This window comes from Haemaphysalis longicornis, unplaced genomic scaffold (assembly GCF_048455015.1).
Source record: "Haemaphysalis longicornis isolate Haplotype H1 unplaced genomic scaffold, Haemaphysalis longicornis Haplotype H1 scaffold_28, whole genome shotgun sequence".
Classification (NCBI taxonomy): Eukaryota; Metazoa; Arthropoda; class Arachnida; order Ixodida; family Ixodidae; genus Haemaphysalis; species Haemaphysalis longicornis.
Window position 1 is genome coordinate 493823 of NW_027526329.1, and position 288358 is coordinate 782180.

The window sequence follows — 288358 nt, forward strand, 5'->3', positions numbered from 1 at the left end:
TGCGGTGCGGACTACGGGTGTCAACGCGGGTGACATCGTGAGTTACTGAAATGCTCTGCGTTTAAAAAATTCGCTCCGCCGTCGCCTGCTGTCGCCTGCGCCACTATAGCTTCTGGCGCCATTTTTAAAAACCAACCGGAAGCATTTACAAAAGGCTCCACTAGATAGGTTCCATGTTCTTCTTGGAACGCACGTGGAGTAGGGCAACGTGGTTCTATCAACGTTGAAGTAGGGCGCCTCGATTAACGCGCGTCTCCGACGTACGGCAGCGTTCGAGTTGATACACCCGGCCTGTAGCAGTGGAACGCGGTAAATTAAAAATTGATTGATTGATTGATTGTAGGGTTTAACGCGCCGACGCAACGCAGGCGATGAGGCGCGCCGTAGTGGAGGGTTCCGGATTAATTTCGACCACCTGGGGATCTTTAACGTGCGCCGAAATCTCGAACACACGGGCATTTTTGCTTTTCGCCTCCATCAGAAAATGGGCCGCCGCGGCCGGGAATCGAACCCGCGACCTCGTGCTCAGCAGCGCAACGCCTTAGCCACTGAGCCACCGCGGCGGGGTAAATTGAAAAATGATTTAAGCAAACCTTTGGCGTCTCTACCTTGGGAGCAGTGCGACGCAAGAGGAACAACATGAGAGGTCAGCGGGAAAGCGAAGGGAGGCATTTACTTGGCAAAGGTCGACAAAGAATATCGTCTTTTGTCGGCATTTTCAACGAAAGGAGCAGGTACGTTGGCAATTTTTTTGTTCACGAATAAAATAATCGTTTCGTGAAACATAGTGCCCGCTCGACAAATGTAATCCCGTAAGACACCGTACCTTGCGTCAATCGGCAGGTGTAGTCTGAGAAAAGCCCAAAGCCCCGCAGTCCTGTGCAGCTAAACCAAGCATAGTGCGCGCAGTACCAACAGCAGTACGCATCGCCGCTTCTGTTTACGCGTGCTTTCGTACCTTCCACTGTTTTTCCCACCATTCTTACGGCTTTGAAAAGAATACGCTCTAAAGTTAAGCCCAAATGGCTCGTTCGGCAATCTTATAAGCTCTGCCTAATTTGCGTTAGCTTTTGACGCCCTCCGCCAATCCCAGAGCTGTCACATGTGGCATCATAGGTTCTGTTGCGGCAAATGAGCTAGTGGGTCGCATGGCCAGTCCATTTTTAATGCAGAGCATTTCTTTGACTCACAATGTCACCCGGCGTTGTCGGCGTGCCTCGGCGTCCGCAACAGCCGTTCCAGGTGCGCCCTCTCCCCCACTCCTCCCCTCCCGCATCACGCTACCCTCCTCGCTCTCAACAACAGGTCCGCACCCCTCCCCCTACACTATATAAAAATAATACTTACCGGCACCTGGTTTCGATCCAACGACCATGCGGGCGGAACGCAAGGTACATGGTGCTCTACCCACTCCGCCACAAAGCCGACACAGAATGGATGGCTACGAACGCGCCTTATATCCTTGACTCATTCAAGCTACGTCAAGAAGCTGCTGATACAACGCATTCCCTACCTGTGGGCGGAACGCGAGGTACATGGTGCTTTTCCCACTGCGCCACAAAGCCGACACAGAATGAAAGGCTACGAACGCGCATTATATCCTTGACTCATTCAAACTACGTCAAGAAGCTGCTGATACAACGCATTCACTACCACCAACTCCCCAAACACTAAACGTTAACGCAATACACCCACCCCCTATGCGACGCATTTACTCGAGTCCCCCTCGCGGGGAGATGGGCCATTTTTCCTAATTATGTAGCTTATTTGAGCGAAGTTTACGTTAAAAGTGGTGTCAGTATGATTCTAACGAGGCAATCTTTTGAATGAATCAAACTTCTGTTTTGTCTTCATGGCTCCTTTAAATCACAGACGCCGATTTAAAATGTACGTTACAGGCGTTAGTCATTCTCTCGCATTCTAGTGTACCTAATAAAATGTGACATTCCATGTACGTCCCACGGAGCGAGCTCTTAAAGTAACTCCTCTATTCCTAACCTGTTCAGGTGGTGCCGAAACGCTCGAGCCGGTTGGGCTGGCGGCGCTGAGGCAACTCTTCCGGTAGAAAGCCGAGGGGCGGCGCAAGACGACCACGAGGGCTCATCAGGCGAGACACTGGCTGAAGCCTCTAGACGGCCGCTGCTGGAACCAACAGCGCCGCCCCCGGTAGCCGGAGGTGCCCTCAGTGCGTCGACCTCCACCCGCAGACTGGCCCTTTCCTCAGCGATTGCGACGTGGAAACGGGCGTTCTCCCTCCGGGGGAAGGCGGTTGGCGCCAGCATCCCCTGTTGGCGTGGGAAACAGCACAGAGAAGCTTAGCTCCTGGCCTCTGTTGCAGATGCTTGAACCGCGGGGAGTTATCCAATTGTCACAAAACTGCCGGAATAAACGTAAGCACGAGACCAACAGGAGGAAAAAGAGGCAATATTCTATAGTCAGAAGTGCAAATGTTAAACTTACGTGTCACAAAAAGGACTAAGAACAGCGCTTTCAATGAAAAATAACATAAAACCGTGAGCTTAAAGGAAAGCAAATAAATAGCACAACTTAAACATATTTCCTCGGAAGCAAGACAGCTGTTATTTGTGGCTAGTTACGAATTCGGTAGGCTCCAATACGCCAACAATTACGAGCAGGTACTTAAAAAGAAACAAAGAAAACCTAAGACTTCGCCACGAATACGCACCCACGTGCCACTGAACTAACGACACGTGACTGAATTCTATTTTGAAATGGCCTCAAAAAAATTTAAATTGTGGTGCCAGAAATATTCTTGTGAGCCATTTTTAAGCAGCAGTTCTCAACTCGTTTCCCTCTAGACTCACGGATTGGTAACGCTCCGCCGAGATTCTTATATTGAGGGGGAGGAGGAGCAGGGGGTTCACTCAGTTTTAAAGAAACTTTTTAAGATAGTCCAATACTTATACCTTTGAATGCAGCTTGATGCGTTATCGTCATAAATTAGGTTAACAATGTCCTTGGTTCAAATCCTGAGTCCGGACGAATTTTTTCTCAACTGCGAAGTTTCCCACGTTGCTGTGCACCCGCACGGCTGCATTTCAGGCGGCTGTCAAATTTTCCTTTCCAGCGCTTTCGGCATTGTAAGAAGGCTTCAAGCAATTGGCCCACCAGGTTGTACCAGTGGGTCCCGGCTGTGCTTCGGGCCATGGAGTCGATCCCGCGCTCAGAAAACTGTGGTGGATTCCTCTTTCATAGGAATCAGTAAAACACGAACGTGAAACGTGCAGCGAAATCTCCAGCTGCGCATGATTCGCGGGTCGGCGGCTTTATTGTTGGTGTGCTTGGCGAGCGACGTCCAGCCGGCGGGTCACTTCGGCAAAGGCGTGCTAGCGTCAATTTCGTGACGGATATGACTTCAGTTAAATCTTGGGGTATCGCGGCATAAAACACTTTCGTGGTAAAATATAAAGCCCGAAAACGAACAACCCCAAGTATAAGGTACTCTTTAGTACTAAAGGTTCTTTCCCCGCCAGAAGGCCCTGTGTGCAGGGGTGCACCCTTTACAGGCCGCTTCCTTCGTTGTACTGGCGTCACTTCCGTGACGGATATGCCGTCAGCGAAATATTTGTGTATCCGGGAATGACACACTTTCGTGGTAAATTCCGCACTGCCTCGCACATCTCGTCACTGCCGTCGCTGAGTGGAGGGAGGCCGGCGCGACCAGAGCGGTTGGCTCCGGCAGACGTTGCGTCGCCTGCCTCAGCCGCGGGTTGGCCGGGCTCCATCATGTGGCCTGCCTGAGCGGCCGAGATTCGGTGCACATCCGAATGACTGAGTCGTTCAAAGTGCCAATCGGGCATTTTGAACGCACCTGGTCTATTTCTACGAAACTTCAACAGCATAAATGCCACGGCACAAAATTATTCTAGCACTTATAGCTGCAGTGGTGGCAGTAACCATTAGTGGTTAATGGCAGTGCTGCTCGCTCCTATAAGTATAGCAGCCGTGTTCATTGTAGTAGTCCCGCTGACTTTAAATCACGGTGTTATATAGCACCATGCTTTAAATGCGCCACCTCTTCTGTTTAGATTAGAGCGGATTTACAGCGATAGCATTCAGAAAACTTTATTTTAACTGCTGCAGTGTACGTATGATGCAAGGTAGCCTACTATAGATTTGGATACTCTTCAAAGTCGATGAATTTTTGTGGGCTACGTCAACAAAAAAGTTTTGGTCTGTGTAAAAGCGGTAAAAGTTTTTCTTAGGCAAGTGAAACGCGAAATCTTTAGTCTTCGAGTCTGTATGTCTGTGCTGTTCGATCCATCCGCATGGCTTAAAGTTCTAGTAATTCTCGAACGATAAGTTTATATTGGCAAATACTACCCAAAAAATAGTTATGGTAGCATACGCAATTGTAATAAACATAGTCAGAACAAAAGAAATGATTAGGCATAATTGAGGAAAAATTTATATACTTAACTGACACTTGCATTCTTCTTTTTGTTTGAGAGAGATCTGGGCGCAATATTTCCGCCTCGAACGAAAGCTAGCCCATTGGAAACATTTTTACCGTAAAATACAAAGTGGCTCATGCTCGAGCCTTAAGCTCATAACTCGAGCGCTAAGCCGATCAGTAACAAATGGTCTCATCAGATGCCGCGCTAGCAAAGTGAAATCGAAAAAAAATTATTTTAATTAGGCAAACCTCCACCCTGTTTACTGTAGGACTTCCAATACAGGAAGGGAATAGCGTGGGAGGTTAACGAGAGAGAAAGTTCCAGTAACGTGGCAGCGGCGGCGGAAGGACATCGTCTTTCGATGACATTTCCAAAGAAGCAAACAGATACGACGCCCTTTTTTTTTCTTTTGTGCTTCACAACTGAGGCAAAGAGTACTGAGAACAACACGATAAAAATAAGAATAGGCCGGTACTTACTTGCCGCTGGTTCTTTAAGAATCTCATGAGAATGAATAGACTCAACAGCGGATTTTACGCACTAGTCTGTAGCTTCCCATAAGCCCAGCCTTTCAAATGCTAATGATGACGGCTGGTTACCCAAAGCATTTGCGAGATACATCTAGCCCACATACGTGGCTACACAGGCTCATCTCAGGAATCTACTACCCTCTTTCAAAACTTGTGTTCAGTAAAAAATTCTCGCCACAGCTGCCGCATAACGAAGGCTGTAAATCTCGGATAATATCTTCCAAATCAAGAAGTAGCAGCCCATGATACGGACGCAGCTTTTCTGAAGTGCCCCCCTCCCCCCGCCACCTACATGAAAAGAACAAAAATTCTGCAGGGAAGCCGAGGTAGCGTAGAGATGAGTTGATGAAATGTAATGCGTATCCGTTTGTGCAGCGACCGCCGGCTTCGTCTCGCCATTGGAACGCGCTCTCTTTTAACGCTGATCCTTCACTCCCTTCACCCTGTCCTCGTGCACACGTTCCCCCGTGGTTCCAACTGCTAACTATTTGCCGCGGTCCGGAGTCTTTGAAATATAACACAAGTACTGCTATCGGCGTGACATACTTCGCTTTGTACAATGAGAGGCAGTGAAATCGTACCCCTTGAACAAAATAGCTTATTTTCGAACGCGCTCAACTTCTCCTATCCGACGCGGCCACTATACCTAGAAAAGATTAAATGAATGCTCGCAGTATGACATACTGATCGACAAAATGAATACAACCGACACAACGTTTAGGCAGGAACGGCCGCACACAGAGGCGAGATATGTGAGAACCAATTGTGGCTGATATATTCTCCTCCAGAAACGAGCTCGTGGATGAAAATCCCCACTCACCTGTGTCGCGGATGCCAGTGCTCGGAGGGCAGAGGCTCATGGGGCGTCGCTGCGGTTGGCAGCCGTCCTCCCGGCGAGACCAGGGGTTGGAAGACGGGAACTTGACCCGATGCCCCCTTGTTCCGAGAGCGTCTGTACTCAGTCAAACAGCAACGTGTCACTCCCACACCGCGGAGGGCCCTGGCGCGTCCTGCCAATGGTATCGCATTTTGTGGCGTTCTAATAGCTCGCGGCGGAGGCGATGATGATGACGATGATGATGATTATAATGATGACGACGACGACGATTATGATGATGATGATGATGTCCTCAAAGATTTTCGCAGGTACCCACAAGGAGGGAATGGCCAGGTCTAAGCCGGTTGTTGAAATACGTAGGGACCTCAAAATACTAAATTATTTCCGGAAAGAGGTCGTAAAAGCATACTTAGCTATGGATAAAACTGGAATTACCCATTAATTAGCACCCTTCAGCCATTCAAACGACCAAAAGCAGAAAAACAATTTTGAATGCATTTATATATATACCCCTTTTTGTAAACCCCAAATTTGATGCGCCAATAGATAATATACGTGGAATCGAAAAAGACAACCCCAAACACTCCATTGGGTCCTTCAAAAGCAGTTGTCCAGCTGTTGAGAAACGGCGGCAGTCGAGAAAAAAAATGTTCGATTGTTTCAGGGACCTGGCACCGCGCACATAGCTCCGTAGGTGAAAGTCCTGATCGGAACAGATAGAAATTAGGTCTTGAAATCCTGTAGCGCAGCTCGGTGAAAGTCACCTCGGATTGCTGACAACCACAAAAATGAACATTCCACCAGAACTTTAAATGTTGGTACTCTTTAAATGATAAAAGTGAGTCTCAACGAGTAGCGTCTAAATGCCAATATCGTCTTAATCTTGAAGATGCAAAAAGAGCCAGATTAGGTATTCCGAATTGAATGGGAGCTGTGACAGCGAGATTAGCTACATGGTCCGCTAGCTCGTTGCCCTTGACATCCGCATGGCCAGGGACCCAAGACAAGCGTACCTCCGTAACGTGCCTAGGAACAAAAAATAATAGTCTGCGGTACAATGAAGAGTCGGATGAGGAAGTTAGGGACGATATAACTGCCATCGAATCAGATAATATGATGACTTTTGATACATGCTGCGGTTCTTTGCATAGAGTGACAGCTATTGCTAAAAATTCGGCCATAAAAATGGGTGTTTAATCCGGGATTCATAGCGAATAACTCCAATTTAGAGATTGTGAAAAAATAACAATTGCAGCTTTCTCGCCATTTTGAGATGCATCAGTATAAATCACAGAAGAAGCAGGATACTTGGATAAATATTCATTTAAAATAGCGGCTAATAGCGAGCGTGGGAGAAGTTTTGCAGCCGAAGGGAAGGGGGTTTGAAAGAAAAACTCATGTTCTCGCTCAATTGTGGATACCGGTATAAATTCATATGGCTTAACAGAAATACAATCCAAGCATGTTTGAACGAATATCACTTGGGTGGTGAATGCGTTTAGGCCACGGAGATATAGAAAAGTAAACTCGGATCACAAATAAATACAGGCTTGGCAGCTCCAGAGGGGGGTACATGCGGAGGTAAGTTTGAACCGCCAGCAAGAGAAATCGGAACCTGAGTTCAGGAACGCATGCCTCCAAGTACAGAACTCGGTTCGAGAAGTACCGGGTGAGGCCAATGCAAAATCGAGTAATGATGATGGCGCCACAGACAGAAAGGGCGTGCTTCTTCTGCTTCTTCTTCTCCATTGGGTAATGATGCATACCCACCGAGGAGGATTGGTCAGGCCCTGAGGAATGTGTAATTAGTTAAAAATGTGTAGTTTACCATTTGAAAAAATAATATTGCCAAAAAATAAATAACGCTTGCACTGCGTAGGGTCGTGGGAAGGCAAATCACGGTACGGATCTGGGGCGGTATTCTCGAGTTCGTCCGCTTTGAAAACGTCCGTTTTGCGTCCGTTTTATTGGGAGTGAATCGCGTTGTATGCTGGAATTTCGTTGATATTTGCGCTACCCTTTTTCGCGAACTCGTTTTAATAACTAATGATATTTCAAATATCTTTTATGTGTTTATTTGAACGTATTTTAAAAACCTAAACTCGATGGTGGTGGTAACACGCATTTATCTTACGTACAAGGGATACAAAGGCGCCATGTAACACTTTAGCGAATTTCGGTGCCTAGGGGAGAGGGATTAGGTAATGGGAGTTGGAGAAAAGTAGGATACATCCAATGGTACATCCCATTGGGTGGGGAATTAAAGGAAATGGTGAAGGCCAGAGCTCTCGGCGAAGATTCGTAGAGCGGTGAGCAGGCGCCGTTCTTTGCTCTGATTGGAACGGCTTGGATAAAGCCAGTCAATAAGGCTCGGTGGTATTGGCAATCCGACAGTTTTGAACTTGATAAGTTTTTTATTCGGCGAAACTGAAAATTTTCACCACAAGGGGACGAATGTCGAAATATGGCCGCTGCAGCCAGTTGTTCCCTTTGGCAGTAAAGCGAAAAAAAAATGTCATGGCTGCTCAGCGTTTTCGCACCTTTAGCACGATTTTTATGTGTATCAAGGTAGTAATCTGGTGTTACGTATATTGGCAGCAATTCACTTGCGGTATGCTGACGCGAGCGTTTTGTTGGCTTTTTTGTGGTACTCTTCGAATAAAAACCTGCGTAAGTGGTCTGGATTTTCGTTTCTTATTTACGTGTCGTCTTCTCGTCTAGTCTAACAACGTAAGCTGGTACATGTTTTCGTCAAGTACTAAAAAATAGTTATAAAGTACACGACGAGTGGTTGTGCAATTTTGGTCGTCTGCTCGGCAGCTGTCAAGGTCGCAGACTATCCCTTATTTCTTTGTGTGACGGAGACGGCGTAAAGGCACAAGCTCACGCGAAGGACTACGACACGGATATCGTTTATTTGTTAGCGGTCGTTGACTGAACACCACCGCTAGCGAAGAAACCAAGGGCGCATATCCCACGGTCCTCGTTTCTGAGGCAATGGTGCCGCCAGAAAAATTCGTCGTCGCAGATCGCCACACAGCCACCGCACAGTCTTCTTCGATGCGCGGAATATTTCTGCGGGCATTGCGAACGTGTCAACATCACTTCTTGCCTTCCCGTTCCACCCTCGAGCCAACAATAAGGCGATGACCAGTACATTCATACTGGAACTGCCAAAATCGCCTGCTCAACGAAGCCGCGGCTCAACGTGGGAGCTACGCCATGCTTGCGTTGTGACCCGGGCTTTCGCTTTCAGCCAGTCAGGGCTCGCTCAACGGACACTTCTGTAACGGACACAAAACGGACAAATCTTCAGAATACGCCCCAGCACAAGTTTTCCGGCGGCCATCATGAATTCATGAATGTGAGAGTAAATTCTTTACTTGCTTTAGACAAGCTGTTAACGCCGAATGAGAAGTTTTGTAGCGTGAGCTACACGGGCTGAGGTTGTTGTGGTTGTTGTTCCTGCTGACTTGGCACATACACACTGGGGGGATTGGCAAGGAATCAGGAGTGAGAAGGGCTAATGCGCCCGCTTAAAACAACTCAAAATTATAAACCTAGCGATTTAGACACAGAAACAGCAAAACCAGCAGTTTCGCGTGGCTTCTGGAGGGCCGTGCTGTGCAAGCGTGGCACGTGGCGGCCCGGTCCACTTGATGATCATGCGAGGGGTGGCCGGGTGTGGAACCAATGGCTCGTCCGTCGCAGCAACACCGGTGTGCGCCTGTGGAACCAGCTTAGCTCTGGGGCGATTGGTGACGCTGCGCCGGAGTCGCTTGATAAATATACATGTGCCACATAATGCGTATACCGTGTGTGTCATTGAAGCAGCAGTAAGCAGGATAATCAAGCTAATCGTAGACAACCAGGAAAGCCAGGAATAACCAGCTGAACCTTAACTCACGCTACGTATATCCTGGCATAGCCGAGCTAAGCCACTGGCATCTTGTTGTGTCGTGGGCGACGGCGAGCGGCCTCGGCGGCGACGGGAGCGAAGGCTCAGCGCGCCGGGCCCACGCACAAGCCCAAGAAGAAAGAGTGCGGCCTGCTCGTCCCAAGACCAGAGCCCAAAGAGAACGTTTATTGTTCGACAAGACGACACCTAGACGCATACGCACGTGACCCGTCACGTGCGACCACAGCAACGACATCTAGTTACAATTAACACAACCAAGCGCCCACAGTGAGCGGGCGCTCCACTAGAGGGCGCCACTACACCACATCATCTTCCCGTGCAAAAGAAGTTCGCACACTCTGCGAAATACGCCACTACACCACATCATCTTCCCGTGCAAAAGAAGTTCGCACACTCTGCGAAATACATACAGCATCTTAAATGCACACTGCACATCATTCTCCCGCGCTTTGAAGAATGTCTGCATCTTCCTTTCACTTGACTCACACAACAGGCTATCAGTCGCTCACGACAGTTCTATAAGTCCCAAAAAAAAACCCGTCCAAAAAACATTTTCGCTCACGACAGTTCTCTAAAGTCCCAAAAAAAAACCCGTCCAAAAAAAAACCCGTCCAAAACACTTTCAATGATGATATACGATTCAACACAGACATGACACGTTCAACATGACGCAAAGCATGAACCGTACGTATACCCCTTACTGCACATATTCGCGAAGCCACTGAGGCTGCTTAGTCTTACGGCGCGGACGCGTAGACGTTGAACTTGCATTATTTGACGATCCAGAAGCCCCCTCATTTTCCTTTGTGTTGTCTACATGGCTATTTGGATCTGGTTGTTCACTATTTTCTTCCTGACATTCTAATGGTTCCCGAGGGACAATGGATTCAGACCTTGCACTGGTAGAAACCTCCGACAGATCAGGGTCTGTCTGAACACTGGGGCTTGTCCCTTCTGACAACTGTAGACTAGGGGACTGACTGTCACAAATGTCCAAGTTAGACAAAGAGTACAAAAACTCTTTATGCCTCGACGAGAGTTCAACATTGTCAAAGGAATACGGTGCTGAGCCAACCTCGATTCCCTTCGGAACGACTGTGAGTTTTGAAGCGTTCCAGATCTTTCCATCACTGAGCTTAAAGGTGAAAGGTGCAACCTGAGCTTGCACTGTCAACGGCTAACTATACTTCAGAAATCCTTGCTTACGGAATTTTACCTTCACTACATCTCCCACCTTTATGCGGGTCTGCTGCGCACCTTTCCTTCTGTCAAAGTACTGTTTAGCTTTATGCTGCTTCGTGAAGACCTGATTCCGAACATGAGGCAGGAAATTGTCCGATTCTGCTGCCCTTTTACGTATCCTGAAGTTGCTAATATCCACTTTGGAACGAGGCTGACGTCCATGCAGCAAAAAAGCTGGAGAAAGACCTGTCACTGAATGTGGTGTGACCCTATACGACCCAAGAAATTGTGTAATGCTTTTCGAAGCATCCTTGCCTTCCAGTCTGGCTACCTGTAAATGTTCTTTGAGAACTCTGTTAAACCGTTCAATCTGGCCGTTAGCCTGAGGGTAATAATTCGACGAGAACACGTGGCGGATACCTTTTTCCTTTAGATACTCTTGCATTTGTTTGGAGACAAACTGGGGTCCATTATCCGTCACTAAAACCTCAGGGAGCCCTTCCCGACTGAAAGACCAGTCCAACAACTTAATGACATCTTCAGTTGAAATGGAATTTGTGCCCAGAACCTCAGGCCACTTAGAGTAGTAATCGACTAGTGTAACAAGAAATCGGGGGTACGACACATCTAACGGACCGACGATGTCCATTCCCAACTTTTCCCAAGGCCCTTCAGGCCATTCCACTGGCTGCAACGGAGCTACATGAGGCTTAGCAGACTTGTCTGCCAGCTGACAAACGTGACAATGCTTTACATGTTCTTCAACATTGCGATCCATTTGAGGCCACCAGTAACGTTCCCGGAGAAGTTGCTTCGTTCGTACTATTCCTTGATGATTTTCATGTGCTAACTCGAGAAACGTAGGTACCAGTACACAAGGAATGACTACACGGTCATCACGCATGAGTAATCCGTCCACAACAGAAAGTTCATCCCTTACATGAAAGTAAGCTGTTAAGTCACTGTGTACCTTTTTCTTATCAGGCCAACCCTTTGACACATACTCTGCTACCTTCTGCAACGTTACATCGGCCTTCGTTGCCAGCTGCACGGTTTCTTTATCGACTACTGATGTTACCAGCGACACTATCTCTTCCTCCTTAACAAGTTCTTGACCGGTCTGAATGGGTAATCTCGATAGAGCGTCAGCCACCAGATTTTCTGACCCTTTGCAATACTCGATGTCAAAATTGTAGTACAGCAGACGCGCTGACCACCGTGAAATTCTTAAAGGTCTCCGACCTGAGTCTCCTGCGGCTAACAAAGCAACTACAGCCTGATGGTCAGTTCTAAGTGTGAACCGTCTGCCCCAAAGAAAAATGTGCCACTTTTCGCACGCGAACAAACAAGCCAGCGCTTCGCGCTCTCCCACAGAGTATTTTCTCTCAGTCTCCGACAAAGTTCTAGAAGCAAAGGCTATGGTTTCAAGCCGAGAACCATACCGCTGCTGTAGTACCGCGCCAATTCCCACATCAGATGCGTCGGTAGTTACTACTACAGGCAAGTCAGGATTAAAGACTTTCACAACCGGAGAACATGTGAGGCACGCTTTCAACTGATCGAAGCTGCTCTGAGCATCATCAGACCAACAAAATGTCTGACCCTTCCTGAGCATGAGGCGAAGTGGTTCAACTATCTCTGCATAGTTCTTTATGAACTTAGCATAGTATCCTGCAAGACCTAAAAATGATTGCAGTGACTTTATGTCCGTAGGAGCGGGAGCATGAACTATAGCTTTTACTTTGCTCTCCAAAGGTGAGATGCCCTCAGCCGAAATCTTGTGACCCAAAAAATCAAGTTCCTTGACCGAAAAAAGACATTTGTCGTTCAACTTCATGCCACTGTTTGCTATACATGTTAAGACTTCAACCAGGCTCGCGTCATGCTCAGCTTGAGTCTTTCCCCACACAAGAATATCATCAAGATAGCAAACAACATTTTTGCAATTTTTTAAGATCTGAGACATCATTTTTTGAAAAACCGCAGGCGCCGACGCCAGACCAAAACACACCCTCTTAAACCTGAATAAACCTTCATGAGTCACGAAAGTAGTTAAGTCCCTACTGCCCTCTTCCAGCAACAACTGATGATAAGCCGACGCCAAGTCAAGCTTAGAAAAACAAACAGCACCATGAAACATCTGCAACAGCTCTTCAACATGCGGTAAAGGATACCCATCAATGATAATTGCCTTATTCGGTTCCCGGAGGTCCACACACAGCCGAATGTCCCCGTTCTTTTTCCGGACGACGACGAGTGGCGAAACCCACTCCGAGGCGTCGACACGCTCAATGACATCATTGTCCTCGAGGCGTCGCAGCTCGCTGGACACTGGATCACGGAGAGCAAGAGGCAATCTTCGTAGCTTAGATGCAACTGGAGTCACACCTGGCCGCCGTTGGATCTTATGCGAGACGTCCTTGACAAGACCCAACTCGCCGTTGAAGAGATGTTCGAAACCCGGGGGCACGTTCACGGGACACTGCACTGCACACACCGATGCTAGTCGACACGTAAGAGACGCACCGTCGATCTGAATGCCCAGTTGCTGGATGGCGTCGAGCCCCAAAAGAGATGTCCCTTTGTCGGTGACGTAGAATTTGACGGAGCAAGACCGTTGCAAGACTTGAACAGGAGCTTGGAATGAGCCGCGGATGCCGATACGTTGTTTGGAAAAATTCCACCAGTTGACGGAAACCTTGGACAGCGCATGCTGTTTACTGAAGTGACGCTTGAAATCTTCGACAGTCATCAACGACACGGATGCTCCGGTATCGACTAAGAGTTGCATGGTCACTCCGCTGACTTCGGCTTGAACGACTAAGTCCTTTCTGGGAGGATTGTTGACGCTGACTTCAGCTTGGACGACTAAGTCCTTTCTAGAAGAAGTGCTGACTGTTAAGACGGAAGATCTTGCGGGTGCGTTGATCTCCGTGGATGCTGGATGCTCTACAGGTTCCGGTGTCGAAGCGGATCCCGTAGCTTCCTTCGAAGAAACTCGATGCACTGGTGCCGGCTTACGGCACATCGACGCGAAATGTCCCCACTTGTTACAAGAGTTGCAGCGCCGATTTCTGGCTGGACAATTTTGAAATGCTGATTTATGCCATTTACTTCCGCATCGTTCGCACAACTGAAGCTTGCCTGCAAACTTCTTCGCCTGGACTGTACCGCGAAACTCTGCAGCTGACTGCGAATGGAAACGTCCATCTTGGGGGCCACCATCTTGCCTTCCCGAACCCGGTGGAATGACGTCACGGCCTCCCCGGCTGGCCAGGCCATCTTGAATTCCTGTGCCGCCATCTTGAGCGCGCCGGCCTCCCCGGCGGCCCAAGCCATCTTGATTCTCCACGCCGCCATCTTGAGCGCGGCGGCTTCCCCGACTGTCATCTTCCGCGACGCCACCTTCTCCTCGTCGACCTACTGCTTGTACTTGATGCGAACCGAAGGCTTGGTTCGCCAACGACAAAGATTCAAAACTCCGACCAATCTCTTCAGCTTTCTCCAAAGACAACTTTTCGCCATGTGCGAGCAGCTTTTCTCTAACCTGGGGGTTAGACGTTCCATGTATGATTTGATCTCGGACGCGCTCCGCGTACGTCAGCCCGAACTTGCAACGTACGGCTTTCTCCTTTAGAGCGGTCACGTATTCTAAAAAACTTTCCCCCCGAAATTGACGACGGCTTGTGAACACATGTCGTTCAACAAGCGTATTTGTGGACGCAGCGAAGAGCCGGTCCAGCTGCTCCAAAAGTTGGTCGAATTTCGAAATGGCCGGAGCCGAGGATGCGGTCACACTACAGTCGGTCGCGGAGTCGGTCACGATAGGGCTGGTTACATTAGCGTCGGTCACGTTACTGGTGGCGTCCCTCCTTGCTTCGTCCTGCTCCGCCTCAGCAAAATACCTTCGTTGCCCCTCCCTACCCAAAACACTGACGAGCGCCGACGCGCGTCGTCCGTCATTCCAGTCGCTGCCGCCAGCCGCCTCGAGATGGGCCTGAAACAATTTTTTCCAGTTATGCCACGGAATCGGAGGCGGCCCCGGCAATTCGAGGAAAACGGGCAGGTTATCGAAGAGGCCCATGCTGCCAAGCAGGAAGGAGAGAGATGCAGGAGCAGAAGCAGAAGAACGAAGTAGGGCGAGGCCTAAGCGATGGTTCGACGAGCGTCAGCACAAAAGAACGCTAGGCCTCGCGACGCCAGACGCGCCGGACAGTCACACTCGAGCGAGGTCAAACGCACTCACGTTTTCATTCTGCCGGACCCGTCGACGATGTCGTCGCAGCAGAAGAAAAGCATCCCATCCTCGTCGCCAAAAAGATGTTGTGTCGTGGGCGACGGCGAGCGGCCTCGGCGGCGACGGGAGCGAAGGCTCAGCGCGCCGGGCCCACGCACAAGCCCAAGAAGAAAGAGTGCGGCCTGCTCGTCCCAAGACCAGAGCCCAAAGAGAACGTTTATTGTTCGACAAGACGACACCTAGACGCATACGCACGTGACCCGTCACGTGCGACCACAGCAACGACATCTAGTTACAATTAACACAACCAAGCGCCCACAGTGAGCGGGCGCTCCACTAGAGGGCGCCACTACACCACACATCTGTTTTTAATTGAACTCCAAGGCGCTCGAAAGCGACAATAACGTAATTTTTTTTTTCTTTCTTCGGAAAAACGGCGACATTTAACAAAAAGCGTTCTTAGAATACGGGTTGATTACGTGTTGTCATGCCGATCCAGGCCTGCTCAAATATAAGTTTACTCTGGAAAGTGGCACATCGGGGTTGTGAGGGCCACTTTGCACTGGTGGAAAACAAAAATCGGTGATTTCCATTTAAATTTTACGTTGGCCTACCATGGTCTATCCAGAATAGTGTTGGATCGCCGACTGAGCAAGAGCTATCACCGAAAACGCGCACGAGTATTCCCGCCGCCTAAATGAGCAGGATACCTCTATGCGGGCACCCGCCCAACAAGTGCTAGTGGTGCTGGAGGCCCATAAACTTTACGCATACCCCCTCAGGGGGATTGGCCAAGACGTTTTCGTTTTATTAAAAAAACTGACAAGGCCAAACAGTACAGTCAAACACGGAATGTACTACGTAGATTCAAATGAGAAATAGAAAAAAAAAGAGGAACGAGAAAGCCTGATCAGCATATGAAATGTGATTTGGCACCAGACGCCCTCTTTGTTTATTTCTTTTAGATTTATTATCGGTTCGTTGCTTGGCTTAAATAAACCCTATCTCTCGCGGAGAACTCGTCCTGAATTTAGCCCAAGGTACCGAATCATTATTACTTCTGTTCGTTCCTTAATCCCGCCTCGGCGATCGCCAAGAATGGCCCTCTCCTGCGCCTCCCAGAATTATCCGAGTGGTCTCATGCCTCCAGTCTTGGTGTTACGGCTCTTAAAACTGTTTTTCCTTTTTCGCGCCTCGCCCTTCTTTTTTCCCTGTTTTCTCTCTCTCCACCACATGACGGAAGGTCCGCGCCCAGGTGCCATGTTAACGCGGCAGCCAGGCTCCTGTGGACTGCATCCAGCAAACAACCCTTTGGTCGCCTTCCCAGCTCACGAGAGCCCCACCATAAGCATACGAATCATGGGCCGCGATTAATCATTTTTCTCTCTCTCTCTCTCTCTCTCTATCTCTTTCTCTCTTTCACAAAATCCTCTCATTATCAGTAACGTCACCTCGTATAAACCATTTAAAATTGTTGATCACAAATGCAGCTGGATCGGCAATCGCTCAGTCTGCACTGACAACACGCACATGGTTGAAATACTCCTGGTGCGAATGCTCGAACTCGGCTGATAGGGCCTAGCTTAAAAAAATAATTTCCAGCGAATTCCACTTATGGCCAGTGCACATTAAAAATTCTTGAAAGACCTTTTGAGGTCCTAAGCCTGTTGTCTCTTTGTTGCTCCCGGAAGACGCTGCTGTGGTCCGCAATCCACTCAAGACGGGCCAGGTCTGCACTCTCCATGACCTTTCCAGCAGCCGACGTTAGGGACACAGGACGGTAGGACTCTGGTTCTGTCGGGGGCTTCCCGACCTTGAGAATTGGCGAGATAAGCCCCACGAGCCAGGGTGGCGGGAGGACAACAGTCTGTCAGACCCGATTGAACAGTCGCAGAAGCGGCTCTTCCAGGTTCCGCAGCATCTGTTACGTAACCCCGCCCATACCAGGAGCGCTCCTGCAAATATCTTTGAAATTTCTTGACTGGCGAAAAAAAAAAAGCTTTTAGCCCTTGTGGGTTCCGTGTCACTGGGGAAAGGTCTTCCTCGAAGTTGTGAAACAAAGGTTGGCCGCACTTGCATCGCAGAAAACATTGGTTTTATGCTCCACGTTCTTTTTTTTTTCGTAGCACAATTTAGTCTCGCATTCTCTGGGGGTTGTGTTGAACAGGGGTATCAGGTTTCCGGCTGGTTTTCCGCACTTTTCGTTTCCATAATAAATTCCGGCGAATAAAAGTGGTCCTTGCAGTCAGCGCTGTTAGTATTATCTTAAATTCGCGTGTAGGCTCGTTCAAATCGATAGAAATGCGGCATTTAACGCGGCATGGTTCCGCGACGCCATTGCCGTAATTGAGAGCGCCCTTCATATGACTCCTGCGGAGCTTCAAAAAAAAAAAATCGTCACCTCGTAAAAAATAAAAGCAGAGAGCATGTAAGCGTCCATACTACTGAGTAGATGGAGCCAGCTCTCAGAGCGCGCTAGAAAACGGCAAATACGAATGAGAAAACGCTAGAATGTGAGCTTCAAATCGCGGATAATTACTTTCTATTTGGATTGGCCAGGGCAGGAAAGTATTAACTATTTCTGCGATTGTTCGAGTACGATGCCTGAAAAAGGTGTACCTAGCGTGCCTGTGGGCTGCATATGCCGTCGGGGCAATCCAGTCTCCAATCCCCTTCCCCCACCCTGCCCCCGACCTGTCAAATAAATATGTTGTACTGTGACATCTTGCATCACTAGAAAAGAGATAGTAGAGCAATTCTGCAAACGCGAGGACACCACCCTGTCGCCTGTTTATGGCTATATAACGTCGCTAAGATGTTCGCACTTTAGTTACAAATGTCGTGACAGTAAGGATCGTCCCCATGACCGAGGCGTGCCCAAGCTTTAGAAATCGGCCGCACCGCGCCGTCAACGTGTCTTTCGCACACCGTGTAAAGTATTGAAAGCGAAGCTTTAGTGTCCTCACTGATGCCGTGGTAGGCCAATATGACTTGAAGGAAAGCCAACTCTCCGTGACGATTTTGATGAATGATCGCGGGTGAAGTCAAAGAAAAAACTGCTTGCCGCGGCCGGAATTCAAACTGGGTCCCTCGCGTTTTGAAGCCGGCGTCTATCTGATTGCTCCATTTCGACATAGTCGAGAGAAAGAGAGAAAAAGCTTTTGTTGCGCCAAGGGCTAGTTCAGGGGACGGGTGGTGACCGAGGGAGGAAGTTTCCGGATGACTTTGGCAGCCCGAGCGAAGGTGGCTTCTTGCACTGCCGAATCCGAGCTAATCAATGCCATCGCGCGGTCTCAATTTGGGGAGAATGGGTGGGGGTGGGGGAGGCACTGCCAGAGGAATCGATCTATGGTTTGGACCACACCACAAGTAGGGCACTGGGGGGAGTAGTACAGGGCGGGGTACAAGCGGGGCAGGCGTGAGAGGCAAGTAAGGGTGTACGTCTCCACTAAGCGCCATAGGCGCGATAAGAGAGAGCGCCGAAAGCGAACGCCAAGCAGCAGGCAGGGTATTGCGGCGTACCGCCGAAACCCTAACGTTAGGTCTACTTACTTCACTCCCGAGAGTTGCTGTGGCTATTCTACAAAGGTGAGCGTATCTACAGAGTAGCATATACATACAGAGTGGGATGGGCTAAACAAATAATCCATCACGAAAAAACTTCGCGTTCACCCGTCGTCGTCGTTGGAAGGAGGGGTGCATTTTTCTGTTTTTCATGTAATCCTGGTAGCTGGCATGACATATTTGTTCTTGTTTTTCCTTTCATTTTCTGCTGTTTCTTCCTTTCTGCCTTCTATTTTCAGTATTGGCTCGCCACACAGTCAAAAAAAGAAAAGAAAATCCTCCCAACTTCGCTGGTTAAAACCCTTTATCAAGCTCAGCAATCAGAAGGCCACAAAGCTTGTATGCTAGGGGTAACCTCCTTGATCAACCCTCTGTCAGGGACATGGTTCATTTTAAGCCAAATATCCATCCCAGCGCACAGCTAGAAAGAAGCAAAAGTAGTTGGTTGGTTGGTTGGAACCAAAAATCAGTGGCGCGTACCCACTCTGGGGGATTGGCCAAGTCAGATTGGGGAAACTGGTCAAGAATTCAAACTAAGGGTAAAATAGAGCTGTGGAGTGTGAGGGAAGTGATGTTGGCAATTTTGAGGGAAAAAAAACTATAACATACCGAAGTAAAAACAGATAGTACACGTACCAGAGAAAGAAAGTACGAAGTGTCTTTTAACACGGTAGGCGACCGGATTGTGAAATAAAAGCGTGAAGGGCGCGACAAACATCCCCGTGGCAGAAACCTAAACCCGATGCCCCAAATGACAGTAAATTCGATACCGACAAGGAAAGACCCAGGCGCCGGAGGGGAACCTCCAGGAATCGATTTCGGATAGAGGAGAACCGCCGGCAAGACAGCAGGAAATGTTCGATTGTCTCCTCCTCTTGACAAAACTCACATTGGGCCGAAGGCGCTATGCGTGCACGGTGAAGGTAGAAATTCAAATTGGGCACTCGGCAGCGAAAGCTGGTCAATGTGACCTCGCACAATCGCGACTGCACAACATCACTCTTCCACGCATACCGGAGGTGCTCAATTTCTGGGCATTCAGAGATACTGTCTGGGTGCAGGCTGTCCAACGAGCTATACCTGCGAAACCGGGATGCAACAACTTGGGCTATGGGGGGCACAGCATCAACCAGCGGTCCATTCAATGCCACACCCGCCAGATAATCAGCGGTTTCATTAAGGTGGATACCCCTGTGTCCTGGAACCCAGACCAGGCGGATTTCTTGTACATAGGGTGGTAGGAGCATCGAGAGCGTTCGGCTTAGAGGGGTAAATCTTGGATTAGATAGGGTGGAGCAGACTGAAAGCGAGTCCGTCACAATAATCACTTTCGAATGGTCTTCATTGAGTTTTCTAATAGCAAGGGCAATCACCAAAAATTCTGCCAAGAATGTTGTTGTGAAATTGGGTAGCCGCAAAGAAAATGCCCAGTCAAGTGCAGGTGAAAAGATACCAATACCAGCCTTTCTTTCCTGAACAGACGCATCTGTGGCTACAACCACATGGGTTGGAAACTTCTCTAAATGGGTGATTAGAAGACCAGCTATAGTCTTCTCCGGCAGATATTTGGAATTGGAGGGGAAAATATTATCAAAATCAATTTCCACCATCGCATTTCGAGGTTCAAAGGAAGGAATCGAGAGAATGTTGACGTTTAATGGGGCTAATAGAGACTGTACAAACACCACCTGAGGGCGTTTGTACCTGGGCCATGGTTGAGCGAAAAAAGGCGTTGGGGAGTGAACGAAGACCATTTGCGACCTTGAAATAGGCAATTCCATTACGCGAAGGTATGCCTCTACTGTCAACACTTTGAATCGGGGAATCAGGGGAAGGATGCGAGCCTCCCAGTACAATACCCGAATAGGGACGTACTTTGGTAAACCCAAACACAAGCGCAAAGCTTGTCGTTTTATTGTAATCAATGGACGTAGCTTATAAAACGGATAACTTGAAAAAAGGATGGATACGAATTCTAGAATAGGTCGAACGTATAGGCGGTAGAGCATGAGGAGAATGTCTCTACGCATACCCGACTTCTTGTTGCAAAATCTTTTTAACAGTGAAACCGCCCTCCCCGCTTTGGCTGCAGTATAATCAATATGAGGACGCCAGTTTAGATTGCTCTCATATATCACACCTAGATATTTCAGGGAAGTAACTTGTGGAATTATTTTCTGTCGGTATGTCAGACAAATGGAAACAGGGTCTTGAACCGGGAATGCCAGGAGGGCACACTTTCCGACGTTTACGGATAGGCAGAGCCCGTCTAGCCACGATCCTAAGATCGAGAGGTACAGCTGCAGGGACTGGTGCAAAGAATGTATATTCCTTGACGATGCGAAAAAGGCTAAATCATCAGCATACAAATATGATTGAATTCCCGCAATAACGGGCACCTCGCTCAGCAACACATTAAATAACACCGGAGACAGGACGGATCCTTGTGGTAGACCTCGCGATTGACTGTAACTCGAGGAGGTGACTCCGTGCTGGGCAATAAAGAATTTGCGGCCTGTTAAAAACAACCTGACCCAGGAAATAATATATTCCGGGAAAGATAAGCGCACCATCTTTTCTAAAAGTATGCCATGTTCAACGCAATCGTACGCTTTGGCCACATCCAATGTCACCAGTGCTGCGACCTCTTTAGAACGTCGAGCCAGATGAAGGCGGCTCTCTAGGTCTATGTGCGCCGACCATATCGAACAGCCTGGCCTAAATCCTACCTGCCGAGGGCTCAATATGTTAGGTGGAGGGTTATTGATTTTAGTATCGCTAAAATTCTGCCATAGTGCACACATGTCCTTTGTTTCACTTTCATCTGAGAGTGAAATTCTTGCAGTTGACTTTGAATTGCCAGGAAATGTTTTATTCTCTCTTGTAAATGCATACTTCCCATATGGGGTGACATCGACCGGTTCACTAGATGCAGCTTTGGCTGCTTGTAAAAGTCACGTCATATTAGCAGGGGATTTTAATTCCCATCATGTTGACTGGGGATTCCGTACTGATGCTTGCGGAAGGCGCTTATGGGATTGGGCTAGCGACCACTCTCTCTCCTGTATGAACTCCAGAGTTGCTACATACCTACGCGACCAAAGTAAGTCGGCATTAGACTTGGCGTTTGCAGAACCGGGTCTGGTTTCTGCTTGGTCTACGGTAGACTGTGCAACATCTAGCGATCATCTACCCGTAGTTTTTTATATTAGTGTAAGGAAAAACGTTATCCGCAGGGCACGCTCCTTTGTAAATATGCCTCGGTTTGGAAACCTTATTCGTTCAGCCCTGCCTTCGATACCCACTCAAGATAATGAATGTCGCGCGAAGGGGCTAGTATTATTGATACAGGATTTGGCCACGCGTGCTAAATTTCCTATTACTTCGGTGCAAGGGAAGCCTTGCAGTCCATGGTGGAATGATGAATGTACGAGGGACTACCGTCGAAGAAAAGCAGCGTGGAAAAAATTGCGGTATAATCAGTGTCCTAGTAATTGGAGCAACTTTAAGTATTTTCGAGCTGCGTTTAAACGCACAATTTCACGGGCAAAACAGATGTACAACACAAACCGATTCTCTATTCTCTCAGAAGCTTGTAATAGGCGGGCGCTCTTCAGCTTCTTGCGGATAAGGAAAAACGGCGTTACTGCATCAAACCTTGACTCCTTCATTCATACGCCAACTGCCTTAAAAATTCTTCTTGAAAAATTGGCTTTAGGACTGCAGGCTCGGTTCACATCTCAATATTCTGTACTGGCCCCCCAGGTGACTGACTTTCCTTTACTGAGCTCGGCTGTAAATTTTGAGGAGGTTACAAGGGGTGAGTTATATGACGTGTTGCAGCGTGTACCTGATGCAGCACCAGGCCCAGATGGAATTACAGTTCCAATGATAAAGGCGTTGTTCAGTGAGTCACCCGAAGACCTCCTGCTTATTGTCAACCACTCTTTGTGTGCCTCCTGGATCCCTTTGGATTGGCGGCTGTCTAAAATTATCCCCTTGCCTAAGAAACCCGGATTAGGATATGCACTGGATAACATAAGACCGATAAGCTTAACGTCTAACCTTGTCAAAATAATTGAAAGAATTTTATTGTCCAGAATTGAGAAGTTTTTAACCAGTTCTAACATATTGAGCAAAAGTATTTCGCTTAGCTTTATTCCTTCACCTTCTTCACTAATGAGAGTACAGTCCGAATTGGTCAATCCCCCAGAGTGGGTACGCGTGATTTTTATCCCTGCTCCAACTAACCAACCAACCGATCAACCGATCAACCAACCAAAAGAAGACAGCATCTAGCGCGAGACAACGTGCTTTCCCTCTGGTGCATCATCTCGTGCAGCAGGCCCTTCCGAACGCCACAGGACCCAACACCGTTGACTGCCAGCACGGGGGCATACGACGCACCGGTCGTGACACGGCATGGTTAGGCTGAGGACAAGCGTTCTCGGAGCAAGGGCGGCACCGGGTCCAGTCGCTGTTTTCCAACCACCAGTTTCAGCGGGAGCGAGGCTGCCAACCGCAGCTACCATCGGCCCTCCGAACCCTGGCATCTGTGGGAAAGGTCAGTGGCGATTCCTTTGGCACCTCAATCTTGTAGGTAAATTTGTCCGCCGGAAGCACGTCTCACATATGTCTCTTCATAGTGCGTCTGCTTGTGTCGAAACGTCGTGTCTGTTGTATACATTTATTTGAACAACTTTTTTCATTCTCGAGCATTTTATGAAATAGGCCTACCGAGACAGTGAGATGAAACTGCTTAGATAGGTTCGCTATTAGGCTCTGTTCATGCTGCGCGCTTTCTTATAAGACCTTATAACGGAACGAAGTATTTTACCGCGCTGGAAGTAGTTGTATCGTTCGTTAAAAATTCGGCGTCGCAACAATTCGGCGTTAGCGGTTTCTACCATTGGCAAAAGTGGATACGAAGACAGTTTCGAGCAGCAAGGAGGAAATGGAGACTGATGGTCCGGGAGGGGGTTCCCAATGGGGAATGAAGCTGACGATCGCCGAAATAGCTTACACCCATGGTGTTTCATCCGTCAATCTACATATCTACTACCTCACCTTCCCTGTAGTATTTTCCATTTCGTCAAAGTGGGGGACGGTTTATCGCATTCCTTAATTCCGCGTGGTTCCAGCTGCCTGTTTTGGTGGATATTAATAAAAATGTATCACTACGGTAATCCGGCAAAATATAGATGGTACTCTAAATACGCCGTTTGAAAATAACTCAACAGAACCCTAACATGAACCTTCGTAGAAACGTGTCGGCACTAGTTGTATCGTGCAGTTCTAAGTAACCAGCCCTGTCATCACCATATAAAAGACTTTGTATATGCACCCGCCAGGGTGGCTCTGTGGCTATGGCGTTGTGCTGCTGAGCACAGGGACGCAGGTTCGATTCCCGGCCGCAGCGGCCGCTTTTCTGATGAAGGTGAAAAGGGAAAACTCCCGTGTGTTTAAGATTTCCGCGCACGTTAAAGATCCCCAGGTGGTAAAAAAAAATCACGCCATATCCACGGAATGAATGATGATAATTGGGGCGAAGCTCGAGAGGGGGAGATCATCGGTAACCGTAACTCTCCCGTGAAAGTTCGCCCATTGCATCATTAAGAAAGACGTGAGACTGTGTGCGTACTTTGTAGAAATCAACTTTTATTTTCGGAGTCAATGCTCCCAAGCCCAGACCTGGTGAAAGACCCCGCGCCATCGAGGACTACCCCGCACCTCCACCACACTTTGTCACGTAGGATGGGACACAACGGTAAATAAAGAACTTTTATTTAGGGCGAACTTGTGCCCGAACAAGACGAGAGGAAACGAGCAAAGGCCCTTGCGTCTCGTTCGATCTCCGAGAACGACTGCCTGCGTTCGTGGCGTGATCTCTTGCGTGATCTCCCCCTCGCAGTGCACGTGCGCTCGCGCCTCCGTTGGCGAACACAGACAAGCTCGCGCTCCCGGTGCCGAGTTTGCGCTGCCGGTTGCAGCCGGTTCTTGCGCGTGCAACGCGGCCCACTTTGCGACATCTCCGAAAGCATGCGACGGTCACGTACCACGAGACACAAGGGATGGACAGACCCATGGCTTTAGGAGCTTCGCCCCTAAAATAACCTGTAGCCCTCCCAGGGAACGCCTAATCGCCTGTGTATGTCGGCGAATTAAAACATCGTACTTGACCAATCAACTTTGTATATACGTAGCTTGTAGTGACGTTGCTATAGCGGCCATCGGGGAGCTCTGCTTGCACGGTGGAAGGCTGTGAATTTATAGGCCGCCTTATCTCGAGAAGCACTGTGCAAGCTAAAACCGGTACAACAGGAAGGGTTGCTTGACGTGCTTGTAGATAAATATGCAATTGATGTGCACTGGCATGTCCATGCCGTGTGGGACACGTCTGTCTTCTATAGGCATTGCGCGCAAAAAGGGGAATACTGCTTGGAGATACCAGTACCGCAGTTCGGCCGCATTAAGAGTAGTGCATCTGTCTTGTCCCCCAGAGTGTAGTCTGCTTCTTTAGTGACGCTTTTGTCCTATGATGGATGCGCTTTTCTGCTGAGTCTTACTGGAGTATTGACAAGAAAGGTTCGTGTTACGTTTATTTCGCTGCTATGGGTGCCTAGCAGCCCACTAACCATAGAAGGGCACATTACACGGTCGGTCGTGGCATAAATAATCATTTAAAGCCTCGTTTATTCGTATCGGTTTCGCGAAAATTAACACCGAGCGAGTCGCCTTGACAGGACGGCGCTCGTCATGTAACCGTTCGTGTCGCCCCACTGATGCACGCACAGCCCGGTCGTGCCTTCCACCATCTCCACGCGCCCGGGCGGCATGACGTCAGTACTAAAGCTATGACGTGTAACACACGACGGAGCAGCGCGCGCCAACCGCAGCCAGCGCAATGCCGTCCCCACCGCACTTTGTTGTATGCAGGTGAGCCCCCAGTTGGGCTCAATAATATCCCCAGTGCACTTCCTTTTCCTTTTCACCCGAACCACCTAAGAAAGAAGGAGACGTCATGGGAGCCCTAACGTCAGCAGTTTGGCGAATGCGCAGATGGCGTCATGCTGATCTATATGCTGAAATGGAATCCTTTCTGAGCTTTCTTGTGCCCGGACAGACTGAAATGGATTTAAAATATAAAATTAAATGTAAATTTAAAATCCTGAACGGATACTTTTCAATGTTGCGGAAAAGATGTCTGCGTATATAAAGGAAACCTTTCACATGGTGATCTCAGCTTGAAAATTTCAGGCCAGTACTCCTTTAATGGGTTCGAAGTATTCGGCAAATATTATGGCTGCAAGTGAGCACTCCTAATTCCGTCTATTCAGCACGTTTTAGATTAAAGGGTATTTATTTCTTTACCTGCGTCAAAATACGACCATAAAAATTTAAAGCCGATTATCAGGCATCGCATCATTAGAATACGTTTTTGCGTGCTATCCCTTCACGGTACTCTAATTTAAGAAACGCGGTAGAATATTTGTAGTCTGCACGGCAACTGCAATGCGTACTGCTGCTGTTGATAACAAGAAACGAACACTACTACGACATAACAACCAATAGTTGGTAGCATCTCTGCACCTCCATCCCAGCCTCGTCGAAACGTACCCGGTGCGTTCTAAATGCTCAAATTAGGCTTTCGATAACGCAGCCATTCGCCTGCGCAGCGGATCGCCGACCGTCCGCGAGAAACGTCATGGAGACCAGCCGACCCCCGGCTGAGGTCTGCGCAGCAACGTCAGCTGGAGCCAACCGCTCTGGCCGGGCCGATCCTCCTCCGATCGGCGACGACAGCGACGAGGTGCGTGCGGCCGTGCGCGTTCTCGGGATGCGCCACGACACGGTGGTCCCAAACATGGCCGAGATCGACCGGGAGAATCAGGTGTGTGAAATACCTAAATCCGTCTTGCGGTCCCGACAGCATCGTTGTGGTCCCACATTGATAAAAAGGTTAGTCATTGTTTGGTAGTCTCAAAGTCATTACGTTTATCCCCCAATACCCACTAGCTTCGCGTTTCCAACTTCCGCGGCAGCCATAATTTTTGCTAATACGTAAACAAAAAAAATGTTCCTCTTTTCAGGACAGGTGAGGGCACAACACTACTGACATATAACCAGATTTGTGTAAAGATACAATTTCTAAGGAAGGTGCCCTTTACGGAACATTGTTGCGGAGAGTTTGTAACCTCCATTTATTTCATGACCCTTAACACGTAAGCGAGCAGAGCGGCAGGAATCAATTATTTTTATAAAGGCGCTATGTTGCGCTACCATTTGACAGAAACATTGCGTGCGTGTTTTGGGGTGACGTCTCTTGGAATTGCACTCGTTCGCTGCAGACATATTGTTCAAGGCTCTGTTTCTCTAAACCGAATATAGGCACATTGAAAAAAGTATTCTGAAATTGCCGTAAGACGACTCTATTAAAGGGACACTGAAGTGAATTTGTCAAGCTCCCGTTTTTGCTTGCACTGCGTAGACTGGCTCAAATTAGCACACTTTTCATCGTTTATCCGGTTGACAAATCGGTAATTATTGTACAAAGCGCGAAAGAAGAAAAACTACCATGCGCGGTTTGCGGCGGCCGCACCAACTAAAGCTGTCACGTTAGGAGGAGCGGGCACCGTGATTGAACGATGCCCAAGGAGAGCAACCAAACAAGTTTCGGTTTCGGTTCTGTGAAACACAACCGGTGGCGTTATTGGATGGGCATTCTCAATAACTCAGTAATCATCGTACCGTGCTTCTGCCATGTTGTCAGCTGTAAAAATGCATAAAGATAAGCCTCCCAGGACGGCTTGGAATCGTAGCATTCACTAGCCGAGACCTACGCAGTACATGAACGCCCTCCGCGTACCCGCAGACGCCCAAATGTCATGCGCTTTTCCCCCATATTTCGAGCTTGCCTCCCTCATGCCTGTATCGTAAAAAGCGTGTTCGCACCAGGCCAATGGTCTGTTCATTCTGGCCTGTGCCCACTGCCTGCAAGCAGTCGGTGCTTATGGCAACAGCACGCCAACGAGAACTCGCTAGCGTGCCAGTGCCAGCCTGCGCGCGCTCTGTGAACTAGTTCGTGGAGCCATGAACGTTGCGGCCCAAAAAAAGGTGAACTCAACGTAGAAAACATCGGCGGAAAACGAAAAAGCTAACTTACAAAAAAAAAAAGCGCGTACCCGCGGGGATTCGAACTCGTGACTTGCAAAATACTTGCGGTGACATACCTAGCACCCAAGGCCACTCCACCACGGGCCGGGCTCTGCTGGCCGTGGTAATATAGGGTATATATTGTACAATTAGTTTACACTTTTATTTAGTTTTGGCATTTCAAGCAGCTTAGGTGACTATTTGTTGTATTGCGCTCGCGCAGTAAGCGTCGCCCGAGTTTCCACAATAGCTCACGTCTAGCAATTGCATTTCGTAGACGGAAAAGCGTTCGCAGATGCGTAGTCGTGCTGCTGACCGCTGTGCTTGTTCACCCAGCGTAAAAAAAGTGCTTCCCGCACCCTAGTTTTAGGCTGTACGGTAAAAATATGAGTTGATTTTATTTCCTTAGTACCTATATTGACTTCGCTGACTCTTCTCCCGCCTTCAAGAGGCCTTATATTTTCCTACTGGTGTACCAGTCAGCGAAGCGTCGCATGTGCGCTTGTGCAGGGCTTGTGTGAAGCGACCTTGACTTGGAGCTAGATACAGTGTACAAACTAACAAAGTAAAGAAAGGCAGATTCTTCCATTCACAAACGTGTCCTGGCTTCGTTTCAACTGAGCGAACGAATTGCGACGACCCGTCGGCGGCCGGCGGACGAAACGCTGGGCCGACTGACTCTGTCTGAAGGCCGGGGAGCCGTGCAGTAGCGCAGCCAATTGCGAGCTCGGCTCCTCTCGACGTCACACGAAAACGCCGCAGAAAATGGGCGAGCGTAAAGAGAGGAGGACAGCATTTTCGAATTAATTTTTCTACTAAATCAAATCGCGTAAACGCGCCCAGGGTGGTCGAAACATGGCTTGGGGACTCCGGACTACAATTTCCGCAAGTAATCCCGCAATGTTTACATATCACTTCAGTGTCCCTTAATATGCGTAGTTTTAATTTTGTGTCATGATTAGTGAGTTCACAATGAAGTAGCAAACATTACAGAATTCCCGCTCCCTGTCACCACATAGCCGCCTACGGATGGAGTACGGTTGCAGAAGAAAGCTGTAGGTCTTGCTTTACGGAAACTAATCAGAAACAAATTAAATGAGAAATATTTAGATATAATCCTCTAGACGCCAGGTGTATGTTTTTACTTGTTGGTATATTAGGTCGCTGCATAACTCACAATAACTTCCACCAATGCATCCTAGCTTGTCATCCATATTCACAGCAGTGGAAGCGATATAAACTATGTTGCAAATGCCATCTTCTGTCCTTGCGATTGCACGTCCTCGATGTGTACTTATCCGGCCTCTGCGGTGGTCGTGTTCCACCCACAAACCAAAACCAACGAACAGGATACACACTGCGGGAAATAAACCGTGTGACCACAACTCGCAATAACAATTATTGCTACGGCGACGTCTCGGCGGCCTCCATGGCAGTTACGGCTGGGTATCGATGTGGGACGAACAATGGTACCAACGATTTTATTGGTCCTACGTCATGCACCCAATCATCCTTAAGACGTTTATTTGTTGACTTGTGTAATGACCGGGAAGCATAGTACGACATTTCAAGGAATAGAGGTGTGTTATAAAAGCTTCTGGTGAATCGCATTGGCCCTCCCCTTTAGAAAAATGCCCAGGGAGCGGTTCCGGGCTTCAGCTTTATAGGAAACGAGTTCATAAGAGCTACTTATTGTTGACATGTAAATATGTCGCCTGATTCCGACGCAATGGAAGTTCTCTCATTCTCATGTTGGTCAATTTCAAAATGACAATAAGATACTGGAGTTAACCGGAATTCTGCGGGATGCTAGTTCGCGGAGTCACGCCTAAGGTTTAAGAGTTTTCATTGCATCCCGTCATTGGCAGGGATCAAATGGCCAGACTGTAGTCGTTTCTTTATTGCTACCCACAAGACCAATAGGTTGCTCTCAATGCCAGGTGTGGTTCTTTGGGAGAAACAGGTATTTTAGTCGTTTTCCCTTTTTGCCTTCCCTTCAGCCCAAACAGTGATTTTATTCGTAATTTTAGGGCGCTGTTTTTATCGCTTGTTGACACGGAAAACTCTTAAACTTTCCGCTTCCTAATACAGGACATGGGCGCATTTACCTCGTGTTTTCCGCGTGCGTGCCTGCCTGAATTTAGGCTAGAAAATGCGTGTTTAAAAAAGCCAGGTTGTGCACAAAGCCGAGCGACATCAACCATTGCTGGTGTAAGGCAACATGCCGGTGAAGGTCATCACGTGTTGCTTGCTGCTAAAGCTCCTTGCAGTTGCGCATCTTGGTAAACTTTCTTCGTACCCGGTAACATCTTCTTTATGGTTTTAGCGTATTTTGACGCGTATAACCCGCACCGAAAATGCGAAAAAATTTTAGTGGAAAGTAGGAGTGCGTATAATATGCCGGGTTTTTTCTTATAGTGCAGCTTCACGGCAATGCGCGTTGTGCCGTGAAGCTCGTACGCGGCAACACTGAGTAAGCCATGCAAGGCAGCCATTGAGCAAAACATAGAGGAACAAGGAAGGAAAAACAAAGATGGGCGCACTCTAACAACTCAATTTTATTAGTAAATTGTGACTTTTGCCTTGCACTCAGTGAATTCTACTTGCTAAATACACGATTTTTCCGCCTACAGAATGTGTGATGCGTTGCTTCAGCAGTAGCTTTTGTGCAGCCTGTCATGTAGCAAATGTACGGGCAATACGCGAGGATTTCTTTTAAAGCAAAGCTTTTACCTCTACCCCCCAAGGGTTCTTTCGCAACCGTTGGTGTAACCAGAAAACTCCAGCGAACAAATAAAAGAATTTACTGGCACCGCCGGGAATCGAACCTGGAACTAATAGACTAACAAAGGGAGAGCCCGTAGTCTTACCGATTTAGCTACGAGCCCACGGGAAGACGGGGAAGACAGGTGGTGTACTCACCAAGCACATCTGCGGGTTTACCCCCTGCGTTCTCGCTGAATGCCACGTGAAAGCGTCACGCGACCACTCACGCCCGTCTAGCAGCCCTGTGCGCACCTTGCTGATGTGCTAAGAGTTACAAAAATTAAAGGAAGCTCACACCAATGATTGGCATCTCAGTTCTAGTACGCCAATGTGCTAAAGCCTGTGGCCTCCAGTGTTCACGTAAAAAATCACAGCTCCTTGTCGTCCGCCCTAACGCCAAATCAAGGGATACATTCAAATACTCCTTGATGACCAGGCCATCACTCCAAGCCCCAGCATGAAGATCCTGGGTCTACATTTTGAGGCTAACACCAAGAGTGACGTGTCCTTGCAGCGCCTAAAAAACAGCATTAATCAAATCATACACATCATCAGGCGAGTTGCCACCAAGAAGCGAGGCCTAAAGAAATCTGGTACCTTTCGATTAATTGAAGCTTTTGTCCTCTCGAGAATCACTTACGTCAACCCCCTGTCTTCTTCTCGGCAAGGAAGACATAGAGATGCTTTATATAATGATAAGAAAGGCGGTTGAGCAGGTCATTGGTCTTCTCATGAGTGCGTCCACACAAAGGCTGCTTAGCACAGGGTCTCACAACACGGTAGAAAAGATGTTAGAAGGCCATCTTTCTAGCCAGAAGGACCGACTCAGAACTGTGGTGCGTAACCGCATGCTTCACCAGATTGTCTGGGCAGCCCAGAATGTCACTCCGCTTGACGTACTCCCAGACTCTTGGCGACTAAAACTAAAGATGCTCCCTTTGCTTAGAAATAGGAACCCCTCACATGACGAGGGTCAACGAAAAGCACGGGCTCAAGCGCTAAACACCACGCTCGGTGGGGATAATGCAATTATCGACACAGACGCCTCCAAACATCGAGGGCAGCAATACGCCATCATCATGGCTACCTCCAGAACCAACCTCCTTGCGTGTACCTCGCTTAGGACCAAAGAAATGACGGCAGCAGAAGAGGCAGCCATCACCTTGGCTCTCACTCAACCAGGGGTTCGGAGTGTAATCACCGATTCCCAGAAAGCCTACTGGGATTACCAGTTGGGTTGGGTGTCCTGACCGGCACTGCGCGTCATAAAAAACACTCCCCAAACGGTTCCATTCAGCTCATCTGGACACCCCCTCACGCTTAAATGGAGGGCAAGAAATACGCCCACCCAACAAGCCTGCGGTTTTACCTCCCATGCTATGGAGCTGCACGAGAACAGTCACCCGCTTGTCACGTTCCTAGAAATAACCCAGCATTATCACCTTCTGAGACAGACCGTACCTTCGCCTTACCCTGACCTTTCCAGAGAACAACAAACTACCCTACGGCTCATACAATCCGGGCTCCTTCCCACAGCCTACGCGTCTTCACTTACTGCATCCGAATCGCTACGCCACTGAATGAAACTTTTGCTCAGAAGTAGGAATACTCCGCCCCGTAATCGGGGTGTGCGACTTTAGCCCTGAGCGCCCTCTTCTCTTTCCGTCAACTACCCAACAAGAGCAATTGGAGATGCTGCTGTCCAGGCCCTCTCTACCTACCCAGCTACAGCAGGTGGACAGAACACAGGCCGCGCGGGCTGCAAATGGGCCCCACAGAAGAAGGAATCACTGAACAGAAGTATTTCTTTCTCCTCCTTCTCTGCCTCAAATCTCGTCGCCACCATCCGCGGCGCAGAGACGGAGAAGTCAGATAGTCTAACACCTGGTTGGAGCTTACTTTGATTTTATAAAAAAAAGTTTCCACTCTTGTGCTACACCAATACAACTCAACCAAACACCGTTCATGCATCATGCATTGATTTAACCTTACCAAGAATATCTCTTTGAAGTAATAAATGGTGTGGTTAAATGCATTTCACTTCTCTCTGGTTTTACTATTTGTAGAGCGATGTGAGTGAATTTAAGTGACGTCGCATGGGTAATTGTTATGGGTGCCGTTTACAGCTTTGCTTTCCAACCACATTCACAGGGTAGATTGGCGCGATTTTTTTCCTTTTCCGGCGGGCTAAAACTAGTGGCGCGGAGAATATGCTGGGCCAGGTTATACGTGCAAAATTATGGTATCTGTTTTTCGTGTGTAGCACTGTTTCACTTGTGATGAGGCCTTGTTGCGTGTGCCATAGATAACTCCGGAACACCGATTGTTTGTACGTTTTACATGTATTGTCTCCGGCGTCATGGGCGACTAATAGGTTTCATGTTGACAGTTATGTAAACGATGGAGTATTTCCCAGCGATTCTTTATTCCCGAATGCTTTCGCTGTGGTGGCGGGCATATAAGCCGCGAGAGCTATTTGACCTTGTTTGTTACCTGCCTACATGATTCACTCCTGTGCAAGGGTATACGAAACCTGATTACCTGAGATGTACTATGGCATGTGGAGGCATTTTTCAATTTTTTCTTAGGACATGAGAACAAACTGTGTAATTTAGACACTACAGGCAACTATTATGATTCTAGGAGGGGTAGTGTAAAGCAGGGATTTCTGCAAACCGTGAAAACATATCCACCCTTATATCCTAAGTATGTCTGCTATCAGAAATCCTGTTGGGAAATGTGAGTGGGAGGCGTGCACAAGTGTTAATATTCTAACTCCTGCCAGCGCAGACGCTGACAGGAGTTGGACAATACCTGGAGCAAAATACTGAATTGTGACCGTTTCGACAATGTCTGTTTCGCGGCCATTTCAGTTGTGACGTAGTTGACACTTGCGGGACCTCTGACCAATGTACCTACTGTGTCGTATATGATCATCTGCTTTCAACCAGTCAGGCATCGCTCGAAACGGACACTTTAGAAGAGACATGAAGTGGACAAAATTGAGAATTTTTCCCCTGGTTGAACATTTTATTAGGCTCCCGAGCGGGCATGCCAGTATACCGACCATAAACAATGGATCCCGCTACTTTGAATGAGAGCTTTTAACTTTGTAACCCTACGTTGTAAGTTTTCCACAATCGTCGTCCTTCGGTACTCACCCTCGCCTTTTCGGAACTGACAGGGCCACCCGTATATGTTCCTAGGCATTGCATCGTTCTCATTTTTTATCTCATTTCTCATTTTTATCAGATGCGAAAGAAAATAGCCAAAGCAATATAAACCACCATAAGAAATGGTGTCGCGGTATTTATCTTGCTTGTTATTCAACCGCGTCCAACTGGTGGCGCCTACGGAGCGCGAGGTGTGCAGCGAACTGAGACGCTTCAATCCCCAACTGCTCCTTCTTTGTCCCTACAAGGGATAAACCATTACGATAACTGGGAAAAGCTCCCCATTGCTCGCGTGTTGGCTGCATGTTTAACAATGCCACCGTACAGGTTTGAGAGTGCCACCGCAACAACCATGCTGGATATAACAACGCAATTTTCTCCCCCAGCTTCCCAGCCTTAAGTAGCACACTTGGGTATGTGTGTTTACTATCACGCCAGTCCTTTGCCGAACGCTGCGAGGAATAGCGCGAATCCTTAAGGGAATTATATCCCACTTTGAACAATATCGCCTAGATATGAACGATTACTGAAAGGTATTGCGTGAAACGTTCTGTGTTCCACTGCCTGAGCTAATTGCGCGATTCACTGCTTTTAAGTGATTTGATTGATTGATTGTAGGGTTTAACGCGCCGACGCAACTAAGGCGATGAGGCGCGCCGTAGTGGAGGGCTCCGGATTAATTTTGACCACCTGGGGATCTTTAACGTGCGCCGAAATCTCGTACACACGGGCGTTTTTGCTTTTCGCCTCCATCAGAAAAGCGACCGCCACGGCCGGGAATCGAACCCGCGACCTCGTGCTCATCAGCGCAATGCCTTAGCCACTGAGCCACCGCGGCGGGTTGCTTTTAAGTGCGATTACGTGGTTAACTGCAGGCGGTATAAACCTCTGCAAGGGAGGCCAGGCAGTTAAGCTTCTCTCTGCCGTTTCTCGCACCGACAGGCCATGTTGGAGTGGACAGGTCATGGTGGACCGGACGGCACTCCCCAAGATGCACAATGCCCGACTCCACGATGCCGTTGGGGAGGAGCAGGCCAACTTGCGGATGCTGGTAAAGGCAAACAGAGTGCGGCCAGCTAGCGGGGGAGGCCCTGTTTGTTCTAGCGGCGCCTCTGCAGCGGACTCAACCAGTGGCTCGCCTACCGAGCCGTCGTCGGCCCTCGAGCAGGGCATCGTAGCCACCCGCGGCAGCCCCAAGGGCAGAGGGCCTCCCGCTGCTCAGCCTGCACCCCATCGAGCAGCACCCTCTGGGGCCCCCGGTGGACCTCGCCAAGTATTCTAGTTCGCTATACACTCGTGGTCGCCCACGGACGCTTTGCCCCCTGCCAGAAGCACCGCCTGTCAAAGCGCATCGAGTCCACCCGGCACCAGCGCTTCGACGCCAGCTGAAGAGGTTAGACGTAGATGTTACCACGTTTGAACTCGGCCTGAGCGATGAACTTGCAATTAAATATTTTTTACGGTGCATCAGGCTTTGAGATGTTTAATCGCGTCGGTACCCTATATTTTAAATCGTCAGTGATTTTAATCGTGTCTTTCGGCATAACAAATGACACACAATTGGAATCGACAACCCAGGTGTGACATTCGAACGAAGCATTAGTTCATGTTTACAAAGCGATGTACAGTACCCACTTGGCTTGCGTCTGTGTCTCGGGCTATGTAACAATTCTGGCATCGGTTTCAGAGTTCACGCAGCGGACATACTAGGGGCACATATTTTATTTTAGTTGACACTTCAATGGTTTCCGCTCTGAGTAAATTCTGGATACATTCATTCATAGCTTGGCTCTGGCTCAGTATTCATGAAGATCTTACGACACACTGAAAATATGGTCTTCTCTGTGGTTATATGTAACTTTGCCATACTAAGTTTAGAGACTGTAGGGTACAAGAAAACTTAGTGCTAACGCATCATTTTGAGGTCTTATAATACCAACAGGTATCCCGACTTTTAGGTAGAGTGAATACATAGTTTTGCACTTCGTACCAATATACGAAGTTCGGCCTTAAAGCATGAAGCTAAGCCTAGTATTTCATGTTAAGAATAACATGAGGAAAGCTTGAAGTTGAGCATTCCGACTGGCCAACAAAGGTAATCGTCATCATTGGTTGAGCTTAGGGCACTAGTTGAGGACATTAGTCCTCCAGGCGATACGACTGCCGTAATATCCATCGTCGCTTGACCACGTTGCTCTCTCTTGCTGTTTTCGATTCCATTTTGCTCCTGCCATTAATAAACGGGAAAATATAACAAGCTTTACATGTCAGCATTCCTGCATTTCCCGCGAAATAGGCTGAAATAAGGTTATAATGCTTTCGCATAAAAAATTCCTGTAATACATTTCTTCACGAGAGCTACGTCCAATGAAAGTACACAGTAGCTTTCTCCACTTTGACGATTATCCATCCGATAAGAAATGAATCTTCTCTGGCGTTTTGGACTACGCTTCATAGGCGGTATGTACTTATCCTTCCATTGAGGAATATAATAACACGTCGTTGTTATTATCGCTACTCTCGCGTAGCACCGAATTGCAGAGAAACTGCTCACCAAGGGTTCAAGTGAGCCACGGCTGTAGCCTCGCGTATACGTCCCTCACTCCAAAGGGAAGCGATAACTTTCATATTACAGGCGTTTATCACGCGGAATACCACGATACAATACACTGCGCTGCACTAAGCACCTAGGCCCTGCGGCAAACACCCGTCAGCGTCTGTCCAGTCCGGCATCAGTCGACAGTTAGGGCTCACCTGCGTATGCACCGATACGACGCTCGCTGAGCTAAGAAGAGGGAGCAGGGTCTCTGTGGCCGCTATACATTTCAAGCCTCTGGGCTCGGCCGAGCAACATCAGCGCTCGTGCGCTGAAGTTAGTCGGCGCGAGCCGTCACAGCGCGGATGCGGGAAACCCACCTAAGGCGTGGAAGATGTCCCAGGACTCGCCGGACATCCTAGGTAAAGCACTAACGCAATCACGGCATTCGAAAATCAACACGGTGGGTACCGCGACCCACGCTTGAGGGCAACAACGGCTAATGCAAAAACGGCCAACAGTGGCCGAAGGGCATTTAAGTACCATGAGCTCCGCGTGCCGAAGGCGGTCTCGCCGGTGGTCTCTGCCGTGCGTCCAGGGTGGCCCCTTTAGTTAAGAACGGCCGCTGTAACCACCCGGTGTAATCACTCAGCCATCACTCGCTGTGGTGGCTCAGTGGCTGAGCCACTCTGCTGCTGTGCTGAAGGACACTGGTTCGATTCCCGCCCATGGCCGTCGCTTTTCAGATGGATGCAAAAAGCGAAAACGCACGTTTGTCGATATTTCGGCGCACGTTAGAGATAATAATGCGGAGCCCTCCTCTACGGCGCCCCTCATAATTCACATACTGCTCAGGCGCTAAAAGCAGTAAAATCAATCTCAGTAATCTCTCTTCTTTTGTGCAACCGAAAATGATGCTGGGAAGAGAGCCCATCCCAATGTTACTAGAACCCGACCGTCGTGCTTCAGCACTCCTGGTTAGCATCACCCTCGATGCTGAACTGCCAGTGAGATATTGCCATGCTCCCAGAGCATCTGCAAGCGAGTTACGTTGGTGACCGGCCGATGACACCTGTGAGCCGCAAAGAATAACGCAAAGATTGAACCTAGTCGTGCGCGAAGTCGAAAATGAAGATTTATCAAATCCTTCTGCAAATCAAAGCGCTGACGTTGCAAGTACATGTCAAGCCGCCCCATTCACTGAATTACTGTCATTTTTAACGCGCATTCAAAAATATCGGCCTCTTCCAGGGACATTCCACAAATATCGCGAGTACTGCCTAAAACTGCTAAATCTAGCCCACTGGTGGTTATTGTTCAGCTATGCAAGAAACGGTAATTGTCTGAAGTTGTAGAAGGATGGCGGCTAGGCCAGTGTAGCTGCTGTAATATTCGCCATTTTTTGGGATATGATTTCTCTTGCAGAATTGTCTGCCTTCGCCATACAAATGGATTAATTAAAAAGAAATGGGATAAAACTACTACTTGTTCAGCGATCCGAGTTTTGTAACGACAGCGCCTATGTGCATTGTTGCCTTGCTGTGATTTGTATTGGTCAATGAATGCACGCGTGCTCATCCGCCAGCTCACACCCTATCGTTCTTTCTATGCCGCCCCTATAAGCTGAAAAATAGCCTACGCACTTCTTATTTTCGCAGGTGGCATTCGAGGGAACCCCCGGCGTCATGAACTGCTTGGAGGCAGGCGCATCGAAGCAGATGGTGATAAAAATAAATTTGTTTTTTTAAACCTCTGTGTTGATCGCTTTACTTCTCCTAGCTTTATTTTTTAGCATATCGTACCCGAGTAATTGACCTGGCTTTGCTAATGACATTTCTCGGCTGGATGTAAGAGCACCGTTTTGATATAACTGAGCACTGGAAACCTGTAACCCAACGTAACCCAACCAAACACACCCACAGTTCGAAAAACACCAACAGACCACATGCAGACAAGCGAGAGCGGAATGCAATATGCACGCACCAGGTGAGGCTTCTGGGAAGACACACAAATTCACCTCGAATTTGAGGCTCTGGCAATATTATCGACAGTCAACGACCCATTTTGTGGGAACGCCCCTCTTATGCAAAAGTCAGACAACACGGCACTGTAAATTGGCTGGTCAACCAGAAGACCTTGTCGCAGATACTAAGCCCTACTAGTGCAATTTACTATTATTTTTCCCTGAAAGACGCCTAATATCATGAGCAACTGTTAATACGGCTTTTCTGCTCGGCGTAGTGGCCTAGGCGTACAGTCGTGGGGTTTTACGCTAACCGGGTTCAAGCCCCAGTGCTCCTAACCTTTCTCCTAAAAGACTAGCAATTCTTATGGCATAGCTTCACTAACCTAATCGAGCTGAGTTTCGCCGGCGCCTGCAATATGACCTTCATTTGTCCGCAATAATCGCCTTAACCCTGACAACGCATCACGTCAATCGCCGCGCAGATCTCAGCCGCCGCTGCCGCTTGGCGCATTAGTTTTCCGCAGCTGGTTTCGGGCGACGCCGGACCGTCTTCTGTGAGCATTGTGCGGCATCTGGAGGGTTTGAGCCGTCGTTATCAAGCGGCGTCTGACCACCCCTCGGATATCGCCCGGCGAGCTGCTTCACTGGTGAGGGTCCAGAAACAGCAAGCGCGGAACAAGTGCCGGAGACTGAGGAAGAGCGAGCCGTTCGGTTCGTAAAACGCAGGGAGCAGAACAGGCTAAATCGAGCTTTCGCTTTGCGTATTCAGAACCGGCTGAGCTAAGCGGCGGCCGTATTTTCTCTGAAGCATTTTCTCCCACGCGATTTGTACGCATTGTTGCTGAACTTAAAGGTAGCTTCTTTTCGCCTACGTCGGTGGAGCCCAAGAGCACGTTTATAAGTTCAGTGTTTCGTTTATACAACACGAAAAAGATGCGCACGTGGGGTACGTCTAAGTGTACGAGTTTCTTTCATACACGGCCTGGTAAACTTCATCCAGAAAGCCGTCAGTGGGAGGCTGCACAGTGGCACCCAGCCCCTAAGAAGATTGTCGAACACGTCTTCTTCATTGTTTTACTCAAAATAAAATTTTCTTCTCTCTCTCTTTCCCTCTCTGCACTTGCTAATAACAACAACAGCGGCTGCTCCACTTCCGAAAATGTTCGCTGTCATCCGCTAACCACGCCGTGCCCATTGGGTGACGGATATATCAGGATATTATACGGGAACTTTGCGCCAAACGTTCGCACCAAGGTGTGTCGAGTGAGTCATTTCCTTGTGGTACCGAATTTCCTGTGCTCCCCCAGCACCACCTACTGCTTCGCCTATATTACTCCTTCTATTTTTTATTGCAAATGCAATAGAACTCCGAAGTTCCGTCTCAGTGCTAATAGGCTCTGTAAGAAACCTGAGAATGTTGATCCTGTTTCTGCTCATTGCTGGAACGCGTTTTTTTAGGGACGTTTTCCAACGAACCCTTCGAAAAAATATCCCCTCACCCAACGGCATGTATTTCCTTGTAGCTAATCATGGTGGCATTCTGTGCGATGTTTACGTTTCCCTTCTTGTACTTGCCGTCATATGAACCAGCAGAATGGCAGCAAGAAATATTAGCGTGAATGCAAGGCACGTAGTTTTTTCTTTGGCTGAAAATATTTGCAAGCTCACCTGTCGCTCATAAGATTGCGAAGATGATGTTTTGTATATCACGAGTGATGTAATCATGATTAACGTCAGCAAATTCTATCTGCCTGCTAAAAGCAGAGCAGCGGTGTTGATTGACATCAAAAATCAAGTTTAGCTGGCATTTCTTGTTTGTTGTTCTCTAGACAGCAAAAATATCATTTATGTTTTACTACCATTGAACAAAATGGTATAAACGTAAGTAGCTAAGAGGTAGAATAAGGGGTTCTGAAACACGCCCCGAGGTCGAGCCCAAGCAGGGCGAACACTTTACTCAAAACCCGTGATTCCCATTAGTATAGCTCGATTCCATGTGCTGTTTTCGTAAATAAAAGTTATTTGTGTCCTCTAGATTGAATGAAACACGTTCAATAACTGTTTTACATCGTACCGGAATTACCTTGCAGTACCTACTTTTAAAGAAAGAAAGGAAAAAAGTCTCTGTGGAGCAGTTAGCTTCGGTGAAGAGTCTGTATTCAAGGATCCCTTGAGACCTTCTGGCATCTTGGGCTCTCTGCACCCGCCAAAGGTGGTCGGTAGGGTCCGAGCTGGGCAGCGCTCTCTCCAGTGCTCTGTGGAGGGGAAGAAACGGGGGTGAAGGGGGGGTTCTTATTACAGCCCCGCGTGATATGGTGGAGGGTGCCCGGAGTCTCGCGGAATCGCCATTGCTAGGAGTACAGGATTGCGACAGAATGGCGGCGCTACTGTGGTGGGGAAGCCTTGGTTTGGATGCCTCGGAGGTGGCGTTCTTTTTCTTTCGTGTGGTTTTAGAGTGTAGGGGGATATATTGCTCTGTCCAAGTGGCAGTGCAGCGTGATTTCACTGACGGACAAGAGGAAGAGACATGCCGCTGCTTTAATTCGGTATATCGCGTGCCTCAGATATTTGCCTCAGACGTAAGTCACCGTTCAAATTGGGCTGCAGAAGAGCCACGGAAAAAAACGTCGCCACACTTATATATGGGATTTTCTCCGCAAGACGAATTTTTTTTCTCGTAAAGGTACGTGATAAGGCACGTCTAGATGGTTGGATCAATCATTACCCTGATATATTTAAAGTCCACAGCTAACGCCGCATGCAAGGGAAGAACGACGGAAGCGAGACCGGGGCCATGGATTCTCGTTACGGGGCTGTTCCCTTTAATGACACGGGTGGGTATTTCATGATAATGGTCATGGCTGGCGCGTATCCGGCGGGCGATATACCATCCTCACGCACCCGAGATAATCGATAGGTGAACAATAGATCAGCAATGCTAACATTCTTTCGTTCTGTCCATAAGGTCACTCACTGTGAAGAGATCGGTGAATGCTGCCCACTCTTTCGTTTCCAGCGGTGCTTGCGCCATCGTACACACCTGACGACAGCCAAGCGCCGCCAAGATAATGCGGGTGACAACCAGACTATGCGTCCAGCTGCCTGAAAGTAATACAGTCTTTTACCCGTGCACTTATTGTGGTGAAGGTTACGTCGCACAACTCTCAATATGTCGGTAAAACCATGGCAGGAAGTCTAATGGAGTTCTCATACCGGCTTTGTGCTTGTCTTGTTTTTCCTCTCCTGTCGAGATAGCTTTCGGCTGCTTGTAAGTTCAATGTACGGTTCCGATTATTCTTCACCACTTCTTGCTACCTCCTCGCATGCGGCAGATGTGATGCGCAGGGGTTTCCCTGCTTTCCCAATTTCGCTGAGATGGAAAAACTCAGATTCGCGCTTGGGAACAACCTGTAGCAATCCTTCGTCGGTTAGAGCTAGCCGGTTTGTCGTTTCCTCAGACGGAAGCAGCTGAGCCGTCCTTGTCATCGGCATGCGTAGCCTGGAGTTGCGCACATCCTTCTTCCGTCGGAATGCTCGACGCTCTGCCGTAGCAGGCTCCCACTTGCACGTCGTTTAATTTAGTTTGGCCTTCGGCCTTAGATGTTGAAGCCTGGACTTCAAACACGGCTTGTTTCTTTACGAAAAAATCGCAGAGTTTAACGGAAAATTTGTTCTCCGCTGCCCTTTCGTATTCTGGTAGGGATGAAAGCAGGGATGGCTCCGGAGGGTTTGTTTCGCTCCTCGCGTTGACGATGTCGGGAAGGACCACGTGGTTGTGAAACATCGCGATCCACTTCGGGAATACAACTCGCGAAATCGACTTGCCTGAGCCGACGTGGGAGGGGTCGTCTGGATGGGGTAAAGTATCCTTGCCTCTAAATGTCATGCCGGGTGTTCGCAGGTGTTCGAGGTCGGTCGCAGCCGACTGAAGGCGCCACATATATTTCCCTGGTAATTCAAGACGTCATTATAATCGTGTTCAAACTCGTCTCTTTCGAGCCGACACAGATGATGAGGGGGCTTACCGGTGTTCGGTCGCTGCCTTAAGCAGTCTCTTAACGGCCGCGCGAAGAACCTTCCGCGACGAACGCAGAGAGCCCAGGCCGTAACCAGCTCGGTACTCTGGATATTTATTTATTTATTTATTTGTTTATTTATTTATTTATTTATTTATTTTAAAATACCTTACAGGCTCTATTACAGCGACGCACAAGTGGATCTCAAGTGTGGTACCCTGGACGCGACGCTGCGTGTCTGCGTCCTGTTGAAAGTTCTGGTCGGTAATAGGTGAGCTGTAAGGGTCAGCCATGGTGACCTCCGGCTGACGGCGGGCCTAGGCGGTCGATGGCGGTCAACCGCGGTCAAAATCACGATCATAATAGCGACCTTCTTATCTCACGCCGAAGGGGACGTCGGGGGTCTCGTTCGTCATACGCACTCGTGATTACGGGTTTCAAGGCACCAAAATGTAACTGAACAACGGCGGAAGTGGGACCGGGGCCGTGGATGTCCGTTACGGGCATGATCACTTCATTGACACAGGTGGTTTTAGGTGCGGAGCACCTCAGGACCGCACAATTTCCGTCCGCGTCCGTGCGCATAGCATTTACAATCGCAAAAATTCAAACAGGCACCGGCAGGATTCGAGCCTGTGTCTGGTAGACCAACCAGAGTTAGTGTCAGTCGGCTTACCCATTGGGCTACGATTATGAGTTGATACCCGGGAGTCAAACGGCTTACTCCCTCGCCTGAAACGGTGCGGAATACCTTTAGATCTCCCAATGTCCGTCCGCGTCCATCCGTGCGCACACTACCATCACGCGAAAATCAAGCGAAATTCCATTTGAGCCGCGAGTTGCAGTTTCATTTAGGGAATAATCAAGGTGCAACTCACGTTTCAAATTGAATGACGGTCGGGGCGCAAAGCGGATGTCAATGGTTGCGCAACTGAGATGTCATTTCGAGTCCCCGTACTCCGCACCCTCGCCATCACCCACGAAGTGGAGATGCTGATTTTTTGTCACAATACTGATCATCACTCACGCGAATACGGTGGAAGATTTATTACTGCAAGCTTAGAGTGCATCAGAGCAATATGTACTTTAACTAAAAAGATGCTACTTCCTACCCGAATCCAATTACGACTACCCTACATATGTGGCACTGTATTATTTCCAAAAGCACACTCTTGGACGTCTTAAAGTGCAGGGGTACGCTGCCTGAAACGAACACCAGCGACGAACAGGGACACAAAGCACAGGAACAGACGAGCTGAGTCCCAATTAACAACTGTTTTTTTATCAAACGAAGTTAATGTATATATACAAAAACTCACTCAAAGAAATACATCTTAATTATAGAGGCAAGGCGTGACATCGTATCTATTCTGTAAGCATGAAACTTATTTCACGCGTCGAAAGCCTTATTGAAGAGGCGCTCACGCAATCTTCTTCCGCTCCTGACAACATGGCGAATGTTTGAAATAGTCCCGGGTAATGATGTCATTAGAACGGAACAAGATAGTTGTCTCAAAAAATTCAGAGCCCTTCCACCCCGTGAAGAGGGATGGCCAGCAAAGCTGCGGTGCCGAGCCTCAACGTAAGGTTTGACTGTGTCGTAGTCCAAGGATGTACGAAGCAAAACACGTTTGTTTGTAATTTGCGATTGAGCATTGTTCTTGGTTATTAACTAAAATTCCAGTCCTGTCCAGTCACTGCTCCTCGCGCATGCTCAGCACGGCTCTTCACGAGCCACGTGAAACGGCTATCAAGCGGCTCCGACGCAGCGTCGGACTTAGCTACTGCGGAATTGAGGCGCACACCTGGGCACGTGCCGGCGCCAGTGCGCCTGCCGCGGCTGTGACGCAACACAATCCAACACAATCCACTTTAATCCAATCCAATCCAATCCAATCTAATCCAATCCAATCTAAGCCAAGCCAAGCCAATCGAATTGAATTCAATCCAATGCTCCTCGCGCTGGCGCAGAACGGCCCTTCACGGCACACGCGAAACTGCTCAACCTCGGCCAGTGTAGCTTACGCTACAAAACATACAGTAATCGTGGGTAGAAATTTATTATAGCGCGGGTACTGTAATCACGGTGCATGCTCTATGAAGGCCCTAGGACCTTTTATTTTTGCATGATTTTTTCCATGCCCCGGGGGTGGGGGACGCAGTTTTACGATTCTGGGGATTTGAGTGGGCTCCGCAACGTGGCGCTACGCTAGCTAGCGATTACTGCCTACATCGCTCTGGGACCGCAGACGATCTGCTGGATCCTAGCCATTTACAGCTTTGCTGTAAAATCTGGCGAACAACCATTAAATACCACAGCTCTTATCACGACTCTTAACATGCGCTGTTTATCGCAAGTTGCGCACAAGCATTGTGATGTTCCCTCGTTGAGACAGCGGCGTGATTGAACCACGTAAGACCAACCACAAGTAAAAGGTATCTTGTATAGAATTCCCTCTGTGTAGCTGAAAAAAATTGCGGCTGTGGCATATCCCACATAGGAAATCGTTTTTCTTTTAATTTGCGGGCTTTCAGAATCCCTTTAGTTTCAACAAAGAAGGAAACACCATTGGAATATTTTTAGTGCCCACTTTTTTAGCCGGTGCGTAGCCTTATGAATATAGTGCGCGACAACTGGCCAATTCACAGGTCTTTCTGAAGTCTGTTCTCGTCTTTTTTAAACTTTTTCAGCACTTTGTCTGCAAACGAGACAACACGATGTGCCGGGCTAACCACCGTTTCCTCCACCCAAAGCCTTGTGCATTGGCGATCTAAGCTGTTACAATTCCGCTGTTTATCAGTTTGGTTTGCGACGAATCTGTCCCTCTGGCAGCTCACCTCTGCACTTTGAAACAGCGACTATCCTACTTCCAAGCTCTGCTGCACTCTTGAATTCGGCCGAGAAACTACGTAGTTCAAAATAAATCACGCAGGTTCCAGATGTTCTAAAAAGAACACAAGGTTAGTACAAGTAAAGTGACGGACACAGGGGTTTATAAATAACAAATAGTTCTTTTTTGCCGGCGTCCGCTTTGATGGAAGGAGCCGTCAGAAAGTCCATGATGTTAAGGGGGCACTCGGATGCAGCCTGCGAAGATGGGACCATGCGTTAGTTGTGTTCAGTACTGCACGCACGGCATGAAAGCAATAATAAGACACGCGCTGGCAGCTGCGCACTCGTGCATCTGTTTACCGATGCAATCACACCAACAGCGTCGATAAGCGCTGTCGTGCGGAAGCTCCGATCCCTCACCAAGTAGTAGTGTGATCGCTCTTCTTTTGTAGCGGAAGCTACACTATGCTACCTCGGACAGTCCTCGCGGTGTCACCAGTTTTGACCTTGAGACCTAGAGGTCAAACCACACCCCCTTCCGCAAGGGCCCGGCACGAAGCAGCTGCCCGATGGCGGGGAGAGATAGGTCGCAGGGGAGAGATAGGCGAGCAGGGAACGGAGACCATCGCGGGACTCGTGTCGCCACTGAGCAGCATAAGGTGAGGAGGCCGCCGCCGCAGCGATAACCGCGAGCCACGAAGGAACACCAGTATGCCACGAGCGGCGACGCAGAGCCGTGTGATGTGGAAGCAGACGAGCATCCAGCTGTGGTCGCTCGTAAAGCGGAAGGGAAGCTTTCGCTATCAATTAGGGTTAAACAAAGCTAAACCGCAGCAATTTTCTAATTAAGCAATCTGTATGGGGAGTGCAGAGAAAAGCGTAAAAAAGGTTATTTATGACAGAAGCGGCAGCACAGTAATCATCATCATTAATGCAATGGACAATTGTCACTGTTTTTGTACAGGCGAACGTTAACCACTGATCTCTTGGATTTCCCAGTCATAAAGCTAGGCGCAATATTTGAGGACTAGTCCCCGCAGTAGCTTGTCCCTTAGGAATATACAGAACATTTGACAGGCGTTTATTGAATCGAAAAGAGTGGCATGTACTCGGAGCGGCCGCGCGTCGATTTACCGGAGGATTTGATAAACCTTCTTTTTCGACTTCGCGAACGACTGTGTCCACTTCTGCATTATTCCTGACGTCCCGCAATAGTCGTACACCGGAAGGGAGCTCCCGCCTTAGCTGTGAAACGTGGTCGTAATTGCTGTGGGAACAGGCGGTAAGGCTTTGGCACTGACGCATAGCAAGATTGCGAATACAAGGTACCAGGTTTCTTTCCTAACGTTCTGGCCGGCTTCATAGAAGGAGAGCGATTACCAAGATTGGTTCATTTTGGGTCTGTATGCGCCGAAGTTACACTTGGGTCTCTGAAGCACGCCGCAGTGGAGGGGTCCGGATAAATTTTGTCCCGCTGGGGATCTTTAATGTGCGCCGAAATGTCTAACAAACGGCGTTTGCCTTTTGGCCGCCATCAAAAAAGTGGCGGGTGTGTTAAGGAATCGAAGCCGCGTCATTTGACTCCGCAGCGCAACGCCTTAGCCCCTGATTCACCGCGAGTGGTGACGACTGAGACTCTGTGAGGCGAGGCAGCGGCGGAGAGTGGCGGTGGGAGTCCCACCCTAAGCAACACTTGTGCTGTAACGTCATTATTCTACCTGGCGGAGAGAGGTCATCGTTAAGGTCACGCGAAAAAATTGCATACGTAACGGACGTTATCAGAGGGCCATGAATTTGTGCTGGTCACTCCAAGTTCGTATAGGAATAACAACAGAGGTAGCACAGCCAATGTCAACATGAAAAACTCATTCTTGGTCGTTACAAATGCCTGAGCTTGCATTCATCCTCTTAGAGAACATAATGCTCGGCTATGTATAGTCAATTGCGTAGCGCAAGAGTTGCGCGTCTGAGTGACAAGTATCGCGGTTTACACCTTACCACAGAAAAGCCCGCTTTCAGTGCCGCGCACACGACCCCATTTCCAGGCAGTTCTGCTCAACTGAGCGGCGGCAATCGCGGAGGCGGCGGCGGCCGCTCAGCTGATAAGCAGCCGATATCCCCTCCGCCGCGCTGCCCTGCTGCTGCTATCACACGCATGCGCTGGCTCCCGCCGCTACTGCCTCTGGCACGGTCGCCCGGCGGCGGCTCGTGCATGCCTCCCGGGCGGCTTTTCCGCACGTCTTGAGAACTCCAGATGTCGAATACACCGCAACTCTGCTTCCCTAGGGGATCTGTATAAGGGAATACTAACTCTGCCTAGAGGTCCTGTATATCCCCCAGGGGAGCTATATAAAACTCTGCCGAACGAGCTTCGCCACCTGACGTCGCGTCCCAGTGCCTCGTCACCTTCCCTAAAGCGCGCCTTGAATTGGGATCCCGGATCTTCACGTCTACCACGTCTAACGTCGTGAACACGTTCAGTTCGACGAACTAACGAGTATTACGTTGCCCGGCGCGTCGTAACTATCAACCTGATTGTTTCCTAACCTGGCCCCTAAAATAGGACTCTAGACCGAATGTCAGGATTCCAGGTTACCAGTTATAAAATAATACTCATGGTATGATAAGTGGCTGTATCTGTATTACCAGTTGGCGTTAGGATAGCCGTAAAAAGCATTTTGTAGCGAGAGCTACAATGCCCGTATTCTCGCCGTTTCATTGTGGCCGATGGCCGCATCGCCAGCTGAGCGGTTCGCTACTCACCGTGCCATCCGACATGACGTCGTTGGAGGAGCCGATGAAACCGCGTTGCAACAACAGCAACAGAGGAGCCGGCGTTGCATCGTATATATAGGAGGGGCGGCTCGATTAGATTCGTCGTCAGATATGGAAAGTGAGTCGGAGAGACTGAAAGAAGCCAGGCTTCATCGTCGGAACGAAACCAAGAGGAGGCAGCGAGCCGAAGAGACGGAGGAAGAAAGAGCCGCACGCCTCGAGACGCGTGGTTAGTACGAAGCGGCCAAACGAGTGGATTCAGATGAGGATGGTTCGTCGTCTGGTTCGGCATTGCCGCGGATCAATGACGCAATTTAACGGAGAGGAGGCAACAAGCTGCGGGGACAGAATAAGAACGTTGATGGTACCTCTCGCTGCGCACACCCAGACATAACTCAGTTAAGCGACAACCAATCTTTTTAAACCTAACCTGGCGCATAGCCGATAGTTCCTGAAGTTAGTCGAGCCAATTCACGCATATCCACCAAATAGCCCATACTTGGAGTGAGCTATCGGGCAACGTTTTATATTTATAAGCTTGGCCATCGGCTAACGTATTTTTTTTTTATTGCCGAATGAGCGAGCCTCGGTCACTCAACCATGACTTTTCCTGATACTTCTGCCATTTTTCCAAATTGCTAGCTTTTGAAGTGCTTCGGTGACGTGATTCGTTAAAACATTGGGTTGACCCCTGGTTGAAAGAGGCAGCGTATGCATATGGCCATAGGGAGTGCTCCACGGAAGGGGGGTGCAGGAGGTAGGTGCGGGCGGTATTTTTTTGCTGCTGCAGAGAGCGCGGCAAATTTGGCAGTCTTTAGCATCGGGTGCCTTGCCAATCGGGCAAAACCCACTACCGAAATCCCGGGTGCATAGTTAGCTAGTTAAGCTTGCTATCCCGCCTTACGGAATGTGAGAAAAACAGTCGCTAGCATAGCTTCGCCTCTGAAGCGGGCGATGGGTCTGGCATTGAAAAAACACTGGAGGCGATGCATCGGGGAATGCTAGGCAATAGCTAAGCATCGAATGAGCAAATAAGTTATTCTGAGCTCAACAACTAGGCGGATCCACCAGAAGAAATGTGTGCTCGTATTCTGAATAAGGCGTCTGTACTCTGAATTGTTACCAGAATTGCAACCTACCCACAAAGTTACGCCTGCCCTATTTGACGTACTGGTCATCGCTATGTAAACATGAATGCATGCTGCACTGGGATGTCCTCCCGCTTTTGGCGAAGCCACAAGACTGTCAATTTTTTCGGCTTCGCATTCGAAAAAGTGTGTATTATCGGCGTTATAAATCTTGTAGTGGGGTGCACCGTAAAAAAACTGCTGTTTTAGATACCTCACTGGAAGCGACTTCTAAAGGGAGCTCCTGTAAGCCTAACCTCTACAGCTGGCGTAGAAGCGCTTTTTCCGGTTGGGCTGGTGGCGCTCTGAGATCCAGCGCTTCCAGAAGGCAGCCGGACCGCGGTGGGCGACGATGAAAGCTCAGCAGGCGAAGCACCGGCTGAAGGCTCTTGAGGGGCGCCACCGAAACCACCAGCGCCTCCCCAGGTAGCTGGCCGCACCCTGAGTACGTCGACCAGCAGCCGAAAACTGTCCCTCTCCTCGGCGATGGCGTTGTGCAGGCGGGCGTTCTCCCTCTCGGGCAATGCAGTGCGGCACAGCATCACCTGTTGGAGTGGGAAACGGCAGGGGAAGCTCAGCTCCCTGTCCTCTGTTGCAGAAATGTCTACCACCTGCAGTTAATCACGTAATCGCACCTATATGCTCAAAAATCAATTAAGTGTAGAGGGAGTCGAACGTAGGAAATTATAGCGATAGCGAAAGCGGCCATATTGTACTAAGGGAACCTCATTCGTCATGGAGGGGAATTCCTTTGAGGATTCCTCCACTTCGTATACGAAGTCGATTTGTTGCTGCAAGTGTGAACTCGTTTTAATCCTATGCCAGACGGCGAACTTAGAATAAAAAATATAGCTCATACACTACTGTGACGATGGAAGACGAGTGAAGATGTATTCGTCGATAACTTCATTCAGGTATTCCATTCTGTCGTTAACAGAATAGAATTCTTGGTCGGATAATATTGCAACTCTAATTGAGTCTTCATTCTTTTTTAAAGCTCTAAGTGTTCTTAGTAACTTCAATTGATTAGTGCAGTTGTGCAGAGATGTTGCTGACGTTATTTATTTCATTGTTATGCGTGTGTTTTCTTTCGTATGCATTTTGTTACCCAGGGCATATTCGATTGCTGTAAAGGTACCTACTGTTGTGCATACAGTCTATATGCAGTAGAAGCACGTTGATGCGTTAAGAAAACGGAAGACACTTTTTGGGAAAACGTAATTGTCCGCATCAGTAAAAAATAATTGGCCACAATCGACGCTGTCAACGTGATTGGAAAGAAAAGCTAGAAACAACACCCTCAACAATTGCTCATGCGATGTCGCTTCAATTCACACACGTGGCTCTAAAAAGAGCGAAACCGGAGATTCTGCAAGCTGTTACCTGGAATTCGCGGGGGCGGCGTCCCTAACGCAGCAGCAGCGTCGGACACGGCCGTGAAGCGGCGTACGCCGCTGCTGTAGCCCCGCCGTGCGTCGGTAGAAAGAAAACGGAGAGGAGTGTCTTTCTAAGGGTGACACAGCAAAATATTGCCATCCTGATGTACTAGCTCAGGGCTACACAACCCTGCGACACAATCGCAGACACCGAAACAATTGGAATGTGAGCTTAGTGATTCTCATTTATGCCGAATAAAACTAACGAGGAAAGTAAGTTTGAGAATTGGTAGAAAGCGGAGGGAACTTTTAAAGTTTCTATTTATACGAACCAGTTGCTCCTTTCGCCTTTTGTTATACTCTTAATACACAACCGAATCTCTATTCACCAATTTAGAAAACGGAGTCCCATTCGTCACAAGCAGTGCGCAAAAGGTAGCGTTTCTCTAGCGGCCAGATGTCTGTATGTGGTCTCTACATTTTATTTTCCCGCCCTGCAAACCGAAGCTTCACGTATCTTTGCCGTACGGCCATATAATTCCGTCGGGTCCGGGTTGCCCTAGAGGTGCTGTCGAACAAGTTAATCAAGGCGTGCGATGGAAGCGCGCAATGAACGCCACGCTCAGCCAAAACAGGCCCAAAACAACCGTCGCTAAAGCAGACGAAAAAGTCGTACCACCGGCGCGCCCGCCGGCGCAGGCACCTCCGCGCTGAGAACCCTGGGTAAATTCGCGGCGCAATCTACAGTGTGCTCCGCGAGTGAAACACTCCGCCTCTCCACGTCCCCCGCCAGGCCTCGGCCGCGTTGGGAGTTTATTGTCCCGCACGCCTCGAAAGAACCGTTGGATGGTAGAGGTAAAAAGCTTTGCTTCAAAAGCAGTCGAGAGATAAACATGAACACTTAATGGCCTTTTCACCTGTACATGTCGGTCAACGTCTGCTAGCGCATGCTGCGGCCGTTTTAGAGCAGGGGCTCCTTTTCTAAATATCGCAGACTTTTTTCCGCACTGTGATTGCCCTCCGCACCGCTATTAAGTCGCCTACGGTCTGGGTATATGTGGCCTCCGGAGACGCCACCTCTTCGTTTCCGTCGTCGCCCCCATCTTTCTAGGAGGCTACGTCGCTCCTTCAGGCGTAATTCCGCAAGGATTTCTTCCAAGGTTAGCGCCTGGCACGTTAGGACGTCGTTTTACGGGCGACATTGGCTGAAGGAAGCCACGTTACCAAGTGAGTCCGCCAAGCCCAGCACACCGTGAAAGCCGCCGCGGTGACGCAGACGGCCCGACCACCGCTCCGCGCCTGCTCATTGCGCCGCGCGCGCTAGACTCGGTCCGCACGCACGTCAGCACGTTTTCTTTTAACCGTAAAACGTATCATCCGGTCGTAGATGGAAAGAAATTCAAATATTTTGAACGAACTTACTGGGAAATCGTACTATCCAGGAACGTATTAATGCAGCGAAAAAACACCGTACGGGGCATATTTAGTGTTCACAATTTCAGAGTGTAGTAACCGGGAAATCGTACCTACCGGGAACGTATTAATGGGGTTCTACTGCACGTGCCTGTTCTTTCGTAACTCTTCAGTTTTGCTTTCCCTGCATTTAAAGATTATGAGCTCTACATAATGATGCCTGGAAATGTTGAGTGTGTTGTGCACTGCAGTTCACTTGCGCAAAAAAGACGAAGACCGAAAACCCAAGAAGACTGAGGAGTGAACGTGCTGAGGACTCGGGCGCTACGTCTCGGGCTGTCTTTTTTCAGGCTATCTTATTTGCGCACATTAAGTACCGTACGGGATACCAACTCGAGAAAAAATTCAGCCTATAATGGGCCGTTTTGATATCCTCAAAATCACCCCAATTTTAATGCCCACTCGGGTGGTTAAGGTACGAAAATAAATATGACGTTATCTACGATGTTAAGAGTCCTATTAACACGGGGTTCTCATATTTGCTTCTGAATAGGTTTGATAAATGAAAAGTTGCAGCGATGTTTGTAACCCTCTTGGTAAACAGCCACGTAATAAACTAGACGCGAATTCTGTAACGCTGGCAGCCTTACTGTGAGTTAACCAATCATAAAAAGTAAGTCACACGGTGAGTAATTGTAAAGTCATCGTAGCAGCCAGTTATTATAAAATTATTGTGGGAAAGTTTCGCTAAAACAACAGTTTCTGCCGTTTTCTCTCTACCCACCCCTCACATGAATGTCCATGTAGTGACAAGCGGGGAAGGAGTTTTGATGTAACGATGGTTGCAGCCGTTTTCGTCCGAGCATTCGTATAATGTGTGATCTGGCGGAATGCCTTTGTGCTCCCAAGTGTCGAACCAAGCATCGAGCAAGTCACCACCTCCGCGCCTACCCCCAGTAGTCCTGCCGCTTCGCAATACATTCAGACGGGGGCTACAAACGCTATCCGACTAGAGCCCTCGACCACCGTACAGATTTCAGGCTGAAGGTTACCATGCTAAATTATCCAACATAAAATGGGAGCGATGTGGTGTTCGGCAAGCACCATAGTTTCGTAAGAGCGATAGTGAGCATGCGCGCCAGACGAATAAAAGGCGCCGTGCACATCCGGCCCACTCGGTCTTCGCTCGACCAGCCATATTCCGACGAACATTGGTAATAAACGTCGATCACCCCTGGAAACTTTCCCGCTCCTATTAACTGACCACTTAACAATAATCTATACTGTGCAACTTAGATAAATGGTGCTCTTGTTACCAGAAGAAGTTACACCATGCATTCATATATGAAGCTATCTCCATTGAGTAAGCAGTGTGTGCCCTTGAACAGGGTTAGATGTCTAAACTGGTGAAAGCTTATACGGCAACCACAGCGGCGATTGCATCCTTGTCTAAAGAGTGGCTGGGGAAATGTTCCATTCACATAAGCGTAAAACGTATTAAACCACCGTATTAAAGGTGAACGCGGAAAAGGGGGTACCCTCAAATACCAGGAGGTGCGAGCCAACGTATGCACGTATGAACGTAAAACAATAATTCATAAAAAATGCTACGACGGCGAACAAAGGTGTTAAGGGGTCAGGTGATCCTAATACCCACAACTACGACAAGCTTTAACACCAAACAACATGTGATGACCTTCGCCTGCATATGGTGTTGCCCGGACAGTCGTTGACATATGGTCGCTTTGGGGACAAGTGGCTCTTTTACCCGCCGCAGTGGCCCAATGACTGAGGCGTTGTGCTCCTAAGCACGAGGAGGCGGTTTCAATTCCCAGCTCCGACGGCCGCTTTTCTGATGCAGGCGAAAAGCAAAAACATCGTTTGTTTGAGATTTCGGCGCACATTAAAGATTGCCAGGTGGTCGAAATTAATCCGGAGCCGTCCACTACGGCTGGCCTCATCGCCTGCGTTGCGTCGGCACGTTAAACCCTACAATCTATTAAACGATCAAGAAGGGGCTCTTTTGAAAAAGCCATTGTCACGAAATTGCCACAGTGGAGGGAAGAACGAGAAAAAAAGGAGAAAGAAGACGCTATGTTCTATAATGACGAGTAAAACTGTTTTTAAAGTTGCGCGTCACAACACGCTATAAACACAGCGCTTTCAAAGGGCAAATAAAATCAATACTTGGGCTGAAGGGAACGCAAATAGACAAAGACACAATTCTTTGCCCAGAACCGAGAAACCTGTTATTTATGGCTACTTATGAATAATGTAAGATGCGATAACCCGACAATCACGATCAGCCACTTTGATTCCTGCGCATCAAAAGAAAGAGAACTCTTGCTTTAGCCGTGCATCCGCCCCACATTCCGCACAACTACGCTTACGTCACTGATTATTTTAACAGCAGAACTGTGTAAGTTTTAAGTTCCGCAGTAAGGAATTACCAGAAAAAAATACGAAGAAAGAAACTGGCCGCGTATCTGCACCTTTCGTTGCAAATGTCGTCCAAAGACGATAGTCTTTATCTACTTTTACCATGTAAATGTCTCCCTTCGCTTTTCCGCTCACCTCTCATGTTGTTCCTCTTGAGCCGCGCTCCTCCCAAGCATAAGACGCCAAACGTTTGCTTAAATCATTTTAAATTTCCCGCGTTCCACTGCTCCAAACCGGGTGTCTCGATACCAACGCTGCCGTACGGCGAAGACGGGCGTGAATCGAGGCGCCCTACTTCAACGTTTATCGAACCGCGTTTCCCTACTCCACTTGCCTTGCAAGCAGAACGTGGAACCTATCTAGTGGAACCTTTCGTAACTGTTGCCGGTTGATTTCTTAAAATGGTGCCAGAAGCTATAGTGGCGCGGGCGACAGCAGGTGACGGCGGAGTGAATTTTTTTTCTGCAGTTGATGAAGTATTTAATTTCGCAAAAGTCAAGCATGTTTGATTTTTTATAAAAGAACACTGCAAATATCACTTCTGTATTGATTTGTTGTCTCATATTTGCGTAATGTCTTGTTCTTCTTCAACAATGTTGACAAATATGAACATTACACCGGACATAGACGGATATATTTAGCTGTGACTATATGAGACTATTGCGCAGGCATTGTTTTGCTTTGGCCGGGTGGCTTAATCGAGTCAGACCGACAGACCGACAGACAGACAGGCAGACAAATATTTCTGGGTTTAAGTAGCCCAAGAAAGACTATCGTCTTTGAAAATATCGAGTGCACGTGAGCGCACACCTCTTGAAAAGTGCCCGGCGTCGGCCAGCTCAACGTTCGAGAAGATTCTGCCTAAAGTCAATAGATAAGGTTACAGAGTATCGGCTCTCTTTACTCCTCTTGTTCAGTGCGGCCGCCGTGATAATTGGTCAGCTCCAATACCGTGACACTTGTTTACACTGCGACGGTTCATGGGCGCTGCCATTTTGTTTCTTGTGAATTTTCGGTCGGTAAGCTGTGGTAGACTTTGCTTCTCCTCCCTGCTCTGCGGCTGCGCTTTTGGCGTCGTTGTGAGCACGAATCAAAGATAACGCGTGTAGCAGCATTTCAGCAGCTTAAGTGCGCCCAAAGATGCTGTTTTGCTACATCTTCGGCATTGTTGTTAACGAACGACCCGGTAGAAGTTAGCGGCCAGGCCGTAGAAGCGGAAGTCTCGTAACACTGATAAACAACAAAATGGCCGCCGCTGCTGAGTTGCGTACCTGAGTGCCGCTACTCTTATACCTTATCTATTGAAATTAAAAATTCTGCCTACGTTCAGGGGGTGATATTTGGCGTGCTCTTCTCCGCGCCAGTTCCCATGTGTTCGCGCATGAAGTGGGGAGCACAAACGCCCAGTTCGCGAAGCCGGTTGCCGCAGGTTCGAGCGCGTGCTAACGCGGCCCACTTCGGCAGAGGTGTGAAAGGCTGAGGACAAAACGATCCGAGATGCACTCACGGAGAACTATCAGTGGCAAGTTCAGATATCCATGTGTGTTGCAACAGCCGGGTCTCCTACGAAGGGAGAGGGGCCGCCAGCTTGGCTGTTTCTCCAGCCTTTAACCACTACCTGGTGTGCTAATTTTCTTAAAAGGGTTCTCAAAAAATTAGAATTCTGCCGACAGATGGGATTACTGTTATGGCCATTTCTAAGCAGCTCTTGCTTTCCCCGTAGACACGAAGGTTGGTAACGCTCCGCAGAGATTCCTATAATAGGGCGGGGGAAAAGGGGAGGTGGGGTGGGCGGGACGGGGGGTTCGATCTTGTTTCAATCTTTATACCTCAGAATCAAGCGTTTCCGCTTTATTGCCATTAGTTAATTGCCATGTCCCGGGTTGCAATTTTTCGCCCAGGGCAAATTATTCGTCAACGGCAAGCTTCCGAGAAAGCTATATAGCAGCACGGCTGCATTTCAGGTGGATGTGGACTTGCCCTTCTCGGTGCTTTCGGTACGGTAAAATGGTTTCAGGCAATTGGCTCACCTGGTTGCCCCGGTGGGCGGAGGCGGTGCATCGGTCCATCGAGTCCAGGCGGCGGCCTTCAGAATCCCCACGGTCCCTCGCGTCGGTGCCGCCGCCGAGCATTGGAAAGCCGGCGCCGCCAGAGCGGTTGGCCCCGGCAGACGTCGTGCCGAATTCGTGAGCAACGGGTTGGCCGGGCTCCAGGCTGTCGACTCGCAGACCGGCCGAGATGAGCTGCGGACGCGATTGACTGCGAACCGTTTAACGTGAAAATGAGTCATTCCGTACGCACTTGGTCTATTTCGACGAAACTTCAGAAGAATAATATCGCCGATATAAAATTTTGCAAGAAATTATCGCTGATGTGGTGCTAGCAACTACTATAGTAGTTAAAGGGGCCCTGAAAGGTATTTTGTAGCGTAAGCTGCACTGCTCGAAGTTGAGCAGTTTCGCGTGGACCTTGAAGGGCCGCGCTGTGCAAGCGGGAGTATCATTGGATTGGATTGGATTGGATCAAATTCGATTGAATTGGAAACTCAATCCAATTGGAGTACGGGTGCGTAGAGAACTGGATCGACACCTTCGCTGGTTTGGGCATTCCAGAGGAGTGACGTCATAGCCGCGGCGGACGCACTGGCGCCGGCGCGTGCCCAGCTGTGCACCTCCGATGCGCAGTAGCCAAATCTGACGCTGCACCGGAGCCGCTTGATGGCTGTTTCCCGTGGCTCCTGGAGAGCAATGCTGCGCATGCGCGAGGGGCAGTGGCTGGACCAGGCTGGATTGGATTTTAAATCGTTTCAGCATCAGTAAGCATGATAATCAGCTGATACTTGACAACCAGGAAACCTAAGAATAACCAGCTGAACCTTAACACAGGCTACGTATATCCTGGCATAGCCGAGCTAAGCCACTGCTAATTTTTTTCCGATGCATGGGTGTTCCCCTATGTAAGGTAAATCAATGTTCTAGTACACCGTTTTCAAGACTTTTGTTAAAAGGATGAGTACTAGTGGCGTTATTGCAAATCAAAAAATCGCATTTTCGCCAGCTCCGCGATTCTCCCTCGTTTCGTCTATTTCCTTGCACGCACCGCGCGAGCCTGACTGCCCATGATGCCTCGCTTCACGGTGACGTCTGCAAGAACATCCGGTTGCGGGCGTCGTCTGCTACTGGAATATTCTGCGCCGCTACATCGCTCTCGGACGGGGTCGTCTGACTCTGCGTTTGGTTTGGGCCATTTTTTATCATTTTGCTTATGAATCTTGCACACCGCTCACGGCTGGAAAAGCTGATATAAGGAATGGGGCGGAACGTTTACGCTTCCACACCACGCCGAAATATCACGCGAAAATAGAACGACTTTGTCACCGCTCGTTCGCGGCGACATTTCTCGGTATATATCACAGTCTAAAATATGTGAGCGAATGAATAAAGGATAGCGTCAGGATTTGCTAGAGTGAGCACATACATGCGTACTGAACCGATGTTGGATTATATATTGCTTACTTCGCCGTTCGTTCGCGCCAATGTCGAGCCTAATAGTGTTGTGGTGACGCCATGCACGAGCGTACACGGGCAGTTGTAGTATTCCAATTCGTTATTGATTTGTTTCAGTACGTGGTTTTACCGCGCCGACGCTACAGAGCAGATGAGGCGCGCCGTTGTGGGTGGGCTCCGGATAACTTTGACCACCTGGGAATCTTTAACATGCACCGAAATTTTGAGGACACGGGTGTCTTTGCTCTTCGCCTCCATGAGAAAGGCGGCCGCAGCGGTCGGGAATAAAACCCGCGACATTGGGTTCAGCAGCACAACGCCTTAGCCACTGCGCCACCGCGGCGGGTCACCCGTTACTCCGATCGGTTCTAAGCATCCATAACTGTGGCAAAAATGCAGCCGAGGGGTTCCAGGCACGGCGCAGGGATTTTTTGTAACTTAAGGTACACTGGCCGAGGTTGAGCAGTTTCGCGTGGACCTTGAAGGGCCGTGCTGCGCAAGCGCGAGGAGCATTGATTTGGGTTTGATTGGATTGGATTGGAAATTCAATCCAGTTGGAGCACGGGTGTGTAGAGAATTGGGTCTGCACAGTCGCCGGTCTTCGCACACCAGAGGTCTGACGTCATAGCCACGGCAGACGCACGGGCGCCGGTGCGTGCCCAGCTGTGTGCCTCCGTTGCGCACTAGCCAAGTCGGACGCTGCGCCGGAGCCGCTTGATAGTCCATTCGTGTGGCTCCAGTAGAGCCGTGCTGCGCATGCGTGACGGGAAGTGACTGGACTGAGCTGAAGGGGATTGGATTGGATTGCATTGGATTGGATTGTAAATCGTTTTAGCAGCAGCAAGCATGATAATAGCTGATTATAGACAACCACGAAACCTAAGAATAACCAATTGAACCTTAGCTCACGCTACATATATCTAGGCATAGCCGAGCTAAGCCAGTACTAATTTTTGAGAGGGCGTCGTGGATTCCATTTCCTCTTCCCCATCTTAATTTCCGGGAAACGTCTACGCACCCTGCGTTCATCAACTATAGACAAGTACACCGTAACCGGTATTGCGAGACAAGCATGCGAGAGAGGAGAGGCGACACATCGCAGTGGGACATGCAGCCTCGCTTCCGAAATATCAACTGCGCGTGTCCGTGCGTTTTGCATGGCCCCTGCCAGGTGACGGCACCAGTATCTTCGGCCGTGCGCTCCGCGGTTGGTATTTGAATTGTGACTGTACATGCGCCGGAATGGCGGAGTCCAAAAACACGCAGGAAAGGGTGGGGACGCCGCAACAAACTTTGCAAAGAAAGTTTGGGGTTTCCGCCGCAAGGAAAACTATATTTGGCACAGATGACATTGACAACGCAACCGAACGATTGCGCTTGTTCATTTAGTATGTTCAAAACGTCTTTCAGGACCCCTTCAGGGGGAAGTGTTGTCCGTTGCTTATTATAACTTGTATTACTGTACCTTCAAGCTGTAACGATGACTTAAAATGGGCCATGTCATTTTTTTAATGAGTGCAGATTTAACATAATAGTACCCACAAAAGTTAACTTCTGCAGTCCTTAATGCGTCATCTTATAACAGCTTCAGATACTCTTTAACCACTATAGGTTTTAGGGGGCTACTTCAAAGAAAAACTTTTAATCTGTCTGTCTGCCGCGCAATTTTTAAATACGACAGTTTTTCGTATGCTAGTGATGCACGAAACTTTAGTCTTCGTCTGTACGTGTTTCTGTCGCTCGATTTTGTTTGCACGGCTAACACTTAAAAGAAATATTGAACGACAGGTGTATGTATGCAAGCAATATTTAAACAACTAAATCTGGCACCATACGTCAGACTACTCAACATTGTTCCAAACAAAAGAAATTAATAGGCATAGTTGAGGAAATTTTTAATAACTTATGGGACACTCAGTCTTCTGTTTTGTTTAAAAGAGACGTCATCGTAATATTTTTTATAGAAACAACAAGAAAGCTGTAGGAAAAATTATTTTAACCTTAAAATACAAACAGGGCTCGCGCTAGAGCCTCACGCTCGTGACTCGAGCGCTGAGCCCAGCCATAGCAAGAGGTCCCATCAAACGGCGCGCTAGCAGAGAGAAAGAGGGAAAAACGAATTACATTCGGCAAACCTACTCCGTATTTATCGTGGAAGGAGGAAGACTGGAAGTTGGGAAGAGGAAGTTGGCAGCAGACAGAGTGACAGATATACGTGGCAGCGGCGGCAGATTGTCTTTCGATGACATTTGCAGGGAAGCGTGCATGCAGATACGGCGCCAATTTTTTTGCTCGTTCTTCTGATCTCAGGCAAAAAAGTAATAGCGGTTAATCTTTAGAGCATCACGATAAAAGTACAAAAAGCCGACGCTCACCTGCCGTTGCTTCTTTAAGGATAACATGAGAATGACCAGACTGAAGCAGGGCTTTTATGCACTACTCTCTCACTTCACATGAGGTATGCTGAGTCGTAAATCTAAAAATCACGGCTGGTTACTGGTAGCATTTTTGCGATAAAACTAGCCCAGATACGTGCCTATGAATCTAGTGCGCTAGTTGCAAAACCTGCGTTAAGGAAAATATCTTCTCCACGTTTGCGCCTATAAAGGTTATAAATTTCCGAGAACTCCCAAATCAATAAGGTGTAGTAACCCACGAAGCGGAAGGAGCCTTTTTGAAGTGCCGCCCCCCCCCCCCCCCCCCACACACACACAAAAATAAAATCGCGCACCCCTCCGCCTAACGACGGCGACTGTGGAGCGCGAAGTTTTGTCGTGATAGATTCGTTTGTTGGACAACTCCACACTGGGAGTACGTGCTACTGTGAATCTACGCACTAATTTTCTAAAATATCCACAGCAATTTTCGAATGTGTACTCCGTAGGCCTAACGTTTGGTTTTGGGGTGTACGGCGCGAATCAGTAGCTGCTGCTTGGCTTTCACGTTTCCTGGCACGGGAAGCGTTTTCAATGCATAGCATTATTTGCCGAGTGCCCGCACAGCCATGACGTGTAACACCCTGCATTTCCACAAAGTGAAGATATCACTGAAGTTCCACCTGTAATCGCTATAATAGCGTAAATGGCGCTAAGTGGTCGGACAACCTTTTGAAAAGCTAAAAATAACAAAAATATCAAAAATTAGGAAAAAGGGTGGAACGTATAACGCCCTGCATTTCCCAATAACGCAGATTTCGCGAAAGTCTCACCTCTAATCGTAATAGGAGCGTAAATAAAGATAATTGACCGAAAAAAAATTTTAACAACTAAAAAAATAAGAAAAATATAAAATAATTACGGAAACAGGCGAACAGTGTGAAGCCCTGCAATTCCACAATAATACGGATTTCGTGAAAGTTCCACATGAAATCGTTACAATAACGTCAAGGGAGGCTGGTCGGACGACATTTTGAAAACCTAAAAAGTAAGAAAAATATTTAAAAATTACTGAAAATGGCAGAGCGTATAATGCGTGGCATTTCCAGGATAACGCACATTTCGCGAAAGTTCCAAATGTAATCGTTAAAATAAATGCAGATGATTTGTGGGAGAAATTTTGAAAAACTGAAAAAAAACAGAAAAATATTAAGCAATTACTAAAAATGGCAAGCCGTATAACGTATTTCCCCAATATTGCAGATTTCGCGAATGTTCCACTTGTAATGGTTGTAATAACGTAAGTGGAGGTTACTGGTCGGAAAGGATTTAGAAAAAAGAGAAAAAAATTTGTCTGTAAATAATCTCACCCTCAAGACAAGCGGCATAAGAATTCTACGCATTAGTGGATAATTCTCTGAATTTCTGCATAATTTTTATTCACTTCACCAACTATCGTCCATCATCAGCGTGAGAGAAAGCTGGCTTTCCTGCAGGGCGTATTGGCGTACAACAGCCTCAGTGAGGACACTAAATGTTGGATTAAAACTGCTACAGGAAAGCCGAGGTAGCCTACACATGAGTTCATTATATATAATGCGTGACCGCTCGCCCAACGATCGACAGCTGTTTCTCCTTATTGGAACGCCTCCTCCTTGACCTTAAACCTCCACAGCCTTCACCCTGCCCTCACGTCCACGTTCGCCCATGGGTCCGACCTCTACCTGCTGCGATGCAAAGTCTTTGAGGGATCACACATGTACTATCGGCGTCAACTGAAACGCGAACTCCAAAATATGAATCTGAACACATAAATAGTGCGATTTCTTTCCATCCAAGCCCAAATTACTGTCCCTTAGTTACAAAAACAAAGTTGGGAGATGTGGCTTTCCAAACAGACCAATAGCAAGCCACTATATGAGCTCTACGAACAGTATTTTTTAAGTTTGCACGTTCTGGTTCATATTTTCGTGTTCGCGTTTCATTTGACGCCGATAGTAGTTATATCGCCGTTAACATAATTTTCTGTTCAATGCATGGCAATGAAATCGTCCCCCTAAACAAAATAGCCCAATTGCGAATCCGTCCAACTGTTTTCATCCCAGGCGTGTACTGTCCCCGCAAGCGTTATAATAAATGCATGCAGTGTGACATATCGACCAACAAAATAAAAAAAAAATTGGCCGCGTATCGGCTCCTTTCGTTGCAAATGTCGACAAAAGACGATAGCCTTTATTGACATTTATGAAGTAAATACCTCCCTTCTTTTTCCCGCTCATATCTCGTGCTGTTCCTCACCCGTCGCGCTCCTCACAAGGTAAACATGCTGAAGGTTTGATTAAATCATTTTAAATTTACCGCGTTCCACTGCTACAGGCCGGGTTTCTCGATGCCAGCGCTGCCGTACGGCGGAGACGCGCGTGGATCGAGGCACCCTACTTCAACGTTTATACAACCGCGTTGTCCTGCTCCACGTGCGTTCCAGGCAGAACGGGGAACGCATCTAGTGAAACCTTTCGTAACTGTTGTCGTTTGATTTCTTAAAATGCCACCAGAAGCTATGGTGGCGCTGGAGACAGCAGGCGACGGCGAAGTGAATTTTTTTTCTGTAGAGGATAAAGTATTTAATTTGGCAAAAATCAAGCATCTATGATATTTTTATAAAAGAACGCCGTGATTATCACTTATGTATAAATTTGTTGTCTTATATTTGCCTAATATCTTGTTCTTCTTCAACACTGTTGACAAGCATGAACATTACACCGGGCTTAGACGGGTAAATGTGGCTGTGACTTCATAAGACTATTGCGCAGGCCTTGTTTTACTTTGGCTGGGTGGCTGAATCGAGTCTCAGACAGACACACAGACAGAGCACAATTTCTGGGTTTAAGTATTCTAGGATAGACTACCGTCTTTAATACAACCGACAGAACATTTCGGAAGGAACTTACGCACCGAGAGGAGACATATGTGAGACCCAAATCTGGCTGCTGGGCTGTCATACAGGAACGACCTCGTGGCGAAAAAAATTCTCACTCACCTTTATCACGGATGCCACTGTTCCGAGGGCAGAAGTTGATGGGGCGTCGCTGCGTTTGGCAGCCTTCCTCGGGGCGAGAACACGGGTTGGAAATCGATGGCTGGACACTGTGCACCCTCGTTCCGAGAACGTCACTCCTCAGTCAGAGCATGCCGTGTCACTGGCGGTTCGCCCTAGGCCTGTTGCGGGCGATCAGCCAATGGTGTCGCATCCTGTGGCGTTCTGAAAAGCCTCGCGCGCGTGATGGCGCCGCAGTCAGAAAGGACGTGCTTCTTCTTCTTCTTCCTCTGTGGGGTAATGGAGCCTGAGCCTACCGGCTGATAAGGATTGGCCGGTCCTTGAGGAAGGTGTAAATAGTAGAAAATGGGAAAACAATGATTGGCAAGAAAATAACCCATGCGTTCCGTAGGAACGGGGGAAAGCAACTGGCCGTACGGATCAGCGTAGAATTATTCCGGTGGCGATGAAGAATTCTTGAAGGGGGGAGTGAAATATTTCTTGCTTTAAACAAAGTTCAAGCGCCAAATAGAGGAATGTACGGATGTTTCTAATTCGGGTCCAAGGCATTCGAACGCGACAGTTAGGCAAATTTTACTTTGCTCTGAGAAACGGCGATATTAAACAAATAGTGTTCTAAGGATCTGCGTCGATTACAAACAGCCATGCGTCTGTAATGCCGATGCTGACCAGCTGAAATATAAGTTTACCTCTGGAAAACGGAGGCTCATGGCTGTGAGGGCCACTTCCGATTGTGGGAAAACAGAAACCGATGAATTATCTTTAAATTTTAAGCGGGCGTATTCTGGTCTAACCAGGATAGTGCTGGATCACCGACAGAGCAAGAGATGTTGCCGAAGAAGTGCTCGAATTATGTTTGTGCGCCATCTCATTGAGCAAGATTCCTGTATGTCCAGGCACCCGCACAGCACGATAAGTAAGTTGGCAGGTTGGTTCGTTACCTCCAGAGCATGGCACATACCCACGCGGGGAAATTGACCAGAAGCCGTGTACCTAGTCCTGGCGTGATCTCTATTTCTTTAAAACGGCAAAATTAGAAAAGTAAATACAGGACGGAATTTCTTTCCAAGGTAAATATAGTGTTAGGGAAAAACAAACAAGTAGGAAGACTTGTCTGACTGGCAAGGAAACCGGCCTGTCATCGCAACGTAGGAGTGAAGAAAAGTAAAAGGGTTGAAAGTTGGGTGAGTTGGTAATGATGCATCTAAAAAAATAACTGCGCGCAAATTAACGGGGACAGGACCATATAAAGACAGCACAAGCGCAGGCTCGCAACTGGTTTATTACTACGCACATACAAGCCTTCAATGCCCAAGCGCCCAATCCACACGCCCCCCTTGCGTCACAGTTCTCGGCGCACTCGCCCGCTCATACAGAAAACAGCACAACAAAACCACAAAAACAAACTTTGAGGCGCACGAACCGTTAAAAAAAGCAAACCACATCACACACAGGTTAGGACCCCCCCCCCCCTTCCCCTTCCCCCAACACGCATGTCCTGAAGAGGCACCGAAATCGCGCAAACTGCGCATCTATGTATGCGACTTCTCGACTAAGCGAGGCGATGGATGGCTGACTGATGCATTCCGAACCAGCTTTTAATATGTTGCTGGTTTGTAGAATTTCTCGGGTTTGCTTGTTCTTATGTCGGAATAAAATGGCTGCGCGCTCAACTACACTTACACAATCAAGAATGCATGCGCGGCAATGGGAAAAGAAGTGGCTCAGACGACGTTTTTTTTTTTTTTTTTTTTGAATAGTTATGTTCGTTTAGCCTGATATTTAAGAACCGTCCCGTTTGGCCAATGTATATGTTCCCACAGGCAAGTAGGATCGAATAAACGACCGCTGTAGCACACGCTACGAACATGTTTTCGTGATTAACACCACACGTCCCCCGACGGTTTTTGCTTTTCGTTATTTTTTCCCGTTCGTCACTGAAAGAGAAGGAAAGGGATGGGTCCAGAATGCGAGTTCGGACCAGACGTTGTGTTCTTTTTCCTTCTCGTACCTGCATTATCGGTTCCTTAGCTGTCCTAAATGAACCTTGTCCTCCTTGGGGAATCGATCCACAAGTTCCCCTATGTGAAGGAAGCCTTGTTAGTTTTTTATACCTGGGCTACATTGAGGGTTACTGCCAGCTGTGTAGTGTAAATCTCTTATGGCGAAAGCCTTACGTGCCCCAGTCTACGAAAAACCATCGTCGTTGTTCTTCGTGTGGTTGGCTCGTCAAGAAAATTGCCGCCGATGTAAAGGTAAAACAAAAAAAGCAACACATGCATGATGTTTAATTCGATGGTATTTGAACACCCGTATACACCGTAGCAGCCCAGTGCCCTACCAACTGTGAGACCTCGTTTTTTGTCTTTATTACATAGAATTCAGACACATTCCTCATAAAACTCATCTTCACAGCGAAAGATAAAATTAATCGCTCACATTAGTATCATATATATCGGTCCCCTATACACAAAGAATAACACGCTCTTTCTACATACAACATTGTATATAAAGTGCCGTGTAATATGTACAATGTTTCTAAAAAAGTATATTGTGAAGGGTCAATATTACTTTTCAGTCATTTCTTTGGCTAACACACATCAGTACTTAACACGCTGCGTGCAGCACAACTATACACACTTGCAACACACAAGCGCCCAAGGTGTATTTACAGTTTCACAATGCAACCTGTAAATCTCGGACGGTGAGGAGTTGTTCAAATATTGTAACCCAGTGAGGTGGCTCACTCATCGCTAAAAATGTACTGTGAGTGGTACCATGACATCGCAGAAGTACTGCATGCTGGGGTGCGCGTGAACGTCAGCATTGCAATCTGCTAACCGAGATCTCCACAAACTATGCATGCCAAGCAAACAGATATGTCCTGGGGCACGTCCCCACACGAACACACTACCAATTGTGCTATCTCTGCACGTTGCCGAAGGTGAACAACGGCTGTCGTTGTCGTTGTTCCCTTGTTAGTGGGACTGCCAACTTTGTGGATGGGCACTAAACGGGAGGCTTGAAAGGCTAGTGCGCTACTCCAAAAAGTTGACAACACTACCAAATACACAGGGAAAATTTCTGGAATAATGCATGCCGCGTCACACCAAAACTCTATGGCGCGGAACTGTACACGTCTTCACCAGAACTGTACACATGTTATACTCTGTAGAGTAGAACCGGTGTACCCGCCGCGGTGCGTCAGTGGCTAAGGCGTAGTGCTGCTGAAACCATGGACGCAGGTTCGATTCCCAGCCGTGGCGGCCGCTTTTCCGGTGGAGGCGAAAAGAGAAAGCGCTCGTCTGTTCGAGATTTCAGCGCACGTTGAAGATGCCCCGAGGTGGTCAAACATAATCGGGAGCCCTACACTAAGGCACGCTTTATCGCCGGTGTCGCATTGGCACCTTAAACCTCAAAATAAATAAATAAATAAATAAATAAATAAATAAATAAATAAATAAATAAATAAATAAATAAACGAACATGTGCACATTATCCGCGCAGTTGGCGGATTCCAGGGAAGCTGCGGCGTGCGCCAGTCTGTTTCCTGATAAAATTCGCGTCGTAAGAGGAAGACACGAACGCGAAGAGACGCAAACACAAAGCAGCAGTGAAGTTGTAATGGCCAGGCTTTTTCCTTGAAAACACGTATTTCGGTAAACGCCCCGCGCCCTCTTCTGCTCAATACATCGTCTCGGCCGCTTCCTTGGAGCTCTGGCTGCCTATCCCAACGACAGTGAACCTCCAGGCTGCACAGGAAGCTCTCGCGAAGATGTGCACCGAATCCACACAAATGTACAGGGGGGAATTAAACAAATACGAATAATGGAGCACACAGCTTCCGCCATGTGCCGCACCGTCTGGTTGCACTGTCAGTAAACTGCGCGCATGAGTAGTTCTTTCAGGGTGTTTGAGAGTTTGGCCTACTGTTCATGGAAATGCTTGATAAAGAAGCGACCCCGGCCATTTATGTTAAAGCACCTTGTTATGCTCTGTCGCCGCTGCGCATTCTGTTATCTACTACATTCGGAAGCCAAGCGCGCAGCAGGCTGATTGCACCTAGCATGATAGCCCAGCTTCAACGATCATACTGCTCAGTGGCGGCGGAGCGTGAAAAGGCGCCTCAAAATAAACGACCGGCGTCTCTTCTTGATCAAGCATTTCCCAATTTTGTAGGCCAAACTCTCAAACGCTCTCGAAGGAGTGCGCATGTGCGCAGTTTACTGACTTCTCAGCCAGGCGGCGAAGCATGCGTCGGAGGCAGTGCGCTGCGTTGTTCGCATTTCTTTTAATCGCACCCGCCGCGGTGGCTCAGTGGCTAAGGCGTTGCGCTGCTGAGCGCGAGGTCGCGGGTTCGATTCCCGGCCGCGGCGGCCGCTTTTCTGATGAAGGCGAAAAGCAAAAACGCCCGGGTGTACGAGATTTCGGCGCACGATAAAGATCACCAGGTGGTCAAAATTAATCAGGAGCCCTCCACAACGGCGCGCCTCATCGCCTGCGTTGCGTCGGCGCGTTAAACCCCACAATCAGATTCTTTTAATCGCCCTTGTACTTCGACACTCCGGGGACCCGGTGGCCACAACAAAGGCGTGGACCCAGGTTCTTTGGGTAGTAGAGCTCGTTTTCTCTCCTTTTTCTGCACAGCTTGACAATCCGTGTGCCTGTACAGCGAGAGCACATGCCAACAATATTCAAATGCGTCGCTTATTTAGATGTATAGATCGCATTTTTAATGTTCCGATTGATGGGGGGGGGGGGGGGGGGGGCGGGAAGGGGGGAGCAGGGCGGTCGGGCTTGAGTGAGTGCTACGTGGGATTCGTTATCCGTGAGAAATTCCGTAGCTATATGGGGTGTACTGCAGAATAAAAACTGCGCATGACCCTACAGTTTCACCGGGAACCGATAAGCGTTAGTTTATCTTTACGTGCTAGTTGTGGCTCAGAGTGCTACGTTTACCGTACCGCGATTTTCCATTTCGCGTACCCTGCATAGCGGCCCTTCCGGTGCACCGGGAAGGACGAATAAAAGACGGTGGTAGGCGGAACATTGCCAAATGGAATTTGAAAACTACCGAACTAATGTAATTTAAGCGTAAATGGGTACGTTTACTGACTTTGAAAATTCGTACAAAAACTTTCTTGGCTTTAAAAGCACGTGGGATTGCGAGTGCTCAAGACGAGTTTGTTGCGTGTCCCTATAGTGTTGAAAGAGGACCAGTAGATGTCGCTAGGCCCTTTTAGTTATTCATCTTATACAAAACAGGATGATGTTACCGGTCGAGGTTGCGTGTTTTTAGACTCTTCGCTGCAAAGGGCTCTACGTACATGTGCGATGTGACTGCGCGTGCTATTTTATTGAGCTGCTGCGGAAACGACCCCGCCGTCGCGACGGACATTTTAATTGCAAGTTTATTTCTAGTGCACATTTTTAGATGGCAGTGTGTTGTTCATGTTACATGACAGTGTGTTGAAGCGCTTCGAGAACATGTGCATCAAAACGGCTGCAAAAACATTCTTTTTTAAGCTGCACACATCGAAGTTGCCTGTGAAAACATGGCTCAATACTGAAGGTGTATACGTGCCTTAGTCTGTTAATTGTCGTTTGTGTAACCAGCCTGAAACAATTGATCACTTCTTTGTTTTGTGTCAGGATGCTGTGTTTTTTTATGTTGTGCAGAGGACTCTTAAAAAGGACATAGACATCGCCCCCTACAGTATATGATTCCTGCCAGTGATGAGGAACTGTTCCGAGCCATATGACCTTTCCGTGCTGATCAGATTGTTTAGCCTGTGGAAGTGTCGCATGATTGACTGCAATTCTGAGGAACCTCACAGAACTAAGTCAATTTTTCGCGAACAATGTGCGCTTGTGTACCGTGTCTATGCAGCACAATCGCAGCCCTCAGACTGGTTGCATCTTTCTGAGGCGTGTGTGTGACAGCCGGACTTTTAAAATAAGTGTCAGTGAACGTACCGTTATTGTAGTTAGGGTGGGACTTTAAGTTATTCGGGCTAAATGAAACTAGTTCATGCTTCAACTCAATCCTTCGTGCTGTTTTTGTTATACTAAATGGTGATTTGGTGTGTTTTAGTTCGATTTCAAGTCGGGGCGCAGCTTATGAACAATTTAATTAACGTTCCCAATCGCGCGAAGACACATGTCACGTGGGGCGAATGCAGCGAATTTTTTGTTAGTACGCGTCCCGGTACGGGTCCAGTTTCAGAGAATTCTTGTTCAAATTCACTTGTTCGCTCGTCCTCACTGCCGATCTGTCAGTCGAACCTATGCACGGTTCGTTCATTATTACTTGAATATTGTTGGACCTTGCGAATCGGATTCAAATATTAACACCTGTATCTACAACCAGCTGAGGTTTTGCTGTTTGCACGAGGAGCGACTTTCTGTTGAAACGGCCATGCAGGCAGGGGCGTAGCCAGGGGGGGGAGGGGCACACCGAACCCGTGCCCCCTCCTTCCCGCCCCCCCCCCCCCCCGAAATGTTTCATGCCAGGCTGGGGTGCGGTTTAGTTAGCCTGAAGAACCGCCTGAAGTCGCCTGCAGGCGCGCAACCTGCAGTTTTAAGCACATTCTTGCTCATATAAAGCTGAAAAGGGCTACGTCAACGCCTGATGCTTGTGCCCGCTCCATATGCTGTACATGTCAACATATACAGCCCAGGTGCATTTCGCGTCGGATACACCGAGCAGCGCCGGGAACCTGCCGCGAGCCGATAGAGGCAGTCCCGCTGTTTCGCTGGCGGAACAGCACGGCCGGGAAACGGCGGAACAGCAGGAAAAGCCTCATATAGGCATACATGTGGTCTGGACTTTAGCGTGTCATTGCTTGTCTTTACACTGGTACCAAGTATAATCACATGACACAGCATGTCACTGTATTTTGTTCAGTCCGCTATCAATCCTTGATGTGTTTATTTTACGACCGACATCGCATTTCATTGACTATTGCAGTTCCATAATTTCTTCTACATAAAAAGCATTGCTGTGCCCACCTTGTATTTCCTCCACATCAACAAAACTGTACAATTCTCTTTATTGAGGAGCTTTGTCTTTTTGGCACTATTCTATTGTTTTCTTGACCTCCCTCTTGGTTAGAATCAGCATTCTGTATTTGCTGAAACGGAATTTTACTGAAGCCATGTCTGTTCGATTTAATGGGTAGAAATAGAATGAAATTTAAGAAACGTCTATCACGCTCAACATTTAACAGCAGTGCAATAAGGTATTCCGCTAAGCGTAAGTTTACTGTGTGGGAACACGACCTTAGCGCGTTTCCTTTGGTTCGGCTTCGCCACGCCGCTTGCTCCTCGCGGGAACTTGCTCGGCAAGACGTCGGCGAGGGGGATCTACCTCCTCGCCGTAGGAGTGTCTTTAAGCCGGCGAGCGCACGCGGGATGCGAGCTGCGGGAGGGAGAGTTGGAGCTCGGGAAGCGAGGCGAGAGAACGTGCCTAGCGATCTCCTTCCTTCGAGGATCGGGCAAAAAGGAGGGCGACAATGGCTGCCATCGGTGTCCCAGCGAGGCAAACGCGAGCGCGCTGGGGCGGCGCCCCGGCGATGACTGTTGTCGCGGTGAGTCGAACCTCTCGATTCCCTTAAATTGCCCGGGCGAGGAACTAGATCCTCGCCGCCAACCAGCTAGCCTGCATGCTCTTTGGATGTTTATTATTAAGTAATAAATGTCAATGAGCGAAAACACTTGTCGCTTCCTTTGTTCCGGTGAGCCACGGCCCGCCGCGGCTGGCGCGGCACAGCGCGCAGCCGCGGGGTGGGAGATAGCTTGCTAGCGGGGCGAAACGAGAAGACAAAGACTGATTAGTCTCTCTCGTCGCCGGTTTTGCTATTGCAGGGAAAAGTAAACCAATCTACTTTAACCCCTCTTCTATAACCCCACAACTGTTAACAAAAAGGCGATTACTTAAAGACGAAGACGCACGTTTGCTAGCTTCGCCGCCATAATATACGAATGCGCCGCACGTACGATCCACTGTGATTCGAAGGTTATCAAGAGAAAGGTACTCTTTCAAATGCAGCTGATAGAGCACCAGCTTTAGAAAATCTTCCATGCCAGTGTTGTCGTCGGCGTAGATAAAAGGCAACCAAGTCTGTGCTTGATAACAACTAATGTAAAGCTTGAAACCCAAAATGGTGGCAAGTCAGTCGTGCGTTCCATTGCTGTAGCATGGAACAGCCAACAAGGGAGAGAACAGTGCGAAATCTTGATTTTCGCGGTTCCGAAACGAAACCGTAGGACGGTTGCACGCGTGGCCGCTCGATCCTGGTGTGATCACATTCAAATCCTGCTGGACTTTATAGCTGATAAGAAACCTTATCAGTCCCTTTCCTAAAGGAAAACCTAAAACACGCGAATCTTGATAGTAAACACCCAGTGCTGGCCTCCACTTCCGCCTGACGAACTGCAGGGACCGCGCGCCACTCACGAGCACACTCATGATCACGCTCAAGAGCGCGTGCCCGCATAGCCGCCTGCTCTACGGACGAACGAATCACCCGTGGCCTACAAATAGACAGGCGAATGGGAATTTAGGTCATCATCATTATCATCGTCATCATAATCTAAGCTCCTTACGGTGGTCTTTACTGTTACTGCCAGCATACACAAATAGCATGTTAAAGTCAGGTATTTCAAGCTTCGTTTGAAAAACAATACGCAAGACGCCTTGCCTACATATTCCCCGTCCCATCTTTTGGTCGACCGCCCCCCCCCCCCCCCCCGATAAAAATTCCTGGCTACGCACCTGCATGCAGGCATAATACAAGTTTCTTTTATTCGAAGGATTTGTTGTCTAATAGCGCCCTGCGGGATTGCCCGGCAGCATAACATGCTTTATTCACTGAGAAATTAAACATTTCAAGCGACTTTTTCAATTCTTCAGCTAAATCGTGGTTTCGTGGTGCCACCAATCACGTATGCAGCGCAGGGCCTTACGACTACAGATGGTTTCGGCCGCGCCTGCCGCTTCTCTGATGGAGGCGAAAAGCGAAAATGCCGGTGGGTTCGAGATTTCGGCGCACGTTAAAGATTTCAAGGTGATCAAAATTCATCCGGAGGTAGTCGCCTGTGTGGCGTCGTCGCGTTAAAAGCCCACAATCATAACTACAGATAGCCTACTAAAGCGCTAAGTTGGGCGAGTTGGTTACTGTATACTAAGGAATTCTTCTCTTTAGCTGTGTCCCTGTCTTAATGTTCGCTAGTACGATGCATTTTTTATTATACAGATAGCCTACTGACCATTCTGCTACTGTATCACAGATGGTAGTTTGGTTATCTTGTTTACCGCCCACTTTCATAGATGGAGCTGCAACGCCGCTGAAGTGCATGAGGTATGAAAGGGGCATGAGGCAGCAATGCAGGCGAGCGAAGAGGCAAGCGATGTCCCCCCGGTGACCGACTCTTATCCCAAACATCGGAAAACAATTAGCCGAAATAAAAAGCGTGGAATTACTAAGATTAACTACATAAACATGCACGGGGGCAGATCATGGGAAAAATGGCTAGAGGTTCGAAGTCGACTAGAAAAAGAAAAAAAAACTGAAATATACGCCTTTACAGAAACTTTTCTTCGAGTTTAAAAGAGCTCCCAGCAATGCATGAATATATGTTGCAAGGCTTAACAGAACCGTAGGTACTAGAAAAGGTAGGTAGAAAAGGTAGAAACAGGGAGCCAATTGGCACAGAGTAAACGAAAAGTGCGAAGAACATATGTGGGTTAAGGGCACTATAGCGGGAAGAGAAACGCTGTTGGCAGTCGCCTATCTGTGGTCAGAGGATGACAGTGAGGTTAGAGAAAAAATCAAAAACTGGTAGGCTGCTATAAGCGGGACCTTGATCAGTTAAGAAGATCGGGCGAGGTGATTCTAGTGGAAGACATGAATGCCCGTATTGATCACCTGCACGGATACACAGACCGCAACGGCAAACTTGTACTAGATATGTGTGAAGAGCATAATCTGATTGTAGTAAACAGGGAGAATAAATGTGAGGGACAAACTACTTGGGAACGAGGGGAATACCAGTCCAGTATAGCACAGCCTCCTTTCAGAAGGAGTGTATGAAAGGTTGACTCTAATGAAAATAGATAAAATAGGTGCCCACGGCTTAGCAAGTGACCATAAACAGATAACTTTGACTTAAAAAAAACGGAAGGTCAAAACCGCAAAACGGTAGTACACGACTTGAAATTAAACCATCAGCAAATGGCTAGTATTGCCAAAAGCCTGGAGACGGAAGTCGAGAGACAACATACGAAATATTGAAAATACAGCGAAGTGATCGGTTTCATTCAAGAAAAGATAAGGAACGCAAAAAAAACGCAACAACTAGAAAGGAAAAAGAAAACCTAGAATCTGGTGGAACAGGGAAATCAAGGAAGCTATAACACAAAGGGACCAAGCATCGATAGAGCACAGGGAGGCCAAGCGAGTGGGAATGCAAGTAGAGGAAATAACTTTGAGGAGGAATTGGTACCGCCTTAAAAAGCTGGAAGTACAAAAACTTGTACAGCAAAAACTTAAACGAGAAAGTGAGCGATGGGTCTCGAATATACAGGCAAAGGATAAAGGCGCGCCGAGAATGTTTTGGAACCATGTAAAGGAACTAAGGAAAAAGACCGAAGAAGTACAGCGTCATGTCATAAAAGGTTAAGGCCAGGTACTAAAAGGGGGAGAGGCGGTATTTCACATACGCTTAATGATACAAGAGAAGTTCAGAAGAACGAAGAGAGCACTACAGAATTTCGAGAGTGGGACAACTGAGGTGCGTACAGATAGAGAGCTAAAGATGGAGAATCTAAACAGGAAAGAAGCCGAAGAAAATGTTTAGCTAATACGGTAACAGGGACGGATGAAATTGTTATGCGGCTGGTCAACCTACTGGGCCCAAAAAGCAAGTGACAACTTATTCGGGCAATCGAAAAAGTTATAAAAACTAAGCAAGCACCGGTCAATAGGCGTAAGAGCAGGATGAGGGTGATATATAGAGGTAAAATAAGACAGGGGTGATGCCGGTTCGTACAGGCCTAATAAAGTTACCTGAGTGGCATACAGGCTGGCAATGCAAGCCATAAAAGCGGAGCTACAGGCGTGGATAGAGAGGACCGGTATACTGGGGAACTACAAAATGAATACAGACGAGACAGACGCTTAGTACAGGACAATTTATTTGTCCTAACCCAATGCATAGAGGTGTCAATGGCTCAGGGGCGACCACTATGGATAGCATTTCTCGATATAAAGGGAGCCTACGACAACGTAGATAGAGAACTTCTATGGAGCATACTTAAGCGGGAGGGATTAGGCCAGGATTTTATACAGCTGTTTCAGGGAATTTACAATGACAGCGAGGTGCAAATTACCTGGGAGGACCAAAAGTGCACGGAACCGGTAGTCACAAATAGATGTTTAAAGCAGGGTTGTCCTCTGTCGCCATTGCTGTTCATGCTGTACATGGCTGGACTAAAAAGAAAGCTTGAAGGCAGTAAAATAGGTTTCAATATGTGTTATAGCCGCAAAGGACAGGAAGTGGAACAACATATCCCGGGACTGATATATGGAGATGACATAGTACTACTAGCAGATAGCAAGCAGTGTCTGCAACAGCTCACAGATATCTGCGGGGAAGAAGCCACTGAACTGGGGTTAGAGTTTAGCACAGCAAAGTCGGGAGTTATGGTTTTTAATGATGACGCCCGTAACGAATCGGTATTCGTTCAACAAGTAGCAATGCCGCGGGTAACAGAATACAAATATCTGGGCATCTAGATAAACGAAGGTCAGGCGTATCTAAAAACTCATGAGGAGCATTTAAGAATTAAAGGCAAAAGAAGCACTTCTATCATGAAGCACAGAGCACTGTGGGGATATAACTGATATGAAGTAGTCAGGACAATATGGAAGGTAGTTATGGTACCAGCACTCACCTTTTCAAACGCAGTAGTGTGTGTCAAATCAGAGATTCAATCAGGGCTAGAAGAAAATCAGAGGGTGGCAGGGCGATTGGCATTAAAAGCACACAGTAAAACAACAAATGAGGCAGTGCAGGGAGACATCGGATGGGCATACTTCCAAGTGAGAGAAGCACAGAGCAAAATATGTTTTGAAGAAAGACTTCCAAGTATTGATGACCAGAGATGGGCGGCCAAAGTGTTACGGTATCGTTACATGAAAAGTGTGGACACACATTGTAGGCAAAGAACCAGAAGGCTCAGGACAAAGTATATGAAACCTGGAAGTGCAGGGGAAATGACCAAGGCAATAAAAATTGAAGTGAAAGAATCAGAGACAGCGACCTGAAAAAAGGGGATGGATGCGAAGAAGTCCTTAAATATCTACGTGGTCGGGAAGCAGGAGATCACAAGGGAAAAATTATTCGATAATACCAAAGGGAGTGCATTGCTTTTTGAAGCCCGGGCTAGTTGCTTTCGGACAAAAACGCTTATCCGCGAGCCGGTACAGACAGAACTCTGCGCAGGCTACGGCAAGAAGCCAGAAACCATGCGACATATTGTAACGGAGTGCAAAAGTATCCGCCCAGTCCTCAGTGAGGGAGCCATCCAGCTTCCGGAGACGCTTGGCTTTAAGGTTAGCGAAAAGTGAGTTAAACAGCAGTAGAGGTTAGTAAAAAGAAGGTTAGAATGTTGATGGGTAAAGAGCAGAGAACAATCTAGGAAGACAGGCGAACAAAGAAGTCAGACTAGCAAAAAAATTTCGTAAAAGTATTTCCTTTATATTTGTATGTTGTTTTTTATTTATTTTCTTTGTATTTTTTGGCGAGGTGACTATACAGTGGCGTTCCCACTAAGGCCGCTGTGCAACGCCACCCCGTTACAAAGGGGAAGCCACTAAGCATCATCAGTGCCAGTGTTCGCCCTTTGCTTTTGGTCGGACTTCTATACCTGCCGTATTTTTAGTACGGTTCGTAGTAATCGTTCAGTAAAATGTAAGGTGTGACTCGACAAACATGGTCATATAAGTGACAGTGCCTCTTATGTCAGTTGGTCATGGTTGTCAGACAAGTCCAACGCGTCCGACGGCTGTGTTGCGCAGTGTCAGTGGCAAAGTCAGGCCGATGTTACTTTTTCTACTTTCGGTTCCATTATTGCGCTCTTAGAGGTAGCGGGTTTGAGAAAACACTTTTCTGTTTATTTTTTTTTGTCCACTTCTTCCCATGCGCGAAAAAAGTCACTGCTGCTGCACCTGCTGCACGGCGAGGCCGACGCGAGTATCATGTAGTGGGAGATTTTGATTGATTTTGTTTGTAGGATTTAACGCGCCGACGAAACGCAGGCGATGAGGCGAGCCGTAGTGGAGGGTTCCGGATTAATTTTGACCACCTAGGGATCTTTAACGTGCGCCGAAATCTCTTACGCACGGGCGTTTTTGCTTTTCGCCTCCATCAGAAAAGCGGCCACCGCGACCGGAATGGAACCCGCCTCCTCGTGCTCAGCAACAGAACGCCTTAGCCACTGAGCCAGCGCGGCGGGTCATGGGAGATTTCTATAGTTCATCTCACAAGCTACCTGCAGCACTGTGGAGGCTACATTGTTATCAATAGTGCGCCCACTGAGGGCGCCTAATCCGCCGTGAAGGGGGTCCTGAAAGGACACTCCCTTCTCCCCTCTCGGCAAGTGGCACCGCACGGCCCCGGCGCCTTTTGTCGCTTCCTTCGCGGTGAGTTAGGCGCCCTGAGGGGGACAACAATGTAGCCTCCACAGTGCTGCAGCTAGCTTCTGAGATGAACTATAGTGTGTGCTCTCTCAGATGTTATGGTGCTGCAAAAGGGAAGCCGAAGACGCCAAAATGAATAGCAACACGAAGTCTGCTGGATTGCCGTTAGCGAAAGGTGCGAGCCTCGTTCGTATGCCGTGCAGCTGAGCGGAAGGGTAGGACTTGTGCAGTGCGTGCGCTATGCCTGATAACAGACAACCTTGTCTGTGTTGTATTGCGCATCTGTGTTTCTGGACGCACGGCGCATTCGCGCACGGAACGGCAATAAAGTGTTCCAGTGATATACCAACTGGCATCGTTACTTGCTGCCCAAGCGACGTGCGCCGGGCAACGTAGCTGCGCTGGCTGCGCACCGGTGCAGCCGAGCTGGTCCCGTGGAGGCTGCGCAGCGGCGCTTGCCCGGTGGCGTATTTCCAAACACTTCGCTGCAGAGAGCACCCACGTCGTCATTGGCTGCGCCCCAAACCTAAAGCGACCTCAAACATACCAAATCAGTATATTAAACAAGAACAACACGTCGATCTGAGTTTAGAAAAAAACTCAAAAAAAAAGAAAAGAAAACTAAGCAATAAAAAACAAACTAAGTGATAGATCTGCTGGGGCAGATCTATCCCACACCGTCAACGACCGTACTCAATACTCTACATCGAGGCCGCTGAGTCCGAACGGTGGGCTTGAAAGAATCGCCCGCAGCGATATCACACATGTAACGTGGGTGCTCTGCCGGCGAAGCGTTTGTAAACACAAGGCCGTTGTGGAAATTGGGGACCCCGGAGGGGGGCGGCAAAATCAAGCAGGCATGAGAGGGCGAGAGCATCACCTATCCCACACGCAGGCTGCACCCCCTCGTATTGTTGCCATGACAATTGTAACGGCTTCAAAGCAAACATGGCGGCGGCGTTGCTAGGGCAATAACAAGCAATAATGTCTCCCCAGACTATCCAGGATAGAATATGAGTCTAGTTCCGGAATTAGCCCGGACGCTGGACTGAACCGCCTCCTACCAAAGGCGGTCTCTTAGCCTTCTAAGTGCCTATGTGTTTACGCGCTCGTTTGTAATTTTTCACCCTACAATCCTTACTGATATATAAAAGAATGTGCCCTAAATTTAAGCGCAAATAGCTCGTTCGGCAAGCTTAATAGCCCTCGCTTATTTATTTATTTATTTATTTATTTATTTGTTTCAAGTACCCTCAGTCGCACAAGCATTGAAGAGGGGAGGGGGTATGGGGGAAAAATACAAGTAAAAAAGCGGCAAGAATGTAACAGACTACATATGCTGGTAGTACAGGCAACAAAAGTACATAAGAAAATACGCTAGTGGTTCTCCTGGACGGATGTGAACAAATATTCGCATTTAAACGACAAGCGGAATGCATTTACCGGCTACAAAGAATATACACAGTTTACGCAGTATTACAGAATAAATGTGCAAAACATGCGCTCAACAACAGTTATTCAAGACAAATAAAAATAAGCAACAAGCAAGAAAAACAACACGAAAAGAAAGAATATCACGTGGAATCACTACACCCGAAAAAGGAAAACAACGATCAGCGAAAAATATTTGAATCGGCTATTGATGCAATGTCACCGGGAAGGTGGTTCTAATCGGTCGAGGTTTGCGGGAAGTAAGAATAAAAAAAAAATGAGTTTGTGTGGCAAGACATGTTCGCGACTTTGTAGGCGCGGTAGACACGTCAAGAGCGATACGGTGGCCTTAGAATTAGTTCACTGGGTAAATACTGGTGGTGATAAATTTTACTGAATAAGCACAGGCGGAAAACTTTTCTTCGTAAGGACAACAGCTGCGGTTGCAGAGTTAACTCTATTTGTGTTGCGCTAGCAGTTCTATTGTAGTTTGAAAGGATGAAACGGGCGGCGTTATCTGAACAAGTGCAAGGGTGTGTTGTAAAGGTGTTTTATTCGGGTCCCAGATTGAGGTGGCATATTCTAATTTTGGTCTTGCAAGAGTTTTGTAGAATAACAACTTTAACGGAACCGGAGCTTTGCGGAAATTTCGCCGGAGGTAGCCTAATGTGCGGTTGCCATTACTGGTTATGTATTCGATGTGTGCTCTTCACGAAAGAGTTTACGTTATAATTACACCTAAATAGCGATAAGATGAGACGGCTTCCAACTGCGTGCCACTGAGATTGTAAACTGAAGGTGGTTCGTTTTGGCGAGAAAACCGCATTGGTTTGCATTTGTCAGGGTTTAGTTGCATTTTCCAAATTTCGCTCCACTCAGGGTACCATCTAGATCTGACTGCAGCAAAAGCTGGTCAGTATTATTCCTATTTCTCGATAAAGAACGCAGTCGTCAGCGTTGAGATGGATACTAGATGAAACGCACTTCGGAAGGTCATTGATATATGTGAAAAACAGTAGTTGACCTAAAACTGAGCCTTGTGGTACACCTGAGGTTACAGAAATCAAAGAGGAATCGTAATTGTTTAGGGTAACGTATTGATAGCGGTCAGTGGGGGAAATATTCAAGCCAGGTTAATAATTTGGATATATTTTCCGAGTGGAAAGTTTCAACAATAATAAAGGATGGTCAACTTTATCTAAGGCTTTTGAGAAATCGAGAAAAAAACTCAGTCTACTCTGGATCTTTTGTCTAGTATTGTATGCAAATTTTGTGTAAAGAGCAGCATCTGCGTTTCGGATGAATATGAACGCCGAAAGCCATGTTGAGGTGCAACAAATAAAGAATCGGAGTCTAGAAAACTGAGACGTTGGGTGTACAATACGTGCTCCAATATTTTGCAAGGTAAGCTTGTTGACGAAATGGCGCAGTAGTTAAACGGAGAATGTTTGTCACCTGTTTTCCACCACCTTCCCAATTTTCCAATGTTTCGGAAGCGAACATGATTCTAATGATTGCTGGAAAATATTTGCTACGAAGATGGACGAATACATTTCAGTTTGTTTTAGGAATTTTGAGGTAATGTTATAGGGCTCGCAGGAGGATGGCAACTTTAAGAATTCAGTCATCTTCCCTATCCGGGACGGTTCAATGACAATAGGAAGCATTGAAACAAAATCAGTCTGTGGAAGGCTGAGGCATTCATTTGTAGAACATGCGGGCGAAAAGAAATTTGAAAATACATTGTTCAGCACTGACGGGCATTCGGCGAGAGGTATGGGCGGACCCGATTCATCGTTAAAAGAAATTGATCTGTCTTCCTTAGCATTTACTGCGTTACAAAACTTCTTGGGATCACGTGCCAACAAGCTTGGCAGGGTATTATCAAAAGTTTTTTTTTTGCAGTCAAAAACGGTTTTAAAATTATCTTCTTCAGCAACCTGACAAGCAGTCCAGTTATTGTTTGTGTCGCGCTTTTTCGCAGCGCAAAAAAGGCGTTTCTTTTTGTTGTTTATTCTCTTAAGATTATTATCAGGGGCCGGACACTCCGGCTAGTTTCGGTATCGCAAAATTACGTGGCGCCACGACGCTGGTAGCCAAGCGAAATTTCAGCAACTTTTGCATATGTGGCTTTATCTTTTCAACGTACGCAGCAATAAAGTAAAGTGATCCATTATGTGTAGAAATAAAATGTGTTCTTGGCTGTTTCCTTATTTGGCACCCGATTTATTTATTTAGTCCCTTCATTCGTTGGGCCGATGGGCGGCGCTTTCGCTCCTATCTCTTCTGCTGCCATCCTGCACCTGCCGCTTTCTTTATGTGCACGTGTAGGAATTTGGTATTATGCCTTGAAGGTGAAAATTGTGGTGTCTGCGAGTGCGAACGAGCTCAAAATGTCAGAGCAACTGTGAAAACAACCCAACGCGTGCTTCGATGCTGTGCGGTGCGACAACTCGGAAAGGAATAGAACAGCGAAATTTGGCCCCTTCAGAGCAGACGGCAGGTCAGCACAGTTTTTATTCAGTCAAAGTTACGAATAAGCAATAAGCGCTATCCTTATCAAGAAAGCTGCGGGGAGAACCGAAAAATCGTCTGCTATTGCGTTACAGTGAATTTCTTTTTGTTCGCTACAACGCGTTCGTCAGTAATGTTGTAAGCCTGTGAAGCTACTTGTCGAGAGTTTCTCATGAGCCGATTGATGCCAGCGGACACGCAGACGGAAATTTTGCTTCGGTATCGGTTTGGTGAGCGGTTTCTCTTCATTTTCTTTCTATCACAGTTCGCCTAATGTGCTTAAATGCTTCATCGACGAATTTGTTTGTCTTTAGAGCGTTTCGACGATCAGGTTCGTATAATGACATTAAACTCTTTGAATGCTTATTCACACGATAAAGGCCCCCAAAATTATTTACGGGGCAGTTGGCCGCTTGCAGTCCATGTTACAAGAAGTTCGAGGTACCTCCGCGACGGCCGAGCTGCGTTTCGCTTTTCAACCTGTGCTAGGACACATTTTTTGTACCTGTTCGCATTCTCAATATTTGTTTCGCTGTTACTTGCGGTTTATTCATATCCATGGTGGTATTTCTCCCATTTACTAGCTGCGACGTATGGCGAAATTACGCCGAAAATTTGCCACCTATAAAAGGTTTTTTGTGCTAGCAAATTTACCAGAATAAGAATATGGAGCGGTTGTTAGTGGTGGCGAAATGAGCTGGTCATCTCATTTCATAATCATTTTATTATTCACAAACGCGTGTTTTTATGAAACATTGTTTCTCTAGAATGGCATAGTGTATAGCAAATGAACGCGGTAACCTCTGCAGCAATTTTCTGTATACGATGAATTGTACGAAGATGACTCTTATGTTTTTGTAACCGACTCAGAATGCGGACATTTGCACTTACTATTCGTGATACACAGCTCTGCGCTTTTGTGCCATGTATTGAACTTCGCCTGAGATACGTTGCTAATAAAATCAGTGAATACACCACATTTCCCGCCTGCTACTTTTTCTGCCCCAAACAAAATTGTCACACTTCGGGGCGTGCTGGCCCGCGCATATGCAACTATGAAAGTTATCCGAACAGATGTTTTGTGTACGTGCAAATTAGCCCAAGAGAGTCCAAGCAAATTGGCAACTGAAAGCTGTCGAAAGGAAGATGTGCAGCAGCAGCCCAATTTGAAAAGAAAAATTGCAAGCGGTGTTTCTTCACTCTTGCGGCACACAAAGATAGTCGCGCTCGTTCTGCCCATAGCAGACGATACGCGGCACGGCGTTTCCTCCTCGCGCATCAATGAAACCGTTGCCATAGCAGCATCAGTAATTTTTTTGTAACGCAATGGATGTTACCAATTGGGACGATGTTAGAACCCTAGGGCTGCAGAGTGGGGCTTCGACGACATTGTACCCGACATAACCAACACCCAAACATGGTCGGCACATTTGAGGGCACAAGTCGAGTAGCCCACGGAGAGTATACACGAAGAGGTAGGTTTGGCGACAAGTAATGCCCGCCTTCTTCACTTGTGGGGATCCAGTCAAGGAGACGAATGGCAAGTATAAACGCCGAAATAGGGGACTACGCGAGCCGACTCCCTCCACAGCAATGGCACGAAATGCGCGACAACACGGGCTTATACATCACACTCCTAAAAACACGGAGAATTTCGCGACGCCTCATAGATTTAGAGCCGGGTGAAACCGCGCAATAATTTATACCGAATCTTTCCTGAGCCCAAAGGCAAAAACGTTGAACTCATACAAATAATAAAAAAGCAAGTGCATTCGGCTTCAATACCCTCGTCGCGCTGTTATACTACTCGGACGACAGAACACCGCAAATGAAGGACCGATCACCATTCAGCAACACCGGGAAGCTGCGGGAAAGCCGAGGAAGAATTCCGCACTGGGTCTGATGGCAGAGCGAAAGAGATGATCAGAAACTTCGCCGAGCCTTCCCTTCCCAAGCTAACGATATGAATTACCGAACGCTAGTTGATGCGCAAGCTCCCCTAGGTTTGGAAGACACGAATAGGGAAAAATCATGCACCCCTCCGCCTTACCACAACGATGGTTGAATGCGGACGTTTCTCGTGAGGGATTCCGGGGCTTTCTTCCGGCTTTGGAATTTGCCTCGCAGAACATTTGGACTTTGACCCGTTGAGCGCTGACTCCTCGTGCGAAGTTCGGTGTTTTGGACACAGCGATTTTGATTTCGATACTTTCTCATTCTGTTTCGCAGAAAGAACCTTCGCGTTTAACCATCGTCGTTGTTAGACGGAGGGGTGCAGGCTGCTACTGTTTAATTATGAACGTCCATGTACGACTCTACTAATCCAAACTTATTCGAGCGTGTCGGAATGGCACCATCGGATAGACGGCGGCTTCACAACGCGAGGAACCCAGGTTGCGACCACAAAAAGCGTTTTTATCTTTCTGTTCACCTACAATAATCATCAACATACGAGAACGTTAGCTTCACTGCAGCGCGTTTTTGACAACCTACGCCATAAATGAGAAAGAAAGTTTCGCTTTAGTAATGCATAACCACACAAAAATGCTTCACATCGACGGTTTAAGTTGTCTTTTTAACATCCTGTATCTTTTTAACATCCTGTATTGGCAAGCATCCTAAATACGATGTCCTCAAAAGTATCAGCGACACTATTGGCAACGGCCTATACCACCAACACGCTATGATAAGCTTAAGAGCATTGCTTTTGACCCAAGACAACATGTTATAGATTAAGAATCACACAGTGGACGGAGGCAAGTACGTTCTCCCATGGACATGAGAGTAATCTTAGGTCGTGGCCTTACCAAGGCCTCGATAACGTAAAACACGAAGTTGTTTTGGAGGGACTAGCCAAGATTGCCCCCAGGGAGCGAGCGTACACTATATCGGAGACTTTCTTACGAACAAAACCGCTTTCCTTTCTGTCATCATCATACACTTGGATGACCTTCCACTGGTTTGTAGGGGTACACCCCAAGGATCTGTGCTCTCCCGTCTGATTCTACGATTTCTCATCATCAATACATTGATTCCCTATCGTTTCCTTTCTCAACAATTTCATGTTGCTGATATCATGCACGATATTAAACCATTCCTGAGAATTACGGGAGTGACCATAGATATGCCAAACAATCTCGGATTATAGATAAACGCTGTAGGAAGCATCCTACCTCAAAGAAGTAGATTTCTCAGGACACATAAGACTCCTTACGTGCTTTGAATGGTGAAGCCTGTCGCACATTTTTGACAGTTCCCTTTTATAAACGGCGTTTTATACAGAAGTTCACCCGTCAACACAGCAACTGCGATAATTTAATGTGTTCAATCATTACAGCTTATTTTAATCCATCTTAATCTATCGTAATCTCATCTGAATCTATATAAACCTTTACATATTCCCCATTAATTTGTCCAATTACATATTTTTCCTACTTTAACAAGCACTATTCTCAACCTTTATTCAAGAACAAGGCCGTAAAAACATATTGTAAGCCACCTCAATTTATCTTAATTCATAGTCACCTTAATCTAGCCTTGCTAATTATAGCTATACATCACTAATAAATTATTTATACCCTTATCATTCGCTTTTATCATGTGTGATTAGTTATGAACGGACACGCACCAGGCAGCTTCTTCCTTCTGTGGCGTGGTGCGGCGTTAGCGTGTGGTTCCCATACAACAGGTCCATTACGCGAAAAACCTGGCGACCCAGCGTCGGCGTGACGGGTGGTAGGGAATTCAAATTCGGCGCATTCAATATACGAGTCTCACCCGCATTCTCTGCACAACAGCAGATATTTGGCTGCAAATGACAATAGGTGGACATAGCTGATGCGCTATCGCCTTCAATTAAGCAGCGTATGATGAAACATACTATAGCCGACAGGATTAATCTGTGGATGCCAACTATGCACGCCAGAAAGCACGTTTACGCTAACGCATATACGTTAGACAAACTGGGGCAACGGTCTAGGTGCCTCATTGATTTACGAGAGAGAAGGAAACAACCTCAAGAGAAAAGCACCAGGGCGATGACAATGAGAGAACACAATTCTTTAGGCTGTGCTATATCCACTGCACTGTACCCTTGACGCCCCGTCATGATTGTGTAAAGTGACAATACTTCCATCTGTGCGGTGCCTACTGAAATGAACATTCAGAGATACGTAATGGTTGCATAAAGTGAGCGTGCAGCTTCCCGTAAAACGCAAGGCTTTCGTGTTACGACACATCAACGATCCTGTCGGTCTCTCTGAGAAAATGACTTAATGAATCATTGAGTGAGTGAGGGAATAAACTTGATTGGAACAGGCAAGCGTGAACTTCGCGGGCTCCGAAAGTGAAAAGTGCCTGTCGTTATGGGCGTTAACACGGCTAATGCCGAAATGGCCGCCCATGCGAAGATAATAAAATTGTGAGGACTGAGGAGAAAACCAATCCTCTCAATTTTTTTTATACTAATAACAGCGGCGGCCATCTTGGTATTAGTCTCGTTGACGTCGACGGCGACCGTCAATTTTACATTTGGTGAGGCACATCAGGCTTTCACGCTAATAAGTGTAATTGGTCTAAACAAGGAGCGCATAAAACTGGCCACAGATATATCCACGACCGGGATAACGGAGGCGCTACCGATATACGAGATTAAAATTACGAGCGACAGATGTCTGGGCCGAGGGCTCCGAAAAATATAATTTAGTGGATAAGCATGGATGCTGTTGTTCGCGCGCGAACTGTGTGGTTCTACCTTAACTGAACCGCGGCGGCTCAATGGAAACTAGTTCCCATCGAGCGGCCGTGACTGAACCAATAACTGGGGAGGAAAAACACCTTTATTATCAGAGTGGGCACGAATGCCCTGTTGGGGAAGGAGAGCGACACGGAGGAAGGGAGGGATTATCGAAAAAAGAAGCACTGCTGAAGGTTCAATCACTTGAAATGGTGGATAGCATATTAAAGTCTATGATCCCGTTTAGATATAGTTCGCACATTTTGTGAGCAGATAGATGCTACGTTTAGGACAGGAGTCGGTCCAGGTTATGAAACTAACTTGAAGAGACCACTTTTCAGAGAGCATTCAATAATTTTCTCAAGCGTGGAGGGGGGTCCTCTCGAACGCGTTGCAAATGCGTTTCTTCATTTGCGGGTTAGGAAGCGAGGTCCAATAGAGGTTCGCGACCGGCCGTGAAGTGTCATATCAAATGAAATAGGTTAGGGATGCACGTCGCGTCACAATACGGGCAGCGTTAGATGTGGGAACTGGCTCCGTGGGTCCATTTATGTACCGCATTAGGGGTTAGAGACATGTTAGCAGAGATGCTAAAGAAAAGGCTGCTTGTAAAATAAAACACAAAGGGTGAGGGTGCCAGGATGGGTGACTGTAAGTGCAGTTTCGCATTTTCTCCGTTGTAGCAGCTTTTTCACTTTCACATAGACCGCCGCTGCTTGTACTAACCGCCTTCAGATATCAGCGTACAAACCAAGATCTACAAACATACGGGGTTGGCTCTCAGGGTATCTGTTCGTGCTGCTAGCACTAATTTCTGTTTCCGGCCAACTGGCCAGTTGAGAATCCAGACAACCGCAGCAAACTTCCATAAAACAATGCTGTCGTCTTTAGCTCTCCAGGTATCCCTCTAGCCTTTAAGCTCTCTCGTGTTCATTACTTTACCGTGAAACATATTCACACTGGCGGGAACTGGCGGTCAGAACAGACAAAACGACATGTGACAAATGAAACAGGTGCCTTTCCTGTCACATCCATTTACCGACGTGCGCCAGCATGAGACGGGTAGGGCGTACAATAGCCACCGCCGAATGGGGTCGACACAAAGAAAGAACAACGTGAGTATCAAGTAGCGATCACGGCACATAACGAACGCCTCGCAGCGAACGCGGGGCGGGTTCGCCGCGCGGAGTATCAGAGCCCGTTCGTGCGTTGCGCCAGCAAGTGGCTCTACGAGTGCCGGAGGGAAGTTTCATCTCGCAAGGCCATCGACGAGCGAACGTTGTGCTGGGCTGCAGCACGCGTTGGCTTTTTCGGCGCCCGTTGCTGCCGATTCGGCTGTATCTAAAGCGCCGTACAGATAAGTATGGTGGAAACAAACGTAGAACGGCGAGCATTCTTGTTGTGAGTGTTACCTTGAAAGGAAAAATATTGTTGGATGCGCAGCGCGTGCAGGTTGTATTTAAACAAAAGCTAGTTTTTATAAATGGTTCTCAATGTCGCTATCTCTTTGCAAAGAAACCGAATGAGAAATTCACTGGCGAAACAGTTTGCCTGGTCGCGCATGCCGGGGTGACATCAGCATACTTGCCTCGTACTTCGTCTTCCTTATGACGTCAAGTGGGTACTTTGCTCAGGTACCCACTTGAAACAGTCGGTTGATTTCATAAAAAAAGAAGAAACAGCGCAGAAACTGAAACGAACACGCCGGGCAGTGGCTGGGACAAGACAAAGCGTTAACTGCGATAGCGTGGGTAAGTGTAGCGTTGTACGAGACGGGTTAAGAGGGAGGGGAGAAGGAGCAGTGTTGATAAACAGCTGATAACGGCTTCTTCGGCTGGCGCAACGTCACAGGTACATCAGAAGCGACAAATATGCGGCGCTGTTTGTTCTTTTTATAATTCGCTATCTCGCCAACTCTCCTGTTCTACCAAGTCGGTGGATATTTGTTGAGAAAAACACGCGAAGAGGCGGCCTTGAGCGGAGAATTAGGGACTCGCTACAAACACAAAATTGTGATCAAAACACATAAATAATACTTCACATAATGGTTCTTGCATTACAGCGCGTTAACGTATAAATGTTTGAGAGACAAATCCGCCCGTGTACTGCTAAAGCTATTGTTTGCAATATTGGCTTCGTTGAATCTGACGTAACTTGACAGAGTTCGTGAGATCAAACGTCGCTTATCAAATTTACTCGGTGGGGTGGCTGACTCGCCGGAGCGCCTGCACCTACTTCATGCGTCGGTGATAATCGACTCACTGAAGTTGGGGCGTCCGTTTTCATATCTGCCCCTTCGCAGCTCCACCAACGGAGCTGCAAGGGTGCGAAGGGAAGGTGACATCGCGAGCTGTTGTCCCCCACACTGAAAATGTGCAAATATTTTCGGAATTATCTATAATGAGCAAGCATTCCAATGCCGCTTGGCTACATATTAAGCTTTCTTTTTTTCCTTTTGCCAATCATCTCCATTTTCACTATTGCAACAATATGCGCGTGAACTTCGTCAGTCATGCATGTTTGTGCACATACATCGAGAGTATACGGGTTGAACATGTTCTTTGTTGTTTCCCCAAGTATTAATCGGAAAGATGTGTTTTGGCCCCCGAGATCAGCCGATTGCACAATCAACCGTTCAAACTAGAGACTATTCTAGGACATCGACCCCTACAATCAACTTCGCAGAAGGCAACAGAAACCCTTCTGCGCTTCATGAAGGGCACACGCTTGGATGAAAGACTATAATACCCACAAAGGGACTGAAGGGCGTGCGTGGACCCGGTCCTGTCCCCTCTTTTTCGGCTGCCCTCTCTTTCATCGCCTGAACACCCCTTCCCCAGTGTCGAGTAGCAATCCGGGCTCTCAACCTGGATAAACTCTCTGCCTTTCCGTTCGTTTCTCTCCCCATACTCCTTGGCGCTTCTTCCCATTTTATTCGTGTGTAGATTTGCTCTTGCTAGGTTTTTTTATTTTTGCACGAAAGCCTTGAGTGCCCTATTCCGCGAAAAGCCGTCATCGTTGTTGTTTTTGTTCTCCAGTACAAATAGGGCTGCTGCTGTAAAGAGTAGATAAAAACATTTGATTTTGTGTAACATTTTCATCCGAGTGCCAAGTGCATCAGCTACACTTAACTGCCGGACGGTGACAGCCGTGGAAGAAAAGTCAATACAGCCGAGCCCCGTTAGAACCAATTAGTATCAGCACATGAAATTAGTTGGTTATATCCGATATTCCTTGTAACACGAGAGGTAAAAATCGGCTCTAAGAAGTCGAACATCTGGCTCCCACAAAAATACTTGATATAAAAATGCATTTTGAGTGCTTGGAATCCACTATAAACAAGGTAACCTTACCCTTTCTCCTTGTTTTATTTCAGTCTCAATAAACCGGAACATGAGTACGTGAAATTACAACAAAAAAGGGGTCACTTTACAAAACGGGCCTGCGCCTTTATTTGATGAAAGATGTGACCTTCGCCTGGTGGCTCCTCACAGCCCTGAGCAGGATGTAGTTTTCCACAGTGTCCACGAAAGAAAGGGCCTTTATACTTCGGCACTTCCGGACGACGGGGTCTTTTTCGGGTAACTTCTAACTCTCGTTGTCAAATACTTCTCCGTTAAACCCGATATAGCGTGCGCCTATAACGGTTTCAGCTTCGGTATAAAAGAGTAAGTGTCATAAAAATGATGTGTGACCAACCAAAGTTTGTATTTAGTTCGCTATAGCCGATGATTCGCTATATCAGTGTTCGTTATAACGAGGTTCAACTGTATAGTGCGTGCTGCGTGACATGAGAACGAAACAGTACGGTAGTAATCAGGGGTGCCCCGACCCCACAAAATTGTGATCCCGTGGAAGCTGCGTGGCGTGTTGCCTGCTAGGTTTGTTAAATGACTCGTGCTAAAATAGCGAGAAACAAAAGCCAAAAAAGAAGCGCAAACACGTAGTAGCAGTGAAAGAGCTTTCCTATGTACCTCGCTCTGAGAGACGAAGAAACATATTAAAAAAAAAGACGCGAATATAATGTGATTGATTGTAGGGTTTAACGCGCCGACGCAACGCAGGCGATGAGGCGCGCCGTAGTGGAGGGCTCCGGATTACTTTTGACCACCTGGGGATCTTTAACGTGCGCCGAAGTCTCGTACACATGGGCGTTTTTGCTTTTCGCCTCCATCAGAAAATCGGCCGCCGCGGCCGGGCGAATATAATGTAACAGCAAAGAAGTATTGGTGAGTATAACCACGCTTGTGCCTTCAATGCATGTAAGCAGAAGTAAGCGCCCCGAGGAATATTTTTTCTGGGGAGAAATACATATCAGTAAGCAGGTGATGAAATTGAAGCTCTGCACCAATATTCATCACATATTAATGTTGCTTCATTCACTTGAGTCGCGTTTAAAATCTAATTCAAATTAAACGTAAATACCAGCACAGCTCTCAGAAAAACTTTCCGCCACCAGCTACACATGGTGCTCAGGACATGTTAGAGACTAAATTGAAAGAAATTTAATGGTCAAACGATGGGTACCAATAGCAAATGCATCAATAAAAAACAGGAATTTGCATTCCCCATATTTGAAGTTGCTGAAATGCCATTTCATAGGGGGATAGATAAATTTGAGAAGTTATGACGTCCCGCTGGCGAGTAAAATGAATTTGGTGCTTTAGCATTCACTTCTTCCTGTGACAACGAAGAGCTACGCGAGCGGAATTTTCTTCCAAAAGGAAGTGAAAAAATCAAATCCCATGTTTAACGACGAAGATGGTTTAAACACGAAGCTTTCTTGGGTGCGAAAATCAAATGGCGAAAGGACCAAATTTAAAGCCTCTGCGTTTAAGTCCAAACGTCAACGATCACAGTGCAAAGTGCCTGCGAGTAAAAGTTCAAACTCAGACGACAGCAAGCGAATCCCTCACGGAAAAACACAGCCCCCTTCCCACCTCCCATCTTCGACGGTGTCGAAATGGCGCAATCGGATAGACGTCGCTACCTAACTGAAGGGATCCCGGTTCGACTCCGACCACGTCAAGCAAATTGTTTTGTCATCATTATCCTTATTATCATCACCATCATGCTACGTGCCGTCCCATTGTGTAAAGTTGACTTTCCTCCACTGAGTTTTGGTTACAACAACGCCATTGTAAGAACAAGAAAGCCTCCCTTAAAATAGGAAAGAGCACGGAATCGTGAAAAATGATCCGGTGCAACTTATCCGGACACCAAGTTTTCTGTATGCAACAGCGATGGAAAAACGTGAGCCATCACATAAATAATAACAATTTCTACAACCGATTTTCAGCCGACATCAAGCGAAAAAAAAAGCTGGTTTGTCGCCGGCCGTGATGGAATGAAATACTTCTTTCCACTGCCATGTCAGCATGGTGATTTTTCTTGCCACATAACCAGCGGAAGGTCTTTTTAAAGATGATAGTCTTTCTTGGGCTACTTAAACACAGAAAGTTTGGTCTGTATGTATGTCTGTCTGTCTGTCTGTCCGTCTGTGACTCGATTCAGCCACACGGCCAAAGTAAAATTTATATTGCACAATAATCTTATATACTCACAGCCACATGTAAACGTCTAAGCCCGGTAAACGTCTGAGATGCGTGAATTTTTTCTGATGGTACCCAGTGTTGCGTGCGTGTCTTTACTTTCACGCTCGTTCAAGATCTCCAGGTGATCAAAACAGAGAGTTTTAGCTGACTGTTTCTGACGCTCCGCGCCGCTCCGATAGCAAGCGGCAGCGCCATTACGCATATGTGGGGCGCTAGGACGCTAACGGCGATACCTGCGTGAAGCCCCGCTCCGCTAGTCGGGGCCTCTTATCCCCTTAAAGGTTTTTCGTTTTTTTATCCATTTCACAGCAGCCCCCCAGGGGCAATTTAGGTGAAATAAAGACGTGAAACAACAACATAGCGGACCGTCGCGGCAGCTTAAGCTACCGCGCGGAATTCTAACATGGTCGCCCCCCGCGAGGCGGGCCCGCTACGGCAATGCATAATTACGGCGAACTCCATTTTGTCAGTTGAAACACGAGCGAGGAAACTGCAAAACAACTTCCGAATAGGCAAAGGTGCCACACACCTAAACGAGCCTTAGCTTTGAAGCAAAAAACGTCGACCGAAGCGCCAGGCTATTTCAATACAGCGCCGACAAAGACAAGGCAGCCTTCTCCGGGCTTTTACAACGTTGAACGGCATCTCTTAAAGTGTTTAGGACCATTATACCGTGTCAGCGAATACATTATATTAAAAAGTAGAAATAAGGCACAAAGCACGATATTTTACTTTATTTGTGGGACCACAATGCCAATTGCTATGTTTACTATGGGATGACGTTTTGGTTTCACAAGGAGAGGACAGAACCAGTGCCGCAAATGATTCCCCATCGAGAGGGATACCGTTATCGCTCAGCTAAAAGCGTTTCTGCTGCCGACGCTGCCGTTGTGCCGGATACCGGAGCAGACCGTCTAAAACGGTCTACTAAAACTCTCTATTAATCCGTAGCCTCGAACTACTGCGCGCCTCCTAGCGCAAGCGTTGATTCACCGCAGTTAATCCCGAAATTTGATTTTTTTTCCCCCTTAAAATAAAATCTTGTCGTTAGTAGAGACGCTCGGGGAGTCAAATCTTGGGCCCCATACTTCTAAATGGGTTCTAATGACTCTTCGAAACGACACTTTTGAATAGATACATATACCGTATTTCCTCCATTCTAAGCACCCCCTTTTTCCGACGATCGAGATGCGCAAAAGGGGGCTGGGGGGGGGGGGGGGTGGAGGGAGTGCTTAGATTCGAAAGAAACTAAATTACCCCCCCCCCCACCCGTCACTTTTTTCTCGGCCGTATCGTGAAGAGACGAGCGCACAGAATAAAGTTTTATATGGCAAAACGTTCAAAAGAAAAATAGGTGCAGACAGTGAATAAACCGCTTAGTCTGATCCTCAGCAACCTTCAATACCATTAGAGTCCGTTATATCCTTTGGGCCGCCGCCCTCACTGCCCCAACAGGTCGTCTTCAGTTCCGTTGAAGTAGTTTGTAATTGAAAGCTTCATAAACGATTTCGCCCCAGCGTCAACTCGCGCTGCTTCTACGCGTGTCAAATGCACCTTGCGATGGTGGCTTAGAAAGGGGGAGGTCGGGTGCTTAGATTAGCATGCACACTTTTTATCCAAATTTTTTTCCCCCTAAAATTGCGGAGGGGGGTGTTAGAATCGCGAAAATACAGTGCTTTTGGGGTTTCTATTCCAGTGGTTCTGCCATTTAAGAGTTCAGGAGCCAGAAGGAAAAAAAGTATGATGGATTGTAGATTCCGACTTGCCTACAAATAACAACACCGAAACTGCACGCCATTCCTGCCTCGGCATCATGCCTACGGGCGCATGGTACGCGGGCGCGCCACACTATGACCGCCGAACGCTAAGCTAATAGCTGACTAGTATAGCTGGAATAACATTTCCGCGGGCCCCTACCCGCACCTGCGTAAATTGTACTTGCCAGCGGTCCAAATTTCTTTTGGCTGACATCATCCAAATTGCTCCGTTGTAAAAAATAGTCTTTTGTGATCGAATTTACATTGTACACGTACGAACCTTGGTGCTTCCATTCGTGGTGTTCCTTGTCCCAAGACACAAGCGACCGTGTACGTTCACTTCGCGATCATTCAGGTAATTATTGAAAACCAAACGCCGCTTAACAGTTTCGCTACTTTTTATTGCTTTTCCCGCTGATTCATGTCCAACACACTGCTGAGAAGAAATCTTGTTTTCGTTTTGTAAACTACGATTGGCCTAACCGGGCGGCCGCTTGCTCGTTCCCTTTAACACATACAGCGAAATTTGGAAGCCGTGGAGTAAAACAAAAAATAATGTCACTAAACCACACCTCGCGTCATTTTTAACTTTGTTTTTTTCTTTGGAAAGTTCCCTTAACACTCCGTCGGATTTATGTTCAAATATCTGCAGCAGCCAAGACAACTTCCGATGCATTTCATAAAACAAGAGGTAGCTACCAGAAAGAATACTTCATGAGAAAGAGCTTGTCAAGCATGAAGCACCCCCGATTCAAGGGCTGAAGCCTGGTCACATGTATTGGTGCGAAATATATACAAAAACGTATTTCGGGGGCCCTTTAGTCCGCGTGCTGTCAGCAAGAGGTGGTGCCAGAAGCCCCTCGCTGAGCTAAAATTACCTCGATTCCCAACAAAGCCTCTTCTTTTTCGTACAGGCAGTTTAACTTAGAGCTTCAGCATGTAAATTAAGCATGCAAAAACGTAAAATTCATAGTCACGTGCTGTTGAGCGGTAGATACATTGGAATTTAGTCCACGCTGAAACTCCTATTCTCTGAACGGCATCTGCTTCCCAAAGGTTATGTAAGGTAGACATACATGGTGCTGGCTAACGCCGAATACCGAGCAGCAAGCTACGTGAAAATCCATCAGTCGCAAAAAAACAATGCAGGGAAAGTTGGAGGAAATTGACGAGGAACCTGCGGGGAAAAAACGCAAAAAAATAGGGATTTTCTGAACCTAGCAATGAGAATTTTTCGCAGCAGCACGGAACATCACTGGTCTCCAGTCTCTACGCTATGTTTCGACCACTCCCGCCGCGTTTACGAGACTTTATTCAGTGGCGAAATCAATTCGAAAAGGCTGTCCTCCTCTCTGCCAGAAAAACGCAGGGCATTAGATTGGCCGACGCCCGACTGCGCGCGCCTCTTATTTGACTCTGGTTCGCCGCTTGTGTTTTCTTCTCGTTTTTGGCAGTTGTGCTACTGTTTCCCTGGCAAGAAGCAGCGCGGTTTCTATATAATGGTGGTTCGCGGCATCATTTCTATTGTGAAAGATGACCCACTCATCTCGGCCTCTTTCCATAGTATTCACTTTACGCAAGTGCCGGGACCCTGCACGAGATATCAACCGCCGGGCTTATCAGGAGTCAAGCACTAGCGCCCACACAAAGAAGAAATTTAGGGTAACGCCGTGACAGCAAAGGCCGAGACGAACGAACAGCTTAAGTGGCGCAGATGTAAAGACGTAAGTCGTTGATAGCGAAGCCGACCAATCCCAGTGTCAGTGACAAAAAATGCACGCTGTTGTGAAATGCTTCTTATATAATTTTCGGGTCGAGCACCAAAGCCTGGCGTCGGCCGCGTGCCTTCCCTCATCAACGTTCGACGGCCAGGTGTGTCCATGATGACGTCAGAGTGAACTATGCCGCCACTGGACAATGCCCCTTTCAGCGACCTCACGGCCCCTCAAGTGCCAGCCGGGCAGCGGCGGTGCTGACAATAGCTTCTCTTGGCATCCCGCACTGCAAGCTTCGGCGGCGTGCCTGCGCATCATTGTCATGCCCTTCTGTAGCGTGTCTGACAACGCTGGAGACGTCTTCAACGAGCCACTCGACGAATATTACGAAAGAGGAATGCAAGACGTCTTCCCGGGGGTGCAACATCATCAGGACAAAGGGGGCTCCGACCCCAGGTGGATTGCCACTGCGGGGGCAACCTAACGCTCACCTGCGCAAGAGAAGAGCGTGTGTGTGCGTGTGTGTGTGTGCGTGTGTGTGCGTGCGTGTGTGTGTGTGTGCGTGTGCGTGTGCGTGTGCGTGTGCGTGTGTGCGTGCGTGTGTGTGTGTGTGTGTGTGTGTGTGTGTGTGTGTGTGTGAGTGAGTGAGTGAGTGAGGGAGTGAGTGAGTGAGTGAGTGAGTGAGTGAGTGAGTGAGTGAGTGAAACACTTTGTTAAAGACGAGAGGCCATAAGGCCCTGCGGGGAAGTGAGGATGGGAAGGGGGAGGAGAAAGCGAAAGGTGAAAATTCACACAATGCACACACGGACTGACCTTACTTATCGACGTCCGATGTCAACAGCGACATTGCCACTCATGACTTAGTTAACTGTGCCTTCTGTGAATTGGACCCCAAGACTAGAACTGTGTGCATTGTGTGTGCGTGTGTGTGCGTGTGTGTGTGTTTGTGTTTCGGTGTGTGTGCGTGTGTGTGTGTGTGTGTGCTTGTGCATGGGGGCGCTACTATCAGCGCCATGAATTTTGTGATTGGTGTGCCTTGACGTCAGCCCAGAAAAAAGGTAAAAGGGAACGGACCCTACGCGCCTATTTAATCTCTCGCGCGCAGGAGCGCACTGCCTGTTCTCTGAGGTCCAGGTGTAAATACTTGTACATAAAGTTTTCTTCTCCTTCAACTTAGTCATCGTGAATGCCCCGGCACCACACCATCCACGGTCCACTTCACGCTCCCCTGGGTCGCAACAACGCCGATCCACCCTGTGAAGGCGGTTGAAAATCAAAGCTGTAAATGACACCCAAAAGGATTATCCACGCTACGTCCCTTGAATTCACACGTGTAGAACTAAAAAGAGTGAAACCAGACGCAAGTGAAATACAGTTAACCACACCCTTTATTTCTTGACAGAGGTATTCCTGGCTAAGGTGAAATAATGCATAATCCATGAATGGTGGTTCATTGAGTTTTAATGGTGAAGCAGATGAGTGGAAACTTTTTTTACAAAATTAAAGGAAGCACAAGCCCCGTGTTAGACGATCTAGCTTCTCCCCCGTCTCTGCCGCCAGCCAACTAGATCGACGGCAGAGACGGAGGAGAAGTGAGATGCCATGCGTTGGTGTGAGCTTCCTGTATTTTTTATAACTCCTAGCGCATGCGCAAGGCGTGCACATGGCCTGTACAAGCACTGTGGGTGGAGTTCACAGCGGCGCGAGAGGTCGCGTGGCGCTATCACGTGGCCATCAGCGAGAACAGAGGGGTAAACCCGCAGATGTGCTCGGTAAGTGCATCGTCTGTCTCCCCTGTCTCCGTATCGGCTCCTAAATCAATCCGTAGGACAACAAGTTTTCGCTCCGCTTCTCTATTCGCTCCTCGATGATGATGATGAATCAACTATTATTGAGCCCAAAATATATCGGTGGCGCACGAAGGCACCAGGCGGGGTGGTTCCCTACTTACGGGACCCAATGTTCCCAAACGCTCCTGGCCCCCGCCCATCAGTGCGAGCTGAGTCGGCAGGAAGGGGTTGGATAACAAGGTCTCCCATCGCTCAAGGGGTTGGAGATTGGGGGTGTTGGGGGGAAGGTAAGAAGGGAGTTCTTGAGTTCTGTGCACTCTGCCAAGCTGCACAGCAGGGTGCTCTTTGCTCATTTGGAAAGCGGACAGAGCATATCGTGTTTCGCAGGGTACATACGGTTCATTATACGAGATGCGCAAGCCATCCCATTTGCGCTCCACGCAGAATCGTCTGTTGCTGCCTGGTCAGTTTGGGGTGTGGTTTTGGCAGTCTGCACCTTTCCTCTCTGTACATCCCGGTAATGTCCCGAAAGCTGGTAACCGGGTACGCTAGCTCTCCCGGCTCGTGCTCGGCCCGGATTGACATTTCTCGGGCATGGTATTCGGCGATGGTGTTGCCTGTAACCTGCGAGTGAGCCTGGACTCACACGAGCTCTATGGCTGGACCCGGAGGCTTGCATTGGATAGAATGGCTCGGGCCGCGGAGGACATTACCCCCCTGCGGAAGCCTCCGTAGCCTGTCTTTGTGTCGGTGACCACAGTGTCCACGCTCGGATATGCGAGTGTTGCATAGCGGAGTTTTCGGCAACTGCCGGGTCTGTTGTCTTCAGGGTCGCGCTGACGATCAGCCTGTCTTTGGACCTAACCACCACCGCTACCCGGTCGCTTTGTCTTCAAAGCGAGGCGTCCGCGTAGAGGACCTTGGGGTTCTCTTCCAGCTTCCGGGCCATGGCTTTGGCCCGCGCGGTGCGCCTCTCGTCGTCTTTGCCCAGCGTCATCTTCTGGGGAAAGGGTTTTGTCTCAATGGTCGTCTTCCAGTCTCCCGGAAGGGCCGCCTCGATGGGTACTGGCTCGATCTCCCATCCCATCTTACTTAGGAGAGCTCGTCCGTGCTTCATGTAACTGGGTAGGATTCTCTGTTTAGAAAGGTGGGGTTCGATGAGCTCCTCGACCGTGTTGTGGGCGTCCATGTCTAGAAGACTTTGCGTGGATGAGTATATGTGCATGCCCAGTGCTTCCAATCGTTTCCTTGCGAAGCATTGTGTATAGAGTGTCCCTGTTCCCTTGTTGACCTAGAGATACGGAGCGGAGTAGGTAACCCACGCCACTACCAACGCGCGAAGGATACGCGCGGCATCGTCCCCTTCAGGCCTCGCTTTCTGTTAGACACCCTCCGAATCATACTAAGTATATGTTGTGATGTCGTCTTGATCTTTGTGACGGCGGCGTGTGCCTTCCCATTGCTCCGATGCAGTAGGCCGAGAATCATAATCTGCTATGTTGCGTTGATGGCCGTTCCGTCGATGTTGATGGTCCCATTCGGAGGCAGCTCCTTTGGTTTCCCCGGTTGGATCATAACCAGCTCCGATTTCTGGGGAGCGCAGCTCAGTCCGCACGATTTGGCGTACTCGAGCATGGTTGTTGCTCCCGCTGAAAGGCTTCCTTTGCTGACGCATCTGCCATTCACACCGTGATGTCGTCGGCGTAGAACGCATGGTCCACGCCTTCGATTTACAAAAGTAGATCGGGAAGGGGCAGGAGGGCCAGAGTGAAGAGGAGGGGTGACAAGACCGAAACTTAGGAGTGCCTCTATCGCAGAACTCCACAGGGTCCGACATCTCTTCCCCTATCCTGAGGCTCGCCGTTCGGTTTGACAGAAAATGTTTTATGTAGCCGAATGTCTTGCGGCCACACCTGTCTTGTTCAGACTCTTCAACACGCTCGCGGGGGACACGTTGTCAAACGCTCGTTTGTGGTGGAGGGCGAGTGTCCCTCGCGGCGCGTGCATCGTTGCCTGCTTAACGACCAGCTCATGGAGTTAGATGATCACGTCTAGGGTGCAGAGATTTTGCCTGAAGCCGTACATCGTCTCCGGCCTCTGACCCTTTTCTTTGAAGTGCTTCTGCAGCCGGCGAAGGACTATGCGCTCCATCACCTTCCCCACGCAAGACGTGGGGAGATGGGCTGCATGTTGTCTATCCTGAGGGCCTTGCCGGTCTTTGCGGTTAAGCGGACCTCAGCTTCCTTCCATTCCTACGGCAACCACGAGCTCTCCCAGGCTTCGTTGATGTGCTCTAGGAGGCCGCGGACCGCTGCACCGCACATCTTACCGAGTAGTTTGTAAGTTTGTTTGCCACCCACATGTGGGTCAGTCTGGCTCAACGCGTGGTGTCTGCGACATCATTGCGATTTCTTGGGTGAATTTGAAGTGCGAATGCACTTCTTAAGCGAGCCTGAATCGTCCGCCGCCGTCGTCCGCATAGCAACAGCTGCGGGTGCGCGCGCTCCTCGTCTTCCCTAGCAACGGGGGTAGATGGGCGCGCGCTACTCTCCTCCTCCTCTCTCCGCTCAGCGACTGCGGGTGTTGGGCGCCTCCTCTCCACTTCGGGCGGGAGAGCTCTCGCTCGCGTAGCGGGCGCTCCGCATTCCGACGCGTGAGGGCGCTCGTGTAGCGGCCGCGTGGCGCCGGAGGGTATTAGTCGAGCGCGCGCCGTCGTCGAGAGCGGTCGCTGGTCCTGCATCTCGATAACGATGATGGCGGACCGGGCAACGGTACCAGCAATAACGAGTGAAATATCTTTCTTTGTAGTTGTGTGCGTGTGTGTAATCTCTCGACTACTCATTAAGATCACGATATCCACCATAATCGCGCAATCAACAACCGTGCATTCGCACTTACACACTCTCCCTCTCGGGGAAGTGCGAGGGAATTTTTTGGAGGACCTTCTTCTGCTCCCTCGCCCATTCAGTGTATGTCTATTTTCTTTCGGCTTGTTGCGATTCATCCTCGGATGCCTCTTCTTGTTCTTGGGTAAACTTTCTCATCTTGTCCCAATCCGTGATCCGCGCCGTCCCCAGCGCAGCCCGATATTGGGACCTTCGGATCGTAATGCCGATAACGCTGTGGTCAGACCCCAGGTCCGCTTCTTCGCTTGTTCAGGTAATGTCTAGCGTGCCCGATAACCACGACAACACTGGCGTAGGGTCCCTCGCTGCACTGTTGCCTCTTCTGGTGGTTACGTCCGGCTCATTCAGGAGGGCCATCTCGTGATCATCCATTGCAATGACCAATGCTTTCTTTCTCTTAGACTTGAACTTATAGCCCCACGTTGCGTGAAAGTCGCTAAAGTCACCAAGGATCAGCAGCGGCCTAGTCCCCGCCAACCCCTTCACCTGACTCACGATGCGGTCAAATTCGTGCTGCCGTGTGGAGGGGCGGCAGTACGCACACATTACGAATATATTTCCCAAGCTGCCATTTTTTTTAATGAATTTCGACCAGTTTGTGCTCGCACCCACCCTGCCCTTATGAAAATGAACTTTTCCTTTCTGTTTACTTTGTGTCTCCTGCATGTTGACTGTGTGGCCTTTCTTTTGACTTTTCCTTTGTGTTAGCTCTAGGACATAAGCAGGCTGTGTACTTTTTATAGACTGCCGGATAAACAGCCATGATGTTTTACCTTTATATGTACTATGGTAAAGACAAAGTTTAAATTTCTATACAAAGATTTTATTTCGGATGAGAGGTATAAAACTTTAAAAATGACTTGCTTTCTTCTCTTTCTGAGTTCCGCAATGCTATTGCCCATGTGTGTACTCAAGGCAAAATGAAGTCAAAAGACTTTGGCCTGTTTCCCCTCTGTTGCCTCTAGGACAAAGGCTGTAAGATAGAACTTGAATTTGCTGTCTTAATTCTTCTGTGTGCCGTAATGCTGTTGCTTATGTATGTACTGAAGGCAAAATGAAGTCAAAAGACTGACTTATGTCTTTTGTGTTGCCTCTAGGACACTGGGAGGAAGGATAACTATTTGTTGCCTTACATTCTTTTTCTGAAGATTGTGCTTCCTCAAGTAAACATAAAGTCGAGCATGTAAGCCTTAATTATACTCGAAAGGTTAAGTTTTTTGGCTTGGCTAGAGATGGTAAGAAACAATGCCGATGGTTTGTGGAAATTCTGCAGCACTGTATACGTTATTTCGTGCTAGTGAGGTCTGATAAATTCGCAGAATTAATATTACCAACTGGTACGTTTGTATGAAACAGTGGCGTAAGAAGGATACATATTGAACGAGGCTGTTCGAAGTGCCTCGTCCCTCCCATTACGAAAAAAAGTGGGAGGGAGAAGAATATACAGACCAGAAAAAGTAAAAAGAACACAAAAAGCCGAATAGAAAACGAAGCAATGAAAACAAAAACAACCTAAAAAGTGGCTTTCGATTGTCCTAGTCTGTGTTTTCCTTCAGGGTCGTTGTAAAATGGCTTATCCTTGCAACTAAATGCTGAAGCGGTGTACTGATTTTGGGGCAGAGCTTGCGGTAGAAATATATTGCGACAGAAAAAAAAGGGACACAGCCAGACGAGAGCAACAACAATGTCAAAATATAACCTAAGGCAGAAAAACTTCAATTAAAACACGGTTAAAAAAAAAAAAACAAGGTCACTGAGCGGGCTTCGAACCTCCGCCCGTTCAATCACTAGGCGAGTACTTAACCTCCACGCCACTACAACAACACGCGTCCAGGTCGTAAACCTAGGTCTAAATACTTGAGCTCACATAGTCTTGCTAAGCCTCCATTTGAGTGAATTGTTTGCCTGCGTGGATTTGACGCACGGTGCTTTTGTGTGCGTGCGTGCGTGCGTGCGTGCGTGCGCGCGCGCGCGCGCGCGCGTGTGTGTGTGTGTGTGTGTGTGTGTGTGTGTGTGTGTGTGTGTGTGTGTGTGTGTGTGTGTGTGTGTGTGTGTGTGTGTGTGCGTGCGTGCGTGCGTGCGTGCGTGCGTGCGTGCGTGTACGTGTGCGCGTGTGTTTGCGTATGTCTGCGGGGAATAATTTTTTTTATCCGGCCGTTCTCTTTGTGAAAAGCCCACAAACAGTGAATGGTGAATGCTTGGACGCTGAACAAAACACAAAACAGTCAATCTAGATGTAGATGACGATGATAATAACTTCGTTTGTTAATTCATTTTTATTCGCTTTTGAGTAGCAACAACTTACGACAACAAAAGACGTTGCTCGCATCAAGAAAATATACTGCCATTATATATATGTTTGCTATTATCAACTTTAACAAAATACTATAATGGCGTCTGCCTAGTTTGCTTCAGGGGTGATGATGAAGGAAGAAAGTAACTGCTAAAACTCTATGACTGCTAGATAGCCAACTGTAGTAATAAGTCTAGTCTAGGCTAGCTTATATGCAGTCATTGTTATAGGTGCGCAAGAAAAGACGTGGTTTGTTCGTTGTGCGTGGTTTTGGTGGTTTGTTTTCGATTTGCTGGTGTTACGTGAATTACTACGTGCTCCTCCTGCCGTAATATTACGTGTTAGTGCTCTTGTGCCACCTGAAACATCGTGAGTGCTGGCAAAGCGTCTGTGTCGTCGCCGTACTGCGCTGCTGTAGCAAACGCACATCGAGGTCGCCATTTGACAAAATACCTGGCAAGTTGTGCGTGCCTACGTGAATCAAGAGTCTCTACTGCAAGTTCCAGTCTGTCGACGCGACGTGTGAAAAATGCTGCGTGTTCTGCCGTAAGTTATTGTTTATCGTGGTGCATGTTAAAATTTTATTACGCGTTGCCGCAGTGCTGTTTTGCTAAACGTGTTGAGTATATTCCTTGGTGTTCGGCTCGCCGCGCTTCTTTTATTGTAAATTACCGGCTGCGTCGGCGCGGTCATAATGAGCTTCCAGGAGCGGCGGCCAGTATGCTGTGTGAGTGATCGACCCCCTTGCCATTGTCGGCAACGAAAATATTATGCTGACGGCCCAGCGGCCGCCGCTTGGCTTGGGTGGATTCGACGTTAAAGCTTGTTGCATGAAAAAAAGAAAAAAAAAAGAAAACTGCGTTAATGGTTGTAAAACAAAACGCCCACTCCCCGATTTTTTTTTTTTTTTTTAGGAGGCAGTTGACCCACAGTATATTTTTTTACAGGACGTAGGCAGCTTAGCATTGTTCTAACGGGTAGTTTTCGTTTACGGGTAAAGAAATGCAAGGAGGCTGCATTACATTTGTAGTTATAATACGTAAGAGTTGCATATACGTTGAATTTTAAACATTTAAGCATTGCTAGCAACTTTATAAGTAGTACCACATGCACAAGGTCTTTAGGCAGTGAACATTTGACCAGATAATTGTTTAGACGTCGCAGCTTGAAAACATGCTGTTCCAGCCTGCATTGCTGGTGCAGTCACAGGGCAGCTTTCACTGTTTTAATGCAAGAAATTTTTCCACCTTCCTAAGCTCATCCAGCATCGTCATGATCAGACAGAAATTCTTGTGTGGTGTGACATTATTTGTAGCTGGCTTGCATAAATTGTGTTGACCGTAACATGTTGAGCATGGGTTAAACGTGTTGATTCTTACAAATATGCATGTGATGGGGATACAATCACGGTGCGAAAAAGATTAAACAGGGCGTGGGCTTGCCACCGTGCTCCTTCGCCATACTGTTTTTTCGTTTCGTCAGCATTTCAACTTGCCTACCTCTTGGAGGTATTGGCACGCTGAGACGTTCACCATGTGCCTCAGAGAGAATTTTAATGGCGCCATGAAGACAAAATACAAGTTTGTGTTATTCGAAAGATTTCGTGTGGTATGGTGCCCCCAGCACTTGTCCAAATGCAAACGATGCTTTATTCACTGAGAAATTCATTAATTGAAGCTAAAATTTTGGTTTTCCCGCTAAATCGTGCATTTTCAGGGTCTGCAATGACATCACAGGAACCGACCGCTCTGCAGCCGATTGGGAAACCTTCTTTACCGTTAGTTAACCTAGATGGTGCCACCACACCGTGGCAAGCCGCTTTCTGCTTTTGTTTTGTTTTTACCGTATTTAAACGTGGCTTGTTTTTGTTCAGCGAGAAAATAATCGTTTCGTGAAACATAGTGCTCGCTCCACAAATATGGTCACGTAAGACACCGTTGCTTGTGTCAATCGGCCATTGTTGTCCGAGACAACCCCAAAGCCCCGCAGTCCTGTGCAGCTAAACCAAGCATAGTGCGCGCAGTACCAACAGCAGTACGCATTGGTACTTCTATGCTTACATGTGCTTTCCTAACCTTTACTGTTGGTCCCACCATTCTTACTGCTGTAAAAAGAATGTGCCCTAAATTTAAGCGCAAATAGTTCGTTCGGCAAGCTTATAGCCTCTGCCTAATTCGCGTTTGCTGTTGCCGCCCTCCGCTAACTGCAGAGCTGGCTGGTATGACATAGGTTCTGTTGCGGGAAATGAGCTGGTCGCATGGCCATTTCTTTTGTTCCTAATTTGTAGCTTATTTGAGTGGAGTTTATGTTAAAAATGGGGTCAGCATGATTCTAGCAACGGAATCCTTTGAATGAACCAAACTTGTGTTTTCTCTTCATGGCTCCTTTAAAAGCCGTAACCACGTTTCGCACCCTCTGGACCAGAGAATATGCTTGTACAGTGGAAATCTGAGGCCACAAATTTCTACCACCTAGGGATATTTAATAGGCTTAGTTTAACATTAATTCAGTGTAAGGATGCTTCTGTTCCTTTAAAGTATGGCTGAAAGCCTTGTAAGGATTGTAATGTATGTACAGTGCTCACGGATTGAAACGCGACACTGCAAGCGCGTAACCTGCGCTACATGCAGCGCCGCCAGTGGACGCCCGTGGAAGCTAGGTGTTGCATTGTGGTATACCACGAGGATGAGAGTGTTTTGACCATAAGCTTGCTGCTTCGGGTTGCCAATAAGCGGGGCAGTGGTTCCCCGCAGCGACAGCGGTGCGCTGTCAGCGACAGCGGCGTCCATATACGGCGCTGCATGTATTGGCGGCCACGCGCTCGCAGTGTTGCGTTTCAATCAGTGAGCACTGTACTTATTTTTTAGCTTGAAAGAACTGAAGGTGCCTTTTTTGCCATACAAAAAAGAAATTCTGTCATGTCCTGTCAGAGCGAGTATTTCACGGCATTATACCGCATATTTACGGCTTGTTTACTACTTGAACTTCCATTTTTTACAGGGCCAGGTGTTTGACATGGAGGATGTACGTTGTGAGCTACCAGAAGAATTGGCTGCCTCCTGTTTCTATCTATCCTGCACGACCTGTAAGTGGAGTTCATTACAGCTGTGAAATGCATGAAAATCTCGATTTTGAAGGCTGAGAGAACATGAAAACATAGAAAACCATTGTGGCATTCTTGTGGTACCTTAGTGATATTAAGACATAAGAACATTGCAGAGATGGGGCAAAAAATAAGGAACCGATGAGGGTGAGAAACTTCCTGGTACCTTTCTTATTTTTTTTGTCGCATCAGGGCTGCGTCCTTGCTCCATGAATTAATTAATAACGACTTTGTCACCCTTGTTCACTGTGGTAGTTGCGTGGTACCCACAGACATGTGTGGGGATTTTTCTTCTACCGCCTATTACAGATGAACTAGATCTTTAGACTTCTACTCAAAAGTCATATTATGGATTACATTACATGAGTGAAACAATTCCATGCACCCAGAAATAGAATTTAGGTGAATTCACTTCAATGCCCTAGATGCAACTTGTGCCTAGCAGTGAAAAGGGTGTATTGCGTGCCTTTTTGCCACTGTGTTTCATGTAGTGTAATGAGTCTCACTGGCCATCGTAGGCCCCCCCCCCCCCCCCCCCGAACAGCTATTATTTACTCTAGCAAATATAATGATGGTCCTAATTGTAGAAGGGTACCCGCCGCGGTGGCTCAGTGGCTAAGGCGTTGCGCTGCTGAGCACGAGGTCGCGGGTTCGATTCCCGGCCGCGGCGGCTGCTTTTCTGATGGAGCCGAAAAGCAAAACCGCCCATGTGTACGAGATTTTGGCGCACGATAAAGATCCCCAGATGGTCAAAATTAATCCGGAGCCCTCCACTACGGCGCACCTCATCGCCTGCGTTGCGTCGGCGCGTTAAACCCTACAATCAATCAATTGTAGAAGGGTACTCAGCAATTGAAGAAAGAGCTGTGGGGGGTTCTGGTTTGTGTATCAGACTTTGTTTGGAATATTGTTATGTAGCCACGGATAATGCAGGGTTTTTGTAAAAATATAGATTATCGGAGCAAACTTGTGCTCTGCAGTAAGCATAAAAAAACACAAACCTCGAAGGAGTCAGCAAAGGGACGTGCATGGATGAGCGTTGGCGAATTGAATGCTGCAGGGTTTCTTTTGCACTCATTCATTTAGATCGAGAACATTTTCAATAAAAAACAGGAAAAGCTAGGATAGGGATTGCAAAGCAACACCCTTTCCATATCAAACAGGACTGCTGGTGCAGCATACAAAGGAAAAAGGGGAAAAAGACGGTTCCCTTAAAAAAGGATAAGATTGCAGGGTGTGGCCAGGTGCTTGTAACAAAACATTTTGTAAACAAATCAAATGGCGTGGTTGGGGGCAATATTATGATGTTTATAGTAGGAAAAACCTGCATTATTTCCGAACAGTATGAATGCTCTGTGTGCAAACATATGCAAAAATGCTTGTGTGTTTTTAGCATTTGAGTGCACGTTACAGAGTAGTCGGCTCAAGTTACTGCGGTAGCTTTCCTCATTGCTGGTAAGCATAAACCCTGAAATTAAATTTGCTGTATTCGACAGCTTTAACCCTTTCACTGTCACTGATGTCCTGGTTTGTCTTCGAATTTCTCCTCCACGGTGTCACTGACATACCGGTGCGTTTTCTGTTGTGCGTTGAAAAATTCGTGCCATGGTGCAAAGTTGGCGCACCTGCACTGTTTGTGCTATCTGTCAAATCTTTCTAGTAGCTTGTATTTTCACAAAGTACAGAGCGACCACGCCCAGCTTTCGCTGCTTGGGGGTCACTCCGTGCACTGTACATCTGTTGGGATGAGTGACCACGTGGCACGCGTGCAATGATGGGTGCAAGTGTGCTATCCACCACGTTTTTCTAGGGTTGTTTTTTATTTGTGTTCCTGTGTCTGCTACCCATCGACACAAGGAAATATAAGAAGTGAGGAGCCAACCTAGAGGTTGGTCAGTTCATGGTGATGTACATTTTGCTTTTTGTAAGCAAGCACAGACAAACTAGACAATGCAAGTGATGTCTCTGCCTTTATACTGCTGCCTTTATAGGTTCCAAAGAACGCGTAGACACAAACAACTACTCATGATGACGACTGATCAATGCCTGTCTTAGCATGTTCATGCAATTTTATGTTGCCTTCCCTGCCCCCCTCCCCCCCCCCCATATTGCGTTGTTCCCACAGTGCTGCTGCAATAATCTCATCTCAAATGTTCTTGCGAGGCTGTATGAATGCCCGTCATGAGGAGGCCATGAATCTAAACAGTACTTAGTTCTGGGTTGTGTTGCCTATGTAACAGTATGTCATATTTGATGTTCGTAAGCTCATTAGTTAATTTATGTGGTCTAAATTTTGTGGCTAATTTTGCAACCTAGAAGTTGTACCTTCTCTTTCAGGATACTTGGTTCGGTTTTGTGTGGGAACACTCCTTTATATTTATAAGCATAACCAGCAAATGTTTGAGACGTGTTTGTTTAAACCCCTTCATATGCGATCAATCCGTTTGTCATTTCAGGTTCAAGCGTGGCAGTGGCTATCCCGTCCTGTGAGGGGTCAAGATGAGGCGACACCTGGTGTGGCAGGCGGCAGCAGCACGTATGGATCCAACCTGAATAAAATAGTCAGGTTTGCAAGAGTCGTGTGATTCATGTGATTTTCGTCAGCTTGCTCTTACAGAAACAGCTGCAGCATGAAACAGTGACTGTGGAGCTGGCTGACATTTTCTACATGCAGCTGGCTGTTGGGCGCTGTTATTTGACAGCATGCAAAGGGCACTCAAAAGGTGGAAGCTTGTGGGATACGTAGAGGACGGAAACATAAAGGATTCTTGGAGGACGCAGAAAGTCGGTGGCGAAATTTCAATACAGGGGACACACAAGGGACGAATGCGGTCTGTTGCCTTCAAGACATATAGGGGACACACAAAGGCCGTATGGTGTCTGTGTTGCCTTTGGGAGATAGACTGGACGCATGGAGGACGGAAACACACGGGACACTTGGAGTACGCAGAAAGTCGGTGGCGAAATTCCAACACAGAGGAAACACACAGGACGCACGCAGTCTGTTTCCTTCGGGACGTAGACTGTCTTTTGACTGGACGTAGAAATTTTCATAAGGGTGTGCCGTGACGTGTTCAGTTGCCGCCACGTTGTTACGTACGAGCACCGCCGCTGAGGCCCGTGTAAGTGACGTACCCAGGAAGTCTTGGTTTCCCGTTTGTTTCCTGTAGAGCAATCACTTCGGGCTTGTTTAGTTGACAGTAAATGTGTAACACTAGTTCCGCTTCTTTTTTGCGAATCCCGTGGCAGTTCTATGAGTAAATTACGGTGGTGTCCCCCCCCCCCCGGTCTTCTTCCCGTGCATCTTACTTTGCTTCCTCGTCATTCTCTTCGGGCGTCTCGAGTCGACCTGACGTTTCCGGGATCGCGTCTTTGACTCTTCCGGCCCACTCCTTTTTCACTTACGCGAAGCGATTCCTCACCGACGTTGTACCTACTTTTAAAGCTAGGCACTTGGCTTCACCCAGAGCGTGTGAAGTTGACTCTCGAAACCTTTGAGTCGGGCGTCCTTTTTGCTTAGCCTTCCATTAATTTGGGTAATTTCGGCCAAAATGGATGTGAGCTCTCCTCCTCGCGGGATCTGTGTCATTGCCGTGGTCGCGGTCTCTGCGGCCGCCGCTTCCTCTCCGCTCGCAGGGCTCTCTGCGGCCTCCATCGCCTTTGATTGTTTGATGCACATTGCGTGGTCCCAGCCGCTCCCGGCGTCCGCACTAGGCGCGGCAAGGGGGGGGGGTACGTTTGTGGCACCTTGCTTGAGCCTTCGGCGCTGTTAGCCGCCGTAGTGTTGTTTTTGGGTCTTGCATTTGCCTACCTGCCGTTACTCGCCAGAGTTTCGATCTTATTCTTAAGGGCCCATATTTGGGCGTTCTGCTTGTGGATCAGCGGGTTTGGGCGCACTATCATCTTCTTAAGTTCTGTCACTTCGCTACTGTCCTTTTGAGGACTCGTTTGTGAGTTAAGGGGACGGAAGGGGGTGAGGGTTGGGAATTTGGTGTCGCTGGTTCGAGCGACGCGTCACCTGTTGGTACAGACCACCTTTTTCTCGGGAACCCCTCGGCGGCCAGTTGACTCGATACAGGACCTCGAACTGGCCCGAGAGCTCGAACTGGTCCAGGGTCTCGAACTGAGCCGGGACACCGCGGCGGCCCTGCTCACCGTCTCCGAGCGGCGGTTGCCGCCGCCGTTGCCGCCCCCAGATTGTGACTTAAATTGGAAGCGACTCTAGCGCCCGTTCCCGCCGCCACTGTTGTTGCTGCTGGGGACCGGCGTTTGTGACTGGCCCCGTATTTTGGAGACGCTATGGCGGGGTCTCCATGCAGGACCCCTCTTGCGTCGGCTCCTTCTCCCGGCGTTTTCTCCTTCGCCCGCTCAGCGCCGTTTCCAGCGCCGCCGGCTGACGACGTAGGGTGTGTTGAAGTGGTCTTTGCAGGCCTTGTCCGAGGTCAGGTGTTTGCCTCCGAACAGGCTACACTTCGGGACTCATTCGTGGTCTTCGCCGGTGTTGGAGATCCTTCTTGTTCAAAGTATCTGGGTTCATATGGAGGCGAAAAGCAAAAACGCCCGTGTGTACGAGATTTCGGTGCACGTTAAAGATCCCTACGTGGTCAAAATTAATCCGGAGCCCTCCGCTACAGCGCGCCTCATCGCCTGCGTTGCGTCGGTGCATTTTAAACTCAACAATCAATCATTCGAAGGATCCGTGTAGAGGTCCGATCTGTGGCCCACTCTTCCGCACGCATAGCATACGTCGATTTGTTTTCTGTGCAACGTGCACTCGTTCAGCAGGCAGTTCCCGTAATTGGGTACTTAGTGCCCTTCGAAAGCAATGATGACCGATCGGGTCTTACTGATTCGGTTTGCCTGTAAGGCCGTTAGGTTATGCTTGTGAACAACATTGTCCAGAATCTCCTGGGACGTCTCCTCGAGCGGGACGCCCCTTATGATGCTCTTCACCGTGCCGTGGGGGGCCGCTTCGTAGGCACTTAATTTGTGCGCCGTGCCGCGTATGTCTATCCTTCCTACGGCAGCGTATTGGTTGGCGTGCTCGCTCTTGGAGGTGCTCATCAGAACGATATTCTGCTGGAGGTTCATTCGCACGAAGTCTTCACTTGCTTCATTTGCGGTTATCTATGCTACCACCGCAATTGCACGACTTCGTTCAACGCGGGTCACATCGCTCACGCGGAACCCGCCTTGCGGTCGCATCAGCATCTTCATGTCGCCGCGCGGCTGGCATGCGCGCGCCCTTCAACAATTTGCCCTTGTTTACACGTTTCGCCCTTGAGTGACGTGTATTGCTGCTGGTGGCACCACCACCCAGGTTGTTGCTCCAAGAGCTCTTCGATGCAGGCAGTTGCGAAACCCTGCTTCAAAAAAGAACCCGCACCTCGGACCCCCCACCCCCCCCCCCATGCTTTGTATAGTACGACCGGTGGCGCCACCTCGACCTCTGCACAAGCTATAAAAAAACACAGTAATTATTCAAACTGACAATTTAACGTTAAACTTTATTTTAAAGGTGCGTAAGTTTTATTTTTGTACTTTCCTAAGTTATTTATTGTTTATTTTAGTGTAGTTTCTTTGTTGCGGTACTTTCTGCGTCTGCGCAACTGCCTCGACCAATTGGCGCTTGCGCGGGCACTCCGGCACAACACAGGTCCGACCTGAAGTGCTGAAGTTGCAGTTATCGCTCGACCGACATCACACTGAATGCCAAAACTAACCTAGGAACTGATCAAGTAACTCTAAATAATAATGTAAAACTTGTGTAAAGTCAGCGAGTTTTTAAATTTTTTGGCCGCCCGAAGACCGCAGATGACGCGCAGAAGACGCAGGGGACAACGCATCCCGCTGAAGACATGGTCGCATTTTTTACTACTCCTGGTTCAAGTGCACATAAAACGCTTGCGTGGTTGAACACGTTGAGCTTCTTCGGCACAACAAATTTATGAAAGCACCCAAATACCATTTTTCGCCCAGGTCGTCCGGTCGTCAAGTTACGAACCGCGTTGTATAGTTTATTTTATCACCAATAGATGACGCCATTGTACGGGAGAATCCAAAACTGTGAACCAATCCTGGGGCCACTTTTTGTTGCATGAGGAGTTGCGGAGCTTCTATGTCAAGTAACTCTCGTGGCTCCGGCTGTGGATGTCAGCCGTGGCCTTGGCGCCATCTTGGCTCGCTCGAAGTACGGGCGTTAGACTCTGTTCGCCCACGCCTTTTTGCCTGACTGGCAGTTTTCTAGCATTGCGATCTTTTGCACTGGTTCGGAAAAAATTCAATGCGTCCACCTCTACACGCATAGCGGCAGCCGATTCAGGCCAATGCTCACTTGCGTAGTCACGGATGGTTCGATTTTCCCCTGGGTGCTTCACCGGTGCTCGGGCTAGGCCTACCGCTCCCTCGACCGAGGCCGAAGTCGACGTTTGGCCTAGTGGCGGGGGCTCCTCGCGGGCACAGAAAGGTCCTCTAAATTCGGAAAAAGTGGTCCCCTACCTCGCAGTTTGGGTTCCCGGTGGTCGATGCATCCAGTCGATGCCCCTTCATTAAGGTGCGACTCAATGACTCGGCGCCATTAGTGAAAAAGGACGGAGCGGCGGAAACCGCTCTATTCGGGTTCGATTCCTGGCGGTGCCAGTAACGTCTTTTATTTGTTTGCGGGAGTTTCCTGTTCACACCAACAGTCGCGACAGGACCATTTGGAGGTAGAGGTAAATATCTTCGCTATAGTAGGAGGCAGGATCGGACGCCATCATCACGGCCGTCTTTCTTTTCGACGTGTCTCAGTATCAGCCCCCTAGACTTTTGGGACGGCACGCTCGAGGAAGCGAGTTATAAATGGTAGAGAAATCACCACTCCTTCATTGATAATCTAGCGTGCGCTATATACAGTTTTATTGGAAAAGTGCGGCGCTCACAGCGGCCTCAGTCCGGTGCAGGGTGCCTATAGCGGAGCTCAAATTGCCTCCAATAAACATAATTTCAACATGAACATTGCTTGGTTTTACAGTGCGCGGGAAAATAGGCAAGCGCGAAAAATTCGTCTTTGCGGAGATGTGGTGGCGCGAAAGTCAGCAGGGATGACGAGAGAGGATTTGGATAAGGGACAAGCGAAAAGGGACCAGCATTGTGGAATCGGCCCCTACATTTAAGTTTCGCCATGTCTCTTGCCAGTCCCGTCGCGCCATGTTGTACCTCTAGGTACGAAGGACTTTTTGAATATAATTTCTTCAGTGGTGAGAGAAGGCGTAAGCGAGCAAGCAGGAAATTGCCAGTGCAGTTAGGCCCCCAAGCTGCGATTTTCAGCGGTTGCTATAACACTACGTGACCAAAGAATATTTCCTACAGGACGTACATGGACGAAAACGCGTTCTTCCGGAAGCAAAGGAATAGTGGAAAAACCATTGCCTTTTCCCTCTGTTTCAGTTCTAGGAGGGGCCGGTAAGGGCAACCTTGGGTACTTCCTGTCTTCTGACATAATGGTCATGCAATTCTGATCAGTGAGAGCTAACACAGATATCTGTCGGTCACAGAGTGAGCCGTGGTGCTCGGAACCGCATGATACTGCACCTGCATTCTGAACTGTCCCAGTGGGCTTACGCGACCGCGGGGCCACAAAGTAGCGCTACTACCTAGCGTTGAAAAATATCGGTCATCTTTGAGTTGAATATTTATTCATCGTTTACAACGCAAATGTAGAGCTAACGCATTTTTTTTACCTAAGCAGCTAACTTCATTTGATTGACGCTGGTCAGGCCACTTCACACCCGTTAGCCACCTTGTCACCGCTTCATTTGCCAAACAAAATCCCAAAAGCCCAAATTTCCGTTTATAGATGTGAATAAATGTGACTCTGTGTGAAGATGTTCTGACTTGTATGTCTGGAAGGTCATAGCCTTGGCCAATCTCTGAATTGCTAAATGGTATACGCCTCCTGTCGGGGCATTTTCTTTCTCGTTTGAAAGCTACTGCTCCAGGCCATACCGTTAGATATGTCGTCCTAAAGGAATTATTATCAGTGGCCGGCCTACGAAAACATCTCCTAATCTAGGCCTACACCGATAGTCTGAAATTTTTTTCAGTGGGTTCGTAATGTTTACTTTGGTCAGGGGCCGCATGCAAGACAAAATATTTGCCTCACGGGAACTGAAAAGAGTTCAAACCAATTAGAACTGGATATCAAAACGCTCGGTAGATAGCGGGAGGCACTGGCAAAAAATTATTAGTGGCTTAGCTCGGATATCCCAGGATATACGTAGCGTGAGCTACGGTTGAGAAATGCAATGCAATCTAATGGAATCCAGTCCAGTCCAGTCAAGTCCAGACCAGTCCAGTCCCGTCCGGTCCGGTCCGTTCCGGTGCGGTCCGGTCCGCTCCACTCTGGTCTGGTCCGGTCCGGTCCGGTCCGGTCCGGTCCGGTCCGGTCCGGTCCGGTCCGGTCCAGTCCAGTCCGGTCCGGTCTGGTCTGGTCCGGTCCAGTTCAGTCCAGTCCCTCCAATCACTGCTCCACACCCATGCGCAGCACGGCCCTCCAGGAGCCACGCGAAACGGCTATCAAGCGGCTCCGGCATAGCGTCAGACTTGGCTACTGTGCAACAGAGGCGCACAGCTGGGAACTCGCCGGCGCCAGTCTGTCTGCCGTGGCCATGACGTCACTCCTCTGGAATGCGGAGACCTGCGAATGTACACACCCAATTCTCTACACACCCATACTCCAGTTGGATTGGATTTCCAATTCAATCCAATCCTATGCAATTCAATTTAATCCAATCTAATCTAATCGAACGCTCCTCGCTCTTGCGCTGCGCGGCTCTTCAGGGTCCCCGTGAAACTGCTCAACCTCGGGCAGTGTAACTTACGCTTTAAAATAGGTTTGCCGTTTCTAAATTTAGCGCGCTGATTAAAATTCCAGTCGCGGCCTCGCGAGCTGTATCTTTTCCTTGTAGTAATTCAATTCTGCGTCTTGCAAACTTCCCTCGACTGGCCTCCTTTTTCATTGTGACTTCCCTAGTTTTATACTCGTTTTGTCTGCCTATGCAGAGAAAAATTCGTCGGCGTTTTCTTCTGTTCGTCTCGGAGTTAGAACAAAGTGCTATTTTTCTGGTGTACTGAGTATGTTTCGGCCCTTTGCAGCCAACGAGTTAGCGAAAAAAAAGCTCTCAATCTCCACTAGTCCGCAATGATAACCCAAACCCTAAATGCCCCATTCTGAAAAAAAAAAATGCACAGCATATCCACGGGGTGAATGATGATAAGTGGGCGAAGCTCCTGAGGGGAAATCATCGGTAAAAACGTGACTCTTCAGTGAAAGTTCGCCCACTAAATCTGTGTCCGAACGTAACGTCTAGAAAGTCTCGCTTAAACCGCGCGTCGGCACCTTGGGGCTGAGCTCGCCTGATGCGTTTTGCAGACGCCTCACGAGCTCTCACTGCATCGGGGTCTGCCTGCCGATACGCGCGCTTTCTCGCCGCTTCCCGTTCTCTGACGTTTTGAAGATCCTCTTCGCGCCGCAGCCGTGCCGCTTCGCGTACGGCAGGGTCCTCGCGCCGTTGCCGTGACGCTTGGGCCTCTCGTTCTCGAACGCTGGGATCTTGGCGGCGGCGTCGCGCAGCCAGACGACACGCTTCGGCCTCCCGCTCTCGTACGGCAGGATCTTGGCGGCGGCGTCGCGCAGCTTCACGGAGCGCTTCTGCCTCGCGGGCTCGCACATCTGCAGCCTTATCCATCGGGCGACTCCGAGCGCGCGCCAACAGCGAACGGATTTTATTACAACGCTCCCCCCCATCTAGTAAAAAATCCAAGAACTAAACTAGAGGTAGCCACGCCATCTAGTAAACAATCCAAGCGCATCTTTTCATCAAATACAAGTACCGCCATCTAGTAAACAATCCAAGAACTAAACTAGAGGTGGCTACATACATACGTCGAGGATGGACAGACCCACGCCTTAAGGAGCTTCGCCCCTAAAAACATTTTTTTGTTGCTCTTCAGTATAGAAAATGTCAGCCTGTGTAAAGAGCAAAAGATACATCATAGTAAGCATGGGATTTAAAGCCGAGTCTCCAGAGTGGATCCGGGTGCGTCACCACAGCGCTATCCCCGTACGTTGTCAACGGTGGAATAAAAAGTATAAAGCTGTGCGTACAGCTTGACTCGTGAACGTGATGGCACGTGAGTGGAACAGCGAGGTTCCCCTCATATGTGCAGAACTCTGATTCTGGCAAAACTATGGCGTGTGTCACCAGTCTGCTTGTTATAGGGAATCATGTCAAAAGACGACGAAATGAAAGTCAATAACGCAACTCGGACGCGATGTTGTTGCAAAGGTGCCGGTCAAAGTAATTCGCTCCTAAACACGAAGAGAGGACTTGAAAGTGAACATTTCGACAGACTTCTGTCTGGTTGGGAAGTTACTGAACTGAGATTTAATTAGGCTCCAACCAATACAATGCAAAAAGGCAAAAAACCCGACTTTTCGAAGCCGGCTCGGCTTCTTCTTCAGGGGTGACAGTGGCCACGCTGCAGCTGCGTCTTATAGTCTCACATTTGCTGGCCTCGCACAAAGCCCCTCGCTGCGGCACGTAATCCGTGTGTGTACACCGAGGGGAGAGTGCCAAGCGAGCGATTAACATTCCCAGGTGTGCGTTGAATGTGCCACGATTCGAGGAAAAGCCGCTTCCTCCAGTTCGTTTCCCTTTCGAGGATGGCCGTTCCGGAGGAGTCAATTTTGTGGTCGGCCACTTCGCAGTGTTCGGCGACTGCGCTGCGGACTCTATTTTGTTTCCGGACGTCGTTCTTGTGTTGTCTAATCCTCTCCGGCAGGTTTTTGGTCTCACCGATGTACGAGGCGTTGCACCCCGCGCACGGGATGCGGTAGACGACCCCGGGTGCCTTCTCTATTGTCAGCCGGTCTTTGGGGCGGGGGATTAAGCGGCCTATAGTTGTCGAAGGCTTGTGGGCTATTTGTACTCCTACCCCTTTGAAAATGCGGGCCAAGGCCTCGCTTGTTCCTGGTACATACGGCACCGGCACGCGTTTCAGGGGTCCGGCGGTTGAAGTTCTTGGAGAGTTTGTCAGAGCTGATGCAATTTGCTCGTCCGAATCAGAACGTAAGAAAGAAGTAAGCCTTGTATTGGCGGGCCTCAAGAAAAACGGCTACCCGAAAAAGTTCATTCACTCCGTGACCCGCCGCAAAGAGCAGAAGAGGGTGACAAACTCTCCAAGAACTTCAACCGCCGGACCCCTGAAACGCGTGCCGGTGCCGTATGTACCAGGAACAAGCGAGGCCTTAGCCCGCATTTTCAAAGGGGTAGGAGTACAAATAGCCCACAAGCCTTCGACAACTATAGGCCCCTTAATCCCCCGCCCCAAAGACCGGCTAACAATAGAGAAGGCACCCGGGGTCGTCTACCGCATCCCGTGCGCGGGGTGCAACGCCTCGTACATCGGTGAGACCAAAAACCTGCCGGAGAGGATTAGACAACACAAGAACGACGTCCGGAAACAAAATAGAGTCCGCAGCGCAGTCGCCGAACACTGCGAAGTGGCCGACCACAAAATTGACTTCTCCGGAACGGCCATCCTCGAAAGGGAAACGAACTGGAGGAAGCGGCTGTTCCTCGAATCGTGGCACATTCAACGCACACGTGGGAATGTTAATCGCTCGCTTGGCACTCTCCCCTCGGTGTACACACACGGATTACGTGCCGCAGCGAGGGGCTTTGTGCGAGGCCAGCAAATGTGAGACTATAAGACGCAGCTGCAGCGTGGCCACTGTCACCCCTGAAGAAGAAGCCGAGCCGGCTTCGAAACGAAGAGAGGAAAGCGGAAAAAGAGATGCAGCTACAGCGTAGCAGTTAAGAAGTCTATGGACACTCGTCCACAGACTTTCCCCTTTAAAGCATGGACGTAAGTACACTTCAAGGCCCATGGGAAGTTTTAGACGACAAACTTTCTGGGCTACGGCTATTTGCGGGTATTTACTAAGTCCTTACAAACTTTAGTACCCCGCAGAACGGTACCTACGTCCTGCCACTAAGTATGCAACCTAAATGCTATCGTTACTAGTTTAGACCGTGCACTTAGTAACTGCTGTTAGTTTGACAGTAACATTCACTGATAGTAACAAATTTTATGACCTTTAGGAAAAAGCCACCGTCGGCTGGAACGTCAGAGGCGCGTCATGCCTGTTTACGCGATCCGCCGGCAGGTGCAGAGTGGTCTGCGGCGGAGCTTTTTTAAACGCTTCTGACTGATTAACGAGGCGTTTCACGGGGCTACCACATGTGTCCCAGCTTTGTTGAGGGTACTTACTACGCATTACAAATAAATTTGGCCGAGGTGAAATTTGAGTGCAGTTGGCCTTTAAATCCGGTTCAGCGCAAGTGAGGTCGCCACCGCCTCAGCAAGTGCGCGATTGCTCCTCCCACCAGCGCTTCTCCGGCGCGCGATCAGCGCACGCCATGTCGCAAGAGATAGTGACTTGCAATCTTTGAATACACTTATACACTGCATGCTTCGCCCATCCCCAGTTTTCTCGTTAGTGGAGGCGGCCCATTTTTTTGTTCACTATGTTATGCATGGCCAGTAAGCAAAAACATCTAGCTAAGGAGAGTGTTATTCACTAGGACATTCCTGCTGAAGGTAGTGGTCCGCACTAACTGCTTCAGTTAGTCAACGCCGCCTGTATAAACATTGCCTAACGCGTGAGCAAAAAATGGCCAAACAGCCACTCTTCTGTTGCTCTCTCCTAGCCTTTCCCGCTCCGTAGCCTTCCTACGGGCTTTCATGTCCGCCAGCCACCGCCGCTTCTCAGAAACTATGCAAAATAGTTGAGTTTGTCAAGCGTTCTCCAGGCGGCGCTCCGAAGCCTTCGAGGCAAGCTGACAGACACACGCTTTAGAAATGGGTGCAGCGTTCGCGACTCGCGAGCAGTGACGTAAGGCGCGGCGTCCGCCGGCGCGCGCCACTTTGCGGTGGAGTGGCTGAACTAAGCGTCCCTACCCTCCCCATTGGAAAGCGGCCGACGCGTCAAGCAATGTTTATACAGGCGGCGTTGAGTTAGTAAACTTACTATTGCTACATTTGCTATCTCCAGTTACTGAGTACCTAGTCGATGCTGTGTCAAGTAACTGGTTAGTGATCCGTTAGTAGATGCCACCCATTCTTTTAAAGAATGAACGGTATCCGATTTGCACGGCGACGTGCAAAGCGCAGTATTCACGTCGAAGGACGACCAAAAGTTACGGCGCTTGGCCATGGTATTATTATGCCGTCCTGTGTCCCAAACAAAGCGTTTTATACGTACGAAACGGAATGCCAACTCGCTCCAAAGTTCGCCTTGACATATAAATAGTCCGAAAAGGGTGCAGCCGAACCGAGAGCGCAGGATAGTTTGGTCGCCACAACACTCGACTGTTGTGCGCCTAGTCGTATACGACGCGTGTTAAAGGAGCCGTGAGGAGAAAATAGAACTTCGTTTAATTTGAAAGAACTAGGATTCAGTATCTCACTCAGCTCCATTACAGTCACAAAAGATGTTTTTTTAACAAAAAAAGCTAGAATTATTTAAAAACTTTCAAATTTTGGGCCACAGTGACTTGCTCACAACTCACTTGCTCACGTCATTCTGTCACAACGCAGTGACGTGTTGTGCGCAAGAATGACGTCATACGGGCCAACAATAAAACATAATTTTTAGTGCGTTACCTGCACCTTAGCATTCAAGTGATGCGGTCCAATGGAACTAGAGGCCCCATTACAGACGTCCAGTCATGTGTCGTCGCGACAGGTCAGTTAGGCGGCCGCCAATCGCAAAAACAAGGTTCCATGACGTCATAGAAAAGTTGCGGGAAATGGGCTAGGGGTTCCGCGACTGCTTCACACGTTTTCTTTAATATCTCCGTTATTTTTTCGAAGATTGCGCTGATATTGGTTTCATTTTTATCGGGACTAAGCAGTCTTTTTACTAAACCCAACTTGTATTTTGTCTTCGTGGCTCCTTTAAGCTTGTCGCGGCGCTCCGAGTCCATCCAGTCCGCGTCTTTCGGCGCCTACTAGATAGCGTCTCCGACAGCGATATCGTCTACCGCCCCTGTACATCGTCCACCTTTGGGATGATGGCCAGCGTGATTGGTAAGTTGGAGTAAGCGCATTTGGGGAACAACGTGTTTATATTCCCTGTGTGGCAATTGTTTAACGCCGCGTGGAAGCTGCTTGTTATGGTTGAAAAGAGCCTGTGTTCCCTGTAGGTTGATACGTTTTTTTTTTCGAAAGTATAGTTCCACATATTGAACAATAGCTGCGGACGTTCACCAGTGCAATGGAAAAATTAGAGCGATCGGTATCTGCACGCTTCGGCACCGTGTCCTGTTTCTTAAGATAGAAAGGGACACAACATTTTACGACAGGACAAGCGAAATTGCTTACTCACAGTAGTTCTCAAAAAAAGCGGAACAAATCTCGCTTCCTGACGACGTTTGTTTCTTCACTCTATTCCAGGTTGTCAATATCCAGGGCTATAATTGTAGCAGTCATTTTAGAGGGGTAATAGATATGTAAAACCTTTTATGATTATTACTTTTTCCCATGTCTGCTGCGCCTCTGATGACGTAGTATTTTCAAGGATACCAATATTTTGGTTATAGTGGTGGCAGTCCTTTTATAAGCGTGAGCGCTATCTAAAATCTCTCACGATATGACGTAGCACGTCGTACATAAGAATGCCCTGAGAACCTATCATTGCAAGTCAAGCGCTTAATATTACCAGGCTTATCGGCTGCGCTTTTGAATGGCGTGCCACAGTTTTACATTGCAACATTTTACTGTTTATATGCCAACGGGAAGCATCCTTATATGAAACCAGCCAGATCGTAATGCGGGGCTGCACACCGGCGCCTACTTCAGCTATCCCGGATGACACAAAGTATGAAGGAAAGCGGAAAGACGCCAGATCGGTCGAACCTTATCCGCGCACGGAAGGCTATATAATGCGTCTACGTCGCCGCGTACGCACATGGACTGCTGCCAACAGTTTCACGACGCAGCCCTACCTGTAGTCGTTCTACGCCCAAGTCACGCATGCTCGGCGGAATAGGTGCGTCTTCCCTGGCAAGACACCCCAAGGACACTTTTAGCTCGGAGCGCTACACCGTCTACGAGTCCGACGTAAAGGATACAATGCCAGGACTGCGTATAATTGAACTCAACCCAACGAGGAAACAACGACGACTTGCTCTCAGTCATCTTCAGAAATCGCTAGTCAGTTCAGTGGGTTTCCACGGTTCCACATGGCGCCATGTAAGGGGAACGTTTGATCATGTAGTCCACGTGCTTCTGAAAAAAAGCACTTTTGGTGGATAGTGGCTTTGCAACTAAATAGCACGCTTGTGAGGCCGAGTTGAAATCCCGTGAGCGGTTTAAAATTTTTATTCTTTTCCCAGTCGAAAAAGACGACAAGAAAAAATTTCTGTAGTTTGAAGTATTTTCTCGTGTCGTACTGTCTTGTTGTCGTATTCTTGTCGTGGCGTGATTCTGATGTTCTGGCGTGTGTCGTATTCTTTTCCCGATTTTCATGTTCCGTCGTGCCGAATTCCTGTCTTGTCGTGATCCTGGTGTTGCATCGGTAGTTTCACATGGCTTGAATGTAATGCCCATTGTGAGGAGTACGGTAACTGGCAGTTGTGTTGTGGCGACAGGAATGTTTGTAGTCAAGAAATTTGACTTTGTCGCTACTACATAAATATGTGTCGTAGCAACACATGGCTTTGTCGTGACAACTGGGCTTCTGCTATTTACAACAAAGTTTTTTTTTTCGCACGACAGGAACACTTGATAAGTTTTTGGGGTATTCCTGTTGTGATTTTTGTCTGGGTTTTATTTATTTATTTATTTATTTATTTATTTATTTATTTATTTCCGTCACCTCAACGCCCCGTGGTGTAGTGTTATGACATGAGGGGTGGGTAAGGCATATATCCAAGAAACAGTGCTGTTGTGAACAAAAAGAAAAAATGCAACGCTTGAGATTCATACGGTCACAAAGCTGTAAAATTCGTAGATAACATAGCACCAATATAGAGAGTAACTGTGTGAGCCTAAGGACCCGCATTCATTCCCGCGGCCACGGTGGCTGCTTGTTTGATGTAGCCGAAAAACGAGAATGCACGTGTGGGCGCACGTTAAAGATCTCCAGGCGGTCCAAATCACTCCGGAGCCCACCAAAACCGCGCGGCACATGGCGCAGATGTAGCTGCCGCGCATGTCACCCCACAATCAAAATATTGCCTGTAATATATAATGTATACTAAAATAAAGCCACGGCATCAATGCTAGTCTGAACACTTCCGGGTCGGTTACTTGCGCAGCATACACATGAAGATTATTCCAAAGTTTAGCAAAGTTTCCAATAAATGAGTTCTCGAATGTGGTGGTTGTAGGAGAGGAGCATGGAGGAGGCTAAAATCGAGAGGAAAGGCCGAGAGGCTATTCAGGCTTAGAGGCCGGATTGCTACTCGGCACTGGGGAAGAGGTGTTCAGGGGATGAAAGAGAGGGCAGGTGAAAAGAGGGGATAGGAGCGGGGTCGTGCACACATTTTAGTCCCTTCGTGGCACTACAGTCTTTCATCCAAGCATGTGTCCATCATGAAACGCAGAAGGGCTTTTCTGCCTTCTGCGAAGTTGATTGTAGGGGTCGATGTCTTAGAATGACGAGTAAATAAAAAATGCAGCGAATAATTACAGTGGCATGAGGTGTGCGGGTGGAGGTAATTACTTACTGTGTGGTAGAAAATGATAGTGTCTGTGGAACAGGACAATTTTGTCTAGTTTTCGGTGGTGACTCAGCCATGAAGGATGGCGCGTTTCTCCACTTCTGTGACACTTGTGAAAGAAGAGCAGTCGGCATATGTAAATTTAACCGCGAACTTCGAATGGTTTTCAAACAATTGATAAGTTTATTTTCGCAACAATCCGAGATTGCTGAAGCGTACTCTAATTGGGGGCGGACGAGATGGTTATAAGGCTGTCATTTAAGTTGTGGAGGAACGTGTTTTAGGCTGCGTTGAAGGTAGCCAAGAAAGTTCCGCGCTGAGTAGGGAATGAATTGATATGAGTAGACCTTGGAAGGTTATTGGTCAGGTACGTGATCTGATTGATTGTAGGGTTTAAGGCATCGACATATGATGATGATGATGATGATGATTGCTATTGGTTTCCCCTTTGTAGCGGGGTGATGACATGTCATCTTACCAAAAAGGGCTAATATACCCACGTTTTACACTCTTGGTTTACTACTAGCGCTGCTTACGGCAGGCATAAAAAGCTAAGGCATTGTGCTGCTGAGCACGAGGTCGCAGGTTCGTTTCCCTGCCGCGGCGGCCGCTTTTTTGATGGAGTCGAAAACCAACAACGCCCGTGTGTACGAGATTTCAGCGCACGATAAAGATCCCAAAGTGGTCAAAATTAATCCGGAGCTCTTCGCTACGGCGCACCTCATCGCCTCCGTTTCGTCGGCGCGTTAAGCCCTACAATCAATCAATCAATCAATGTTATGCAGGAAGTAGACCCAAAGAATCACAAGCACAGCCTAATCATAACAAAAAAAAAATGCAGCGTTTACCGTATTTACGGCAGCATGCCCAGATTGCAGCGGAAACAGAGGATGAGAACGGCACATTCAATGAGAAACGATTTAAGTCATGTGCTTATGCGCAAGTGCTAATGCTTATGCTTGTGCTTGTGCTTATGCTTATGCGACAACACGATTGTCGGATAGGGCGTTCCACTGTTTATTTGTACGGGGGAAAATGACGCTTGGAATGCGGATGTACGGCATGAACATTCACCCTTTTTTTTGCTGTTATCTCTTCGTTTGGATTTTTACGTTGGAGGGTGGAGGCAGTGATGTCGATCTATTGGCGCCCCCTAGCAGACAATCTGTTTCAAGAATAAATATCTAGAAAAGGTGCTCCAGAGGTTCAGAGTACCCCATGAGACAGAGCGTTTTAAGCCTATAACGCTGATGAAATAACTGCATGAGTTACCAACGAATTATACAGCACAATTTTAATTTGTCTCCAATTTATTTATAAGAATCTTAGTCTTTGGATCCTATACCACTACAGCATACTGTAGAATCGAACGTATGTTAGAAAATTACAATTTTTGTTTGTCGTCTCGAGGGGTTTTCTCAAAATTTATTTTATTGAAGTTAAGAACACGTCCAGCTGTTAAGGTAATGTACTCAACATGATTGTTCCAGGAAAGGTCTGTTCGCATTTCATGCTCTTCTCCTTCTTCTTGGCTCCTACGACGAAGAATACGATGGAAGTATTCGGGTTAAGCTAGTCATTTCTCATGCATAATTAGCTCCGCAGGGTGAGTTCAAAATGGAATTTTCAAGTGTAAAACGTGTGGATTGACAGCGTGATTGCGTCAAAACAGGAATGTTATTCGGTTTTGAGAATTTCATTGCACAACTTTGTTTGGGAGTTAAGGTTCTCAGAGCATTTATGCGTGGCTGAGAAGGCTGGATGTTTCTTCACAAACTATTTGAAAAAAGAAAAAAAAACATAGAAAGTTAATGTTTTACTGTCCGATGTTGATGTGGCGTGCAAGAAGGACATCGCCTTTATTATTCACTACCAGATTTACACGGAGTAATTAGAGGTCGCTGTTAGGTCCGTTTTCCGAGATTCAGGCTAACTGAAAAACTAAAATTTAAGATTAAAACAGTAAGAAAACTTGAGTTCCTCCGCGCCGGCGAAAGGGAGAGATTGGTGTTAACTTAACTAGTTTGTGCTTGTCTTCTTTGACTCAGTAACGTCGCAAACGATGTCGCGTTCAAATATGTATATTTGCCAAAGCACTACCGCTCCCGCTGGTTGACAGTTCAGCTTTGTCTTTGCTAAGGAAGTTTGACCAAGTGCTTTTGAAAAAGGATTGTGAACGCTAGATATAACTGGCCAAAAAACGGAGGGTGGGGCCATAATAAAGAAGCTCGCACAGCGTGTCCGATCTGGATACGGCCAGGCCACAAGCACTATTTCGTTAGGGTGAGAGAAAGGCAGAAAGTCAAGCCAAAATGTTCGTTTGCAGGTAGCGTAAGAATAAGTATAGTCTTTATAGGTCCCCACAAACGGACCACAGTAAAAGCGACATATAGGAGTACATTACAAGAATCTAGCAGCCAATGTAAGCGCCCCGTAACCTTAGCGCTGCTGCGAACATGGACCACGCACTGCACTCACGCACTGCGCTCTTTACGCTCGTTTCGAGAAGAACAGCGAGGCGCCAGCTATTGTTGTTCCCACGTTCTTTTCCCTCCTCGAAAACTGGCTACGCGCGGTGCTCTTTCCTGCGCTTAGCGGCACCATCGCACCTCACGACGAGGCGAGGGGACTGGGTCACCACGGCCACGTGGGAAAGCGGCGTTGAACGAAAACGCCCGACGCTCTTTCGACGCGGAAATGACGGACCTCGGCGATGGCTGAGTCTCCAAGGAACAAGGCCTCCTCGAGAAAGGAGGGACGCAGCGGCTCGCCCTCTCGAGGAACGCGCCCGCCGGACGACGCGGCCTTCCAGAGAGCGAACTGCACGTTGCAGCGACGCCGCGGCGCTGCTGCTGCCGCTCTCGTAGCGCAGAGCGTGTCGGCGAGTGCCCTTTTCCTGTCGTCGTCGTCATCGTCGGCCGAAGGTTATCGTAGGCCCCACGCCCACCTTCAGCCGCCGGACACGCGCGCGCCTTCTGTGCCGGCCGCCGCTACTGGGCTTCGGAGATCCGCTCGTGCACAGTACCCTCAAGTCAGCTCGCGGGCTGATGCAGACTTAGTTAATCGATGGTTGAACGACAGTGCTGTTCGTCGTGGATGTGGAGAGCTGCGACAGGAAAAGTGGACAAAAGTGGTGCGGAGTGAGTCCTGTGTGACAGATGCGCGGAAGATTGTGACTTTATTGAAGCTTACACGTCGACGCTCTTGTGATGTACTATTAGAACTTCTGGTGAAAAGTGTCATCGGCAAAGTTGTGCTGCACAAAAGCGAAGTGAGCCCGAAAACCGCGTGCCCGGCTTCGATGTGGACGTTTGGCAAATGCTAGTTATATACCTTAAAATTTTCTTTGACTGTTGCGGAATTTTTTCTTAGCCCTTAGTGTTTTGTGGGAATTGCAGTTGTGTCAAAGTGGAACAAAATGTTACGATAGCTGCATTTGAGATTCTAGTCTTGTAGCGAGACCGTGCTTTCTCGTTTACGTCTCCACCAAAAACACGGTGCAACTGACAACAAAAGTGTGCGTCGTGGTCCCTTGGCAACTGCGAAATTTCGAACTGGTCATCAACTTCACAACGGAATCGAGTGAAAGAAGAGAAAACACGCGTTACTTTGTTTTTATTTGCGGTTTCTTGTTGTGGAATGCAGTAGATAAGTAAGGGACGTTTTAGGATACGCAGACCAAAGCCATGTCGTCAGAACTTTCGAGGCGCCACAATGCATCTCCCGTTCTTCTGGTGTTGGCCTCCATCGCCACTGCAGCAGCGGCCGCGGTGTCAGTCTTTCCTATTCCACATGCTCCGACAGAAGGTAAGACTCGAATGCATTTACATCAATTGTGCCATAGCTATTATTCAGCCGTGATGCCTTCCATTCTAAAAGGCGCAATGTTGGAGTAGACGATTGCACCATTCGTTTCGCTTTCCGCTATGATTTGGCACATCCTCAAATAAAACGGAGGGGGAATATCCGAGTAGCCATTAGAGAGTTCCCTTTCGCAAGTAACTGCATGATCATTCCGAACACGTACATTCAGCGATGCAGGCCCTTTAGTTTGAGGATTTTTAGTTCGATGTTTCTTATTTTTTTTTGTCACAAATATTATCCGGGAAAACCACTACTCATGCGCTACACAGATGCGGTTACTATTAGGTTAGTCTTTTAATGCACCAGACAATGAAACCGAGACTGGTCGGAGGGATAATGACCGAACAGGATGTCCGGTATTCGGAGAAACTGTAACGCGACGACTCCACGGTCGCTCCGAGGAGGTATTAAACTGCCGGTGTCTTGTCACACGGTCCCGGAATCATCCAGGCCCCTCTTTTTTATTTTTTCACGTCAAATTACATTCAAACTGACCAGGCGACGTCTCGAACCCCCCCCCCCCCCCGCACACACACACACACACACACGCATGAACGCCCGCCCGCAAGCACACAGACACAAATATATATATATATATATATATATATATATATATATATATATATATATATATATATATATATATATATATATATATATTGATATTTTATTATTAGTTGACATGCATACGCACATAGATAGTGTCAGTCGGAAAAGGAAAATCGAAAAATCGATAGAGCAGTACGACGGAGGGGGTTCTGATTGCAACAACCAGAATCTCACCAGTATTTTAACCCTCGGTGTAAAGGCCATAAGGGCATAACGGTAAAGCTCAGGTTCTTTTCTCTTCGCTGACGGGATGCGTGATTCTTGTTGTAGTTAATGCCTGCGTTTTCTCGGCTGTGCACTGCTGCGCGCTGATCCAGTGATTACTATGACGACTGCCAGTGGCGTTCGGAGGAAAACTGGTATATTCACAGTTTGTAAATGTTGGCGAAATAGCCAAGCAGCGTGTTTTGTTTGATTAATTTGGGGGGGGGGGGGGGGGGGGGTTAACGCGCCGGCGCAACGCAAGCGATGAGCCACGCCGTAGGGGAGTGCTCCGGAATAATTTTGAGCACCTGGGGATCTTTAACGTGCGCCGGAATCTCGTACACACAGGCGTTTTTGCTTTTCGCCTGCATTAGAAAAGCGACCGCCGTGGCCGGGAATCGAACCCGCGACCTCGTGCTCAGCAGCACAACGCCTTAACCACTGAGCCACCGCGGCGGGTGCAGCGCGTTTTCTCCGTTTCTCCCCAACTGCCCTTAGTACAAACGCATGGCTAGGATCATATCCTCCCCGGAAATCTTTCACCGCCAGTGAAAAGAAAAGTGGGGAGGGGTATTTACATACTGGAGGACACCGCCCTGCCGCCTGTTTCACTGTGCATGTGACGCCGGCCACGCGGTCAAGCAGCGCTCTACCCTGGAATTTGTGATGAGTTAAGGGCTGAAAGAAAAAACTTGTCGGTTGCGGTATGTACGTAAACAAGCACCAAATTAACGTGTGAAGTTTTAATGTAAGAATTTATCATTGTACACAAAAAGTACCTTCGCCAAATAAGGGTGCCGTTTTAAAGTATATATAGCCATTGGCTGAGATTTAAAATTTCTGATAATTGTTTCCTTTTATATTCAATGAGTTGGTGTGCGTTTTGAACGTGTTTTTCAGTGAACAAGACGTGTTGGTTTAAAATATAAACACTTGTTTTTGTAACAGCCGAACACGTGATAGCTGTGGCTATATTTTAACGACGCCATTTTTTAACGCAACCTATGAGCCACCGAACCTTTCGCAATTTCTGTGGATTAATTCGGATCTCACCTGGTTGCTAACGGCTAACTTGGCAGTTTATTGGTGGAGCAAAGAAGAAATAATTAACCCATTTTAAAACCAATTTGGACCCGACTGCGTGTACCAGCCGTGGAAGCATCAGACGCTAAAACCCAACCTGCCTGGCTCGCTATGCGGCTAAAAAGAAGGTTTAGTCTACCACGTCATCCAGGGGTCAAAGTTTCTAAGAAAGGAGCGTTGTTTTGAAACGACGCAGTAGCGTATGCAAATGTATGTGTTCTCGGGTTCGTGTCATCGCTTTGGGGGCTCTAGGACGAAAATCCCAGAGGGGAGCACTGTAACAAGAGCGCAAAGTGATACGCAATAATGGGGAGAGGTGCGTGCCCCTTTGCGTCCTTGCTACAGTGCTCCCCTCTGGGATTTTTGTCCTTGAGCCCCCAAAGCGGTGACGCTATCCCGAGAAGACATGCATTTGCATGGCGCTACCGCGTCGTTTCAAAACGACGGACTCTCGTTTTAGAGACTGGGCCTCCAGCTTTGGCGTTCGTTTTCAAGAAACTATGGCGTCACAATGACGTCCGCGCCAGCGTGATACCTACGCGTTGTGTCTGCGGTGTAACACGAAATAATGCAGATTTCAGGACGTGGTCGGCCAACTATTGGTCAGTATAGCTAAGTACAAATAGCTGTATAGAACGTGCATTTTTTCGTTGTGACGTCCTCGTATACAACGTGGTCGACCAATGAAGTTTTAGAATTTTTTTATCGCTGCTATGTGCCTTGGAATTTAGAAAAACTAATATGGGTGAAATTAGGTAGGGACTGATGGTTATCGAAGGTACTGTATTTTTGGGTAGAAATTGAATGCACTGATTTCTTTCATTTCAAAAGGTTGGAGCGATAAAACGTACTTTCCAACAAAAAATGCGCATGACTTACGTCTCGTTCATGAATCTCGATTTGTACTTGGTAGTCAACATTTTTGGCGCAATCATAGCACTTAAATGTGCCAGTCGTTTCATGTTATCAAACAGGTAAATTTGTGACGCAATTATATCCTTTAAATGTGCCAGTAGTTTCATATTATCAAGGTAAAGCTTTGGCTTAATCACAGCACTTAAATGTGCCAGTCGTTGCATGTTATCAAACAGGTGAAGTTTTGGCGCGCCTAATATGCAAGTCGTTCCATGTTATCAAACAAGTAAAGTTTTGGCGCAATCATAGCACCTAAATGTGCCAGTCGTTCCATGTTATCAAATAGGTGAAGAGTGTGCAAAGGGGCTTTGCTTGCGCCTGCTCACGACATAAACAATGTGCCTCTCAAGAGCCCTATCTAATCTCATACACAAGGCTGTAAGCCCTATCTTGTCTCGAGTGTGCCGTAAGCAAGCTGGCAAAGGTGTAAAGGCGCCGCTTGCTATTCTCCAGAGTGTAATCCTCAACGAAGAGTGGAGGTTTTCTAATGTTGCACCTGACTTCAGCTCATATAGGATTCCATTCGCTGAAAAAAAAAGAAACTGCTTTTTTAACAACGCGAGTTGAGCACACGACACAAGAATTTTAGTAGACAGGATCAGTTGGTCGCCTGCGAAAAAATAGCGTAGTGTTGCAGCATAGCCGCCGGTGCACCGTTATGGTTTGATTCGCTCTGTGGTGCTTCACATTTCTTGTCAGTATTTGTGGTTTGCTCGTTGTTCGTAAAGACAATGTTCCAAACACCCTTGAGAGCGCATTTGCTCCTTTCCTGTGCTTTATTCGAACTGTTCTCAATTTTAAACCCAAGCATTTTATCCTAGGGCTGTGTGTTTTTGTTCTCCTAGTGTTAAAGCCCATTGCGGCAACGCTAACGTTATCGCGAATGATCAGCAGAAAACAGCTGTAACTCGTTTTACCAACACTTCCCCCAGGGCCCCTCCTGCGCCCCCAAGAAAAAATTACAATGCACCTAAACTACTCTATTGTTACGCCTGGGGTTATTTGTTTTTATATTAGTTACGTTAAAGGGGTCCTGAAATGCCTTCCGCCGATGCATGGATGTACATGTAACCAAATAAAGCAATGTATTAGCAATCTCCTCCTGCAAGAATTTTGTTAAAGCAATGAGTATTAGCTGAGAAATCGTAAATCAAAAACCGCGAATTATCGTCGCGCCGTATTTCCTCCTCCTTTCAACTGTTTCTTCGCTGTTGGCCTCCCCTCCCATGATGCTCCGCTCCTCAGCGGTGACGTACTTCCGCTATTGCGCTCCCACAGACTGCCGTCTGCTACGGGCCAGCTCTTTCGGCTTTTTCATCTCTGTAGACACCATGGACACAGGCTGGAAAAGCGAACGAATGACCTGGCCGCATGTGTGCGGCCTGGCCTCGCCCTTTCGCGGTGAACGTAGCTGCAGTTGGTATCGGCGGCGAACTCGCAGCCGCGTGGGGAGAATCGTGCGCTCGTTCCCTTTGGTGCACCGCGCACTGTTTATCCAAAAAGCGCGGTCTCAGATGTGGCCCCGCTGGTGCCGGGTGTTATTTTGCGGTGGTTGTAATTCCTACTACCGGCGGCATGTGAAAAAAGACATTTTCAACCGACACAGAACCCGTGCACAAAACGCGCCGGATCGGATCGCTTTATCAGCGGCGATGAACGTGAAGGCGAAGAGCAAACCAACGCTGCACTCGATCAGCGAGAACCCGTGTTCTGACAAGCTGCACCCATGTGTTGCATTCAACACTGACGGGAAAGCGTTTGTTTGCACTTGTTTGGATAGTCGTAAAATGTCCAAACACTCCGGCACTCCGCTAGCAGATCAGCCGGCGAGACATTTCGGAAAACATTTGACAGATGGCGCCGTATGCATTAGTGTGTCGCTACGCAAAACTGATGAGACGCTCTACTAAAACTCCCATCGCGGTGTCACGTAGCGGGACGCAAAAATTTAGCGTTTAGCGTATGCAAAGGCCACAAACGCTGTACTAAAACTCTATTAGCAGCAAAATAGCGTGTGTATGTGAAACCGCTTGCGTTTACAAAGCTGCACGCCGAGCGCGTACATTTCAAACCTAGTGACATCGCTTAAATACACTGGCAAACACAGTGTAACGTAGTCAGATATCAACCGTATGCTCAGGCGACAAGCAAGAGCTTGTTTTATGTGGGGCGGAGATTGCGCATAAAGGCCCGTTCGCATGCACCTGCGACGAAAGCGAGTGAGAGCGGCAGGAATTCCGTCGCTTTGTCGCGCGGCGATCGTTTTTGTCGAATGGTCGGGACAAATTTTGGTTGCGCGACAGAATTCCCGTCGCTTTCGCTCGCTTTCGTCGCAAGCGGGAATGGAAAGTTCTGCCGCTGCCGTCTGCTACGCAGCTCGGAGGTAACCGCGCGATCTGCTCGGGCCGGATGAACGCGCACACTCCCGCACGGCAGCGCCCCAAGCGGCAGACGGCCGCGTACATCGCTCCCGGCGCTCGCCTGGAGCCCGCCCTCGGCACACTAGCCAGTATATTTCAGGCACTATAATGGAGGAAAGATTTTTTGCTTCCGATGAACCTAGTTCTTTGCCCCTGTGTTTTTAAATACGTGAAGTGGTTAGCACGTCGTCCTCACGCAGCTCTGTATCGTCGTAGCATCGCTGATTGTCCGAACGAAGCTTGCAGCTAAGCCAATGCAGCGACCGAAGCTGTGTGTGTGTGTGTGCATAGCCTCCTGTGTGTTGTGGACGCGTTCGTTTCGCGATGAAATGCGACATTGTACTTCTGCGGGTGGATAGTGCTTCCCATGGTCTGGATTATCTTTCTCGAACGACGTACCACTCAACCTCGCATGGGGTATGTGCAGTGTGCCTGGCTAAAAGCCTTCTCGCTTGCGCGCCAGAGTTGTGACTTGCTGCTCGTCCCCGCAAACCGGGTGTGAGGTGAGTGCCGTATTTACGACGGGCAGGAGGAGGCAACTCATCGTCTGTCAATCACGGTTCAGACTTGCAACGCATGTTGTGACGTTGCGTTCGTTCGAAACGCATCTCTGGATTGTTTTGAAGTTGAATAAAATGTACGCGTCAAACCCGGGCATTCGGCTCAGGGCGTTCTCTGCGATTGCACCAAAGAAGTGCCACGGGACTTTCTTTATGGTACGTACTCACGTAAGATAAAATCCACGTCGTGTTATGGCCGTGTTGCATTCAATACAAACGGTTAAGCGTTTGTTTACACTTGTTTCGTTTGTCGTAAAATGTCAAAGCACTCCGGCACTCCGCTGGCAGATCAGCCGGCGAGCCGACGCTGAGCAGACGACTCATCTCCGGAAGTGCGTGAAAAAGCCGCCCAATAGCAGGATGTCTAGCTCATGACGAACATCTGGGAATCGATGATGTAGACATGTGAAGATGGCGGCGTCCAAAAACACGAAGGAAAGGGTGAGAAAAAAGCGACAAACTTTGCAACAAAAGTGTGAGCTTTCCGCTGCGCGTAAAAGAGTAATACTTGGCACAGGTGACGTTGGCGACCCAATCTAGCGATTGCGCTAGTTCATTTAGTGTGCTCAAAATGCCTTTCAGGGCCCCTTTAATGAAATTTATGTTAACTATGCCAGGCCGGACTTAAAGAGAGATACATATCCCAAAATATCGCAAATTTCTGCGCGTTTCTTATTACCGACAGGTGCTTTATCATCGCGCACCAATCCTAAAGTCGCATGGGTTGTGTGAGGTCACAAGGTGAGGCCTTAAACGAGCCATGACGACAAAATACAAGTTTGGTTCTTTAGAAAGACTGCTTTGCCCTGATAATAATGATACTGATTTCATCGCCAACTTAAAAAAATAACGGATTTATAAAGAAAATGTGTGGAGCAGTGGCGACTGCCTACCAAGTTTCCGGCAACTTTTCAATGACGTCACAGAATCTCGTTTGGGCGATTGACGACGGCCGAACTAATCAATCGCCCGGACACATGACTGGACGGCTGTAGTGGGGCCACTAGTTCCGTTTGATCAAATCACTTGAATGGTAACGTGCAGTTAACACACTGAAAATTATTTTTTTAGTGCTGGCCTTTGTGACGTCACTGGCGGTGGTAACACGTCACTGTGGCGCGAAATGTGAAGCTTCTTAAGTATCTCTCGGGTTTTTATTGGTTAAAAAACGTCTTTCGTGGCCGGAATGGAGCTGAGTGAGGTACTGAAGCCTAGCTCTTTCGAGTTAAACACAGTTGTATTTTGTCTTCATGGACCCTTTAAGAGTTTCTGTAGTGACCCTGAAAATAATCGCTAATTCCGGCATGGTGTTCTGCCTTGGCTTTCGCTATAGCTATCTCGGTGGCTTCAGTGACAAAGAAAAGACTGATGGCGCTTTACCTCCCTAATACGAGCTCAATAAAGTGAAAAGCGAACTCTACGTTAAGCGGCACGCTAGTTGTAAAATTTCTCAACGCTGTTCGTACCCGCCTAAAAGAACACCATCTACCGGACACAACGGCACAATGAACAATCGGATCAGACTCTGGGGGTTATTTATTTTTCTTCGGAGAAGAAGCAGCCGTAAGTTTCTTTTCTTTTCCGAAAGGTGTTGATCTGTACCACTGCAGGGCCCTTTATGCTCCTTGAAATTTGACAGCGAAAAAAAAGACTACCCCAGCCAAATTGAAGAAGCCACAATTTCCTATATATGTGCACAAGGAATGAACGAAATATGTGGGTGTGCCTCCATTGGCGTCTGTGCTTAACGTATGTCTGGTGGTATTTCATTTTGCAGTAGTTTTCGTCGTTCGGAATCAGTTGTAGAAAGTAGTTGTCAAGAATGGTTACCGAATCGCAGTTTATTTTTTGGTAGGGAGTCAACACTCCCCGATCTCCACAAAAGCTCCGTACCTACAGCGCAGCCGGCAACTCAGAGCTCCCCCGCCATTCGCGGCGGCGTGCTGGCAGGCTGACAGGTGCGTGCGAATCGTGTTGCCAAGCTCAGGTGTTGCGCTCGCATTGCCGGCTTACATCCTTGGCAAGTAAGCTGGGTCAGATCCACGAAAGTTTCGTATGTACTTTGCTAATAAATGGTTTCCGGAACACCCCACTGATGCAACATCTCTGTAGCCACAAAAACTTACCTCAAAGCTGTTTGTTTCTCACTGTACTGGAAACTTTGAATACTTGAATTTGTTTCTGCTGTTCAGGACCTGTAGGTAACTCACGTTTACGTGCATAAACACAATAATTAACTTTACGCAAGCAAGCAAGCTTGTCTCGCGATGGTAAGTTCGCTTCGGAAAATGTTTAGTGTTTTGGGCCTTCCCGAGATAAGTTCAAATGAAGTTTCAGAAAATCACCATGAGTTTTTGAACAATCAGCACTTTGCATCACGTAACAGTATGCGCAAATACCCCGCCCAGTTTCTTTCTCCTGTCCGAAGTCCAAGGGCGTCCGCAGAACTTTTTGTAAGGGGGGGGCATCCAAAAGGGGGGGTAGGTGGGAGGGGGGGGGAGGTATGGTTGGATAGCACCAAAAAGGCGCTATTTGTGGTTACAAAAATTACAAACAGCGAATTAGAACCAGACTTGGAGAATATACATTGGATTTTATTACCGAACAAAGCAATAAAGTGAATAAAGAAAATGCGAAAAGTTACTCTCACTTTGGAAAAGAGTGTGGTCAGTCTCGCTGAGGGAGGGTTCTCGACTCACGCCAATTGCACACAGCACGATACGTTTACATACACACAGCTGCACTCCGTCAATCTTCGTTAAATAGCAGCTTCAGACGCCTCGGGTTTTTATGGGCACATTGCGAGATGACATCTGTGATGAAGTCTGTTGAAATGGCTCACACTATAAAGATACTACTGGCCTTCCTGACTTTCAATGCAGTACAAGCATACAAGCGTTTTGAGGGGCTGATTTATAGGTTTTGTTTCGGGGCTTGGGTGGTGCCGACATTTCGCTATTTCGAAGGAAATGGTGTACTCGATGATGGGATGGCACGGGAGGATGTTACACTCTCCCTACTAAGTGTAGCGGTGATAATAGCTGCAAATTTGTCCGAAAACTGAAGTTCTTGTCGTAAGACTGCATAAATCCAAAGTTTAGAAAAAAAAAAACAAGAAAAAAACGTCAGACCTTTCAGCATTGTTCGCTATCTTGAATAGCCAGCACAAGCAGTCTGTTTCACTGCCGTCACATGACCGGCAATGTTAGTCAGTGTCTCAAGTGCAATGTTGAGCGCAGTCCTGAAGGGCGTTCCATACGGATACGCAGGACTTGAGTGGGCTAATCATTTGAGTAGCGTGGATTGTTGGGCTAGTTGGTTCGCGTACATAACTGAAAAAACTTTGCGCTAAAGGACGGGACAACGGAGGGAACGTCGGTGTCGTTTTCTCCTCTCTTCCGTCCTTCAGGGCAAAGTTATTTTAATTATGGGCCAACCAAGCTGCACAGCTTTTTTGTAGTGCATAAAAATATCCGAATCTCCAGGGAGGGGCAGTTGCCCGCCTTGCCCCCCCTTCCGGACGCCCATGCCGAAGTCTACTCGCGTGGAGAGCTGAGCCATATTAGGTTTCGAACGCAAGTTTGTCTATGCAGTGTTCTTCTGCAGCCGAGAGTTCTCAAGGACAGCAAGAATGTCCGAGGCTGGGTTGTATCCTACGAAACAATAGGGACAATTAACGCCGGCTATTCGCTGTGACGCGAATGAAGCGGTTAGACAATTAAAAAAAAAGGAAAGAATCGGGGTTGGTGCCCCATGCCACCCGCGCAAAAGAGAAGGGTAAACAAATGAGAAAAGGCCTGGCAGGAGTATACCGAGAAGTTTTTTGCAAAGTAAAGAACATGGAGCTCAAATATTTGTGGTTAGGCATTTTGTTAAGTGCCGGCAGGCGTGCAACTACCGTTGAGATAATATAGACTTGAAGCTTGTCTCAAGTGGAGTTCTGCTCTTGAAGGAAGAATATAAGTCGCTTATATGTAATTGTTAATGTCATAAAAGTCTGATCTTTAGATATCAAAACACACAGTTAGATTAACCTCCTACAGTAACAAGACTATCCAAACATATTAGTAATCCTGCCTCGTAACCTCGGACTAAAAGATGGGCTGAAGGAGTGATGTCTAACGACGGCTTCCCAAAGTGGCATTGGAGAGCTTAAGGGGGACTCATCTGTTAACATTCCTTTAAAACTTCGTACTGCATGACCCACGGGCTAAAAAACCATCATGCGCCAACACCAAGAGATTTACAGGCACATAGAAATGTGCACAGCGGCCTAGTTTGCATATTTTGGAAATATTTCCTTTCTGCACTAAAATAAATACAAAATTCTCGCAAGCTAGACCACTAGCGCCATCTAACGAATTGTAGATAAACTAAAATGCATTCCTTGTTTATTTTTTTTCCAGAAAATTTGCGCTATATTTCTAAACCAAGCGAACGAGGCCGTTAGGGAATTTGTAGGGATATGTAAAACTTTCCATATTAGTACACGATGCTTTTTAAGCCCTTTGGTCATGAAATAATACATCCCATAGGAATGTGATCAGTTAAGTGCCCCTTAAAAGCATTAGTTCAACCAGTGGCATTGCATGCCGTCATATAACAAGATGCTGGTATAAGTAGACACTGGAAAGTTTTTGATCGATCACGTATATTTGCATTAGGATGGATTTTTAAAACCTGCACTGTTTATTTAACGAAATCGTGTAAACATTTAGAACAAAGCACTTCGCATGGCATTTTTTGAACGTGGCTTGACTGTTGGGCCCGCCTATTTCTAAAGCACCTCTTGCTAAGATGGTCGGAATTAAAAAAAATTGGCCGCGTATTTGCTCCTTCCGTTGCAAACGTCGACAAAAGAGGATACTCTTTGCGACATTTTCCAAATAAGTCCCCCCCCCCCCCTTCGCTTTCCAGCTCACGCCTCATGCTGTTACTCTTCCGTCGCGCTCCTTCAAGGTAAAGACGCTAAACGTTTGCTGAAGTAAATTTAAATTTACCGCGTTCCACTGCTCCAGGCCGGTGACTCGATGTCAGCGCTGTCGTACGGCAGAGACGCGCGTCAATCGAGGCGCCCTACGTCAACGTCTATAGAACCACGTTGCCCTACTCAACGTGCGTCCCAAGCAGAACGTGGACCCTATATAGTGGAACCTTTCGAAACAGTTTCCGCTTGATTTTTTTTAATATGCCACCAGAACAAATAGTGGTTCGGGCGACAGCAGGTGACGGAGTGAATTTTTTTTATGCAGTGGATGTAGTATTTCAGTTCGCCAAAACCAAGCATCCATGAATTTGTTATAAAAGAACGTTTCAAATACCGCTCATGTATTGTTTTTCTGTCTTACGTTTGCGTAGTCTTGTTCTACTTCAACAATGTTGACAAGTATGAACATTAACACCAGACTTAGATGTTTAGACTTGGCTGTGAGTATATAAGAGTATGGCGTGGATTTCGTTTCACTTTGGCCGGCTGGCTGAATCGAGTCACAGACAGACAGACAAACCAATCAAAATTTAAGTAGCCCAAGGAAGACTCGTCTTTAAAAGAAATGACACATTCTGTTATTCTGGAAATTCTGTACTTCTATACGACCAAGCAAAGTGATGTAAAAGCGGTGGACATTGTTAAACGATTTGGGTCTATCACAGGTAGTGGGGTAAACTGGGGGAAATGTTTGGGTTTCTGGCATGGGGACTGGTCTTTGACACCGGAATTGTCGCCATTGTGAGCAGGGAAACCAGTCCCGTTAAGTATCTAGGGACGCCACTGGAGTGCTACCAGGACAGAGAACCGTATTGGCGTGCCCGAACGCAGGACATACGCGGCAGGGAAGAAAAGTGGAAAGGTTTTTTTTTTTTTCAATGTTTGCTAAAGCGACCGTTTGTAATTTATTTTTTATCGCCAAAGTGTGGTACATTAAGCAAGTGCTGCATTGCTTGCGTTTGAATGTACAGAAAAAGCATCGTGCATTTGCTGTGTTTATCTGGTCATCTACATGGGAAAGGTGCAGTAGAGATAACCTTTTTCGACGCGTCAAGGAGGGCAGTCTTGGGTTGGCGCACCTGTTTGTCCGTCAGTTGGCGAATAGGTTTCTTTTTCTTCGCGATACAAGCGATCCTTTTTTACAAACAGTTTGCCACGTGCGGCTGTCTCAAGCGCTGCCGGGATTTGTCGTATCCAGTTTGGACATGCAGGAATGGATTTTATTTCCGTTTGGTCGAATCACGTGAATGCTAGACTGCAGCTAAGACTCTTATACATACTCAGTTTTTATGTCGCTGTAGTGCAAAATTTCTCAAGCTTTTCGCTATGCCGTGGTTCTTCGGGGAGAAAAAAAACATTGGGCCAGCATCGGCTACCTAAAGGGACCCTGCAACACTCTTTCAGGAGTGAAAAAACCTTCGCGAAGTTTAGATTGTACGGCCAGAAATACCTGAGCAAAATATTACACTTGTATGTGAAGCGGTGAGAGTGTAAACCGCTCTCAGAAAAATCAACCGCGGAAAAAAAGATGCGGAAAAATCAACCGCGCTGTCTTCAATTTTCTTCATTATGCACCCTTGGCAATGCCTAAACGACGTCATTGCGGCCATGGCTGTCCTATTGGCAGTCGGTAGTCAACTTCGCCTCTTATTTCTCGCATTTCCTGGGACGATACACCGTCGTCGCGCTTTGTACCAACCTCTTCTATGCATGAACGTGTACGAAGTTTTGGCGATTATTTGGTGTTTTGAGTGCGCGCGGAGGTTGAGTGACGAACTTAATACACCCCTTTCAACAACGCCACTCGACAACAAACGTTTATTAGATGCGAACGCATCTCATTCACTCGCCTTGTCCCTGCATCCATCCGGCGTTGTCGGCGTTGTCGGCGTCCACCCCTCCTCCATTCTCCTCGCCGCGCCAGCTGCTCTTTCCGCCGCCCACCCCCTCTCCTCTACGATAGCGAACACTCTCTCGCGAGGGGCATTGGATTAGATTGGATTGGATTGGCTTGGCTTGGCTTGGCTAGGCTTGGATTGGATTGAATTGGATTTGATTTGGACTGGATTGGATTAAAGTGGATTGTGTTGTATTGTGTTGCGTCATAGCCGCGGCAGACGCACTGGCGCCGGCGCGTACCCGCACCGTTATGCGCGCTATAAAACGCGGTGCCTGCGCGGCTCCGCTCCATCGTTCCAGCGCCGTTCCTCCGCTGTCCAACGCTGCAACGTGAACCCCCTATGCGTCGCATCTACACAGGGGTTCCCGCGAGGGGAGGTGGGAGTTTTTGCCTAAAAACGCTCTACCAGCCCGAGCGCTTGCTGCCGTGCAGGCAGCCATGCCTGCTTTTTGGGGCAGCAGACCGCAAGTATACCCCTGCACTTTGCGGATAAAAGAAGAAGATTCCCCGGACCGCGATATATCGAAGGCCGCGGAAGAGAACGCCGCGAGCCGTCCCCCCTCTCCGGGAGAGAGCGCTCAGCGTTCATCGCGTTGTCCCAACGCCATCTAGAGGAAATTCGTTGTCCACGGCCGAGTTGAGAGGGAACAATTTTGCGCGATTTCTCATCCCGCGGAGTTTCGGTGATAGTGAACCGATTTTCATAATTTTTGCGGGAGGAGATGGCTGGGTCAATACTCTTTAGCGCAAAATACATTCCGAAAATACATGTAGATGGTAAGTGCTGAAAGGATCCTTTACGTCCGGAGACTGATGGAATAACACATGGGTTTACACTCGTTTCGGCCATATTAACCCATCTCGACAGTAGATTTTATACACCAGCGAGTTTCAGCTGACTGTTTTAAACGGTCCGCTGCGCTCCGATAGCAAGCGGGAGTCTCAATGCGCATGCGTTGCGCGCTTGTCCGAAAACCGCATTCGCTGCGGTTGTGCTGAGTGGGCGGCCGCGAGCGGAGCGGGCCATCGAAAACGGTCAGCTAAAACACTAAGGCGCCGGCATCCAATACGACGCACCTCCTCTCCACGGCAGCTGCATCGCGCCCTGCGCGCATACACAGTTGTCCTTCTCCCCCACTACGTCCAGGCTACTCCTCATACATTTGTTATGTAACACTCCTTCCCCTCGCCTCACATTGCCCAGCTATTCCTTCCCTCCGCCTCGCTTAGCCGTCTATCTATCCACTTCACCGAGCGGAGTTTTCGATAGCGCGTTTTTTAACACGAAAGTGTTTTATGCCGGGGTCTACCGAGATATAACTGACGTCATATCCGTCACGGAAATGACATCGCCAGAAAAACGTCGATTGACGCGGCGGCGCCGGGATTCGAGGTACGAACCCTTTACCCGAAACGGCAGGTACGAAACGCACTCCCGACTGCGCTATGAACAGACGCGTGAAAAGGTCGTCTGGCTGCCATCTAGGAGAAACGCAGCAAGTAGTGCATCATGACGCTAATGAGCGCCGACAGTTGGCGCCTCGATGCCAGTGCCTTCGTGTACGGGGGACGTGCTGCGTAAGCTGCGGAGAAGCCGACTTGCGGATGTCGCGCTCGTGACACTGTCCTCTGCTCCTTTCAGTGTAGCGGACCGTGTGTTCACGAAATGATTCGCTGACAACCCGTTCGGTTTCGTTCGCACGGACTGTTTGCGACCGCCTGTGGTTTCAGTTAGATTTACGCAATGCTCCGACGCGTGCGATTCAGTGTCTAAAGTGGATGCGTGTAACGGTGCCATACCATCATCATCATCATCATCATCATCATCATCATCATCACCAGCCTATCTACGCCCAGTGCAGGGCAAAGGCCTCTCCCATTATTCTCCAATTACCTCGGTCCTGTGCCAACTGTGACCAATTTATCCCGCACACTTCTTGATCTCATCTGCCCATCTAACTTTCTGATCCCCCTGCAACGCTTGCCTTCTCTAGGGATCCACTCTGTTACCCTTAATGACCAGCGGTTATCTTGCCTTCGCATTACATGCCCTGCCCACGTCCATTTCTTCTTAATTTCTACTAATATGCCTTTAACACCAGTTTCCTCCCTGACCCACTCCGCTCTCTTCTTGGCCCTTAATGTTACACTTATCATTTTCTGCTCCATTGCCCGCTGAGTCGTTCTCAATTTAAGTTGAACCCTCTTAGTGGGCCTCCAAGTTTCCGCCCCGTAAGTGAGTACCGGTAAGATGCAGCTGTCATACACTTTCTTCTTCAGCGACAATGGTAGTCTCCTATTCATTATCTGAGAATGTCTGCCATATGCACCCCACCCCATTGTGATCCTTCTAATTATCTCTGCCTCGTGGTTGGGATCTGGGGACCCAACTTGGCCAAAGTAGATATATTCACTTACCACTTCCACTGCCTCGCCACCTATCTCAAACCGCTGTGCTGTCCCGGTTCCATACCGACGAAATATAAATAGCGACGTGAAAGTTCATATCGATGCACAATGGACATTCAACTGCTCCTGTGAGGACACCTTTCACTTTTGTGTTTTGCCACTTCCTATGGGAGAGGGATCAACCAGGTTTTCTTTCTCTTTGGGCTCTTGTTCAGCGTGGACCAGCCCCAGCGGAAGCCCTGCTCTTTTTGTGTTTGCTTTTATCTCGCATGCACTGGAGCCGAGTTGTCGATTAACTTTCGGCACTGTTAAACCTCCAGCCTTAACAGCTTTTCTGTTAAAAAAACGTCCCTCGTTGCTGTAATAGAGCAGATTGAGCTGCCAGAAACTAGTTCGTTCGAAGTAAACGAACTTGAATTTTGTCTTCGTGGCCGTTTAAAAAGGCCATCCCAGCAGATAGTTCTATAGCTTTTAGAACTTCGTTGTCCCTCTTCTTGCGACGAAACGTAGTTTCCGAAATTGTAAATCATGAATCGTACTGTCAAGATTTTGCATGAGCGTGTTCTTTCTTGGAGTCGTGGGTACCCAATTTTTACAGCGCAGCCCACACAGAAGCGATCAGAAGCGGTATAGGTATGTGCCCGAGGTGTCTTGGAAGAACTATATAATGAAGCTTTTTAAGGGATTAGGAACAGTTCAAGGTTGGTGTCAGCTAAAAGCTCCGCATTGGACAGGTAATAATTTGTTTCAAGAAAAAAAACTACATGAGTGTCCTTGCTGCATATAAAGACCTTGTGGAAAGCCAGTTGTAGCTTGGCTACTAGACTGAATGAACTGAAGATACAAGGGAATTCGTTTTACAAAAAGATATTTGGCAATGTTTTAAGTTGGGAAGTTAGACTTTTGAAGTTGTTTCAAAAAGGCCGCACCAAGATACACGTTCCAGATATATTATTTGGAATATCAGGTCATTTTATGTTGAACAGGAATTTTTCAACCAAAATATTGGCAGCCACAGAATTCATCGCTTGTAAATTTGCGTGTCGATATGAAGCAAGGGAACGTCAGGGAGATGATCTTGTACCCTGTGCTCCCCAGCTGCCGGAACGTTTTTCCAGTCAACCTAAATATAGCGAAAGGCGTCGCATTGCTTCCTCGTGTCACTCTTGGAAAAACGGTTGGTGTAGCTGTTTCTAATTTTAATTTCTTTTTTGTCCCCTTATTTAGTTTAACTGAAACCTTGTTTTTTTTCTTGTAAAAACACTGCGCTATATATTTTTTTCTTTTCAGCGTTGAGCGTTTTATGCAGTGCTGTACGATTTTAGCTGAGAAGAAGTTTTTCTGCAATAAAGATGCTCTGCTGGAGGGATCCTATGTGCAAAATAATCGAGTGTAGTGAGGGCCCATTGAAAGTAATAATGAAGGCGCTCCAAATGATCACTGCCCTGTTTTCTCAATTCTGCACAACGTTCCAATCCGTGGAACTCTGGGGAATCTAGGTGTTAATGTGGGAGTGGGGGTGGGTGATTATGTGGTTGGTGGAGTGGGCGATAGAGGGAAATTATCAATGCGCGTTTTTCCGTGCTTGCAGAGGGTGTATGAAACGCGTTTAAAGTTTGAAATAACTTATATGTGTTACGGAGGATTTAAATTTACAGAAGACATGGGAAACATATTGTATAACACCTCAATACTGTTTGAGGTGGGTCAACTGATTAGAAGTTTTCGAAGCAGCACTTAGGAGATCTCTCCAAAAGTTCACACTTATGTTTTCCGTCGCCATGAAGAACCACCAGCTGGCCAGAGTTTTCATCTGACGGCAATAGGGATAATGGCCTATTATGAATGAATGAATGAATGTTTATTTATTTCACAATCAAGTTTATGGCCAGGACAAATAGGGAAAAAAGTTGCAATCATGCAACTTGACGGGCCCTACAAATCCATTTACAGTTGGAGACAGGAGCGTATACGCATAAACAATACAATAAAAAAAGGAAAAGGAAAAAAAAGAAAGTATAAAAAAGGAGGCGCAGAAATAACGTTGAAGGAAAAAAAATGAGCTAGAGGGGGTAACACAGATAAATGAAGGGGAGGGGGGCTGCAAGGGTGAAGAACAGAAATCACTGCACTACACATTCTTATGTAGCATTAGAGAAACAATCCAGATAAATTATATACAGGCGTTCAATGCAACCGTCGGGGTTTCAGAATGCATGGCATTCAATACAAACAACTCTAAATTAAAAAAAAAAGATGAGTTTACACATGTGGCGGTGTAACACTGAAAAAAGGCTGGTTAGTTTTGTAACGCTAGGTGGTTAATTATGCTAGCATCTGAACACAATGTTACATCAACTCCATTGAGTAGCAGACTGTTCCGTAATGTCGGAAGGTTGTAAGAAAGCATTTGCATGGCATAATTATGATACCTTCTTAATTTTATAAATTGGAAATACGCGTTGACGAGTATTTTAACTCAATCTAGAACAACAACTGTTGAGGGTACATAAACGGAGTAAGAACAGTTGTTAGGCCGAATTGGTTAAAAGCAACACAATGATCTTAGCTGCGACGACACCTACGCCTTAGGGTTTTTGTTTTTAGTGAATAATCTTAGTTTTATTTCAAATGGTGCTCTGCTTTAAGGTAAAGTATTCTGAAGCTGTAACTGCCCGCAGGATTCAAGTTTTGGGCTGTTACATTATTCCGTGGAAAAGGGCTCCTCTTCGTTACTTGGCGTACACGCCTCTAAGTATTTGGTCCCGCAGCGTAGTACATTGATAGCTGATTCTATCGGCAGTAAATAGCTTCTGACGTTAGTCAGCACAGAACTAAAAGAATTCCACCCGTCAAATTGTAAATTGACGACTGTTATGCCTTGGGATCCTACCTTGTGAATAAATAGTGTACTGCTTGTTCAGCATGAGTGTTCAGGCAACAGTTTGGTTGAAAACTAATATGATCAGCCAACTCAAGGCTAACAATGTGATTACGTAACCGTAGTAAAGTAAAAAGAACATTCGCTGTCTTAAACAAATGAAAAAACAAAATATTGGTTGGGGAACGTTACAAATAACAAAAGAAAGTGCACGAAATACTTCACAAATCGCGCACAGCCTGCGAAATGTTTGAGGTTTATGCTGTCTTCCAAACCGAACGTCAATTTTAGTAGTGTTCCAAATGTCATATGTGGCACGTTTACAATGTGGTTTTAATTCAAAGCGAAGGTGTATTTGACCTAGCACACGCTTTCGCTGGCTCAACTAAGCTAGTGAAAAATTGAAGCTGGAGCAAATAAAACGAGTACGGCGGAGCATTCACGCCTCACGGAAATGCCGCAGGCAATTCTCGAACTGCACCGTTCTCTCACTGCAGCACAACTCTTGTCTTTTTCCCTTGGACAGGCGATCCCGAGTACTGGTTTGACCAGGGCCTCTCGGGGATCGAGCAACGCCTGAAGCTCCTCCAGAACACCGGGCGTGCCCGCCAAGTGATCCTGTTTCTGGGCGACGGCATGGGCGTGTCGACGTTGACGGCGGCCCGCATCTACAAGGGGCAGCGGCTGCGACGGAGCAGTGGCGAGGAGGGCTCCCTGGCCTGGGATTCCTTCCCGCACATGTCGATGGCCAGAACGTACGGGCTGGACGTGCAGACCTCGGACTCGGCGAACACGGCCACGGCCTACCTGTCGGGAGTGAAGGCAAACTACGAAACCCTGGGCGTCGACTCGCGAGTTAAGGTACACGAGACGAAATAAATTTGGGTTCGCTGTTCGCAACTGGTGCAAGGTCAGCATTTATCCAAGGAGTAAGTTAATGTACAACACGGTAACTTTCTCAATCAGTTTTAAGCAAGTGTGAGTTGTTTGCGAACTGAAAATAAACAGCAAGTTTCAACTTTAAATCAGGACTGTGTAAGGGAAAAGTTCGCGGTCATATTAAACAGCCCAACGGTAGCCACAGGAGATGTCAATAAAAAAGAACAGCATGTAATGCTCACAACGAAACAAACAGACAATGTACTGAGAAAAGAATAACAAACAAGCGTTCGTTCGTAGTCCTTTTCTCTCTCCGTTTGTTTTAGCGCTGCAAGCATTGACGTTTACCAACACGCCGGCACCCTCTCCCATGTAGCACAAGTGAACATCATAAAATTTCTCTACATTGCTGGCTTATAAAACAGCTCATTATAAACTTATTTTAGGCATAAACTGTTTCGACAAGAAACAAATGAAGGAAGCTCACACTAACGCTCAAGTCTTTAAGGTAGCGAAGCTGTACGCAACCTTCAAGAACATCAGCAAGGTTAAAGTCCACGATGGCAGCTCATTTGCTTCTGTTTCGCTGCTGCAACGACCTTTATTTCATCCTTATTGCTATAAGTGTGAGTTTATTTTATTTTTTTTTGTAAGTGATGATCACTAGGCATCACTTTGGAGGTGCGTACGTTGGGTTGTGTCTTTATCCTTCCGAGGAAGTGTTGCCGTGATTACGACGAACGCTGGAGCTTTTTTTTGGCCAATGTTGGCCAATCTTCGTAGGTGGGTATGCTTGGCTGGAGAAATGTGCGCAGGGAAGGCTGGCCGGTCCCCGCGAGGCACGCGCACACGAGCGTTGGGCATTTTATTGTCTTTTTAACTGTCGGGCGGTCTTAGCAGTCTTAGCCAATGTTCATATATGGGTATGCTTGGATTGACAAACGCGCCCAGTGTACGCTGTGTGGTCGTCGCAAGCCACGCACACACGAGCAGTAGGCATTTTCTTGGTTTTGTGAACTGAGGGCCGTCGTCGCGAGGCACTCGCTCACGTGCGTACGCTCGGCAATTTCTATATGTTCTAACTGCGGAGACGAAAAACTACGATTTGATAAACAGCTTCGCAGTTAAATTCAGCAATAAAACGACAGGTTTGCTACCTTGCTACCTTACTTTGTTTGCCAGATGGTATTCAGGGGTGTGTCGGGTAGGGTCGGATGAAAACCGAGGATCGGTCGACCGATGTCACTAATGACAGATATGAACATGTCTGTGGCGCCAGGACAACGGCACATATCAGACGATGGTTTATTAAAAAATGCAGAAGTGTACAATCTATTTACCAGAAGTAGTTAAAACGTATTCCATTAATATGAGAAATAAGTTAGATCAAGACGCGTATCAGCGGGGCTACCCCCTCTCCTATACAAAGTACCAAACAATGTGAATTTATTCGAAAGTATGGCTTATTAAAAGGACGCCGAAACAGCGAGATAGGAGACGCTACTGATTGATTAACATTAGAGCGCTGAGTGGCCACCATAACAGCCAATCTGATGTGTGTACACGAATAATAACGTCACCTAACTCTGTCACTTTTATGCGGAAACTCGGTAGTGTTCATCAAATAACGCTAGAGAACTTACAAGAAAGCGGAACTCAACAGAGAAACTCGCAACACTAAACCATCAAACCTTGTACGGTTCCTGTAGATGCAATGAACGCCTGTGATTGCGGGCGGCGTCGGCGAGCTTTCTTTGTTTTTTGTTCTCTCGTTTTCCTAGAATCACGTGGAACACTAACAATGCCACATCGTCCTCTCATTGGCGCATGCGCCTCACGTAGGCGACAGACTCAGACATAGAAAGAATTAACACTCGCCCTGTAACTGTGGACAGTAAAACCTGGGCAGGCAGAGCGTCGTGTCGCGTCTCCACATTCGCACCGGTAACCCCTCAAATTAGCTCAGAGTTCCCACCTCGCTGACGAGTGCCTCTAGCTACCATGACCTCCCCAGAAACACAGTTGACCATATTTTTCACGGCATAAATATGGCTACAGACGCATATCCAGGAGTTGCGCGCATTCTCAATGGCGGCTATCACCGCCGCTAAATGCCAAATAATTCACTCTGCCGGCTTCACAAATGAAAAAAAAAGAGCTTCGCCTAAGCAGCCCTCCAAAAGAAATAATGAAAACCATGCGCCCGTGTGAGGCCGGCATTCCTCATGCGCATGTCTGGCGAGCCGAAGTACAAGAAAACAAAACAAAAAAAAAACCAAACAAGGTGAACAAAAACTGTAGGCGGTTTTGTTTAAGCGAGGCACTCGAACTTAGCAGTCTGCGATAAAATGTGAATACGCATTATTAACAATGTTTACATTTTTGGGACACCTTCGCATATCCACAGAGATGAGCGTTTATCACCTTGAGAAACATTTCTTCGCATGAAAAACTTCTCTAATATATATTGTTTGATTTAAAATAAACAAAGGCGTTGCCGCCTATGCAACAGACCAAGGTAGCTGGCATACCGGAGATATGCTTTGATTGTTTGGCGCAAAAAAACAACGCTGACAGAGTATTGATTACAGCTGAAGATTAAAGCATTGTTTACTATTAAAGACTCAACGTCTCAGTATACATTTATCAAACTGTGAGTGTTGACAAGCGACGGAAGTGTACTTGTGTCACAGCAAGACGAGCTCCGCAAGTAATCTTTGCATAACCTTTGGCGATTAACTTATAGATTCGCTGCCGCAGCTTCGTTCTGTCACAATAGATGTAAGAACGAAAACGAGAAAGAATGAAGTTAAAAATTTAGTTGTATACACCAAACAAATGGCAGAGTAGGCAGAGTACAGGGCAAAGATATCTACAATATATATATATATATATATATATATATATAAATATATATATATATATATATATATATATATATATATATATATGTAAGAAAGGAAAACTCTGAACAAGGTAAAAGCGCGATTGTTGCCAACGTTTCAAAGAGAATTGCTTTCTTCAAGTCTCTCATCAAGTCTTTCGTCAAGTCTTTCGTCAAGTCTCAATAACAATCGCGCTTTTACCTTGTTCAAAGTTTTCTTTTCTTGTATTATCTACCATCTCGAAAAGTTGAACTGCTCCCTATATATATATATATATATATATATATATATATATATATATATATATATATATCATCATCACCAGCCTATCTACGCCCACTGCAGGGAAAAGGCCTCTCCCTTTATTTTCCAATTATCTCGGTCCTGTGGCAACTGTGACCAATTTATCCCCGCAAATTTCTTGATCTCATCTGCCCATCTAACTTTCTGCCTCCCGCTGCAGCGCTTCCCTTCTCTAGGGATCCACTCTGTTACCCTTAATGACCAGCAGTTATCTTGCCTTCGCATTACATGCCCTGCCCACGTCCATTTCTTTTTCTTAATTTCTACTAATATGTCTTTAACACCAGTTTGCTCCCTCACCCACTCCGCTCTCTTCTTGTCCCTTAATGTTACACCTATCATTTTCCGCTCCATTGCCCGCTGAGTCGTTCTCAATTTAAGTTGAATCCTCTTAGTGAGCCTCCAAGTTTCTGCCCCGTAGGTGAGTAACGGTAAGATGCAGCTGTCATACATTTTCTTCTTCAGCGACAATACAGCGATGCAGCGATGGCGTTGAGGTAGAACACCCGCCTCGTGTGCAGAAGGGCCGTGGTTCGAATCCTGGTGCCGGACAATTCCCACTGGATCAAAAAAAAATCCGCGTATTGATGGAATTGCACAAAGGGGCTTGGGGTGCGGCCTGACCCCGGCGACCATTGCCGGCAATGCACTCCCTCACCAGAGCAGGATTGGCCACCCTGGTATAGCAACGGCCACAACCTCCCATGAATACGCCAATATATATATATATATATATATATATATATATATATATATATATATATATATATATATATATATATATATATATATATATATATATATATTGTACCGAGAAGACGAGGAAGTGGACTGTGCAGCCTAGTGCGATGGGCATCTTACACCGACGAAGACGAAGACAGTTGGCGTGGGGTTATGTGATGGCCGAATTGTAAATAGCTTGCACTTCTTTCTGTAAATAGATCGCTTCAGCATCGACCATGGATCATGTCATCCGCCCTACTGCCACGTAACAATATATAAATATCTAGAAAGAGAGAGAGAGAGAGAGAGAGAGAGAGATGATCTCTACAACGGGTCCACAACTACCATAGTCCTGCATAAGTAGAACAGTAAAATACCTAAAAGGAAGAGCGTGAGACAAGTGGCACAATCTCTCCAATGTTATTCACAGCATGTTTGCAAGAGGTATTCAGAACATTGGATCGGGAACAGGTAGGCGTAAAGGTTATTAAAAAATACCTCAGTAACCTCAGATTTGCTGATGACGTTGCCTCGCCAAGTAACTCGGGTGGAGAATTGCAAGGCATGATTACTGCACTGGTAAGAAGAGTAGAATCGTGGGCGTGAAAATTAGTTCGCAAAAAACTAAAGTAATGATCAATAACCTCGGGAGACCACAGCGGTTTTAGATAGATAGCAATGCAGTGGAAGTGGCAAGCGAAGATATCCATTCAGGCCAGGCAGTGACCCCGGATCCCAGTCGTGAGGCAGAAATAATAAGGATAAGAATGGGGTGGAGTACATTCGGTCGGCGTTCTCATTTAATGAATGACAGCCTACCATTATCCCTGAGGAATAAAGTGCATGACAGCTACATCTTATCGGTACTCAGCTACGGGGCAGAAACTTGGAGGCTCACGAAAAGGGTTCAAATTAAACTGAGGACGACCCAGCAAGCAATGGAACGAAAGATGATAGGTTACAGGTCACTAATGTTACAGTGGACAAGAAGAGAGCGGAGTGGGTCAGGGAACAAACGCGTGGTAATGACATATTAGTAGAAATTACGAAGAGGAAATGGGTGTGCAAAGGAGTTGTTGTGCGAAGGCAAGATAACCGTTGGTCATTAAGGGTAATAGAGTGGATCCCTAGAGAAGGCAGGCGTGGCAAGGGGCGTCAGAAAGTTAGGTGAAAAAAGTAGATCAACAAGTTTAGGTCGATAAATTCGCAGACAGGCTTGATGGTGATGACATGGCCAAATAGCAGGTACACTTTTTTAATTATTAATTGCGTCATCCTGCAAATGACAAGCTGGTTTCGCTCAGGAGCCACAAAGATACGGGGTGGTTAAGACGGCAATAGAAAAGTTATAAGAGCTGTTGAACCTCAAGAACTTGTAAAATAAAAATGGCGTTTTTTACCTTCTGATAAAGCACGGGTTTTTTATGGGGAAATCAAGCTGGCCCCGTTCCAAATATGGTACTGAAGCTTCTACCAGGGGTACTTTTGTCTTTGGAATTCTAACTAACTGAACGCGAGAAATAGGTTACGAGGTCTAGTGGATCTAAGCAAAGGAGGCGTATTGATAGGGTTGCGATGGAAATTAGACGCCCAGGTGGTAAAGTGTCCACACATAAAAACGCCAAATGGCAAGTTTTCTGTTTCAGCGGAACAGGTTTGGCCGGCATAAGAAATGATAACAGCACAGGAAAGCAGCTATTGTGTATAAGAGCCGCCGTTCTGCACTCTCGGCGTTATCATACCTTGGTTGCTGAATGGCCACATTGATTATGCTTGCACCTTTGTGCACGCAGCACTTTCAAGCCGATGTAGAGATAACGGGTGACCCACTTTGCACATTTCTTTTCAAGCTCATACATAAGGTGATTTCAGAAGAAATGCGGTACGCCGAGACCTTGACATTCTTAGTGTTGCCGATTCATTGTAACCTTTTTACAGGTATCACTCTAAAATAGCGGTCCATCCCAGAGGGCTTATATCAAAGCTTCATCGTAAATGTTGCAGGTCGTTGTGGTGTGTTCCCACCCACCGTCGACGGGGAGCTTCGCAGCAAATGTCTAAGTAAAAGAACCACCTTGGAATAACTATTTATGACCATATTCAATAATTTTAGGGGGTTGTAAGTGTTTCTATGGCCTCCTTTATACTTACAATCCCTGTTCGCGTCAGAACCCCTGTACATTACGCTTACGGTGGTGCCAAGTGCGATAGTTTTTTGGGCGTGTAGTTAAGCGTTATTGCTCTAGGCGGTGGTGGACTGGTACTCCATCTGCGTCGTCTAATGTTTTATCGAAGGCAGACATTTCAGACTGGGAATTGCTTTAAGGGTGTAAACATGTGCTTCATGTGTCTATAATCAGCTGACCACCGCGTGCAAGGTGCGACTATTGCAATTCGCTCTGTGGTGACATAAGCATTGCCCTCAAGCGCTTCGGCTCACGTTCTCCTCGTAGCTAAGCAATGGTAGCATTCTGGACATGTTGTTAATCCTTCACTTGCATACGACTTCGCTAAATGACATCGATGTGAAAGAGGAGAGGTAAGCGCGCAACGTTCCAACTAAATTTACATTTATTGTGCAATTGGGCAAATTTACATACTGAAGTAGCAGCGTGTGCGCGGTTGATGCACAAGACACTTCATACTGAATTGCGCTAAGTATACAGACGAATAGGACGCTAAAAGGAGTGGGACGGGACCTCGTCCAGGTCCTGTTAGAGCAACTTAGTGTGAAGCATCACCAACTAGCCCCATTCTACGTCTTCGTGAACCAGACACTTGAAAAACCTAGGAACCAGGCGATGCACCCCCAGGAAAGAGAATTCTTTTTCGGTCAAAACCAGCAATGGGCAACTGATTCACTTGTAATCCAGTCTTAACATCGCCGCGGCCTTTCTAGTTTCACGAAGACGCGGGGGCCTCCCGCACCCCACAATCGTGCAGTGATGAAACATGTGTTTACAGCCATAAATCTGACAGTGTACCACCACAAAACCGTTACTGCTGTTGTTGATGTTTCCACAAGTTGTTGCTTCCACAATTTGAAGCGCAGACAAACAGCACAGACAAGGACAAGAAAGTGGCCTATGCAGTGCCGCATGTGTCCCTTTCTTGTCCGAGTGTGTATTTTTTCTGCCCAATAGCTTGAGGTATGTTAAACCAAACAGCCTGAACTTCAACAACATGAAATATTGATGTTGGTCATGCGGTCACGTAACCGGTCATAAAGAAACCCAGGGTTTGCCCAATACATTATCTTTTATTTACATATTACTCATAATGTCCCTAGCGGCACAATGTTAGGTTGGGGTTTGTGCGGTGTTGTTCCTTCTATCTGACTTTCGTATGGTTCTCGCAATCGCACTTATGTTGCTGGTAGCTCGGCGCTAAATGCACGTGCGTCTTAGTCTGCAGTTTAGCAATACTGCCCGTACGCTTGCTTTGGGCTATGCTGATTTTCGCCCATGTTTTATTTATCAGAAACCGTCAGTTTCTTTCCCGACCATACAAAACGGGGCGGACAACTTTTGCAGGAAGCTATGTTGCAGGAACACGTGCCAAAAGCAGTTAGGTGGGGCGAGAACGTTTGACCCTTGAAATGAAGCAATAGAAAGTGGGATCGTGGGGACACCAACGCAACCGTCGAATGGAGACTATCGGGATAGAATTCTCAGGTATACCTGGAACTATGTTTCCTAACAAACGTTTGAGATTTCAGTCTCATCTGACATATATGACCATGGTTGAGGCTTTTACATTTTTTTTATTGGCCGTTGTTTCTGAACGACGTAATTGCTTCAGGGCTTCTTACAGGCGGGAGATTCTCGCATGTGCCACAAGTGAAAGGCCTACCGCACTAATTTACGTAAAAGTACATGGCAGCTGAATTCGAACTTTGACGTAAAAGGGTTCTTAAACGGAGTATTCCAAAAACCAACTTTGTGCGATGCTTCTTATGGTAGATTCCACTGATTATATGTCTTAGAAGACGAAATGAGTGTAAAAATTCAGAAAAAAACATTTTCGCGGGCATGGGGACTTCTCTTGAGCCCAGTCGCAAAGTATTACACATTTACACATTGAAAAGTGAACTTCGTAGATGCTACTCGTGCAGTTAAAAAATTAATATAAATTAAGACAACACCTTGCCATTAGCGTGGGTTATTACGAATGCGTAGATTGTTTTGCACCTAATAGTATGGACAAATCAAATCAGTTTGGTAGGGTTGTAACGTAGTTTGATGTTTATAAATTTTGCATAGTACACAAATTTGAAGCGTATATAATGATTGTGAGTCCTGCCACGCATTAAAACGTGATTCCCACCCGTTGGACATTTCAGAGGCTTCAGTGTCACAGCGACCCGACCACCCACCTGCCGAGCATCATGAACTGGGCTCAGGAGGCTGGAATGTGGACAGGCGTTGTGACCACCACCAGGATTACGGATGCGACACCCGCCGCCGCGTATGCCCATTCGGGTTACCGCAAGTGGCAGTCCTCGGTTCCAGAAGGCTGCAACGCTAAGGACATAGCGCGACAACTTATGCAGTCAACTCCTGGATCTCGATTCAAGGTGACGGTGTATAAATCGATTTTGGTATACAAAATATTTTTTGTTGGTTGAACGCATGTGCATAGTTCGGGAGGGCGGAATCCTAGCCAGCTTGATTATTAGCTTTCCACTGGATTTTTTTGCGGCTTTTTCACAATGTAGTTGGTTGAGGTTACATATGGATAATAGCTAAATACGTCCTTATTTCTCTTAGACGCAAAGTTTTCTTAGACGGCTTGCTCCTACAAACAGTACGAACTGTGGCCCGCTACGTATTGCTACCCTTACTGAATATTAGTTAATTTTGAAGACTTAATGTTTGGTGTGCCGTTATTCGTGCTGCTTGCCAATTTCAAACCACGGAATTTTTAGTTTCGTGAGATTGTAAAGTTTGTCACATGTTTGCGTCTTTTTTACATCAATCCTTTAGAGGCTGGAGAGCTAGGGTTCAAACTATAGACTTGCGCCTGCATGCGATAACTGCTCCACCTTGGCGTTGTGTTGAGCTGTTTTGAAACAGCATAAAACACCACCAAGCTTGTTTCTGTTATTATGAAATCGGGAACATTTCTACATGCAAGCTTTTCCGAAGCAAAGTGATCCTCATTATGTAATATTTAGCACCGGAAAGGTACGAATACAAGAGGACACAGAGATGAACGCAGTTTTGCAACTCGGACAGTTTCATATTAACGGATGTTGCGATCTACGAGCCAACACCTAGTGTATGAAGGGCGCCGTTGTGGAGGGCTCCAGATTTATTTAACCACGTGGGGATATGTAACGTGCACCGAAATTTTGACACTGGGGTGTTTTCGCTGTTCGCTTCTATCCCTAAATGGGGCAGTAATCGCGGCCGGCATCTAGTTCGCGTCCTTCGACTTCCTCTCACAGTTTCATAAACAAGCGCAGATTAGCCAAGCTTCACTCACCTGTGAGCTCTCTTGTAGCCGTGCCTTTGTGCTGCTAAATTTTGCATAACGATCATTTCTTGACTAGCCCTGCAGTCTCTGATCCTAACGTACTCTTTCGGTGATATTAGGGCAATTAATTTGTCCTCAGTAAGGGTAAACAGATAGCTCAACTGCAAGTATTCATCGCATTGGTTTAATGAAAGGTCCCGTTTAAATTAAGGAAGCCACCGCAGTGGCGCAGTGCTTCGGTAAGCTCGCTAGTCCGCACTGCGCTGCGCCATCTGCCATGAAGCTGGGCACGCACTAATCGCTGGCTCCATCAGTGCGGTTCTAAAACTTCACTTGCCACATCCGGGTACAGAAACCATAAAAAAGTGGAGCTCTCGTTACCAGACACCGAATGGAATCATGAAAAGCAGCGTGCCTATGTATGCGTGAGTGGAATTAAAAAAGAGCAGTTGTATGGAGCCAAAAGAATCGACATTTCGGCAAGTAGTATTGCTTTATAATCTTGAAGGGCAGCGTAGCGAGCGAATGCAGGATAAAACGAACAGTACAGACCGGTGCTGAACTGTTTTTTGAAACAGCAGCACATACATAAGTACTAAGAACAATCCCACGTGCCCTCACATTAAGACGCCATACATCGATTTCAACCGACTCCAAACTGCCCACAAAAGTATGAACTGGAACAAATTACTAATTCACAGAGTGATCAAAAAACGAAAATCTTTTACATGCTAAGTTCTCGGCGGCACGGTTACACACAGATCGTCTCTTTCCTAATATGATGACTTCCACAGTGAGCCGATTAACGTGGACAGACAGGAGGGTGGCATCTTGAAAAACAGGAAGGCACCCGTGTTCGCAAGAATGACGAGTGACATGTGAATAGTTATTATGTTTTAGTGAGCTGTTGTGGTCGTATGATCCAATATGTATACAGCGACTTCTTCGATTGATCGACACATGCACAGGAAAAAGGCAATGCGTGCACAGCCTTCTTTTACAATCGATGAACGGGGACCTGTGATTAACTGTAAGCGCGAGAGGAGACTGCGCCAAGTTTTTTCGTGTTGCCAGATGTTTTACTCATAAATTTGGAGGCTGAACATACAACATTTACACCCAGAGTGCCAGCTTAATTTCTGTGCCCCTGCTAGAATTTATGTTTATATGATAATTACGGCAAACATTTCTTTTCTTAAGGCTCACTATCATTCCGTCGAACGGAGACTATTGCTTTTATCAGCCCAAGAAGTTTCTGCGATGTCGCAGAAACAAGACATCTCGGAAACCCTGCTGTTTTTAATTAACGCCAGTTCATGCTTTTGTAAATGCAGTTAGCGATCTGTTTTGCAATCAAGTATGCCGTCTTGATGTCGGGTCCCTGGGTTCGGTCTGAGTATTTAAGCATAAGTCAGGGTTTCAATAAAATTAGTTGGGATTTAAGCGTCGTCATGCCGTCGTATTGGTATGCTATGAAAAGATAGTAATTGCAGTGCGCAGCACGCCTAACCCAACAACTGAGCTAAGATGCGCGCCGTTGTGGACGGCTCTGAATTATATTTCACCATCTGGGATGGTTAACGAGCGCTGAAATGCCAAATAGCGTTTTTTTTTTTTTTTGCCTCCATGAGGAAACCGGCCGCCGTGGTTGGGACCGAACTCGCTTTCTTGAGCTCAACAGCACAGCGCCCAAGCCAGTGCGCTACAGCGGCGGGTGTCTTTTATGAAGCCGCCTACATTGCAGTCCCGGTACAATAGACCGTGGCCTTGCAGTTAAAAAATAGAAACAATATCACGATGTTATTATAGAACACTAATATACCGCTCATTTCGTATACTTGAGATACAGTGAATTATTGCGTACTGCAGGGAACTTTCTGTGCATTTAAGCTCCCGTTGTCCACACTCTGGTAGACAGGTTCTCCTTTCGCAGTTTGTTTATGAGATGTTTCTTTATTATCAGCACAGTTACTTCTTGCGATTTTTCATACAGAGCATTCTAGTGCAGGAAGGATTGGTACACATACACTGCTTCGCCTTTTTTACGAATAGCTTTATTGTTAACGATGCAAACCTAAACCAAATTGACCACACCTCACGTCTAACAATGGTTGAACGATTGAGCGGTATCAGTGATGTATTGTACTTCGGACAATTCCAAATTGTAAATGAAAAATATTCCTGTTTTTATCTTTTTTCCAACTGTTTTTTTTTTCACAAATTCCTATACGTTTCGCTGGATGCTGTTTTTGAAGCTACCTTTTCTTTTACCTGCATTCGTGTTCGGTTTTAAGTGTTAGCCAGGGCCACCTATGACTACTTTACATGGCCTTGCGGATAAAGACGTCATGTAAGGTTTAGTGCAAACCAAATTGCTAAGAAATATTTGAAGAATTCTTACACAGAGTGGTAGGATAGTAAGCACTCCATGTTTTTAAAATAACAGTTTTCTTATATGTGTCTGATAATACTGCAAGTGGAAACTGCGGCATGAAGAGGTGTCAAGATATTTTTGGGTAATGGAGGCTCATTGCTATTGCTTTTTCTACATAACGCGGCCTGACAATGTCGTGTTGTAAATAAATGATGCGAAGTCGAGCTTACTAAGAGATTTTTCACTATTTATTTTTGCTCCACGGCTCTTAAAATTTCCCGCACATATCAAATATTTTCTTTTTTCATTTTTGTCAAAATACAGTCGAAAGATCCCCGACAAAGATAAAATGTTCAGCCCAGAAATTGACTGGACAGTACCGTTTTCGCTAATTCTTTCACCATTGTGTGAGCGATGTCTCCTGAAACTTTTAGGCTTAGAACCTCAAAAAATAGGTCGAGGAATCTAAGTTAACGACTTATCTAACCTTGTACAGGTTATCATGGGTGGTGGCCGAGCCCAGTTCCTGGACAAGTCGTTCCAGGACGAGGAGGGGCGGAATGGTTCTCGGACCGACGGCCGCAATCTTATCAAGGACTGGCTGGATGAGAAAAAGTCGCACTCGGCGCACGTGAAGTACATCTGGAACCGCAAGCAGCTCCACGCAGTAAACCCTAACGCCACGGATTATTTGCTAGGTGAGATGTCTTTGGGGGCTTTGCGTTTGAACACTTGTCAACCACGGTTTGTGGCTGTACTCAGAACAGATACTGTGGGAGATTATAGGTTCAATGGTAAGCAAAAAACGAAAATAAGAATGATTTGTACTTAGTGAGATATATTTTCAATAAAAATCGTTTCGTGAAACATGTAGTCAAGTATGTCCTTCAGTATTTCAACAAGAATAAAGCCGCTTGCAGTAACGTACACTAAAGATTGAAAGTAACACGCAAGGCTAACAGAGCCTGGAAAGGGAATCGGATGCTGACACGGAGAAGGAACTGTTGAGGTCTACCAGAGCCGGCGAACTCACAGCTAGTGCAGGCTGTGTGAAATGGTTATAATGATTGTTGTGTAGTGCTGGCGCAATGCTTTGGAAGAGCAAGAAGCGCCCCACCCCCCCCGACCTCAAGAAATGAAGTGATAAAGTTAAAGTTTAGAAATAGCTTTAAATTTAAATTGTGTGGCCCGTGTTTAAGGCCTGGCTGTAGAGTAAAACTATTCAAAGACAAATAGGGTGATCAATGCCGGAGATCAGAGCGTCGTTCACTTGCGGTTGCCCACATTAGGATGCATTCGGCTGTCTTGCTGTTTGGTGAACTGTTTTAAAATTTTGGCCATTCCGCTATTATTCTTGCTCGAGCGAAAGTATTTGTATGTGATTACATATTTCCAAAAAGTGCCTGCTTGAATGGTAATACAGGGTGAATAATCGTCTTGGCCTTCGTTTTGCCGACATGGGAATGCTCGCGTAGTTTGGTTGGAGTTCTTTTTTTGACGAAATGGTTGCATTTATTTCATTCGGAGCACAAGTACTACTGAATAAATAACGTGAAGAAAGCAACAATGAAGACTTCCTTGCGTTAAAGTACTAAGAAATATAGGTTGTTCTAAGAAATCGACACGAATAATACAAGCAAAAAGCACAAACTACAGAGAACATGGTAGGTATATCAGCCACCTCAATTTTTTATGACGTGGGTTTCCTTTCTCTGGAGGCATTAGATATAGCAAGGTGTGAACAGCCTCTAGGTTACTAGTATTTTAGCAATCAAGTTTACACATTTTTTTACGGAGGTGAGTGGGCGTCTTTAGATTAGAGAGAGTCGAAATGAATGTTTTTCCTTTTCCCTAAATTCTACGGTGTTCTGCAGTATAAATATAGCAGGTAAGCCTCACGCTAGTTATGAGCTCAGGCATTAATGCCGACGACATAACGATATTTATATGCCTTGATAGAATATCGTTTGATCCACGCAAACAATACGGTGATGTGATATAATTTGGGGCCATAAAGCAGGAAAAAGATTTAGGAGAGTAAAAGAAAAACCCTATTCTCAGTTCAGTATGATTTTAGTTTGGTGCTTAACTTTGTAACTGTTTCCTTATACCGGACAAAAACATCTTATTGTTTGGCAGTACAGAAATAGGTACGAAACGCTAATCATTTTTCTACTAACCCGTACTTTTTACCTTAGTTTTTAAATTAACAATCCTAGCAAGTCTGTGCTGCGCTCCCTTAGGAATTCACATGACCGAAGTTGAAAATGGAATGTCTTATTTTGTATAGGTGAATAACGTAAATAGGATTCCCGCTTTCTGGTTGGTAAATCTCTATGATGGGCCAGAAAATTGTAGTAGAATAAAAGAATATCGGAAGCTGAACCCTTACGCAGGATGTTGTGTGAGAAGGAAAAGGGGCCACGGAAAGTCAAATAAGTTAATCACGCACTTAAATAAAATAACCTTATATTTACATGATGTTTCCTTGCGCCGTAATGCATCAAAATATACACTTGCGCAACAGCTTTGGTAGGCTGTACGCCGGAGTACAAGTTATTGCCGGTTAAATAATATTTGTTATTCTACGGTTCGGATTTACGAGCACTGCTTTGCATCTTTCATGCCTGCAGTGGTTTCGACAGTGCGTCTAATTTAATTTTGCCTTTCAAAGGACCATACAAGCCGAATCGTTTATGTACAATTATTCGGCTTTGCTTCTTCAGGGCTCTTTGACAGCGACAATCTACCTTACTCGTACGAGCGTCGAAGCCTGAAGACCACAAAGCCGAGCTTGCCTGAAATGACGAGGGTGGCGGTGGAAGTCTTGCAAAGGGCTCCAAAAGGTTTCGTGCTCCTTGTTGAAGGTAAGGCACTCTTAATTTCTTGCCCCGTATAACTTACCACTGTGTTACCTGAGCTTCAGAACGTCACCCAAAAACAGGAACTACACACTGGACAATCATGAGCATCAATAAATCATTCCGGATTTGTTTTGGGGGCATATTTATTAAAGCCAAGTATACAAGACAATAGACAATAGACGACTCATAAATTTCGTCCTAAATAGATTCCCCCGAAAAGCATTGTGCAAGATAGTTGGCGCGGCCTTGCGCATGGAAAAGCCGCGATATATTTTTCTTTATTGACTTGCCTTTCTTCATTTACGTTTTTTTACAAAGACAAAGTAATGGTAGGGTTACAAAATATCTTGCACCTCTCCGTCTAACGACGACAATGGTAGAACCCGAAGCCTTCTCGGGATGGATGTTTGGTTAGCCGATCCCCTACTCCAAGCATGTGCTACTCAGGAGGTATGCACTGCTTTTCCAGAGTACCCACAGCAACTGTCGTGTGGGCCTTCCGTAGGCGTAACATTTGAGATTAGGTTGTTGGGCGTGAATCGCTACCTACTGCTTGGCGTTCCCTTCGACCGTGTCAATATGGAGCACTCGGATAGACTCCGGCTTCATAACGCGAGGGACGCAAGTTGTGTTGCAGCCACGGGAAGTGTTCTTTTCTTTCATTTCACCCATTACCATTCAGTATCATCGTCAGAGAAGGTTGGCTTTCCTACAGAGCGTATTCACGTACTACGGCATCAGTGTGGACTCTGAAGCTTTGCTTTAAAAGGTACACATAAGAACCTGACTATGTCCCCGCTTCCTGTACAGATATCAGCAGCAGCAGAAAGCAGACGACGCCGAAAAAGTATATTGCAACTGGTAGCTGAGCAGACAAAATACCGCTTTAAAAAATTAGAATCAGTTTGCATCACAGTGTGAACATGACACAGGATATCATGAAAAAATCCTAATTTTACCATATATAAAATGCACAAAGAACCGAAATTAACACAGACAATTACTTATAGAAAAGAAAACGTATAGACAGGAAAAGCAACCAATAGCTAGATTTTCCTATGAAAAGATGTCAGAATACCGATTTTGAAAAACAGTATGTTTGTAATGTTCTCCTTAATAATTTTGTACCATCGGCGTTGTCTTTATTCTCATACAGGAAATCAGGAATGAGACATCGCATACTCTTAAGCCTAATCGGTTCTTGTGCGGGTAACCTGACTATATTTTTGGGAATTGAAAACTAGCATTTATTGAAAGAATGGTTTGCTGAAATTTTAGGCGATTTGTGCCCATTCCCATGTATACACATAATGCCATCTTGTACATGTGCAGTGGCTTGATGTTTAGTATTTCATGTGCTTCTCTACACTATGCTGCTCTACCTCTTCTTTAGTCCGGAATGCCAGAAACGGTACAAAACTTACCTTCATAATGCTGCGGGTGTAGGCGTGTGTGAAAAATCTGACGAAGAATAATAAGAGGAATGAAACGCTCTTTCGACAGTGACACCATACGGAATGGATTTATTAGTTTTTTGCGGTTTGGGATATTGGGGTGGGGCGAGGACTGCTAAAAGCATCTGTGGCGTCAGGCGCTACGTAGAGCACAAGGAAAGTTTCACGACGAAGCTCTATAGCGGTAGCCAGAGGCCTAGGAGCATCGTGTTTCCGAGTCGCGTAGAAAAAAAAAATCTTAATTACATGGCCCTCTATATAGGAACTAGGGTTACAGAAAACGGCTGCAACTCTTATTTTATGAAAACTGCCACGTGAGAAAATGAAAATTAAACTGAGATTGGTGCGAAGATGACTCGATTATAACGCCGTGTTTTATTTCACTGTCGCAATTAGTTCACACTCAAGTAACTAGCGTTACAAAATTACCGTCGGCGTCAATACGTGGCCCTGTAAGGAGGGAGTATTGTTACAGGAAAGGATTGTAGTTCTTCTTTTGCCAAAAGTATCCGTCCCCCAAATAGATGATAATTGGCTGCGCAGACGATTCTAACATTACGCAGTTTCATATAAATACACAGCTTACAATGGAGTTGCAGTGTTGTAGAATTTTCGTCTGTTGCAATTCGTGAACTTATCCGAAAGGCGGAGGGGGAGGGGGGGTGGGTGGTTGGGCGGACTGCCTTGTGTTTGTTCGCTGGAATCCAACTCGAGCCCTTCCAAATTTAATTGTGGTAATTAACTGTGAAACGATAAGTCCTAAGTTACAAACGTGTTTCATTCGCCCACTCCTTAGACTAGGCCCAGTTCGGTGGTTATACTTCTCGACACAGTGAAATGCCACTGAATTTTCTCTCTGCATTAATGGGAAGATGAGATCATAAGAAAAACGGAAGACACAGTATAAACACGGTAGGAAGACCGGTGGAGGGGGTCAGGAAGCTCTAATGTGCAGATGACACTAGGAACGCGGAAAATAGGTACTGATCCAAGCTTCAGCGGCCCGCGCCTCCCAGTAGTCGGCAAACTAGGCGAAGAAGCGAAGGAGGGTATTCGCACTTCCAGTTTCGGATTGATCCTGAAACTGAAATTAGAACCCCCTGGGCGCAACTATTTGCTGGTAAGATAAATAGCTTGTTCTTTTCTCAAGGTTTATGGTTGTATACTAACAAATGACGAATACCGGTAGGAAAATGTGCAAACATGGGACTGTCATATCCTGACTAGAGGGATCTGCATTCATTTGTCTAAGAGCAATATGAATTATATTTATAATAAATTCACACCCCGTGCATTTTCTTGCGAGGAATTTACCACGAAGGAGTGTATCTCATGGTTTGTGACCTGCTACAATCTCAAAGACAGGGAAGAAGGATAAATACTGGCTCTAGGATATTGCCAAATGTAAACACAGCTCAGGAAAAAATACCCAATGTCAATGGCCAATGATGATGATCGAAAAATTATTTATGTAGACCTAAAATTGGTGGTAGGTATCCCTGTTATAAAATGAATGTCTGTTGGATATTATTGACGCTCTTACTGCTTCGATCACCTCCTGCAAACCATTCAAGTGGGCGTTGGGGAACATTTTCTCGTGTCGCTCAAACGTCTGGTCCTTAGTCTTAGGTATTTACGCAGTGCTTTAGCAAGCCTACACCATATGACAGAGGTCCGCCTGCATTCCGCAGTGTACACGTTCGGGCTCATAGTCCAGCTATGTATTTGTATATTCGAGACCCGTTTGAGGCGACTGACTGAAACTGGCAGGGAGATCCATTGTTAAGTTGTCTGACCGGTCATTTGACCAAGGCTTATATTTATGTCAGCCCGCACGCAACAATACCCCAGCGCTGTACAGCGAGCAAGAATAAACCAATTTCGCATGTCTTAGGTGGTGCGACGGTGAAGTTGTTTGTTGTCTTACTGGTTCCTTTGCTTTCTCACTAAGAAGGTTCGTTTTAGGGGCGAAGCTCCTTAAGGCGTGAGTCTGTCCATCCTCGACGTATGTATGTAGCCACCTCTAGTTTAATTCTTGGATTGTTTACTAGACGGCGTGGCTACCTCTAGTTTAGTTATTGGATTGTTTACTAGATGGCGGTAATTGTATATGATGAAAAGATGAGCTTGGATTGTTTACTAGATGGCGTGGCTATACTCGGGAACAAGTTAAGAACGGCACCAACTCATGTACGGTATCACTCCGCCTAAGCGACGGACCCGGATGTCAACGTGCGCGCGCGTTTTGAAAGGAGACTGCCACGAATGCGTGATATCGTCTGCCTTTTCTCACGTAGTTTGTTTGCCGTCGGTGCAGTAGTTTATAAGCATTTTAGGTCCAAAAAGATACAAAAACGGCTCGTGCCATGTTCAAAATATCCCCAGTAACGCGCTACTTGTGCTGCGCGGAGTGACATCCGGCTGCGGTGATGAGGCACAGCAGCAACTTTGGTGCCGTTCTTAAGTTGTAACCGAGTATACCTCTAGTTTAGTTCTTGGATTGTTTACTAGATGGCGGGGAGCGTTGTAATAAAATCCGTTCGCTGTTGGCGCGCGCTCGGAGAGTCGCCCGATGGATAAGGCCGCAGATGTGCGAGCCCGCGAGGCAGAAGCGCTCCGTGAAGCTGCGCGACGCCGCCGCCAAGATCCTGCCGTACGAGAGCGGGAGGCCGAAGCGTGTCGCCTGGCTGCGCGACGACGCCGCCAAGATCCCAGCGTTCGAGAACGAGATGCCCAAGCGTAACGGCGCGAGGACCCTGCCGTACGCGAAGCGGCACGGCTGCGGCGCGAAGAGGATCTCCAAAACGTCAGAGAACGGGAAGCGGCGAGAAAGCGCGCGTATCGGCAGGCAGACCCCGATGCAGTGAGAGCTCGTGAGGCGTCTGCAAAACGCATCAGGCGACCTCAGCCCCAAAGTGCCGACGCGCGGTTTAAGCGAGACTTTCTAGACGTTACGTTCGGACACAGATGTAGAGGGCGAACTGTCACTGAAGAGTCACGGTTTTACCGATGATTTCCCCTCAGGAGCTTCGCCCACTCATCATCATTCACCCCGTGGATATGCTGTGAATTTTTTTTTGCCCGTGTTCTCTCATGAGAGAAGGGACAACTGATCTTTTTTTTTTTCTAAAAGGGGCACACAGGTTGGTAGGCAGTCTCCCCAGGCAAGTGGCTGTGTCCGTCTCACTAGCCAACGTTGTGCATTTCTTACTATTGCTTGTTTACCACCCAATTCCGCTAAGTCATGGTTTGTGCCCTAATAATGTTGTGAATCTGTGAAGCTACTGATCGGATCAGTAAACTGAAGCGATACTTGACGTCGCTATTTGCGGTGCACAGAAACAAAGCGCTTGCCTAGGAGGAGACTGCCTTTTCTTTTCTTTTTCACGCCAAACATATCAAGAAAATTATGCGCATGTAGTCGTGAAAAGCAACAACACAAAAACAGTATATCCGTCGATGGAACTTCGGTTATCTTTGAACTTCTGTTAAACGCTCTACATTTTCTCGAGTGGAAGTCTAGCATGCGTAAAGTCCATCCCAGAACTTAGAGCACGGGTGGCATGCTTCCTTCTTTGGGGGAAAAGTAATACCATTTCGCGCTCCACAAATGGTTGGATATTACCAATGCATTCTGCGTTTGAGGAATACTCGGACCAGAAACAAGGTCTCTTGACAAAGCTTCGGTTATCGCGTTATTGTACTCTCCTTGTAATAAAATACGAAGCGTTAGCGCAGGAGTTGCATTGCACACACCGAGGTGTCATGATGGACAGCGTAACCAGTTGTGGTACTCTAGGCTTCGTTGAGAAAGAAGTCCTCATAAAAACAGGCTAGCTGTAGGTTCAGCGCACAGCGTTACCATCACTGTTTGGGATAGTGTTGCCACTAATTAGCCTAATGTCGTTTTTTGTTTCCAAGAAAAAAAGACTGCGGGTGGTTCGGAAGGGCTTACAGGGACAGTAAAGGGTGAAAACGAGTTGGCCTGTATCGATGGATTACGGTGCCGGGAATCTAAATACACCATACTCGCAACTAGCAGTTGTTTAATAAGGCACAAGATACCAGAAATGCTAAAACAGGGGACGATGAGGAGTACGCTTTTGGGTGTCACGGTTCTGACACCCCAAAAGTCCTAAAACAGCGAGAACTCATTTGAGAACCATCTGTCGATGTTTGTCTGAAACACGCAGTTCGTAAGTGGTTGAAAACGTGAAATAAACCTAAAAAACAGCTTTCAGTAGGCTCACCGTCTCTAAAAAACGCAGACAGCTTTTATATACTACGAGGCAGGATACTTCCCTCACAATTCCGTCTGCTATCATGGTTTCAGTTTCATTTTGGAGAAGCATTAGTGCGCAACTAGCGGTAACCTACGACGGTGAGTGCCCTAGCTACTGCAAGCAATATACCTGGCAGGAAGCAGCTAAAGTCCCTTGATTGGAATCTGTAAAACGAACAAGGTGCACTGCAGGTGTCTAAGCTAACGGCCCGAGCTTCCAATCTGTCGTTCTTTGCAAGCAGTGTAGGATGAGTAGCAGGAGAAGTAGCACTTTACTTAAAATGTTGCTAGCGGTAAAGCGCGCCCGCTTCTAACATAATCGCCCGTGAAATGAAGCTACGGCGAATGGTTAGCTGACCGAGCCACCGTTGATAATCCGCAAAGCGTCATTCACTCTGGTGCTTTGCGCGGTAAACGACTAGTGACACGGCTGCCATGGAGACACACGAGGCTTCATTTCACGCTAGCTTTGCGCTGTGCGAGAGAAGATAATGTGAGACAGCTGTCATCCCCAGAAGAGGTGATGTAAAAGCGCCAGCCTGAATGGCGCCAGCTTGGAGCCCAGGACGCCGCGGGTGATATTCTAAACGGCGAGTGTTGCTTCAAAAGCGGCTTCACCGCAGCCCTCCATTCTCACCGGCTGGATAGGGTCTGAGACGCAGGAGGGGGCAGGCGCACCAGCCACTTGAACATCTAAATGCGTTTCTAATTCCGACCCTCAAAAGTCGAACAAATGTGCCAGTCAGCATCCATGGTCAGAGAAACGTTGTCGCAACAAATGGAGGAAAAAATGCCGGAGTAGACCTGTTCCCCAGTAGACCTGCTCGCGCCGCCATGCGCCGCCGCCCACGTTCCCAGAATGAGCACGCGGCGGGGATTCGCTCCTATTTTGTGGCGCAACGGTTACGTCGCGAAAAAATGAAAGAGAAGCAGGTTAGAGAAACGCCAGCGTTATTTACTTATTTCTTTGCAAATAACGCATCATTGGTCACCGAACGAAAGCTGAGAGAGTTCACTAAGAAACGTACGATCTTTCAGTTAAACCATAATTCCGTTCAGCAGTTAGTGTCCCTTTAAGTGAAAGCAAACTCTATCGCGACCGTATCTTCGGAGCCGACAGACCCCTGGACGTCGCCGCCACCCCCTACCCTGAACCCAATGTTAAATGAAGTGGCACTTGTATTCGGACCAAGAGCGATCGTTGGTACCAATGTAAAGAATACCTCTGAATGTACAGAATACATAATACGTCTGCGTGAGGTCGTAGTAGTTGGGAAAATGCGATTGGTGCCGCCACGGGATGATATTTGCATGTTTCTGTCATCACAGCGGGTGCGTTTAGATACAACGTACTGCAGAGGCTCCTCCGAGCGAGGCTTAATTGGAATAAATGGTGCCTGAACGTAGCAGACAGTTTCCTAAATGACGTCGTTAAGGTGAGAGCCCCCTTGGCCGCCCAATTCACAAGTGGGCCTCTGCACTTTCGCTGGGCCCCTTGGTTGTGGAGCAGCGTGACACAAGTGAAGCTCTCGCCCAGCATCGGCGCCTATAGGGATTTTGCGCTGCATGGTCAACTACCAGTGAGAGCTCTTCAATACGGCACGGCAGTCTGTACAGGGCAGAACGCAGTGCGCAGTGTCAGAGGGCGTTTGTGGGGCATATTTTTGTAAAGGCACAACAGCCCGCCTCCCGCTGCTTACCTTAGCGGTGACTGCAAAACCAGCGCAATCAAATAACAGAAGTGACCACCACATAGTAGTGACGTAACCTATGAACCGTTAGTGAAACAATGTTTTGTGTACAAAGAATGTTGTACTGGTTGCGAGTAAGCGAAGGGTCCGTGCGCCAAAATCTGACAGCAGGGACTTTTGGTGCACGTATATCGTAAACACAGGGCGAACAGGCAATACAAAGCATGAAAAAACAAAAGAAGAGTGCCCTTATTGACAACGACCACTTTATATTAGAGCTTTGGTCGGTTAAATTGTGTGCTGTTTATTTGTACTGTGTTGACAGTGAAATGTTGCGTACCTCCTCTACGTGATCTGTTCCATTGTCCCAGGGGCCGTGGACTCACAAAGATTTTGTGCCTTTTTCTACAGGCGGGCGTATTGACCACGCTCACCACACCACCCGGGCCGGTCTCGCGATGGAAGAAGCTCTAGAATTGGATCGGGCCGTAGACGACACTGTGGAGAAGTTCGCCGCTTCCGGAGACACACTCGTCGTTGTGACCGCCGATCATTCGCACGTGTTCTCCATCGGTGGACTGAACACGCCACGAGGGAAAAATATACTTGGTACGTGTCCAGTGCAGCCATTGGTATATCGAGCTGGAAACATTAGTAACATGGTCCATCTTCTAAAACAGCAGAAAGTGGCTAGCGCTGCCGTAGAGAGTGAAAAAGGGATAACAGGTAGTCCCTGTACTCAATACAATTTTCTTTCCTCTAATGGCTGACATGCCATTTAAGCATTGCATTTTGTGCAGTCGATATGGTGGGAGCATATCTTGTTAAGCTTTAAAGGGGCGCTGAAGAAGGTTTTGCTGAAACGTGGTGTTCACATTTTCACGTAAATCACTGCCTTCTTATTTACCTCCTTCAAGAATTTTGTTAGAGCGATGAGTATCAGTGGAGTGATTGCAAATCAAAACTGCATTTTCGGGCCGCGCAGCGATTTTTCCCCGTTTCATCCCCGTCCTCGCACCGCATGAATGTGGCTGTCCATGATGCCTCGCTTCACGGCAACATCTGCAAGATAACCAGTTGCGGGCGCCGCCTGCTACTGCGATATTCCGCGCCGCAGCATCGCACTAGGGCGGGACACCTGCCTTTCTGCGTTCCGTTTGGCCCGTTTTTTTATGATCTTGTTTATGAATCCTGCACTGCCCTCACGGCTGGAAAAGCTGATAGAAGGAATGGGGCTGGACTTTTACGCTTCCGCACCACGGCGTAAGATCACGCGAAAAGTAAACGACCCTGTCACCGCGATTTCGCGGTGACGTCATTTCTTGGTACCTTTGGGAGTTTAAAATATGCCAGGGAACGACTAAAGAATCCGCTTAAAATTTGTTAGAGTGAGCACGCACAGGCGTTCCAAACCGACGCCGGTTCATATATTACTTGGCTGCTCGTTCACCCTACTGGCGACCTTTGTCATGTGGTGGTGAAGCCATGCACGCCCGTACACGGGCAGTTGTAGTATTCCTTTACGTTATTCTGGTAGGTTTTAAATATTTATAACCATAACAAAAAATGAAAGAACCTAACGCGTAAAAATTGAAGGAAGCAAAGAAGGGCGCAACGTTCACGACCATCACGACGAAGGTTAATTTCCACTATTGCAGCAGATTTGCTTGGTATTCGCTGCCGTAGCGATCTTTAGTCCATCATTGTAGCAAAAAGTGAGAGCTGCTTTCATGTTTTTGGAAGTGATAATCATTGTAAATCAAACTGGTGGGGCGTACGTTATGACGTGTCTTTCTCGTTCCGAGCAAGTGCTGCCACGGTTGTCTTTTTATACATAAAAAGCAGGAGCTTAAAAGTAAACAAACAGTGCCTATTAGTTAAACGATGCACTGGCGTTTGATACATGGTAATTGCACAATTCAACCAAGAAGCTTTGTTTTGGATTCGCGAATACGATTCGCAAAAAATACCACTCAGAAGAGCGCGGAGAAAAAAAAAAGCAACACCCCGCCGGGGTTTCGAACCCTGAATTTTGAATGAGTGGGCGCGGGGCTTTAGTCCGCTACGACACGAAAAGGCTAGAGGTTGTGCCGAAATAACCTTTATGATACATTGAGACACAACTTTTGTGCCACATGAAGGTTTTGTACATGAATGCAAGGAATCCTGGCTGGTTAACTGAACATTTCTTGATTAGAAGTGGCGCAGAAGGCTCCTTGAAGCTCAACATAGCTCATCTCCAGCAACGGCACTGTGTAGGATGGGACTGCGATTTCGCCTTGAAGGAATAGCGGTCGCCATGCTTTGTTCTACGCTTTACGCTAGAAACTTAGATCCATATCGGTTTCTTTTTCCGAAATATACCTTCTTCAACCTCTCTTCTGCTATTTACTCAGCTTATCTTTTCTACAAGCATTGCTGGTACCACACGAATATGGAGTTTACAACTCCGGGAAACGAACTGTAACCAAAGCGAACGGCTGAAGCGTCGTAAGCCTAAATACGGACTGCATTAGCGCTAGTGTGTAATTTTATGAAATTCATGAAATCTAATATATGTTTATTACACAGCAGGAACTTACAGAACAGAGCCGAATTTATTACGGCACGAGTGCTCGGTGGGCGCACTTCTGGCTTCTCGATCGATTCCCGACGACCGTTCGGCCGATCGGTATTTTCGGCGTCTTCGGTCACCAAGCGAGCCACACCGCGTGGACTTTCGATCGGCCGACGTGTTCGTGTCGTCGTCGTCAGCATCGTGTGACAAGGCGGTCTGCAAACTCCCAAGTAGGCGTCGCCTTCGTGTTGCTGGCCTATGGCGATCGCGTCTGAAAGCGAATCGGGGCGTTAACGAGAAGCGGCAGTAAAAACGATAAATATGGATGAACATGATAGCGTTAAGCGCTCTGCAGGAAACGGTAATTAACCAAAGGCGCCGCCGTGACCCGTAGACGCTGAGAAGACGGCGCTTCTCTTCGCGGGAACTGCAAGAAAATCTGCTTCGTTACGCGCATGGGAGAATCGATGACGTACATCCGAGAAGATGGTGGAGCTGAAAAACACGCACGAAATGGTGGGAACGTGGCAACAAAGTATGCAATGGCAGTGTGAGCTTCCCGCTTCACGTAAAAATGTTATAATTGATGACGCTGACCCCCTAACCTAACGATTGCGCTAGTTCATTTAGTGTGCTCGAAACGCCTTTCAATACCCCTTTAACTGTTTCATGCACAAAACCTCATTTTGGGCTGGCTGACGTGTCAATTAATACACGTCAGCTGGCTGTTGTGGCCAATGAATTCAGAAATCAAACGAGAATCTTGAGGAATGGTAAAACAAATTTCCTAGAATACAAGTGTAGGTCTTTGCGACAATTGGTGGGTCGCAGGTACCTTTACACATTCAGAATTTATTCAGCTTAGAGGAAATGATTGAAGGGTCATGAAGTGAAGCAGGTACGTGTTTGTTAACGTATTCATTTTAGCGTTGAACTGAAAACTGGGTGAGTAGATGCTGTTAATTAATATACACATCTGTAGAAAGCATAGTGGCGCCTTATTCACATCCTCTATTCCACCATACGCAGGCCATGAGCACACACACACTCGAACTCACAGATGCACGCGCACGCGAACATACGGAAACAAAAGCAAAAATACACACACACACACACACACACAAACACACACACAGACACTAACAAACACATGCGCAAAAAAACACACAAAATACGCACGCGCACGCGCGCACACGCAGAAACACGCAAAATGCGCATACACACCACACGCGAACGCACGCACACACACATACACGCACGCGCACGCTTACGCAATAATACACACGAACACACGCACGCACGCACGCACATACAAAGCGGCATGGCAGTCCATGCGCCACAAATCCACCGTGCTACCCTGCTGGGCACGCACTGTGTGTGCTGTCATCACCGTCCTTTTTATACTCTTCTGTACTGTCGATTGCTTTCGCCTCTGGGCTCTAGTGATCTAGTCTTGTTCTTTTTCCCGTGTTTCTTCTATTTTTCTCGAGAACACGCGCGCCAGCTTCAGACTTCAGACAACTTTGAGCGTTCAGAAGCGCGCACAGCTTTTCTATGTTCGGCGATTGTAATGTTTTTATTTATAATACCTCAAGGGCCCCAGTCAAGGGGTGTTACATGAGGGGGTAGGCAGTTCACAAACAGATGATTTGTTTGATGGCTTCTTTGAAATGGGCGATGCTGGAGTGGTGCACGATGTCAGCAGGAAGATCGTTCCATTCTGTTGATGTTTGCACAAAAAATGAAGAGTGATGAGTAGTGGTATGCGCACGGGGTGGATAAACGGCTTTCGAATGGCTAATGCGGCATGAAAGACGATGAGCTGGAATGATAACATGGTTTAGGTGCAATGCATGATAAAATTTATGGAACAAACACAGTCTTGAAATTTTTCGGCGTGAAGCTAAGTTAACCATGTTAGCTTGAGATTTTAGTTCGGTGACGCTACTGTGATAGGAGTAGTCTGAATAAATGAATCTGGCTGCGCGATTTTGGATGGATTCAAGTGTTTGAATAAGAGAGATATGATGGGGATCCCAGATGGCACATGCGTATTCTAGCTTCGGGCGAACTAGTGTTAGATAGGTTAAAAGTTTAACAGAAGGTGGGGCAAGACGTAAGTTTCTACGGAGATAGCCAAGAACACGGTTAGCGTCATTAGTGATGTTCATTATGTGGGATGACCAGGTCAGATCTGAAGTTAGAGTGATACCGAGGTATTTACATGAATTTGCTGCTGTAATTTTAGAATCAAACAGAAAGTATTTATTGGAGGAATAAGATTGACGGCGATGGAAAGAAATGACACAAGTTTTCTTTATGTTAAGGGACATCAGCCATTCTTCGCACCATGATTGAATCAAAGAAAGGTCAGACTGTAGGATGACAGTGTCGCGTGCATTGTGAATAGGACGATAAATGACGCAGTCGTCTGCGAATAGACGAATGTTAGAAGCCAAGTTATTGGGGAGGTCGTTAATATAGATTAGGAATAGTAGAGGACCAAGGACCGTGCCTTGAGGTACGCCGGAGGTTACCGCGGATAAGGAGGAGCGATGGTTGTTAGCACAAACGAACTGCTTACGGTTAGTCAAGAAGTCACATATCCAATTAAAAACAAGACAATTAAGGTTAAGACGTGAAAGCTTCAAAAATAATCTATTATGGGGAACTTTATCAAAGGCTTTTTCGAAATCAATGAAAATGGCGTCTACAGGTATGTTAATATCCAGGCTAGAACTGAGGTCGTTAACGAACAGGGCGAGTTGAGTGTCACATGAAAGTCCTTTTTGAAAACCGTGTTGGTTAGGGTGAAAGAAATGTACTGAACGTAAAAAATGTACTATGTGGGAATAAATTATGTGTTCCATTAACTTAGAGCATACACTTGTGATCGAAATGGGACGATAATTACTCGGTGAAGATGAAAGACCTTTTTTCGGGACTGGAACGATCTTACCAAGCTTCCAGTCCTCCGGCACCACTCCGCATGAAATGGACTGCTGAAATATGTATGAAAGAATAATGCTTGTTACAGGCTTAGTGTTTTTCAGTATTTTGGAATTAATTCCGTCCATTCCCGCGGATGACGTTAGTTTCAATTCGTCAATTAGTTTTGCAATTCCGTATGAATCGAATGTAATGCCTGGCATGACCGGATAATCAAGGAATGGGGAGTCTGGAAGCGGGCTGCAAGATTCAGGGGTAAATACGGAAGAGAAGGCAGAATTTAATACTTGAGGGGTAATATGATCTGGAATAGGATCACCGAGTTCATCAAGTAATGATAATGTTTTTGTGGGGTTGGGGTTAATGGCTCTCCAAAATTGTTTAGGATTATTGCGTAGCATATTAGGTAATGTAGAAGAGAAAAAAGAACGCTTAGCCTTCGCAGCAAGCGATTCAAATTCCTTTGCTGCTCCGCGGTACCTGTTCCAAGCACTCGCGGTGTTAGACAGTTTAGCCGAGTGATATAATCGCTTTTTCTTATTGTTAAGACGCTTAAAGGAGCACTGACACCAATTTTCGGCGTTAATATTATTGCACAGTTCGCTTCCTTCACTCAACATAATACCCTGGCTGAAATATGAGCGGCCTGCGACGTGAAGAACGTAGTTCAATTGGATCTCATTTATCGCGCCGACGGAGCAGCGCGCGGAGCGGCACTCAGCAAATGGACATCAGCGTGACGTCAATCCAAGAGCGGAAAAGAAGTGACGCGACCGCGCTCGTCAAAAACTCGTGACGTCCCTTCACGCGCGCGACCCCACGAGCGGCGAGCGGGCGCAACACCCTCTCAAGCGGGCGCCGGTGACGTCCGCACAAAGCGGTGACGTCTGTCCGGGAGTCTGTCATATGCGCCGTTCGGGATGAAAGCGCGGGAATTTGAAACAAACGATTTTCAGGCCGTTCAATGTAATTAACTATCGCACGCTGAAGTATTTGAAGGGCTGTTTCGGGTTCGCCAGACCATTAAGCATCGATAAAAACAATAAAAGTGGAACATGAAATTTTCGTGCCAGTGCTCCTTTAAGAGATGTGTTAAACCAAGGTGAAGACGCCCGTTCCGTAATTGTAATTGTGGGTATAAACCTATTGATCAAATCATGGATTTTGCACTTGAACAAAGACCAGTTAGTTTCAAGGGGGCGTTGGAAGAAGTCGTTTAAATACCAGTCGCAAAATATGGATAGTTCATTGTTAAAGGAGGCATAGTTACCCTTATCGTAGAGCGTGAGGGTTTTCTTGGAATGTTTTGGGCCTGGTAGTTGATTAGAAAACGAAGCGTGAAGTACAGCGTGATCACTTATCTCGGGGAGAGGAACTAACGATACAAGATTGCCGGGGTGTGACGTGAGAATGAGGTCAAGAATATTTGAAGAGTGCCCAGTAACTCGCGTTGGGAAGGAAACAAGTTGAGATAAACCAAATGTTAAGCACGTGTTAACAAAGTCGCTTTCCATAGTGTGTTTAGATACCGTGAGCGCAAGGTTAGACCAGTTTATTCCTGGAAAGTTAAAGTCACCCATTAAAATAACCGGTGTGTTAGGATGAGAGGCATTCAGGAAGTGAAGAGCACTGTGGAAATTAGCGATAAATGAAGCATCTGAGTCTGGGGGGCGGTAACAGACTCCAATGATAACCGGAGGATATGAATTTCTGCAGCAGACAAACAATAATTCTAGGCTGGAAGGGATGACCACTGGGGAGCAATTTAATCGACTGTGAGCAGCTATAAGAATGCCACCACCCCGCTTACCATCACGATCTCGCCGAAAAATTGTAAAGCCAGGAAAGCATGGTGTCAATTCGGAATCGCTTATTGAAGGGTTTAGCCACGTTTCAGTTAAAAGAACAAAGTTGCATTCTGTGGTGGTGATAAGATTAAAAAGCTAGTCGCGTTTCGGCAAGAGGCTTCTAATATTAGTGTGTACAATTGACAAAAGTTCAGGGTTTAATTTAGGATTCCCTGGGGTGGGAGGTGGTAGCTGTGGGCGGAGGGGGATTACTTTTTCAGAACAACGATCGAAAACGTAAGTAGTGTCATCAATGGTTAGCTTGTTTCCGCACTAAAGCTTGTTTCCGCACTAAAAAAAAACAAAAACTATATAATCGGTAAATTAGTTCAATGAGTAAATTTGAAAATTTTACAAAAAAAATCCATCAGCCTTTTCACTGTGGAAAGGTTTTTGAGGAGTGAAGGTATCTGGCGCTCAGGGTTAGTTAAGCGCAATTCTATTTCAATGACATTTTACATATATTTACATATATTTACCATCCTCCTGCAGAAGTAGTACCCAGTACTGATAACCATTTTTTCACGATGCCCTTACTAACATTGTATAATAAGGTGAATTTATCTTTAAATAACAAGCTGATTGCTGTATTTGTGTTTTTATTATATCTGACTGCGTTTGTTATTTACCTGAATTATGTATTTACTTGAATCTAACTGATTGAATTTATCTTTCTATACAAAACTGATTGCTCTTTTTGCGTTTGTGTTGTGCAATTGTAACCACTCCCCTCTATAATGCCGTCCGGCCCTGAGGGTAAATAAATAAATAAATAAATAAATAAATAAATAAATAAATAAATAAATAACGTCTTCTGCGCCTAGCGTAAGGGGTTTACATTTTCCCCTCAAACTACCGACGCTGACGCTTGCACTCGTCGTCCCTGCGTCGTTATGCTTCCCGGGCCGCCTCCCAAACAGGCCGACTGAGACGCTTATATTCTGCCCGCACAGGCGAGTTCTAGCTCCCTCGCCCTCGCGTCGGTGGCTGTCGCATCCCGCCGCTGCTCACGACGTCGTTTCTCGTACCTGTGCCTCTATGGGTGCTCGTTTCCCCTCTGCTTCGTGAACTACCTCACAACACGGGGCCGTGGCGTGTTTCAGCGCGAGAGACCCAACTTTTCCTTTTTCTTTGTGGCTTCGCGTCCCAGGAACTAGATTTGGCGCATGCGCACCTCATGTTTCAGCAGGGTTTCTGCTTCATAACAGATTCTTTGCAGTAGTAATTGACAGCTTCACTATAAAACGTGGTGCGGCTAGCGAAAGATATAAATGGCTTTGAGTCTGTGATGCGAACTGCATTCTCTTAGACAGAAGTTCTCCGGTGACTGTGTTCACGGTGTAGCAGACGATGGTGGTCTGGAGGTCATACTATCCCAAACAGCCCTTCCAAAATCTCCGCTACTCCTGCCTCATTCCAGCGATTTCTTTTAGCGTATCACTTGCATGCATTGCTTTCATTCATTTCATTCATGTAATTATCACATTTAATTTTAAATGCAGAGCATTTGTATAATTCACGATGTCACCCGTGCGTCGGCGTCCGCAGCAGCCAGCCTCCCCCTACACTATAAAAAGAAATAACAGTTACCGGCGCCTGGTTTCGATCCCACGACCCTGCAGGCGGAACGCAAGGTACATGGTGCTCCACCCACTGCGCCACAAAGCCGACACAGAATGACAGGCTACGAACGCGCCTTATATCCTTGACTCATTCAAACTACGTCAAGAAGCTGCTGATACAACGCATTCACTACCTGTGGGCGGAAAGCGAGGTACATGGTGCTCTTCCCACTGCGCCACAAAACCCACACAGAATCAAAGGCTACGAACGCACCTTATATCCTTGACTCATTCAAACTACGTCGTCAGCGGCTGCGTTGGCGACTCAGCGGCGTGCTAGCGGGGTGATAGCTGCGTGGTGTACACGTGATAGCACCAACCCCCCAAACACTAAACTTCAGCGCAATACAGCCACCCCCTTAGCGACGCATTTAATCGAGTCCCCCTCGCGGGGAGATGGGCCCATTTTTTAATCTTTGTGCTGTTTCCACTTGGCAAGCGTTTATTGTAGTTGAGTGTAATATGTACGTTCCTGTGCTGCAGGTGTGGGCGGCACCTCAGACGTGGACGAGAAGCCCTACACTGTTCTCGCCTACGGTAACGGCCCAAGCGTTGGCGTGGACCGAGAGAATATCACCGAGGAAGAAACAAGTGAGTCAATGGCGTAGTTGTGGTACCGGCGGGCACAGCTTCATAAAAAGGGGCCTGCCGAGAAAATGATGAATTTGTGAACGATTGCTTTATTGTAAAGAATTAGCCTTCGCTAACTAGTTCAATGCAATTGCGGCACCAAAGCTGTTACGTATCGGGAAAGAGGTCATTAATATTTAACTACTTTCAAATTTTCCGCCATACAAAGCAACTGTGGATACACATACATAGGGGAGATAAGTGAATAAAAACATATATAGCGGAGGTACACATAGAGAACTTCCACAGGAAGACAAAGTATTGCATGTTTGAATTTTAGCGGCGTGATTAAATATAAACAGAGTCCCGGTTTTTACTGTTTTTTCCTGTAGTTAATATTGGCAGCAGTGGAAAGTACAAACTAACCTTAATGTCGTCATAGGGAGACTGGGAAAATTGAATGTCCGATAATGCCTGCTTTGGCCCTTTTCTTCATTATACATGTTGTTTCATGTTTTGTACTGACTGGTTTGCAGGTTATTTTATCACAGCGATATTTCGAATATGCGAAACTTGTATAGTGTCTTCCCGGCACCCTAAATTGACGGCGCTTGGCCGTAGCTCGACCATTAATTGGAGCGTTGTGAACTCCGAGTTTATTTTGACGCCTCGGCCGCCCTAAAGTTCTCGCAATAACAAAACCTCACGGCGAAAACTTTGAGGTTTTTTGTACATAAGGCCTGAGTAACGACATCAAGTGAATATTTCGCTGTCAATAGAACTGGGGAAGCCACAAGAAGAGCAGTGCGCGAAATGATATACAGGCAAAAAACAACTCCTGTGTGACATTTTATGTGTGTGTGTTATAAGTGAGACCCGAGAAGGGTAAATACGTACTCCGTAAAATATCCTGTTGGCTTCTCGTTGTAGGTCAGTACGTTAGAGCGTCAATGAAGGACATTTAGGCTAATGTAGGTTACAGTCGCTCCACTGAAGTACCTCTGCGTATTTCCGGTTACAATTTTTAGCTACGAGGATACAGCATGGATTGAACAGCGCTAATACGGGACAAAGTGAAGGGTAACAAACACGGACGCTGAGTAAAAACTGTGTTTTTGAAAGAACGAATGTTTACAGCAGAACAACACGAGCGTGGTTATGTGTGCGCGCATTGCGGCTCCTGGTAAACAGATCTAACAGACTTTGAAAGCACGTATCTAAAATGGCCGCGGTCTCTTGGGTGGAACGTGATGTTCTTCTATCTCGTCAAATACGCGATTTCCTCATCCAGCAAGGCCACGGCCGATGTGCTTATGCATGACGATCTCAGCTGCGAATGAGGAATGCCTCGCATACCTTACGTGTGCGCTGGGCTCTGTACCTTTTCAAGATACAGGAGGCCTCAAAATCAGGCTCACACAAACTGCAACTTTTAGGTGCGGGGTACCTAAGACCGCACAATGTCCGTCCGCGTTTGTGCACATGGCATTCACAATCACAAAAAATAACACTGGCACCGCAAGGATTTGAGCCTGTGTCTGGTAGACCAGACAGAGTTCGTGTCAGTCGTATTACCCATTGGTCTAGGACGTGAATTAGTGCAGGAGAGTCAAACGGCTTACTCCCTCGCCTGTGCTGAGTACATCAGGACCTCCCAATGTCCGTCCGCGTCCATCCTCGCGCCTGGGTCCATCCGTGTGCCCACTACCATCAAGTGAAAATCATGAGAAGTTCGATTTCAGCTGTGTGTTGCAGTTTCATTTAGTGAATAATCAAGGTGAAACTCACGGCTCAAATCGAATGATGGTCGGGGCGCACCTTGGAGGTCATTTCGAGTCCCCGTACTCCGGAGCCTCGCCTTCATCCACGGAGTGGAGATGCTGCCATTTTTCACATGCTAGACAAGCATGCTGACGGTTGCGGTTCATAGCGAGTTGGCATGTTGGCGCAGCAGGTCGTTAATGCATCTTAATGCCTGGCTTTTTCGCAGGACAGCGGAATTTTGTACATAAACTGCCTCATCGCATTTGCAAAGCGCGTTGTGTGATTCGTACAATGTGTGATTCGTACAAGACAATGTGCGCTATTGCGCACATTGTCTTGGTTGACACAGCCCACTCACCTTGTTCGGCGCTGAATTACGTGCCGGCGTCACAATGCCCACAAAGCTTTGTATGTGTGGTAAATGCATGCTTGAGCTAATAGCGATGGACACCCTTGTGCCGACCAAAGCCATGTTCAGTGCTTCCAGCTAGGGTTCTGCAAGAAATGAGATGCCTGCCAAACAAAAACTGAGGTATCGGGCCGCCAACATTTTTGTGCAAGGGAAACTGGCCTATAGAATGGTTGCGCTGTCTAACATCTAGTTTTTGTGAATATTAGAATTCTGCCCCTAATTATCCCAGCAACACAATGAAGTTACTGTATATCATTGGAGGCGAATTCTCGTGGTATATTGTTGGCTACGAGCCCGAATCGCCGAAATGACTCACTATGACTGCGTCGAACACAGGCGTGCTCTTGTTGCCCAGCTTATTGTTCAATTCTCAAGACCATGCAACACGAACGCAAAACAATACACTGCCATCAGAAGTTATGCGGCATGCTTTCTTGATTGCTTAATTCTAAGGTTTGACGCGCCGACGCAGCGCAGGCGATGAGGCGCGCCGGAGGGCTGCGGAATAATTTTGACCACCTGGGGATTTTTAACGTGCGCGGAAATCTCGTACACACGGGAATTTTTGCTTTCCGCTTCCATCAGAAAAGCGGCCGCCGCGGCCGAGAATCTAACCTGCGTCCTCGTACGACATACTTTATTTTTCTCCATTTCTGTGCGCTGTTTTCTTCAAGAAAGCATGATTAACTCTACCGTATGCCTTCTGAGAGCGTACACGCACTTGCCACGCAAGCACTGGCCGCAGCTGGAAGCAATCACGCGTCGCATTGCTCTCAGCACGACCAACAGCCTCAGCTGTGGCGGTGATAATATACTTGCAGTGCTTACAGCGCTTTTGCGGCATGGCGTCAAGGGAAGCATGAAACCAATGAGAGGGCATCATATCGCAGTGGGGCACGCACCCTCGATCCCGACATCACAACTGCGCATGTCCGTGTTTTGTCCACAGCCGCTGCCAGGTGACGGCACCGGTATTTTCGGCGGTGCGTTCCGCGGTTCGTATTTCGATTGTCCATGACTCTACGTTTCTTTAAAACGAAGAAAAAGACAAAACTACGAATAAAATGACAAAATTAACGAAATGACAAAATGAATCAAATCACAAACAAATACATAGAAAAGAATGTTATCACGGAAGTACCTAACCACGACGCAGGAGGACAAATTGACGCATAAAATATTGAAGGAAATTAGGCTACCTAGAATCACGGCTTATTTTATCATTACATCTAGTGACGTTCAGATGCAATTTCGCTGGCTATGGCTACGCAAGTTTTGTGCTGCCACAAAAGGATGCGGAGCTTTTGTCAGTGTTTAAAAAGACGATGCTGCGCTTCATTTCTATTTCCTCCAGCAACGTATCCATCAGAAATTTGATTCCTTTTGATAAGCGTGGGAACGTCTAGGCCATATAAAAATGTTTAATTTATAGGATGCACCATCAGTCAATAAATTAACTACCGATCAATTAGTAGGGTCTTATGAATACGTTAGCATCTTCTTTCTCTGCGTCCCAAACTTGATGCTCGGTCTATGAGGTCGTTATGTTTTGCCGCCCTGCACTGGCGGCACTCTCCGTTGTACAGCGCGTGCAAGCGGTGACGGTGCTAACGGGATTATTCGAGACTACTCAGGGGCAGGTGGCGCGCAGTGTCTCTACTTGATGTTACACGTTTGCAATGTCCCCACCATTGAGAAGGCCTTAGTACCCTCGTTTCTGGAGCGAAGTTCTATCCACGTGATTTTTTCACTATGCCGTTCTGCTTTCTTGTGTGGCTTGTTCTGCTTTTGAGATCGAGTTGGTTGGGATTAGCTAAGGGAAATTTTAACTTACGCGCCCCATACATTACTAATGAAACGAAGGAGCCCCAACAGGCAAGGCACCACACGTGAAAATTTCCAGGGGGAATTTGGCGACGAGGTATTGCACACAGAGGCGGCAACGTCTCCTATCCTCTGTTGGTTCTCGAAGAGGCCGAAAAACTTCAGCTCAGAAGTTTGGGCTATTAGGTCACACAACGTCGCCTGGCGAAAAGCGCTAAACAATGGGGACACAAGGAAGAACACTTGAGGCAGAAGTGTTCTTTCTTGTCTCTTGATCTTTAGCACTTGTTGCAATAAAGGAGCAGCATATAAGCGCTCCTCATGGCAGCGCAACCATCAAGTGATTAGCTTGGGTCTCACTCTGAGTGTAGCGCTCCCAACGCCCAGGACAATGAAAGGCAGAATGGGCCAGTTGCTCCAAGTAAGCAAAGAGGTAATTATTTAGGGGGAGATAGATACAGATTTATATACACGTGACCATATGCGTGCAGCTGATGATGTGCAAAGACTGCGACATGACATCCGCACGTGACTGGCGGAGAAACCCGATGTACATCTTCATGTTCAAGACCACAGCCGAAATTAAACTGAAGCGAAACCTGTACGGGAACTGGCGGGACTGGCAACTCTGGGCTCTCCAAGCTACTGGCCCTAATATTGTTATCCTGGGTAACCTTTGCGTTTCAAGTGGCGCGACTTCCGTCGGGGGGGGGGGGGGGGGGAAGAGGGGGAGGGGGTTTGCACACGCGTATCCTGTTAAAAGCCTGTTACGGCAAATGTTGTCAACAAATACTGTTGGAGCGATGTGAGGTCGCCGTCTTGTGGGAGCCCATTCGCGCCAGTAAAAATAAAATATAAATACAAGTTCATTTGGAGAAATGTGAAGCCGCGTGACGAAACTGTATAAGTTTCTGCTTAGCTACAGCTAAGATTACGAAATGAAATTTTCGGCACACTACAGAGTTAGGCAATCACGTAAGCTAAAAAGGGAAAATTGAAGAGTTGTTTTGCTGTAGGAAGTTGTATAGTAAAGGTTAATTGACCACTCGCCACTATTTCTGTCTGCAAACGGGGCTTTTGCGTGACGATAACACATATTCAACTTGAATTTTAAAGCAACCAGCTTCGTCATATAGAGTGGCCTGGTGGTTCACAAAAGTGGGAGATTATAGAAGCAATGTCCTCTATAGCTAACCTATGGCATAGTTGCTTCGCCATACGATAAAGGCCTGCGCCTCGAGCTCTTATTAACCTTGTTTCGATAGTTTTATACCCTGCTAACGGTGAAGTGTAAACAGAGGGTTTTAAAACGGGGTAATCATGTTAGATGCATTACTAAATGAGCTGTCATAATTTGTCGAGGCGTATTATCTATCTATTGAATTATAGATCTATATCTCTGGAATAGTAAATTATGTAGTTACTACAGTTCCTTTGGAACCGTGGGGAATATTACCACGGATGAGGGACAGAAAGAGTGACGTAACGTATACAAATGCCCAACTTTTTTTCTGTGCTTTATATCCAGCGCAGGACATATAGGGAGCGATGATAATATAGTTGCGAACGTTAGCTTTTTTGGATGGAATGTAATCACAGAAATGGAGTGAGAAATGAAATAGCAAGCTCCAACCAGAAGTACAAATCTTGAAGTGAATTAGTTCATTCAAATACTACTACCTTCAAATCATTTAGGCAAGGCTTCGGCAACCACACCGTGCACCTATCTATGCGCTCTGTACGCATCAAGGAAGGCGTCTTGCTATTCCTATCTCAACTGTACTTAACGGAACCTGTTAGCAAAAAAAGTCGTTCATAAAAGACTCCCACTGAAGCTACAGTTGTCTACCCCCAAAAGGTGAACATTTGGACAAAAGCAGGACAACGGCTTTACCGGCCTCCCTAGTGCAACGCCGCAGTAAAAAGGAACAGGACTTGCACTTCGGAGTGCGTCATTTTGAGCACCGATTCCCTGGACTGCTACCTTATATTGAAGAATTTGATAATCCCGTGACGGCATAGGGGTGCCATATCACGAAACATAAAAAGAAGGTATTGTTGGACCGAACTTCTGCCGCAGAATCCCGAAACAAAGTTTCGCGACCAACCTGTCCGCCAGACCTCTCACAACAGCAAAAAACTAGAATTTTAGCAAAAAGACTTTACTATTTTTGGAGAGCAAAACCGCACTAGCAAAAATTGTAGCAGCTGCAGACGAAGGTATTTACGAAATACGCCCAATTTCCCGTGGTAAATTTCGCTAAAATCTCTTCGGACGTTCTCGACATTTCCATTGCAGAAGCGCATAGACTGACCGGAGAAGAAAACTTAGCACAGAGAACTTCAAGAGGATCAGAATATTGTCATGCTCGCCGCTTAGCAGGGTGAATCGGCGGTACTGTAGATAGCCGGTAGTGTGAACTATGACCAGAAGGTTTGAGATGGGGACGCGTATACAAAGCTAAGAAAGGACCGCATATGTTAAACTCAGACGTAACCTGACTAGTTGCTCGGAGAAAGGTTCAAGCACCAACCAAAACAAAAAGAAAAACTCCCACCCACGTTTATTCTCCTCAAATGGCTACTCTTCTGGTTTCTACGGATTACTAACAATTCATGAGTAAAGTGGTAGCCTTCGACAGATTGCACACTTCGCGCGCTCACTCTGATGGACACTTCGATATTTCTTGCAACATACCTTGGCCCTTCTCACGGGCAATGACAACCCTTTTGTACAGCTTGCGTCGGTTTTAAGCATGCAGGAAGACATGAGCCTAGTCTCGTTCGACGCGGTGTCTTCGCTCACGAGAAGACCGATTGCGCTACCTCTGTCCTCTGCCCGTGCTCCTGTTGGAAGAGCCAGAAAGCTTAATCGAATGGACATCCTTCACCGTTCACGAGATTGCCCAGCTATTGTAAGTCTCTTTGTCCAGCACAAATTCCTTTTACGAACGAACGACTTCTACACAAGAAAGCCGGACTGCACTCGATCCCACTGGCCAACCTGATCATGCAGCACACCGAAGAGAAAGCCGTGAGCTTCTTCTCGCCATGGCCTAAGATTGTTCTGTGCGACGTGGGCAACTCTTTGTAATGCAAAATCTTCCGCAATTGACATCTTCCTTTTGCCTCTTCCTTTTGCGTTCCTAAGAACACGCGACAAAAAACCGGATGTGTGGGGTCACGTACAAGATTACGTGCGCAGAGCACCCGTCATTACGCATTGCCGAGGCAGAAAAACAAATATTAAGATTGAATAAGGCAGCACAAGAACGAGGTCTGAAGACAAAACAAATATCGCAGCGCTTTCGCCGAGCCCTGCAAAGTGTCTAACCACAAAAGTACTTTCGACGGGACGCACATGCTTGAAAGCGATAGCAACGCAAAGGAGAAATTCCACCAGTCGTAGCATATTTAAAGTACTGCGCAGAAACTAAACCGCCCTTTTGGAATTCTTCCACTCATCTAACTGTGTATACGGACGGAGTGCGCTCCACTGCGAGGCTCTTTATAAATGACCGTTCGAGCTAAAGACTTCATAACACCGCTGCCACGTGGCCGATCTACCTCTCAGTAAGAAACCGAGCTGCTTTAAAAATGTCATATTATAGCTTGTACTTTTGGTAGAAATTCGCCATTTGATTTCTAAGTCCTACATCCCAAACCAGAGAGGCACCGGCGAAATCACCTTCAAATCAATCACTGAAACCGCTCGTATGAACGTCACAACTGAATTTATCAGTCGGGAAAACTAAATAATCACACTACGCAATTAAAACGCTTCTCGTTACGAAAGTGTTCCCATCTTCCGATTGTCGTGTATCTACATACAAAGGAAGCAGTGAACCGTCCACTACATCTCAGGGAAAGCAAACTGGAGCCGTTGGGTTGGTAGTTGTTAAAATAGCCTTATTTGTCACATGAGCAGCGACTGTCGTTAAGAAAATAGTAATGTTTTCCCGGTTTGCTTCGACGAGAATTCAGTTTGAATGCTTTCTCTTTTCAGCTTCAATGAACTACACACAACAGGCAGCATACCCAAAGTGGCTCGAGACCCATGGCGGTGAAGACGTGGCGGTGTTCGCAATCGGACCATGGGCGCACTTATTCACTGGAGTGCACGACCAGACATTTATTCCCCATGCTATGGCTTATGCAGCCTGCATCGGACAGTTCTCCGGAGAGAAGTGCCATGCGAGAACTAATGATTTGAGGAGACGGTGATTGAATACAGCTGTGTAAGTGATACTATTAGCAACGACGTGTGGTGGACAGTGCGGGAAAGTTGTAGGTAGTAGTATTTCGCTGATTAACGTGAGCCAACAGCCGCTTAGGCCATCGGTGAAAACAATTACAAGAAATTATTAGAGTTGTTTTAAAAAGTGTAACGCTCGAAGCTGTGTAGTTCACCACAGCATTCCTTTTACCTAAAGGCGCAGAAAAAATATGAAATGTGGTTTGGGATGTTGTTTACGAGACCTTGCTGAAAAGTGGAGTTGCATGTCGAATCAGTGGAGGGTGAAGGGTGGTGCACGTCGATGCCAAGTTTTGTTGGTAATAAAGTATTTTTGTCCAGAAAGCGTTTTCGCTGCTACGTTTCCCTACCCACAGTTATTGTTTCATTTGTCTAGCTAATCGTGCCCGGCTTATTACAAAGTACCTGGCGTCACTCACAAGGATTTAACTTGAGGCGGCACTAACTAACAAATCAATTGAGTATATACTGCATGAGCCTTCCGTCTTCCGAATACTGCATGAGCCTTCTAATATGAGGGTATCGGGTGAAAAAATTGCATTGTGCCACCCAGAAATGAACATTTCTTTGCTGCCTGAATGATATTGTGAAAAAAATCGCATGCTAGGAAAAAACTGCAACAAAGAATCGGGGAAAAGGAATAACCAGGATTCCAGAGAAAGAATGAATGAATGAATGAATCATAAAAATGAATGGAAAGGTAGTGAGGTTAACATGGCGTAGATCCTGGTTTGCTTACCCGCAACGAGAAGTGAGGTTCACGGGTTAGAGGGGAAGGCGAGAAGGACGATATAGGAACTGGAACGTGTGGATTCTTAGTACTTGTCGCCGGTACAAATGACGGCCGTGTAAACACGTATCCTTAAAAACTTTTACTGTTGTCTGTGAATCCTAGGACTGATGTTCTAAGATTGTCTCTACCGTGAGCGGCCGACCGTCCAAACGGCTGAGTTCCGTGGCCACACGTTTCGCTGCAGAGATTATTGTGGGCAACGACAAGGGAGATCACGAGCACGCATTCCTGGGCGAGTTGGTGTTGCATTGCAGAAAAATTTATAGCGCATACGGACAAGGACAAGAAAGGAGAGACGCCACCAATTTGTCTGCATACAATGGAGAGAAGCTCACTTGTCTCTTCAACTCAATGGACGTCGCACCAGTCTCTGTCAGCCATCTCCATGGTGAAGCAGTAGGCTTTCGTGAAGGCAATCCTTAACCACTGTGGACAGAATAAAGTCGACTCAGACCGACAAGCCCACACGGAAGGCAGCGTTGGAGTAGTCGAGTGGTAATGTAGAGGCGAACATTCGCAAGTTCCGTGGTGTTACATATCTTGAAAGATGTGTTCTCCGGTACGCTGGAGGTGCTGGAAGAGGCTTCAGCAAAACAGCTAGGTTCTATTAACTCTTCAGTTTTGCCATAAGTGCGAAGTAATATTTGCGTTCAAATAACCAACACTGATGCTTTGGTGCATGGCTTTCAGCGCAGCACGTGAGTGCGTAGAGCGAACTTCTGCAGTTATCACCATCAATCTATCGGGTCGCAATTCCATAATTGGTTTGGGTCTATAGCATTCGCCTTTTTCGGCGACCAAAATAGCTTCTACAGTATCGCGCGTACAGTGGTAGCGCATTCTGGCCGTTGTGTAATCAAGAACTGGTGTCCGTCCCGTCGTATTTTAGTTTAGCACAAGGTGACTATTGGGCTGGAAAAGTCGGGGTGCAAGTTGTTCGTGAAAAGTACATTTAAGGGCGTGCAGTTTTGGCCCCATTAACTTCCAAGCGCGAAAGGAGATTTTTGTCTCGCGGCCTCACTCGGCAACGAAGCGTTTTGTGAGGTTTTCAATACGAAAGTGTTTTATACCAGGGTACAGCGAGACCTCACCTACATCATATCCGTCACGGAGGTGACATCGTCAGAAAAAGTTCCATTGACGCAGCGGCGCTAGACTTCGAGCCCCCGATACCTCTGACCGCCAAGGGGGATGTGAAACGCTCTGCCAACTGGGCTATGAACTCAAGCGTGCCTACCACTACAAACGCGCCTTATATCCTTCCCTATAACATTTCCTTTCAGATGGCGCTGCTGCCTATGTGTGGTGAGAGATCTGAGAGTTTTTTTGTATTTTCAGAGATTTGTGTATGTTTTTTTGTATTTTTTGTATTTTTTTGTATTTTTGTATTTTCTGTTTTTGTATTTTTGTAAAAACTATGAGAGTTTTTTGTATTTTTTGGCGAGGTGATTGTACAGTGGCGTTGCGACTAAGGCCACGCCACCCCGTTACAAAGGGGAAGCCGCTAAGCATCATAATCATCATCGGTGAAGCGAAGTTGTGCGTCATGGCGCTAATGAGCGCCAATAGTTGTTGGCGCTGTGTCCCCGTGTAAGAAAACTGTTGCATTAAGGCAGAAAGGCAACGACGCCGACTGGCCAATGACCGGTTTGGTGCGACGAGAGATACGCCAGCGGGAAGCGGAACGCCTTCACGCATTCACGGTCCAAGCTACGAACTCTGCCTTTCGCGTTCCAAGAGCTGAGATCGTCGCAACGCAAGCGTGTGCCTTATACGACCCGGAGTAGGACCGACGTGGTCGCACGTTTGCCGAAGGGACCCGTTAGACAAACGTCGCTCGCCAAGCACACCTAAAAGAATGCTGCTGACCCGCAAATCATGCTTCCTTCGCTGTATCGGAACGTTACTTGCGCAAACGAATCGCTGACAACCAGTTCGGTTTGGTTCGCACTGTTTGCAAGCGTCTGGGGTTTCAATCGAATTTATGCAATGCTCCGCAGCGTGTAATCCAGGGTTTAATGTTGGTGCGTCTAACAGTGCCATACTGCGCTATAAGCAAGTTTATATCGATGCACAATAAGCATGTAACTGTCCCTGTGAAGGCAACTTTCTCTTTCCTGGGTTACCGATTTCTATGCACGAGGGATCAACATTTTTTTTGTATGGGTACTGCGGTGTGCTTGCTAGAAGCCCCAACTTAATCTGCACCCCGCCGACTGTGTGTCCTTTATTCCACACTCGACGTAAAATACCTGACCCCGGAGAGTAAATGACCACACTGTAAAGGGAGGAAGCACAAAGAAGCTTCCTTGATTTAATTCAGGAGGCTGTGTCGTCAACAGGAGGCTCGAAAAAGACTTCAGAGCTTTGCAATGTTCTCCACAACCATACTAATATTTTCACCTCTTCTCATAGCTCAGGAGAAAAGAAGAAGAGTGCGTGTGCGAGTGCAAATGCGCGTGTGTGCACACGCACATGCACACGCGCACGCCAACACACACGCTTATCAAATATGTATAGCATATATATAGCAAAGACAACGAACGACAAATCGCCAGGGAAAGAGTCTCAGCTCCGAAATGAAGATTAGTGAAAGCGTCATGGCCAACATTATGGTCGGCGACGACAACCACTGGTGGTTCTCGTTCTTGGCCAAGCCACACAAACTGCGTCCATACATATGTGCGCGCATGGTGTGGCGGTAGGGGCGTCTGCCACCATTATTCGCGTAAGCGGTGCACCAACAATGCTCATACGATTTCTCAGGCAGACCTTCCTCGTTATTGTTTAAGTGGACGGTTGTAGGCACGACAATTTTCATTATAATTGTTGCTGCGAACCTCTGATCTCGCATACCATGAACTGTGTACCTCCGCCTTCACCAGCATAAATCCCATGGATCCAATTGCAAACCGTCGTGAGAAGCACACAATTGCTTCATTTTCATTTTTGAACCCGCTGCCAAGCTTTTCCTTTCTCGTACCTGGCGATTAGGCGATTGGAGGCTGTATTTAAGCGCTATGTGTGCCCACGACGTCGCTGTACTTTAATGCCGAGTTGATTAAAAATGCCTCAAACATCATTTAAATACTGATCTGCATTTAGTGGTGTTCGTTCACACAAACCTGTTACAGCAAATAACAGCCATTTTTATAATTTTAACTTAACATGCGCGTGTCACGTCCGTGGCGCAGAGTATAAGAAGCCATGGAGAAAATCGTTGACAATAAAGAGAACATTAAGATTAGTATATGTCTGTCGTTTGTATAGGAATATAAAAATTAAAGTGTATTATAAGTGTTCACCAGGATATTCCACTATGGGGGACACGCGTAGAAACCCTATACCACCACAGCATAAAAAATGCCTCTACAAACTTCAGACATTACTTGTGGAACTGCGAAAACAATACATCTAATTTAAAGCTGTGCGATCCTCCATGTCTATATGGAAGGTCGGTCTTGATTCGGTCGTCTCCAATGGCAATATTTTATTCGTCACGAGAGCACATAAGTCTTGCTCGTATTCTTCGCGTCGTAAAGGTTGCCGGGGTGTCGGCTACTGTGGGTTTAGCTGAAGAAAGCGCGTGCCTGTTTGATTCCACGGGAAAATGTTTGGTTAGCTTGGCCTCATTTCGAGGCGTACATTAATCGGCGACCTCGTGTCACAGCCACCGCTGAGGTGAATTCGTCAGTGGCGATCGCTGTAGGGACAGCACAGGAGTACATAAATGTGGCCAGTGAGGGTACTGTCCTTTTATTATCATCGTTATCATCCTTTGAAAATTGCGGAGTTTTTTCTGTGTTCTTACTTGGGAGGCTTGGTCAATCTATCGTTTGAGCAAAATATATGGGCTCTAAGGTACACAGGGTTTACTACTTTTCTGATTGAATGCTCTTACGTGGCGTCTATTGAAGGCGCTGGTATCTGTGCTCTGTTATGACTATCCTTATGATCACTTGTTTGCGTCGCTTCGTTTTCCTACCTGAACAACATGGCGGCAACTACATAAGCTCACCCGTGCAGCAGCTCTGCTAAAATGGCGTTTTAGGCATACATTTCTGAAACTTAACGGCAAAGATTAGAAGGCGGACTCTTGGAACAGACAGTGAGTGCTCGCGACGCAAGGAAATCACGCCTCAACGTACGGCGAGGCGGAAAGCTTCAAAGCTTCACAGTGCATTTCAAGGGTCAACGATAAGCGGTTGACATAAGGTATGAAATTTTCATCCTGCACGCCTCAAAACTGAAAGGACGGTGTGAAAAAATCTGGAAACACAGGAATGCCTTTAAAACCATGAAGTGTTTCGATGACATTTGCGTAAAACTCCCCAGAATTTGTATTGGACATTCCTTCGGTCGGACCCTAAACCCATTGCCACCCAGTTTGGTTATCAAAACTTCCATCGCCGATTTTGCCTTAAACAGCCATTGTTTTACACCGGCATTGAGCATGCAAGCACCAAATCTGATGGATTGGCTACATCGGCCTAACTACCCGTGTTCTACGAGAACTGCATGGGGGACCCGCTGAAAACCGGCAGCGCCCCAATCTCTGCAAAATTCACGACGCCGCAGCCACTAGACGCATTCGAGCCGGCCCCCTTCTCACGGGAGCCTCCCTCCCCAAGCGTTTAAAACAGGTAGTTGTGGTTGTTTTCGCATTGGACAACGCCTTTTTGTCCCCGCTGTTGCCTCTCGTGTTCGTGTGGTTGCTTTTGTGCATTGTATGAAAAAATGTGAACCAGTTGCACTGAAAGTTGGCTGTTCTCTTACGGAAGCTTTCCGGAGGACGAAAAATATCTGAAATTTATGTAATGCCGCCAATGCTACCACTTGGGAAAAGGTGCTGGGATTAGTAAGAACTCAAAAGATGAGGAATCGAACCGTTCTCTGAGATGCCCCACTTGCTGCCTGGCTCTGTAGCGTGCTACGGTCAAGCAAGCTGCAGAGTTGCCTTGCAGTGTACCGAAGCTGCTAACTGACAGGAGCAAAAAGCTAACTGCTCGCACATTACAAATAGATGGCCTGTCTGAACTGAAGCGAACTGTGACGAAAGTAGAGCTTGTTGTTCAGCACGAGTGAAACACCCTTGATGATTTATTGGAGACATCTCATAGGTACGACAGAGAGATTGAGCAACTCTGCAGGAGAGTTGAAGCTGTTTAAAGTTTTGAAGGCAAAGAAGACATTAAGAATGTAAAACGTGAGCTGAACGACCTGCAGCAATACAATAACATGAAGTTGCCGTGGTTCACCAAACCCAAGGAGGGTGAGATGAACTATAGGTTCACATGGTCTTCTGACGGTAATTGTTTGTCAGGAAAGAGTCAGTCCCTCGTTCGATCAATATTGCCTCAGAGGATGACCTTGTTAAGATTGTATGAGCTCGCTGGCGCTTCACTTACAACTTTGAATAATTATTTCAAGCCTGTCATCCTATTATACAACTGATACTTTTATTAACCTACTAAGCTCTTGGAATCATTCACGTCACCATCCCCTTTTTTATATGATTTCAACGCAAAAACCACGAGAATAAAAATGAGGAAATTGTGGCTGACTTGCAGCAACAAAAGCACACCTTCGATATTCTTGCATTTACCGAAACCTGGTATACCTCACACTCTGGTATCCCCCAACTCGCTGGATACGAGAACACCGCAATATTTAGAGAGGACTAACACGGGGCTGGTGTTTCTAGAAAAAAGGTTCTAAGTATAACGTTTTGTCCAGCTACAGTATTGTGCATGGGGACGTTGAAGCAGTAGGTATAATACGCTATAGCATAGCCCCACTTCTGATCTATAGACCACCTCGTGGGGCCACAGACGTGTTTTTTTTGCATATTAAATCGTTACTTCTGTAGCAAGTTCGAACAATAGGCATGCTGTTATATTTCGGCTTTTCAATGCAGACTTTCTCGTAAATAGTAATCTGCGTACCAAATTTCCCGAAATGTCAGTCTTATGGTTGCGAAGTGTTAATTGACCTTCCTAGACGTATCAGTCATCGTTCAGAAACATTAATAGATTTGTGTTTTACGAATTGACCGATGAACACACTATGGTGTGGCGTTTTCTTCAGTGATCACTTGCTGTTTTTTGCTGTATTTTCTCTGGACAAAGAAATCGCCTAGTTGAGTTTAAAAGATTTCGGAATAAATAAAACTCGGACTTCAATGAATCTACGCCTAACTATTACAACAATACGTTTTCTTCAGGTACAGATGACCCCAAGCTTCTTTGGGCCGCCTTTAATCAACTAAAAATTGATAAAAGTACTCCTCTGCTTTTTCAAATGAGAATAAATGGAGGCGTCAACTTTCGGGTTAAACCACGACCTAATTTATAGATCGCCACCTGCAAATCACCGCCGGCGACAATGGGAGCCGGCGTGCCAAAAAAAATGCCGTGTAGGGATGGCGTACTCTGTCAGGTTGGCCTTAGTTTAATCCTCAAACACGGCACTTTACATCGCTCGCAATACAACCTGCCAATGCATGCATAAAAAGTATCAGTCATACAAAAAAATGCCCAGTGTGCCAGTCACTACATATAATAGTGGCCAGCAATGAACATTCGCGGTTAAGTCTGGAACCCACTCTCAGTTGTGGAAACGTCAACGTACACAAGTAAACAACACAGCTACCATATCCGCCTGCATGACCAGAATTGCTCATTTTAGAACACATTCCTTAATTTAAACACTTCTAAACTTTGTGGACCTTTCCTTACATCGAGGAGCTTTTTATAGGCGTGACGCTCTTCTATGAACATGCAAATGTCGTAGAGAAGGCTTGAATGTGTATAAACATCCCCCTACAGGGCCGTTCTGTGCGCCGAAGCGCCGATATTCTTGCAGAAAAACAAAAGTGTTTTCCAGCGAAGGCAGCACTAATCAACGGTAACCTTTTCAGCGACTGCGCCGTTTTTACACCAACTGAAGCGTCACGTACGTAGGAGCGCCTTCCGGGTGGCTTACAAGGCAAAAAAAATGGAAAACTTGGATATGGCCACCACCTCCGGTCAATGCTTGTGGTGAGAAACACCGTTATCTTCAGGATATCTTATTGAGACGCTGCCCCCGTACCGAAGCGATCAGAACCTGGTGAAAAAGATCACCTGTACCGTGCGCCTTACGGGTTCGTTCAGCTGTGTCCAGCAAATACAACCATGTATGATATGTTCCCTACAAATATGATGTAAACGTATTGCGGGATCTGTCGGCATCTTATATCGCGAAAGCGTTTTCTTGCTTTGCTATGTTTGTAGCCGATCCTCCTGCAGAAGTCGACGATAACCTACACTTTCGGCGTTAGACACACTGCAGCTGCTTTTTCAAGAATGACAATAATCATGCTGCTGCTACACTGTCTCCACATAAGCTGAAGGCAAACCAAGACTTACCGGGAATTACCTAACGCACACGTGTTTTTTGTTATATTCGGGCTATGCGCAATACGCCTGTGGGAACTGACCGTGCGCCGTGTGTTTCTGCCTGTTTTTCTTTCCTCTTTTCGCGCACTATACAAAACAGTGCCCGTAAAGTGCTTCTTCCGGTTCATTTTTTCTGTTCCGTGGATTAGAACAAAACGCGCTGAAGATTTTTTCTGTTTATTTTTTCAAATCTGCGCGCACTGTCAAATTCGTGGAAATTCAAGCAACGCGAAGGGTTAACAGCTGTGGACATCTTTTGCGGAGGATATCCAAGGGTGTGCGCGTTAAGTGGACGCCTGCGGGTGCGTTCTTTCACCATCTTAGCCAAGTAACAATTCCGCGTTAAAAAACTCTTAATTGAGCACACTGGTGGGCCCACAGGAGGTGTGCACGTCTCACGATGTGAATTGGCAAAGACTCACGACAACGCACCGAGAAAAAAACGAAATAACAAAGATGACAGGCCGAGCAAATGCGTATACAACAGAGAAACGGGGATTCTATGCGGCGCCAGCCGGTTCAGTGGCGTCGGAAAAGAACTAAAAGAAACTAGACAAGCAATAACAAATTCGGCACCCGAATCCGCGCATGGGCTGGTCGCTATCTTTAAAGCCGGTCGCGGGTTCAACTTGCCAACAAATTCAATTAACATTTCTGAAATGCAGGCAACTTTCACAGCCCACCGCGCACACAGGTAACAACGCCATGGGTTTTCATGTGTCTATAGCCTCTAAGGATTCTTTATCCTGGGTCCAAATATTAGAACAGGAAGTTGAATCTATTATTAGCGCCCCCAAAAAACATTTGCTCGCCAGGCTACGACGACGTCAGTGCTCTGCCAATTAGGACCGTTGGCCCTGTTATTGCCTCTCCTCTTGCACATATATGTAATAGAATGCTGCAAACCGGTTTGTTTCCTGGCAAAATGAAAATAGCGCTCGTAGCACTTATCTTTAAAGGTGGCAATCAAAATGACTTCTACAAGTACAGACCGTCTTTATTATTGTTTTTTCTTCTAAAATTGCCGAGCTTAACATATTTAAAAGGCTTCATACCTTCCTAGAATCAAACAAGGTAATTTGAACACAACAACACGGTTTCCAAGGTCGAAAATCAACTGATACCGCGCTGCTTTCTATCAAAGAGAAAATACTTGGTCACGTGGAGAGCAAACTCACTACCACAAGAATTTTTCTTCACTTTCGCAAAGCATTGTATTCTATTACGCATCACATTTTAATTGAAAAATTGAAAACTTCCGGTATTCGTCGCCCATCAAGTCAACTTGTTGAAAATTGCTGAATAGAAGAAAAGAGTCTACACAGTTACAATAAATTTATTTAGGGTTCAATTGAATTAGATATGGTGCACCTCAAGGCTCAATGTTAGGTTCATTGCTCTTCATTGTTTATGATAATTATGTAGTGAACTTTCGTTTTATTAATAATATTATTTTGAGTGCAGACGACACAAATGTCTTGTTCTTTGGTTCTGGTCTAAAACTCATAGAACGCCATGCAAATGATTGGTTGTGTCTACTACAAAATATGTTTGATGGCAATAAAACAGCCATAAATGTAACCAAGGTTAAATGTATTCTTTACGCCACACCCCCCCCTCCCCCCCCAAAAAAAGTGAGCCTATCAATCGTGACGTCAAGCGTAAAATAGCAAAACGTCGAGTTGATGGTCATAAACTACGCATTTTTGGAGTGTGCCTTAGATATCACCTAAGTTGAAGGGATCACGTCGACTACCTACGTAATTATATACCGTGGTCCCTCACCTTCATGCGCCGATAAGATCTTTTACTCACCCGCCGCGGTGGCGTAGTGGCTAAGGCGTTGCGCTGCTGAGAACGAGGTCGCGGGTTCGATTCCCGGCCGCGGCGGTCGGTTTTCTGATGGAGGCGAAAAGCAAAAACGCCCTTATGTGCGAGAATTTGGCGCAGGTTAAAGATCCCCAGGTGGTCAAAATTATTCCGGAGCCCTCCACTACGGCGCGCTTCATCGCCTCCGTTGCGTCGACGCGTTAAACCCTACAATCAATCAAGATCTTTTACTCCAGCAAGTTAAAAACAGCTATACATGTTTTAATTCACTCCCAGATGGTGTACTGCCATCTGATATAGGTAATTGTAATAAAACGAAATAAGATCACTTTTCACTCTAAGAAATACCCTAATTTTCTACCGAATGTGCTCCTGTCAACGACCTATTTCAGCCAATCAAATGCGGTGCCATTTAATAGCGTATGTCGGATCTTCTTATCAAGTTTAATTTATCATCAAATAAAAAAGACCAATTTTTCCACAAAGATCTACATAGGGGTGTAACCTATACCCTTCGTTCCACTGTAAATATTAGAATGAGGTTAAGAGCGAATTCTGGGGAACCAGTAATGGATAACCAGGTAGTAGTTTTGTGTAGCCCTTATCCTAGCCTAACTGAATGCGCTCAAAAATTTCAGGGCTAATTAGGCTCAATAAAGAAACGAAACTAATGCTGTCTTCATGTCAGACAACACGTACGTCTACCTCAAATGCAAGGCGGTGTCACTCCTTTGTATGCCGTCTTTTTTTTTTTTTCTGCTCTAACTATGTAATTTAGTTATTGTTAGGAGTGCTCTAAGTTTGTCGTTGTCATTTTCTGCAGTATGCCCTGCCATTCTCTTTTCTGCTTAACCTGTATAATTTAGGTTATGCGAGGATTGCTCTAAGTTTGTGATAAATATTGCCTACGTAGCAACTCAATAATTCAAATATTTGTTTCTTTCTTTTCGCGCTGGCAATTGGCGTGCCAGTATGTATCCTGTGGTTTTTACATTTTATTCCAGACTCCTCACCCCACTCCCCACTGTTCCCCCACTGTTCACGGTGGGGATTCTCCACTGTTGGCGTGCGGAAAACGGATGGCTGACTCAGAACTTGCGGAGACTAGTGAAACACTATCAACCAAACAATAAAAAGTAACATGTATCCCCTACCAACAAGCAAGAATCTTTTCGCTAAACTGGAAAAAAAGGAAGGTCTTCTCTAAGCTTCACCTGGAGCCGGAGTATCAGCAGCTTTTGGCTGACGATACAACTGCCAAACTGATCACGATAAATAGGATGGAAGGGTTACACAAATTTTGTCGTCTACCGCACGGTGTATCTGATGGCAGCAGGACGCCTTCAAAGGGAGGTTAAAAGAGTCCAGGTGAAGTGTCCCGGTGAAAAGAATTGCAGCGATGGCTCAGAGGGCCGCCTCGTATGCGGGAGGCTCCGGCGTCAAGTCCGCGTACCGTCGGGAACCCACCAGTTTCTTTATTGGGTACAGGTGTCCCTGGTCGAGTGCGGACCCTTGAAAGGGGAAATCACGCCTGAAAAGCTGGCTTTACCCTTGCGAGGGGCCTCTGACCCTTGTTCATTTGACGGGGCCACCGGCGTTCATGCCGCGTTACCGCATTCCCGGGGGTGAAGAAGTCTGCCAACATGTCCTGCCACGGGCGGCTACGAGTTGAGCATCCACCGTGGCTGTGGAAGTAACCATGTGTATTCGTGGGCCTGGTTGGCGCGGGGAACCTACCGGTAAAATAGGTTCATGCGACTCCTCGGCCTGGAGGTCGGCCCTTGTGTAGGACTACAGCGTTAGCGACGTTGATTCGGCTGGAACGGGACCTCATCTCTATCCAATGGGATGGCTGAAAAATGCATCAACCTATTTGTTTCAAAGGGCAAATGACGGTATACTTATTTGAATACCTCAAGCAGCTGTGTACCTTAAATGCACCGTGGTGGCCAGTGAAACTGCTGATGACATTGAAGGTATGCTCATCGAGGTAATCGGCCGCCTAGCTAAGAGAGAACTCTTAGTAGAAGCCAAAAAAGTGAGTTTTTTTAGGAACGCCTTGAGTCCCTGGGCCGTCGTACTAACAAGTTCGCATCTACCCTTCCGAGGCCAAAGTAGAGGGCATCCGCAAAACCCCTGCTCCAACAAAAGGAAACTCTAGGCATGATTTGGAATGGTCAATTTTGGAAATCGATTTTAGGGGTGACCCCACTTAGGGGCTGGGGATGTCGAAGTCTCATGTCGTCGTCGTCGTAAGCGTCGTCTCATATAGTCATGGTACTAAAAGTCCGTGAAACCCATTTACGCCTCGTGCTAGAAGGTAACGCGCACTAAAAAAACACCGGGACACTCGTTTAACCCCTCGCGCTAGAGAGCTTTGCGCTTGAGAGACCAGAAACGTTTACAGCAAAGCTGTATACTGCTACCCGCCAATGGTTTTATCTACTTTGGAAAAAACGCCAAACCGCCAAGAAAGCACTTATACACTGCATGCTTCGCCTATCCCCAGTTTTCATGTTTGTGGAGATGGCCAGCCAGGGAGTTTTTGCGGGAAACATCCGAAATAGCCTAAAACCATGGCCATTTGCTTGATGACAATGCTGCCTGGAAGTGGCGCGAAGAGCACCAAGAGGCATTCGAAGGTCTAAAGAAGTTGCTAACATCACGGTGCTTGCTTTTGCATTTCAAGGAAAGTGCGCTTTGATACTGTCCTGTGACGGGTCCCCGGTATGTGTGAGTGCAGCAGTCGCGTATGCTGGCGAAACGAGAAATGAGCAGCCCTTTGCCTATTCATCGAGGACACTAACGAAGGTGGAACGGAAATATGCTAAACACGACCGGTAAGTGTTATCTGTGGTGTTTGCAATGCGCCACTTTTACCAGTAGCTAGTCGGAAGTGAATGTCCTATTATCACTGACCAGAAACTGCTGATAAGAATATTTCGGTGAGACAAACCAATGCCCTTGGTTGAGCCCCCACACACGCTAAGATGGAGCTTAATGGCGTCAGCGTAAGAATACCAGCTCGAGTACCGCAAAACGCAAAATCACGCAGACGCGGCTTGTTCGAGCAGGCTACCGGTTCCGGTATTCTGGTTGGAAGGAGACGCGCCAGGTGACGTATTGATTTTCTAAACTGCCAAGTACACTTCACTCACCACCGTAAAAGTATCTAGCTGTATGTCACGGAACAGTCGGCTATGGGGAGTCAGGAATTGGATCGCTGACGGCTCGCGAAATAAAGGGGTTCTCTAAGATTATGGTGCATACAAGATGACACAGCACAAACTGTCTATGCATTGTGATTGTGGGGTTCGGGGAAGTCGCCTGGTATAAGTCCTGCGGTTTTGTAAACACGTGTCCTCATCTTAATGCATGCCAATCACAGGCGAGTTACGGCGATCAGGGATATCGCAAGGCCTTACGTTTGGTTGCGCAGAAATAGTGCGGCACTGCATTGCTTATCAAGAGAACAGGGAAATCGAACAGAAGGCGCCTACACATTCCTGTACGAAACAGGAGCGATCATATGTAGACGGGTGCATATCGATTTGGCGGATACTGCGGATGGTGTTGTTTTATTTTTAGTAGTTGATGCTTTACCCCGCAGTGGCTCAGTGGCTAAGGCGTTGTGCTGCTGAGCCAGAGGCTGCGGGTTCGATTCCCGGCCGCGGCGGCCTCTTTTCCGATGGAGGCGAAAAGCAAAAACGCCTGTTTGTTCGAGATTTCGGCGGACGTTAAAGATCCTGAGGTGGTAAAAACTGATCCGGAGCCCTCTACTACGGCGCGCCTCATCGCATGCATTGCGTCGGTGCGTTAAACCCTGCAATGAATGAATGAATGAATGAATGAATGAATGAATGAATGAATGAATGAATGAATGAATGAATAAATGAATGAGTGAATAAATAAATAAATAAATAATGAATGAAGGAACGAAACTTTATTGACGCAAGGATGGCGACTCGGCCTATGTGGGGGCGGGTAGGGAGGGTGGTGTCGATTCGGGAAAACTTTACATTCTCAGATGAACGCCAGTAGCGAGAGCGAAGTCCCACAAGGAGGCAAACACCTGCTTGGCTGTGGCTGCGGGTGGGTTGAGCCAGTCCGTGAAAGCGCTGCTGTGGGTAGTGCCAGTCCGTTACACTGCTGTGTTTGCAAGACGTGCGCTCGGCGTGCAGTCCTGGACACGCTCAAAGGAGATGTTCAATGCTCGGTGTGGCTCCTAAAAAGCACGTCACGCACATGAGTGGTATCATGGCCGGCGGAGGTGAATTGCATCGAGTAGCGCCTGGGAGAACGGGTGGCCGCCCCTTTTTTTGGGGCGAAGCTCCTAAAGCCGTGGGTCCGTCCATCTCTTGTGTCTCGTGGTACGTGACCGCTTAGTTCGATGACTCACTCGCAGGTGGCGCTACGTGACCGCCTAGTTCGATGACTCACTCGCAGGTGGCGCTGGTGTGAGTGACGTCATGATGGCGTCACTCGCACGTGACTGACACTATAAAAGGCAATCGCTGTTGACGCGCTTCCTCTTTCGCAACGAGTCACCGGATGGAGGAGGTGGTTGTTGACAAGGCTGCGGAGCGGAGGGCGCGCAGGGCGGCGGCAGCGCGCGCTCGCCGACAGGATCCCGCCGTGCGCGAAAGAGAGGCCGAAGCATCTCGTCTAGAAAGTCGCGCTTAAACCGCGCGTCGGCAGCTTCGGGCTGAGCTCGCTTGATGCGTTTTGCAGCCGCCTCGCGAGCTCTCACTGCATCGGGGTTTGCCTGCCGATACGAGCGCTTGCTTGCAGCCTCACGAACCCTACAACAACAACAACAAACGAACAAGAACAAAATAAAAGAACGAATTAAAAGTCGCTTTGTACAATGTACGCACACAGTCTTACGTCTTTCTTAATGATGTAATGGGGGAATTTTCACGGGAGAGTTACGGTTACCGATGATCTCCCCCTCTCGAGCTTCACCCCACTTATCATCATTCATACCGTGGATATGGCGTGATTTTTTTTTGGTAAGTAAGAACGCCACTTGAAAAGGATGTCCTCTGTAAGCACCGCCCTAGCACGAGCCTTGCGGACCTGAACCTGAAGGCCACATGGCAGTCTTGTAGGTAACGGGTAGTCATTGGCAGGGATGTGGCTGCGGAGTCGAGCTCTAGCACATCGGTGGTAGGTGGCCCGGGCTTCAAAGGGGTCCAAGTTGGGTTGCGATGAGGCAAAACTGGGTGGGAGCGGGTGGAAAGAACATCGCTCGCCAGGGCGAGCGCGGCCTCCTTGGAGGAGTTAAGGCAGTGCCGTGCCACCCAGTCTACCCGAATTTGTAGTCCTGTTGTACAATGTAGCCTTCGGGCAACCATCTTGATGGACGCACAGATAGAATTCTGATAAGGTACCCGGCGCAATGCGCGGAATGCCTCCTGGCTGGCTATGAAGATAGTTGCATGAGGCTGGTTGGTAGGCCAGTGAGAAATTTAAAGTTGTCGGACAGCCAGTAATATCGCTTCGAGTTGGAGGTGGGTAGACGATGACGCTGTTGGATATTCTTGTTGACAGGCGGCTTGAAATGTCGAGTGAATGGCCGCTAATCCGGCAGTGTTCGTGGTGGGGTCCCATGTGGCGTCGGTATAAATAGCGCTATGTAAAAACCGCTCGGTCATTTCAGCTGTGCGTCTGTGTTTGTTGGAGTGGCGAAGCTTAGGACCGGTGACTGGGAGTGGCTTCGGGTTAACGACGATGAAGTCGTCTCATGGTGGAAGCGGCAAAGGGATGGGATGTTGAGGTGCCGCGCTTTGGGGCAGTAGCGCCAATAGCGCACGGCCGGCGAGAGTGGATGCTCTTCGGAAATCGTGGCCTTCCTGACGGGTTCGAATGATTTCTGTGAGAGGAGGGAGTTGAGGGTGCTTGTAGAGCTCCTCGAGTTTGGCATGTTTGGGAAGGCCAGTGATGACTCGAAGGCTCTCACGATGTAGCACCTCCAGCTGCTGCAACTGAGCCTTAACGAAGTCGAAGCATACTACCCCATATGTCACTTTGCTTGTGAGGACAGCCTGGGTCAATAGTTTGAGTGTCTCCGATGTAGCCCCTCCTAACCGGTTGCTTATGCGTTTGAATATATGAAGCTGTTGATGCCATGTTTTCTTGATTTCTTCAAGCCACACACTGCAGCCGTCATCCTCTGGGACAGGGATACTTAGAACTTTAACCCACTTTTCGGGGGATGGCTTAAGGAGCGATCGTACAAACTAAAAAGTGTAGGCGTTCTTCTGTTGCTGTGCACCACCAAACACCACATATGTGCTTTTGTCAGGCGAAGGCAGCATCCCCGTGTGTTGGAGGGCGTCGGCGAGAGTGTCGAGTGCAGTTCGAATATGTACCTGCACTTGCTGTTAGGTAAGGTCAATCGAAATCGTAATATCGTCGGCATATGTAGTAGTTTGAATGTTGGGAATTTGTCGGAGTTGCCTAGCTATTTTCGGCATGACAAGATGGAATAGAGTCGGAGATAAAATAGCGCCCTGGGGTACACCTCGGTGGCTGTGGAAAATGCGGCGATGCTCTTTACGCATATGGATGTGACACGTTCGGTTGCAGAGAAAGTTCTTGACAAAATTGGTGAGTCTGTGACCGATATTAAGTTCTCCCATAATCGAAATGTTGTAGGCGTAGGAAACTGTGGCGAATGCTTTCTTGAGGTCAATAGTAACAAGGGCTCCTGGAGCTGTGTTAAAATTTTTTCTCTATTTTTCCTCTATCATTGGTCGTAATAAGAGCTGGCTGTCATGAGTGGTCAGACCGGGCCGGAACCCGGTTTGTGCAGGGTCGTAAATGGCGTCGTTCGCTGTGTCGAGCAGGTAGGTGAGACGAGTAAGGATCATGCGCTCCATCAATTTGCAAAGAGTGGATGTAAATGAAATGTGACGAAGGTTGGAAATGGAAGTAGGGGTTTTTTTAGGTTTTGGTATTAGGTGCACAACGGAGTGCTTCCATTCAACAGGGAGCATCGTAGATTCCCATATTGTGTTAATTTCCGCCAAAAACTGTTGTTTAGATTTCTCATCAAGGTTACGGAGCATTTGCCAAGTAATTTTGTCCTTTCCGGGAGCGCTCTTGGCATTAACAGCCTCAAGGGCTATGTGCAGTTCTTGAATGGAGAAGAATGTGTCCTCAGGCTTCAGGTGATCCCCGTAGGTTGGGGCGTAGATAGTCGAGTGGTATACATTATCTTGGGGGAAGAATGTCTGGGCTGCAACTCGTTCCAGTTTGTCTTCGTCTATAGACTGAGCAAGTAGGATGTTTTGCGTGGTGTTAAGGGATTTTGTCGTACCAAAGAGAGCTTTGTAAGTGCGCCACAACTTATAGGAACCGGTTCGTTCATTTAGGCTTGCGCAGTGGTCAAGCCAGGGGGTTCTTCTGATGTGCTTGGCGTACCGTCTAGCTTGTGCTGTTTTGTTCCGAACTTTGAGTACGTCGTTGAATTGTTTTCCAATGCTGAGATATTGAAGGTGGAGGATCTCGCTGGTCGACCATAGGTTGATCAAGTGTTTCTCAGGTGTCGGAGTGTTGTCCCGGACATCAAAATTTCTGGTGGCATGCTTGACAACCCGAGCTATTTTAGTGGCTAACGGTAAAGTGTGCTCGTAGTCCGCAATGAGGGAGCGAAAGCGTTCCCAGTCAACCACTGTGCGACGCAATTTGCAACGAGAAGTTGAGTCTGCCAATGTTATCCATATGGGGTAGTGGACGGAACTCATAGGGTCTGAACCACAGCGCCATTCGCGAACTACACTGTTTGAGGCCCACGTGAGGTCGAGGGTAGTGTCCGTCTGATTTGCGTGAAGCCCGTGACTGGTGGGGTAGTCGAGTGCGTTCTGAAGTTCCAGCCCTGCTCTGGTAGCGTTATCGACAAGTGCCTGGCCGCGAAGGTCCGTTGTATTGTGGTGCCAAGTTGGGTGCTTAGCGTTGAAATCTCCAACGAAGAGGAGTTTGTCATGCGGATATTGCTGGCGTAACTTAGGTAGCCAAGAATATTCAATGCCAGGAGTAGCTCGATAATTTGTTGTGGGGCGGGCGGAATGAGATGCTAAGAGATATCTTGTCTTGTTAATAGTGCAGCGGACAGCAACTGTTTCCTGTATTTCCGTACAATCAGAAGAGGTATCAACTTGGGTGTAAGGTATGTCCTTCCTGATGAATATGGCGGCTTGTGCTTCTGTTTTGAGTGGTACCCCGCGTTGTTTGTGATGTATGGACGGCACAAAGTATCTCTGATAACCTGCTATTTCTGGGGTCGTGCCTCTCGTTTCCTGAAGCAGGAGTGCGAGGGGCTGACCTGTTGTCCGGAAAAGTTCCCCAAGCTCTGCGGCACTGTACTTGAGAGAACGGCAGTTGCATTGAAGAACGTCAGGGCGGGAATAAGGCTTAAACGAAGCCATGAGCTATGGTTTCAGGGTTGTGACCAGTAGTCACGTCTAACTGCATGGCAATGCGTTGTAGAGTCTTCTGAGTCTCACTTAGCTGCTGCGCCATGTGTTGCATGCATCGCTGAAATTACTGCATGTCCTGGTGGCATTCGACTGGGAATGTTGCTGTCTGTTTTGTGTGTTTTTAGATGCGAAGGCATCTCATTCACCCGCCTTGTCCCTGCATCCGGTGTCGGCGTCGTCGTCATTGTTGTCGGCGTCTATCCCTCCCCCATTCTCCTCGCCGCGCAAGCTTCGCTCTCCGCCGCTCACCCCCTCTCCTCTCCGATAGCGAACACTCTCTCGCGAGGGGCATTGGATTAAATTCGATTGGATTGAATTGAATTGGATTGGATTGGATTGGATTGGCTTGGCTTGGCTTGGCTTGGCTTGGATCGGATTGGATTTGGATTGGATTGGATTAAAGTGGATTGTGTTGGATTGTGTTGAGTCATAGCCGCGGCAGACGCACTGGCGCCGGCGCGTCCCCTCACCGTTATGCGCGCTATAAAACGCGGTGCCTGCGCCGCTCCGCTCCATCGTTCCAGCGCCGTTCCTCCGCTGTCCTACGCTGCCTTCAATGGAAACGTGCCGTGAACCCCCTATGCGTCGCATCTACACAGGGGTTTCCGCGAGGGGAGGTGGGAGTTTTTTCTAACATGAAGAGAAATTTGTGATGACTGGGTAAATTAACTTGAAACTGTGGTTCGTCCGGCGACGTATCATCCTGGCGACGAGAAATGGCAGGGGAGGTAGTTTGTTGCTTTTCGAGAGTGTTGTTTGCTTGAGGCTTGCTTGATGCTTGTTTGAAGGAGAGATTCTGTCTGTGTGTGATAATGTGCATCTTTATGTCATTTATTCGCCGCTAATGGTTGCGTTTGAGTAATAAAATTTGTTTCTGTAGAGCTGCCATCTCCTCAGCCAATTGTATCTCGGCTTTTCGTCGTGCTTGTTGTAGTTCAGCAATTATGGGATCATCCTCGTAGCTGACGGAAGATTCCAGCTGCGTGAAGTCTTGACTGAGATAGTTTATCTCTGAAGCTTTCGATGCAACGGGTAAGGGCGAGTCGCCGGGGTCTGTAAGTCGCTGTTGACGGTTGCCACTTTGGTAACGGTTTTGAAAGCGGTTTTGTTGCTCGCGTATTTTAAGCATTTCGACGAAGCGAGGGCGAGCTGGACAGTCTGGGCTAGTGGCGAGGTGTCCGTCTTTTTCACAATGCACAAAGTGCTGCGCCTGTTCCTTATAAGGACACAGACCTGGAGAGCCCTTCAACTCGTGGTATCTACCACTTTCGTTACAGATAATAGTTGGGGAGGACAGCTACACGCCTTATGCCCTGGTTTGTGACAACGTGTGGAAATGAGTGATTTTGCCTGGTAAATATGGACACGGCGTGAGAAATCGTGGTAAGTTACAAACCGTGGAACGATGTCAGAAGCGAAGTGGATAAGCACAGTTCCATTACGACCCTTGGGGCGTGCAGCGAGTATAGCGACGCCATCAGCTTTAAGAGCGCGCATGAGCGTATTGTTATTGGCTCCTGGGTCGCACTTATGTATGACGCCACGTGTAATGCCTCATGTAGGAAGGTGATATACATGCACCCGTAGGCGCAAGTCGGACGAAATAGGGACGATGCGTAATCGTCGAAGAAAGGAATTCACAAGCGACGCTGTAGCCAAGCCATCGCGACTGTATTGCTATATACGAAAACTGTTCCTTTTTTTATGATTGCCAAACATTTGATGAGTTTATGATTGCCATTATAACAAACATTTTATGATTGCCAAACATTATGACTGCCAAACATTATGAATGCCAAGCCAGACACTCCTTTTCGAACCATTGTCTCAGAAAAAGGTACGTGGTACCGTGCTGTGTCTACATACTTGCAGGTGCACCTGAGTGGCCTGACATTGGATGACCCTTTTGTTATTCCTAATTCTTCTGCTGTTGTCAGTTTTCTAAGGGAGGCAGGCCTACACGCGCCTTATGTGTTTAGCATTGACATTGAGGATTTGTATTACTCATTGTCGCACGGGGAGTTGATGAGCAGTGTAAAGGAGTGCATATACAACAATGACGAAATGAAGTTTGTTGCAAAATGTGGAATTTCAGTGGAAAGATTTTAGACGTTTTGTTGTTTTACATTACGCATACATTTGTGGGCTGGGCGGGTAAGACGTACGTCCAGAGATCGGGAGTGTGCATTGGCTCGAAAGTGGCACCCATTTTGAGCAGTATTTTTTTGTCGAAAGTTGATAAGGCACTTGAAGTGGATTTGGACGGGCTTGTGCACAAAGTGTGCAGGTATGTAGCTGACTACTTATTGTTAGTTCAATCCGCTAACTTTGACCAGACGCGTAAGGCAGTGCTTGGGCTGTTTTCAAAAAACGGGCTGGGACTGACTTTCACATTTGAAGTGCCAAAGGAAACGAAGCTGCAATTTTTGGATGTGTGCTTATCTTTCGAAAAAGACCACGTTGGATGCATTCCCCGAGAACAGCAAAACCGCTTCTTGACTATTTCTCAGGACACTCCCGGCTGGTTAAGAATAGCATAGCACGGGCATGCTTATGGTCTGCACTCGACAAGTCGTGCACGCACTTGATGGGCACTAGTTTTGATTGCCAAGTTAAAAGACTTAAGGAGGCGAGGTTTCCGGATGGCGCTTTTGCAGCCACGTGCGAAAAAATCAGGCGTGCCATCAAGCAAGCTAATGACACGGTTGTTTCAGAACCTGCTCCACAAAAAAGAAAACGAGTGGCAAAAATCCGGTATGTTCATTGGCTCTGTCATGGCATGAAGAGAGTGGGTTCCCGATATGGCGTGAACGTTGTGTTTTCTGCCGAGAAGAAAGTAGGCCAGATATGCTCTGCCGTTGGCAGACGCATTGATATGCCGGGGCGGCACAAAAAAGGCTGCCACGTGAAACAAGGCAAGCAGTTTGTTGCTTGCACCCAATCAGTGGTGTATCGACTGCCGCTCCCTTGTGGCAAGGCCGGCATCGGGCAAACAGGCAGATGCCTGAACATGCGACTGTGGGAGTACCACAGTTCGCTGGTGGGCAGTCCTTACACGCACCTGGCTTCACACTGTAAAGAGTGCAAGGTACAGGTGGTGTGCAAACCCATGTTCGAAAAAACAACCGTGTTGTTTAGGCACAGGGGCAAGACAGAAAGGGAGATAATAGAAGCTTGGAATATCAGCCGGGAGGGGTCAATGTGCGTGAGTAAATCTTCAGTCAGTCTGCAAGAAGCAGAGTTGGCGTTTCTGCAACGACACGTGCGGTAATAGCATATCATGGGTTGCACTTTTATGTCGGAGGAAACTTTTATTTGATAATCTATATATAGGTCTTAATCAGTGAATTATGTATAAGCCTTAATCAGTGAATTATGTCGCTTGGTCACCCTATATATTTCTGTTTCCTAATAAATGTTGCCAGTTGCTAGTTAGCGCGTGGTCATGTGTACGTCTTTCCGCGCCTGTTTTCGAGATGAAGCTGCTACTGATGCATTGAGGGCTCACGCACCTTCAAGAACACGCCGTTCGTTCTCGCCGGGGATTTCAATTTCGACATTACAATCGACGACTGGCTCATGCAGCACATGGGGTACGCTGCGCTCTCCGCTGTATTTCATACGATTACAAGCAGCGCAAAACCATCCGGGGAACGTGCATCGACCTCATCTTCAGCAACGTTAGGGTTCATCCACTACAACAGCCCTTGACGTTACATTTCACAGACCATAGGGCTGCCATAATCAAAGTGAAACGCCAACCACAGCTCAATGTCACCTACTTTGAAGATGATGATAATGCCTAAATAAAGACAAACTCATACCACGTACAAACGTCTCTCTCTCTTTGAGGCCTCTTCAGTCTAAACCCCTCGCCCCCCCACCCCTGCCATAAAAATTCACCATCTTCCCGTAGGGGAACCCTCAGTAGCATGCGAAGCAGCCATGGGGTTAACGCAAGTTCCCATTTCGTAGTTCTGGTAAGTGAAAAGTTTGGTAGTTACCATGGAAACCTCAACTTAACGGAAACGACGAACTGAAAACTAATGGGAACTTGAGTCGACCCCATGGCTGCTTCGCATAGTACTCAGAGTTCCCGTACGGGAAGGTGGTGAAATATTTTGCGGAATGTGTTTCTTCTTAAATAACGCCCCTAATTACCGAACAACGCTTTCGTAGAAACGTTCACTGCCGCACAGCAATGCGCATTCGCGCTTGAAATTATGCGCATCATTTGAAGTGCTTTTATGCTAGTCTTAACAGCTTTGCCAAGCGTCCGGAAACATTTGTGTGATAAACAAATGGGATAACCTTTAGACAATAGATTCGTGCAGACGTTTTTTAGGCCACTTTGAGGAAATAATATTGAGGTCAGTTAGGTCGCGACTTTTGTAGGTTACGCCAAGCATGTTTCTGGAATGCGTTATTGGCCAATATTTTAAAATGCCTGTGGAGAAGCGTAGTAGCCGATTCACTTATTGTTTACATCCCACACGCTGGGTACCAGTAGAATAATAATTTCGACCTCATCAGGTAGCACAAAGAATGCGCTGGAGCAGCGCAGGACACGCCGGAGAGAAGTGCTTGGAGGTCATTTCGTCTTGCAGTAGGCCTAAATAAGCTGCTGGTGTTGTTGATGATGAAGATGAAAATAACGAAGAAGGAGAGGAAGAAACATGGTTTGAGCAAAAAACGCTTTTTTACACTTGGCTGAAAGAATAAAATATACGATTAAAGAACACATGTTATGGGCGCGGTGTGCATTAACAGTCAACACTTCAGCACGTTCACGATGGCTTCGGGAGACAAAGAAAATACACACCGGTCCCCTACAACGGACTGAACAGAAACAAACTGCAAACAACTGACTGCTGATGTACTATACAATATTTTTTGCAAAACATTTTGGGTCTCAAAACACACAGCTTAGACGTGCAATCTCGTTATATTATGATTATTCGTTGTGTGAGAGCTCTTTGTTTAGAATTTTTATTTTAATCAGCTATTGGAACTGACCATCAGGGGGTGCGCGAAACAGGCTTGCCATGTATGGACTCCCGCTTCTTCGACCGTTCGTTGATGTCCAATGACACTTCAAACGCTTAGATAGTTATCGGTGGCTTCCTAGTACCAAGACGGTCACGTTGATATTACCCATGTCGACATATGCACACATATTCGGTCAAATTAAAAGTGGAAGAACCCCGCCAGCAGCCACCGCTACGCGTACTGCCGCACCGCTGGCTGAAGCCGCCGCCGCGCCGATTCTACCGCGGTAGAACCAACACCCAGCTGAAACCATGCACCCGGCGCAGATCAGCAATGCACCATCCGCCACGCACACAGCTGCAGAAACGCGACGGAGTTTGACACTTTCCACAGACGCGCAATTCAGCCACCAGGCCCCTCGAAGCAAATTCTGCGAGACCTCCAAAATTTCAAACAAGCAGCTCTGCCAACATGCCTGTTTCCAGTGACATGCGCTCAAAAAACAACTTCAAGAAGCACACCGATGCCTCGACTGCCTGGCAAAGACTATCAAGTGATCAATCGACGACGCAAAGGACTACGTGTAGCTCGCTGCCTGTAATGTCCGAAAAATGGCCCAAAGGATACAACAGCTGTAAAATGCCGGTTCACGTGTTCAACGCCTACGTATTACTACAACCGCAAGCGTTGAAAAATCTAATTGTCGTGAGCATGCCCGACAAAAACTGCGCCTTGGCACATTCTGAAATAATACACTACAGCTGGGTACGACAGCCGACAAAATGGTGCCCTACCTAAAGCCACTTCCAAAGAGTCCGCTGACTGATCCATAAATTGGACCATGGCACCACCACGGATTTTTTATTCTGCATTCACGCATCCAATGGACTCTGTATACTGCAAGCATGAATGTTTAGCGCCTTCACCTCTGCCGTGGTAAGTTTTGAAGGTTCCAATTTACCTTCCTACATCAAAGCCTGCGGTCTCTTTCCGCGATCCCACCCGTATCGATAGGCTGTGCAGTGCTGTTGTCTGCGTGGTGAACTTGTACACAGACAGGACGCTTGTCCTAACCTTGATGAGGTGATAGGCGACTAGTGGCAGAGCAAAAACCTCACGCCTGATCATGTATGTGCTGCTACTTGCCAGCTCTGCGTCTTCTATCACCCCAGCGCAGGCAAGGGCTACCGAAGAAAACACTGCCCTCTTCCACCTTTCCGGAACCGAGAATGAGCATGCGCCAAGCAGGAGACCTTTGATAATACGCCTGACTGTACGCCTGACAGTAAAGCCCAGTCTAAGCCTCAACAACCACAGAACGTTCATCGCCCAACCGAAACCTAGGTGAGCTGAGCTGCTGATGTGACCCCTAAGCCCACTGCTCTAAACTAATTTCCCCCCGCCTGCACGCATACCACTTACCGACACCCACATCCACACCCTCAAAAACAAAACGCGTTCCTACCACCACATGTTGAAGTTACAGAAAAGTGTCCTTTAACCTAAAAACGACGTATACTTGAGCTACTAACTCAAACTAAACTCTTGGCGGCGCTCCGTCAAGAGTTCACAGCACCACCCTCTGCACCGCAAGCACCCGTACCATCAACCGCTGCTAACATACAAGGCTCCCTCCCTGTTCAGGTGTAGGACGAAGAAGGCCGTTTACATTAAAGGAGCAACCAGATTAACAGCCGTTTTTCTGCCCTAGACGTAGGCCTCGTCACCGTTGAAGGAACAGAAGGCAGAGCCCATGAAAAGACCAAACAACACACCGCTCTCTAAGACCCAACAGCGGTCGCAACCCCTACTCTCCCATCCGACGATGACACCTGACACCATCAAAGCCACCTATGCCCGACTCAACGCCTCCGTCTCGTTATTTGTATGGCAAGAGAACTGTCGATTGTACTTAAGCAAACAAGCCTCACTCCTCCCATTCTACAGAAAAAAATCACCTGACATCAATGCCGAACAAGAAGGTGGCACTGAACACATTGTGTTACGAGGATACACCGCATACACGACAAACCCCACATCAAGACCGGCCATTCCAGTCCAAGTTTCACAAACGCCACAAGCATACACTCCTTGCCGCCACTATAGACTACACCTTCACCAGAATTCAGCCCCTCAGGAGGCCCATAACCAGCCTTTACATTACAAATAAATACAGCTTCCCCACCTCATCCATCTATGGAATTGACCGAATACTAAAGCCCATACGCCAACGCACCAAATGACATAGCTCGTTGTCATTGGAGACTTCAATGCTCTGCGCACAGCTTGAGGCTATATGAGAAGTAATCAGCAAGAAACTTGGCTTCAAGAATCTGTTCAACGAAGTAACTTCCACCTCTGCAATACCTGCGGGACCACCCCCCGCACCGGCAACACAGTTTCAGAAGACACCTGCCGTGACCTACCGTTCACTTATAACATCAACCATGCCATGCGGTCACCCATGGAACAAACCTTAGCCAGCGATCCCACACCGCAAAAACAATCAGCAGCGAATTGCACGACCAGACTGACTAGAAAGAATTTCGCGAAACTACCCCGCCGATCGCATCGGCGATATGGAAGAATCGATCGCCCAGCTCCTCACAGAAGCCTCCGAACACACCAAAACGTTAGCGTTAACTAAGGATAAACGAGCCACCGATGCCCGCCTCTTCCACATCTCGGAAGCCAGAAACGGACTCCTTAAATGATGGAGAAAACCCCAAAAAACCGCAACCTCCAGACACGCATCGCCAGACGTACGATCGAAGAAGTTTGCGCTCGTCAATTGAGTCAACCAAACTGGTCTGAGTTTGGAAATGAACTCGACGGAACCCTGGGAACTCGTCGTACCTGGCACTTTCTCCGCTCCCGCATGGGAACAAAAGAATCGAATTTGACTGTGGCGCATCAACTAAGAAGACGTATTCACAAACATTCAGGCACTGAGCAAGGCCCCATACAAGAACTAGGGAAACCCCGCGAAGCAACATGCACTAACCTAACAGAAGGTTCTCCACCATGAACCAGTACCCCGAATCTAGAGCAAGATTATACTCATATATTTATTTGTTTTTATTTATTTATTGATGTAATTCTTAAAAAGTACTGCAATACCTAATAGGGATTTTACAGGTGGGTTAGAGGAAATAAAAGAATATATGGTGCACAATAATTGTACAATGCCACACAGGAGAAACAGTTCCGTTTCTACTCGGCTACAAAACGTCGCGACAAATACTTTCACACACAAATAAAAGCAACAAGAGAGGATATGCTTTGCAATGCTTATTAAGGTGGGACTCAAAGAAATAGAAAAGGATGTATAACTTGTGCATTCTGAAGTATATTGCAAGCGAAAGTGGTTCTAGGAAAGAAATACATATAGCCGTTAGTACGTGTGTTATAGGGAGTGACGGTTAGTTGGTGTCTTTGCCTGGTACCGTACCCCTCTAAACAAGAAATCACATTTGGAACATCTACATTATGATGCCCCTTGATTATTTGGTAGACACACTTCAGTCGAGGCAAAAGGTTCCAGTGTTCTAACGACGGTAACTCGGCTCGCCTTAGAAGCTCGGTAAATGAAGTGTGCCCAAATTTGTTAAATATGTACCGCACAGCTTCTTGTGTACGTTTTTTACGTCGAGTCTGCGTACGTCGGTCTGGGTGTAAGGACCCTAAATAACAACGCTATATTGTAATGCTGATAGAACTACTGATTTGTACGCAAGTAAGCGAACGTTAGGAGTGCAAAGTTCAGCGCTCGCCTGATTAAGAAAAGCATTTGTTCGCGGCAGCAATCAAGAATGAATCTGCTTATTCCAATTAGGATTATTGGCTATCCATAAACCAAAGTACTTATATTGAGTTTCTTCAGTCAGGGTGATTGTAACTCACAGAGTAATTAAAGACGAAGAAATTTGTTCTCGGGGATTCCCATGACTAGAGTTTTTCGAAGTGCACCCCATCTGGCATTGTTCACACCAGGGGATAACTTTTTAAACAGCATTGTTTAGAAGAAATTGATCTGCGATACATCTTATTTCAGAGTTAATTACACAATCACCTGCAAAAAGTTTCATCTGCACATGAGTATTGCCCACTATATCATTAATATATACCAGAAATAGGCTGGGGCCAAGCACCGAGCCTTGGGGAATACCAGAGTTGACGGCTATGCTACAAGAACTGCCGTTTTTTATAAATTTACAAGCTGTTATCGGTCTGACAGGTATTCCAAGATCCGTTTAAGTAATAGGGTGTTCCGAGAAATTGTATCTACTTTGAAAAGCAATTTTTGGTTTGAGGCTCTATGAAGGCTTTTGAGAAATTCATAAACATTACATCAGCTTGATTGCTGTTAACTGATGTAGCAAGGTCATGCGCAGTCTGCACCAGCTGGGTACAGGTAGAGTAGTGCTTCCGAAACCCAAGTTGACAGTTGGTTAGTACAGTATGTTTTTACGGAAATTCAGATATGTGATGGTGTATAATGCAATCTAGTAATGTGCAGCAAGGTGATGGTAAAGAAATTGGACGGTAGTTGCTCATCATATGTTTGAGTCCTGCCTTATGCAGTGGCTTCACCCTGGCGGTTCTCTAGGCACTCGGCAATTGTCCTTCATGTGGGGATCCTGAAAACAACACACGCGAATACCTCAAAGTCCATTCTGCATAATGCTGTAAGAACATGTTGCGGATATTGTCCGGACCAGGCGACATATATACATCAAGCTTTAAAAGCCTATTAGGAACGCCATCTTTGCTTATGCTGAGTTCTAGGCTCTTCGGCAGTACAGGGGTGCCAGCTAAACACCAGCAGGATTGCAAAAAGAGCGCAGCGAACCGAGCTTTTAGCGCTTGTGTTCCGTAGGCAGGTTATCGCCTGCAGAAGCACGTCTGGCGTACTGCAATTCGATTGAGATGGATGTCTAATGTAGGCTCAAATATGCATTTCTGAAATTAATCAAATTGTCCTTCTTGTGAAATCTCTCATTTGCATTTTAGCTAGCTAGAGTTTCCTTGAACGCAGTGTTGAAAGTGGGAGGCTGATTAATTCTGTTAATTTGCGAGCGCGATAACGAAGAGGCACTAGGCGATGTTATTAATTCAAGAAATTAATCGTGTACTTTTTTTTGCGAATGTAAAAACAGTTGTGTTTCATTAGGTGCATGCTGTAGCATAATGCAAAATTTTCCTCTCTGAATGCACTCGAATTGTACTCGAAAAAACTGTGCTAACTGTGTGCTTAAAATAGTTGTGCTGCCTGGCATTCTCACATTTTGATGGCTATCAGCAAGGCCCCTAGAGGGTCGGTGGCTTCTGAATGCACTTTGTGGACAAGATGAATTTTTTTGGCAGCCTGCGAGTTAACGACCCCAGCCTTGTATAGAAGAGTTCGAAGGTCAAAAATCAGCTATTTGAGGCGCTCAGTCCAGCACAAAAACTTAGTAGTGATCTTTGGCATGGTGTTAACCTTCTCAGGTGGCAGACATGCGAAGTCCAAAGCACAACGTATTTTCCTTGAAAAAGCAAACATGCCGTATCGTAATGATAACTATAGAAAGGGCAACAGCATTATCTCGGCAAAACGCTTTTGGCATGTACAGGCATTTTATACTTAACGCGACCTATATAAACTGGACTGCCAATTAAGCACTTGATATTTATTTGGCCCTATCAAGTACAAAGTCTACTGCTTGAGGTTGTAAATAAAAAACAAAAACGTTAGATGCAATGGTTCCTCAGACAGGGGCAAATGAAAAAAAAAGATATTTTCTGTGCTGCTGCTTTTTTATTCAGTTCGAAGTTGTTGGAGAGCCCCCTAGGACACGGACGTGGGTGCTGTTCGCATTGAGGCACACAGCTGCTGCAGCTGTGTGCTCGAGGATGGAAGTCCTGGCCCAGAGGCCATTGGAGAAAGTACACCACCCCCGCGTCGCAGAGTGCAACAGTGGCAGCAGGCACATCTGCAAGTCCTCAGGACCCTCCGCCAGTGCCATATAACAGACGGAAGCGTTCGTACAATGCTGGTCTGGATAGCGTCATCCAGCTTCTGCAGGACTAGTGTAAGCAAGGGGAAGCTGTGTCGAGCTGGACTGAACATGTCCAGTCAAGCACTGCGCAGACTACAGAAGCAGTCTGTTGACTACCAAAGGCAGATGAACGGCATCACGGCGCCGTATTTTCCCAAAAATATTAAACTGCTGCATGTACATGCAAAATTTGCAGTTTCCGCACGGCACGGTGTTTGCTACTGCATGAGTTGTTGTGAGGCTTGTTGACAAGAGCAATAACAGTATTTGGTGTTGCCAGAGCCAAACCCCCCATCTCCTAAAGGTGAGGAATAGCAGGAGGGCTACTTCATATTTCACGCAAAGGAAGGGACTGTACCAAAATACGGGGACTGGGAACACGTAACCCAAGAAGCTTTGCCTTCACAACTCAGGGTATGTACATCAGCCAGGAAATGCGGAATTCATATTTCATTGCGTCGACGCCACCATGATCGTGCCATTACATCACGCACACATTCTACCACAACATTTGTCGACTTCATAACCCTCACTGAAGCTACAGGAGACGACCTGCTCCCACATAGTCGCAGAAGCAGAGGCCAAAGAAAAAAAAGGGGGGGGGGACCGTAATGCAAGAAAATTTGCCGTCAGAACTCATGCTGTGTACTTAAGCCCGAGAATTCATGAAACTCGTAGTTCATGGTGTCGACGCCACCATAGTCATGCCATTACATCCTGAACACGCCCTACCACGGGACGTTTTGACTTTCTAACACGCGCAGAAGCTACAGCAGATGACCTGCGGCCGCATAATGGACACCAGGCTATGTCGACTACGGTGTCGACACCCGGTGTCGATACAGTAGTGGACACCGGGAATCGACACCAGTATTATCTACGACCTTGGCAGTGAGGTACCTATGTTGTAATATCCAGAGAAAATTAGTTTTCCCTCGCTCAATGGCCGCCACGGTCGACCGACAGCTTGCATTCCTTACCATTGATAGATATTCTAATAAAGTACAACACATAGTGGTACAGACCTGAAGAACTGTGTCTGGATAGTTGAATTATTTGGATTCAAGTAGTACCTAGTGTTTGTAAAGAACGATAAGCAGTCTCAATATTACCTGCTGTAAAGTGATCTTAGGTTGAAAGAAATGTCCCAAACCGCTAATAATACACTCCCGACGTAATTCTTCAGATACGCAATAGGTGAAATAGATATAGTTCCTTATGTGGGAATACGACACCACTTTGTTTTTTGCACATGAAGTATAAACTTAATTTTGTCGCACATGAGTGAAAACAAGGCGATTTCAAAGTGCAGTACCAAAGAGTCTGATATATTGTTTATTACTCTGAATATTTTATTATCGTTTACATATTGCAAAAAGGAAAAGTACTGCATATCTGTCTGGACATCATGAACAAAGAGTGAAAAAGAAAGCGGCCCAGGACAAAGTACCGCGACACACAACTTGTGGCCGAGTACATGCTGGAGGGCTGTCTGTTACAGTGCACACAGTAGTGACGTCTAATAAGGTAGTCTTGTAGTATGGTGTGCAATGGACCAGGAATGTCAAAGGCGGAAATTTTTTTACGGAGGAACGAATGATCAACCTCAATGAACACCTTGCTAAGGTCACAGTATACCACGTCAAGCTGGCATCCCTTATTGCTGACATTGATGCCTGTTCTATAAAGGCAACAAAATTTGTAGTAGTCAAACTACGTGTAAACCAATCTTGATTTGGAATAATTTCCCTGTTTACTTTCGATGTAACAAGAAAATGATTGATAGATGCAGAAATCGTTGGAGCATTGCACACTAGCTAAATTGATCGGTAATTATAACATCAGTTTTGCACGGGGATTTCTGTGCAGGTGGTACAACTTTAGCAATTTTGGAGCATTAAGAAAACCTGCCAGTGTTGAGGGAATTGTTAACCATAAACCCAAGCACTGGCGAAAGGATAGAGGCGAGAGCCTTGAGAAGAGCTATGGGAATGGGATATGGGCCACACGCTAGTGAGTCTTTGTGTCCCGTAGGCGTTTAATAAGTTTTTCCTGCCCAAGAAATGCCGTGCTCGGTGCAGCATTCCTTCTTTTGTAGATGGGTAAGGAGGAGGTGTTGCAGGTTTGCCTATACATGTTTTTAAATGGCTGAGCAAAGTTGGCCGGAACGTTGTCAAAAATTACACTCCCGGAGTAAAGAAAATAAGTAATTCACTTTTCTGTTGCGGTGATATACATCGAATGTTGGTTTATATGGATGTAATGTATGCAACCCGATTACGATCAGTTTTTTACAGTGTCCCGTATCCTTTAAACTCTCACTTCCATTTTGTTTTCTGTTTTCTATTATATTATAATATTGATAATGTATATAATAATATTCTGACTTCTTAAAAAGATGAGAAAAACGCGGTTGAACTACCGGATCTCAGTGTATATACAAGAAAACATTCCCGAAATGGGTATCTGAATCTGGCGTCGGGGGACTTTTTGCACCCGTCCCCAAGCCTCACGAGATTTAATAATTTACTCCACGGTGATGTAGCCGTCCAGCCACATGTAGGCTCCTGTTATCGTGGAGAGGTTTATGTGCTAGCCTGCCTGGCCCCACGCATTAGGTGAGCGGTGACCGCGCCGTCGTAGTCGATGAGGCTGGCACCTACTGGTAGTCAGTCAAAGCTTCCCGTTTTTTCAGAGCTAAGACATGTCGCGGCCAGGGGAACTCTTCTGAAAACCACACTCACTGTGGGCTAACAGCGCCAATTTTCTAAGTTGCATGCTGACTATAGGGAGGGTCGTGCACATTCTCACTCTTACGCAGGAGTGCGAATACGGCGTTCGTACGGTTAGGTTTGCATATCTAGTCTTGATGCCGCAACTACAGAATCAACGCTCTCTTTCTTAGTTACAACGAACGAATTATTAAGGTGCATCATGACTGCTCTGCCCGCTTCGTGCCAAAGGGCACTCAAATTTTTTCCCTATTTCCGCATTGATGGTTGTAAAGAAAATAACACACAGGACCGGTCAGTCTGGTGATGACGAAAATGTTCAGTTTAGTTTACCTGTCAAAGAATTAATAAAGAAAGTAATAGAGAATATGCACCGCAAGTCAGGAGCGTGCAACGTGGAAGAGGTTCCAGAGGCGGAGAACGACTCCAAATGCCCTCTCTGCTGATAAATGCAATCATGTCTTCTAACACTCATAGCTAGCTTTTGCCTTTTAAAATATTGCCGCAAGCCATGCTTTGGATTTGTTTAGATATGTTCTTGCTTTTACCGCCCGGCTGCGCCGGGACGAGTTATCTGCAGGCCGAGTAAGTGCGTGTTAACTACTTTTTGTACAGCACTTCTTGTCTCTTTTGATAGGGGGAGTGTTTCGAAGTAACGTCACCAGCCTAGAATGATCTTGCTTGATGTGTAATGTTCTCGATGTAATTCGATGGTAGCACCTGCGCTCAAAGACAAATACCCGCAGAGCAGACGCCACAGCATTCTATTCCTCGACACAGTTCCGCGAACGTCCCTTTGTTGAATTTTGCTTCGTCACCTCTGTATTTTTCGAGTCGTTAGGGGGCAACAAGGTCCTCTAATAAACGTGTTTTTCCTTCACGATGACTGTGTGATTTTCGGCTTCGTGACATCTCGTGGAAGTGCGGCATACATGCACTCTAAACCCTGTCCAGGTCGCCAAGCAAGCCCCACGCGTACACGCCGCCGATAGCAAAGGCCTCCCAGCCAAGCTCGGTCTACTAGAGGAGAATGTGAAAAAGGAAGACGTCTGGTCCAGAACCATGGGCAACCAAGCCAAACCTCCCGTCATTCTAATGCAACCTCCGGAGCCCCCATCATTCTTTGGATCCTGTGGTGAAGACCAGGAAGAGTGACTGAAGAAGCTGGAGCGAGTTTGTATTTTCAACCGATTTGATGGCGGAGAATACCTGAGAGAAGTGTTGTTCTACCTCAAAGACTCTGGTCGAGTCTGTTTCGAAAATAACGAAACCTCGCTGACGTCATGGAGTATGCTGAAAATGGAATTTTTGAAAACGTTTACAGCTGCCGTGCCTAAAGAAGGCGCTGAACTAATGTAGCAGACGCGGATCGGACACCCCAACAAAGGTGTTGCAGTGTTCGTTGAAGAGATCAAGATGCTGTTATGACACGCTGACCCCGAAATGGCAGACGAGAAGAAACTGCACTTTCTAATGCGGGGCGTTAAACACGAGCTCGGAGCTGGACTCAATCGCAACCCCCCAAAACAATGGCTGAATTCGTGACCGAAGCTTCCATGATTGCGATGGCCCTCGACATGCGTACGAGGCAGTGCGATCGACCACCCAACGCTCGTTTGGAGAACCCCGTCAATGCCCCGGGATTTGCGAGGAAAGATTTACAGGAAACAATACACGAAGTCGTTCGGGAAGACCTACGGAAACTTCCTCCGGCGACTGCACAACCCGAAGTTGCTTGTTTGATTGACGCTATCCGGTAAGAAGTTCAAGACGCTTTGGGGACTTTGACGCCGGCCGATGCACCATGCGAGTCAGAAGCTATGCCCCACTCCGCGGCTGTTCGACGACCCTGACGTGTTTCGTCACGTCGTCAAGAGGCCCCGCTGTACTGCCTCCCACGGTCGCCTGCTCCGACTCCTGTAGTCAAAAACCACACGGCGAGAAATACGGTCGCATGATGAACTTCCAATAATCGTCCGCTGTGCCGCCACTGTGGAGCGGACGACCACATCTATCGTCACTGCCCATACAAGAGACTCAGACTGCGTGGTTTCTTTTTCGGCGGACTTCGCCCTATGCTTGGCCAGCGACCACGGGAGATCGACAAGCATTTATCACAAACCAACCGTGGCCCAGCCAGTTTATTTATTTATTTATTTATTTATTTATTAGAGTACCCTCAGGGCCATTACGGCGTTACAGAGGGGGGGGGGGTACAGTGCGTGAAAACAGGTAACCGTGCAGAAGTACAGGCAGCATGTAAACACGGTAATATTTCCGGAAACGAGGTTACTGCATTACATGCACAGAAAGTACATTCTTGAATGATAGAGGATCTTCAATGGACACAATTTGGTGGGGAAGGTGGTTCCATTCCTCAGACGTTTTGGGGAGAAATGAATCGGAGAATGCGTTGGTGCAGCCAAATGGAACAGCAACCTTGAACGGATGGTCGATGCGGGATGATATGTACGTGGGCCGATAGAAAAGGTTGCGCCTCATAGATGGGTTATGGAAAAAGATTTTGTGAAACAGAGAAAGTCGTGCAATTTTTCTGCGATTGTGTAAACTTGGTAGAACCAGCTTATTTTTCATTAGTGAAACACTAGAGGTACGGGAGTAGTCGGAAAGTATAAATCGAGCTGAGCGGTTTTGCACGGATTCTGTAAGAGAAATTAAGTTTTGTCGTGCAGGGCCCCAGATTGCCGAGGCATACTCTAGTTTAGGGCGAATTAGTGTTCGATAAAGTGTTAACCTAAGGGAGCATGGAGCATGAGAGAAATTACGGCGAATATATCCTAAGGAACGGTTTGCGCTGCTGCAGACATAATTAATGTGTGTGTGCCATGTTAAGTCATTGCTGATATGAACAGCAAGATACTTGTATGATGTAACGTATTCGAGAATGGTTCCGGTAATTTTGTAAGTAAAGGGCTGCTGGGAATAACGTTTGAGCGTTATGGTCATGCTTTCGCATTTGTTTGTGTTAAGTGTCATGTGCCATTTCATGCACCATTTCAATACGGTTTCGAGGTCGGCTTGTAAATTCATGTTGTCCATTTGGTCATGAATTTCGCGATAAATTACGCAATCTTCAGTGAACAATTTCATGGAGGAATTTATACCATTTGGAAGGTCGTGAATAAATATTAAAAACAGCAGAGGACCTAACACGGAACCCTGAGGCACACCATACTTAACATCAGTAGGGGTAGAATTGCATTCATTAGTAGTCACGAATTGGGTGCGATTGATCAAAAAGCATTCTATCCACTTAAACATATTAGGGTCAATATTTAGGGCATTGAGCTTAAGAAGTAATAAGTGATGAGACACTTTGTCAAACGCTTTTTGAAAATCTACAAAGATGCAATCTACAGATGAACCATAATCCAGAGCTGAGGCAGTGTCGTGTGTGAATGTTAGAAGCTGAGTTTCGGATAAGTAATTTTTCCGAAAGCCATGTTGAAATGGGCTGAAAAAGGAGTTGGAATCGAGGAATGATACAAGGTTAGAATAAATGACGTGCTCCAGAAGTTTGCAGGAAACAGAAGATAGTGATATTGGCCGGTAATTTAAAGGAGAGCTTTGGATACCGGATTTGAACACAGGGACGACCTTCCCCACCTTCCAATCAATTGGAACAGCACAGCACTGAAAGGATTGAAAAAAATGTGTGACAGGATTATTGAAGAATAAACTTCGCTGTTTTTTATAAACTTGGAATTAATTTCGTCTATGCCACAATTGGAAGAAGGCATAAGGTTACGAATCAGCTTCATAATTCCAACAGGATCAACTGCAATAGGACCCATAGCAAAAAAGTTGCAATCACATACTTGCGGCACAACATCAGACGGACAATTCGAAAACGACTTGGCGAATACTTGATTCAGAACGCGACAACATTCGTCACTGCGCATGAACTGGTTGTCAGCATATCTAAGAGATATAACTTGTTTTTTATTAGGTCTAATTGTCTTCTAAAACTTTTTTGGGTTACTTTGGAGCAGCGAGGGGAGAGTTTTTCTAAAAAAGACGTCCTTTGCTTTTTGTATGGCTGCACGATAAGCGGCGGAAATATTTTTGTGAGCGAACTAGCGGGATGCATCATTTTTGCGTTTGGCTACACGAAATGAGCGTTTCTTTCAATTTTGCAGTCGTTTTAGATCAGATGTAAACCAAAGGGAGCGTTGCTTGCCAGATATAACAACTAAAGGAATATATTGGTAATCAAAAACATAACTTTTTCTTTAAACAAGTGCCAATTGTGTTCAACCGTGCGATCAAAAAGCCTATTATGTAGGTATCGATAAAAGATTCGAGTTCTGTAGTAATTGACGCTTAGTCTTTTTTGGCGTACTTTCTGATTGTTTTGCGGTGTGTGAGCCGGCGCAAAACCTGGGCTTCTAAGGTAAAATGAATGAAACAATGATCGCTTAAATAAGGAAGGAAAATTAGGTCTCGCACAAGATCTGGAGCATTTGTCAAGACCAGATCTAGTATGTTAGCGGACGTCGGACCCACTCTGGTTAATTTGTCAACTAGCTGAGTCAAATTGAAGTCGAGACACACGTTAAAAAATGTAGTACTATCTCCTGATCGATTACTGGGAGCAGAGCAGGGCACCGACCAGTTTATTTTGGGGAAGTTAAAGTCCCCGAGCAAGAACTACTGCGTATGCGGAAATTTCAAGACCAGGTTGTTAAGGACATCATGTATTTCGTCACAACACTCAGATGTAGCATTCGGCGGACGATAACAGGCGCAAAACAGGGTGTTTTGATTGTTTAAGTGTATCGAAACACAGATAATATCTAAGAACGAATTTGTTATCACCAAACTAGAAGTGAGACAATGGGCTACAGCGATCAATACACCGCCACCAGGTGGATTACAACGATCATCTGGGTATACAATATCATTTTTATCGCAACAATACAATTCCGAGTTTGCCGTTTCATTTGACAACCAAGTTTCCGTTAGGGCTGCTATGTCTGCAGCGCAGTCATCAAAACGGGAAGACAAGGCATCGCGCTTGTTAGTGACGCCGCGCCCATTTGAAAATAAGACTGACAGGTTCTTGTCGTTGTTTTTTAGGCGCGGTTCAGATGTTAGGATATCACGGTATATGAAGCCCCGGACGTATCATCGACCTGCCTTGGCTTGTTCGTTTCCATTTCGCATATGCTATCAGTAGCAGGAGAGTAGACGTAGCACTTTTTGTTGAGGTAGAGCTTGTTATAGCGAATGGTAAACTGCTGGCCACTATCCTTTCCGAACTCGTACAACTCCTTTCGCAGGCTCCTCGTTGCACTACAAAAATCTTCGTTCACGACCAAGTCACACTTTTTCAGCTTTTTTTAATTAAAGATGCTGCTTCTTAAGTTGGATAAGGAGAGCTTAACAATAATTGGCCGACATTTACCAGGAATGAACCTGCCTAACCTGTGGGCGGGAGATATTCGGTCGTCGTTAATAGTCAAGTTTAAGTTCAGTATGGAATTCAGAAGTTCACGAACTTTTTTTTCTGGTTGTGCTCACGTCCCGGAAGAGCTGTCCGCAAGGACATGAAATATTAAATTCCCCCTTCGTGAACGATCTTCAAAGTCATCTAGCCGTTGGTTCAGCCCCATTACTTGTGGTTGATAGTTTTGCGTGGGCAGCCCTTCGGGGCAGCTGACATGTTTTTCAACCTTTGAGATCCTATTAGCAAGATCTGTAATCAGTTGCCCAAGGGATGATTGCGCCTATTTCACTTCATTGACAGACTCCATCAGTTCATCGTGCTTTACATCTATTTTGTTATCCAATGACTTAATAAGATAAAGCAGCTCGTTGTAGTTTTTGTCAGGAATATCTTTTGGGGGGCCGGTGTTATCGCCAGACATGATTAGCAGTTTTACAACATGAACACATTCGCTTGTCACTACACAAAGGCATGGGAGTAGCAGCAAGCAAACATTGTTTGATCTTTTGCTATAAAGGGAAGGAGCAGAACCCACCTGCACAACAAAAGCAAAAGGGTTGCTGTAGATGCGGATCGTTGCTGCACTTCCATGCCCACTGAAGGCGCTCCTCGGGTCCCAGCTGCTTAAGTAGTGCTGCGGTGATGCGTCCGTCACTTTGGATGACGGCGGTGCGCAGTGGGCTGGGAAGTGGTTCCACAAAAACAGTTGCTGCGCTTGGCAGTCCGGAGTGTTTACGGCAGAATGCAACGCCTGGAAGCCTATGCCGCCGAGTTGCGCAGTTGGCTGCAGTGTCATAGCCGAGGGTGGAAGAATTTCCCACGAGGCAAGGAAGGTCAAAATCTGCCCAACAAAAGCAAAAGGGTTGCTGTAGATGCGCATCGTTGCTGCACTTCCATGCCCACTCTCTCCCGTTCGCCGTCTCCCACTCTCTCCCACTCTGAACCGTTCGCCGTCACCTTACCCATAGCAGTCGCCGAACCACCGTAGCAATGCTGACTTTTCACGTGAACGGGCCCCCAGCCCAGGTGGTGTAAAATAAAAACAGCCACTTGGGGAGGTGAGGTTACCCAATGGTGGAAAAACGAAAATCCTCCAACGAAGCAAGGACTCCCCGAACACCGCACCGTGATTCAGGACGTGCCCTCAGCCTGACGATCTTATCTAACCCTGACGTGACTTCCAAGCACGGCGAACGCCACATGGTGCGACGCTTACCCTAAATGACCGAAACTATTGGAGAGAAGACGTCAACAACGATGCCGAATATTTCCTGACCGTAAACACGAACAAGGGGAGTTACGACGCCCCAAAGCTTCCGGAATTCGAGGACGGCGGCGTCCGAAGTATATTGTTTTATCGACGGTTTCTATGTGTCGCCCTCATAGACACGGGAGCCATCTATTCACTGATGAGCGGATCATTCACGTCTAAGCTGAAGAAAGTTACGACCAGATCGGACGATCCACACATACGCACCAGAGGTGCCAATGTTGTAAAACCTACTGGAAAGGGCACATCGCGCGACACAATAGACGGCACGACGTAGCCTGGTGCGTCCGTCATTTTTCCTAATTGCTCTCGCGACGTAATTCTCAGAATGGACGTTTTGATGGACAACGGTGCAATAATTGATAAAATAACAAAGGCTATAACTTTTTCTTCCGATCACTCAATCACGAAGGAACCGAACCACGAACACCATAATGCTGTAAGGACCGCCGAATATCATGACAACCTGCCACGCGGCGCAAAACCTATGATCATCGTATTCTGTGAAGATGCTGCTCCTGACGTTCACGCTATCGTATAGTGCAACCAAGGGTTACTTCTGGACCGCAGTGCCTTTGTCGAAAAAGTCATTGTTCACTTTAGGCAACGCGAATCTTATTTTTTTACTAACTTTACAGAAGACTACCAGCATATCAACAAGGGCGCTACAATTGCATTCCTCGAGGGAACGGAAGAAGCAGGTCATCTGATAGTGGTTACCCGGCGTTACCGCAAGAAGAACGGAACAAATAATTGGTTTTGCAGGGTCGCCACAGCATGTGTTTTTCGTCGAACTCAAAATTACGTCAAGCACCTCTGGCGAAGGGTTGAAAAATAACCGAAGATGGAGCCCGACCTACCCCACAGTCACCCTACATCGTTTCTTCGGACGAGCGGCAAGCCATTCAGACAGAACTGGAAGACATGCTCAGCGACGACCTTATACAGCAATCGAAAAGCCCCTGGGCGGCGGCGGTCGTATTCGTGAAGAAAAAAGACAGCACATTGATGTTTTGCTTTCACTACCGACGACTGAACCAAATCACCAAAAAGGACGTGTACCCCCTGCCACAAATAGACGACGCCCCCGACCGCCTTTGCCACGCGATGGGCTTCTCATCCATGGATCTGAAGACTGGCTACTAGCAATTAGAAGTGGACGAGAAAGTCTGAGAGAAGACTCCATTCTCAACTCTGGACAGGCCTTTGCAAGTTCAAGGTGATGCCGCTTGGGCTGTTCCCTGCACCAGCAATGTTCCAAAGAGTCATGGACAACATGCTAGATGGCCTGAAGTGGCACACCTGTCACGTATACCTCGACGGCATTGAGGTATTCGCCCGAACATTCGACGAACAAGCTGCAGGGTAGGAGTCTGTACTAGAGACTATTCGCAAGTCTGGGTTAACAATGAAGCCTGAAAAGTGCCGCTTCGCGTACGAGGAACTCAAGTTTTTGGGCCATGTCATCAACGACATGGGGGTCCTTCCTGACACGGCGAAAGCTTCAGCAATAGCGAACTTCACCAGAGCCAACGACAAGAAGGGCATTCGAAGGTTTCTCGGACTGTGCGAATACTACCGGCGCTTTGTCGCAAATTTCGCACCCATTGCAGAGCCACTAACACGCGGGACGAAAACTAGCACGCGTTTCAGCTTGGAAAGCACCAAAGAAAAACATTTTGCGAGCTGCAACAATGCCTTTAAGACCCGCCCGTGCTGACACATTTCGACGAAAACTCCGAAACAGAAATGCACTTGGACGCCAGCCATAAAGGTTTGGGTACCTTCCTTGTCCGAAATCAAAGTAGTTGCGAAAAAGTAATCGACTTTGCCAGCCATGGTCTGTCGAACGAGGAGAAAAACTGCAGGAGTGTTGCAAGCTCGGCTAGTTGGAAAGACATTCATGGATAAAACCATCCCGAAGTCATACAAAGACGCAGGAAGTGCAACACAAGAACTGCCACTGGTCTAATAACTAAATTTTATTATCAGGAAGGGGAAATATAAATACTCAACACAAACAATAAAGTAATAAAAGTACAGTGCGCATGGTCGAAACAAGTTTACAAAGGTGACGGCGATACCACAACCAGCTATACACATGTTACAGTCAAGGCACACGCAGATATGCAATCTCTTTAGGATGGAGCCATGCTCGTTTGGCTTACACAGTTATCGCCTAGTTCTCCTATGTGGAATGCTTCAATGATTTCGCGGGTTGTTTGATCACGGTGCCTGAATAAACAAATGTTGGAGAATGCACGCAAAAGCCCCAAAAAGTTGCCGTCATGCCATACATTCATACAATCAGGCACGGCCTAAAAGTGTGGGCCACCGCTATGAAGTGCAAATGGCTATCACGGCCCTCAACAAGTTACGTTCTGTATGTGGCAGGCTTGACAGACAGATACAGCGGGGAAGTGGTAACAAAGGGGTTGTTTGTGGTGCCAACCACAAGAACCGGCATGTCGCATGCGCAAAGGGAGTTGCGTACAGCATTCCTTTACCCTGTGGCCGAACTTATGTTGGACAAACTGGCCGCTGTATCAACGTGCGTTTGAGAGAACATGGGTTGTTATTGCAAGGCCCTGTATCATCCCCTCTTTCTTTGCATTGTGCTAAGTGAAGCCAATGCAAACTTAAATTTCCTGCCACTAACATTTTATTTAGGCACCGTGATCAAAAAACAACCTGTGAAATAATGCAGGCATTCCACATAGCAGGACGCGGTGATAAGTCTGTAACCCCAACGAGCGTGTGTCTCCATCCTAAAGAAATTGCATATTTGCGTGTGTCTCCACTGTACCATGTGTATATCTGGTTGTGGTATCACCGTCACCTTTGTAAATTTGTTTTGACCATGCGCACTGTCTTTTCATTACTTTATTGTTAGTGTTGAGTATTCATATTCCCCCTTCCTGATATTAAAATTTAGTTGTTAGACCAGCGGTTGTTCTTGTGATGCACTTCCTTCGTCTTTGTCTGAGTTCGCGCTGGTTTTATCCAAGAAAGAGACAAACCACTCAGCCTCCGAGAAAGAGTGCCTCGTTATTTTAATGGTCATTTAGAAATTTCGCCCAGATGTGTATGGTAGACCATTCAAGGTTGTGACAGACTACCATGCGCCGTGTTGGCTCGCCAAGTTGAAGGAGCCCTGTGGACGTGTTGGGCGGTGGAGCGCGCTTGCAAGAGTTTGAAGTTACAATCGTCTATAAGTCGCCAGCAAATACTCCGACAACGACTCCCTTCCCGCGCCCACCCCATGACCCCGATGAAGGCACCGCTTTCTTCCGCTTTCTTCTTTCTTCCTAGCCCCAGCAGCGGGCCGACCCAGACTTACGCGTCATGATCGACTACTTCGAAGGACGCACAGTCGGCGTTCCTAAAGCGTTCAAGCGGAACATACCAGTTTTCATTCCGAAAGAACCGTCCTCGTGAAGAATTTCAGTCCCAGAACGAGAACGAAATATATATTTCTCATCCCGGCATAACTTCGTGGCGAAATTTTGGAAGCCTGCCATGCCGACCCTTTTCATTTCATTTTATTTGTTCTACCTCCAAGGCCCGAAGGCGTACAGAAGAGAATGGAGTTAATACATAATGCAAACAGAGGAAAGGATATCAAAAACAAGAAAACTTCAGAAAAAAGAAAGAGAAAACGAAAACAGGGATTAACGAATTGTTTTTATACCATTTTTAAATGCAGACATATCGGTTATGCTAGCAATTGTGGCGAGGGGGGGGGGGTTCCATGGAGTGGTGGTTTTTGGAAAAAATGAGTAGGAAAATAAATTCGAGCGGCACTGCGGAATGAACGATTTATGTAGGTGATCAGTTCGAGATGATGTAAATGAAGGTTGAGAGAAACGTTGACTTTTTAATTCCGGATTGTCATAGTAAATTGTGTGCAGTAGTATTAATCGTGCCAATTTCCTACGGTGTGACGGGAGAGGAAGGTTTAAGGTAGTCTTCATAGACATTGCACTTGCTGTCTGAGAATAGGTAGCATGAATGAAACGTACACTACGGTTTTGAACAGATTGTATTGCATTTGTTCGATATTCTACTCCAGGATCCCAGACAGAAGAAGCATAGTCAAGATTAGGGCATATTATTGTTTTGTAGAGAAGTAGCTTTACGTTAGCTTGGGCCGTTGAGAAATTACGACGTTGGTAACCAAGCATGCGGTTGTCATTAGTGATATGGCTAATGTGAGTTTTCCAGAAAAGGTTAGACGTTATGTAGACGCCTAAGTATTTATAAGAGGAGACCTATTCGAGTGAGAATCCATAATGCGATAATTGTGTAAGTTTGGCGGAACAATACTGCGGGAAATTCTCATTAGTTTGCACTTTTGGATGTTAAGACGCATCTTCGAAGTATCACACCAGGTAGAAATCTTATCTAGGTCAGACTGTAATGTTAGAGTGTCAGAGTGTGACGATATAACACGGTAAGTGACACAATCATAGGCGAATAACCTTATTGAGCATGTTACGAAGTTAGGCAAGTCATTAATATAGATCAGAAAAAGCAAAGGTTCGAGACCAGGGCCTTGCGGTACCCCGGAGATGACAGACAAAGCGCAGAATCAAAATTGTTAGCAGAGACAAACTGTGTTCGGTTGGACAAAAAGTTTTCAATCCACAAGATAATATTATGGTCAATGTTAGGGACCTTAATTTATAACAACGTAATTGTTGGGAAAGAAGATGAAATGCTTTATAAAAGTCTAAGAAGATGGTGTCAATATAAAATTCATTATCTGACGCGGCACAAATGTCATGTGTAAATTATATAAGATGGGTATCAAATGAAAATGATATACGGAAGCCATGCTGATTGGATGAAAACAATGAATTTGTTTCTAGAAAGTAATAAGTATGCAGAATAATATATGCTCTAGAACCTTGAAAGGAACACTTGTTATAGAAATAGGACGTTAACTTAAAGGTGAATGCATGTCAAACAATGAAACCACCTTGCCGTCTTTAAAATCTTTCGGCAAAGAGCACGAGAAAAGAGACTGCGAAAAAATATTGCTCAAAATTATAGATGAGTAGACTTCAGTGTTTTTCAAGAACTTTGAATTGATGCCCTCTATTCCTGAAGAAGAGGAAAATTTTAAATTACGGATCCACTTCGCGACACCATCATAATCAATAATCAAGTGATCTATTGCAGAGAAGTTCATCTTACCAAGTTCAGGTAAAGTGCAAGGTAGCAGGTTATTCAAAAGTGATTTAAAAAAAACACGTTATTAAGTACAGAATAGTATTTTTCAGGTGGAACAACGGCACCGTCTACATCAGGTGACGGTGCAGTGTTATATTCAGAGCCCTTGATGATTTTCAAAATTCTTTCATTTTGCAGACAAAATAGATAGCGGAGTGGTGTAAAAGTACACGCGCTTAGTTTGTTTGATGGAATTTGTAAGCAGTGCGGCAATCTCAAGATATGCACGTCAGCTATCACTCGTGTTGCGTTTCTTAGATTGCCGGAACAGCCGCTTTTTTTGTTCCAGATACGTTTAAGAGACACATTAAACCATTGTGGCCGATGGTTGCAGCGAACGATTCGTAGAGGTATGTATTTTGGTACTAACTCATTAATTTTGTTTTTAACAAGTGAGCAGTTCTCTTCTACGCTTCGAGCGTAGAAGTCCTGCATAAATTCATCTATAAAGGCTTCAAGTTGTGTGTTTATTGTTGCGTAATCAGCTTCCCTGCAGCGTATTCCCATACCATATCCCGTAGGGGGCCAGGCCGACCACACCCCCTTCAAACGGCGACGCCACAGCATGTCGTCACTTTCTCTTCGTGCGCTACTTCATGCTACGTGAATTTTTTTCTCTCGTTTTGGGCGGCGGCCGATTGTTTCGCTCCGTGCGTGAGGCTGGGGCTGAGGCGCTGTAGAGCTGACGCACATTTAGTAGAAGTTAAAGGCCCAACCATATGCAGCGTACTTTCGGCGTTTCCTCGCGCGGTGAAGCGAGCTGACGCACGAGCAACGCTGATGTCTATGCACGCCAGATATCCGTCGACGCAGCGCGAGAAAGCAGCGGAAAGCTGGCAGCGGCGGTCGGGTTTCACGTCCTTCTCGTACTTTCGGGGCATTCCTTTCAGCACAAGAGAATCAATTTCTTTTTAACTTGCCGTTATCGGCTGCAATGAGACCAATTGCAAGCTATGTCTGTTCGAAAGCGCTCATTCATTTGAGGCTTGTTTGGTTTTCGTCGGGGAGATCGGGTATTTGCGATAGCTTTTTTTGAGTTACATAAGGGAGCTCTGGCTACGTCGCTTGTAGTATTAGCATGATGGGGCTTGGCTGCAAGATTGCAAGATTGGCTGCAAGCCTTATCAACGCCAGAATGCTAGCGGCGCATGCCATTCCATTCGTCGCTACCGTGGCTTGCGTAGGGAAGACCGAGGTTTTGCTATAGCTTATCTTGACCCAAATAAGAAGGCTGTGGTTGCATCACTTGTAGTAATAGCATACCTGCCCTCTGATCCAAGATGGGGCGTAAGAAACAAGCCTTACCACGCCTAAAATATCTCAAACATGACCAAAGCAAATCACTCGACAGTATTTGTTGGAAGCCTCTGTTAATGTATCAAATTCTTGGGACCCGCGTCTTCTCCTGGCGTGGTCGCGTGGTTGCGCGCTTGTGTGCTGGCGCTTCGTTTTGAAAGTCCATGGTTCGAATCTTTTTTTTGCACTGAGGGTTTCACCGGCTTTACTTTTCTTTTTCAAGCTGAACAAATGGTTCCAGAGTGCCTTGCCGTTTAACCTACAAGTGACGTTCGAGGGTACCTTCAGTATCAAGTCAGCCACGAAATTTGCTTTGCTCACACTTTGAATACCCATGAAGCTGCAGTCGGTACATAATATCAAGGTTAAACCAAGTAGCAAGTAAAGTTGTGCTAAGTGCGTCTTCGTTCATCATCCTATCTTACTTGGTTCAGATTTGACGGTAATGACACCATTATAAAAACGGATAAACACGCTCGCTGATGTTAACAGCAGATGAGCGACCGACATACGCGTGTGCGTTCGACCGACTGGGAGCAAACGTTCTGCGCCTCGGTACGGAATGCTAAAGACCACCCAAGTTCAAAAAAACATTTTCGTCTTCACTGTAATGATCAAGAAGGTTCGCTTTCAGGAACGTAAACAATGACCACATGTACGTGAAAAAGCGTCCGCCTGCGCGCGCACTTAGCGCAACGCGCCCAGCGCTAGCTTTACTAGCTTTACTTAACAGGATGGAAGACGAGCGTCTGCAGGCTCGCGAGAGAGTGCGGAGAGGGAAAAGTGAGAACAGGTATGCAAAGGTATCAAAGCGGGCACGTCATGCTCGCGCACAAAGCGAAACCATCGACCGCCGCGAAGCAGGGCGACCACAAAAGAGCAAAACAAATTCTTGTCTTTAGTTTAATGAGAATGCTTTCCGAAACGTATAGGTATGAAAAGGTTAAAGTCCTAACCACATGGACATAAAATCACGCGTCGCGCGAGCGTGGTTCGGTGGCATTGCGCAGACACGGGCCATTTCAATCGCGATTGAAGTGAATCGCGATCGAGTTTTCGAACACGCTCGATGCACTCCCGCTGCTACACGGCCCGTTTCTATCGCGATCAAGAAGCTGCACCGGTTGCATTTGTGTACGCGAGATGGCGCCAGATGTCCCCCTTTCCGCTGCTTTGTCGCGCTGCGTCGACGCCGATATCTGGCGAGCGTAGACATTCGGCGTTGCTCGTGCGTCAGCACGCGTTGCCACGCGAGAAAAAGGCCGAAAGTACGCGGCATGTGGTTGGGCCTTTAACTTCTACTAAATGTGTGTCAGCTCCCCAGCGCCGCAGCCCAAGCTTCGCGCATGGAGCGAAGCCATCGGCCGCCGCCCAAAACAACAACAACAAAAAAAACCACGTCGCATGAAGTCGCGCTCGAAGAGAAAGTGACGTCACGCTGTGACGTCGCTGTTTGAAGAGGGTGTGGTCGGCCTGGGCCCCTACGGGATATGATTTGGGAATACGCTTCCCTGCAGTCTCGGATGCGTTTTTGTTTACGGTTAGAACGAGTAATGTTTTCGTTGGGCTTGAAACGAATAAAACATTCATCACTAAGACCTGGCGAAGAACTAAAAGAATTAACAAGGTCGGGAGCGGTCGTTAAAACTAAGTCGAGGATGCTAGCCCGATGTGAAGTAATACGAGTAGGCTGAGTAAGATGGAAATTGAAACACACGTCTAGGAATGCCTTGCTATCGAGGGAAGAGTCAGATACAGTTGGCACTGTACCAGACCAGTTTATGTTAGAGTAATTGAAATCCCCTAACAACAAAATAGTTGAGTGTGGAGACCTTGTTACAATAGAATTAAGTAAGTCGCGAAGCTGTGAGCAAAACGTTGAACAGGCGCTGTGGGGCCTATAGCATGCGCATAAAATGACATCTCGGTCGTTTATTTTAAAGCCTGCGGATACTGCTTGTAACCCAGATGAAAACGAAACGTGAAAGAATTGAGCCTTTCGGCCACTGCAATAAGCGCACCGCCACCTAATCACGTACCCCGGTCGCAACGATACATGCGGTAGTGTTGCTGGCATTCAAATACTTCTTTTTTACATATTTTTGATGATAGCCAGGTTTCAGTTAAAATCACAATATCATCATTGCACGTATCGATAAGTGCAGATATGTCATCGCATTCATTTACAACACTACGGAAGTTGGAAAAGAGCAGGTTGATATCAGTTACAGGGCAATAGGAGCCCCAATGTAGCTATGCGGGGGCTGTGGCGGAAAGAGAAGCTGAAACGGTGGCTTGAGAATTGAGCAACAATCATTCATTAGCGTCAATCCATCACTTGATCTTACACACAGTGTTAGTAGATGGGTAGTACATATAGTCCTTCTTTTTGATTATCAGTTTGTTGTAGCGCAACGAAACTTTTTCACCGCTAGCTTTTCCAAACTCGTTAAGTTTCTTGCGCGCAGTGCGGGTAGGAATGGAGAAATCTTCACCTACAGTGATACCAGCCGTTTTCAGTTGAGCTTTTGAGGGAAAGATTACACATTTTGTTCTAAAACTGTCGAACTTCGCTATTATTAAACGGCATTTGTTTGATGAAAACTTTCCAAGTCTGTGCACACGAGATATGGCTTCGTCCGACAATTCCATCTTGAGTACTGACGCAATTATGTCCCGGACCTTTGGTTCAGAATCAGCCTACGTTTCCGTCTGGTCATCAGCAAAACCATAAAAGATCAGGTTGTCGCGCCTTGACCGGTCGTCGAATTCATCTAAACGGCTGTGAATGCTGGTGGGTTTCTTACCTACAACTTCAGTTACCGCTCTTGCAATTTCTACCTCGGCACAGTTTTCAGACGCTGCCAATTTTTCGTCCACAGCTGTGGACCTGTCGTTTATTTTAATCATTTGCTCCTGAAGGTTTACCTGAATTTCCGTTACTGCGTTAACTACAAAGGGAACCTCTGCGTGATTTTTGTCCATTTTAGCGTCAAGTTTCTTCATCAAAGAAAGGAGCTTGTTGGTTCCTTTACTAGTATCCTCCTTTGGAGGCGCAGGGTTCATTTCGACATCACCCCCTAAGAGCAAAAGCTTCATAACGTGAACACAGTCGCAAACAATGCTGAACATAGTGTTGGGGCAAGGAAAGAGCAGCAAGCAAGTATTGCCGGAGCGTTTACAATGCAAAGCAAGGCTGGAATGACCTGAATCGAGAAGAAAACGAAAATTTGGCACGTCCGCATGGTAGCTGCTCTCTCCTGCCCACTGAAGCGGAACGAAGAAAAGTGGGTTCTTAAAGGCAGGTGATCCGATGATGACTGGGACGATACCGGTGCTAAATCCTCACAAAGATGTGTAAGGATCCAAGGGGTTTCGGTCGATGTGGCCGGGAAACGTTGTTCGGGCTGCAGCGCTGGACTGCGCAGGGGCAAGCGCCACCAAACTTGTGATGGCGCGCAGGGCTGCGTCGGCGGTCGGTCTTTGACGCACGCCGATAGCATCTGTAGCCAGCAGAAAACGAAGGTTTCGCACGTCCGCATAGTAGCTGCTGTTTCCTGCTTACTGAAGCGGAACGAACAAAGTTGGAAGAAAATTTCCGGGCATCTCGGCACAGCTCGCGCTAATGAAAAACGCAAGGCGAGGTAATACGAGGCCCCGACCTGTATGCAAAACTACCCACTATGTCCGTAGCTGCCGTGACTTCTAGCAACAAAAAACGCCGCCTACGAGACCCGCCGGACTTCTGCAGCCAATAGCCGTCCCATCGAGGCCCTTCAAACACATTGAAATGGACCTTCTGGGCCCGTTCCCTGCGTCCCGATCGGAGAACAAGTGGATTGTAGTAGCGAGAGGCTACAGGACGTGCTACGCAGAGGCCGCCGCTCTTCCGACTGGACTGCACACGAAGCCACGAAGTTCTTCATAAACCAGGTTGTGCTGCGACATCGAGCCCGGGAATCCCTAATCACGGACCGCAGAACGGCCTTTACTGGGGAGCTTATGAAAAGGAATCTTAGGCTACAGCAACCCGGATCAACGAAAAACGACGGCGTACCACGCTCAAACGAATGGACTGTCGGAACGTCTCAATCAGACGATCGCTTATATGCTTTTTATGTACGTCGGCGTTGAACATAAGACTTGGCACGAAGTCCTTCCGTATGTCACGTTTGCGTACAAAACGGCTATCCAGGAAACAGTGTAGATGATACCTTTCGAGCGTGTCTACGAAAGACGGCCTTGTACGATGCTTGACGCAATGCTTACCCATGCAGAGGACGACGACCTCGCCTCCGACGTCCAAGATTACCTTCGGCGTGCGGTGGAGGCCCGCCATCTCGCTCGAGGTCGCACAACGGACCAGCAGCTGGTGTGTGCCGGACGCTACAACTTCCGACACCGAGACGCCAAATACCGCCCAGGAGATGGCTGGTTGGTTTGGACTCTCATCAGACGACTTGGGCTCAGTGAGAAGCTTCTACGATGGTACTTTGGACCCTACCGAATTCTACAACGTGCTGGCCAACTTAGCTACGAGGTGATCCCCGATGGTGATTCCGGAGCAACACGGCGACGCCTGCGGCCCCAAGTCGTGCACGTGGTTCCTCTTAAAGCTTAGTCCGCAAGAAGACGGACTTTATTTGTTGTTTGTTCGGATTGTCGCTATTTCTAGCATCGGGTCGTTGGACTCTTAGAAGGGGGAGCTGGTAATGCCATGAGCCATGCAATAAATTTGCTTATTTATGCCCTTGCTTTTACCGCGCGGCTTCGCCGGGCTGTTTTACCTGTGTGCCAAGTGACGCGCGTGTTGATTGATTATTGTGTATGCCGCACTTGTTATTAGATGCGACTGCATCTTATTCACTCGCCTTGTCCATGTAGCGTCGTCGGCGTTGTCGTCGTCCACCCCTTCCCCATTGTCCTCGCCGCGCGAGCTGCGCTCTCCGTCGCTCACCCCCTCTCCTCTCCGATGCCCGTCTCTCGCGAGGGCCATTGGATTGGATTCGAATGGATTAGCTTGGCTTGGATTAGATTGGATTTGGATTTGGATTGGATTGAATTAAAGTGAATTGTGTTGGATTGTGTTGCGTCATAGCTGCGGCAGACGCACTGGCGCCGGCGCATGTGCAGTACTCTCTCTTCCGCGGTCTCCTCTCCTTCGGGCGCGCTGCGCATATAGCCGGTGTGCCGCTCTCCGGCAGCCTTTCGGTCGACGGTTGCTCTCCGCTTGCGCTTGAACCCCCCTCAGCGTCGCATCACACCAGGGTTCCGGCGAGGGGAGGTGGGCGTAATTTCTGTCTCTTGTCATAGGGAAAGTGTTTCGCAGTAACGTCACCCGTCTAGAATTTCCTTGTTTAATCTACAATGCTCTCAATGTAAATCGACGGTTCGAGAAACACCAGCGCCCAAAGATAAATACCTGCAGAGCGGACGCCGCAGCATCCGATTTACCGACACTCGCCCCCTCTTGCCACTTTGTTGACTGGTGCTCCGCCTCCTCTTTATTCTTTGAGTTGTTAGGGGAGCACGAGTTCGCTCCAATAAACTTGCTGTTCTATCAAGATAACTGCTTCATCTTTGGCTGCGTGACACTGTCTCGTTTGACGTCTATAAATCTTCTCTTAAGTGTGTTTGCAAGGTCCTGCTAAGTTCTTTTGCGAGAGAGCATTCAAGAAGAATGAGGGCCAGTATTACATCAACGCCCTGTGCAGTGTTGTACTAGTAGTGGAGAATCGAAATGACGAAACTTCTTTACCTCTATCTGTGCCTTAAAGGATTGAATAAGTATCCGTCTAGGCGGGATCCATCAAAATGACACCCATGATCACGTCACCCATTTTGGAAAAGACTACACTGTTTAAAGCGCCAGCATTCCGCCAAACCTACCTGGATAAAAATTATGGCGAAGCTACATTAGAGGAGGTGTTCGGAGCAGGAGTATAAGCAACATGGCCGTGCTGGCTCAATCAATTTCAACTATCGGTGCACCACGTTCACCACCACTCGACCAAATTGCACAGTAGGTTCTCAATCGAGCCCAATATCTCTGTAGGCATCTATCTATATAGAAGCACCAAATGCTCAGACCAGAAGAATAAATAACCCGGGTAATAAATGAACTTAGGGACAGATCATATAGGCTGACGGCAGCACTTTTTCTGTTTCGCCGAAATACACTGCTCAGCTGAGAGGTGGACTTGTACTTGGCCAGATCGAAATACTGACGAAGTGAAAAAGCAGCAGCTCCACTGACATTTTGGCAAATCCCTTGACAGCCGCACGAAGCTGCCAATGAAGGCATCAAGGTATGCGACAGTTGAGTGCTCATTGAGTACATTGATTCAAACAGGCGTGCGAATATTGTCAACTATTCATATTGCGACCTACTCAAGTACCATGCAAGATTGTTTTTCAGTAAACACGGTTTGTTGCTCTGGGCCGGTGGTCCACAACCACTAAAAAGTAAACTCAAGATGCAAAGACGCTATTGACAAAGTGATAGGCAGAGTCGTCCTTAGGCAAGCCGAATAGCGTTGCATTCGCATTGCGAGCATCTATCTTTCAGGCAATTGTTTCCAGAAGTACATAATTGAATTCAGAAATGCGTCGATCGAAGTGCTGACTATGGAAGTGATGACAGGGTGAGAGAGAGAGAATAAACTTTATTTATATCCAGAAAATTCCTCAGAGAAGCGTCCTCATTCCAGGAGGCCTTGATCTCGGGCCAAGTCGACAACCCTTTCGATCAGGCGCAGCTGATCTTCGAGGCCGGAGCTGGTCAAGGATCTCTCCCCAAGCTCGGTGGAAAGGTGGATGTTAGGGGGGTCTAGGGTAGACTTATTGCAGCCGCCAACCATGGGTCTGAGAGTCCCAGGCTCTCCACAGAAGCAGCAAAGTGGAGAAAAGTGTACGGTCAAAGAGGTAAAGTCTGGTGTGGTGTGGAAAGGTGTTGACTTTCAGGGCACGAAATATTCTTTCCTGATTCCTCGGTAGCAATTTGTGGGGTGAAGAAAAGGGTGTACGCGTGATTTCCTGGTAGGTGACAAGAGGCTGCATGTGCTCGGGATTGGCTTCGGCTCCACGAGCGCTGGCTCGGCGGGTCAAATCTCGAGCCACAAGGCTGCCGATCTTGTTGCTGGGGATTCCACTATGAGCTGGTGCCATATAATCCTGACTGGCCTTGTTGGTGGTCTCTGATTGATTATTCGAATTGTTGTGACATGCAAGCGACCATTGGCAAAGTTGCGGCACGCCTGCTGGGAGTCTGAGATTATAACTTTGGCTTCGCTTTGGCTGAGCTCAAGTGGTATCGCCGCTTCCTCGGCTTGAAGAGGGTTGTGTCCGGGGATGGAGATGCTGCACGTGTGCTGCTGATTTAAAACGACGGTGACTGCCATGGCTGGTCTTCCGGGGTAACAGGCTGCGTCTGTGTAGGCGGTAGATGGTGCGTCTCCGTACAACCTAAATATTGTCCGGGCTCGGGCTTCTCTGCGATCCTTGTGATGCACAGAGTGCATATTGCGTAGTAATACGGGCACTATGAAGTGTTTTCTGTTGGAGTGGGGTACGTTTCCCTTAAGGAGAGGTGGGTGTGTGAGTGGGACCGACGGCGCCAGGCATGAGAGAATGAACTCCCCCTTTCGGTTGCTCCTAACCTTAATGTTTGGTTGGACAGGTGCGCCTGTAGTAACTCCTCGGCCGAGTTGTGGATGCCAAGTCGGAGTAGTAGTTCGGTTGAGGTGCTTGCCTGGAGACCCATGGCTTGCTTGTACGCCTTCCTGAGAAGTATGTTTATTTTCTCGAGCTCTGTCGCTTTAAGCAGGCGGTAAGGTATAGCGTACGTAATCCTACACATGACAAAGGCCTGGACAAGGCGAAGTATGTCTGCTCAGCCCTACCCCTGGTTTTGATCGTGACTCGTGGTATCATATGAGTAACCTGGTCTGTTGTTGATTGATTGATTGTAGGGTTTAACGCGCCGACGCAACGCAGGCGATGAGGCGCGCCGTAGTGGAGGGCTCCGGATTAATTTTGACCGCCTGGGGATCTTTAACGTGCGCCGAAATCTCGTACACACGGGCGTTTTTGCTTTTCGCCTCGATCAGAAAAGCGGCCGCCGCGGCCGGGAATCGAAACCGCGACATCATGCTCACTGGTCTGTTGTGGTTTTAAGCTTGTTGATCAGAAGGGTTCTGGAGTGGTCTGCCTGGAATATCATGACCAGGATCTTCACCCTTGTAGATGGCGCAATGATATGGCCCTCTAGGCGTAGGGTGATAGTGGGTGAACCTGGAGGGAGTGTTTTGCATGGTGAAACCACGAGTTGCTCAGTTTTTTGGGGGGCGCAGCTAAAACCGCATGAGTTGGAATAGGCAGCCACCACATTCGCTACCTCTTGTAGGCGGCTCTTTAACTCTCCGATCGACCCTGTGGACAATCAGATGGTTAAGTCGTCAGCCTATAGGCCATGACGGATTCCCGGGATGTTTCCGAGGAGTGACGGCAGGCCTAGAAGGGCAATATTAAAAAATATAGGAGACAATACAACCCCCTGTGGTGTTCCGCACCAACCCAATCAAAATGGGTCCGAAGCTTTTTTCCCTACTTTTAACACAGCTTTCCTTCCAGAGAGAAAATCCCTGATTTAGTTGTATACCCTGGCTCCACATCCCAGTGTGTTCAACCTGTGCGAAATTGCTGTGTGCTTGGCGTTATCGAACGCCCGTTTGAGCTCGAATGCGAGGATTGCCGTGGGGGAGGTACGAGACGCAGAGGCCATCACTTCCTCTTTAAGCTGAGCTAAGATATTCTGCATTGACAGTTCCAGACAAAATGACACCATCGTTGACGTGGTTTTTCCTGAGTCTTCCAGGTACGGTTGTATTCTGTTGAGAACCACATGGTCTAGGAGTTCTCCCACACACGAAGTAAGAGAGATAGATCTCAAATTTTCAAAGGCTGGTGGTTTGCTTGCTTTTGGTATGTTGCTGACCTCCGCTGTTTTCCAATCCTCGGGTCGGGTGCCAGACTTACAAATTTTGTTAAGCTGGGCGGTAAGTTCTAGCAGTGAACGGTCCTCGATATTGATGAGTGCTTTGTTAGTAATTTGGTGAATTCCTGGAGCCGTGTGGCACCTGAGATTGTGAATGGCCGCGGCAACTTCGTGAAGATGGAGATCCTCTTCGACAAACTTGTTTTAGCTGCCGGTGTATGGCGGCAATAGATCCGACGGTGGCGCAGGGAAGTACCGGGCTTTGAGACCGAAAAGGAGATCAGCCTCAATGCCTGGGAATTGATGAATGACTCTGGTCATGCTGTGGTGGGAATCCATCCTACTGCCTGTCGGACTGATCAAATACCTGAGCAGTCTCCAAATTGTGGAGGTGCTTCGTGTGCCTCGAAGCCCATCGCAAAGGGTCAGTCAATTTTCTCCCGTTAGCTTGTTCGCGTATTCTACCACCTTGGCATTGAGTATAGCAATGCGCTTTTTGAGTTTTCGATTCATGCGCTGCTTTTTCCACCTGTTCAGCAGGCTTCGTCGGGCTTTCCATATGTGAAGGACAAAGGCGTCGATGCAAGGAGTGGTGGTCGAAGTCTGTACTGTTTTGGTACGGGGTTTTACATCGCGGGATAACTGTGTATCCATTCTTGGATGGTCAAGGAATTGTATTCTTCGCTTTTGTGCCTCTGCTCGTGTTTCTCGTAGCTACGTCCAGTCCGTTAAAATGGCTAAACCAGTCACCACCACCACACCATCATCATCATCATCATCATCATCGCCAGCAAATCTATGCCCACTGCAGGGCAAAGGCCTCTCCCATTATTCTTGAATTGTCCCGGTCCTGTGCTAACTGCAACCAATTTATCCCCGCAAACTTCTTGATCTCATCTGCCCATCTAACTTTCTGCAGCCCACTGCAACGCTGGCCTTCTCCAGGGCTTCACACTGTTACAATCAATGACCAACGGTTATCTTGCCTTCTCATTACATGCCCTGCCAACGCCTATTTCTTCTTCTTAATTTCTACTAATATATTCTTAACACGCGTTTGTTCCCTGACCCACTCCGATCACTTCTTGTCCCATAATGTTAGAGCTATCATCTTCCGTGCCATTGCGCGCTGAGTCGTCCTCAGTTTAAGCTGAACCCTCTCAGTGAGCCTCCAAGGTTCTGCCCCGCAGGTGAGTACCGGAAAGATGCAGCTGTCGTACACTTTCTTCATAAGGGACAATGGTAGGCTGCCATTCAATATCTTAGAATGCCGGCCGAATGCACTCCACCCTATTCTTATCCTTCAATTTGTTCTGCCTCATGGTTGGAATGCGGGGTCACAACTTGGCCTAAGTAGATATATTCGCTTACTTCTTCCACGGACTCGCCATTTATCTCAAACCGCTGTGCTGTCCGAAAGATATTGATCATTACTTTAGGTTTGTGCATATTAATTTTGAGGCCCACGATTCCACTCTGCTTGTCCAGTGCGGTAAGCATACTTTGCAATTCCTCACCCGAGTTACTTAGCAAGGCAACGTCGTCAGCCAATCTGAGGTTACTCAGGTATTCTCCATTAGCACTTACTCCCACGTGTTCCCTATCCAACGTTCTGAATACTTCTTGTAGACATGCTGTGAATAACATTGGGGAGATAGGTTCTCCTTGTCTGACGCCCTTCCTTAGAGGTATTTTGCTGCTCTCCTTACGAATGATGATGGTAGCCGTGGACCTACCGTAGATAGCGTCTAGTATTCTTACATAATGTTTATCTACACCGTCGTTCCCTAATGCCTGAATGACTGCTGAGGTTTCGACCAAGTCAAATGCTTTCTCATATTCTATGAAGGCTATATATAGGGCTTCAGTATACTCATCGAACTTCTCTATCACCTGAATGATCGTGTAAATATGGATCATTTTTGAATAGCCTCCTTTACGGAACCCTCCTTGTTCTTTAGGTTGACTCAAATCTAAGGTTGCAGAAACTCTGTTAGTGATTACCTTGGTAAGTACCCAGTAGAGTACTGACAGTAAGCTGATCGGCCTGGAATTTTTCAAGCCCTTCATGTCCCCTTTCTTATGGATTAGGGTGATGTTCGCCTTCTTCCAAGATTGCGGTATACTGGCGGTGACTAGGCAGTGCGTATACAGGTTTGCCAGTTTTTCAAGTACCATTTCTCCGCCATCCTTCAAGAGGTTTGCCAATATCTGATCCTCACCAGGTGCTTTGCCCCCTTTCACTTTCATGATGGCCCTGCCCATTCAATACACCAATTTTCATTTGGCGGCGACGTGACCCCTCACCATCGCTAAAGTGCACCAACATTTCGCAAAAATGTACACTTTTGTAGCTATGGCCAGGATTTGCATACGCAATTCCAGAACCAGCAGTAAAACTCCGACACTCAGGGCTGCCACCGCCAATTGCAAACAGTTGGACATCGGCACACCTTTAACATTAGTTAGCAGAAATGATGTGTGCTACCTGGAAAATTGAAGCAGAAGAAAGATTGTGTTTTGTTTCATTTATTTATTTCCTGCATAATCAGCTGGACAAAATCTGGAAGACACATCAAGTAGTCACACTACCACAAACATGCACACGAACTTCAACCACAGCAGTAAACCATTAAAACCTTGGCCCCATTTTTCAAGCCCACTTCAGCGCTCCAAGCCACCCAGCCACGTATTTCCAAACAAATATTTCTGGCTCTGTTAAAAGTTATTCGCAGTCGCTTTGTGCGGTTTACAGTAATTTCTGCATGAAAATGGGAAAACAACATAGATGTAGCAGACATTGCACCACAAACATGACAATGTGACACTGCCCATCCCCATGGCAGTGAACATTTCTGTAAATTCTGTTTCATGAGAGCGTGCAGTCAAGTTTCGGGTGTTCGACCTCATATTCCAGGACCTCGGGAAGCTGGTATTTTTTACAAAAGCTAAGGCTGGTAGCAGGGAAACCCACAGCGTTTAGACATTTGAAAGTGAGGCATTGACGATTTGTATTACTCATCGCCAATTAAAGGGACACTGAAGTGAATTGGTCAAGCTCCCGTTTTTGCTTGCACTGCGTAGACTGGCTCAAATTAGCACACTTTTTATTGTTTTTTCCGGTTGACAAATCGGTAATTATTTTACAAAGCGCGAAACAAGAAAAACTACCACACGCCGTTTGCGGCGGCCGCACCAACTAAGGCTGTAACGTTGGGAGGAGGGGGCACCGTGATTGGACGATGCCCAAGGTTAGCAATCAAACAAGTTTCGGTTTCGGTTTCGGTTCTGTAAAACACAACCGATGGCGTTGTTGGATGGGCATTCTCAATATCTCAGTAACCATCGTACCACGCTTCTGCCATGTTGTCGGCTGTAATCTGCATAAGATAAGCCTCCCAGGACGACTTGGAACCGTAGCATTCACTAGCAGAGGCCTACGCAGTGCATGAATGCCCTCCGCGTCCCCGCAGACGCTCAAATGCTATGCGCTTTTCCCCTATATTTGGAGCTTGCCTCACTCATGCCTGTATCGTAAAAAGCGTGTTCGCACCAGGCCAAGGGTCTGTTGATTCTGGCCTGTGCCCAGTGCCCGCAAGCAGTCGGTGCTTATGGCAACAGCACGCCAACGAGAACTTGCTAGCGCGCCAGTGCCAGCCTGCGCGCGTTCTGTGAACTATTCGTGGAGCAATGAACGTAGCGGCCCAAAAAAAGGTGAACTCAGTATAAAGTTGAACAGCGCAGGGACGGGACTAAGAGCAGAGGCGACAAACACGGGCGCTGTGTTTGTCGCCTCTGCTCCTAGTCCAGTCCCTGCGCTGTTCAACTTCATGCAATGAATCAACTAGCCCAGTTACAAACCCTCCTGGTGAAATCAGTACAGAAAACATCGACGGAAAACGAAAAAGTTAACTTTAAAAAAAGAAAGCACGTACCCCGGGGGATCCGAACTTGTGACTTGCGAAACACTGGCGATGACATACCTTGCCCTCCAAACCAATCGGCCACAGTTGAGCGCTGCCGACCTTGGAAATACAAGGTATATAATGCATAACCAGTTTACACTTTTATTTATTTTAAGCATTCCAATCAGCTTAGGTGACTATTTCTTGTTTTGCGCTCATGCAGTACGCATCCCCCAAGTTCCCACAATATCTCACGTCTACCAATTGCATTTCTTTGACGGAAAAGCGTTCGAAGATGCGTAGTCGTGCAGCTGGCCGCTGTGCTTGTTCGCCCAGCGCGAAAAAGTGCTTCCCGCACCCTAGTTTTACGCTGTACGGTAAAAATATCGGTTGATTTTATTTCCTTAGTACCTATATTGACTTCGCTGACTCTTCTGCCGCCTTCAAGAGGCCTTATATTTTCCTAATGGCGTACCAGTCAGCGAATCGTCGCATGTGCGCTTGTGCAGCGCTTGTGTGAAGCGACCTCGACTTGGAGGTAGATACAGTGTACAAACTAACCAAGTAAAGAAAGGCCCATTCTTCCATTCACAAACGTGTCCTGGCTTCGTTTCAACTGAGCGAACGAATTGCGACGACCCGTCGGCCGCCGGCGGACGAAACGCTGGGCCGACTGACTCTTTCTGAATGCCGGGGAGCCGTGCAGTAGCGCAGCCAATTGCGAGCTCGGCTCCTCCCGACGTCACACAAAAACGCCACAGAAAATGGGCGAGCGTAAAGAGAGGAGGACAGCATTTTCGAATTAATTTGTCTACTAAATAAAATTGCGTAAACGCGCCCAGAGTGGTCGAAACATGGCCTGGGGACTCCGGGCTACAGTTTGCGCTAGTAATCCTGCAATGTTTACATATCACTTCAGTGTCCCTTTAATCCTGTAAATACGCATTAAAGAAATTATTTGAGCGGGAAATGGTCTTTTACTTCTGCAAGTTACCCTCTGTAGTCGAAAAGACGAACAAAACATGAGCAAGTGAGCACAAATGATTACCTCACTTACAATGTGCAACTGATGGTAGTAAATGTTTTTTCAGGTGAATGAAAGAATTACAAATGATAGACAACAGAACAATGCATTTCTGGATGTCATCACTACCATTTCGCAGTTCTTGTAAAATATTTCTTCCAGTCTTGTCATTTCATGCACAGGTAACTACTATTTGCAAAGGCTGTTTACAACCTCTCGGGTTGTAATCAAATTTTTTTATTGCAGTTCTTCTGGGTGTAACAGAATACATGACGTGCCACTCCTCTTCCTGCTACCAGTGTTCGTCGTGAGGTTCCATTTTATGCATGACAAAGGTACAGCAAGTGCATCTTAGCTGCCACCCACAACCGACAACCTGAAGACTAATTCACATACTGACAACAAGAACTCCTAATGATTGCCTGGTGCTGCACAAATCCAACACCGTATTAGCAGCTATCTCCTAAGTGGCGAGCATCAGAAAGGTAAACAAGGTGTGCTGTAACTTGTTCCACACAAGCAGCAACACATAAACCAACAGAGCATACTTCCAACCTTCTGGCCACCAGAAAGAAAAACAAAGTACCTCGTCACTTGGCACACAAGGCCAGCACCACATAACCAACAAAGCGTACTTCGAAGCTGCTGGCCATCGGAAAGGTAAACAGGAGGAATATGTAAATTGCCACACAAAAGCAGCACCACATAAACCAACAGAGCGTACTTCCAAGCTTCCGCTCACCGGAACCGTAAACAAAGTACCTGGTCACTCGCCACACACGGCCAGCACCACATAGGTCAGCGCACACCGGTTTCTTCAGAGATCCACTGCACCGCTAATTTCGCCGTCACTGTAATTTTCTAGAGCTGCTGAGTCGGGTCCTAGAGGAATCACGACGTTGTCTATTCTGGTGTCGATTGCACCATAATAATAATATATTAATAATAATAGTAACAATAATATTAATAATAATAACCAATTAATCAATCACTCAATCATGTATATTTATTCTGCCCAGGAACAGCCGTGAGGCCTTGGTGCTGGTACACAGATGGATACAGGTGAAAAAAAGGAAAACAAAAAGTGAAAGGAAAGAACACTTTGATAGAGTATAAAATAAAAGAGTAGAAAAAAAATAACTTTTAGAATGTATATTACAAAGTATACCGTACAAACCAGTACAAAACGTAGATAGCGTATACACTACATGCAATGAACACAAACAAAATTGACAGGATACAACAGAATTGGCAAATACATCGTAGCGTTGAAACAGAACATCTGCACACTACAGATAATCGTGTAACCTTATAACAGCCATCCATAAAATGGAAAACAACAAAAGAGTCATTAACAGCATACTCTCTATACAGTAGGGCAAGCACGTAAAAAGAAGTTACTATAACTAGAACAAGATCCATTCAGTATGACGGAGCAAGGAAATATTCCATATAGTTCCATGTAAGAGAATAAGAGGTAGCATATTAGCTAATGAGAATTCTGGAAGTGTCTGAACTGAACTGATTGAGGGAGCTGTTAAAAATATCTACGTCTGCAGAGTAGAAGTTACACGTGCTCTGCAGCCTGAACCGCGGGCGATGTCGGTTACAGGAGCTGAGAGTACGAAAAGGATGACATGTTCTTGTGGTTTTAATAGGCACTGTTAGCTGAAGCTCCGAAAGCAGTTCCGCACTGCTAATTTACCCATGCATGAGCTTAAAAAGAAATAAGAGGTCAGCTGTATCCCGCCTAGCCTTTAGCTCAGGCAGCACTTGCAAGTACCGTAATCCAGAGTCAATACGGTTATACTCGTGAGGGAAGCGATGTCTAAGTATGGACAGCAGCTTATTCTGCACTTTATCAATGGCCCTGCTGTTAGATTTGCATGTACCATTCCAGACAACCGAGGCATATTCCAGCACGGGAACCAGACAGTGGAGTACAGTTTCAGGAAGGACTTTGCACTACGGAATTCTTTGGACATCCGGTAGACCACGCCTAAGCGGCGGAGTGCTCGCTGTTTGATGAATCGAACGTGCGGTGTAAAAGTCAGCTGGTTATCAAAGAGCACGCCAAGATCAGTTGTCGGCGAGATTCGAGGCAAAGTAACATCGTGAACTGAGTGGTGATAAAGCAGGCAGTCTGTTTTACGCTTGTAGGACAACACTTTGGTTTTCGCGGCGTTCACTATCAGTTCGTTCTCTTTACACCACAGTGTAAATGCATCCACGTCTCTTTGCAAATGCCCGCAGTCGCTAAGAGACAAAACTTCCTTAAAAATCTTGATGTCATCAGCATAAAGTAAAAACGAAGTATGCCTTATAGCAGCTGAAACATCATTCACAAATAAAGAAAACAAAAGAGGGCCTAGAACAGACCCCTGTGGCACACCACTTGAAACGCAGTAACGATAGGATTGCTGGCCGTTAATATTTACGTAGCAGGTCCGCCCACGCAAGTAACTAGTTAGGAGGTTAAGAATCGAATTATTTATATTCAGGAGTGACAGTTTAGAAATTAACAATGGGTGACTGACCACATCAAAAGCTTTGCTCAGGTCAAAGTACACACTATCAAGCTGCCTTCTATGATGAACCGCTTCGGACGCTCGCTGCATGAAAGAAACGAGGTTAGTGGTTGCGGAACGTCCGGACATTAACCTGTGCTGTTCGGAAATTAGTATGCCCTTAACACTGGAAGTTAAAACATCGTGCAACACAGTCTCAAACAGCTTAGATGTCGCACACAGTAGCGAAATAGGCCGATAGTTTCTAGCACTATCTTTAGCAGCAGTTTTGAAGACAGGGACCAAGTGTGCTAACTTCCAGGCTGCTGGAAAAGTAGGAGATTGAATTGACCTATTAAATATAGCGGTTAGTATGGGAATCAGAAGCTCCCCATAGGTTTTTAATATTGCGGGAGGAATGCCGTCAGGGCCACAGGAAAATGACGGTTTGAGGCGCTTCAGGGTGTAGCGCCACCATCATCATCTTCTTAGGCACCACCATCATCATCAGCAGATTGGCCAACTGGCACGGAACACACTCGGCACCCGGCACACCTCGGGAACGGCACCCGCGTTCTACGCGTCTCGTCGTGTTCATGGCACAGCCAACGCAACCACAATAAACTTGGGCTCGGCCACACCGCCTCATCGGCCGCCTACAATTTGGTGACCCGGCAAGCGGCTTCGCCATGGTTTCGCAACGCTGCTTCCCCACCCACAACGCGAACGACGGCACGCAAAGAACGTTCCCCGCCCTCCCAGACCTTCCCTTGCTGATTCCGTTTGGCGCCATCACAAACCACTCTGCATGGTTGGTCATTCTGGAGAGCCATTTTTATGTAAATAACATCTGGTTCCCGGAAATCAGGTACCACGTCACACTACTGCAGCTACCTGCTGACCTCATTGAGCAGATCCAGCTACCGACCCAAGGACCCGGTGCGTATGACGACTTGAAAGCCACTGTCCTAAACCACCACGGTATAGGAACGCCTTTGTCCACACCACCACGCCTTCCAACGGCATCCGTGGATTACACGTCACTGGCAGGTCCACCCTCGCCTGACCAACAAGCGCGAGCCCCGACTACGACTTGCGGCACGTCCGAACTGGCGTTTCACTTAGCCAACTCGACGCTACACCATGGCGCAGTCCCACACGGTGTTGCGTCTGCTGCACAAACCCACCCGGGTGTTGACTGCTTTGCCGCTACCAACTGGGAAACTTCACCGCCTTCGCCGCACGGCACGGGTGAGAAGGATCTTTCAGACTCTTTTTCTCCACGCACACGCGAGACCTCTTCCCCGTCACCGGTGAAAGAGCTTCCAGCATTAAACAGCTCGAGATCCTCGGAGGTGCAACTGACACTCGAAGCTGATCAGACTGCCCCCCAGAGTCGTGACACCCTGGCTATGATGAACACACCGGAGAAACAATTGCGGGACAAACGTGCCAACAAACGTCGCCGAAAGAATGTCTTGTTCCTATGCAGTCAGACTCGCCACGAAATGGTCACCCCACCTCGACCGATTTCCTGCTACAGGAGAGTATTCGGTTTACGGTGTCACAGGCGCTCTGCTCTCCGACCCCGGATGATACCAGCGCGAGTGCACTGCACGTAAGGAACCAGACACACCAGTGGTTCGAGAGACGCTTGTCGTTGGCGCCCTCCGCTGCTCCATCTCTCACGGCGCGTGCGCAAGTTGCCCAGACAGCGACACTTCCCCAGAGCTCACACCACAGCACAGTCAAGCCACTCCGGTCGTCATTATGCCGCACTACGCTTCACCTTGTCGCTGTCCTTCCAGTTACGCCTGCCGTTCGCCCCACCATCAATTGCAGCAGCCGCTTCGCACCCCACAATGCGTCCGCGGCCGCGTTCCCAGCCTCGCCCACCAGAGGTTTCCCCATATCCCGGACGCTACCTCGCCGACGACCAGGAACGTGCCGTTAGCCAACCTACTGCCACTTGACCACTGACTGCCCAAGGCCTCTTCCTGACTACGGACAAATTGTACATACCTGTACATAGTGCATAGTGAATTTTCCTGCATTGTTATTTACATTTCTCACTTTACCGCGCTTCACGCTAGGGGGGGAGCCCTGTAGCGCCACCATCATCATCTTCTTAAGCACCACCATCATCATCAGCAGATTGGCCAGCTGGCACGGAACACACTCGGCACCCGGCACACCTCGGGAACGACACCCGCGTTCTACGCGCCTCGTCGTGTTCATGGCACAGCCAACGCAACCATAATAAACGTGGGCTCGGCCACACCGCCTCATCGGCCGCCTACAAGGGCTTTCCGAACGTCGCCCTCACTTATTATGGGAACGCAGAAATTCAACGACGCAGAGGAACAGTTGGACAAAATGTTAAGTTCACCCTTTGGAAATACTGAGCTGAAATGATCCGCGAAGGCATTAGCAACGTCTCCAATCGGGTTTCCATTGTCGTCTAGAAGGTTAACGATTTCCGCAACCTTGCCAGCAGATCGAGAGCGAACATACTGCCAGAAACTTTCCTGGTGGCGCGTAGCGCTGATTTCTACCTTGGCTATGTAGTCTGACCGATCGCGATCATACAGCTCTTTACACAGGGCTCTGAAATACTTAAACTCCTTTTTCCAAACTTCGGATTGTAGCACGCGAATAATAATAATAATAATAATAATAATAATAATAATAATAATAATATAATAATATAATAATAATCAATCAATCAATGTTTATTAGAGTGCCAAGGAACAGCCGAGGCCTTGGTTCTGGCGCACTGAGGAAGACAAAATGCGGCACTAATATTCAGCAGAAACTCACAATATAAACAGTCAAGAAGAAAGAGCGAAGAAAAAAAAAGCAGTAAAACCCTAAGGATAATAAAAAGGTATTCCAAAAACAATTAGACTATTAAGAAACTGTAATGGTGGATCAATGGCAAAAGTATATGGAACAATGGTCACAGCAGTTGGGTGAAGTAAGCAGACATAAAAACGTATTCGCAGATATAGGCGAAAACACAAAGCTTCAATTAAACATGAATGTATGAAACAAAATACAGGAACTGATTTATGAAAAACAGCAACAGAAGATGCAAAGTACCAGACACATCACAATAAATCGGGTGCGATGGAAAGCAAGTAGCATACCGTAATATATGACAAGTCGATGAAGCAGTTACAGCCACAAAGTCACGAATATATAGGACTTACAAACCAGAAACAAGAACTATGTAGACATTTCATACATAAAAACCATATAAAAAACTAAAAAAAAGTGCCGAAAAGAAGAGTAATTATTGTATCACAGCTAACAACCCAGTCAAAAACTCCCGAAGGGGACGTTGAAATATATCAAGTTTCCCAGAGTGACAGTTATAGAGACGTTGCACTCTTTGGAGGGGGGAATGGGTGTTGAGTGCTGTAGCATTATGGAAAGAGGGGGTAAACCTTGTGGTTTTTTGCGAAACACGAAGGCTGACTTTTGCAAGTAGTTCCTGGCATGTGATAATACCATGAAGCAGTTTATATAGAAAAAGAAGATCTAGGCGGGTTCGCCGACAACTCAGAGAGACAGGCAATGGGAATCTGGATACTGCTAAGGCAGTCTCGGGAGGCCCAGAGGAAAAACGATGCCTGTATATTGATAGAAATTTGGTCTGAACACGCTCTATATGTTTGCTGTTAGAATGACAGGTTCCATTCCATACGACAGAGGCATATTCTAGTTGAGGAATACAAAGTGTTTTGAATAGTTTCAGGAATGAATTAGGGGACCGAAAGTCCCGTGAAAATCTGCATACAGCACCAAGAGAGCAAAGAGCCCGCCGAGTAAGTTGATCGACATGGGGCGAGAAAGTTAAGGCGCTGTCAAAGAGCACTCCAAGGTCTTTGATACCATCAACTCTAGACAGGGGGCCGCCGTCAATGGTGTAAGGAAAATAAAGGATGTTTGTTTTTCGGCTATAAGAGATGACCTTTGTTTTCTTTGGATTAAGAGTTAATCTATTCTTTGAACACCATTTAGAGAACAAGGACACATCTTTGTTTAGGGAAACACAGTCCTCAGCAGACCTAATACGTTTGAATATTTTGATGTCATCAGCATAGATTAGGAACGAAGACTTCTTGATTGCAGCTGACACATCGTTTATAAAAATAGAAAACAACAGAGGGCCCAACACAGAGCCTTGGGGCACACAACTTGTTGTCCTGTACATAGCGAACTGCCTGCCGTTAACACTCACATAACAAAACCGATTGTGTAGGTAACTCCATAACAATGCCACGAGTGGTGCATCAACGCCAGACAGTAAAAGCTTATTCAGTAACAACGAGTGGCAGACAACATCGAATACCTTGCTCAGGTCACAGTATACAACGTCCAACTGGCCCCTCTCTGAAACTGCTGCGGAGGCCTGCTCCATGAAGCAGGCGAGGTTTGTTGTTGTCGACTTTCCCGATATAAAGCCATGCCGGTTAGGTATAAGGACGTTTTGTACAGAACTTGATAAGACTTTGTGAAGCGCTGTCTCAAACAGCTTGGAGCAGGCACAAAGGAGAGAAACAGCCCTATAATTTGTTGCGTCAGACGTTGGGCCTGTCTTTAAAATTGGACGCACTCGAGAGATTTTCCACGTGCGGGGGAAGACGTTTGTTTTTAGACAATTATTGAATATAGAAGTTAGAACAGGTACAAAAATACTGCCATAGGTTTTAACAATGGCTGGAGGGATTCCGTCAGGGCCACAGGACAAAGATGGTTTCATGCGCTTTAGGCTCTCAAGAACCAGCTTTTCGTCTAATAGTATAAGGCTAGGGCCTTGTACCTGGTTTAACAAAAGGTTCATTACTGTCTCATCGCGCTGGCCATATGTAGCGCTAAATTGCTGCGCAAAATAGTTGGCGACGTCATGAACCAGTTCCCCAGAGGGATTAACCAGGCTGATGCGATCACAAGAGTTGTTTTGACGAGACCGGATATACTTCCAAAATTTTGCAGGCTGGGAATTCATGCTGCTCTCCACGGAATCTAGATAGGAGCGGTTGGCACGCTCATATAGACTTTTACATATTTTTCGGTTACACCGAAATTCCTCCTTCCATTTAGCAAGTCCAGTGCTCTTTGGCTTTCTTTGGGCGCGGTCCTTTAATTTAAGAGCGGTACGAAGTTGGGCTGGGCTTGAACTTGGGGATAAACTTGTCCATACCGCTTTTGACAACCTCAGTGAACCGCTCGACCTGCGCATCACAATCAGGAAGATCTTGAATTTCAGACCAATCAAATGTACAAAAGAAGTCATACAAGCCAATGTAGTCCCCACGAGCATAACAGTAGCAAGATAATTCGTTATTCTTCGACGACACAGTACGGCGTTGAAAAGAGATTGGAGTAGAAACTAAAAACGAAGGATGAAACTTGTCGGGTTTAACAAGAGAAATACCAGACCTCGACACTCGTGCATTCGGAATGTTTGAAAAGCAGAGGTCTAAGATGTTGTCGGAGCTATTTTTGATATTATTAAGCTGCATCATGGATGTGAAGGCTACGAAGTCTAATAGCATGCTGGATTTCTGTTGCACGTAATAGTTGCAGTGTTGAAGAGTAAGGCTATCCCATTGCACGCCAGGTGTATTGAAATCACCCAGAATAACATGCTGGTGGTTTTGGTGAGATGCGAATACTTGTTCTATAGATGTAAGAACCTGATTGAACGATGAAGGAGCAATATCCGGAGGAATATAGAATGCCCCCAGTAACAGCCTCTCACCTCCATTTAGTCGTATATCTAGCCAGACAGACTCGTGGTCGCCCTCCAGTTCATGACGCTGCACACATTGAAAAGTACTGTCAACCGCAACACCCCCCCTCCCTTTTGCTTAACCCCACCAAAATCCCTATCTTTACGAATGACTTGGTAGTTTGGTGGAAAATAATCCGAATATCACCGCTTAGCCAGGTTGCGGAAATAACAATAACCTGAACACTTGAAGAGACTAAATTTGAGAAAAAAAATAATAATAATGTTTGTTTATTATCAAGGAGAACATACAGAAGCAAAAATGGGGCTGCCAAATCCTACACGTGGGCTTGTGCAGCGGCGCCCGGCAGCAGCGGCCCTCACTTCTGCAAAAAATACTTATTGACAGTGATAAGTAAATTGGAAGGTAAAAAAAAGAAAAGCAAACAAAAAAGGGAAGAAGAAAAAAGAGAACAAGTGCGAAGACGAAAAATGAAGGCAGGAAAGAAAAAAGGAAAGCAAACAACAAACAACAAACAGAAGAGATGAAGACAAATAAACAAACAACGATACCATAAATCAACATAGGTTTCAGCTACGTGGGTGCCACTTTCCTCATCTCAAGAAAACAATTAGAGAACAAAGAAATAGCTACCAATCACCGCATACACATACGTACTTCAGCATGTTTCTAATGCCAGCATAGCAGCACGCAATTGTTTTCCCGTTGTTGAAAAGAACAAATCGTCAGGCAATTCGTTCAAGATAGCAGGAACATAATATGGCCGCGCCGCCATTCCATAATGGGTACGGACACTTGGCGTCATATATCGAGGTATGTGCCGCAAAGGTATAGATTTAACATTGGGAGTTTGGCAATCCGTATACCAGAAGTATTTAAGCACGACGATTTGCTTCAAAAATATATCGAATGACGGTAAACCACTTGCCTTAAATACACTGTCCGAATCCGGCGCGTGTGACTTATAAAGAACACTCTTGGCTATGTTTTTTTAAAATACGGTTAACTCTCTTTTTCCAGATAGGAGAGCAGTTCAAAAAACAGCACATGCCATATTGAAGAACACTATAACCCAAAGTTTGAACTAGTATTTTTCAAGCAGAGAAAGGCAGAAACACCTTTAACCTATACAGCGCACAGGCAGTAGTTTTAAGCTTTTTACATATGAGAGCCATGTGTGTGTTCCACGAGAGATCCCCGTCAAAATGTACACGTAGGTATTTAACAGACTCGACACAGAAAATACGGGTACAGGAACGAGACCCACAATTTGATAAGTGTATTGTAATGAAGCAGTCGTTCAGCCCTGTTTTCAGTCGATTTCGGAAATAAAAAACTAGCCGAATTTTTTACAGGGTTGATTGTTATTAAATTTGCTTCGAAGCAATCCGCTACCCTTCTGGCATCGTCTTGATGATTTGAGAGAGCGAAAGAATAACCAGAGTTGCCAAATACCAGCACGGTGTCATCAGCGTATTAATAAATTTTTGAAGTTTTAACAACCGTAGCTAAGTCATTACTACAAAAATAAAAAGAAGAGGTGAAAAGATAGACCCTTGCGGGACACCTCTTTTAAGTGTGATACTATCACTCAGCACCGATCTAAGTTACACCACTTGAGAACGATCCTGAAATTAATGGACCGCGGAAGCCACAATGGTATAATTTAGTGCAGAGTATACCATGGTTCACAGTAGTAAATGCATTCTTAAGATCAAGAAATAACCCAAACAAAACCTCATTCTGATCTGTGCTGTTATGAAGGGTATCATACAACTTTTTAACTATTCGTGCTCGCGCCGGAGATGAACCCGTATTGATGTTCACTCAGGAACTCATGTTTTGTTACAATCGAATTCATCACACCCAATATGTGCTTTTCAAGAATTTGAGAAAAACAAGATATAACTGAAATAGGGTGGTAGTTTAAAGCGTCCTTTTTGCCACTTTTATAGAGGGGAACCACGCATTCGCACTTTACACTGTCTGACCAAGAGCAATGTTCAATTATGTTGTTCAGTATAAACAAAATAACACCTTTTAAATACCCAATATTTCTGCCCAGGTCACCTATGTGTATTTTATCAAGCCCTAATGATTTGTAGCGGCTTCGACTACTGATTGTGCAATGGAGATCAGGCTCTCTCAAAAACGGGATAAATGCGGACGATGACACACGATTTGGTAGTATATTGTTACTTTCCCATTGAACTGTATCGTTTTTTTCCAATGAAAACGCTTCATTGAATTTGTTGGACAGGTCGGACGTAGCGGAACAAAAACTGTGTCGATTGTGTTTTTTGTAGACAGGCGTTTGTTACCTCGTAATTGATTTACAAACGACCAAATTTTAGTCAGATTGCGACTAGACGCTTTGAACTGTCGGCTACAGAATTGCCTCTTTGACAAAGGAATCTGCGCGGTCACTCTATTTCTCAGCGTACGGAACTCATCGCACAGCACTGTGTTGTCAAGGGCTGGGCGACATCTTGCCCAAAGCATATTTTTTTCTTTTATCATTTCCAAAACACAAGGGGTAAGCCATTGATGCTCAGTCCTCCGTTTTTTTATTGCTACCTTTTTCTTACACGCCTCCTTCATCTGGCCTAACGTGCGAAAGAAATGGCCATATGCAGTGGCATTGTTATTATCTAGGATGAAAGAATTACAGTCAAAGATAGCAATTCGCTTGTAAAACTTTTTTTATCTAAGATGGTGACAGTATGCGTATGATCCGATTGTAAATCAGATCATACTCGCAAATCGGATCGAATGCTCGAAAATTGATATGATTAATACATGTACGGGTGAGATTATCTTTTCGGAACTCCTCCCTTGTGGGTTCTCAGATAAGAGGCTCAATACCGAATTCGGAAAGGGCGTTCAAGTATTGTTCAACAGCTGACCGCTCGCTTCGCAGCAAGTCGATGTTGAAGTCTCCGATTATGCACACGTTGCCTGAGCTGAAAGGTTTCCTGCACACCTCCCGTAATTCTTCGGTAAAACAAAGCGTACTTTCGGAGGGAGGACGATAAACAACTAGGAAACGAGTTGCAAGATCTTTTTTGGTTAGCTCAGAAGCCAGAGCTTCTGCCGATGAAAATACAATGTAAATATTGGAAACTAACAAACTGCGCTTAATAAACACGGCAATGCCGGCTCTGCTATTTTTGCGGGTGACGAAGTGTTCGCTGTAACCAGGAAGACAGAAGGTGCTGGACAGGTCGTCAGTGACATTAATTTCAGTGAGTGCAAAAACGTCAACCGTGTTTGAGAGAAGGTTCGAAGTTAGGGCAAACTTATCTCAATGTTTTCGAATGCTTCCAATATTGACGTGCAGAACAGTGCATGAGCTGGAACACAATGGTTAAAATGCCTTGAGAAAGGCATGAACATTTCGAAATGAGAACATTTTTTTTTTCTGCGAGAGATTAGTACTAAGAACACGCTAAGTGTCCTTTACAGCTTGCCTGGTTTCAGATGGGTGCAGATGATGGTCGTGTACGGTCCCCTCGAACGGTTGGAACCGACAATTTGTGGGCCACAGGTTAGTATTCTGAAGGCGCTGGAACGCCTCGCCTTCCAAAGCAACCTGGAAAGATGAATATGAGGCGCAGCGCGTCTTCAGCCGACGACAGGCCAGAGGCTGTACTCCTATGCTGGAAATGTGTTCTTTGAGCTGGGCCGGTGTGGTATCCGGAGATAGCTTCGAGACAAACATTGCCTTCCGCCGAGGTTGTGATGCCACCACCGACAGTTCACTGGTCACACAAACACCAAAACGCACAGGCCGCCGGGTCTTTCCTGTCATGCCGGAAGCAACGCCTGGCTCCTGCAGCCCCGCCAATGCCGTGCGGCCCTCGGCTTCAGACGAGACACGCCCTCCGCCCTCATTGTGAGCCTGAAGAGTGGGCGACGAAGAGAAAAGAAATGGAAACGCAGCATTCTGGGCAGAGCCGGTCGCCTGCAGGGCAGCGGATTTCTATTCCGCGGCTGTCCTGTTTGGGAGCGGCGGGAAATTAATCAGCTCTGATGGCCCCCTCAGCCGAGCCAAACCGCCGCGCAGAGAGTGCACCTCTTGGCGCAGCGATTTTCCTGCGGCGGCGTGGGCCTCGGACTTTGTTGCACTCTTCCGGCGGCACCACTCATTGTCCTACCCTAGTTGAGCGACTTGGTCGGTTAAGAAGAAAATGCCCTCCAAGGCGTCGATGAGAAGGGCACGGAGGGAGACCAGCTCGGCTCCAAGGTCAACGGGCTGGATGGCCGCAGTTGCGTTCAGAGGGGTGGACGAAGCAAAGTCATGCATTTCACATCAGCGCGTTCGCTGCATTCCCCGAAGCGAAAGAACTTATGTTTTTTCGTAGAAAACGCAAGAGCACAACGCGCACACACCTTTACTGGGCGCCATCTTTCTCAAGAAGCTCCAAACGAGCGCAGTTCCGGACCCAGTTTTTGCGAGTCACGAGGGCGATGGCTTCGTTGAGTAGTCGTTCAACTTCAGCGAGAATGAATGAAGTGTTGTTGGCAGCAATATACCCCTTAACCTTGCTCCACACCATTTCAATAGGATTGAATTCGCAGTCTTAAGGAGGAAGCCGAACAACGTCATGACCACCAACTCTGGCCATGGCGTTAACACGGTATCCAAAAAACTTGTGTTTGTTCTCATTAACCAGTCGAAGGAGCTCGGGCTTCAATTGGTCATCACACCAAGGGATGGTTTTTGCAGTCATCCAAGACTGAATGTCGGGCTTGCGCCACGACGTCGAGGGCAGCTTTTCGTTCTGAAAACTGTGGTACGGAGCATTATTAATGACAATACCACTGCGTGGCTCAATGTAGGGTAGAAGTTGTTCTGCGAACCACTTCTCGAAGCGTGGGTCATCCATTTCACTGTTTTACTCAGTGGAAGCACTCTTTGACGCACGGAAAAAGAGACATGCCCCGTCCACAAAGCCCTTCTCACTTCCAGCATGAAGGACGATGAACCGACCACCTTCGCCGCTTGGTGCAAGAAGCCCAGTACTTAGACCCTTGCGAAAGTCGTCTTCACGGGATGACACAGTGGTTTCCTCCCACACCGTGCACTTGGTGTGCCAAGCATTGACCCAAGTCTCATAGTCCTGCAAAAATGAAAGGAATACGAGTCAGTTTTTCTTTACGGAGAGGGGTTAGTTAAGACAGCGAAGCCATTTATTGCTTGCACCTAACATCATTCTACTACGCATGCAGGTATGTTTAATTTTTTTGTGGCACCCTAAAATACCAAAATAAAAAAAGTTCGCAGAACCTACACCACCCACATGGCTAAGGAAAGCCAGTGTGTGAGTGCTATCCCTACATTATTATAACATGTCGATGCATACTTGTCCCTTCACTTGCAGAACTAGAATAGCATGGAAAATACGAACAAGAGGCAGGGATACAGAAAAACACCATGAAAAAAACAAAGTTAACGCCAGTATGCATGCGGAGCGGTGGTGATAAGTGACTGTCAGCAATAAAATATTTCGCTCTACGTGAACTTCCCTCGTTATTTTTTCTTCTCACATTTCAACTGTCAAATAATGTTACCTAAGAAATTTTTATTTTAGTCGCCGGAATTGACATTTATCTATCTGTCCGCCAAATCGAAACAGTAGCCAGGTACCGTTTCTGCTTTCGGATTTCTCGAAGGGTCCGCAGATATTACCGCCGCCACACAATGATGTCTTCAAGGTAGCAAATTGCGCGAGTTGGATAGCATTCATGGTGGTCAGCGCGAAGGGAAACAACACACAGAGAAGAGAATAGACGACACAGGCGCTGAATAGACGACACAGACGAACAGCGCCTGTGCCGTCTATTCTCTTTTCTGTGTGTTGTTTCCGTTCGCGCTGACCACCATGGAGGATGTCTTCTCTTTCCAGAAGCTCAGAGTTCTGTTTTTGCTTCCGAAAAGCCAATCCAATGTCATTCAGAAGCCGACACATCGTGCTGACACTCAGCTTCGGCAGCCCCATGTCGGAGTCGCTGGTCACATCGCTGATGATCGTTTCTGCAGTTGGCGCCTCTTGCGAATGAAGTGCTGATGCACACTCCGTCGGAAAGCAGCAAGGGTGAAGCTGTTGTACCGGTGCACTCTTGTCTTTTTTTGCAACTGAAGGCGGTTTCCCAGTCGACAAACGAAGCCTTTGGCGCTTTCGGGACTTCGGGGTGCACGCAAAACCTCATTCTTGATCCGTGCGACCGTACGCCCAACCTTACGCCGGTAAGCTGGCTAACCGAACAAAATGCGGAAATGACGCAGTGGTGGCGTCAGTCCTGGTGACGTCAGTCTCACCTGGGCGTACGCGTTGCAGACAGCTTGCTTGGTCTGTTTTGACAGCTTTTGGTTGTAAAGATTTGTTAAAATCGTTTGAGGCGAATCAAGTGGCGGACTATCAGACGGAAAATTAGCTGCTCTCAACGAAGACGCCATTTGTTTTTTCTGAAGAGAACGTTCGTGGCACTAGTGGTAATTTCCGCCACCAAACAAAACCGAAAATATAAAAAAGTAACGCTTACTGGCGATTATATCCTGGCGATTTATTGGCATTGTCAATGCAAGGCTAAAAAAAGAAATATATGTTTTTTACTGGCATAGGTTATGCGCATTGAATAATGTTTGTAGAACTACTTCCAACTGCGCAGTGAAATGTCGTGGTTCGGCAGGCCACTTCGTCCCCCCTCCCGTAACTTTCTCTGCATTGCGACAGAAAGCTGTCCCAGAGTATTGGTTGCTCTCCTTCACAAGTTCGAAGAACGCGCTGTCTTCATCGGCGTCGCGTCGTGGCTGATCGACGGGGGCGCAGACAGGCAGCTGGCGTAGGAGTGGTTCCTGGCGGAATTATAAGCGATTACAACGTTGAATTCTTGCATCCACAAGCTCCACTGCCCAAGACGGGCGGTATAGCCCTTCAAGTTGGCGAGCCAACAGAGCCCATGGTGCTCTTCCACAATCTTGAATGGTATACCACACACGTAGGGGGAAATTTCGACATGGCCCATATAATAGCGAGGCATTCTTTTTGATCGGCTGAGTAGCAGTTCTCTTCTTCCGACAGACCACGACTCGCATAGGCGATTACTTACTCGCAGCCGCTTTGCTTTCGGACGAAGACGGCAACCAATCGTATTTCACTGGCGTCCGTGAGCATTTCAATTTTAGTTATTTCCTCGAAATGAGCGAAAAAGGGCCGGTAACGCAGGCGTTGTTGGAGCTCGCAGGATAATTTTCTGGGGCATTTTTCGTGCTGAAAGGGGTGCTACCTTTTGACAAGCACATGAGTGGCTCTGCAATTCTTGTGAAGTTTTGGACGAAGCGCACGTAGTGCGCGCACATACCCAGAAATCTTCCCACGCCCTTCTTGTCTTCCTGTGCCAGGAAGTTCGCTTTGACAGAAGTTTCCGCCGGCTCATTCAGGACTACAGTGTAGTTGACGACGTAGCCCAAAAACGTGACTTCCTTGTAAGCGAATCGGCACGTTTCAGGCCTCAGCCTTACCCCGACGTCAGATTAGCCTCGAATACAGACTCTAATCTTGAAAGGTGTTCGTTGAAAGCCCTTGCGAGTACCACTACGTCGTCGAGGTATATGGGGCAGGTCTGCCACTCTAGGCCAGCTAGCACAGTGTCCCTGACTCTTTGACATGTTGCTGGCGCTTTGAACATCACCAATGGCATCACCTTGAACTCATATAGGCTGTCTGGGATATGAATGCTGTCTTCTCTCGGTTTCTCTCGTGCACTTCAATTTGCCAGTAGCGTAACATCAGATCCATCGATCTGAAGCATTCGCATGGCGGAGGTGGTCGAGGGCGTCGTCGATTCGCGGCACGAGTTACACGTCCTTTTCGGTGGTTTTGCTCAGTCGCCAGTAGTCAACGCCAAACCGTTATGTGCCTTTTTTTCTTTCCGAGTATGACCGCCGCAGTCCAGGGGCTTTTCAATGGCTGTATGATGTAGTCGCTGAGCATGTCGTCGAGTGAAGTCTGGATGGCTTCCCGCTCCTGCGAAGACACGCGGTACGGAGACTGTCGGGTAGGACGGGCTTCATCTGCGGTTATGATTGGATGCTTCGCCACAGGTGTCTGGCGTAATTTTGAGTTCGACAAAAAACGCTCGCTGTAACGTCGCAGCAAAACCAATATTTTTGTTTTTGTTCTGTTTCTCTTGCGGTAGCACCGGGTTCAGGTGGAAGCGATGCGGAAGCTTGAAGGCATCTTCGTGGGCCCGTTCAATGTCGGCGATCACTACCACGTCACTTGTTTCTTTAGTTTGTTCGATGAACGCAATTCCAGCACCTTCGTTTAAATGCTGGTACTCTTCAGTGAACTTACTGTAGAAAACGGGGGATTGGCGCTGCTTAAAACGCGAAATGCCTTTTGTCAAGACGCTGCTCTCGGCAAGAGCAGCGTCTTCAAAGTATGCGGTAATCATCAAGCTTGCGTGGTGTGGCAGGGTGACGTGATCATAGGCGATCCTTACAGCTGCACGTTGTTTTGGTTCCGGCGTACTGGAGTGATCAAAGAAAAACGTATCGATTTGACCACATAAATTAGTGCACCATTGTCCGTCAAAAAGTTTATTCAAAATATTGTGTCGCGGGAGCAGTTGGGCAAAATGACGAGCGCTGCAGTATAAGTGGTTCCGTCCATCGTGACGCGTGATGTGCCCGCTGCAGTTGGCGTAACAACATGGCCACCTGCTGTGCGTACCTGTGAACCGTCCCATCTGTCGTAACATTCTTCATCTTCGACGCAAATGATCCGTTCATTACTGAGCAGTCGGCTCCCGTGTATATGAGGGCGACTACATCAAAGACGTCGATGGACATGTGGACGTCGAAACCCACCCTCGTCAAGTGGCGGGTGCGTCGGTGCGTCGTATCTCGGCTTGCGCATTTTGAAAGTCGGACATTATGCGTCGTGGTGGTCCTAGTCTTCTCAGCGGCAGGCTATGTCATGTGGGGTATCCGTCGCGCCGTGTTGCTGTCTTCGTATTTGGGAGTCCCGTCAGGGTTTGTTCATGTTGTCGGGCTGAGGGCATGTCGTAAATACCATTCATCGGTGAGTCGTTGCTTGGTTGGGGGGTTTTAGTTACTCCCACTTTCTGCAACTTCACATCCAGAAGTTGCTCCCTTTATTTTCCCTGCATACTCTAGGGGATCTCCCACGCGTGAAGGCTGCGTTAGGTATGGGTAGAACCACAGCGAATGGTTGGAGCCCGCTGCACCTCGGTTGGTGTTCGACAGGTATTCTTCGATCTCAGTATGGCGCTGGCGGGTAGGGGTGTAGTGCTTTGACGGAGAAACCTCGCAAACCGCACCTCTTGTACGGGTATCGACGATAGAAGTGGTCGGGTAGAAGCAGTGGTAGCAGAGCGGACGATTATCGTAGGTTCGCCATACGCCCGAGTTTCTCGGAATCTGGTTCTGGACTATGCGGGGTTGGTCGGGCGACAGTGGGCGGCAGTACGGTGGGGCCTGTTGTCAACGAGTAAAAGGTGGGCGGAATCGACAAACAGCTGTGGATTAGGTTATAGCTTGTGGCTCGCGGTGTGCTTCAGACGGCGTATTAGGCCCCAAAGCGTGGCCTTATTCGTAGATCATGTCCGTCAGGGAGGCGACGTGAGGTCCTGGGGTCGCTGGAAATAGTTTTTGAAGCTCCTCCCTCACTATCTGACGAATGGTATCGCGTAGGGTGCAGTAGCTAATAACCCCGGCACCAATTAACTGCGCAACCAGCGCTTTGAATGGGCGGTCGTACTACCTTGTTCGTATTTCAAGCGACTTCACCAACGCGGCCACCTCCGACGCGAATTCGGCCACAGTCTTAGGCCTGTTCCGGACAAGGCATGGGAAGAGCTCTTGCTCAAGGCCTCGCACCGGAAATGTTTAATTTCTTTTCTTCACCCATTTCTTGGTCGGCACGGCGAAAAAGTCGCAACTCCTTAAAAAACAGGAGCACGATTTCATTCGGATACTGAGGGGGGGAGTGCAGCAGCTGGTAAGCCCGTTCCTTGCGTGCCAGGGTCGTGAAAGTTTTCAAAAGCTCGGTCTTCACTAACTCACAGGCTGTCTGCGTACGTTTGTGGTTCTCGAACCAATTGCGTGCGGAATCTTCATGATAGAATAAAACACTTCCCTGGGTGTTTGGCCGTCATCCCATCGGTTAAACTGCCAGACGATCTCTAGATGCTTCAGGTATTCCTCAGGATCTTCCGTAGGTGTCCGGTGAAATAAGGGTGCCTCCCGGGGTTGCTGCGGAAGTGCAGGAGTGCTCGCTCAATTGGCCATCGTCGACGCGTTCTTCATGGTACCCGGCGTTATGTGTTCCGCCGTAAAAGTATCTAAAAGTAGCCTAAACTACGGTTTTAGGCCTCGCTGTCTGTGGCTGGGACGAGTGGGGCTTGGTTGACGGCTTGAAGAAGGTTTTGGGGTGCATGTACCCACAACCTGACGCCATTGACTTGAAAGAAAACGCATTTATTGGAGCGAACCTGCGCTTCCCTAAGAATTCAAAAAATACACAGATGTCGAAGCAGCAGTAAAGAACGTGACGTGCGCACGCGAGTGTCGGCAAATCGAAGGCTGTGGCGTCAGCTCTTCTTGTATTTTTTCTTTTGGCGCGGGTGTTTCCCGAACCGTGGAATTTCATCGAGAACAATGAAAATCGAGGAAACGTATTCTAGACTAGTGTTGTTATGGCGAAGCTCTCTCCATATCAAATGAGACAACCTGTGCGGCATTAATAATTAAGAATGGAACAAGCTCCTGCTTGGCACATGAATAACAAAGACCGGCACAGCCGGGCGGCAAAAACAAAACATAAACAAATAATTCAAATACATTGTGTGTACCTTTAACAGTTATTACGCAGAAAACTGATTGCGTTTCTCAAAACAATTCACGTATTTTGTCTTCACAAGCACTAAATTCATGTTTGCTTAATCCGGCACAAGATGCCACACAAAAACAGCTGTCGAAAGGTGTACTTGTAACGGATCGCGTGAACAGGCGTGAAACGGCTGGAATTTGAATCGGGGGTTCATGATTTTTGTATGTCGAGCGACATTCTGCTAGTCAGCGATATGTGATAATTTGGGGCAGCGGTTCCTTGAAGCATGTTTGATTTTAACTTTGCAAAACCTAAACAGTACACACAGCCAAGTAACCCTTTTTGCTCATTGAATTTAGAAAAGAATGTTATTTTCTGTATGAAAAGTTACCTTCTGGTTACGCCGTGTGGTGGATTTATTATCCCACTGTTGCTTGAGGGGTTCGTTTAAACTTTTACGCCTCATATAGGCAAACCAGGCAGCGTCTAATCTCGCCTATTGTGATAACACAGCCGCCAGCGGAGTCGCTTGTTTCCAACTGGAGTACGCGATCGAGCGCGTTCTTGACGATGGGTTGCGGCAGCCTGACTTCGAATGACCTGAGCAGGGCCCACGGTACTATCACCTGTTCGCTTATCTTAGCCCATGCGAGTTCCCTCCTATCTAGAAAGTGATTTTGCTGTCTTACAGATGAGAAGCACGTGCTATAAAACGCTTTGAAGGCGCGCACATTCAGGGGGCGTAGTGCTCAACAATGTGGCTTGCGCCGATGTCGTGATTTTAGCCCAGTAGGCCACAAAGTGCGTTCGCATTACTGAGTAACCTCAAAGCGCCCTCAATTTGATGAAGAAACTCATTGCCTCGCATTGCGAAGGCATGGCAGATAGTGCGAGGAATATTTCCGTACGGAACCAGCCTGTAATGTCCACAACTTCAGTAAAGTTTAGAAACCGCGTCTGTAGAAACATCGGTGAATAATTGAAATACTAACGAGGGGTGTCCTGCTGCCTCAATGTGAAACTTCGTGGGACCCAGTTTATTCGTATTGTGTACTGCTTTAAGAACACAGTTTACCTCGCAACTTTGCCTCAGCAGGCAATTTAATGCTGCCTAAATTTCAGGCACGGTATTTAAAGAGTTAGAGTTTTGGGGGGTGCTTCGAAGAGTGCTGCATAAACTGTAGTCTCGCGTCAGCAGTTTCAGAATGCCTGTTTAATATGTAAACCGGTTATAAAGCACCAATCGTGATAATACGTAGAAATTGAGGTAAGCGTGCTTCGTTGTTGCTTTTGGTCACTATGATATCTGCATACACTCATGCGAAGAAACGCATAGCTGCCAACGCTTGGCGAATATTTGGGCCAAAACATTTCGGTCCCTAGAATTCATTGCACTAAGTCGACTTCCAGCATTCAAGAAAAGCACCAGTGCCTGCCGAAATAAGAACTTGTGAATAAAATAAGCAATGTTGCTTTTACGTATTGCTGGTAAATCATGGCTTATCCCTCCAGCTGTTTGTATGTATTGGAATACACTCCTTACTAGATTTGCAACCACTCATTCTGACAAGGTTCATTGCTGGTTCCACACTAACACAAATCGCCTACAGTTAAAAAAGGTAGGTCAAGTGTGAAACCTAAACGACGCCATAAATACGAAGTGGCATGTCTTGGGCATCTTGGGAGTGCATCCTTTGTGAATGAAAATAAAATGATCGGATATGAGTCACGCTAAAAATGGTTGGTCCCACAGTTAGAAGGCTGGCTCGGACACAAGAATCCTGCGACAAAACATGAGCTGGTGCTCTGTAAAAATATATATTTGACACCTCAAAGTGTACAAAAAGGTATCCCTTTGCCTGTAACAAATTAGGACGATCATAAAACGGAAGTCGCACAAACTATTTTTCCGTGTGAGGGCTTCTTAGAGCCCAGATGAAGACTTGCCTAGCTTGAATATAGATACTTCTGATCAAATCAACTCAAACCTTCAAGTTGGCATTTCAATCTCTGAATCCTTTCAATTATTTGCTGCCTTGGAGAGGAACCGCAAAATGCTCAGAGCACATTGAATATTTCGCATCCAAGTGTGCGTGTCTGGAAGTTGACATTTTCTTTCATATTAAACCGCTGTAGCTGCCTATTGTGTGTTTCTCTTTTCTAGGCGTTGTCATTTGGTTATAGAGGCCAACATGTTACCCTTAACGCTCCTTGACGAGGTCTGAAGTGCATTGGCATAGGAAGACTACCGCCGAGAGATGAGTTGGGTTTTAAATAAATGTTAATTTTCTTGTTTTTACTCAATATCATGTACAGCTTTTCCGAATGGCGTTACTGTGAGAAGATAATATATACAGACAATTTTCTGGCTACCGTTTTGGCTTTGTTGAGAAAAGCCGTGCCTGCTCATTTGCGTTGGAAAATAAAATATATTTTCTTGATCCCGTACCTTCGCGAATCTTTTAAGAGGTTCTTCGCGAGGTTTTTTTAGGTTAATAAAGTTATAGTGACAGTTGATAAAACGCGCTTGACTGATGGTTTCGGAAGAGGAAGCTCGTGAACTGCGCAATATTTTCAGGCTAAGCTACATTCCGGAACAATTCCCGAACGGCCCGATTTTGTGCACGGCAAAATCTACTACCCACAAGGATTCGTTCCTGAACGGTAAATACCCTCTTTTTATGACTAAACAGGTGGAACTCCGGGAAATGTTTCAATAAAGCTGGAAAGCCAGGAATACAATTGCTTGTGTTGAGAGACTTAGTAAACGAGTACGTGGAGCCAGATACTCAACATCATTTACCCAGCTGTCTACCCCAAAACAGACGCCGAGCCACACAAGTGCGCATAGGAAAACTTCAGCGTTACAGTTACCTCATCATAATTTCAACTGTCCACCTTCTCCGAACAGCGGTTGTTCATTGACCATTGCATCGGTGAAAGACCTGCCGTGCTCTGTGGCCACGTAGCCTTATCGCAGCCCAAACAAAGTACATTTGGCTGCGCGGTAGTTCAACTCTCAACAGCAAACGGCCATTCAACTTTTTAGCCGCATCCCGTTGAACTTTAGCTAGAGGACGGAGGTTTCACCTTATAAAAGATCAGCTTTTAAAGTTCCATTGCCTTAAGGTAAATATGTCACCCCAGCCTTCTTCCCGCGCAACGTACGCCGTAGTGTAGATTTTCAACTGCAACTCAACTATCAGCTGTTTTTGGCTGCTGTCTCTTCACTGGGAACAATCATGGCGACAGAAGTGCCGCGGTGTTACGCCAGATTATAGTTTTTGTGACCCTGCTGAGAGGTGCTGCTTTGGAATAGCAGCGCTTTGTCCTTACACACTAAAACAAAATTTAGTAAATTTCGAAAAATTGCTCCCCACCCCATTGCTGCAGATTTATTTATTCAACTTTTGTCCACCCAGTCATGCTGCTCCCGTGCACGTCCGTTATGGCGAGTGGCTGATTTAAGTCACTTCCAATGAAAATAAAATATTCCACATTCTGCTCAGGATAACTGTCGAAAAAAACCAATGAAAAAAGTGTACTATATTCTCATGCTGAGTAGACAGCTCTAAAGGTCACCAACCGTGGGAGTGCGCTTTGTTGCAGTTTTATTTATTCCTAAATGGTACGCGCAGGGGCACTTCTAGCATGCAGTGCGTCTGATTGTGATTATGTAAAAACGTTCCAGGAAAAAATCATTTACCAGAAATTTTGGGATGCCAGCAAACACCGGCATGGTCCAAGAAATTCCGAGACATTTTAAGCAGAATCAAACAATAAACGAAATGGCGTCAAGCGGTTTAGGTGTAGAAGTCAAGGAGTAAAAAAAATAAAATATTTCTGGGGCACCTCACAATTTACTGTGAAAAAACAGAATTTTTTTAGTACGTTTTCTACATTGTAATAAGTTTTATTTTTCAAAATGTTGTATGCCTAACTTTGCCGTCTTAATGATTGCGCCCCGCCGTTTGAAACACCTAGCTGGCTGCTCCCGTACTGCTTCCCACTCCTAACGCGTAGTCTGCATTTCCGACAACAGCCACCCGACAAGGACGCAGTATTTTCCTGCCGGCCAGAAAAAGCGCAGGGCCTCTCCCAATTCAATCAATGCTTGTACTTGTCGCTAATTTATGGTATATAAACTCACTGGAATTGTCCATTTTATTTAATATTGTTACGGTAAAAGGCAGTTTATTTCCTGGACAGGACGGATAAGCTTCACAGGAACAGACGGAGCTCCAACACCACACCGCTGAGGACCGTTCCTCTTCTTCGTCTGGGCCAGCGATCGCCCATCCGTCATGTGGATGCCGAAGCATGGGAAGCGTTGCAATTCCACTTCACAGACGAAGCCCGGAGGGGGAGTCACTGTTCACAGCCTGGAACGAAAGGCTTTAAGCCGGCGATGTGAGCCAGTTGCGTTTTGTTGCTCAAAGTGCAGTCGTAGTCAGCCGTTACAGAATGTAGGTGGTGTCGCTTAAGCGATCAACGATAACGGATGGGCGTGTGCAGCGCGACAGAAACTTAGTGCAAAGGCCGCGCTTTCGTAGAGGTGTCCGTCGTAATACCAAGTCACATTTGCACAAGAGACGCATTGGTGCCGACTGTCGTAGCGCTGCTTTGAACGCGTCAGCGACGTCACAGTTCAGAGTCGTGCAGTGTGGCAAGCTTCTTCGGCATGAAACAGCGTCTTCACAACTGAGGGCTCGCAATGCAGCGAAAACGGCAAGATAGAGTCGAGAGTATTACAAAGAATACGAGCGTAGAGCAACCAGAACGGGCTATAGACTGTGAGTTCATGGGTCGACGTGTTGTATGCGTACGTGATAAAAGGCAACAGCTAGTCCCAATTCTTGTGGCCAGAATCGACGTACAAAGCGAACATACTAGTTGGAGCTCTGTTAGGGCGTTCGGTGAAGCCTTTCGTCTGAGGATGGTAAGGTGTTGAGTGACGGAAACGGAAAGTATAAGACGGAGAAGTTGTTCAATGACGTCTGCTACCGCGGTCACAGATTAGCACCCGTGGAGCGCCGTGTCGAAGAATAAGAAAGTGCAGCATATTTAGGGCCACTTGAGCAGCGGTGGCGGTCGGTACAGCCTCGGTTTCAGCGTATCGCGAAAGATGGTCGACGCAAACGGTAACCCATTGATTACCAGTGGAAGAGCGCGGAAACGGACCTACAAGGTCGCTGCCTACTTGTTCAGACGGTGAACTTAGGAGTTAACCGTGTGAAGAATCCGGATGGAACATGGGTAGGGCACTTCCCCAATGACCGGTAGTACATCACCGTGCATTGTGCGCAGAACTTCCGAACGCAAGTGTGTTGGCCCAACAAGTAGAAAACCGGCTCCCAACGGCAGGTTGTTTGTCTTCCAAAGCAGCTGGTCCCGCATAACGAAGCGGCGGGACGAGTTTGAATCAGGAGCCGCTGCTAACAGCGGTCGTAGGCTGGAGTCATTTTGTTGCTCCACGCAGGAAGTTTCAGAACGAGGACACGTTGAGCTAACCACTACCAGGCAATCACCCTTGTTGTCAGCGTCTGCTTTGGGTTCAGGGGCAGGGAGCGGAGAAAAGCAGTCGGCGTCCGCGTGGTGGCGGCCACTCTTGTAGCGCACACCGAAGTCATGCTCTTAGACACAAGGCCCAGCGGGATACATGACCAACTGGATGGTGGAGCCCAGTGCGCGAACACAAAGCGTGGTGGTCAGTGACCACAGTAAATGGGCTTCCGTATATGTATGAGCGAAACTTCTTGACCGAAAAAATTACTGCCAAGCCCTCTTGCTCTGTTATAGCATAATTTCGCCCGGCTTTGCTCAGGCATCGGCTAGCATAAGCGACAATATACTCAACTGGATTAAGCCTTTCAACAAGCATCACTCCAACCACGATTACACTCACGTCAACGTGTATCTCAGAGGGCCGAAGTAACGCACAATAGCTTCTGATGTCGAAGAAAGGTGGGCTCAGAAAACGACGCCTCACGTGCTGGTGTCCAATGGAATTGGACGTTGTCGTGCAAAGGTGCATAAATGGTGACGCTAAGTCCGCGAACAGAGGAACAAACCGAGGAGAGTATGAGCACAACCCCACGAAGCTGCGGAGCTCTCGCACTGATCGTGGTTGTTTGAAGTTGCCGACAGTTTCGATCTGCCGAGATTCAGGTCGGACGCCATCCTTGTCAATCATGTGGGCAAGAAGCAGTGCTTGACGCTCGTCAGAGCGGTCCTTATTTGAATTCCCCACGAGGCCAGCACTCTGTAGGCAGTTCAGGACGCTATCCACGTGGCAGTTGTGCTCATCGAACGTTTGTCCCACAATTACTACATCCTCAAGGTAACAGAATCAAATATCCACTTCAAACCACGCACAATTGTGCCCATGAACCCTAGGAGGTTGCCGGGGCATTGCATAATCCAAACGACATTACGTTAAATTCAAAAAGACCGCCAGGGGTGACGAAAGCCGTTTTTTCTTGTTTGCCAGTTCCATCGGGACTTGCCAATACCTGGACCGTTGGTCACGGACGAGAAGTAGGACACTGGGTGCAGACAGCCATTACGGCATCTATAACAGGAAACGGGTATACGTCTTTCCTCGAAATGGAATTGAGGTGCTGATAGCTTACGCAAAATCGCCATGTACCGTCTTTTTTCTTGACAAGAATGACCGGTGCAGCCCATGCACTAGTTGACTCTTGTAAAACAGCCTTTTGCAATATTTCTTTGACGTGATCCGCGATAACCTTACGTTCATATTGGGCGACTATATACGGCTTTTGTCGAATGGGACGTGCTGAACCAGTTTCAATTGTGTGACGCGCACGTGAAGATGGAATTTGGATTTTGCCGGCATGTGTTCGAAGTCAAATAAAGACGCATGTCGGGATAGAATGGTCACCAGCGTAGCACGCTCAGCTGAGGAGAGTGATTTGTCAATCACGCCCAGAAATGTAGAATCACACGTGCAGCTAGTAGCAACCTGAGGTTCTCTTTCACACAACACCGTGACAGACACGCTCGCGTGGGCGTCAAAACGGGCAAGTTTCATGCCTCTAGGAAGAACTACGCCATGAGCGGAGCAGTTCAACGGCCACAATGAGCTGTCAATATTTTTGAAGTGAATAAGACACCGAGGAAACAAAATTAGAAACTTTGAAACTTCATTTCAGCTTTTCCACAAACAGAAACAAGTCGGAAAAACTGGGGCAGCGAGAAAAAAGGAATGTTAAGCCACCGCTTGACAGGCCTCGCCACCCGTTTTTTTCGGAAGTGGTCACAATTAACAACCCAACTTGGGTACATTAACAAAAAATATTTCGCATAATCAATAGAAAAAGATACACGCATATAAAATAGGCACATATTTTGAGGGTTGTAACAAAGCATCAAAAATCACGAATGAAATGACTACGGAGCATAGAAAAAGACATATTGGGCAAATCATGACGAAACCCAATGTTCAGAAATTTAGGCAAAACTTATCTTAGCATATACAACCCACAATTCGTTCTGCATCGGGGCACCACGAAAGTGTGAGGATTTCTTGTGGCATAAGGTGTGTCATATGGCTGGAGTGCAACAAGGCTGGAAAAAAAATTATAATTTCTTTGCGTAGCTCTTTTACAGAAACATGCGAACCTGTAATCTAGAAACCGGTGAACAGGTACAATATTATATTTTAGATAAATTGGCCGGGTTGGGACGTCGTATGGTGCGTTGCAAATTGTGCGGAGCATGCGCTTTTGCAAGGTTTGTAGTTTTAATGTATTTGACAATGTAGTGCTGCCCCACACCAGAAAACAGTAATTAAGACTGGAGTAGAAAAATGAATAATACAACAGAAGTTTTGTTTGCACAGGCAGTAGGTCTTTGTTCCGGAATGTGATGCCAGTTACCCTAGAAAGCTTCGCACATGTCTGGGTTACATGGTCGTCCCACGACAAAGTGAGTGTGAACAGGACTCCGAGAGAGCAGAACTTTTCTACTTATTCAATAAGGGTGTCACCTAGGTAAAGGGCTGGTGGGTTATTACTTGCTTTCCTTTTGCATGAAAGATCACAGCTTTTGTCTTCAGTTTGCTTATTCTCAACAAATTACTGGATGCCTATTGCGTTAAGGATGTTAGGACCAGGTTTACAGCCCTAGCCAATTGGTATACGTCAGGAGAAGAGAGAAAAATACTGCTGTCATCGGCATATATGATATATTTAGCCTTCTTACTTACGTTAATGATATCATTTAGGTAAACATTGAAAAGAAGCAGACCCAACATGCTTCCCTAGGGTACCACGTTTGAAATTTTTATGGTATCTTAGAGTCATTGGTTAATTTCTACATATATTGGTGTCGGGATGCCAAATAGGACAATAAGTTTTGAGGCATGACCCCGTACGCCATAGTGTTCCAATTTAGAAAGAAGTATATTATGGTAATGTAATCAAATGCCTTACTGAAGCCAACAAATACACCGAGTACAAAGCGCTGTTCTTGAAAGTTTTCCAGTGTGTATTCTTTTGGAGCAAGTAAGGCATGTTCATTCGATCTGTTAAGAGTAAAGCCGTACTGACTACTTGTTGTAACGGAGTTTTGTAGCAAGAATTTATGAATACGCCGATGGATACTTTTTTCAAGCCCCTTTGAAAAGAACCGGAGTACGGAAATCGGATGATAATTATCTCAAATATTTCTGTCACCTTTTTTAAAAATAGCGGCTACTTTTGCGAGTCGCATATCAGATGGGGATTTCCCTGTCGATAACGAGGTATTGTATATGTGTGTGAGACACGGTGCTATTATTTCAAGTACAAATTTTAATGGCCCGGTTTGAATGTTGTTACAATCTAAGCTGCGTGAGTCCCTCAGTGTTTTTATGGTAGAAAAAATTCTGCTATGTCTGTTGGCTCAACAAACACTGACTCAGGTGACCTGTCTCCAAGGTAGTGAACAAAACGTGGGTTACTTTCTCCATGGCCTACATCGGAAAAAAATGGTTAAATTTTGTAGCTAAACTTGAATCGGCGATCTCTTTACCATCTATTAATAAATTTTTACATGACCTTGGGTACTCCTATTCAAGAGTTGATTAAGTATTCGCTATTTATTTTTTGGACAGTGGTCAAAGTTCTCAGAAAAAAGATAATTGTAATATCCTGCCTTAGCTAACTTTATCTCTCTGTTTACGCTATTGCGTAAAGATTTAAAGCTCTTAAGTATGTCAAGGTTTTTATTTTTAATAAATGCTACGTAGAGCTTGTTCTTCCTTTTGATAAGTCGGACAAGGCGGCGTGTCATCCATGGCTTCCATCCTTTCTTGCAGGAGCGAATATTTAAAGTAGGGAAGCATTCGCTATATATTGGAAGGAAACGCTGGAGGAATTCCGCATAAGCCCTTGCAACTGACGTTTCATTATAAACAGGTTCCCAGCTTACAAGCGCAACACGGCTTTTGAAAATATCAAGTGATGCCCGAGTGCAACACGGCTTTTGAAAAGATGAAGTGATGCCCGAGTTATCGGCTGCCGCCAGTTGCTAACTGTGGTTTTAGGTACATGCTTTTCAAGTAACACAAAACCAGGGAGGTGGTCACTGATATCAGCGGCAATATGCCCAGGAAAAAAAATGTGGTCGTTATTTGCAAGTACCAAGTCTATTTTGTTCTTCGCATAGATTTTTCTTCGCACAGTTCCCGACGAGTGGCTCCACAAAAGCCATAGAGCTGTAGGGACGCCAACAGCGGTCATCGTGACGGGCGATGCTGTGTGTGCTGGCAGAACCACGTCATCACAAACAGTCAGAATTTTCTGAGCTGGAGAATCTTGGTTAAGCGAGAGAAAGAGAAGAGAGCAAGAGAAGACAGCTCACTGACAGTTCACCGGCGCCACAGTGAGCGGTTGCACCCCAATCCCGTAAAAAGTCCATCCCGAGAATGACGTCGTGTGCAGAACTTTAAAAACACCTCGAGTTCCACTGTAAACGTTTTCCCAGCCACAAAGACGTTCACACTGCCAACACCCATAGGACCGAGCCATTTGCCACCGACTCCCCGGAATGGAAGAGCCCGATCCCAGTGGTAGTTTACGACCAAGTCTTTCCTTGAGCTTATAACGCATTACAGAAACGGTTGCCCCCGTGTCCCCTAAAGCCATTGTTGAAACACCATTGGCAAAATCTTGACCCTTTTGTTTACCCATAGACACAGGCACATGTTTATCGATTACAGACTGCCCAGCTGCCTCACCCCTATCCGTCGCAGCGGTTCGTTTACCGGGGGTGGTGATATCGGGTGGCTGTGGGTCTATGGCTAGCGCCTCTCGCGCATTTTGGGTGGTATCAGGCAGAGATCCGATGAAGGATAACAACTTCGCTGCGCACATTCTCCGTAGGGGGTCGGAAGTACTCCCGGAGACCAAGATGAGTCCAGCCTGAAGGACGTGCGCTGAAGATACGTGTTCGCGGCTGAGTAGGTTGGCGGCTGGCGTCGATGACAGCAGAATTGCTGGATGTGCCCCGCCAAGCCCCGTCGGTAGCAAACAGGCGTCAAACTCCTCGTATCTGACCGTTCAAAAGACACATTCGGCAAATCTGGATGGTAGGCACGCTGACCAACCTTTTAGTTTCCTACCTTTAGGTGATGCATTTGTAGATTCGGATCGTAACAGTCGGTATCAGGAAAGCCGCCTGGCCGCCAATAACCTTCGTCCCTGTTATGAGGACCGTTAGGATTTCCCGGGGATCGGTGGGAATCTGCTTGCAGCGTGGATGGACAAACGCATGCATTCATCGTAAACACAAGGACGTGGCACTTGTGTGTCACGTCTTCATGTGGCCGCACTATTTGCTGTATGGGAGCCGCCAGATCCGCGGTAGTCCTGCTGTCAACCCTTGCGATACGTTCGATAAGCGGCCAAACGTTCGAGTTAGACGGCGTTTTTAGAGCTTCGAACGTGCGGCTAAGCCAAATTACACCCGACACGGTGTCCAAATGCTCCTTGCTAATGAGGAATGTGTAGGCATGTTCTGTGATTTCCTTCAGTAGATGATCCACCTTGTCAATTTCAGGCATTTCGGTGTTCACCGCTCTACACACCTTCAGAATTACTTAAATGCAGGTGTCGCAGGTTTCCCCTTGGACTAGACCTCGCTGCAGTAGAGTTTGCTCCGCCGGCGTCTTTGTGGCTAGAGCGTCCCCGGAGCTTTCCTTCATAAACTCTACTATCCGATTCCACTTCATAAACTTCGCTTCAGGTTGGTCAAACCACACCAAAGCAGTCTTCACCAAACAAAATAAGCAGTTTGCAAGTTTCACTGCCGCATCCCTATTGTTGTACGTGCTCATTCGTTCTAGATGGGTGAGCCATTCATCGCTATCTTCACCCGCTTTCCCTTCAAACTTCCGCGGTTCATGTTGCTGCTGCCAGCAGCTAGGCGGTATGGCCGAAGACTTGCCTTGAGGCGCGGGGGGGGGGGGGGGGTGGGTTATGGCTTCACGGACGAGAGGCGAGCCACGCGATTGCTTCGACGAAGATCCAGTGAAGCCGCTGTCCACTGGGAATACCCCGCACCACCACCAAGACTGTTATGGTAAAAGGGGTTGATTTCCAGGAGAGGACGGAGAAGCTTCCCAGGAACAAGTGGAGCTCCAAAAGCCCAACGCCGCTTTATAGCCCTAGGATTGTCCATCCGTCATATGCACGTCCAAGCATGTGAAGCGTTACAATATTACAAAGAAAGCAATCTATCTAGTCTTGCCTAATAGTTTCGAACAAAACTGTCCTTCATCACTGGCGGTCATACTTGCTGCCCTATCATTTTGAAGCTTACCAAAGCGTGTGCAAGCATATCATACCTCAACTCTTGCTCCTTTAGAGATCAAATTTTCTCTGGTGATTCCAAATAATCATGCCTATCGTCTAGATAAAGCAATTGGTGATTTACGTACTGGCACAACCATTGAGCCTTTAATTATTATTTTACATAAACCGCAACCGCATAAACATAACTAAGCGGATGTGCGAGCACAGGAATTTTCCTGAGGAAGAAGGAGAAGATAAAAAAAGTAAAAGAGACGTTTTTGCACTACTACGTTTTAAAGCAGGCCAAACGAGCTCACCCAATGTTGCGCAATATTTTCACAGGGTTTATTTAGCCGTAGCTACTCAAAGTGCCCGATGATGATGTCGCCAATTTCCTTTTCTTTATTTCATCGCGAGTGACAAAGCTACACATGCTTTCTATACAGATTAAAATTTGGTTCTTTGTCAAAGTATGCCTTAGTAGGCCTCTGTTTCTCAAAGATAACGCCGATACTGAAAGTTGCCATACCGGGCGTAATCCCTTAAAGGGCTTTGCGAGTGCATCTTAGCACAGAGATCTAAGGCATGAGTACAAGTTGAAGTTTAAGTTCAGGTTAAAGTTTGTTCGACTTTGGAAAAACATGAGCCAGTACACAAACAAATGAGGTCCGAAAGTTGAGAACTGTCGGGGGACATCATTACAAGTGCAGAGTGCCAAAACAAACCGGAGCCAGAGTTCACAACAAATGCTCATGCCCAACGATTCATATTTTTGGCTTTCTCTTGCCTAGTACGTGAGTTTCCATGTACCGTGTCAATGGAGAAGCGCGCGTTATTTTTGTCACTTCGGCGACACCTTGGGCATTCGCCTTGTTCTATGCGTCGGTCAATAGGCAGGTTGCTAACACCTGTACAACAGGCAGGTTTCGGCACCAGGCTGGTTTATTGTTGCCTGAAAAATGTTTTCTGAGCGGTGCCGGTCCGGCGCAGTTTTCCCAGCCGCCGGAAACGCATGTGGCCACCAGTTTTGGAAAGGAAGGTGCACTACTAAAAGTACACCAGCTCACAGCGGTCGTCCTCGACGCTACTCGCAAAGTGGAGCAACCGTCGTATAGATTGATAGCAATTCTAGTATACTGAAAAACTGCCAGTCAAATATTGTGCCGTCATGCAGGTCGCCATAACAGAAGCGTGTAAACGGGATTTCGACCTAAAGTGGTTGTTTTTCAACTACTTTGATGTCATATTTAGGGGTACGTGCCCTGGTGTGTTGCCCATTGCTGTCTATGTGGTGTTGCCCTTCTTTGGTGTTTTTTGTCGACCAGCATCCGTCGCGCGGTTTTCCTGCTGTCCTTTCGTGGTCTTAATGGGTGCCCCTAACCCTGGAAATGACGGAAAGTCGTTACCACCGGATCAGGGCGGTAGTTGTTGTTGGCCAATAAAAGGATATATATCCGCTCGTCAGAAATATTGAAATACTGGTAACACGCCACAATTTGAAGCGCACCATTTGGAGTAAGGGTTTTCGCAACAGATTAAGCGGTCAGTTGTTTTCCTGACGTGATGCGTCATGTTAGAGAACAAATTCTATGTCAAGCACTGCTGGTGCCCCCGATGCTAGGAAGGTAAGAGGTACAACGTGGCCTTCATATCGAAGTCCCCTACCGTTGTTCATTTAGACCTTGATTTTCATGGCACGCTTGTTTTTTTATGCATAAACTTCCCTCTTGACCCACGGAACTCAGTGATTTAGTGTCCAAAAAAGCTCTTCAACTATATTTGGGAGTGTAAGAGAGCCTATTGCGTTCGACATCAATATGATTAGGTGTATGCTGGTTTTCGTTCACCTTGTAACGGTAACTTCGACAGCCTTGTTTTCTTTTCCTGCTGCTTTCTTTCAGAGTTGCAGCAAAGCGACTTTTATATATTTGCGTACCACCTCGTCGATAGCTCCTAAAATCACCGCTAAATCCTATCTCTGATATAGTTTTGCCTGCAAAAGACATTCATACAGTGCTTCAAATGCCACCATATATTTTGGAACACTCTTGGCTATAGACGCTTTTAATTGTACGGCTACTTCTGAGTGCTTAAGCAGCGAATACTTCTTGTTTGTGCAGGCTGCATTAACATTATTTTTATACATAATTGAGATGTGGCGGGAAGGAACATGATATAGGAATGGGAGCAGCGTGGGAAATAGAATGTGTTGCCTCACACAGTATTACGTCTCCACCATCATTGAGCTGCCCTGCTGTCGTTAACTCATGAGGCACTTAAACGCATGTTATTAGGATTGATATCTTTTTAATAACGCTTGTTCTCATTTATATTGAGGGCTTTGGAAATCTGCAGGTATTGTCGTTGAGGTTATTGAAGGTGACCTTTTTACTATGCTTTCCACTCGATTTCTGCAGATAATGCGCATTATATTGCACCTTCCAGCTTACAGATAAGAAGACTGCTACCAAAAAAAGCAAAAAGAAATTACGCGTTATAAATTTAAGTTATATATGAGATGTGATGAGTTCAGGTTGAACAATTTGCCAAAGTGAAGCCGCTGATTTGTTTGCAGAAAATTCTGCCTGATTTCCGCCGAAAAATGGCTAAACCATATATAGAATCAGGTGTTGCCGCACATGCAGTTTCACAGCATGCAGTTCTTGTCATGATTTTCTATACACGACGGCTAAGCTAAGGTTAAAAAAAGTGCCTTCAGTGTATACTGAAGTTTTATGTGGAACCAACAAACCTCGCTTGAATTCAATTCAATCAGTGGGGCCCTATTTTGCGAGCCGCGCGTTTTCAAAACGCATGAAATGTTTTACCCACGCTTAAGCGAAAAGTAGCCGTATTTATACTCCATTTCATTTCTTTATGGCATATAATGTTACCAGCATGGCAAAGGGAAATCCAAAAAGGCCTATGTTTTGCTGAGAAAGCTACAATGAAAAGTCACCTGCAGAAGGATGGCACATAAAGCATGATCAGAAACCCTATATTTAATAGGTACGGTGAATTGGAAAAGAAAATTATTTTTCTGGAGATATACTGTATGATTTTATTGAATACATGCCCATATTGATAGAGTAGTCAAGCATACAAAAACATCCGATGCAATATTTTAAACAAAAGGTATGTAGCTCCCGCAAAGCGATGAAAATAAGGTAAAAAAAGTACTGCTTGTATCCTGTATGCTCATCCGTGTTCATTCATTATGTACAATCTTTCGAGCACCTTTGTGCGTAAATAATGGCCCAGATATCCTTTACAACCCCACTGTTCCTATGATTTTTTTGTGCCTTATTCTCTTTGCTTCTTAGAAAATCAGAATCTAGCAAAATCCTCAAACAAACCCAAATATTCTGCACGCTTGCAGTTCTTCAATAAACCGGAACTTTAGTGATAAATATTGTGACACAACTACGAAGCTGACTGTGTCGCTAACTAGAGCAATATTGCCTGTTAAGAACGATTGGAAGCATTGAAATAAGTTCCTCAAGTGGCGTCCTCGAGATTAGTCCCTAAAGGACGGAAACCGCCACCGCGAATAAAAAACTTTAATCTTCAGTGCCTTTACACCAGCGCTTAAAACACAAATCGAGTGTGTTTTAACACAAACAGGAGACTCAAAGAAAAACAGGGAAAACACTCTGTAGGAGTGAAGGGTTGTGGCGTTTCATTGGCTACTAAAGGCGCTCCGAGCTGTTGCATTTGCAGAGGCTGCGTAGGCTATGCCGCTTTCTCGTGACCACCCTATGGCCGCGTATCTAGGGACGTGCATGATTCGCGATGCAGGTACTTTCTGCAAAAGCCGGTGCTCAGCGAGTGAGCTTGCTTGTGAGTCGTTTTTTAGGCTAATGGCATGCGTAACCATGGGTTGTGTTGACGGTGCGCAAACACACTTTTCAGCCGATTAGTAACGGAGCTAGAAAGCTAGAAAGAGGTATTGTTCCGGAAGATGAAGTGTGCTCGCTATTAGAGAGGCCGCTCGTTGCTATTTTGGGGTCACAATCTCTTACATTGAACATTCACACGGAGACACCTTTGATACCCACAGCATCTGTAGGAATATATGACGTGAATGGTGAATATATGTCCAACCAAGTTGGATATAGAGCATATGTGCGTAACAGGATTGAACTGGGGCGTAGATGTGAGATGAAAGGCTGCTTCGAAATTTTGGCTATTTCTTGAGACGGTAATTAAAGTTAACTAATTACTCTTCGAAGGGTATGGCTCTTTAATAGGCGAACAATGACTTGTTATTCACTACGTCAGGTAACGATAAGGAAGCTCGCTGAATGAAGCGGCGAAGCCTTTCCTATTGTGTGTATACCAGATCTTAGGGCAACGTGTAGCCCTTTGATACGTTAAGGTTGAATAAGGTTTTTATACCGTATAAGGTTTTTATACGGCTAAATTAAAGCACACAGGAAATAGAAAAAATAAGTGCACTTTGTTCAGGATAAGCATTTTGTCGTGAAAGTGAGCTATGGTTTCAAATTGCTTCGCTGCGTTGCGAAGACCTTCCATTTTGGGCGGTGGTTCGTATTTCCAATTTGGTCTTGAAGATTACGGAATCGTACCTGTCCCGATTGGTTTGTGGGGGAGTTTGTATACAATTTTTTTGCGTATAATTGAGGTTGACAGCAATGGTGAGATGATCGCTTCCCATACCACAATTTCTCGTGTTGCCCTGGTTTGATAAGGTTCAGAATGGGCGTTATCAATCCTGGTGAAGATTCATTTCTCAGATCGTATTAAGGCAAACGCCATGTCGAAAGTGTGACAGATGAAAACTTGGAAGCTTTCTTTCTGGTACGTACTTGATATGCATGGTGTCTATTTTTCAAAAATATTCATCGTAACTATGTGCATTAGCGTCTATAAATAGGAAAATAATCCGAAATCATTCCGGTCGGGAAATTGGAGACGCAAATGAAGTCCTTCATGTCAGCTTTCTTCTGGATTAGGATGGTGTTCGTGTTCTTCCAAGATTCTTGTACACTCGCTGTAATTAGGCATTGCGTGTTTCTTTCACCTGTGGATAAAAAAATTCCCTCGCACTTCCCCGAGGGGGAGAGTGTGTAAGTGCGAATGCACGGTTGTTGATTGCGCGATTACGGTGGATATCGTGATCTTGGAGTGGAGAGGAGGCGCCCAACATCCGCAGTCACTGAGCGGAGAGAGGAGGAGGAGAGTAGCGCCCGCCGTTACGGCGAGGGCTACACGAGCGCCCTCACGCGTCGGAATGCGGAGCGCCCGCTACGCGAGCGAGAGCTCTCCCGCCCGAAGTGGAGAGGAGGCGGCCAACACCCGCAGTCACTGAGCGGAGAGAGGAGGAGGAGAGTAGCGCGCGCCCATCTCCCCCCGTTGCTAGGGAAGACGAGGAGGAAGACGAGGAGCGCGCGCACCCGCAGCTGTTGCTATGCGGACGACGGCGGCGGACGATTCAGGCTCGCTTAAGAAGTGCATTCGCACTTAAAACTATGTTCTGTCACTCAGATTACCCTATCGTAGAAGATGACTGGGTGGAAGATGAGTGAAGATGAGTGGGCACGTCGGCTGGCCGCACGTCAGCGTCATGACAAATCCGCTGTTGTTCTTTATGCAGTTTCTTCTGCTCGACCTGGCGACGGCTGGCACTACAACGGAAAAGGAAACAACTCTCGTCATTCACACGCGCACCACCAACGGAGACTGCGCACAAGAACTACCGCTCTACGATGAGCACTGGGCATCTGGGTTACCATCGTCAACGACATCGCCGCAGCAAAGTATAAGAAGCCTGTCGCCACCGGACCACTTCAGTGGGCACATCGGCTGGCCGCACGTCAGCGTCATGACAAATCCGCTGTTGTTCTTTATGCAGTTTCTTCTGCTCGACCTGGCGACGGCTGGCACTACAACGGAAAAGGAAACAACTCTCGTCATTCACACGCGCACCACCAACGGAGACTCCGCACAAGAACTACCGCTCTACGATGAGCACTGGGCATCTGGGTTACCATCGTCAACGACATCGCCGCAGCAAAGTATAAGAAGCCTGTCGCCACCGGACCACTTCAGTGGGCACGTCGACTGGCCGCACGTCAGCGTCATGACAAATCCGCTGTTGTTCTTTATGCAGGTCAGTAATAATGTCTCTACTGTTAAAACAAGCAATCCACTTTTTATTCAGCTGACGTGCCCACGAAAGCTGCACGCGATTTGTTTGAGTGTCCATAAAGTTCTGTCGCGTCTACTTTATTTATGTGGTGATATAGAATCTAACCCGGGACCGTCTACTTCAGAAGAACTGCTTCAGGAGCTGCTGAAGGGACAGACCATTATCCAGCAGAGGCTAGACAGGATTGAATTGTAACTTAAAACTGTCGAAGAGACGGCACTGGCTGTCAAACAGATTGACATGAAGGTGACAGCCCTTGACAATACAGTACAAATCCTACAAAACAAGCTCACTGAGCTAGAAGATCGCAGTAGGCGAAACAACATCCTTGTTTACGGGATTGACGAAAAAGACGATGAAACTAATGACGATCTAGAGGCAGCCGTAGTACAAGGTGTGTTTTATACTGTCTTAGGTGTGAACGTACGCTCGGCAGAAAGAATTCACCGAATCGGACGCAAGAGACCTGATAAAGCTAGACCGGTGATAGTAAAATTATTCGATTACCGCGAAAAAAATGGATGTCTTTTCAAAATGCTCGAAGTTAAAAGGTACCGAGGTTTCTATCTCGGAAGATTACTCCCTGGCAACAAGGCAGAAGCGCAAAAAGCTATGGGACAGCACAACAGAGCTGAGGAGCACCGGGAATAAACCGAAACTGATTTACGATAAACTTAAGATCGGAAACCAGCTCTACCTCTGGGACGAATCCCAAAATAAGCGAGTCCCCGCGGGTAAGCAGGGCAGCACACAAAGTCATGACAATTGAACCGAGGCATCGGTTGGGAAGCGATTGTGTTGCTTAAACATAAATGCCCGCAGTATAGTAAAGAAAACCTCAGAACTAGAAAGTATAGCCATAACATATTCACCCCATCTGATAATAATCACGGAAACTTGGCTTTACAGCGATATTCGCGACGATGAAATAGCGCCACCAGGTTACAAGACCCACCGCAAAGATAGAGACGGTCGTGGAGGGGGTGTTGCTATCATGTACCGTGACTCGCTCACAGTTACAAGGCTTCCCGACATGCCAGGGGTTGAATGCGTTATTATTAAAGTCCAGTTTGATGATTCAAGTACGATTGTAGGGGGATTTTACCGCCCACCAAACTCGGACAATACTTTTTGCGAGAAACTTAACGAATTTCTATGCATCTGCAAAACAGATCAAAGTAATGTCATGTTATGTGGTGATTTCAACTTCCCGTCAATCGATTGGAACAACGAATTCCCTGATGCTCGGTCAACTACTGCAGAACCTTTTGTCGATATAGTCCTTTTTCACGATCTAACCCAGTTGGTTAGACACCCAACCCGCACTCAGAATGACAGCGAGTCTATTTTAGACCTTTTTCTTCTCTCAAATAGTTTATTAACACGCGACCCTAAAATCGAAGTGACTGATGGCATATCGGATCACAGAATTGTCTGCCTTACGTTAGCGATGAATCCCGTAACAACAAATAAAAAGAAAGAAAAGCGTTTTGTTCCCGTATTCTCGCGTGCTGATGACGTGGGCATACTCGACACATTGGACATATCGTTTTCACGCTTTATCGATCTTTCTGAAACTAGCCCATGCACGGTCAACAGTTTATGGTGTTTCTTTAAGAACCTTGTCTTGAAATGTGTCCGGGATTTTGTACCAACTAGGTTGAAATTATCTCGAGACGAGAACCCATGGATGACAAGGGAAATAGTGAGACTGAAGCGGAAAGCTAAAAAGATAAGGAAAAAGTGCCGCAAATACCCATCAGTAAATAACATGCAAGAGCTAACAGCCACACGCCTAGCACTTAGTAGTAGTATAAAGACTGCGAAGGGCCACTATCAGAGTGTAACTTTGAAAAATTATATGCTGTCCTCCCCATCAAAGTTTTGGCGCCATTTTTCCACAAAGAAAAGTGGACCTTCCAGTTTCTTAATCGATGGCGAAATAGTCACGGACAAGTATGTGATTTCCGAGTCTTTTAATCAATTCTTCAGTTCAGTTTTCACTGATGAAGATGGCAGCTTACCACACTTCGCCCGTTTTGAAAATGTGAGTCCTATCAATAATGTTATAATATCTCAGCAGGGCATACTTTCATTACTTCTCAATTTAGACTCCAAAAAAATCACCTGGTGTAGACGGCATTCCTAACGCATTCCTAATTAGATACGCTGAGTGGCGCTCACAATACCTCTGCGTTATTTACCAAAAGTCTTTGAGCCTAGCAAAAGTTCCAGAAGATTGGAAGTACGGTAAAATTACCCCAGTACCTAAAACCAATGACTCGTCCAATATTGCATTATACAGGCCAATCTCTATACTATGTACTTGCGGAAAAGTCCTAGAGCATGTTATCTTTAAACATCTGACAAATTTTCTTGAAGAAAACGATTTTGTTGATTCTCGCCAACACGGATTTCGAAAGGGGGTGTCTACTACAACGCAGTTACTTGAAACAGTACATGATCTTGCAGCAATATTAGACAACCAAAGTCAAGTTGACGTTATTTTTTTAGATTTCGAAAAGGCTTTTGACCGTGTGAGCCGCCAAAAATTACTGATCAAGCTTAGATCAATCTCCGGAAATTCCGAAGTCGTAGGATGGATAGAAGCCTACCTTTCGTCTCGCAGCCAGATCGTCAACTTTAAAAATGCATGCTCCCGTCCCCAGACTGTTCGATCCGGCATACCTCAAGGATCTGTCCTCGGACCACTACTCTTTTTAATCTTTATTAATGATATTCTCCAAGATATACCAGTAAATATTCGGCTTTTTGCAGACGACTGCATACTCTACCAGGAAATAACTTGCACCGATGATCAGTCTAAACTAAATTTGTCATTAGCAAAAATTGAATTATGGTGTCAATCCTGGCAAATGAAGGTTAACGCAGAAAAAACTGTAGCGATGACATTAACAAGAAAGCGCCACCCTTTGCCTTTTTTGTATTCCATTAACGGCTCTCCACTATCATCTGTTGCAAGTTATAAATACCTGGGCGTCATAATTACTTCCGACCTGAGCTGGAACGAGCATGTCGTGTACGTCCAGAAGAAGGCCATGCGGAAATTAGGATACCTAAGACGGTCATTGAGAAGATCAACAAGTGATATAAAATTGATGGCCTACAAAACGTACATCAGACCAGTCCTCGAGTACGCTTCTGTCGTTTGGGACCCGTATACTAAAATTAACATCACCAAACTTGAAAATGTTCAACGTAAAGCAGCGCGATTTATTCATAACAGTTACAGCTGGAAAATATCGCCCAGTACCCTTTTTCGAAGCGATAACTTAGACAGCCCTCAACTCAGGCGATTTCGTGAGCGGCATAAGTACATGTATTTGTTGTACCATGGCAAACTACACGCAAGTACAAACGAGTATATTGAACATGTTACTGGGCGATTCACGCGTGCGCAACATTCCAAAAAGATTAGGGAATTCTCTTGTCGAATGGAGTCTTTTAAACATTCATTCTACCCGCGTACCATCCGCGAATGGAATAGACTGCCTGCGGAAATTGTAGAGCGTGATAATGTACAATCATTTATGTCCGCAATCAACGACCACACGCAGTCCGACGGTCCCCCTGTATCTTTGTAGTGTAGTGGCTGTGCCTGATTGAATGCTTTCCTTGTTCAGGGTTCTTTCTAAATTATTTGCAGTTGTGTTTTCACTTGTTTGCTTCCCTGTGTGATTTGCGTGTTGAATTGATGTTATGCCGAGTGACAAAGTTGTCGTCTTTGAAGTTCCCCTGTTCTTTATTGCTGTTATATTTTGCCACGCGAACAAATGCGTTCCTCTGTTTGTTCTATGCGCGTTATTTCCCGCAGTTGTCTAAAACTACTCCTGTTTCCCTGTTTTTGTATCATTATGTTTGTCCACTCCTGCCTAGGGCTTCTTAAATGAAGCTGGCAGTACCCTGCAAATAAATAAAATAAATAAATGACGGAGAATGTGTGCAATAAATATATAATTGCTGTGTGATGGCAAGCAAATTGTAACGATGAGTTTGTAGGCAGCGATTGTTTACCCGCTGCGGTGACTACTTGGCTAAGGTTTTGTTCTGCTGAACACAATGACCCGGGTGCTAATTCCGGCCGCGGCACCCAGTTTTCTAATGGAATCAACAAAAAACAAAAATACCCGTGTTTTTGACATTTTGGTGTCCGTAAAGGTCCCCAGGTAATTAAAATAATCCGTAGCCCTCCAGTTCTGCAGGCCTCATCGCCTGATTAGCGTCACCGCTATAAACTTCATAATCAATCAATTGAAGAGAGCAATGACGTTGAAAGCACATCCGTACCGTGACAACATTGCTCGTGCCTGCTAAGCCAAAATCTGGGGATAGAGTTTCTGAGCAGTCCCATTCGTAATTTGTCAGCTATCGAGATTCCCTAGAGCTCCGGCGCCATATTATAAAAACAGATGGGGAAGCGGAAAGCGTTTAGTAGAGCGAATATAAAAGGGGAGGAACTACGTCCCCCGAACTGTGCAATACCGTGGTTGGAATTTTGAAGGAGTCTAAACGTCCTCTCCTTCGATATCTAGCCCTGGAATTCGTCTTCGTATTCAAGGTAGTCGTGCAAAACCGCAGGGTGTGCTTAAGATGTGCACAGATAAGGAAAGCAAGCCGGAAGTGTGAAAACGCCATGATCATTCTGGCTCTTCGTCTAACTTCTATAAATTCGAATCAAATATATTATTACCAGCCACAAAACCCACAGGAAAAAACAGTTTACACACAATGGCGCCAAAGTAAAAACTCGAACCGGAACTTCACTAAATAAATACAACGGAAGTATTTACCATGCACAATAGCAGGACAAGTAAACGTAAAGAACATTGTTTATTTGTAATTCATCAAAAAATGCGTACGAATGTACGTCCTAATACACCAATAAAATACACTGAGGAAAAGCTCGCAAAGGTACACACGCTTAAGCAACGTCGGCATAACAAAGAAAAAGTCCATTGGCCGACAACAACCATAAACAAGATGGAGCACCTAAACACCTAATAAACAAATCAGCATGCAAGAAATCTACAGAAAAAAAACGTACCAGTAATATAAGACACAGAACTAAACGAAAAGAAAAAAAACTCCGCCGTGTATAAAAGTAGAGGGTGCCGGGGAAACTCTGATACGCTGAAAAACACAGTGTTGGTTGGATTTGACAGGGATAGATATCGCGAGGACATCAAAACTATCACGTCATTGTATGGCGCAATTCGATGCTTTTTGTTGTCTCCAGTGTTCCAAACTTTGATCTGGCAGTGATCTGTTCAGATAAAATGCAGGTTTGGCGTTTTGTTACAGAACGAGCTCGTGCGAACAACTTTTTCTTTCCTATTGTTGCTCAAGTGAAAAGAAATTAGCGAGGCATTGTTACTTGGAAAGCGCATCTGGTTTCAGATGAGATGGGCCTTACGTTCTTTGCGAATGAATGTGTTCTTTGTCTCCGACAACAGAAATGCGCATAAATGTTAATTCGTGTTTTTTCGTTCAGAGGCGATACACATCAATGTCCAAAGGCAATGAAGGACAATCGACTACCCCTGCTAACGTTGTCAAGATGAGGGCGCAGTCTTTTTTCTTCGTAACTTTGATGCCATATTTTCGACATTGTTCATGCCGGAGGACTGGTACAGGTCTGGAACGTTTTTCCCTACCATGGCATTTCGTGCCATTAGAGCAGTACTAAAGATCATCAGTTCATCCTGCCTTGCCCTCGTTACTTCAAATAGGCTTTTCTCTGATATTTATTCAGGTGTTGTCTTATTTCATTCGTTATTGAGACATGCCTATTACTCAAGGTTATTGAGATATGGCTATTGAGACATGCCTACTACTCAATCAACTTCGTTATTGAGACATACCTATTACACAATCAACTTCGCGCTCAACCAAAGTCAAGCCTGCGCAAATACCTTGTGCGGTTTCACACTAAATCGTCTAATCATTCATTCACTCCCAAAAGAAGGGTGCAGAAGGGACGATGCCGGAAAGACCAGCGTGCGTGGCAGCAGCAGCTACTACAGGAGGCTCAAGCTGCCCCTTGTGGGTTTGCAGTGACCAGGTGCATTTTCGCGTTCGTTACGGAAAGACACAGCGAAAAAGATGGGGGAAATACTAATGGTGAGCTCCATCAGAAAATGGAACAGCGAAGAGCTGGATAAATCCCAGTTCAGTGCTTGTTCAGTTCTACATCGCCCAGTGTGACGAGAAACGTCTCTGCTTTGTCTGGCAGCGCCAAGATAGAGGTGTAGGTTGACAGCTGTGGTGTGACTGCGCTTAAGCACGGCACATTTATACCTAAATTTTCTGTCGCCTCTATACCTTGTTCTGAAAGCCTTCCTTCGTCATGTACCTTCGGTGATTGGAATTTGGTTAGGAATATTTCTTGCAGCGCAGAGGTGGTTATAGGTATATCTTCAGCGGCACCAATTTTAAAAGCTCCTGCTGATAGTTTAAAATATTGCAACAATCGACTCCGGGGCTATAGATGACTGGTCGTTCTGTAGTTGACTAAACGGAGATCTTGCAGATGGTAAGGCCTGATTATATGACAATGTTGAATATTCACTGGATAAAACGAGGGAACTGATGGAATCTTTTCGGTGAGGAGGAACTTTATGATGCACTTGTGCTGCTATGGAAGTTTTTAACTTACGTTTGGGGCTTCGTTACTAGCTTGGCACGTCGATGTTGCTGAAGAGTACTGCACGCCGTTCTGGGGAATCACGCTAGTGCTTAAATTGAAATAGAAGTTGTATCTTCACAGTTCTCGACTGGTATTACGTTGGCAACGTTTTCTTCTTGTGGCAGCTTGGCTCCTGAGAGGTATGTGGAAATAAAGCAGACCGGGTCACTTACAACACAATTCCGCGTACTGATACAGAAAGTAACGACGAAACAACAACAAAAAACGAATATTCTAATACATCAAAACTCACAAAAACTTTTTTTTCATTTAAAACATTACCGGCTGCAATGGTTAACTGAAAATAACGCTCAATATTGGTTAATCGCCGACATGGAACTGAACAACTTGTATATGTAGTGGAACAAGCCATAACGTTTTTATTCGAAAGGTTGATAGTTTGTACTGTAACAACCCAAAACTAGGTCAATATTCGGTTAAACCTCATCAGTGAGGTGGCTAACATATATTTGTTGCGACACACGCCGCGAAATTGGAACATGAGTTGCTCCCCTTTTTTCTATTTTGCTCGTGATTTGTTATTTAATTGTAGGTCGCGTTAAAACAAGCAAAAGTTAGACTGTAACAAACAATTTGTGATTTTAAGAAGTCGTATCTCCATTATGGCTTCAAAAGATTCATCCTTATCGATACCGAACATTGGTCTCAGTAAAAAGGTGTTCTGACCTAATATTCAACCTAAACACTAAAGAACGCAAAGGTCCTGCCAACATTTCACATGCGCTTTTGGTCCTTTATGTTGTTTATACTTCTAGCCCATTTACCGTCATATCCGAAAAATCTCTTGAAATACGCATATTCTCTAGGTTATATACGCTGAGTAAAGTGATTCCCTTGTTTAAAAACGCAGAAAGGCATATTACCGTGAACTAGAGAGTAATATCACTAACCTTTATCAATACCTTTTATTATCGCTTACTTTTAGTCTTCTTCAGATCATACTACCTTATCTGCCCGTCTCCAAAAGGAATCGTATAACTATTTCAAAGCAT

At 46.9% G+C, this 288358-nt stretch overlaps 2 protein-coding genes, 2 long non-coding RNA genes and 1 pseudogene across 5 annotated transcripts; 2 read left to right on the forward strand and 3 right to left on the reverse strand.

The window, feature by feature from the left end:
* Positions 1–9838: 9838 nt before the first annotated feature.
* LOC144172985 (uncharacterized) lies at positions 9839–15477 on the reverse strand. The gene is made up of 2 exons (XR_013323144.1): positions 15134–15477; positions 9839–14884 (listed from the first exon to the last, which is right to left on the reverse strand). It is a non-coding gene; the product is annotated as an uncharacterized LOC144172985 (long non-coding RNA).
* Positions 15478–39234: 23757 nt separating this feature from the next.
* On the reverse strand, positions 39235–56655 carry LOC144172958 (uncharacterized). The gene is made up of 3 exons (XM_077701552.1): positions 56292–56655; positions 49291–49578; positions 39235–39300 (listed from the first exon to the last, which is right to left on the reverse strand). Exons 1-3 carry the CDS (start codon positions 56391–56393, stop codon positions 39235–39237), a joined length of 456 nt encoding a protein of 151 aa, XP_077557678.1. The 5' UTR covers positions 56394–56655.
* Positions 56656–80938: 24283 nt separating this feature from the next.
* LOC144172987 (alkaline phosphatase-like) lies at positions 80939–184336 on the forward strand. 2 transcript variants are annotated; one of them, XM_077701581.1, is made up of 8 exons: positions 80939–81078; positions 143833–144167; positions 152439–152672; positions 156445–156646; positions 158675–158815; positions 166651–166848; positions 175698–175805; positions 183791–184336. In XM_077701581.1, exons 1-8 carry the CDS (start codon positions 81021–81023, stop codon positions 184006–184008), a joined length of 1494 nt encoding a protein of 497 aa, XP_077557707.1. In that variant the 5' UTR covers positions 80939–81020; the 3' UTR covers positions 184009–184336. The 2 variants fall into 2 exon arrangements, with proteins under 2 accessions (XP_077557707.1, XP_077557706.1); XM_077701580.1 differs by lacking the exon at positions 80939–81078 and adding an exon at positions 124162–125281 and having other exon boundaries at positions 183791–184334.
* Positions 101490–107757, forward strand: LOC144172986 (uncharacterized). The gene is made up of 3 exons (XR_013323145.1): positions 101490–102145; positions 104600–104684; positions 107159–107757. It is a non-coding gene; the product is annotated as an uncharacterized LOC144172986 (long non-coding RNA).
* An 85724-nt stretch (positions 184337–270060) lies between the features above and the next one.
* LOC144172959 (uncharacterized) lies at positions 270061–279307 on the reverse strand (annotated as a pseudogene).
* Between the last annotated feature and the right edge of the window lie 9051 nt (positions 279308–288358).

What these genes read in the sequence shown, in the direction of transcription:
- LOC144172958 (XM_077701552.1), bottom strand. Translation starts at nt 56,393, where the DNA reads ATGCTCGGCGGCGGCACCGACGCGAGGGACCGTGGGGATTCTGAAGGC. An exon ending in CCGCCCACCGGGGCAACCAG is followed by an intron (nt 49,579 to 56,291) that starts GTGAGCCAATTG and finishes CCACTCCAACAG; the next exon opens with GTGATGCTGTGCCGCACTGC. An exon ending in CTTCTACGCCAGCTGTAGAG is followed by an intron (nt 39,301 to 49,290) that starts GTTAGGCTTACA and finishes GCCACTGTGCAG; the next exon opens with CCTCCCACTGACGGCTTTCT.
- LOC144172987 (XM_077701580.1), top strand. Translation starts at nt 125,161, where the DNA reads ATGTCGTCAGAACTTTCGAGGCGCCACAATGCATCTCCCGTTCTTCTG. An exon ending in TTTCGTGCTCCTTGTTGAAG is followed by an intron (nt 158,816 to 166,650) that starts GTAAGGCACTCT and finishes CTTTTTCTACAG; the next exon opens with GCGGGCGTATTGACCACGCT. An exon ending in ACGAGGGAAAAATATACTTG is followed by an intron (nt 166,849 to 175,697) that starts GTACGTGTCCAG and finishes CCTGTGCTGCAG; the next exon opens with GTGTGGGCGGCACCTCAGAC.